At 35.7% G+C, this 238,905-nt stretch overlaps 1 protein-coding gene across 5 annotated transcripts; it reads left to right on the top strand.

Moving 5' to 3' along the window:
- Positions 1–6,352: 6,352 nt before the first annotated feature.
- On the top strand, positions 6,353–216,157 carry NEK1 (NIMA related kinase 1). 5 transcript variants are annotated; one of them, XM_004758106.3, is made up of 35 exons: positions 6,353–6,520; positions 6,833–6,940; positions 15,647–15,795; positions 16,616–16,712; positions 23,637–23,734; positions 36,413–36,496; positions 39,661–39,728; positions 39,841–39,927; positions 44,137–44,191; positions 47,106–47,306; positions 51,172–51,232; positions 53,697–53,848; positions 63,937–63,996; positions 64,239–64,298; positions 64,388–64,435; positions 64,603–64,677; positions 69,781–69,944; positions 82,250–82,352; positions 104,127–104,210; positions 104,642–104,725; positions 105,619–105,696; positions 106,783–106,878; positions 131,760–131,891; positions 134,250–134,315; positions 134,389–134,617; positions 145,392–145,544; positions 175,889–176,065; positions 179,736–179,856; positions 187,266–187,354; positions 187,449–187,696; positions 191,842–191,993; positions 195,485–195,693; positions 196,482–196,612; positions 196,864–196,996; positions 214,968–216,157. In XM_004758106.3, exons 3-35 carry the CDS (start codon positions 15,679–15,681, stop codon positions 214,979–214,981), a joined length of 3,726 nt encoding a protein of 1,241 aa, XP_004758163.1. In that variant the 5' UTR covers positions 6,353–6,520; positions 6,833–6,940; positions 15,647–15,678; the 3' UTR covers positions 214,982–216,157. The 5 variants fall into 5 exon arrangements, with proteins under 5 accessions (XP_004758163.1, XP_044934236.1, XP_044934239.1 ...); XM_045078301.1 differs by lacking the exon at positions 214,968–216,157 and adding an exon at positions 203,889–203,989; XM_045078304.1 differs by lacking the exons at positions 104,127–104,210; positions 214,968–216,157 and adding an exon at positions 203,889–203,989.
- Positions 216,158–238,905: the final 22,748 nt, after the last annotated feature.

Genomic DNA, 238,905 nt, shown 5'->3' with positions numbered 1-238,905 from the left:
TGCTCTCTCCCTCTGACAAATAAATAAAATCTTCAAAAAAAATTGTTGGAAAAGAGTTTGCCATCAAGTGTTTTACAGGGGGATGTGCAAGAGGACTGTGTACTTTCCTTCCCTACCAAATTTTTATTAAACTGTGTATTACAAGTGCTTTTGACTATGTGTACTTCTTGGACCCTCCAGTATAAAAGTAATGAATATCTGACTTACATATATATCTTGGATCTTCAAGGCACACAGAACTCAATAAACATTAATATCAACATTCTAGATTCTTCAACTCCTTTTTGTTAGCTGCATATAACAGAAAATGGGTGTAATTAGGGTCCTGGGGCAATTTATTTGTGGTTGCAGGACTGTGGTCCCTGCTTTCTTACTAGTTATTGACCAGGATTGCTTTTAGCTCCTAGAGACCATCCTCGATTCCTAACCCCATGGCCCTCTTACCACATGGCAGCTTATCCATCTTCAAAGCCAGCAGGAGAATTTCTCTTGAATCTCTCTCACTTCTTTCTAGGGGGTCACCTAATTAGGCCAAGCACACTCATCATAATCTAATTTTTTATTAATTTTAAGTCAATTGACTAATAAACTTATAATGAAAGTGAAATCCCTATATTCACAGTTGAGCCCACACTGTGGAGGGGCAATTACACCAGGTGTGTACATCAGAGCATGAGAAGCTTGAGGCCATCTCAGAATTCTGCCTACCACAATCCACCCTCAAGGCCCTGAAGATTTACAGGTAAAAAATTTTGTTCACTCTTTTCCAAGGTTCCGATTGGTCTCATCCCATACAGCATTAGCTTGAAGTACAAAACCTCATCTTAATCTAAATATCATCAGCTCAAACTCCAAAATCTCTTCCAAATCAGATGAAGATGAGGCTCCTGGTTGTAATCTATTAATTCTTCATTGGCAGACCTGTAAAACTAAAGAGCCAAGTTATCTCGTTCCAACATTCCCAAAATACAATGGTGGAACTGGTAGAGTATAACAGTTGCGAGCATTCCAGTTAAAAAAGAATAAAGGAAGATAGGAATCACTGTTCTCAAATGCACAGCCACCTATCAAAAGTGATGAAAGAGTGCTCCTTTCTTCCCTGATCCAATAGTTGGTTTGGGTTTTGTTTTGTTTTGTTTTGTTTTGTTTTGGGAAAAGGAAGTCCCCTTTGTATTACCCTCACCTGAAACGGTTTTATACCTTAAGAGGCTTAAGCACTAGCTTTATTTGTTCATTTATCCATTTCTACCTGCTGACAATGTCACAGACTAAAATCACTGTATTCACTTCCTGATTCAGTGCTGGCACCAACCAATGTAACTTTGTACCAACCCCCCCCCCCTTGCTCTTCCCTGTCACTAGGTCTTGTATAAGTTTATAGCTAGGAGTTCACACGTATTTCCATAAGTGTGAATCTCAGGCTATGCCACTTACATCGGCAAAACACTCCAAAAATTCTCATTATCTAGTCCTGGAACAATGAGGTCTTGTCACCCAACATACACAGTAATCAGCGGGCCTCTCAAATGATCTTTGTAGGATCAAGAAATTTAGCTTCTTGCAATTAAAATAAACTGTACTCTATTATAATGAATATTCCAAAAATTGCTAATCAGGTTTGCATGGAAAACCCAAAGATTAAAAATTCTTCTAAGGACATATCTTAGGACCTGCCAAAATTAGGGATTCTCCCCCTTGTTGCCAGCAAAGTCTACACTGGTATTTTTTGAGTGCAGAGTTAAAAATTATAGGATATCGAGCAAAAGAGGTCCACTGTTTAAAAGTTCATTATAACACAGAAATATCCAGAAATATCCAAATATTACGTGCTTGGTGTCGTGTGGTAAATCACATTAATACAATGATATCTCCCCAATATACTACCAGATAAGCAATCCCAGAGGTCACAGAAAGGCTAACATACCATGAGAAGCAAGGGGGTAAAGAAAATTAACATACTTAAGATAGGGTACAAGTGGAGAAAAAGACCTATGATTTGAAACATGTGGTTATGCAGTGCTCATATGTCCTGTCTCTTTTTGGCATATTAGCCTTCCTGTTGATGGTGAGGTCATTAGGATGAGAGTTGATGTTTGAGCAAAAGTTCAGAGATGGAAGATGCCTAAGCCAATGACACTCTGGCTCTACCAAAGAGATGCAGGGATAAGAGTGCCTGGGCACATCCGTAGCTTGCCAATTAACCTGGTGAGAAGGTTTTGCACTTTTGGAGCAGGTCCTGTGGGACACAGTGTGAGCGTCACCACTGGAGGGCAGAATTAAGACCCATGAATGTTGAGTGTCTCATGTAACATTGAATGTATCATGAAAATATAGTGCTCAATGAACATTAGATGCTCTCATATGATTAGTGCTTCATTAATATTGGGCACCTCTTGGTCTTTCCTAGCCTTTTCTACCTATATCCACAAGTATATGCCCTGCTGACTTTATCCACCATATGTCACAGATTAGTAACTTTATCTTTGCTTAACTCGTGAGTTTTGCCCATCCTATTTCTTTTTTTTCCAGGGTGGAATCCAATATTCTCAAAGAGTACAGTTCTGGGCTAGAGTTGGTCTTGTGCTCATGGTGATGGTGGGGGCACTCACAATATAATCAAACTTCGTATGACTCTTTCATTACTTTTAACAAGGTAACATTCATTGAACCATGGTAGTATCCAAGCACAATATTATTTTACTTGGAACACCACTGAACACATTTTACAAGGATTTACAGACATTAGATATCTTCTTTTCTCACTGCAAATATGTAGCCTATTTTGGGGAAGGAGCACAGAGATTCTGGAGATAGGAGATAATAGTCACAAGCTATTAATCATAGCTACTTTCTATGATCCTTTTATTAATCAGTCCTAAATCCTTTCATGATAGTGTTTTAGTTCCTACATGGGGGATTATCCTAAGGATCTCTTGGAAGCAGGCAAGAATGACTTGACTTGCATATTTAGTTCTCTGTAATATTGTTTATTCTGTGCACTACCTTATTTCTTTACATTACAGGATTGTGTTTATTTTTAAATCCATGATTTCTAACATACAACCATCTTGCCAGCAGTTCTCAACCTTCATTTTGCCTCAGAATCACCCAGGGAGCTTCAAAAAATACTCTTGCTTGGGCTTCACTCTCAGAAAGTGTTTTAATTATTCCAAGTTTAGGCCTAAACATGCAAATTCCTAATTATTCCCAGTTAATAAGCTGCATTCAGTCAGAACCAGTACTTTAGACACGGGGCAATCTATCTAAACAATGTGCTACATGATAGTTTGGTGATACAACAATAGATTCCATCGGGGGAAGAACCCTCTCTATAATTCCTTTGGTATTTTTGTTAGAAGAATCTGGTGGTGATAAATCTCCTCTTCAACAGACTTGGGTGTTTTACACGGTAAGGACTATAACCAATGCCCTTGAACATTTTCTTTATTTGTCCCAATGTGAATACTTTAGCTTGATCTCATTCCTTCTCAGCAAGTGTTATAGAAGGGATCCTGTTTGATTGGGGTTCTTACCAGATCCTTTACTTTAGGGAAGGTGGCTAAGAAGGAGCTTCATCGGGCTGAGGTAACTCTCAATAAGGTGTTTTTACAGATCCAGCTGTGGGCTTCTCCTACACAATAAAAAGAATTTACCAGTCAGCCAGATATACGTTGCTCCTGGAGCCTTAAGAAAATAGGAGTTTGCATTAATATGCTATTGCAACAAATTCCCACAAATTTCGTAGCTTGAATTGACACACATTTATTATCTTAGAGTTCTGTAGATTAGAAGTTCAACTCAAATCTTACTGGGTAAAATAAAGGTGTCAGCCTCCTTCTAGAGGTTCTAGGGGAGAATCCATTTCTGTGTCTTTTGCAGCTTCTACAAGCTACCTCCTCAATCTTCAAAGCCAGCAACACTGGAGTTGAGTCCTTCTCATATCCTATCATTCTGAACTTTTTCCATAGTCACATTTCCTCCTGATTCTCTCTTGCCTTCCTCTTTCATTTTTAAGGACTCTTGTGATAACATTGGGTCCACCTGGATAATCGAGGCTCGTCTCCCTCTTACTAATCAGGCCAGCTGATTAGTAACTTTAATTCCATCTCGCCACTTCCCATGTAACCTAATATATTCACAGATTCCAGGGACTGGGGGCGGGGACATAATTGGGCGGCTATTTTTCTGCCTACTATACATTGCTTAATTTATCTTTTGACCACAGATCTTAGTATGCATTTTTAAAAGTCCTCAGTAGGGTAAGGTGGGTGGGAGGATTTGATAAAGGTGTCAAAAGCTATAAACTTTCAGTTATAAGATAATTAAGTACTGGAAATGTAATGTACAACATGACTAAATAGTTAAGACTGTTGTATAGTATATTTGAAAGTTGTTAGGGCAAAAAACTCTAGAGGTTCTCATTATAAGAGAAAAACAATTTTTCTCTTTCTTCTTTATATGAGATCATGGATATTAACTAAACTTATTGTGATAACCATTTCATAATATATGTAAGTTAAATCATTAAACTGTACATCTTAAACTTACAGAGTGCTGTATGTCAATGAGATCTTAATAAAATTGGAAAAAGAAATTAGCCCAAACAAAAATTAGTAAGCCCTCAATATATAAGAAATATTTGGAGGCATAGCAAAACAAGTTATGTGAATAACATCAGGTTCTTGCATGGTATATTACAGTTTCTTTTGATTAGAACTAAGGTGAAGTATTAATAACAAAAACTCTATCAATACTCAAATTAGTTTTCCTCCCTTCCTACTAAGCAGCCAACAAAATCTTAAAGCCTTCAAGGAAGGGAAAAAAAGAATAACTCACAGTGGTAAGAATTCATCTATTCCAACCAGGTCTAGAACCGTTTGTTCACTAGTCTTGCTGCTACTGTGGAAGATACAGAGAAACAAATGGTGGAGATCACCTGAGAATGGAGGTTGTATTGGCCATTCCCTTTTGCCGACAATTCTACCACTCTGCGAGTGTCATGTTGTATGTTACAGAATTGGCAAAACAAGTCAAAAGGATATGCATATTGCTAGCATACCTTCTACAAAGACTGTTGCAGTTCATAGTCCCACCAACAGTCTATGACAGGAGCCTGAAAAATGATCTAAGGAGGTATCTGACTAGCCATTCTTCATGAAAGCAGCTAAAGAGAATTGACTTGGATTGGCAATTTGCAACATTCCTATGTTGCTTTGCTGTGCAACGGTATGTGGGTAGAGCTAGAGTTATTGTGCATTGTGACACCAAAATTCCTACTAACTGGGGGTTGGAGGGGTCACAGGAGGTTAGCCTAGAAATGGGAAAATGAGGAAAACAAGTCTTTTGCATGGGTGAAGATTGAAGAGGAGATAAACCAAAGCAGATTTTTCTCCAATTTGCCAGGTTAGATGACTTGCAGTGCCATCTTCTGGCAAAGAAGCCAAAAACTTTCAATTTCCATGCTAGTAATAAAGTACTTTCTTTTCTTTTCCTTTTTTCCCCTTTTCTTTTTTCTTTCTTTCTTTCTTTTTTTTTTTTTTTTTTTTTAGCGTTTCTTATAAAAGCATGGCTAAACCGAAACCTGGAAAAACTCAGAGAGGTCTTGGGTGTTGGTGTGTTGGAGAGAGGATGAGAGAGAAGGAAGCAGATTTTGTTGAAGCAATGATCTGAATCTTTGACCTCTGAGGTTTCTGGCAAAATCTGTGGACACTCCAGCAGGCTGCATACATCACATATACAACAGGTATAACCTGGAGTGTAACTTATGTAGTAGACAAGCCATCATCTTCTTTCAGCTTCAAATTTGGATTCTCCTGTACCTCAGGGGTACTCTAGGTAAGGCAGTTTAGTCCTGGGGTTATTCAGGACAACAGACCTAATCCCTTATACAGGAAAATCTGTTCCTATCTTTTAAAGTCGTGCCATGAAATTAGACCATCTTTCAATATACTGGCAAGTAATTTATACACACATTGGATGTAAATGTGTGTGAAAATCACATTATAGTCTTTTAAAATTTTTTCAATACTTAAAAATAGTTTCTTGCTTTAATCATCCAAAATGTACTAGAAAAAGGCTCGCTTTTTAAAGCAAAATTACTTTTTAAAATGCGGTATTCCTAAGTAACAGACTTCATGTTAAAAAAAAAAATCCCTTTCTCTATGTATGTGGGACAAATTTATAAAATGCTTTATTCAAAACAGCTCTAACCCTCATCTCTGCCTTAACTCCTTTCCTTCCTGTTCATTTTTTCCTTCTTTCGCATCATCTCCCACGGGCTGTGCCTTGGCCCCGCCCCCCCGCGCCACTCCTTCCCCGCCTCTCCCATTGCGTGCCGACTTCCGCACGCTGACGTCACACGTCAGCGCCAGTGACGCGCCGGCCGCTCCCCCTTCCTCTGCATTCGCTGTAGGGTTTTGGGGCGCTACGGTGCAGAGTCGTCACTCCGAGTCGTAAGCAGTTCTCCGCGTAGCCCCGACTCCAGTACCGGCGTTGGGAGGCAGAAGGACGTGGCAGGCAGGTAGCCTCCCAGTCCCAAATGCTATCTCCCCACCCCCATCCCGCCGAGGTCACTAGTAACCACCTCTGTGAAGTTGCAGGGGCGGTAACCCGGGCACTCCCCCTGCCACCGCCCGCTGTTTCCAAGGGGCTCAGAAACCAATTTGTTCGCCCGGAGTAGTGTGGGGCTGTCTCACTGGGCGTTGCCGGAGGCGGGAAGGAGTCAAGCCTGAGGGGTCAGCGAAACTCTGGTATCTAGAGTGGGAGTCTCACTGCCCTCCTTAAACTGGACTGTGAGGAGCTGCAGGTTAGATAGACTTGGTTTCTCTTTCAGGATGTCATTTTCAAAATCCTGGATGGTGCCCCCGCCTCATTAACTGCTGTAGCAAGGCTGCTACACCTAGACGGATGCGTGTTCCGACTAACGCTCTGTGTCGTTGAGGTGAGTTAACTTGCGGGAAGCAATGATATGCAAAAGAGTAAAATCATATTGGAAATGAGGAGACCTTGCTTAGATTTGTTTATGTAGAGCTTGCAGGGATACTTTAAGTAGACAGAAAATAATACCTCCGCCTCACTAAAATGTTAATTCTCTAAAGAACAATATGTATTACAAAGCAGTGCTTGGACGTTAGTTAAAGGATATTAAATGATAAAGGAATTAAAATAACAGAAATCTTGGTATGCAGAAGCAGTAATTTACTTTGCATTTATGTTGTCTCTTTAACTTACATATACATCTTAATTAAAAATGGGTAGCAGTTAACTGGTTAGCTTATAATCTTATATTTCAGTTTATATTATTTGAAGCAATTTCCCTATGAAGACAGTAAAAGTTGTACTACTTTAAGAGTTCATCATAACTTTTTTATACAGGCCTAATTTTTATTCTCTAATGTAAGCTCCACCTCCGAGAAGCAGAAATATTTTTATTGCCATGGTAACATCAGAAGTATTTGAAGGATTAAAAGTAATATCCAATATATGCAAGCTTTTTATTATGATGCAGCAGTATTGTAGAGATGATGGAGGGGAGCCAAATACGGAGAGAAGTAGTCCTTTGTTTCTAGTTTAGATTTGTTTGTTATTAGAGAATCCACAGATCTATTTCACTTAAGATTGCTCTTTGTTCTAGGTGAAAGGTAAGGAGCCTCCTCTTTGGGAAAACAGGTTTTTGCACAGTAGGAATCAGCATTAACAGTTTAGTGAGGGTTATGGAACTTGGCCACAGTTCTTTTGAGGTCATTTTAATACATTGGCATTGTATTCCAAGTACATTTTCTCTAATCTCTTCCTTCAAATCTAAATTGTGGTCATGACACCATTTCATGAATATAAATTATTTAGACATTGGTAATTTCCATTAGGGAAGCCGTTAATTGTTGTCTGTATAGGCTTACGGAGAAGAAAAACAAATGTTTTGAAGAAAGTCTAATAGGAATCCCATTTTTGCTTTCTGCTTTTTTGGATAATAAGTCAGGGACTTGACTCACTGAGATGGTAAATTGTCCCCCTCCCACCATCCAGACGTTACTTAATGTTTGGAAAACCATGTATATGGATTGTAGCTGCAGGCAGTACCATAGGGACTTCTTGAAATCTGTTGATGTTCCTCTACTAGTGTTTCCCTTCAGGAAAATTTGTTCATCAAATAGCTAAAACAACTGAAGAAACTTAAAGTTCTAGATTGAAGGGGATATAGTTTTTGCTCATATTCTCTGGCATTTTTCATATTTGGTACAGAAATTTTATTATATCAAACATTGCTTATTGTAGCTTAAAATTTTTTTAGTTAAATGCAAGGAAAGTTGTCTAATTTGACTAGAGGCCAAGATAGTTTTGTGGAGCATAGTTGACATAGTTGAAAAGAAGTATGCTGTATAGGAAAACTTTGAATGCCAGTGTTAGAAGTTTGAAAATGGGGAACTGTTGAAAGATTTTAACTGGAGAAATTGATTTAGCTAGCATTCTTCTTCTTTTTGTCAGCATTTATTATTTTTTAAATTTTACTGTTTTGAATAAATAATATAATCATATGGCTTAAAATTCAGAAGGCACAAAAGATTTAAAAAATCTTCCTCTTAATTACTCAGTTCTCTTCCCTGAAGGCAGCCAATAGTGTACCAGTTTATGGTTTATCCCTTCAGAGGTGTTACGTATACAAGCAATTAGGTGAGTCTGTACACATGTAGAGATTTTATATATTTGCATATACTCACATGTGTAAGTAAATAAGTGTAAGCATAAACCTATATATATTTCCTTTTAAAGTAGTTTTTTTTTGTTGTTTTTAAAAATTTTTTTTTTAAGATTTTATTTATTTATTTGTCAGGGATAGAGGGAGAGAGAGCGAGCGAGTATAGGCAGACAGAGAGGCAGGCAGAGGCAGAGGCAGAGGGAGAAGCAGGCTCCCTGCCAAGCAAGGAGCCCGATGTGGGACTCGATCCCAGGACACTGGGATCATGACCTGAGCCGAAGGCAGCTGCTTAACCAACTGAGCCACGCAGGCGTCCCTAAAGTGGTTTTTTAAAAAAAAATTTATTTATTTGACAGAGAAAGAAAGATCACAAGTAGGCAGAGAGGCAGGCAGAGAGAGGAGTAAGCAGTCTCCCCACCGAGCAGAGAGCCTGACTCGGGGCTTGATTCTAGGACCCCGAGACCACGACATGAGCCGAAGGCAGAGGCTCAACCCACTGTGCCACCCAGGCGCCCCCATATATATTTCCTTTTAATACACAAATGATAGTATGCCATGTTTATAATTCTGGTACTTAGAAATTAATTCATATCAATATAAATGTTTCTTCCTTTTGATTTGCTTATGGATATTTACATTTTACCATTTCAGACAGTACTGCAGAGGAAAACTTTGTAAATGTATCATTTTCACGCATTTGGAAATATTTATAAGGTTGAGTCCTAAGAATGGAATTGCTGGATCATAGTGAACACTGATAATTTTGGTAGATATTATGGAATTTTATTTTCCCTGGTATTTGTATCAGTTTGTATTCTCATCATATTCTGCTTCCTTATATTCCCTTCTAACATAGTATAGTAACAAACTTTATGAATTTTGCCATTCTGATGGATGAAAAATGCATCACTTGTACTTTTTTTTAATCAAGGTAAAATACACATAACAAAATTTATCCTGTACTTATAAAGTACAGGATTTCTTATAAAGAGAAATTATATTTCTCTTTATAAGATAAATTATATTTCTCTTTATAAGAGATTGGATACTTTTGCAAATTTTAACATTAATTACATTCCTTTTTGTTGTTAACTTGTAACTTCAATCCTTTATTTTTCTGTTAGATTAGCTTTTTGGTTCTATGAATATGAGAATGTTTTATTTATTAGAAAAATGAGCCCTTGGTGATATGAACTAATATGCATATATATCATTTTTCTGTCATTTGAATTTTGACTTATACTAGCTTTTCTTATACATTTTTTAAAAGATTATTTATTTATTTGACAGAGATCACAAGTAGGCAGAGAGGCAGGCAGAGAGAGAGGTGGGGAAGCAGGCTCCCCGCTGCGCAGAAAGCCTGATGTGGGGCTCTATCCCAGGAGATCATGACCTGAGCTGAAGCAAGAGGCTTAACCCACTGAGCCACCCAGGAACCCATCATGATGTTTTAAAAATATTTTATTTATTCGACAGAGAGAGACACAGCGAGCGAGAGGGAACACAAGCAGGGGAAGTGGGAGAGGGAGAAGCAGGTTTCCCACCGAGCAGGGAGCCCGATGTGGGGCTCGATCCCAGGACCCTGGGGTCATTTTCTGAGCCGAAGGCAGACTCTCAACAACTGAGCCACCGAGGTGCCCCATATTTTTTTCTTTTTTAAGTGGGCTCCACGCCCAACGTGGGACTTGAATTTATGACCCTGGGATTGAGACCGGAGCCAAGATCAAGATTTGGACACTTAACTGACTGAGCCACCCAGGCACCCCTTGTATACATGTTTTTTATGTAATTGTATTAATACCTTAAGGCATTTTGGGTTTGTGTCATACTAAGCTGCTCTACTCTAAGATTATACAAGTCATCCTCCCATGTTTTATTGCTATTTTTGTTTTTTTTCCTTTACATTTAAGTAGTTTATTATCTAGAATTTATATTGATGTAAAGTGAAGAAAATGGGTTTAAGTTTTTCTCTTCCATATTACTACCTAGTTGTCTAAATACTGTTTATTTCAAGAATCTAACTTTTCCCCACCAATTTTGGTCATCCACCAAGTTAAAAATATGATGTTTTGTTTTTGTTTGTTTTGAAAGAGAAGGAGAGAAAGGCAGGGGAGGAGTTGCAGAGAGCAGCCTTCACAACCAGCATGGAGCCAGATGCAGGGCTTAATCTCATGACCCTGAGATCATGACCTGAGCCAAAATAAAGAATCAAAATCTTAACTGATTGAGCCACCCAGGTGTCCCCCCAAAAATGTTTTTATATGTTTCTGGACGTTCAATTATTTGCTTGTCAATTTCATAATTATTGTAGCATTATATTGTGTTTTGATATTGAATAGAAAAGCCTTCATTAGTCTTTTTCTTCTTTTTTCAGTATTTACTCTTTTTTTCTCATACTAACTTCAAATCAGCTTGTCTTATCACTGTCACCCACAAAGATTGTGTTTTTGATAGGTTAGAATAAATGTAGAGACTAAGAATTAAAATCTTTTTGATATTAGATCTTTCCACCTTTTTTTTTTTTTGGCGTGTTTTTGTTCTTTCTTGAATATTTTCTGTTGGTTCATTTTCCAGATTAATAGTCCTGACTTCTACTGTATCCTGAGTGCTATAAAACACTTGCAGTGCCTTCTTAATTTCATATATCTTGTATTTCAGTTCTAGAATGTTCATTAAATTTTCAAAAATAAATGTCAGTTCTTTGTTGAAGTTCTCCATCTTTAAGAAAAATCACTTTTGTTCATCTTCTTATTTTCTTGAACATATTTCTTATGGTTATTTAAAATCTGCATTTGAATTATTTGAATTCTATTTCTATTGTTTCTTTTGGTCTTGGGCTATTTGGTTTTTCTTCTTCTTCTACACACCTCATAACTTTTTACTGGATGTTGTAAATAAAGTCATAGAGGCTCTGGAATATGTATCTTCCAAAAAATTTTTATGTTTTATTCTGGAAGGTTGATGGGAGTATCAGTAGATTACCTTCCTTGATCCTGTCAAGGAATGGTGTTAGGCTCTCCTAGGACTAGTCTGTTTAGACTTGCCCTTTGTATGCACAATTTAGGAATGGGCTAACTGACAGGAGAAAAATTTATATGGAGAATTTGGGGCTTCTCCTGTTCTTTTTCCTTTCTCTAGGACTTTGGCAGCCTTAAACTCTAACTTCTCTCTCCTTAGCTCAGTAAGATTGCTGCTTTCTATTTAAGTTCCATCATGCTTTGCCGCAATTTGGAAAATGTCTTCAGGGAGAAGGCTGGGATGGATGTGAAACTGACTAGTGTTTTCCTACCTCTCAAGGATTATAGCCCCTCAATTCCTGTTGGTCAATTATTCATTTTACTCAGAGTTTTTGATTGTTTTGGGAAGTGGGATGGTCTGATAATGAGCTACAGCATCATGATTAGAACCATTTATGATGTCAGCCTTCACTTAATCGCCCATATCAGATATGGTACCGTTCTCAACTGTGTTGGTATCACCAGTCTAGAGACATCTCTAGTCTTTTGCCAACACAAGAAAGGTATGGTCACCTGACTGAGGGGTGGAGGAGGCAAACTGTCTAACTGCTTATTACATAGTCTTTCAGCCAATTCTATTTTAGTTCTGATATCCTTACTCTCAGAGCACCTTATTCTAATTATTGAGCTAGTCTATAGTGGAAATTGACTTATTTGCCACTGCTGGGTTACAATACAGCTTTCTCTAGTCTCCCGAGTCAGTTGCTGCTTATTCTTATGTTTGTTAGCTTCCAGAAATTTGTTGCTATTGCTTACTTTCCATTTTTGCCTTTTTGATCTCTTTCAAGTTGTATTTGGTTTAGGTAAGAAGTAGAGGTAGAAAGAGAGGTTCAGTTTAATATGTTTAATTCTAAATTGCACTTTATTTTTTTACTTTTTAAAGATACAGGCTGAAGAAATTATTCTTGTGTTGGGGCACCTGGGTGGCTCAGTGGGTTAAGCCTCTGTCTTTGGCTCAGATCATGATCCCAGAGTCCTGGGATTGAGCCCTGCATTGGGCTATCTGCTCAGCGGGGACCCTGCCCCCCCACCAAGTACTTGTGATCTCTCTCTGTCAAATAAATAAATAAAATCTTTAAAAAATATTACTCTTGTGTCTTCTTTTGATTTCTCTGAAGGAAAGGCTTTGGCCATATCTGTCATTCCTACTTTTTGTGGCTAATGGTACAATTTTAAACAATGTTGAAGTTTCCTATTTTCTGATCTACTCAACTCTTTTATTTTCATCTCTTTGCATCATAGATTATTAGAGTTCGTAGGGCCCTTAAGATAGCACTATGTTTAAATTGTTAGTGTTTTCAGGTGAAGGAACCAACAAGGTGCAGAGGTCAAGTGGTTTGCTTTTTGGTCATAAATCTTTTCTCTTCCAAATCCATTGCTTTGCTTGTTTTATCACATAACTCTTTGGAAAGTTCAAATGTCAAAAATGTCTTTGGTTTTATGCTTTGAAATGTCTTTAATATTATAGATATAAAGTTGATAAAATAGTTGGAGACCTTAAGAATACTGTCAAGTTTGTATATAATTTTCATTTGATGCTGGAAACTGAAGCATAGAAAGGACAAACACTCCTATTTTCAGTTTATTACAAATATGAAATTGGGACAGGATTACTGTGTTCCTTCAGTTATACGTTATGATGATTGTGGATGCATAAACCTATAGTACGTTTCTCATTCAGTTTGAAAAATCTTTTAGGATTGTAATTCAGCTGGGAAGTCTCATGACTAGGAAATAAATAGCTTGGTTAAATATGTTGTAAGACACTGAAAGCACTCTATCTCCTCATGTTTCCCCCTTCATTTCCCTCCAGTTACCACAGTAGTCTCATGTGGATTCTGCAGGCAAGGAGGAGTTGTGAGTTTCTCTGAAACTCATTTACAGCATAGTTTTTATTCAGAAAACTTTCTGCTTTGACATCATTTGATGGCAATTAGAGTCATCCTTCTTCACTACCAGGGGTAGTAGATCTCCTATACTGAGTTGTCAGAAACACAATGATCAGTAAAGTGATAGGCAGTACTGTGCAATACTAGCTAGGGACTCTTGGAGCTTCCATTTCGTTAGTGTGGTCCCTGGAAAGGAATTGGCAACTAAATTTTGAGGCAGAGCCAAGCTGACAAATTTTGTTTCTTTTTTTTGGCAGCAGTCACAGAATAATGAAATATGGTTATTATTTAATGTAATTTGACTTATGAAATTCAGTTTTCTAAGATGAGTTTATCTTGATTTTTTTTTTCTAAATAGCATGGTAATGTAATATACTCATGTCCTGGAGAAATCATAAAATTCTGGCTGGTGCCCAGGTAATCATTATATTATGCCAGCTGACCAAGCGTGGACTTGAGAGGAGAGTATATATGTTTGGAATGACTTTAACTCACTGATGGTGCTGTATTGCTATTGTAATCATTAATTTCTTATTTCTCTCCAAGTTGCCAAAAGTCTTGTCCTATTTTAAATGCAATATGGTTATAATGTTTTCTAAGGTAGAAGAAGGTTCTTTCCTACAAAATTTCCTAAGGTGTAGTTATCCAATTGATTTTATCAGAGGCTGGGTTCTGGACTTTGGTTTTATAAGCCCTGAATATAAATTTTGTCATTTAAGGAGATTGGATCATATTTTAGAGGCAGAGTAAAATTAAGCAAATTTAGTATTGATGGATAAAATGAGAACATGGATTTGTTAATTTACAATGAGAAATATATAAACTGTCACAGAAATTTTATTATGGCCTTTGTAACAAGCCCATTTTCTCCTAGAAGGGAATCATACATAGAAAGCTGCTTGATGTAAATGGAAATAGAAGAGGGCAAGTTAGGTAAATTAAATATTCATTAGTTTTAAATTGATATAGTGAATTCAGGTATCTCCACAATAAGAGTAGTCTTGCCAATAGGTAATGCTCATGATTGTCTTGTGACCATATCATTCTCTTTCCCTCCTCCTTCCCTTTGACTTTTTTAAGCTTTCACTAACTAGCTTTTAGACTCTGACTTTGTCCCCACAGATCACTCTCCTGAAATTAACTATTGCTAAAGTTGCTAATGTCCTTTGTCAATATCTTAGTCTGGTAAGGATCTAATTATGATACCAAAAGGATAAATATAAAGACCAATAACATTTTATAACAAATATAAAGACCAATAAATTTTTATATTTAAATACAATTGAAAGGCAGATAGTATAGAAAGAAAAAATATTTTTGACAGAGGAGGGCTAACATACTCATTGAAGAGGGGAGTTTTAGAAATTACTAAAAAGACTATTCAAATAGAAAATGAAGAAAGAACATGAATGAACAGTTCAAAAGAGATTACAAATGTTCAATATATGTGGAGGAATTTTTCAAATTAACTGATAAGCAAAAGAAATTAAAAATGAGGCACCATTTTTCTGTCAAATGTAGAAGTAACAACAGCAACAAATAGTGACCAGAATTTTAACATGTGCATATTCTTTGGACGAGTAATTTATCCTAGGGATATCCTTATATCCTTATAATAGGGTACATAAAAATGTATGTACCGAAATTTTATCTAAAGTTCTTCTGTAATAGCAAACAGTGTAAACAATTTTAATGTCTAATAAGAGGATTAGTTAAATAACTTTCAGACACACATTGGAGATAATAAAGTAATGCTGCCAAATAATTCACATAGGGAAAAGTTTGTCTGTTTCTCCATATACATTAAGTAAATTTAGTATTCGACTTTCCAAATCATTTTTATAAAATTGAAATGTCATTGTTTTTCTCTTTTTAGTTATAACTATGTCACATGAGTAAAACTCAGATAAAGTTAATTTAACTTTGAGTAAAGATTTTAAATATCTGGTTTTTAAGTAAGCAAATCACTAAGGAATTACAATTGAATTAAATATTATTAATGGTTATGGAAGACATGTTAACTGTTAACTTTTTTAAATGTCTAGTATATCTGTTAAGATGCCTTAGAAAAAGAATCATGGAGAAGTATGCTAGACTACAGAAGATTGGAGAAGGTTCATTTGGAAAAGCCATTCTTGTTAAATCTACAGAAGATGGCAAGCAATATGTTATCAAGGAAATTAACATCTCAAGAGTAAGTATATTTTTTGTTTGGTTAATTCAATGAATACTCTGATTTCAATGGGTTCATTGTTAGAGAATTAAAAAAAAATATATGGCATGGTATAACGTAAAGTGAAAGGCTACCATAATCCCAGAGAGAACCACTAATTTTAGAATAGTCTGTATATCCTTGCAGTTTTTTTCTATGCTGTGAGCTTATGTTTATGTATTTAAGTGTTTTAAAAAATACACTTACTGGGGCGCCTGGGTGGCTCAGTGGGTTAAGCCTCTGCCTTTGGCTCAGGTCATGATCCCAGGATTCTGGGATGGAGCTCCGCAGCATCGGGCTCTCTGCTCAGCAGGGAGCCTGCTTCCTCTTCCCTCTCTCTGCCTGCCTCTCTGCCTACTTGTGATCTCTGTCTGTCAAATAAATAAATAAAATATTAAAAAAAAAATACTTACTGTTCTGTAACTTAATCTGATTTGAACATCTTAAAATGTTTTTATTTGTGGTTTCAACTTTTCTTTTCTGCTTTATTTTGTTTATTTTTTTTTTTAAGATTTTATTCATTTATTTGACAGAGAGATCACAAGTAGGCAGAGAGAGAGAGAGAGAGAGGAGGAAGCAGGCTCCCCGCTGAGCAGAGAGCCCGACGTGGGACTCCATCCCAGGACCTTGAGATCATGACCTGAGCCGAAGGCAGCGGCTTAACCCACTGAGCCACCCAGGCGCCCTATTTTGTTGTTTTGACTATGCTTTATATTGTTTTTTAACCACTCTCTTATTGATGGACATTTAGATGGTTTACTGATGGTCTAATTTAATATTTTCTTTTTCTCTCCCATTTAAGATGTCCAATAAAGAAAGGGAAGAATCAAGGAGAGAAGTTGCAGTATTGGCAAACATGAAGCATCCAAATATTGTCCAGTATAGAGAATCATTTGAAGGTCAGATAAATTTTGCAAGAGAGTTCAAAGGAACTAAGCCATATGACAACTTTCGGATATTTTACTTATAAAGTATTTTCAGGAAGAAAAGTACATTGTTTTTGCCTCAGTACATATGCATATTCTTATCAACTTGATTCTAGGGTAATACAAATTTACTGGTGGGCAGTCTGTATGAATGGAGGTCTCAGTTCTTGTATTGCCCATGAGAAGATTTATGTGGTTATCTGTGCTCTAATAAAGACAGCCAGAAGGAGAGTAGCAAACAAAAAGCAGTTTATTAAAGTGAATGTACAGGGGTGTATGGGTCGCTCAGTCGGTTAAGCATCTGCCTTCTACTTGGGTCATGATCTCAGGGTCTTGGGACTGAGTCCCGCATTAGGCTTCCTACTCGGTGGGAAGTCTGCTTCTCCCTCTCCCTCTGCTGCTTCTTCTGCTTGTGCTCATTCTTGCTTGCTCACTCTTTCCCTCTTTCTCTGTCAAATAAATAAAATCGTAAAAAAAAAAAAAGTGAATGTACACTGTCAACATGGGAGAGTGGGGACATTTTTTTGTTATTAGATATTTGTTGCATCTCTATGGGCTGGAAAGAACTGTGATGTATTGTGGGTCTGTTTTTATTTTATTTAATTTTTTAAAGATTTTATTTATTTGAGAGAGAGCAAGTAAGACAGAGTATGAGAGGGTAGAAGGTCAGAGGGAGAAGCAGAATCCCTGCTGAGCTGGGAGCCCCGATGCAGGACTAGGTCCCAGAACTCCGGGTTCATAACCTGAGCTGAAGGCAGTTGCCCAACCAACTGAGCCACCCACGTGCCCTGTGGATCTGTTTTTAGTCATTTGGGAGACTCCTCCCATGAATTGGGAGGGAGAGTTTTTAGCCTTACAAGGTTTGTACAGAAAGGTCTGGGCATCCTTTCTCCATCTGGTGGGGCTGTACCCACAATTCAAATGCATTATGAGTCTAGGGCTAAGGTTACACTGGGGCAGATGTGGCTGAGGAGAGTGCTTGGTTTGCGCCTATGGCTCTTTAGTTTGTTAGCCCCAGGTCTTGGAAGCCACAAGATCAGATATTGTGCCCCAGGCTTTTAATGTATAGCTTATTTATCACTGTCCTTGCCTCCAACCCTTATCGATTGCACAGCTAAGGGCTGGAAGGGAATGCCCCTTCAAGAATTGGGACTCTGGGGGCACCTGGGTGGCTCAATGGGTGAGAGCCTTTGCCTTCTGCTCAGGTCATGATCCCAGGGTCCTGGTATCAAGCTCCACATCAGGCTCTCTGCTCTGCAGGGAGCCTGCTTCCTCCTCTCTCTCTCTGCCTGCCTCTGCCTACTTGTGATCTCTGTCAAATAAATAAATAAAATCTTAAAAAAAAAAGAAAAAAAAAAGAACTGGGACTCTGCCTTGGGGCATTCCTTCCACTGCTCAGGTCTAGCTTCTACCCAACACTACACCATACTGTCCATGTGTAATTTTATATTGACTCACTCTTACTCTGATTGCTTAAAAAGAAGCCATGTGGTTAAGTGTAAAAATTTGTACAAAGCAAGGACAGTAATTTATATCATTTTAAATTAAACTTCTTTTAAAGTGCTACCACTACTGCCACTAAGAAAATGTTCTGATTTTTAGAAAGGGATCCTTCTTATTTGTGTTCTCTTATTTACCTCATTATCATAGTAGTGAGGTATATTGAAAGTGGTCTCAGGTTCTTAAAAATGTCATAGCTTAAAATGTTATATATTGTTTTGGAAATATATACTATTATATTTGGTAATGTAGGAACTAAGATAGAACAAAGCTTCTCTAAAGACAGGTCAAGATGGTTGGTTGAAGTCCTTTGAATTCATGCCCATTATCATAAATCCCTACACATTACAAAACAAAGTATGTTGGGGCATCTGGGTGGCTCAGTGGTTAAAGCCTCTGCCTTCAGCTCGGTCTCTGGGATCGAGCCCCGCATCGGAGCGAGGAGCCTGCTTTCCCCTTTCTCTCTGCCTGCCTCTCTGCCTACTTGTGATCTCTCTCTCTCTCTGTCAAATAAATAAAATCTTTAAAAAAGTAAAAAACATATGTATGTATACATATATGTAGTATATGCATGTACGTATACATATATAGTATATGTGTGTATAAATACATGTGTATAGTATACGTATATATATACTGTATGTGTATATTTATGTACCATATGTGTATATATACTATGTGTATTTTTATACTGTGTGTGTATATGTATGTGTGTATATATATGTATATATATTTAATTTGACAACATTAACAGTTTATTTAAGGCAGTGGTGGTGAGAAGGAAAAAGGAAACAAAGAATAGCTTCTTCGGGTCCTGAGTTTCTAGCTGCTTATGAGTCCCAAGTTTATAATCATGTTTTTTCTCCTTCTACAACAAATTCCTTGTTCTCCTTTGCCCTCTGCAACATCTTGGCTGAGTGTGTTCTGTTTTACCTAGTGGAATAACACAAACCTTTATCACTGGAGGATCTGAGTCTTTGTGAGTACTATATTTGTTGCAGTTTTTCATTAATTATGGCTATTTTGCAAGCGAGTAAAAGAGGAACCTCAGTGAATCCATGGAGTTCCAGTAATAGTCCTCCTTGACTTGATTGTGTTGCAGCAACACAATTTCCTCTTGATAATCACAATTAAGCACTCCAGACAGAATGGTGACTCTTTTTTTTTTTTTTAAGATTTTATTTATTTATTACTTGAGAGAAAGAGAGAGAAAGATAGCATGCGAGGAGAGAGGTCAGCGGGAGAAGCAGACTCCCTGTCTAGCAGAGAGCCTGATGTGGGACTCGATCCCAGGATTCCAGGTTCATGACCTGAGCCGAAGGCAGTCACCCAACCAACTGAGCCACCCAAGGTGCCCCAGTATGGTGACTCTTAACAATAATTTAGATTGAAAGTAGTAGATAGTTCAAATGACTGCTCTAATACAGTCTGATTTAGAGCAGAAGTATACTCATTCCCAGATTAACTGGGTACATACTAAAGTAGAACATGCTTTAAAAAAATATTGATCAATTTACACATTATGTCATAAGGTGTACTGTATTTTATGATGGTAGTGAAATTATCATTTATGCACGTTTACGTGTACAGGAGTACAGTGTTAACTATCTTCTTCCCATGAGCTTAGATTCCTTTATCTTTCTCCTCAGATCTCTTTCAGTTTCTTTTCTCTTCCATCACCAAAATTTTAGTATTTAAAATAAAAAGCTTTTAATGTATGTCAACAAATACTCTAGTAGGAGGTTTTTTTTTTTTTTAAGATTTAAAAGATTTTTAAAGATTTTATTTTATCTGAGGGAGGGTTGTATCTCACCTGTAAGATCACAACCTGAGTTGAAACCAAGAGTCAGGCACTCAACCAACTGAGCCACCCAAGGAGCCCCATCTCTTGCTGTTTTGCAGCTTCTCTCGTTATCACCACTTTTTGCCATTCGAACCATGTGTCTTGGTGTAGACCTTCTTACATTGACCTTGTTGGGGGCTCTTTGTATCCACTGAATCTGGACTTCTGTTTCCTTTGCCAGGTTAGGGAAATTTGTAGATATTTTATCTTCAAATACATTTTCTGCCCCCTTTTCTCTTCTCTATCTAGGATCCTTATAATGTGATTTATTAATTATCCTTGATGGTGTCCCTGAGTTCCCAAGTCCATCTTTTATTTTTTTTCTCTCTCCTATTTGATTGCTTTCTATTACTCCTGGTTGCTGATCCATTCCTCTACTTTCTTTAGTCTGCTATTTATTACATCTAGTGTATTTTTATTTTTATTTTTTCCAAAGATAGATGTATGTATGTATGTATGTTTGTATGTATTTACGTGTGAGCATGAGTTGGGAAGGGCAGAGGGAGGGAATCTTCAAGCAGACTCCCCACTGAGCACAGAGCCTGACATGGGGCTCAATCTCACCATCCATGAGATCATGACCTCAGCTGAAACCAAGCGCTGGAGGCTCAGATGACTGATCCACCATATCTACTATAATTTTCAATTTAAGTTACTGATTTCTTTATCTCTGATTCATTCTTTTTTATTTCTATCTCTGTATTAAGAGTCTCACTGAGGTCCTTCACTCTTTTCTCAAGTCCAGTGAATATTTTTACGATCATTACTTTAAATTCTCTGTCAGGCATATTATTTATCTCTGTTTGTTTGGGTCTCTTATGGCAGTTTTTGTCCTATTTAATACACTTGGGATGTATTCCTCTGTCTTCATATTTTCTAACACTCCGTGTCTGTTTCTGTAACGTTAGGAAATTCTTCCTACATTTTGGCTCTTGAAAGTAGTGGCCTTATGAAGAAGAGATCCTATAGTGCCATGCAGTGCAATGACCTCTCTTCATCAGAACCTGGCGTTTCAGGGTGTCTCCTGTGTGTGATACGTATACGGCACTGTTGTGGCTGAGCTGCGGTTGTTTTTAATTAGCTTGTCTGCACTGGTTCACTTTACCTGTTGTAGGCATTGTTTGGTCCCTGTGTTGTTGGTAGGCTGGTCTGGGGTTGCCTTGGGTTTGAGTTGAGTTAGAACAGGAATTAACTAGAGGTGCAGTAGCATGAAAATGCAATGCACTCGAAAATGCAATGCACTTTCCCGTTTGTTTTTCCCCTCAGAAAATTTCATTGGCGGGTGGGGCCTGCATTCAGGCCAGGCGTCTGCCTCCAGCCCATGCTTGGGGCACAGTTGGTCTGGTGTGTGGTTATCTTTCCCTGTCTCTCAGACCTGAGTCACTTTGGAGGGCTGATAGCCCCTGTTGGGGCTGATTTCAGCCTGCCAGGCTTGTGGCACTATTTTGGATAGGCTCTGGCCAGGGGCATATTGAAAGGGTCAGGTCTGTAGGAAAATGTGGGTACAGGGTGTAGGGTGTTAGCAAAGTTTGTGTGGGTCTGCTGTTGGAGGAAACGTGGAAGAAGGACCTGGCTGGAGGGACTGTACCTGCAGGATGTGCTGTTAGCAAGCTAGGTGGAGAGTGTTGGCACTGCACTAGTTCTCGAAGGTGTCCATGTATCTAGGCTGGGGGATGGGGGAGTTTTATGGAGCCTACCAGTTCTTCTGCTCCTGTAGAAGTCTCCCTACATCCCTGCCCCTCCTGCACATGCAGATTAGTAAATTACTCCCCCTCCCTTATATCCCGGGCATTTTTCTTAGTGCTGCATCTCTGCTGGGCCATTTGTTGTGTTGTCTCTAAGAGTGGGGACAGTTTCCTGTTGCTCTTTCACTTTCCTAAAGCTGAGCATGCTGATTTTTAATGTTCTAGATGTTAAGCCCTGCTGATTATAAGAACTCATGAAATTATGCCCCACATAATGGTTTTTACAGCCAAATGTGGGCATTCATCTTCTCTCGCAGGTTCCCTGTGCCTGGGGTGCCTGCAGTACCTGGGGTGCCTGGGCTTAGTGTCTGTTTCCTTCTTCTCTCCACACCATGGGTGTCTCTCCCTTCTTTCCTCCTGAAGACAATCCCATGGACCTGTTTAGCTCCTGACCACATCTCTACCCTTCCTATGCTCTTCCATCTGGCCTCTTCCCTACATTTAGCTGTGGAGAGTCCCAGTCTTCCAGTCGTTTTCTGGTTTATTTACATTGATGTGATTGTTATATGGTTTTATCCATGAGAGGAGGTGAGGCCAGGATCCTCCTACTCCACCATCTTCCTTAGAAGTGCCCACAAATTATACAGAATCTTAATTAGTCAGTCATATAGATTCCCAGTCCATGGCACATTAGGAGCAGTTTATAAAAAAGGAGGTATAAGAACTATGGGTAACAGAAACACTACATAGGGTGCAAGGTACAAGTACTGATGGAATTAGGCTAGAAGCACAGAGAAGTAAGGGAAGTGAAAACTGTTCTTTGAGTTGGAGTAGTCTCACTGGTAAGTAGTGGTTTAGTAATGTTAGAAGTTATATCACCTACTCCCTAATTTGTGCAGAATAAGCATAGTGTTAATCTAAGAATAAAGGTGGAGGGAGGGATGAGAAGGGTTCTTCTAGTCCTGTCTACCCAGGGGAAGAGTGATAGAAACCTTTCTTTCTGTGGACTGAGACATAAAGGGAAATAAAGTATTGCCCTATTTTCATGTTGCTCACAGATTATATCTAATTTTTAAAAATAGAAGTAAAATCAAATAAAGCTCCAGCAGTTGTACATTCTTATTCACCGTTGAATCCCTAGAGTTCATTGCAATATCTGTTATTTGTTTAGTAAGTAATTGATTAAGTGGATGAAACAAAGCTGAAAAGTAATGGTAAATTGAAAACCAAATTATAACCCATCTTTGATAAATTGGTAGAAAAACATTTTTTATAGATGATGTTTAAGGAAATCTATTAAATGAAACCAAGTATATTTATCTGCATTTTGTCTGTATTCCAGAGATGTTTAGATCATTGTGGATATGCTATTCAATAAGATGCTGTATTCTTAGTAGAAAATCATTGATGATAGAGCTTCTTGTTAAACCAGGTTATCATACAATCTGTATAAGCAGTATACCTTAATTTTGTAGTCTAATTCTTTTGAAGGTGGTTCTGTTTTTAGTGGAACATAATTAATCACTATGTTTTAGTAAACCCTTAAGTACCTTTAATTTAGCTGTGCTTTTGACTTACATTATCATATGGTTTCACTTGTGGAGTATAAATAACATGGAGGACATTGGGAGAAGGAGAAGAGATGGGAGTTGGGGCAAATTGGAGTGGGGGACGAACCATGAGAGACTGTGGACTCTGAGAAACTAAGGGTTTTGGAGGGGAGATGGGTAAGGGTTGGGTGAGCCTGGTGGTGGGTATTGAGGAGGACATGGAGCACTGGGTGTGATGCATAAAGAATGAATCTTAGAACACACACACAAAACTTAAAAAGATTAAAAAAAAATGAAATGTCTTGTTTATATTTTGTAGAAAATGGCTCTCTCTACATAGTGATGGATTACTGTGAAGGGGGCGATCTGTTTAAACGAATTAATGCTCAGAAAGGCATTTTGTTTCAAGAGGATCAGGTGAGTTAGCATGTAGGAGATTGACTCTTAATCCTTGTTATTCAGAAGCAATTCAAAATTTATATATGTGTTTACTTGTAACTATAAAATTCTTAATTTAATTACTAGGACAGTTTGATATCATATTCTAATACCTCAGTCATATTCCTGTTCTAATTAGCTTCTACCTTAGTCATTTCTCTGTCTCACTTCCTGTCTATAGTAATATTATAATATTTAAATGTATGTTATATCCTTTGTGTATGAATAAACACTTATATTTATGTATATAACCTAATTATTCATTATAACTAGTTAAGTATTCTGTATTCTGTCTGGCTTTCTGCTAATAGACCACATTTTCCTAAAATGTGGCTTTCCTAAGTAATTCCAGTTCTGGAAGCCTTGCATTGACAACTGCATTAAATCTAATCTCTGTTTTGACCTCAAGGATCTTTAAAATATGACCTTATCCTACTGAGGCAGTCTTATTTTTTTTTCCTAGTATTACTTAATGTGTACCCCTTTTCATTTATTTAACAAATATTTATTGAGCATTCATTTTGTTAGGCACTATTTGTGTTGGGAACACATGCTCATATATCTCATTCTTCTTCCTGTGTAGTTATTCTATTATTTCTTTTATTTTAGTAACGCTTCCCTGCCAACTCTCTTACTAATATTCTACCTTTTTTTCTTTTTTCTTTTTTTACAGCTCAGCTCAAGTCCCAGCCTTTTCTTTGATTTTCCTTAACCACTCTAATCTTCTGTGATCTTTTCCTTCTCTAAATTTCTATTGCATTTCTCATTATCACCCATTCTTAACTTGTGTGTTTTTACATAAGGAAATGGGGGAAACATTGTACTAAGAGTGTTGTATTTGTTTCTCTTAAATTTTATAATCCCCCATGAATTAGTGTAGTTTTCTTTATTTAATAAGTAAGAAGTCTAACAGAGGTTAAGTAGCTTGGCCCAAATCATATAGTCAGTGTTTGAACCTACTTCTGTCTAACTCCAAAATCTATTTAATATTTCTTTACAAACTTAAATTGTACAATTATTAAAAGGTTCAGAAATGGAAATAATTCTTTGCCTACTGTTCTGTCTCTGAAGATTACCACTGTTTTTAGTTTGGTACATTCTTCTAGGCTTTCTTCTTCATACTTGTACATGGAAATATATACATCAAGGCACACATATTCAGAAAGGGGATATTATACATAGTGTACTCTGTCTTACTTTTGTCACTTAAAAATTATCTTGATTATCCCAACCTATAAATAGAACAAACTGATGGTTATGAGGGGGGAGCGAGAAGGAGGGGTAGGGCAAAATGGGTGTAGATGCATGAGGGATACAGGCTTCCATTTTAGGATGAATATGTCATCGAAATAAAAGGCACAGCATAAGGAATATAGTCTGTGATATTGTAACAGCAGTGTACGGAGACATATGGTAGCTACAAGTGTGAACATAGCATAATGTACAAACTTGCTAAATCACTATGTTGTACATCTGAAACTAATGTAACACTGTGTATCAGCTATTCTCAAAATAATTTAGAAAGTAACGAAAATGTTATTTATAATATGGAAAAAATGCAGCTTTCATTTAAAAAATTATCTTGATTATTGTTACATGTTCCTCTGTGTAGATCAGTTTTATTAGTTTTAATAGCTACATTATATCCCTTTGTAGCAAGGCTTGTGCTTTTTTATTTGTTCATATTCTATTTTCATTTCATTCCCATCCATAGGCTGCTATTTTAATCTTTAATTAATATCTGCGTATTTTTCCAAAATGGCTGTCACTGTCTTGTTTTTTTTTTTTTTTAAAGATTTTATTTATTTATTTGACAGAGAGAGATCACAAGTAGGCAGAGAGGCAGGCAGAGAGAGAGAGGAGGAAACAGGCTCCCTGCTGAGCAGAGAGCCTGATGTAGGACTCGATCCCAGGCTGAGATCATGACCTGAGCTGAAGGCAGCTGCTTAACCCACTGAGCCACCCAAGCGCCCCACTGTCTTGTATTTTTAAATGCGTAACTGTTGTTTTACATCTTACTCAGTTTTATTTCTCCCCTTAGTACAGTTTCTGATCATTTGTTTTGCTTTCTGTGCATTTGTTGCTTCTGCTGTGTAATGCTCCATTGATATTCATCCAAGTCTACACTTAATTTACTGCATCATGCACCCTTAATGTATGCTGAATAATTTCACATTATAATTGTTTCCCCAACAAGGTTGTAATTTACTGTGGAGCAGAGATTACAATTTTCACTGATGTCCTCTTTGGATACTTAGGAAAGCTGTGTCCATAAATTAATTGGCACAACTAATCATTTGATAATACTGTGTTGATGGAGACTTTTAGCTTCTTGCCAGTAACTTGATAATATGGTAAGGTTCTGAAATCTTGAGTTCTATTTTAGTTAAGTACTATTAAATAGGGTAATGTCATACTTTTCACTTTACTTATCCTGTTTCCACAACTAAGCCTACTAGACAGCACAGAACTTCAGGACTTGTGTTTGAATCATTTTTCTGCTTTTCAACTTGGTAATAGTTATGTTAACAAATGACTTTTAACTATTTTGAGACTATTTTCTCATTCTTTAATAGGGATGCTCATACCACATAGCCAACTTCACTATTGTGGTGAAGTCAAATAATCTATGCTAGTGTACAGAGTGCTGTTTTTTATTAGAATTTTATCTAATACCTTCCATTGCTTGTGCTTACATTTATTCTTTGTGTTTTAGTGGACTTTAAAAAAATGCTTACTATTAGATTTCATAACATTCTCTGTAAAGTACATTGATAGTCTGTGCATTTGGTTCTGCAGTTGGATAAATGTTTTTGGTACATAATGATGTATATGTATGAATATATATGTATCTTGTGGGTTTTTTTGTTAAGATTTTATTTATTTGACAGAAAGTGAGTGAGAGAGAGGAAATAGAAGGAGCTCAGGGGGAGCAGCAGAGGGAGAGGAAGAAGCAGACTTCCCGCTGAGCAGGGAGCCCGATGTGGGGCTTGATCCCAGGACTCCAGGATCATGACCTGAGCCAAAGGCAGAAACTTAACCAATTGAGCCACCCAGGTGCCCCTATATGTATCTTGTTATCCTAGAAATTAGTATGGAGATTTATTCTATTCTATATATTTTTGTCCATCTCTGAGATTATTCCATAATAAACAATGAGAATTTGGCAAGTCTTTCTTTTAAGTTAATAATATTTTTTTTACCCTTCAGAAAGATGATTTGTTAACACAGATAACATTATTTATTTTAGCTTGTTTTTTTTTTTAACTTTATTTTTTCAGTGTTCCAAGATTCATTGTTTATGTATCACACCCAGTTTTCCATGCAATATGTGCTCTCCTTAATACCCACCACCAGGCTCACTCAACCCTTACCCACCTCCCTTCCAAAACCCTCAGTTTGTTTCTCAGAGTCCACAGTCTCTCATGGTTCGTCTCCCCCTCCGATTTCCCCCAACTCCCTTTTCCTCTCCTCCTCCCAATATCCTCCATGTTATTCCTTATGCTCCACAAGTAAGTGAAACCATATGATAATTGACTCTGCTTGACTTATTTGACTCAGCATAATCTCCTCCAGTCCCGTCCATGTTGATACAAAAGTTGGGTATTCATCCTTTCTTTCTTTCTTTTTATTTTATTATTTTACTATTTTTAATTTTTTTTTATTTTTTAGGTATTCATTCTTTCTGATGGAGGCATAATATTCCATTGTGTATATGGACCATATCTTCTTTATCCATTTGTCTGTTGAAGGGCATCTTGGCTCTTTCTACAGTTTGACAGTTGTGGCCATTGCTGCTATGAACATTGGGGTACAGATGGCCCTTCTTTTTACTACATCTGTATCTTTGTGGTAAATACCCAGTAGTGCAATTGCAGGGTCATGGGGTAGCACTATTTTAAGTTCTTTTTCCTTTTTTTCTTTTTAATTTTTTAAGGAATCTCCACACTGTTTTCCAAAGTGGCTGCACCAACTTGCATTCCTACCTACAGTGTAAGAGGGTTCCCCTTTTCTCCACATCCTCTCCAGCACTTATTGTTTCCTTTCTTATTAATTTTGGCCATTCTAACTGGTATACAGTGGTATCTCATTGTGGTTTTATTTTAATCTCCCTGATGGCTAATGATGATGAACATTTTTTTCATGTGTCTGTTAGCCATTTGTATGTTTTCTTTGGAGAAGTGTCTGTTCATGTCTTATGCCCATTGTTTGATGTGATTATCTGTTTTTTGAGTGTTGAGTTTGAGGAGTTCTTTATAGATCTTGGATATCAGCCATTTGTCTGTAATGTCAATTGCGAATAACTTCTCCCGTTCTGTAGGTTGCCTCTTTGTTTTGTTGACTGTTTCCTTTGTATTTTAGCTTATTTGAAATGGGAATTATTTAAAGAGAAACATCCTACTACTACTACATCCTACTTCTTTCCAGCACAAAAATGTGAAGGCCAGAGGCTATTTTTTGTTTTAGACTGCCAGGTAGCATGAGTCTGAGATGGGTTTTGTCCATTTCTAGAATAGAAGTGGGAAGAGCAAGACCTCTGAAACAAGATGATTCTCCAACTACTCAAGTCGTTCTCTTCAGTGATACTTCCTTGTTTGCATCTTGGTTGGACAAAGCTCTATAGTTGGAAGTTAGGAAATTAAGTTATAGTTAGGAAGCAACTTAAAATCTGTGCCTTTTAATCAGTAGTAAGCAATGAAATGAACTAAATAATCCTTGGATGGCTTTTGCCCACATAAATATTTAAACGATTTCCCACTATTTTTACCTTATTTCTAAGTTCTGGATACATTTCCTGGTAGTCTACTTTCTTTTGATCATATATAATTTCCAAATGTGTACTTTTCCCAAAGGAAAAAGTATGGGTTTTCCCTAATATTTAGGTTCAGTGGGAGTATTAATGAAGCATATAAGTACCTTGAGTTTTTTCTGATAATCTAGAGACCTGCAGTATCGGGCTCTCCTAAGGCTGCAAAATTGATTTCTGTCCAGATGTTTTCATAAGACCTTGAATTAGATTTTTTAAAAATATACAAATTATTGTTTTCTTTTTTGTCCTAAGGCCAATACATTCTCCAGCGGATTTCACCTGTGGTACCTATAGATTTGGGTGATTTTCTTTATTCCTGAAGGTTTCCAGTTCATCCATGGATTTTGGCTATTAGAAAGTGACCTTGCCAAGACCTTCTAAGTTAGGTACTAGGGCAGTTTCCTGGCAGTGTGATAAAGGAATTGGTTCCATATATATTTATTAGTGTGGGCTTGTCATAACTGAATGAAAATAATTTTTAATTAAGGTATGGCTTTGTTGCATAATTGATTAGTTATTATTGGGAAAAAGTATAATTTTTTTTTTACTTTAAAAAAAATCTTTTTTCTTTTTGATTTATTTTACTTATTTGAGAGTGGGAGAGAGTGTGTGTACACATGCATATACGTGTGTTGGGGGAGGGTCAAAGGGAGAGGAAGTGAGCCTGGTGGGGGGCTCGAAATCATGACCCCATAAATTGACTGACTGTGCCACCCGGGTGCCCCAAGGAGTATAGATTTTTATTGAACTGATGAAAATTACAATATTGTCCTGAAAAGTAAAACTGTTTCTGATTTCTGAGTGGGTCAGTGAGAATCAGATAATCAAATAATATGTGATAATTCAATTTACAAAAGCATAATCTGCTGAGTTGAAGGCTAGAGATGGTTCTTAAGAACAAAAATAGACTTCATGTGTTTATTAAATATAAAATAAATATAAGATATAAAATAGGACATTAAGACAAATACCTATTAGGTATTGGGGCACCTTGGCTTAGGTCACTGGGACTGAGTCCTACAACAGGTTCCCTGCTCAAAAGGGAGTCTGTTTCTCCTTCTGCCTCTCTGCCCCCCTCCTTTCTCTCTCTCAAGTAAATAAATAAAATTTTTAAAAAAGAATAATACCAATCATATTCCAAATAAGTACCCATAATTTAATTTCCTTTAATTCAGTTGATTCAGTTCTAGTAATTCTTTATTTTTATTTTTATTTTTTTAAAGATTTTATTTATTTGACAGAGAGAGATCACAGAGAGAGAGAGGAAGGAGCAGGCTCCCTGCCTAGCAGAGAGCCCGATGCGGGACTTGATCCCAGGACCCTGAGATCATGACCTGAGCCGAAGGTAGAGGCCCATCCCACTGAGCCACCCAGGCAGCCCTCAGTTCTAGTAATTCTTATCTGTCCGGGTGTTGAGTGTTTTTTTCATCATGTATGTCAGCTTGTGGACTATAAAAAAGTCTAGAAATCTTGACTCAGTCCATTGAAGCCTGTACTTAAGAGTCTATTTTTTGAAGTATCAGTAGTTCAGTGTTCTTAGTACAGTCCTTTCCACGAGCCTCTGGTCAGTAGAAGCAAAAGCCTGTTTGATAATGAGGCAAAGTCTGTGGTTAATTTCTTATAGTAATAATAAAATAGAAGTTTTCTGTGGGACATTTGATAAAGGTGAATATTTTGCTTAAGGGTAAATATAGGTAGCAAAACCATTGACGTATGTCTAAAACCTTCCCATAAAGCATGCATTTTCTGCAATATTTATATTAATAGTAATTTCCTACATAAACTTAACCTGAGAGGCTGAACTTTTTTGTTGATTAGCCAAGTCTTACCATGCTAGTCTTAACAGTTTTGAGCTAATTAATATATTAATATATTTTCTATTAATACTGTATATACCTTAAAAATAATATTTGGTTACCTGTTTAATCAAAGTGACAAAATATTTTAAAATAAATATAGTTGGAGAGGAATCTGGGAAGGTGGTAGAATAGGAAGCAGGACTCTCTCTCCTACCAACACAATTACAGAATTGTGGTAGAATCTACCCGATGAAACTATTTTGTATCTCTGGAGTCTATTGCAAGCGTATAATTTCTAAGTGAAAGCCTGAATAATAAATTGTGGTTATTTTCAGTCAATTTCAGCTCTTAGCTAGGTAACGGTGGCTGCTACCCATTCCCTACCTCCCAGGACCCAGGCAATCAGCCCTGCAGGCTTTCCAGAAGGAATTTGAATGCACCTTGTGGGAACCAGGGTGGGCAAAAAGGTCCATGTCCTCCAAATGTCAGGGATCTGTGTTCTGAATATTGTCATTTTTTATCTTGGAGGTACAAACAAGGATGTGGGCAGCCATTGTTGTTGTACCTCCCCCCATTGTTGTAAGACCCACCCTTCTTGCTGATGTGATTTCCAGGGGATTTAAAGGGCCACTGCCCTCTTTATTCCCCTTCTTTTCTCTTTTTCTCTTTGTGGAGACAGACATTAAAAACGAAGGTATTTGAAAGCAGCCACATACCAAGTGAAATTAGAAAGTCACCATGTATACCCGGAGAAAGATGAAGGCTTGGAAAAGACCTGAAAATTTAAGTTTGCCTTTAAGCCTCAAGCTGAACCTTGGCATGGAGACACCATACAATAATTAGCAAAAATAAGACAAGAAGCCCTGGGGATCAAGAAGAATCTGATTTCTAGCATCACCACATTATTAGATTCAAGTGTCTGCTTTTCAACAAAAATCACAAGGCATATGAAGAAACAGGAAAGTATGGCCCATTGAAAGGGAAATAATCAGCAGAAACTGTCTGAAAAGGACCTGATGGTGGATCTACTAGACAAAGACTTTAAAGCAACTTTCAGCTGCTCAAAGTACTAAAGTACTAAATGGAGAAAATCAAGAAAACAATGTATAAACACATTGAAAATATCAATAAAGATTTAAAAAACCAAAACCATTCTGGAGCTGAAAATACAATAACTGAAATGAAAAATCATTAGAGTGATTTAGAAACAGATTTGAATGGGAAGGAGAAAGAGTGAACTTGAATCTTGGACAATGGAAATTATTGGGTCTGAGGAACAGAAAAAAAAAAAAAGATTGAAGAAACATGAACAGAGCTTAAGGGACCTGTGGGACATCATCAAGCTGACCAACTTATGCTTTGTAGGAGTCCCAGAAAAAACATAGAGAAAGGGACAGAGCAAATATTTGAAGAACTAATAGCTGAAAACTCCCTGAATTTGATGAAAGACATGAATGTAAACATCCAAGAAGCTCAGCAAACTCCCAAATAGGATGAACTGAATGAGATCTGTGCCAGACACATTAGATTCAAACTGTTGAAGGTCAAAGACAAAGAATCTTAAAAGCAGCATAATAAAGTGAGTCATCACATGTGAGAGGACCCTCACCAAAATTTTCAGGAGATTTCTCACTAGAACCTTTGGAGGCCAGAAAGCACTGGGCTGATATTTTCAAGTGCTAAAAGAAAAAACTGTGAATCGAGAATCCTGTATTTGGCAATATCACCCTTCAAAAATGAGGGGCATTCTCAGGTAAACAAAAGCTGAGGTTATTTGTGACTTCTAGACCTGCACTGAAGAAAATGTTAATAGGGAGCCTTACAGATGGAAGTAAAAGAACAATAGACAGGGACTTGAAGTCATATGTAGAAATGAAGATCTCAGTAAAGGTAAATATATGGGTAATTACAAAAGCTGATAATGTAATAATGATTTCTAGTGCCCATTTTTGTTTTCTACAGATTTAAAGACAAACACATTTTAAAAAATACAATTATTAGTCTAAAACCTGGTATTACTGTAATTGGTTTATAATTCCACATTTTGTTTTTTTTATAAAATTTAAGAAAGCAATGCACTTTTAAACATCACCAGTTTATGTTTTTGGACACATGAACAAAGATATAATTGTATGAAGATGTAATTCTCTTACATTGGCAACTGAAAGGAGTAGGACAGAGAGATGTTAAGGAGTAGAGATTTTGTATGTTACTGAAGTTAAGCTCGTACAAATCCAGATTAGAGTATTGTGACCTTAGGATGTTAAATATAATCCCCAATGGTGACTACAAAGAAAATAGATATAGAATATGTACGTAGGGAATGAGAGATGAATTTAAATGTTTCACTATAGAAACCTAAGCACAAAAGAAAACTAATGTAAATGAGGGACAGAATAGCTATGAGGCATATAAAAGACCAATAACAAAATGACAGAAGTACCTCCTTATCAGTCAGCCTTAAAAAGGAAAGAAATTTAGAAATACACTATAACATGGATAAACCTGCATTATGCTAAGTCAAATAACCCAGGTACAAAAAAATGAGTACTATATGATTCCACTTTATGAGGCACTTAGAGTACCCAAAATTGTAGAGCCAGAAGGTAGAATAGTGTTTTCTGGGGACTAGGGGGAGAAAGGAATGGGTTATTATTTATTATTAAGGTTATTATTTAATGGTTATAGAGTTTCATCTTTGCAAGATGAAAAGAGTTCTGGAGTTGGATGGGTGGTGATGGTTGTACCACGGTATGAAAGTACCTAATACCACTGAAGTATATACTCAAAAATGGTTAAGATGATGGATTTTGTATTATTTGTGTTTTACTACAATTTAAAAAATTTGGGGTTCAGTCATCAAGCATCTGCCTTTGGCTCAGGTCTTGATCCCAGGGTCCTGGGATTGAGCCTCACCTCAGGCTCCCTGCTCAGCAGGGAGTCTGCTTCTCCCTCTCCCATTCCCCCTGCTTATGTTCCCTCTCTCGTTGTGTCTTTCTCAGTCAAATAAATAAATAAAATTTTTAAAAAAATTTAAAAATTGAAAACAAGATACATAAAGGCAGTGCTATTATAAGGATCCTTAGCTTTTTCATAGATGAGGAACATTTGTTCAAAAAAAAAAAAATCAAATGATAAAGTCAGCACAAATCAGAGAAGATTATTCTGGTAGGCTTGGAATATCTGCTTTCTGGGCACATTATGCAGAAAGGTAAAGAGTAAGTTCTTATTCTAAAATCAATTTACTGTTCTAATAGAAAGCCATGTTTTACTTTTCTGTTAATATATTTAGCACTGTAAGTTTTTCAAACTTTTTTTAGTAAAAAATTTGTCAGAACTTAGCATACTTTAGTAAAATTTTAATATCTCATTACACAAAGAAACTTGAGTTTTGAATTAGAGAAGGTGGTATGTAGTATTGTTTTAGTGATCTAACACAATCTATAGTAGTAAAAATAATGCTATATACATAAAATTGTAATTCAGACAAGTTTATGGTCATTATATAGTGACCATATATAGTGTTTGATTGGCTGGATTACATTTTGTAACAAGAATTTGAAAGCCTTTTGAGCAAAAAGTGCCATTATCCTAGCAGTATTTTACAAATATTAATATGAATTAATACGTACAAGGAAGTAAAAAGGGGAGCTTAGAAGCACATTACAATTTGAGGGCCTTTCCTCTTATTCAACCTCAACTGTAAGTAATCAAACCCTAAAAAGAGTCTTGACTGGATAGAGGTAATGGAAATGTTGCCTTTATACTGATATGTGTCCTTCTCAGCTTTGTGTATACCTCCCCATCAAAATTTAGCTGTGGAATCATCTCTTTGTCCAGTTTTATTTTATCACCTCTAGGCTGAATTGGCTGTCCTTCTTTGTGCTTCTTTATTACTACTTTGGGTTTACTCCCCTCCCTCAGTAGTCTTTGATAGGGGCCAACAAACAAGGGCCAACCTGGTACCACTGTCTGTTTGTAAGCAAAGTTTTATTAAAACCACAGTTTTGTTTGTTTGCATATAGTAATCTATAGCTGCTTTTATCCTACAGTGGCAAAGTTGAGTTGAAACAGAGACAATATGGCCTGCAAAGCCCGAAAGATTTACTTTCTGGCCCTTTACAGAATAAATTTGGTCTGTGAGCTCTTTCATTACCTTTTTGCCAGTTCCTACAGCTGTTAGCATATCATTGGTGCTGAATACATTTTTGTCAAATTATAAAGGAATATAGGTATGGGAAATATGGTAGTGAAAAACCCTATCTGTAAAAGAGACATGCATGGTTTCTAAAATGTGTTCTAGTTGTATAGGTAGACCATATAAAAATAAGACTCCACTGAGCTTATTTCTTTTATCTTTTGGTACTTTTTCCTAAGCCTTGTTGAACTAATTGCCCTCTTAATGTATGTATCACTGTTATAAAACTTGAGCATTTTATTATAGATATATTTATTTATAAATATATTTCAACCACCATGTGAACTCAAAGTCAGAACAGTATTTCAATTCTCTGCTTATAGTGCCTGATGTGAATATAGAAAGAAACTTAAAAATTGTGTAGCCCTCAGTAAGTATATATACATATATTTGCACTGGGAGATTAGTTTGTTTTTAAAGAAAATTAATTAAAAGTTATTTTTTAAATGGATTATTCTTTTTAAAAAATACTGCAAAGAGTAAAAATTAGTTTGTTGCTTTCATTTTATCTAATGAAAGTCCTCTTCTCTGAGGTGTAAACACTGTTAATTGGTAGCTATTTTTCTGTGCTTCCTTTATTTCTTCTTTCATTCTTAGAAACACCATACCTCATATATAATTATATGGAGCTTAGGTATGTAAAATACACAAAGATTTCTTTTAAAAATGCTAGGAGTATGCTATGCATACCCATTCTAGAACTTTCTTTTTTTCACTTAACAGTATACATGGAAGTACTTAATTATTTTCTGTGGCTTCTTGGTATTTCTAGTACAGTGATGTCACAGTGTATTTAACTAGGCCTCTTCATATGTTTATACATGTTTTGCTCTGCTGAACATTGCTGGGATGAATATCCTTTAACACATCCTTTTTGTATTTGTGATGTTGTATCTGTAAGACAAATTTGAAATTCCAGTTGCTCTTTCAAATGGTATATGAATTTAAAATTTTTACATACTTTGCCAAATGACTATGATTAACTTTTTCACAAACAAGGTATGCAAAGACTTACTTCCTCACATTCTGGCCAATCTTGTGTATTATTTTATTTTTCTCAAGTTACTATTGTTCTAGTTATTGTTTTATTTATTTTAATTATTTTCTTAAATAATTAATTATGCTTGATTATGTATTCTGCCATGCAGATGTTTTAAATTTTATATATGCAACATTGTCAGTCTTTTTTCTTGTGATTTAGAGGTTTTGTGAAGGATTAAAAGTCCTTCAATAAAAGATTATAGGAAATTAACCTGTGTTTTCTTTGATTGTTTTATAGTCTAATTTTTTCCTGTTTAAAAATGCCATTTACTTAGAATTCTTTTGGTGTTAGGAATGGGGTAGAAATTAAATTCTTTTACTTTCAAGTAGCCAGTTTCAGAGAGTGTTTATATATGGTGAGTGTGGAAAGAGATGAATAATCAGTGATGACTTCCAAATTTTGAGCCTGATTTTTTTTCCTTTATGACTTTTATTTATGTAGAAAAAATATGTATTTAAAAATAAAGTGACTCACCATCACAGTATCATAAAATATAAAGTATTTCTACTTTTCAGTCTTCTCTGGAAATTTCTGTTTTCTGATTTCTAAGCGATGCTCAGTAGCAGTCTCTTACATTTGAAAGTTAGTGCATACCCTGCACATAATGTGTCAGTTGGCTTGATTATCTCCTTAATGTTAAAAACATTAATTATAGTGAAATTTAAAAATTATAACCTAAATTTGTTTTTTAAGGACTTAGTTCTGCTCAACCCCAAATATTCTAGGAGTGCTTTCATTGTTAAGGAAAGACTACTTACTATACAATATAAATTTTAGAAGAAATGACAAATTTGATTTCCCCCCCTAGATTTTGGACTGGTTTGTACAGATATGTTTGGCCTTGAAACATGTACATGATCGAAAAATTCTTCATCGAGACATAAAGTCCCAGGTATGTTTATTCTGTCACTAATAACTTCTACATGGATATGAACATTGAGTCAGCTTTGTTTTGTGGCTAAAATTTTTGAACCCAAATCATTCTGCATCAGATTATCTGTTCTCTCTTTCCCCTTCATTATAATTCTAGAAATCCTCTTTATATGCATCATGTGTTAGATCTTCTGCCTTTTTCCTATATCCTCCTCTTTGTGGATTTACTCTCATAATGATGGAAAAAAACAGAAAATAGATATGTGGAAGGTCTATATCTGGTTGTATTGTATGTCTGAAGATGACCTTATTCACCTCTCTAGCTTTAATGATAATTTGAATATAAACTTCTAGGTGAGAAATTTGTTTTCCTACAGAATTTTGAAGTTATTATTTATTTGTTTTTTGGCTTCTAGTGTTGCTGTTTAGGAATTTAAAGCCAATGATATCTTTCTTTCTTTCTTTCTTTTTTTTTTTTTTTAAAGATTTTATTTATTTGAGAGAAAGCTAGCAGGGTGGGGGGTCAGGGGGATGGCAGAGGGAGAGAGAGAGGGAGAAGCAGACTCCCTGCTGAGCAGGCAGCCTGATGTGGGTCTTGATCCCAGGCCCCTGAGATCATGACCTGAGCCAAAGGCAAGCGCTTAACTGCCCCTGTTGGAGCTTCTTAATCTAACCCTTCCAAGTACCTTATTTGTTCTTTCACGTTTTATCTCTGTCTCTGAGTTGCATCCTAGGTGAATTTTTCAACCTACTTTCCAGTTAACTAAGTGCTTTTTAAATTTGTGTAAACTGATACTTATCTACTTACTTTAAAAAAAAAACTTTTTTTCTCTCCAGGATTTTAAAATGGTTTTTCATATACATTTGTTCTTACTCTAATGGCTTTTTTTTTTTTTTAAAGATTTTATTTATTTGAGAGAGAGTGGGAGGGAGAGGGAGAGAGAATCTGAAGCAGACTGCACATTTAGCACAGAGCCTGACTCGGGGCTCGATCTCATGACTGAGAGATCATGACCCGAGCCAAAACCAAGAGTCAGACACTAAACAGTATCTGACTGAACGACTGAGCATCCAGGTGCCCCACTGTGATTGGTTTTTGTTTCATAATGTCTTGTTCTTCTTAAGTAGACTTCCTTTATCTCTTTGCAATTTTCTTTTTAAAAAATTTTTTTTAAGATTTTATTTTTAACTAATCTCTACACCCAGTGTGGGGCTCTCTACACCCACTATGAGGCCAGGAATCCCATGGTCTGTTGATGGAACTAGCCAGGTGCCTCTCTATCTGCAATTTCCTAAACATTTACTTTAAAGTTCTGGTTGGATTGTTTCACAAAATCAATTCTGTCTAGAGTGAATTCTTGTGCTGATTATTTTATTAGCTTTTTTTTTTTTTTTGCATCAGGTTTCTTCATGCGTATTGGACTTTATTTTTTGGCCACTCTTTGTGAGAAATGTTTTGTCCCCACAGCTCACTCATCTTTGCGTACAGGTTTCTTTCGTGGATGCCCCACTAGGGCTCACTCACTCCCAGACCTGGTAGCACAGAGGGGATTTGTTTCCTGGTGTCAAGGCTATGTATCTGTCTTACCTTCTTACTCCTGCAGCTTCTTATATAGCCTGGTAGCCTCAGGGTGAGTAGTAAGAAGAGGAGAAACTGTGATGGGAGCTTTATACCCCATCCTTCCAGTTCCCCACCTCTCTGCTACCTAATTCCATTTCATTCCATTTTACTCTGTCCCTCTCATCCCCATTTTGTGTCATCTTGGACTGTGAACATGTGTCAATTTAAGTCTCCTGAATGATATGGAGTTTAATTAATGTTCCACAAACTCTTGCCTTTACTGTTTGGTAGAACACTGGAGTTAAGTATTTATGTATGCAAATTAACTGGCTAGTTTTTTATTGCAAATTTTATTGGAAAACTTTTCCAATTTTGGAAAATTTTAAGGTTAATTTGTTACATTTAGGGTAATTAGAATTTTTAGGCAGGCTTTTTTTTTTTTTTAATGGAGGGGAAGGTCTGAGTTTATTTTTTTAAAGCTATGTTGAGATATATGTCAGATATGATGACATTCACCCACTGAAAATTTACAGTTCAATGATTTTTCGTATATTCAGAGTTGTGAAACCATCACCACTCTCTAATTCTAGAACATTTTTTTTTAATCATTCCAAAAAGAAATCCTGTACTGTTACCAATCACTCTCCATTTCCTCTCTACCTAGACTCTGGAAACAACTAATCTAGTTTCTTTCTCAATGGATTTGCCTATTCTGGACATTTTATGTAAATGGAATCATATAATATGTGACTTTGTATATTTTAAATAGTGTATCTTTTGTTGCTAATGAATTGTAAGAGTTCTTTTTTTCTGGATACAAATTCCTCGTCAGATACATAATTTGCAAGTATTTTCTCCAGTTCTGTGGGTTGTCTATTCACTTTTTTAAAAAAAATTAATCATTTTTAAATTTTTATTTTAATTCAGTTAATTTAACATGTAATATGTTACTGGTTTCAGAGGTTGAGGTCAGTGATTCATCAATCTTATTTAATACCAGTGCTCATTATATCACATACCCTCCTCACCTAGTTATCGCATGTCTGTTCACTTTTGATGGTCTTCTTTGAACAGAAGTTTTTATTTTTGAGAAGTCCACTTTATATTTTCTTTTTTTGCTGGTACTTTTCGTGTCACATTTAAGAAACCATTGCCCAGCCCAATGACATGAAAATATATTCATATGTATTCCTCTAGGAGTTTTGTAGTTTTAGTTCTTATATTTAAGAATCCATTTTGAATTAGTTTTTGTCTATGTTATGAGATAGGGATCTATATTCATTCTTTTATATGTGGATATCCAGCTATTCTTACATTTTTTAAAACTAGATTCATTTTTTTTTTAAGATTTTTATTTATTTATTTGACAGAGAGAGACAGAGAGAGGGAACATAAGTAGGGGGAGTGGGTGAGGGACAAGCAGGCTCCCTGCTCAGCAGGGAGCCCGTTGCGGGGCTCAATCTCAGGACCCTGGGACCATGATTTGAGCTGAAGGCAGAAGTTTAATGACTAAGCCACCCAGGCACCCCTAACTAGATTCATTTATATGAAAAGAGTTGTCAGCTCAGAACTGGATGTAACAGTATTTCTGATTTTTTTTTTTTTTTACATCTTTTTCACAGAATATATTTTTAACCAAAGATGGGACAATACAACTCGGAGATTTTGGAATTGCTCGAGTACTTAATAGGTAACATCGATTTTAAACTTTGTTTTGACATAATGTCCATGGTTATATGTATGTGATAATTTTTAATATCCTTTAGTATCTTAAGTTTTTCTAATAATTCTTTTTGTTCTAGTACTGTGGAGCTGGCTCGAACTTGTATAGGGACCCCCTACTACTTGTCACCTGAAATTTGTGAAAACAAACCTTACAACAATAAAAGGTATTTAAAATGATGTTCATTACATATATTCCCTTTAAATCTTTCTGTTACATTTTATTTACTAACCTTCAGAATAGTATTCTAAAATCATTAATATGCATATAAATATATATATAGATATAGATAGATATGTATGTATGTATATACACCTATTCTTTTTTACTATACAGTGAGGGGGATTGCAAATAAGCTATTTCATGTCTTATTAAAGGACATATAGAAAGTGTCACTTTATTTTTTATTTATTTATTTAAGTAAACTTTGTACCCCATGTTAGACTTGAATTCATGACCCCAAGATCAAGATCAAGAGTTGCATGATCTTCTGACTGAGCTAGCCAGGCACTCCAAAAGTTTCACTTTATTATTATAAGTTGTAATTGGAAATAGAAATAATTTTTTGGTCTTTGTAATAGTCATTTCCTATTAGATTGTAATAGTTATTGAACACTTACTAAATGCTAGGCCTTATTTTGAATGCTTTCTATGTATTCACTTCTTTAATCTTCACAATAGCCTTGTGAATTGTAGGTATTCATTAATCTTCCTTTGCCTATAAGGAAGCCAAATACAGAGAGAGAGGTAAAGCAACTTGAAAGCTTCAGGCATCTGGCTCCCAAGCCCAAATCCCTAACCGTTAGTTGTACTATGGCTAACTGTGTAATATGTGCGTGAGATGAGGAATTCTGTCACTGAACTCCATTTACCCTTTATTTTCTCTCTTTCTAATTGAAATATCCTAACCAAGAAACATTGGTCTTAAATTTGAAAGCACCCACAGAAACTAAAAGGAAGAAAGTGATAGTTCCTTTTTTTGAGAGTGGAAAGGAAGCTGTATTTAAAACCTGAGCAGTCGAGGCAGAGAACATCATCCTAGCAATGTGCTTTTTTTTTTTTTTAATTAATTAATTTATTTAAGAGACAGGGTGAGACAGTATGAGCAGGGGGAATAGCAAAGGAAGAGGGACAGAGAGAATCCCAAATAGACTCCCTGCTGAGCATGGAGTCCCAACTCCAACTCAGGACTCCATCCCAGGAAGCAGAGATCATGACCTGAGCCGAAACCAATAGTTGACGCACCTGCTGAGCCACCCAGGCACTCTCCCAGCAATTTTTTTTAAATGATTTTAAATTACAATGATCAGGGACGCCTGGGTGGCTCAGTTGGTTAAGCAGCTGCCTTCAGCTCAGGTCATGATCCCAGCGTCCTGGGATCGAGTCCCATATCGGGCTCCTTGCTCCGCAGGGAGCCTGCTTCTCCGTCTGACTCTGCCTTCCACTCTGTCTGCCTGTGCTCGCTCTCGCTCACTCTCTCTGACAAATAAATAAAATCTTTAAAAAAAATAATAATAATAAAATAAATAAATAAATTACAATGATCAGTCTAGTTCATGGAATGTGTTTTTAGTGGATATTCTTAAGGATAGTAGGATTTTCTTTAAACCAAATTAATTTTTCATTTTAATGCTATTGCTGTATCTTATGGGTAAGTCAATTGTGAAAAAAAAAATCAGTATTTAAATTAGGAATGGGGGTGCCTGGGTGGGTCAGTGGGTTAAGCCTCTGCCTTCCTCTCAGGTCATGATATCAGGGTCCTGGGATCAAGCCCCATACCATGCTCTTTGCTCAGCTGAGAGCCAGTTTCTCCCTTTCTCTTTGCCTGCTGCTGTGCCTACTTGTGATTGCTTTCTCCTGTCAAATAAACACGTAAAATCCTTTAAAAAGATAAATAAATAAGGAATGGATTTAATCATCCTTTGGAGAATTTCATGTAAAATTAATTTTGTGGGAAAAATAGTTTAAAAATGTCATGGATAAGCATCATCAATATACTTCAAAAATTCATATTTTTTCTAAATATGTTTTGAAATATTTTATTAATAGGATCATTAGTTTAATGAGTTTGTTTATACATAGGTCATATATTAACATGTACAAGTACTACATAACTAACAAGTAATAATAAGTTTAATTACACTTAAATTTTTTTATAAGTTGAATCTTGAAATTAAGTAGATTTTTGGAGTTAAAGGTCTATATTTGTAGCTTTTTCATGAGTTTGGTTCAGGATAACCTTGGGATTTCAACATTGGATTTTATTCTTTTCTGTTAAGTTTAACTTTGATGAGCAGTTTTTTTTTTTTTTAGTTTTTTAATTTTAATTTTTATTTAAATTTTTTTTAAATATTTTATTTATCTATTTGACAGACAGAGATCACAGGTAGGCAGGGAGGCAGGCAGGGAGAGAAGGGGAAGCAGGCCTCCCGCTGAGCAGAGAGAGCCCAGTGCAGAGCTGGATCCCAGGACGCCGGGATCATGACCCACTGAGCCACCCAGGTGCCCCTGAGGAGCAGTTTTTGTTGACTACTAAGGATCGCTGTAGCTCTGAACTATAAGTCTTTTATTTTTTCTTTTTAAAAATGGAAATAGAATTTTTTAAATTATAAAAATACATTTAAGATAAAAGAAAGGAAGAAACTATAAAGAACATAGTATATGTCCTTAAAATAATATTAAATAATTAATATATTTACCTTATATTTTAGTAGGCTGTCATAGATTTATTTCAGATTTAATTTTTGTAAATTAATATGTTCTTTTTCATCATTAAAACAGTATTTTGCTTTTAAAATAATTTTTAAAATCATGGTGTTTTGTAAGTAATTTAATAAAATAAAATAAATTTTAAAAATTTAATAAAATAAAAAATTCCAGGGGTGCCTGGGTGGCTCAGTGGGTTAAGTTTCTGTCTTCAGCTCAGGTCATGATCTCAGGGTCCTGGGATTGAGCCCCGCATCGGGCTTTCCACTCAGCGGGGAGCCTGCTTACCCCCTCTCTCTGCCTGCCTCTCTGCCTACTTGTGATCTCTGTCTGTCAATAAATAAAAATCTTTGGGGTGCCTGGATGGCTCAGTGGGTTAAAGCCTTTGCCTTTGGCTCAGGTCATGATCCCAGGGTCCTGGGATTAGGCCCTGTGTCGCTTCCCTTCCTCTCTCTCTGCCTGCCTCTCTGCCTACTTGTGACCTCTGTCTGTCAAATAAATAAATAAAATCTTTTTTAAAATAAATAAATAAATAAAAATCTTAAAAAAAAATTCTGTATTCATGGAATTTACTGACTTTGTTCTTTTAAATATTACATTTCTTTAATAAAACTTTAATTGTTTGGGCAATGTCCACAATAGCCAAACTATGGAAAGAGCCCAGATGTCCATTGACCTATGAATAGATAAAGAAGATGTGATATATATATATATATATATATAGGACATGACCTATGTTTTGAGGAGAGCTTATACACACACACACACACACACGCACACAATGGAATACTACTCAGCCATCAAAAAAATGAAAACTTGCCATTTGCAACAATGTGGATGGGACTAGAGGGTATTATGCTATGCAAAATAAGTCAGAGAATGATAATTATCATATGATCTTACTGATGTGTGGAATTTGAGAAACAAAACAGAGGATCATAGGGGAAGAGAGGAAAAAATATAACAAGATGTAATCAGAGAGGAAGACAAACCGTAAGTGACTCTAAATCATAGGAAACAAACTGAGGGTTGCTGGGGGAAGTAAAGTAAAGGGATGGGGTAAATGGGTGATAGAGGATATGTGATATAATGAGCAGTGGGTGTTATATACAACTAATGAATCACTTAGCTCTATCTCTGAAACCAATAATAGATTACATGTTAATTAATGGAATTTAAATTTAAAAATGTTAAAAAATAAAGTGAGGGAATTAATAAAGTAATTGCTTAGGCAACTGGCATCTTTCTAATCTGGGATAGCTACTCTTATCATCTAGTTATGGTTGAAATTTTGAGTTTTGGGACGCCTGGGTGACAGTTGGTTAAGCGGCTGCCTTCGGCTCAGGTCATGATCCCAGCGTCCTGGGATCGAGTCCCACATCTGGCTCCTTGCTCGGCGGGGAGCCTGCTTCTCCCTCTGCCTCTGCCTACCCCTTTGTCTGCCTGTGCTCTTGTGTTCTTTCTCTCTAACAACAACAACAAAAAAAACCCAAACAATTGCCATAAGGCTGATTGGCGAAGTTGATTGTTTGAGATTTTGAGCTTTAAAGGATATGTTTTATGGAACAGATATTTTTGGAGAACATTTTCATTGTGCTTTTATTTCCTTTAAATGAAAAAAATTAAATTCTGATACTTAGAGAAAATTTCTCATTTTTCCCTTTTCTAGTGACATTTGGGCTCTGGGGTGTGTCCTGTATGAGATGTGTACGCTTAAACATGCGGTAAGTAGAGGTTTCTGAAATATTTAAAAAATTGTGTTCTAAAGTACCTGTAAATATATATGTATAAATAAATAAATAAGTGTGTGTGTGTATATTTTTAATCATATGCCACCTTTCAGGTCACTCTCTTTTACTAGAAGTTCTCTGTCAGTTTTTAAATTTCTCATTTTTTCTCAAGTATGAATTTAGATAGATTTTCCCTTAATATATATGCATATATTATATACATATGTTATATATTTGTTATTACAATACATATGTCATACTTTTTTCCAGGAAATTTTTTTTTTTTTTTTTTTAAGATTTAGTTACTTATTTTGGAATGAGATAGATTCCCTGCTGATTGGGGAGCTGGACTAGGGTTTGATCCCACAACCCTGAGATCATGACCAAGAGTCAGATGCTTAACCAACTGAGCCATTCACACACCCCTCCACCAGGAAATTATTTCTAATGACAAAAATAAACTTGCTATCTTTTTAGTGTTCTATTTATATGTGAATATGGTGTTTTAGCTTAATGATTTTTGTTTCATCTTAGCAATTTCTTTTAAAACACCCGAAGTATTTGGAATTGAATTGTATTTGAGTTTGGAATTGAAATTAAAGGACATTTTTTGACCTGTTCATCAAAGGATTTTATCAACTCAGATGCCCTTTAATTAAAAATTTATTTTGGAGGCACCTGGGTGGCTTAGTTGGTTAAGTGTCTAACTCTTGATTTCAGCTCAGATCATGATCTCAGGGTTGTGACTGGGGTGAGAGTGAGCTAGGCATTGGGCTCCAGGGTCAGCAGGGAAGTCTGCTTTGCCTCTCCTCTGCCCCTTCCCCTGCTTGTGCGCGCACGCACACACCCCCCCCACACACACTCATTCTCTCTGTCTCTCTCTTTCTCAAATAAATAAATCTTTAAAAAATTGTTTTTTAATTTTTGAGACTTTGTTGAGATGGGCATAATATGCCCCAAAGGGGGAGTTTTTTCTTAAATAGGTTGAATTTTAATCACTTTCCATTTCAAAATTTTGCTTTTTAAAAATGCTCCCCTGGGGGTGCTTGGGTGGCCCCGTCAGTTAAGCATCCCCAACTCCTGATTTCTGCTCAGGTCATGATCTCAGGGTAGTGAGATAGAGCCCAGTGTTGGGCTTCTTTCTGGGCATGGAGCCTGGTTGAGATTTTCTCTTTTGCTTTCCCTCTGCTCCTCCCTCTATTCCTCCCCTCAACCCTATATGGGCATGCTCGCTCTCACAAAAAAAAGTTTCCTCCATTAAGCAATAATGTATTTTCATTAACAAAAGCTTAAGAAAATAAATAAAAATGTGAAGAACTGAATGAATATCAAAAGCAATTCTTCCAATTGGTAATGAGTATTTGTAATACTTTGTTTCCTTCCAGACTTTTTTCTAGATTAATTTATAAAAGAAGTTTTTTTTTTTCCTTTCTGCAGTTTAATTATATTGTACAAACAGTTTTAGAGCCTGTTTTTATTGCTTGATATTATTTGGGGGATATTTTTTCTTTGTTATGTTTTTCATGGTTGCATACTCTTAATTTTAAGACTGTATTACCTTATAAAAGCATAGACTGCCAAAGTGATATGGAATGGTAGTTTATCGGATCTATATTTGAAGGAATTGGTCAGTTTCTCAACACACAGCCATTTTAGGTATAAATCAGTGTGTTTTCTTTAATTTTTTCACCTATATTCTGTCACCATTGCTTCTATATTTTGGAATTACATACTCTTAAGTAGACACATGAAATTAACTAATTTATGAAAAGTTTGTCAGTTGAGGGACTGAAAATTCACTGTAGTGAAGGAATAATCTATCCTGCATTTAGAATTCCTCCTTAGGTACATAGCTATTTCTAGACTACTGAATTGTGCTCAAATTTTAGTATACTGAATATCATATTTTAAATGTCTGAGAGAACTCAAGATTTAGCAAAACTTTTTTATACTTCGTATAATCACCAATACCTAATTTATAGCGTGTTTTGTTTTGTTGATGGGTATGTTAAGAACATAGTGCATAACTGTTCTGTTCTATTTTAGCAGAGATGTCAAAAGCTTAATTTTATTTACTTTCAAAATTAAATCTTTAGATTTTAAACTGCCCCACTGCTGTTGGTTTTTTAACTTCAGTTAGAATTTATATTGTGTTTACTCCTTAAATATATACTATTCTGATACGGCTTATATTCCCCTTTGGAGTACTTGCCATGTTTCTTACTACATGGCTTTTGGGAGCATCACACACTTACCAATAATAATAATCAGTGTTTAAAGGAAAGTAATTAGTATTATTTTTAAAGATTTATTTATTTGAGAGAGAGAAAGGGCATATGCACACGAGTTGGGCAAGGGGCAGAGGAAGAGAATTTCAAGCAGACTCCCTGAGTTGGATGCAGGACTCGATCTCATGGCCCATGAGATCATGACCTGAGCTGAAATCAAGAGTCAGACCCTTTACTGACTGAATTACCCAGGCGCCCCAGTACTTTCATTTATTATGTTTTTTCCCAGTACTGTTTTAGAGTTAATTTCTTGTTCCACTTACTGCAACAGGGCCACAGGTAGGCAGGTCTTGAATGAAGACTACAGGTTTGTTTTTGTCTTTATTATTGTTTTTATAAAATCTTTTAATACCTTTATTCCATCTTTTAGTATTTTGAGTAAGCAAAAATTAATATTAAACTTTTTATGAGGACTAATATTCTCTTAAATGTGTTTATAAATAACCAAGTTAACTTTGTTCTAAAGAACATATGCTAAAAAAAAAAAAGAACAGATGGTGATTAGAATATTTGTAAGAGGACTGTATTTCTGTTCTATAGGAAAATAACTTTCTCAGTGTTTATTCCTATTTTCAATTTATGTATGTTTCATATATGTTAATTTATTTTCTGGATTTTAGTTTGAAGCTGGCAATATGAAAAACCTGGTACTGAAGATAATATCTGGATCTTTTCCACCTGTATCTTTACATTATTCTTATGATCTCCGCAATTTACTCTCTCAGTTATTTAAAAGAAATCCTAGGGATAGACCATCAGTCAACTCCATATTGGAGAAAGGTTTTATAGCCAAACGCATTGAAAAGTTTCTCTCACCTCAGGTATGTTTTTTTTTTTTTACTTTAAATTAATAAGGTTTTGGTGCTTAATTAGGACATGACCTATGTTTTGAGGAGAGCACATCATAGTTCTGGGAGAATGAAATGCTTTTTTCAGATGACATTGGAGTCACCTTTCTTTCTGCTCTCATATCCTTCCTCTTTGGATTTGTTTCCTAGTTGTGAATCTGTAGGAGGGAAAACATTCTTCCTGTGTTTCCTCTTAACACTTAATACTGAACTTCTCACCCTTCCAATCACCGAATGTGTGGTAGTCTTTCCCACACCAAGCTCTTCTGCAACACAGCTGGGTGTCCAGTTTAGTTCAATTCTGGGACTACATGGTGATAACAGATCATCAGATCCCACAGCCTGCTGAAGGGATACGAAGGGCAAGGGTGCTGAGTGCTGGAGCTTCTGTTGCAGTGAAGTTAGAATGCCTCACCCTGCTGGTATGTTTACCAACACAGAAGCTGTACAGATCCTGTCCTTCAGCTTTTTATGGAGGCTTTATTATGTAGACATGATTGACTAAATCATTGGCTTTTAGTGTTTGAATCAACCTCAGTCCCTTTCCTCTCAGGAAGGGGAGTGAGACTAAAAGTTTCACCCTCTAATCACATGGTAGATTTTCCTGGCAATCAGCTTCCATCCTTAGGGGCCTTCCAGGTGTCACCTCATTAACATAAATTCAGGTGTGGTTGAAAGTGGCTTGTTAGGAATAACAAAAGACACCTTTATTCTCTTTAAGGGTTTTAGGAGCTGTATGCCAGGAACTAGACACAAGATATGTATTTCTTAAGATAAATCACAATATCACAGAATCATTCCTTTGTCTTGGGTTTCTGTTGTTTTATTTTCCAATTTTTTTTTTTTATTGTGGTAAAATGTGCACAACTAAAATGCATCTTCCTAACCATTTTTGAGTGTCCAATTCAGTGGTATTAAATAGATTTTCAATGCTCTGCAGTTAATACCACCATTCATCTTCACAACTCCTCATCTTATAAAACAAACTCCTTCCCATTAATCAGTAACTCCCCATTCCTTTCTATCACAGCTTCTGGCAGTCACCTCTCTACTTTGTCTTCTTAGGTTTCTAACTGTAAAATTATTATTGAAAATTTTTTTAATCCAGTATAGTTAACATATATAGGGTTATATTAGTTGTACATGTACAATATAGTGATTCAATGATTCTGCACAGTAGTGCTCATCAAGATAAGTGTACTCTTAATCCCTTTCACCCATGTCACCTATCCCCCTACCCACCTCCCCTCTGGTAACCCTCTAATTGTAAAATTATTAAATGTTTCTGTGCCTCAATGACCTATAAACAATGAGATTATAAATATATTTACATCATGAAGTGGTTGTGAGAATTAAAAAAAAGTGATAATGTACATAAAGTTCTTAATGTCTAGCATGCAATAAGTGCTCAATACATTCAATACAAAATATTATCAATGTGTCATTTTATTATACAAATATAAACATATTAGTATCTTCATAGTTTTTTTTACTTTTATATGCTCATGGGATAAGAGGGAAGTGTCATATATTCTCTGGGTTAACAGAACATCTGTGAACAAATAATTTTCAGAAAACAGAAGTGTGGATTTAATTATTACTACCAGGAGAACACATTAGTCACCAAAAAGCCAATTAAAATGTATAGATTGAAGGTTACTTTTATAGGATATAGCAAGAATCTCTGAAACGTAGGTTTCTTATAAAACTCCTTTGTTATAAGTAACAATTTCAAGAACATTTATGAGGCAATATACTATTGTTTTTTGGCAAAGAAAGAATAACTTCATTGAATCTTGCTGAGGTTCCCCCAGTCCCAAAACCAGTGGTTTGGACATAACAGTCTCAAGGCTGAAGCACTGGAATTCAGGTAGCCAGCAATGAAGGAAAATTGTGCAAGCCTGATTTATCAAAATTTATAATATGGAAATAAAAAAGGACAGATTATGATTATTAAGAAGTGGAATATTTGATAGTATATGTTTAGTTATGAATAGCTCCTTGTTAATATTTAGACATCACTTAGATTTCATTTTTGTGAAAATCTCTTTGTTTATTTTCTGCTATATATCACTTAGTATTCTTGTGAGAAAGTTTGTAATATATTTTTTAAGGCTTTAACTTTGAAACAGTTTGTAAGCTTAACTGTATAATGTATGAACTACTATAATATTCTGTAGAGTTTTTAAAAAATTACTTCTCTAACTGCTGTCACCCAAGGTTTAATATGGCTTAATTCTCAATCTTACACATGCTGGAGGAAGCTTGACAAATCATGGTTAAGCTCTGATTCCTTAGCAATATGGGTGTTGTCCAATAGTACTTTCAGTAATGCGTCAAGAATGATGTGTTTTATATCTGCATTGTCCAGCATTGTTGCCACTAGCCACATGTGGTTGTTGAATATTTAAGTATTCATAAGTTGTTGAATACTTAAGTATGACCAAGTGGCTGAATTTTAAATTATATTTATTTAAAATTTTAATTCAAATAGCTACTTATGGGTGACAACTATATTGGACAACATGGCATAGAGATTGAAAAATCTTGGATTCTTCATGCCCCACCTCTTAGTTCATATTTGTATTCACACCAAAAAGACTCACCTTCAAGCAGTGAAAGAGAGTATCCAGTCTGGGGCAGTTTGGAGTGCATAAACCACCCATTGTCTTCCATGCAAAAGAAAGGGAAAAAAAGCAAATGTTCAGAAGAGAAAATTCATTTACACAGTTGCTCTGAACTATCTGTGAACCAGGTCTTCACTTAATTTATCTTTTGGTGCAGTGGTTTTTAAGCTTTACCATACTTTTAAAAAATCACTTGGAGGACATTGCTGGGTCCCATCACTATCATTTCTATTTTAGTGTTTCTGAGGTGGGAGCCTGAGAATTTCCACATTTAATATGTCCCTGGTGATGCTGATTCTGCCAGTATGAGACTTGAAAGCTGCTATTAGGGGATCCTTAATGGGACAGAAGACCATCTCAGTCATGGTTTTTTGACTATTGGAGCATCTGTTCCACTGCTGCTGTGTAAATATTCTCTTCAGCAGGCCTCATTTCTCTTAAAAAAAAGAAGAGAACATTCACTTGTTTTCCCATTCTCCAGCCAGTAAGAAAAAAGCAGGCTTAAATTGAGTTATATCTTTGTTGGCATCATATTTTGTACTTAATGAGGGGGAAAAGAAAATTTAGTAAATAGGGAAAAAAATGACTTGTGGGAAATACTAATGATTTTTGCTTCTCAAAACTTGTTCATGAATGCTGGAGAATAGGTCCTGGAGTGTTTTATTAATAGTAAAAAGAGACACTTATTGGATTATCTAAATTATCTAAATTTTTATTATCTAAATTATATAAATATTCAAATATTTATCCTGTAGTATGTTTATAACTACATATTGTTTAAAGTGAAAACTCATTGAAGAGGCTGAGAAGATTCAGAGTAAAATTGAAATAACTGAGAAGTTAATGAGTGATTATTATTGAGGTAAATGAGGGATTTGGCTGTATGTAAAATATGGAGACTATTCCAGATAAGGAGGTAATTATGTTAAATTGCTGAGACATAGAACAGGAAGGCAGTTTATGGGGTCCTTTGTGGTTCATTAGGTTAATATGGGAAGAAGGGTTATGTAGGAAAGTAATAAAATAAATCTGTAAGAGTGGAAGAGAATTAGTATGAGGAATTTGGGATTACTTAGGTTGAATAAGTACAGTTTATCTGATAGCATATATATGACAGAAAAGGGGAAAATGTGATCTGAATAATGGGTAGAATTTTTATTTTGGAAATTTGATGTCTTTTCTAACTTTTTTTTGTCCTTTTTCAATCTCAGCTTATTGCAGAAGAATTTTGTCTAAAAACATTTTCCAAGTTTGGAGTGCAGCCTGTACCAGGTAAATGAAATTTAATATGAGTCCTTTCATCTGTTTGCAGTAGTCAATATATTAATACTAATTAGTAATACTTTCTAATTATACTAGAGATGCATGGAGATATAGTAAGTTGGGGTAAATGTAGATAAATTTAATCCAGAGGAAATGCATCTTTAAATTATTTTTGATATATGACAGTATATAACACTTTGTGATGAATTAATAACAAAATTTCCAAAACTTCTTGTCTGCCTTATTTGAATTAAATCTGTCTTGAAGTCTTCCATCTTTATCAGTTGCTTAGCTGATATTCTGAGCAGATTGTCGTAGAATGTTCTAAAATGTCTTAGTTAAGTGTTTATATATTTTTCTGTAAGAAATACTTCATACTCTAAAATTTTTAAAAAGTGAATTAATGGAAAGTCAGGTACCTTACCAAGGATAATTTTGTTTTAAATGTGGCCAGCAGGGACACCTGGGTGGCTCAGTTGGTTGAGCAGCTGCCTTCGGCTCAGGTCATGATCCCAGCGTCCTGGGATCGAGTCCCGCATCGGGCTCCTTGCTTGGCAGGGAGCCTGCTTCTCCCTCTGCCTCTGCCTGCCATTCTGTCTGCCTGTACTCGCTCTCTCTCCCTCTCTCTCTGATAAATAAATAAAATCTTAAAAAAAAAAAATGTGGCCAGCAGCAGTAGAATATTTGTAGGATTGTAGATATGGTTATATACTATGTGTATGTATATACATATATCTGTGTGAGAAGGAAATTACATTTGTTCTCCATAGAATGATTTCAGAATGGATTTCTAAAATCAGTGGAAGTTATATAAGATTTGAGGATTATATTGTTTTTCAAACAATGCTTTCCAGGTTCTCCATTTTGAGTTTGAGTAAATTAATAAAAATAAATACTGTGTAATGCTGGAAGTCTATGTAAGCTGAAGTGGTATATGGCAGCATGTTCTTAGGAAGGCCAGCTATATTTAGCTCTTTGTAAAGACCCTTAGATTCATCCTGTCAGTATGCAGAGACTCTCAGTTCCTCGGAAATCAATTCACTCTTAAGCAGAACTCACAAGAAACTGACACACAGCTGAATCAGCATGTCTCTCCTGGTGGTCAAACCTCATGAGAAGTCAAATCTTAAAAGCCTCATTGTCACAAAGACCAGAAATATTCCATGTCATCACATTCTTTCCATGTAGATAAGCCTACATAGGCATTAGAAAGTTATTTTGCTCTAACAGGAGTTGGATGAATGAAATGTTTAATAGCATGAGGCTGAAATAGGAATTGTATTACTGATGGGTCTGTAGATACTTTGTAGACTCCAACTCCCTATATTAAGCTTTATACTACTGGTGGCCCATCACTGAGCCTGAGAAACCCTCCCAAAGCAGATAAGTAAATCTCCCTTTCTGGAAGTGAATGGGAACTATTTGATATTTTTTCACCTGGGAATATTCATTTTTATTTTTAATTTTATTTTAATTTTTTTTGTCATTTTATTTTTTTTCAGTGTTCTAAGATTCATTGTTTATGCACCACACCCAGTGAATCTTCATTTTTATAAAACTTTTGTGACGTTAGCTTCTTCTTCAGTATGTGTGCCAGTATGTGTACTGGTATACATGATATTTCTTTGGTCATTTTAATACATTTAGCCAAGTTACAATGTTGTGATGTTATATATTTGTGTTCTGATTTGATCTTACAGTTGAACTCTCAGAGGGAAATTTTTTTCTTCCACTTTTCCTAGTTCCTAGTTAATATCTTTGATACAAATAATAGATTTCCTTTAAATTTCTTCAATTTAACTGTCTTTATTGAATTCATCATTGTGAATTCAAGGCCTCAATAAGAATTGGATACATCATTGCTGTAGGGCTTATGCTTATATGTATATAAATTTTTATGTATCTCTGATTATTTCTTTAAAAGCAATCCGTATACATTGTTCTTGATACAGATAGTCCTCTAGAAAGTTTGACCATTTTATGTTCCCACCAATAGTGTGTAAAGGTACCCATTTCATGGGACCCTGAGCTGTGATTATTTTAAAGTGTTTGTTCATCCCTAAGTCTAGGTATAGACATCATTTAGACTATAGATGATGAAAGTATTAAAGTTGCTACAATGATGGTGTTAGTGTTAAACACTTGCTCTTGAAGTTTATGTGATAATTTTGAAAGTAATTTCTAAAACAGTAGTCCTCTTTAAAAAATATTTTTAACAGCTTTATTGAGTTACAGTTTTATACCACTTAAAGTCAACACTTAAATTCACTAATTTTTAGTATATTCATAAATACAGTCATCATCTAAAGGCATTGATTGACATGTACTAAGGAGTAAACAAGATTTTTAATGAAAAGTCTCAAATGCTGTCAATGATTATGAAAATGAAAAAGTGCTGTCTTGAAGAATTTTGAAATTAAAGATTTAATATAAAAAACTCTAGGAAGAAAACTCTCTATATCTTTTCTTATAGCTAAAAGACCAGCTTCAGGACAAAGCTTGGCTTCTGTTGTGTCTGCTCAGAAAATTACAAAGCCTGCCGCCAAGTATGGAGTACCTTTAACATATAAGAAATTTGGAGATAAAAAATTACATGAAAAGAAACCACTCCCAAAATATAAACAGGTATGATCATATTACAGACTGTGTGTTAGTAGCAAATTCAGTTTGATCTTTTTTTATTGCAGTTCAATTGAGTTATCTTGATATTCATAGGATTGTTTTTGTTAAGTTACTAAAGAACATTGCTATTCTCTGCTTCACCAGTCTTCTAAAACTAAGAAGACTTACAGAAGTCACAAAGAAACATAAGTAGATAAATTAAGTAGTTGGTGCAGTAAAAAGAAAGTGATGTCATCAGTGAAATCACTTTTGAACAACCTAAGCAGAGCCATTTGTTTTTGTGTATAAAACAAGTAAATGTGATATACTTGATGAAAATGTGGGAACATTTTGTATTTGAGAATTCATAATCAGATAAATTCATCAAAAACATAGAACTGGAAGGAATGTTATTATATAGTCTATAATATTTCAGATGAAAATATTAACACCTATAGTATTTAGGTGAAATGTCCAAGAACACACAGTATTAGTTGTGGGGATCTGACATTTTTCTTCATGTCAATAGCTGCATAGTTTAGTATATGAAACCGGTTTTGTTTTGGGCTACATGTGCACATGCATACATATGTGCATACACATTACACATGTGTTTAGATACATATGAACATTGAACACACTGCTGTAAGAGAAATCTAAGTTAAAGCCCATCATAACATAGTTCAAATGATTACCGTGAATTAGTCTTCAAATAAGTTGTATAATTCAGCCTCCAGTCAGGAGAAAAAAATACATACTAGTTTGATCAAGGAAAGTTTAAAGAATTAGTAACTATGTTTAGAGAATTAACTTTAAGGAATAAAGACCTTTAGAGAATATAAGAAGAGCAGACAAAGGAAGCAGCCTCTACACCTAGCTCTGAGACATAGTACCAAAGAAGAAATAGATTTTGGAAGATTGCTACAACCCCACCCTTAATGCTGAGATTCAAACCTTATTGGGTGTGGTATGGCTATAATTTACTGGATGGTGAGTTCACTGAGGTGTGCCGTAGGCTAAGGCTGGCAAAAATGAAACTGTCCACAGTAGAGCTGATGAAGCTCCTGAGAACCTGCCTAGCCTGCCAGTGAAATGTACTGGGAAGCTGCCTGGTGATTCTTTGAATCATTGAATCTACTGGGATTGAATCTGCTGGAGTGCTGGTGGAAGTTGCCAGGTGTTGCTGAACTCTTTACAAGTAGGCTGGGCTGCCAGTTGGGTCTCCAGTGGAATGTGGTGGGAAACTGGCCTTGGGGTTGCTGTCCAAGATCACAGGGGAGTTGACAGGGATACTAGCAGAACTCTTGGCAGTTGCCCACAGGGGTGAATGTTACTATGTGTCCCACATGCAGGAGGAACAAGAAGAAAGAAAGCCTGCTACTTAGGAACAGAAGCCATTGCCTTCTGCACTGTCCCTCCAACATCATCTGCGGACAAAGCTTAACATCATGCTATCAAGCAAAAAAGTGTTTATATTGGCTGGCTTCTAAAAAGAAGAAGGGTGAATTTGCAGCTGAGAGGCAATATGATAACTGGCACATGAGTTTTCCCTCCCTGCCTTCCTCCCTTCCTTCCTTCAGTTCTTCCATATAACATTTATCTAGGCCTAATGTACCAATTCCATCATATCTTTTGTTCCTCTTCTTTAATCACCAGAAGTCCTGGACCTCCAGACTTTTCCTTCATTAGCTAGCCTCTCAATTCCATATGACTTTGCATCCATGTTCATCAAGGTTATCAATCTGTAATTTTCCTGTTTGTGGTGGAGCCTTTGGTTTTGGGATCAGGGTAATGTTAACCTCATAAAATGGGTTTGGAAGTTTTCCTTTCATTTCTAATTTTTTGGGGACAGTTTCAGAAGAATAGGTATTCTTCTTTAAACGTTTGACAGAATTCTCCTGGGAAGCCATCTGGCCCTGGGCTCTGTTTGTTGGGAAATTTTTGATTACTACTTTAATTTCATTGCTGGTTATTGGTCTGTTCAGGTTTTCTATTTCTTCATATTTTGGTTTGGCAGTTTATAAGCCTCCAAGAGGGCATCCCTTTCATCCAGATTATCTAATTTGTTGGCAGATAGTTGCTCATTATATGTTCTTATAATTGCTCATATTGGTTGTGATCTCTCCTCTTTCATTCATGATTTTATATATTTGGGTCCTTTCTCTTTTCTTTTTGATAAATCTAGCCAGGGGTTTATCAATCTTATTAATTCTTTTGAAGAACCAGCTCCTAGTTTTGTTGATCTGTTCTACTGTTCTTTTGGTTTTATTTCATTGATCTCTGCTCTGATCTTTATTATCTCTCTTCTCCTGCTGGGTTTAGGCTTTATTTGCTGTTCTTCCTCCAGCTCCTTTATGAGTTAAGGTTAGATTGTGTATTTCAGACTATTTTGTTTCTTGAGAAGGCTTTTATTGCTATATACTTCCTTTTCAGACTGCCTTTGCTGCATCCCAAAAATTTTGAACAGTTATGCTTTCATTTTCATTTGTTTCCATGAATTTTTTTTTTTAAGATTTTATTTATTTGACAGACGGAGATCACAAGTAGGCAGAGAAGCAGGCAGAGAGAGAGGAGGAAGCAGGCTTCCCGCTGAGCAGAGAGCCTGATGTGGGGCTCGATCCAAGAACCCTGGGATCATGACCTGAGCGTAAGGCAGAGGCTTCAACCCACTGAGCCACCCAGGCATCCCTGTTTCCATGAATTTTTAAAGTTCTTCTTTAATTTGTTGGTTGACCCATTCATTCTTTAGTAGGATGCTCTTTAGCCTCCATGCATTTGAGTTCTTTCCAACTTTCCTCTTGTGGTTGAGTTCTAGTTTCAAAGCATTGTGGTCTAAAAATATGCAGGGAATGATCCCAGTCTTTTGGTACCAGTTGAGACCTGATTTGTGACCCAGGATGTGATGTATTCTGGAGAATGTTCCATATGCATTGGAGAAGAAAGTGTATTTATTTTTTTATTTTTAATTTTTTTTGCTTTGGGATGGAATGTTCTCAATATATCTGTTGTAGTCTGTTTGGTCCAATGTGTCATTTAAAGCCCTTATTTCCTGTTGATCTTTTGATTAGATGATCTGTCCATTTCAGTGAAGAGTGTGGTAAAGTCCCCTACTATTACTGTGTTATTGTTGATGTGTTTCTATGATTTGCTTATTAATTGGCTTGTATAATTTGCTGTTCCCGTGTTAGGGGCGTAAATATTTAGAATTGTTGGATCTTGTTGGATAGACCCTTTAAGTGTGATATAGTGTCCTTCCTCATCTTTTATTACAGTCTTTGCTTTAAAATCTAATTTGTCTGATATAAGGATTTCTTTTGCTGCCCATTAGCATGATAAATGGTTTTCCACCCCCTCATTCTCTATCTGGAGGTGACTTTGGGTCTAAAATGAGTCTCTTGCAGACAGTATATTGATGGTCTTGCTTTTTTATCCATTCTGATACCCTGTGTCTTTTGATTAGGGCATTTAGCCCATTTACATCCAGAGTCACTATGAAAGATACGAGTTTAGTGCTATTGTATTTCCTGTAAGGTGATTATTACTGTATATTTTCTCTGTTCCTTTTTGGTCTATGTTTCTTTTGGACTCTCTCTTTGCTTAGAGGACCTCTTTCATTATTTCTTGTAGGGCTGGTTTGGTGGATAGCAACTTATATTTGAACATATTTTAAGACACTATATTTCCCCCTTCCACATGTTATATTTTTGATGTCACTCTTTATATCTTTTTGTTTTATGAATTCCTTAACTAATTTTTGTAGATTTAGTTAATTTTACTACTTTTTTTTTTTTTTAAGATTTTATTTATTTATTTGACAGATCACAAGTAGGCAGAGAGGCAGGCAGAGAGAGAGGAGAAAGCAGGTTCCCTGCGGAACAGAGAGCCTGATGCGGGGCTCAATTCCAGGACCCTGAGATCATGACCTGAGCGGAAGGCAGAGGCTTTAACCCACTGAGCCACCCAGGCGCCCCTTTACTACTTATTTCTTTAAATTTGTGTGTATCTTTATAAGTGATTAATCCAGTTTTTACCATTTCCAGCGAGCTTTTTACTTCTGTATGTTTTCTTTTTATTAATTATTGCCATTTCAACTTAAAGAAGTCCCTTAATATTTCTTATAAGGCTGGTCTAATGGTGATAACGTCCTTTATCTTGTTTGTCCAGTAAACTCTTTATCTTTTCTTTAAATCTGAATGATAATCTTGACAGGTAAAGTCTTCTACTTTGTAAGCTTTTCCCTTTTAACACTATTTATGTTATGACATTACATTCTGGCTTGCAAACTTTCTGCTGAGAAATCTGACAGCTTTCTGGGGTTTCTTTTGTATGTGACAATTTGCTTTTCTCTTGGTGTTTTTAAAAAATTCTCTCTTTACTTTTGATATTTTAATTATAGTGTGTGTTGGTGTAGCTTTCTTTTGGTTCATTTTATTTGGAATTCTCTGTACTCCCTGGACCTGGATTTCACTTTCTTCCCTAGGTTTGGGAAGTTTTCAGTCATTATTTATTCAGTTAAGTTTTCTGACCTCTTTTTTTTCTCTTCTTCCAGGACCCATATAATGCAAATATTATTCCATGTGATACTGTCCCAGAGGTCCCTTATTTTCATTTTTAAAATTTTTTTTTCTTTTTGATGCTCTGTCTGGGTGAGTTTCATGACTTTATCTTCCAGCTCACTAATCTGTATTTGTACTTCATCTTGTCTGCTGTTGAACCCCTCTAGTGTGTTTTTCAGTTCAATTTTTGTATTCTTCAGCTCTGACTTTTGTTTGGTACTTTCTTGTGTTTCCTTTCTATTTGTCAAAGTTTTCTCTGTGTTCACCCATTCTTGATCTGAGTTCAGTGAAGATATTTATGACCATTACTTTGAATTATTTATCAGGTATGTTACTTATCTTCATATTATTAGGTCTTTTTCTGAGACTTTTGTCTTATTCTTTTGTTTGGAACATATATCTGTTTCCTCATTTGGCTTTCTCTATTTGTTTCTCTGTATTGGGTGAAAGAGTATCTCTCCCAGTCCTGAAGGAGTGGCCTTCTTTTGGAACATACTCTTCTTTCTACCTATTTTGCTTGCCTTTCTGTGTTTGTCTCTATGGTATATGTGGAACAGCTGCTTTTCCTTAACTTGGGAGGAGTGGTCCTAAATATGGTTGTCCCTTATGTAGACTGTGTGTGCTTGATGACTTGTGGTGGCTGGGTGGAACTGTGACTGTTGTGGCCTGGAGGTCATAGGGCATTCTGTGCCCGGTTGCCTTGTTGGGATGGTGTGGCCAGAGTGGTCCTGTTGCTATCTGTTCAGAGGGTGCCCTAGGAGGAGCTGAAACTGAAACAGATCCAAGCAAGGGATTCTGGGATTCTTAATGCAGTGGGCACCCTGGCAGGATAGCTAAAACTAAACTGGTTACAGGCCTGGGAGGGAGTGTCTGGGGCCCCTAAATGCAGAGGACAGCCTGTCAGGAGAGCTGAAGCACTGTGTAACACAGAGGGTCCCATGGTTCTATACAGGGCACATTGGTCTGGTGAAACTGAACTAGATATATTTCGGGGTGTTCTAGGACTCTCTGCATAGAGAGTGCTCTGACAAAGTGAGTGGAGCTGAGGCCAGTACAGGTGGGGTGTTTTGGGGGCCTTCATACCTGGGGCACCCTGGCATGGCAGCTGGAGCTGAAGCAGGTATCACCTGGATGGTCCTATAGCACCATGCACCAGAGCTACCCTTATAAACTGTCCAAAGCCATGGTGGTCTGGGCCTGTGTCATTTTGGCACAAAAGGTGGAGCTGTAGTAAGTGCTGACCAGGGGATTTGTGTGCACTGCCCTCTGGCTACCTTGATGGCTGGATCTGGTGTGGGTTAGAGGCCTGGGGCCCATTGAAGTGGCAGGCCAGATAGGGTACCAGGACCCTGCTCCCTTTACTAAGGTAGAGGGGAGTGTAAACTGTGTTACTCACTAGCCCTTCTGACTTGGCCCAGAAAGAGTTCTATCAGCTCTCCCTGCCCCTTGGTGGATTTTTAAGACTTGCTCTTTTGTATGCTGGTTCTCTTTTAAAGCTCCAGAACTCCTGGGGCTGCTGTGGGCTAGGGACACAGAGCATGATGAAGTGGGTAGGCCAGCTTTGGTGTCTTGTACCTTAATCTGGTCTGTGCTTTCATGGCGGAGGAGGTAGTGTAAACCATGGTACTCCCAGCCACTTGTACCTAGATGGAGTTATAGTTGCTCCTCTGTTTGATGGAGTTCTAGGGCCAGATCTTTTATATACTAGTTGTTCTTTTAAACATCTTATTTTCTGTGTCCCAGGGCAGACCACTTTGTTTCCAGTCCCTCAGCACTGTAGTTCTCAACATTGGGGATGGGAGCCCCCCCCCATTTAAAAAAACAAAACAAAACATGTCTTTGTTTCTCTTGTTCTTTATTTAGTTGTGTAGAAGTTGTTAAATCAGCCTGTAGTTCACTAGGAGAAATTGCTCCCATAAATAGGTGTAAAGTTAGTGTGTTCATGGAGGTGGTGAAAGCTTGAAAATGAGAAGTTTATAAGAAAACTACAACCACTTAATAATATTATCTTGTCACTTTTTAACTGGAAAAATTTAGGCTAATAACATAGTATTACTACTTAGCATATGATAAAAATATTTGCATGTCAGAAACTTGTTTCAGTGCCTGTAATGTTATTTTTTTAAGGATTCTGTTCTTATGCCACCAGAGGGAGTTCTATGAATAGGTTTAGTTCTGATTTTTAAAAGGAAATGCAAAATAAAACATTTCTCTTAATGTGATGTTTTATGTTACCATATTTTCTCTTCTGTGTAGATACAGTTGAAGATACCTGTGTGATCTCAAAGAAGCAGCTTGTAGATAGAAACGATAATGTAGATAAATCCCCAAAACAGTATTAAGCAACAGAAACAAGATACAAAAGAATACATATTATATAATTCCATTCATTAGAAATTCAGAATCAGGGACGCCTGGGTGGCTCAGTTGGTTAAGCAGCTGCCTTCGGCTCAGGTCATGATCCCAGCGTCCTGGGATCGAGTCCCACATCGGGCTCCTTGCTCAGCGGGGAGCCTGCTTCTCCCTCTGCCTCTGCCTGCCATTCTGTCTGCCTGTGCTCGCTCTCTCCCACTCTCTCCCTCTGATAAATAAAATCTTTAAAAAAAAAAAAAAAAAAAGAAATTCAGAATCAGAAAAATAATAAAATATATTGTTTAGGAAGGCATATGTAAGTTGCAAAACAATAAAGAAAAGCAAGGTGGTAGTTAAAAAGTCAGGACTTTACCTCTGTAGTAGAGGTAGAATTTGTGAAAGGATACTTGGAGGGATTCTGGGTATTGGTTTGACTTGAGTTGTAGCTATATGGTTATTTATTTTTGCTAACCTCTGTGTAGATCTTTTATCTACTTTCCTATAGGTGACTTTGTATCCCAGTTTAAAAAAAAAAAAAAAAAAAAGGGACGCCTGGGTGGCTCAGTTGGTTAAGCGGCTGCCTTCGGCTCAGGTCATGATCCCAGTGTCCTGGGATCGAGTCCCGCATTGGGCTCCTTGCTCAGCAGGGAGCCTGCTTCTCCCTCTGCCTCTAGCCTGCCACTCTGTCTGCCTGTGCTTGTGCTCTATCTCTCTCTCTAACAAATAAATAAAATCTTTAAAAAAAAAAAAAAGAAAAGAAAGAAAAAAGAGGAGATGATTATGTGGAATAGATTAGAGAATTTGAGAAACTGACCCAAATATTTGTGTGAATTTATTATATGATACATGAGGCATTTTAAACCAGTGGGGGGGAAATATATCAGCTTATAAATTGTTATGAGATAATTGAATTTCCTAGAAATCCTAGAAAAATGTAGATTCCCAACTCATATCATGAATAAAAATTTATTTTAGGTAGGTCTACAAATAAAAATCTAACTATAAATGTTTAAAAATCTAAATATAAATTAAAGATCCAAATATAAAAATGAAACTAAGTGGCAGAAACAAAACATAGTATCGAGGTTAAAATGTCTTCTTAGTAAAACAATATATGCAGATCTCATAAAGGAAAAGATTGGCAGATTTAACTGTATGTAAATTATAAACTTCTGTATGGTGAAAGATACAACAAACAGCAACTAATAGAATGGGGAAAATATTTGTAACATCTGTAATAATCTTATTTTCTGCAGTATGCAAAGAGCTCCTGTAATTGAACAATGCCACAATTAGATGAACAATTGGTACATAAAAAGAGAAATGTTAGTATCTCTATACTGGGAGTTATTGTTAACCTTTTTAAAAGCAGAAAATCAAGATAGATTGATAATACTCAATATTCGTGAGACTGTGAGTAAATGAGTGTTTTGGTGGGAGTATAATTTGGTGCATACTCTTGGGAGGGCAGTTTTTCTCAACATCTAAGTTGTGTTAGACATGTACTTCCATGTCTAGAAAAATTGCCCTTCTGAAAGCTTGCATATGGCACAAAGATTAGTGGATAGGGAAGTGCCTTACAAGCATATGGAGTAGGAAAAAGTAGAACCAACCCAGTTATCCATCCCTAGAGGAATGCTAAAATAAATTAATTATATCCATTGTATGGAATATTGCCATTGTTAATTTGCTTACTACAGTGTGAAAATGTCAAGGAGCATTGTTAACAGTAAAAAGCATTTTTTCATCTAATAACACATTGTTATTACGTTTATGTAAGAAGCATAAAAAGCTAAAATTCTTTGTATGTATATAGTTATATATATACTTAAGTGTGTATTGGAAGGTTACTCATGAAAATACTGACAGTGGTTACCTCTACAAGTAGAGAGTGAAGTAGACTAACTTCTTACTATTGTTTAAATTTTATTTAATAGTGAACATATATTGTATAACTACTTTTTAAAAAATTTATCTCTTCAATATTGGGCTTTCTAAATGACATTTTATTTTCATATTAGAGAACTTTGAAAATTAACATCTGTATCTGAGGACAGAACTCAGTAATTGTAGAAGAACCCTTTTTCATAGTTTCTTTGAATCTGAGGTTTCTTTTTGCTTAAGAAACACCATACCAAACACTAGAGTCATTCTTTTATTTTTAGGAATATGTATATATATACTTTTTAGAGAAATTTTTAGAGATATATATATAACATACATATATATGTTTGTATTTTGTTTGTTTTTTTCCTGCTCTAATCTTTATTATTTTCTGGCTTTGGACCTTGTTCTTTTTCTAGCTCCTTTAGGTATACGGTTAGGTTTTGTATTTGAGATTTTTCTTGTTTCTTGAGGTAGGCCTATATTGCTATAAACTTCCCTTTTATTTTTTTTAAAGATTTTATTTATTATTTATTTGACAGAGATCACAAGTAGGCAGAGAGTCAGGCAGAGAATGGAAGGGAAGCAGGCTTGCTGCCAAGCAGAGAGCCTGATGTGGGGCTTGATCCCAGGACCCCAGAATCATGACCTGAGCCAAAGGCAGAGGCTTTAATCCTCTGAGCCACACAGGCGCCCCTAAACTTCCCTTTTAGAACAGCTTTTGCTTTATTCCAAAGATTTTGGATGGTTGTGTTTTCATTTTCATTTGTTTACATGTATTTCTTTTTTTTATTTCTCTTTGAATTCTTGGTTGATCCATTCATTGTTTAGTAGCTTGTTATTTAGCTCCATGTGTTTGTATTCTTTCCAGTTTTTCTTGTGATTGATTTCTAAAACCGTACCATTGTGGTTGGAAAGGATGCATGATATGGTTTTAATCTTTTTAAGTTTATTGACCCTTGTTTTGTGGCCTAACATTCTGGAGAATGTTACATGTGCATTGGAAAAGAATGTGTATTCTGAGGTTTTTGGGTGGAGTGTTGTATATGTATCTGTTAGGTATATCTGGTCTAATGTGATTTTCAAAGCTGCTGTTTCCTTGTTGATTTTCTGTCTGAATGATCTATCTATCCATTGATGTAAGTAGGTGTTAAGAGTTTCTTCCTATTATTGTGTTACTGTGGGGATAATATGTTTTGAAACAGAGTCATGGCAGTATTTGGCTTTACCTTTTTCTTATTTTAAGTTTCCACAAATTTGAATTTTTTAAATAGGTTCCTCAAAATCCTTATCTAATTTGTAGTTTTACTTTTTGTCCAGGCCCATCACATTCCAGTGAAGAAAGTGAATCCCGGAGAAGAAAGGAGGAAAATGTTTGAGGTATAAAGACATCTGTCTGCTTATTTTAAAGCTTTGCAAAAACAATTCTAAGAAACAAAATCTTATAAAACCTCCAAACCTTTCCTCCTTATTTCTTTCAAACAAATTAACCTTCAACTTAATCCTTTTTTTCCCTTCCTAATCTCCCTGGGCATATGTTTACCATTAGTATACTAACTTTCCTTATGAAACTAGAAAAAGTAGGAATTACTATTGATAAAACTGTTCTTTTTTTATTTAAGGAAGCAGCAAGAAAGCGAAAGTTGGAATTTATTGAAAAAGAAAAGAAACAAAAGGATCAGGTAGTTTTTTTGCTTTTTTCTTCCTTGCCAAGTTGTGGACGATAATAGTTTAAAGAGTTCTAAGAAGTTTGTCTTTAAAATTGTTACAGATTAGTTTAATGAAGGCCGAGCAGATGAAAAGACAGGAAAAGGAAAGGGTAAGAGGATAATCCATTTTTCCATGGTGCATTCTACCCCCTCCCCACACATATACTTTTTTTTCCCTAAAGGAATACACTGATTTCCATTGTGTAAGTAAATATATTTCATGTATTTTATATTAAATACTTGAAATTTTGTTTTGTTTGTTTCTTTTCCCCAAAAGTTGGAGAGAATAAATAGGGCCAGGGAACAAGGATGGAGAAACGTGCTAAGTACTGGTGGAAGTGGTGAAGTAAAGGTAGGCATTTGATACCCATATGGTTACACTGCTGTGGTTATTTTCTCCAGTTTCACCTTGCTCTTTGAAATGTATATAACTGACTTTAGGAGGAGGGGAGGTATTAACTTTTTACCTGGAATTCTTCATCTATTACAAATTCTTAGTTTTCCTACATGTATTTGATACATAATTTGTATTGATAACTAATATCTGGTAAATTATTTAAAAAGTTCAGTGTGAAGGCCATGATATATCATTTTTCCAGAAGAATCTTTTTTAAATTTCAATAAAATTTTTCACACTTCTGCCTAAAATTCTTTCATTGCTTCATCTGTCCTTAAGGAATAAGTTTTCATAAGATTCTTGTTAGACTGGTACCTGCCTATCTCTCTAAGCTCATCTCCATCCATTCCCTACCACAGGCTATGTGCTCAAGTGAGGCTGAACTAAAGATCATACTTGTTTTGAAGTTTTCTTATTGTGTGTAACCTGTCTAATCTCTTTGTCTTTTTGCACAGTGTTTCTCCTTACTTGAGAGCACCCCTCCCTCCCTCTTCACTGTCAATCCCACAACCAAACATTTATCTAGATAGCAGATTACCTAGCTAACCATTTAACTAGATATATTAATTCAGACACTCCTTTTGGGTAGATCCAGACTCTATAACCTTGGGCAAGTTACTTAACTTTTCTAAGCCTTAACTTCTTCATTAAAAAAAAAGGAAAAGAAAAGAAAAAAAAATTTAGAAAACAATGCCTGGAGTGTGGCTAGTAAGGACTCATAGGTTTGACTCCCTGTTTCTTTTTTGTTCTGTTTGTCTGAATCTAAAATTTCCTCTTTTGCTCTTGTAGTATCCTTAGGTATCTACAGTAGGCTGAATTTTAAGATGGTCTCTCAAAGTTATGATTCTGGTGTAGATACCTTGTATTCCCTCCCCTTGGTGGAACCTTATGGGTAAGGTGGTGTCACAGTTCTCTTGGTTAGATTTTGTTACATGGTGAAGTGGTAATGGGATAGTCACTCCTGTGATTACTGTTGACATTTAACGAGATTCCCTCATAACAGACGGGAAGGGGAGAATAAAGTCTGAGAGACAAGCTTCTGCTGGCCTCTAAAAAAGCAAACAATGTTGCAAGAAAGTATAGGTAGCCTTTAGGAGTAGATAGTCCTCTTTGACTAACAATTAGCAAGAAGGTGGTGACCTTAGAATTATGGCCACAAGGAAATGAATTCTTACAATATCTAGTGAACTTGAAAGAGGATCCTGATCCTCAGATGAGAATTGCAGTTCTGGCTGACACCTTCATTGCTCTCTAGTGAGATCCTGAACAGGAAACTTGGCTAACTGCATCCAGACTGCTGAGCCAAGAAAACAGTGAGACAATGGGTATTGTCTTAAGCTACTAAGTTTGTGGTAATTTGTTACACAGCAATAAAAAAATGAATATACTTTTATTCCTCTGTATTATAATTTTAATGCATGTCATCCAATCAACTTTTAGTCAACATGTCTTTATTTTTTTAATTTTATTTTTTCAGTGTTCCAGGATTCATTGTTTATGCACCACATGTCTTCAAATTGTGAATTCATTTCCTGACCCAAGCTCATTAGTATTTAGGTTCTAAATAGATTTGTCAGATTGACTTGTTACCATTTTTACTTCTTTTCCCCAAAAGTTATGATTTGAATAAAAGTTCGTTTTATGTAGATATGTGTGTTCTGTGCTGGCTTTCATATTTTTTATATTACGTATTAATAATTCAGTAAGTCACTTTTTCTAATTCTGTGTTAATATATTATACTGTTTTTAGTAATATACTTTTATCTTTATTATACTTTAGCATTTTTGTGCTGTACTATCTACTGTACTTGGAAGTACAGCTTGCTACCTCCTGAATGACAAGAATGACTAAGTTTTGCCCATTCTAAAATAACTAATTCCATATCTTAACTGATTATAAAATAAAACTTAACAATTAAAATGTAGGCCCTTTGATTTTGTCAAGCATTTTATATCAGTTACATGGTTAGTGTTGAGAATTTGATTATTTTTTCTTCTCCTTTTGCATATATCCTCTATGCAATAAGATGTGTTTTCTTCTATGATGTCTAAAGCTATACTTAATCCTGAAGTCCAGTTTAATCAATGTTGTTTGGTAACTGATTAGGACAGTTTTTCAACAGAATTCCATCGTATGTGCTTAATAGATTTCTGCTTCATTTTATAAACTTTTATAATGCTTTTATTGAGGATTAAGAAAACTATTTCTCATGACTTAAAGCAAATTCTTTTTTCTTTTAATTTTTTCAAAGATTTTATTTATTTATTTGACAGAGGGAGAGAGAGCACAAGTAGGCAGAGTGGCAGAGGGAGAAGGAGAGGGAGAAGGCAGGCTCTCCACTGAGCAGGGACCCTGATATGGGGCTCGATTACAGGACCCTGGGATCATGACCTGAGCTGAAGGCAGCCGCTTAATCGACTGAAAGCATATTCTTATGTTAGTTTCTGTACTTCTTTCCCATGGAGTTTGAAATAGTTAACCTCTTAGGTTGTTTGATTTCTCTAAGCCTCTTAGATTGTTTGATTTCTCAACAGTTGATAGGGACCTAGAGCCTCAGTATAATGTTGATCAAATTAAGGAAATCCCCTAACTAAAGATAAAACAAACTAGACATTAAGGGAAAGATTTCAAAATTAATACCATTATTATAAACTTCTAATAAGGCATTATTCAGAGTATAAATTACCAAATGTCTTTGGTTATTTAATATCTGCAAAATCTGGGACTTACTGCTTTATTTCTGATGTATCTCTTATGAATGTGTTTTTTTAAAAATTATGTAATGTTGCGCATACATAGTTGGATCATACGGTGATCATAATATGTGAGAAGCTTACCTGTTGTTTGAAAATATATTCAAATACTACTCAGCAATAAAAAGCAATAAGCTGTTAATACATGCAACAACATGGACCAGTCAAAAACATACTGAGTTAAGGAAGCCAGACATAAGAGTACATATTGTATGATTTCAGATACATGAAATTATGGAAAAGGCAGTCCAATCCATGACAGAGAGCAGATCAGTGGTTGAGTGGCTGGGATGAGGGAACGTTGACTGCAGAGTAATGAGGCAGCTTTTTGGGGTGATGGATATGCTTTTGATTGTGGTAGTAGTTACACAAGTCTATATATTTGTCAAAACTTATCCACCTGTGCTTCTAATTGGCGAAGAAGGTGATTTTTGAAATATCATATTGCTTGATATTTTGAAATATATTGCTTCAGTGTTCTAGTCCAGTATTTTCAGTATTACTTTCAACATTACTTTCCAGTATTTTCAGCCTTCATTTTGCTAAAGGGAAACATTAGACAATTCAAGTCTACAACATTAGACTCAGATTCAAGTCAGGTGATATTAGCACCAGACTATATTCAGAGAGTAACCAATCTCAAAAGAGATGCAACTGCTTTTCATCACAAGTCTGATTCTGAATCTTGCCTTGAGAGGCACATTTTGAAGATGTGTGTGAGGATTCCTTTAATGGGGTTTCCTGCCTACTTAGTTACCTTCCCTGTTTCTAACAACTTTCATCTCTTCTCAGACATCTTCAATCAGTTATCTGTATTCATTTCCAGTTTTTTTTTTAACTCATGCTTTCTTATAATATTGTCTGCAGCTTACTATGTCAAGATTTTATCTCACTGGGTACACTGAAATTTACCTGATTCTGGTATTTTTCTTTGCCTCTTTTCTTTGCCAGATTTCTTCCTTAAGATGTGATCACTTGGAAGATCTTTTACTTGTCAGTATTCTGGCTTCTGTTCTTATCACTTCCCCCACAAAAATGGGTTTTGAAATGATACCACTCAACTTCAGTCATAACAGTTTCTTTTTAGTGTTGTTGACCTCTGCATTTGAGATTATTAATTTCCTCTTGATTGTGAAATTCTTTCACCTTGACTTGTGCAGCATTGCACACTTACTTTTAAAACTCTTATCCTTGTCTGACATGTTTTCTAACTATGAGTTTTCCACACAGTTGAGTTCTTATGTTTCAGTAGTTGTAGCATTATGTCTGCCTTTATTCTTTGTTATTCAGAGAGAGACTCCACAGTTCCCTTCCCTTTTTCATTGATTGCCTTTCTTTACTTCTAGGCTTGTGACTAGGCATCAGGGCAGTAAGCCTTCCAATTAGTTCCTCTACCTTTTTCTCTCTCTTATTACTGCTTATCATGCATCCTTTGACTCACCTTCTTAAAAACTGTTTTGCTTTGCTATACATTTCAGAAAGTTTATAAATGCTTTATGTTGTCCTTTATTATATGTCCTTTATTATATTATTATATATTACATATTATATATCTATAGCAGTTAGAGATTCTAGCCTTTTTGACCAATGTCTGCCTTCTTTTCATATTTGTTTGCATACTCTTTTCCTCCTCCTGCTGTCAACACCCAAATATTACACATACATTGCTTATTTTTACTTTAATACCCTGGCTCATATTTAATCATTCAGTCTATCTTTGTTACTTTGCTTTCGAGGCTGGGTTGAACAGTATCTTTCTCCAGTGCCTTTTTTTTTCTTTTGAGGAATTTTTATTTCTGGTAAGTTTTTTTCTATTTTTATCAAAGTTGCTCAGTCTCAGTACTTACTGTGTCTTTACCATTTGTGGAGTTGAAGGATTTGAGGTATATTAAATGCCATATGTAAATGTTTTTGTTAAATATAATTTCAAATGTTACTAAAATAGGCTCTGCTTTTACTTATAAACTGTACATGTTTAAACTTAATAGAATGGCATCATAAAATGTGTATGAGAAACTTGTTTCAAAACTTAAGACCAGACTTTTCAATATTTACAATTTTAATCTTTTTATATTTTTGTTTGTTAAGTTATGCTTTATTCTTAGTAACAAAGTATACTACTTTTTGAATGTTAATGGTTATAGTAGGAAAACATTTTGCTTTAGGCTGTTTATTAATGTGTTCAAATTAGCTAATTGCTTTTTAAAAGTCATGTGTTGAAAAGAAAACCTTTCTTTTGAGGGTACTACAGGCCTTTTGGGCCTTATGAGATAAATATGTGAGAGCTCTTTGTTTAATTCCTAGGCTCCCTTTTTTGGCAGTGGAGGGGCTGTGGCTCCATCATCTTTTTCTTCTCGAGGACAGTATGAACATTATCATGCTATTTTTGATCAAATGCAGCAACAAAGAGCAGAAAATAATGAAACTAAATGGAAAGGAGAAATATATGGCCGAAGACATCCAGAAAGGTATGGCTGTGTTCTGCAGAAGTTGCTTCTGCTTTGCTTCAGAGAAAATAACAAAAGTCATTTTGCATGTTTACCTGCAGAGGAATTTCACCTGAAATACATCCCAGGATTTCCTAAGGGGCTATAGGTCCTCACCACTTCCCAAATGCTGATTCTCTTAGAACATCTTTGAAAAGATTGAAGATCATGTCTAAATTAACCAATGTAAACAGGTTGAGCTGTGATGATCCATAAATTCATTCTTGTGTGTAATTTTGTCTTATGTCCTATATAGCTTAGTATCTATGCTTTGTATATGTTTTCTCTATTGATTACAAAGAATATTTTTTTTGCCTTTGGATGCAGTAATTTTCTCAGATGCAAATTTGGCCTTTGATTATATTTGACAAGTGTGTAGCTTTTCAATTTAGCCTAATTTTTGTAGCTTATTTATATGTTATAGTCTGAATATACTTACTTAAAGGAAGATGTGATAATATCACTTCAAACCACCATATGATCATAATAATTTCACCCACTTGCTTTAAATGAATCAAAATATATTAAAATGGAATCACACTTTATGCAAAATTTCAAAGCATGCCTTTTTCTTTCTCTCTTAGAATCCTACTTTTTGTTGTTTTGGCTTGTTTTCTTACATGTGTCTCTGATTGATGACTATGACCTTGTTCATCAGATATTTCCTTTTCTTTCACTGAATTAATTTAATATGATACTAATCAGTAGTCTTAATTTTCATGGTTCCTTTTTTCTTAAGTATGCATACATGTTTTCCTAGATATTCCCATTTTTTTCTATAAAACATCTGTTTGAAAAAAAGCAGATAGCATTTTGTGAAAATTTAGTTACATTGTCTTTTTCATGTCATTTTAAGGAGAATACTTTCAAATGTAATAAAAATCTTTATGATCCCTGTCACATACAAAAGATGATTAAAATGTAGGTGAGCAGAGTTAGATAAATGAGGTGAATATAAATTAACATTATGAATTATATACAGTAGCCTAAAGTATTAATTAAGCTAATTGTAGAGTCTTTTTGAGAAAGGAAGGCTACCAATTCACAATATGCATTTTTTTTTTTAATGCAATGGGAAAGCAAATTTGTGTGTGGCTTTTATGCTGTGGTGTTATGGATATTCTAGTGTTTAATTTGGCTTTATTTTGCTTTATATTGATATAAAATAAATAAGTATAGTATAAAGAAAATAGAGATAGTTATGTTATGCTTCTTCACACTGTTCATCTTCTAGTTGAACATTTCATTGAATGATAAAAAATGGTCCAATGTAGACCATTGGACCATTTTTTATCAAACTTCTATTATAACCTTGAAATGTTTGCATATGTTTTGAGTTTCAAATTCTCTTAAATGGCTACCTCTTCCATTATACCACACCTTCCATTCAATCTTTGTTTTGCATTAGATGTAGTTTCACTATTTTGATTTTCAGTTTTTGAATCATTTGTGGTTATGATCATATTTATTTCATTTATATCAACTCTGTAGGCTTAGCAGTACTCAGACATATAGTATACATTTTCTTATTTTGCATGAAATTATTGTTCTTATTATTAATGATAGTAGGTATTTTTGAATGCTTATTATATACCAAGTTGGATTTATTCATCACAGCAACCCTTTTAATTAGGTATTATTCTTTTAATAAAGATGAGCAAATTAGGATTTATAGAGATTTAAAATTTATGAAAGGTCAGTTAGCTAGTAAGTGGTAGAGCTCAGATTTAAACTAAGTCCATCTGACTGTAGAGTTTTCCTTAAACACGCTCTCTATTTTTAAAAAAATTTTATTTATTTGAGAGAGACAGAGTAGCAATAGAGATAGAGCAAAAGTGGGGAGGAGATCGAGAAGTAGGCTCCCCACTGAGCAGGGAGCATAATGTCGAACTCAATCCCAGGATCCTAGAACCTGACCTGAGCCAAAGGCAGATGTTTGAGCCACCCAGGTGCCCCTTAAACACTCTTTTATGAAGATCTGTCAGCTTCTTGAGATATTACTAGTGAACAAGCTAAAAAGTTATTACTTTAGTTGGTTATAAAGTTTTAAAATATTGGGTACTTTAAACATTTAACGTGGTATCAGTAACTGCATGAACTTTCGTATATACTCACTGAATTTATTTTGATTTTATTTGAGGACATGGAAAATAGAAAAACTGGCAGAAAACTAAAGATCATTGTATGTCATATAATTTTCAAAAAGCATATTCTATAAACTAGACCAGTTTTCTTCATTTCGATCCCTGGCAAGATTAAAAGCAATGTCTGCAAGTATCTTAGGAGGAAGCAGTAATCACTCTGACAACGTATAAATTCACACAGAATAGAGTATGTCAAATACATTTTTTTGTATGTTGTTTTTACGGTTATAGGCTAGAAGTTCAGTTCTCAAACTGTATGGTGAAGCAACCTAGAGCATCATAGTGCCTTGGATATTTTATAATTTTGAAGAAAGCACAACTATATCTTTTGGACAAAGCACAGATAACTACTCTTAAACAGTTTGGACCTAACTAATAAATGAAATTGCTAGGTATTTCTGTTGGCCTAGAGGCAGTATGAAAAAATTAATTAGATACCTAGTAGAGTAGATAAACCTCAGCAGTATATTATTTGTATTCATAGGATGCTAATTAATATTTTTATGTCATCCAAATAAAAAAATTTTAGAGGCTTGTCATCAAACTAATCTTACTTTTTAAGGTGGGCATAGAAAAAACATTTAAAGGATGCAGTCATCGTATTTCATACAGAAGATACTAAATGGAAAGAAATAGTAAATAGATTAGGTAAGGTAAGATTGATTAGGACACAAAGAAATCTCTGTAGACCATAGCTACAGTGAACTTGAATTGGATAGAATTTAACAGGAATAAATTTGATGTACTTTTGAGTCTGAAGAATTATCTTCCCCCCAAAATACATAGTTGAAAAAGGTTTATAAATAGCATGCCTTAAAAAAAAAATAAACTAAATACCCTTCCTTTTCTCATGGATCAAATTATAGCCCCTAAATGGCCTACAATGTCTCATAGAGGCCTCTCTACTCTTTCTTATCTTGGTGCTTCTGCTTTCTATACTTCTAGGAGTGAAGAGATAAAAGACATTTTTCCCCCATCTTATTCCTTTGCATCTGCTGCTTCCTCTGCGTAACATACTTTTGCCTCTGCCCACTTTGCCTGGCTAATGCCTGTTCATTATTCTGGCCTTGGTTTATGTTAACAGTTATTTATTAGCTCTATAAAATAAAATTGAGGACCTGCTTGAGGAATTCTGGCTTTTAATTTTGCCAGGTAAGTCCAATAAAAAAAAAGTTATCAGCCCTAATTCCATCCTTTGACAAAAGAATGGACTTTTTCCCTTTTGTTTTTTTAAGTAGCCTCCACATTCAGCATGGAGCCCGCTTGAGCTCATGACCCCTGAGATCGAGACCTGACTAGGAGTTGGAGGCTGGGGCGCCTGGGTGGCTTAGTTGGTTAAGCATCTGACTCTTGATTTTGGCTCCGGTCATGATCTCAGGGTTGTGAGATCAAGCCCTGTGTTGGGATCAGCACTCAACAAGGAATCTGCTCCAGATTCTCCCTCTCCCTCTGGCTCTCCCTGCTGCATTCACTCTTTCTCTGTCTTTGTCTCAAATAAAAAATATTTTAAAAAAGACTCAGACGCTTAAGTGACTGGGCCACCTAGGAGCTCCAAAGGAGTGGACATTTTATTTTATTATTTTTTTAAAGATTTTATTTATTTGACAGAGAGAGGTCACAAGTAGGCAGAGGGGCAGGCAGAGAGAGGGGGAATCAGGCTCCCTGCTGAGCAGAGAACCCGATTCAGGGTTCCAGTCTTTTCTATTGTTTTTCTCTGCATTTATAAGGAGTTTGCAGGAGAGAAGCAGATCTTTGATACATGATTTAAACTTGCTTTTTTTTTTTTTAAAGATTTTATTTATTTATTTGACAGAGAGAGAGAGAGAGAGACAGTGAGAGAGGGAACAAAAGCAAAGGAAGGTGGGAGAGGGAGAAGCAGACTCCCCGCTGAGCAGGCAGCCAGATGTGATGCGGGGCTCCATTCCAGGACCCTGAGATCATGACCTGAGCCAAAAGCAGCCACTTAACTAAGCCACCCAGGGGCCCCCAACTTGCTTCTTTTTCCTTAATTTAACCTATTGTGAATATGTGAATATATTCTCCACCAGGATCTGAACTTAAGAGAAATAAACTTGACTGCTCAGCATTAAATTATAAAATCAACACACTAAAAAAGAATAAATAAGCTGTAAACCTAATGAGATGGAGTGGCTTGTTGACAAAGACAAGGTTTTTGTTGAGACCTGATCCCATTAACATGTACAAATAAAAAAATTAACTTATGAGGATGATAGTAAATGCAAAGGTAATGGTGAGAGAGATGAAGGGTGCCCCAAAAGCTCCCCTTTAGCTATCCCAGCAACAACCAAGGAAGGAATGCTCAATTCATCCTTAAGGCCTCTTCAAACAGGCTCATTTCTACTATAAAGAAGCATGTGTCCTGTTATGACAGCATTTCATAAGACCAACTAATTCAGGCTTAGAACAGCGGTAGTGACTAGCCAGTATTCATTCTCGGACCAGTGGTATTCTATCACTAAGTTTTCTATAGTTGTCAATAATATAAAGAAAAAGAAAAGAATCCTATGTGAAAGGGAGATGACAAGGTACTTAGCTTCCAGTATTTTTAAAAATAGGAAATATGTAAGCAATCTTGAACTCAGCAATGGAAACAATATTAAAAGGGAACTTTTTTAAATATTTTAATATTTAATATTTTAAAATATTTTAAAAACTAAATATTTAAAATCTTTAAATATTTATTTAAATATTTAAATATATTTAATAAATTAAATATATAATTAAATAAATATTTAAATATTTTAAAAACTAAATGTTTTTGAGTAAAGCAAAACACTGAGGAGCAAAGTTAATAGCTTAAGTTTGAGGGAGTTATAAAAGTTGTTGATCCATGACAGTGGAAAAGGATTATAGCATATATGTAAATATGAGACAAAGAGGATTATGAAGCATGGGGTTAGGAGAATATCATACAAACAGCAGTAAAATTGTTTCCTTACCAATGATTACTAGTTATAAAAGATAAGGGTATTTATTTATCTATGTATATAAATAAATAAGTAAATAAATAAACCCTGTTATATATATAATATGTATATTTATATAAAATAGAAAAGCCTGGAACCTAGTATAATTATATTGTGCTATAAGAATATAAATACCTATAGGATTCTTTTTTTTTTTTTTTTTTTTAAGATTTTGTTTTATTTCAGGGAGAACACAAGCAGGGGAACGGCAAAGGGAGAGGGAGAAGTAGGCTATATCCCAGGACCCTGGGATCATGACCTGAGCTGAAGGCAGACAGTTAACCAACTGAGCCAACCAGGCACCCCTCACACAGGATTCTTGAGTTGGGTTTTTTAAAAAGATTTTATTTATTTATATGAGAGAAAGAGGAAGAACATGTAGCGGGTGGGTAGAGGGAGAGGAAGAAGCAGACTCCCCACTGAACAGGGAGCCCGACATGGGGCTCACTCAATGCCAAGATGCCAAGATTATGATCTGAGCAGGAGGCAGATACTTAACCAACTGAGCTATCCAGGTGCCCCTCACATAGGATTCTTAACCAAACATTCATATATCTTTTCTCTCCCTTTTGTTCATGGAAAGGTGAAACCCGAAGGAAAGTCACCAGTGGGTTTTCTGTCTTGTTTTTCTGTTTGCCAAAGTGATACAGGTTAGTTTCAGAAAAAGTATGAAGCATAAGGAGGGTGTTAGCAGGAATGGAAATCACTACTTATCTCTACAGAGATAGTTCCTGTGAAGACTTTGGTCTATTTTCTTTGCATTTATTTCCTTAGTTAGTGGAGATAAAATCATATGTACACATTTATATCTTTTTTTAAAATCTATTTTTATTTAACATTTTTACCATAATATTTTCCCATGCTAAATTGTTTTCAAGGGAATTTTGATGTCTCTGTAGGATTCCAGGGTCTGAATTATCATATTTTATGTAACCAATCTCCTACTGTAATTGTAATTTTTTAAAAAGATTTTATTTATTTATTTGACAGAGAGAGATCACAAGTAGGCAGAGAGGCAGGCAGAGGGAGAGGAAGAAGTAGGCTCCCTGCCAAGCAGAGAGCCAGATGCGGGACTGAGATCATGACCTGAGCTGAAAGCAGAGGCTTAACCCACTGAGCCACCCATGTGCCCCTGTTTGTAATTTTTTATTTGTTTGAAATTTTTTTTGCCAAATTTTATTTTTTGTTATTTCTGTATAATAAAATCTTAGAAGGGCAACTATTAGATTAAAGAAGTTGGTCAGTTATGTTCTTGGTGAAGATTCTAGAAAGAAATATTAATATATTAATTAAACTTATTTAACTAAATGTATTTATTAACTAAATAGTACTGAATTTCTGTTTGGGAAAGTTGAACCAATTTATGTTCAATCTAACAGTATATGATAGTGCCCATTTTATTACATGCTGGCCAGTACCAGTAGCTTCTTAGGAGCTAAAGAAGTTTTTTTAAAAATACAAAGTTTGAAATTAAAGTAGTAGAGGAGATGAAGTTTTCCCTATATTCTATACTGGTTACGTAAAAGGATATTGATAAACTAGGTACTTCTAAGAATAGCGATTTATGAGGATGATGATGACAGTAATAAAAATGGAGTTAATATTCAGTTGGGCACTTTCTGCCAATACGAGTTTGAAGTAATTTACAAATATAGTCAATTCTCATTATTTGTGGAGTGTGTGTGTATGAATTTGACTACTTGCTATAATTTATATGTTAAGAAAAAAATTTATATGTAACCCCAGAATCAGTATTCCCAGTATTCCCCAGTCATTCATGGATTTGTACAGAGCAGCAAAAAAATTATGGTTGTCCAGTGCACATATTCCAATCTGAAAAGGCAATACTTTCTTGTTTCAGCACTTGCAAACAAATGTAGTTTTCGTGGTGTATTTATTACCAAAGTTTGCATTTTTGTGTATCATCTTGGTGATTTCACTGTTTAAAATGGCCCTCAAACAGCACTGAAGTACTGTCGGATGTTTCTAAGTGCAGGAATGCTGTGATGTACCTCATGGAGAAAATATTGTGTCAAATAAGCTTTGCTCCAGTGTGAGATAGAGTTTAGTGGCTGAGAGTTCAGGGTGTATACATTAAATAAGGTGTCTTTAAATAGAAACATACATAAAACAATGTTATATATATCAGTCCATTGTGGAAGATGTTGTAACAAGAGGCCAGTAGGAACATAACTGTATTTTTTCCTATGGGTGGTAGTTTAGTATTGGCTAATTCATTGTTCATGGTGACCTTACAGAACATAACTACCGTGAATAATGGCAATTGACCATAGTATTAACTCATTTATTTGTCACCAATGCCATGGGGCATGTATTATAATTCTCCGTTTTACAGATTAAGAAATTGAGGCACTGCATAAACAAATGATTTGTTGAAGTCCACATAACTGTTAGTAAAACCAGGAGTTGAAATTGGACAGTTTGTTTCCAAAGTTCACTCGCTTCACTTGTGCAATATTGAATTTAGTGAGGATTAAAACAATTTATTAGGAAAATTAAAGAAGCTGGGAGAATTTAGCCACCATCAAAGAAAGCATGCTTAAAGGAGCAAGCCTAAAAAAATTGGATAGCTTTTCATGTAAAAGAGAAATTAGACTTACTTATATTTCCACCATGTAGAATTACTATGACTTGGAGAAGTCGAGGAACTGATTTTAGCCCAGTATTAGGGCTGTTCAATGGCCAGCCTATCATAGGATTTAATGAATATCCTCAAACTGAAACTATTAATCTAGAGATTTGAATGACCATGTGTCAGGAAATCCAGATGGGAATAGAGAAATGCTTTATTCAGCAAGAAGTTAGACTAGTTAATACTTAAAGTCTCCTCCAATTTAAATATTATGATTCTTTTGTCTTGTACTTTTTAGTGGCCATTAGCATTAAAGAACATTTTCCTCACACTGTAATGCAACTGGTTTTATTGTTATATGTATGTCATTGTTTTTGCTGGTCAGTTCTTTTCCCTAATTCAAATTGAATCAGCAAATTGATATTTATGGTCAACTCACTCTTTCAGATTCTCTTTTCCTTATATTTTTGGATCATCCCTATTTGCCTGCTCCCCTCCATATGGCTTTACCTATTTTTCCTCTTCCCTTATTATCAGTAACTCTGGCCAGTCTGACTTCACGTGTATGTCTCTTAACACACCGCTTCAATTAGCTTTCTCTTTAAGACTTTTTTTTGAGCAGTTTTAGGTTTACAGCAAAACTGAGGGAGAATGTACAGAGATTTCCCATCTATTATCCCTGTCCCCACATTTACATAGCCTTCCCCCCATGAGCATCTTGGATCAGAGTGGTACACTGTTGTAGCTGATGATCTTAAATTCAGTTAGTTTTTTATTATTAGAGCCTCAGTCATGTAAGACCATTTTATAAAACTATTGACTACCTCTTAACACTTGTGTTTTACTTTTCCAAGTCTTTTTCTCTAGTGCATCATTTAATTTGTTTAAAGTTGATAGCAGTTCCATTCCATCAGATTAGCATTATGCCAGTTAAACAGAGGAGGAAGCTTAATGAATAAACCGCCTACATTCTTTTCTCATCTCATTAACTCTGTGCCACTCCAGCTCTTTTACCTTAAACCATACTGACTCATTTTTTTATTTCTCAGATTATTTCTTCTACGTGTATTGCTACTTATTTTTGTGTTGTTTTTACCCCTTAATCACTCAAAATCATTCCTCAAAATTTTTAAATATCCCTTACGCGTAAAAGATTTGAGCCATGGATGTGAAGTAACCTACCCAGATTTTGGTCCTTATTCATGCCTTTGTAATAAGAAAAGGAAAGGGAAGAACTTACTTCTCCCTGCCCCACCAAAGATAATTCCTTCTATTTAATGCATTTTAATGTCTCTATATTTTACTTTCCAAATTCCTAATTTCTTACTTTATAATTGTGGTTTGTATAGTGTTTGTGTTACCATTACTTTATTATTAATTTAGACTACTGTTTTATTGATTTTAAGTGGAATAATTTTGGAACTCAAAAGATGGAGAAGACAGAATGTTTAATTTGTCTAAAATAGTATGTGCCTATGAGTTCCTAATGTGTAATGAAGAAAATGACCATTGAGTAAATTGACTATTTCTGGTTTCTCTCTGTGAATGTAGCATGGATAGTTTGTGCTAATAGTCTAGCAGTTTTATAGTTTTAGAGAGGAATAAGAATATGAGTAGTATGAGTTCTTATTTTGGTACATACAAAGTAGTAACAAATGTGAGAAATAAAGACAGTATATTTATAGGTTTTTAAGTGTTGTCAGGTGTCATAGAATCAATTAAAGATTTTGTCCTTTTATTCTTTTTTTTTTTTTTTTTTTAAAGATTTTATTTATTTATTTGACAGAGAGAAATCACAAGTAGATGGAGAGGCAGGCAGAGAGAGAGAGGGAAGCAGGCTCTCCGCTGAGCAGAGAGCCCGATGCGGGACTCGATCCCAGGACTCTGAGATCATGACCTGAGCCGAAGGCAGCGGCTTAACCCACTGAGCCACCCAGGCGCCCGAGTCCTTTTATTCTTTTAATAAGGTTCATTGTTCTCATTTTTGTATATATTAAATCAAACTTGAATTTTTGGAACTCTGTTTATACATCTTTACATCTTCAAAGACAGATAAAATATTGGTAAATAGTTGACACTCAATATTTGTTTAATAAAAGGGAGGGGAAAATAAAAAATGTTAAAGCAAAAATCACTACAGGATTTAAGTTTGTGATTGAAAACAATGAGTTATGTAACCTACTTATTTAAACTAGCTTTGGAAAAGATTTTTCAGTGACTCTAAACCTATAAATCACATAAATAAATAGAATGGGAATACTTTATAGATTTGAATGGTATGAAAATCTATAAATCAAAACCATTATACATATGACCATGTTTTACTAAAATAATTCCATGCAACTATTGTATTAATGTGTCAGTTGGAGATTTAGAGTGACAAACATTGGACGTTGTATCAGGATGGGAATTGAAACATGTTTTACTTTTATTAAGGTTAGAGATGCATTCAGAATACAAAGCAAAGGGATCAGCAATTTTATTTAATTGTAAGTGATGCTGTAAACTTCCAGGACCCCACAAAAGAACCTTAACCAGTAGAAGTGCAGCTTCAGTGTCTGAGTGTGTGAGTGTTCTTAAAGATTATGGGCCCTCTTCAGGCCACGCCATATATAAAGGGACTATACCTGACTAGGACGCAGCCTTTTCTAGATATATCCAGGGAGATAAGTTGCATCCAGACTAGATATTAATCCCATAATTATGTGGTACATAATATGACTACTAGAGGATAGCACATGTGCACTACAGAGGCATAACCAAATTCTCATTCATTATTCTTAATCTATTCAAACCTCTGTGGGTTATGTGAAGTACATTCCTGAATTTGGTAATGTGGAACTAGATTAAGAGTTAACTACCTACATATACCTGATAGTCATAATAAAAGGCTTTTAACCAGCTATAGAGATTACCTAACCCTAGAAGATGCCAGTGATGAAAATCAGGAAGTGTTTAAAACTATTGGAAGACAGAAAAGATATTACTTCATGTATTATTCAGAACATAACTTAGTCAAGGTCTTTTATTTTTTATTTTTTAATTTTTTTAATTCATTATCTTAGTTATGGTCTTAAAGAGAAGCTGTAGGTAGTTTGTGTGCCTTAGTAGCCAAAATATCAGTAGAAGCACAATCACTTGTTCATCTTTTTAACTACCTCCAGAATTAACTGCAGTTGATATTATGAGTTCTCTGATTATTGGGGCTACGTTTTATTTATCTTTGTATCTTTCAAAATATATAACAGGCATAATATATAAAAGGCAAAATATATATTAGGTACAGTAGAACAGGTACAATATATATTAGATGTTCAGTAAATGTTGTTTATATATATTTTTTAAATTAAAACTTAAATTTTTAAAAATTAAAAATTATTTTAGAGAGAGGGAGCACATGCAAGCAGGGGTGGGGGGGCAGAGAGAATCTTTTTTTTTTATAAGATTTTATTTATTTATTTGACAGAGATCACAAGTAGGCAGAGAGGCAGACAGAGAGAGAGAGAGAGGAGGAAGCAGGCTCCCTGCAGAGCAGAGAGTCCAATGTGGGGCTCGATCCCAGGACCCTGGGATTATGACCTGAGCTGAAGGCAGAGGCTTTAAACCCACTGAGACACCCAGGTGCCCCAGCAGGCTCCAGACTTAGTGCAGAGCCCAACTCAGGCCTCGCTTTCACAACCCTGAGATCATGACCTGAGCTGAAATCAAGAGTTGATGCTTAACTGACAGAACCAGTTAGTCATCCTTGTATTTTTCATTTGTAGTCTAAGCTCAACATGTTTACATTCTTTTATAATTATGAGTGAAAGATACAGAAATATAACCTTTACATTTTACTTTTTAATAGTTATGATACTCCAGGAATTTAGACATTGGTTTTTACTGTGTTTTGAAAACTCACACAAACATTTTATTCATTTTTGAATTTGTATTTCATTTTTGAAATTGCTACTATACTGCTTTAATTTTAGTTCAGTGCTGTTTAAAGAAGGTTCTTAGATATATTTGGTACAGAGTTCTGCAATGAGTTTCACTACTTGGACACTATGGAGATTCTTCTATAATTAAATATAGTCCAAAACAATTTTATGTGTTTATAAGTTGAATAGCGTAAGTAAATGTGAGAGAAACCTTCTTGGTAAGATTTGGAATAGTAGTATAGATTTTACTTCTATTTAAAATAGTGAAGAGGGGTGCCTGTGTGGCTCAGTTGGGCATCTGCCTTCGGCTCAGGTCATGATCCCAGGGTCCTGGGATTGAGCCCCACATTGGGCTCCCTGCTCAGCAGGGAGCCTGCTTCTCCTTTTCCCACTCCCCTTGCTTGTATTCCCTCTCTCCCTGCCCCCTCTCTCTCTGTCAAGTAAATAAATCATTAAAAAAAAAAAAAGCGAAGACTATGATTTAGGTAGTAGATAATAAAATATATAGCTATTTCATTACAGGGGAAGGTTTTATTTCTTGTTCTGCAACAAAGAAAACATTTAGAATAAGGCTAATTTTTAACTTTTTGAAATACTTAATGTTCAGAATTTCTGACTTTTGCTATTTGTCCAAATTACACAGGCAAAAGGGGCAGCTAGCTGTGGAAAGAGCTAAACAAGTGGAGGAGTTCCTACAGCGAAAGCGGGAAGCACGGCAAAATAAAGCTCGAGCCGAAGGACATATGGTATGATTTTTTTTTTTTTTTGAGATTTTGAGCATATTAATATTCAAAGTGAAGGTCTGGAACAAGGTAGGTATAAATGAATTCTAAATCTTTACAAAAATTTACTCTAAACTTTATAAACTTGTGATATATCTTAACCATATGTCTTCTGCCATATTCTTTATACCAAGGCGAAATTCTGTGGATGTTTTGGTTAATTAGGAGTAAGTTCATAGCTGTATTCTTCCTTTAAAAAGAGAAGTAGATTTAGCAACCTAGATATTTGTATTAAAACAAGTGAGTTTTTACATTGCTAGATTTTTTTTCAGACAGGCTTTTGGTTTTAAATACTTTTAAGTAGCAAAGAATTTTGAAAGAAAACTGGGAAACAGTTTGATAAATGTGTATAACTGTATTATCTTCTCAAGTGCACATTAGAAGCAAAAGTATATTAAAACCCCCATTATGCCAGCTAACTTAATTAAGTCATGTACCCAAGAAAATATTAACAGTTTTTAGATCATTTTAGTAGTTAAAACTTAATAGTTTGACTTGTAGAGGTACACAAAGTGCCTTTTGACCTTTTGTCTACAGAACAATTGATGATTGTTTCTATCAGCTCACCACTCCGAGAAGAATCCTACTAACATAGAAAATAGGTCAATTATATGATACTATGTTTTGATTACATTTATAACTGCTGTAAATTCATAAGTGGTATCTTTGTGAGTTAATGTAATTATTTCAATTTAGGATATTTTTTTTTGAAATAATATTATTGAAAGATTGCTTAGTTTTTTTTAATGGTTATGCTTTGTATTTTAACACCTGAATTTGTTTTTCTAATCTTGGAATTAATCTCTATTTGTATCCTTCCTGTAGATGGTACAAGAGAACCTCCTGTGTTTTCTCTTACCCCATATCTCCAAAGTTAATAGCATTTGGAATTTTAGTTACAGATTTTAATTTAAAATATTTTAAAACAATTATTAGACTTGTCAGGATTTATATATTTCTTTCCTCATCGTTACATTCTGTTCTGCCCTCACTTTATTTTTCTTTATGATGGAGAATATTCTCTGGCAATTCTTTTGGACAGAAACTTCCCAAGATATGTTGGGAATCTAGTTTATTTTGTCCTCATGCTTAAATGATAAGTTGTAGTGGTGGTCAGTTGGTGAATATGTTTAGCATTTGTATGTCTGAAAAATTATTTTGCCTTTTTTGAGAAACATTCTTGGTGAGTGTAATATTATATGTTGAGATTTTTTTTCTTCAGTACTTTAAAGATGTTTCTCCAGTTATCTTTTGGCATGTCTGTTTCTGACAAGTTCACTGTCATTCTTATCTTTCTCCTGTATATGTAATATGTCTTTCTTCTCTACTGACTTTGAACATATCAATGGACACAATTTGGTTACAGTGTAGCCTTGTGTAGTTTTCTTCATGTTTATTTTGTTGGAATTCATTGAGTGTCTTGGATCTGTGGATTTATAATTTTCATCAAGTTTGGAAAAATTACATTTATTATTTATTCAAAAATATTTTTTCATTCTCTGTTTTTGATTCTGAGACTCTCAGTACCCATCCACTGGACCATGTGATGCTCTCTCAACAGCTCATTGAAGGTCTGTTCATTTTTTTCCCACTCTTTATTATATTTTTCATTTTAAATAGCTTTTATTTCAGTATCTTTAGGTTCATTAATCTTGTCTTCTGCTTTGTTTAATCTATAAATCCCATGCAGACATTGTGGTTTCTTTTAATCTCAGAAAACTTTTTCATCTTAACATTTTTTATTTCTTAAAGTTTATTTGGGTCATTTTTATATTTTCCATGTCTCTTTTTATAATGTTTATGCTTTTCTCTACATTCTTGAATTTGAATATAATAGCTGTTTTAATGACCTTCTGTAATAATTTTGTTATCTTTGTCATTTCTAATTGGTTTTTCTCCTCATTGGGGTCTTTTCCTGCTTCTTCACATACCTGGTAATTTGCTGGATGCCAAGGCATTGTGTGTGTGTGTGTGTAAAAATCTTGGATTTTTTCATATTTAAATATGATGGGGCTTTATTCAGGGATGCAGTTAAGTTACTAGGAAATAGTTTTTTGAGTCTTTCAAAGTTTGCTTCTAAGATCTGCTGGGCAGATCCAGAACAGCCTTAAGTCTAGAACTAATTTGGCCCCATTGCTTCAAATACTGCTTCTCCTTTTTCTCGTAAGAGAATTCCTATTAGATGGATAGATTGGAACTTTCATCAAATGTGCTTTTCTCTGTACTTCTGTTTCACCTTTTGTCCCTTTCTCATCCTTTTTATCCCTTTTTCTCTTACTACTGTATTTTAGAAATATTCCTAGATCTGGTTTTTAGCTCACTAATATATTCTTAAGTATTATCTACTCTATAGTTCAGCCCACCTAATGAGTTTTTTCTTTTCATTTAGAAACTTGTGTTTTCATGTCCATGAACTGTAATTAGTTTTCCCCTAAACCTCCTTAATCATATTCTCATTTCTCTGATAATACTACAGTTACTACAAAATCTTGTTTTTAGTTTGCTGTCATTAGTTTTCTCTGTTTTTGAGTTCTCTGTTTCACAGTGTTGGCGTTCATGAAATTCTTGGTGTTCTTGACAATATTCATATTTGGAGTAGCTATTTTTTGCTCATTACCTTTGTTTGGTCTCCTGGTGAGATGGGAGAATGCTACTGACCTGTCTCCTACATAGTTTTTAGTGAGAGTAGGGAATGGATGGGACATGTATTGATAATCTGCCAGGCAAATTTCTTTTCTGGGCTAAGGAGACTGTCATTCTTCTTCATTATAACCAGTCATTCAGAGGATTAGCCTGTCTTTTACCACTATGCGCTCTCTGATCACTCCTATCTGAAGGTGACTGACTATTTTCTGGCTTGTGGAGATGAGTAATGCAATAGAGGTAACCCTCTTACTGCAACCACTGTTATCTGCTTCTAGACCTTCTCGTGTTTTTAGCTTCCAAGAATTCTGAGAGCATGCTTCATGTTGCTCATACCTTCTGTGATAGTATTCTATCTGACATGCTTTTGCTAATAAAGTTTCTCACTTAAAACTGATTTTGTGTTCTTTTCTTTATCTCTGGATTCCTTCTGTACTTGGAACTACCAAGACTTTTGTTTGTTTTTGAGTCCTAATATATATTCACTTTAAATGGCTTTCTTCTAGGATTTTGCAAGAAGAGAAGCTATATTGTTATGCTGCCATCTTACAAACAGAGTTTAGTATTTTTATCTTGTTAGCATTAAAAAAAAAAATCCTTAGAGATGAGCAGTGCATTTTGACTGATTTTTTTATGACCTTTAAGATTCATTTTATTAAACTGTATAGAATTTCTTCATTCCTTAGATGACTAAATGTATACATAAAACTTTACCTTAGAAATATGTAAGAGTGAAGAATTTCTATTTTACTATTTTATATTTGGATATTGCCTCATATATTAAGTTTTTTATATCCACTAATTTAAAACCAAGGCAGTTAAAAATTTTGGGAGTAGTAGCTTAATTAATGAAATGTTACTTAATTAAAGCTTACTCACATATAGTTTGTCTCTAGAGTAATTTATCATCTTAAGATTGAATAAGAATATATTAACTAGTAATGTGAGGCAGTAAATAGAGGTGAGAGCTAAAGTTAACTCTGGGGAAGGCCTACAGATTTTAAGTTTGAAATTAGAACTTTTTTATGATGAGATAGAGATACTATTTAAAATTTGCCTTTCTGTATTAGTTTTCTATTGCTGTGTAACAAATGACCATAAACTTAGTGGCTTAAAGCAATACAAGTTTATTATAGTTTCTGTGTGTCAGCAATTTGACCTGTTTTAACTGGATCCTCTGCTCATGGTCTCATAAAGCTGAAATCATGGTTCAGCCAGCTGTGTCCTTATCTGATGCTCAAGTAGGGCAAGATCTTCACTGCTTAGGGTATTGGCAGGGTTCTTTTTCTTGCTGTAATAGGATTGAGGTCTTCATTGTCTGACTAGCTTTTGACCAGGAGTCAGTCTCAGTTCTAAAAGACCACTGTCAGGTCTTTGCCATGTGGCCCCCTTCATGTCCACAACAGATAATTTCTTGTGCATCAGACCCCTCCCATACTTCAAGTTCCTGACTGCTACTTCTACATCCAGCTGGGAAAAACTCTGATTTTAAAGAGCTCATGTGATATCACATCATACCTGTCAAAATGGGTAGTATCAAATAAGAAATAACAAGTGTTGATGAGGACATGATGGAGAGACCCCTTGTGCTGTGAGTAGTAATGTAAAGTGGTACGGCTACTGTGGAAAATAGTATGGAAGGTTCTCAGAAAATTAAAAATAGAAATATCAGCGGACTCAGCAATTCCATTTTTGGTTATTTACCCAAAATAAACAAAGGTACTAATTCAAAAAGATATATGCACCTCTGTGGTTATTGCAGCATTATTTACAAAAGCCAAGATATGGAAACCACATAAGTGTCCACTCATAGATGAATGAATAAAGAAGAGATTGTATGTACACACACGCATGAACGTGCGCGCGCGCGCGCACACACACACACACACACACACACAGGAATACTACTCAGCCATGAAAAAGAATGAAATCTTAACATACATGACAACATAGTTAGACCTAGAAAATGTTATGCTAAGTGAAATAAGTCAGGGAAAGACAATAAACTAATAAACTGTATGACCTCATTTATATATGGAATCAAAATCAAAGTAAGAAATAGATTCATAAATACAGAGAACGAATTGGTGGTTGCCAGAGGGGCTAAGAGTGAGAGGATGGACAAAATGGGTGAAGGGGATTAAGTAGTACAAACTTACAGTTACAAAATAAATAAGTGATGGGGATGTAAACTATGGCATAGGATTTATAGTCAGTTATGTTGTAGTAAGTATGTATAGTGACAGATGGTAACTAGACTTAACTATAGGATCATTTTGTAATGTAAATAGATGCTGAATCACTATATTGTACACCTGAAACTAATATAATATTGTATGTCAACTACACTTCAGTTTAAAGAAAAAAGAAATAGCTCACAAATATCTCCTGTCAATGAATAAATATGTAAACAAATGAATAAATGGTTCTTATGATTGGTCAGGCCCAGTGGATAATGTCTCTATTATAATGTCCGTCATCCCCTTTAACATCACCTAATTGCGTAGATAAAATACATTATATACAAAGTGCTGGGAATTATGTAGCATTTATAAGTCTGGTGGAGCAGTAAAGGTAACAAGAAGCCTTGGAATTTTTAAAATTCTGCCTATCACACCCCCTTTGCCTGTAATTTTAGAGACTATTTCTGGGGACAGTAGACTAGGGTATGTGAAGGAGCTCCTTTTTAGTACTGGCTTTATCAGCATGCTTGATAGGACAACATTCTACCCAGGTCTTCAAATAAGAACTTTCTTAAAAATTGGTTTTACTAATAGATGCAATTTAAATACAATGAAAGTTGTAAGTCTTACGTGTATATCACAATGAGTATGGACAAAGTAGTCATGTAACCACTGCCATAATCGTGGTATAGCACCATCCCATCATCACTTAAGTTTTTTCATCTCACAATAAGAAAACAAAATTTGTAACTACATATGATGATTCATGTTAAACAAACTTCTTGTGATCCTTATTTTTTCATATATACGTATATCAAGTCATTATGTTGTACAACTTAAATTAGTACAGTGTTATGTGGTATTTATATCTCATTAAAACTGAGAGGGGTGTTTGGTGTTCCTTTGCAGTCAGTCTGCTAACTATCAGAAACCACTGATGTGCTTCCTGTCAGTATAGTTTTGTCTTTTTTTTTTAATTAAAGATTTTAATTTATTTATTTGAGAGAGAGAGAATGAGCAGTGGGGCGAGGAGGGGCAAGGGGGAAGAGAGATTGAGAGAGAGAGAGAAGCAGACTCACTGCTGAGCAGGAAGCCTGACATGAGAGTTGATCCCAGGACCTGGAGATCATGACCTGAGCTGAAGGCAGACACTCAACCGACTGAGCCACCCAGGCACCCCGGTTTTGTCTTTTTAAAAATCTTACGAGTAGGGGGCATCTGGATGGCTCAGTGGGAAGAGCATGTGACTCTTGATCTGGGGATCATGAGTTTGACTAAACCAACCAATAAACTGGTTGGTTGCAGAGGTTATTCAAATAAATAAAAATTTTTAGAAAGTAAAGATTTTATATTTATTTATCAATTATATACAATATATAGTTTTTTGAGGTTGATGTATATCAGTAGTTTGTTCTTTTTTATTCCATATTAAGTCATATTCCATTGTATGGATATATCACAGTTTATTTATTCCTTGGTTAATCGACATTTGTTGTAGTTTCCAAAAGAGGGATGCTGTCAGTCCTGCTAGCAATCCTTTTATATCTTCGTGGTCAGTAGCCTCTCTCATTTTCCACAGTGGAAATTTTCTTCAATAATTTTCCCCTTATCTCTCTGTGAAGATAATCATTATTTCATCATTATTTCACAGAGAAAATTGGGCCTACAAGCCCCACATTTCCTCACATTTTCTGCCCCTGAACTTGTATATTTATAATGGCACCAAATTTTTGTTTTCTCTGGTCTCAGAGAAGAATAGGACTTCCTCTATTCAAAAGTAATTTCTTGCATTCCACCCTATTTGATAGTTATATTACTAATAATTGTTAACATCTCATTTATTGGGTACTTACTATATGTTAGTTGTTCTAAATTCTTATATTCTAATCTCACAACAGCTCCTGGAGGTAGATCCTGTTACATTCCCATTTTATATCCTATGGAGGCATAAAAAATTTAACGGGTCAAGCTTTACAAGATACTAAATGATAGAATAAGTGTTTAAATTTCTGTAGTCTGGGGGCACTTGGGTGACTCATTTGGTTGTCTCTCCCCTCCCCTTTCCCCCTCCCCTCCCCCCCATCTCCTCCCTTTCTCTCCTTCCTCCTTCCCTCCCTCCCTCCCTCTTTCTTTCTCTCTTTCTTTCTTTTTCTCTTGATTTTACTTATTTGAGAGGGAGAGAGAGAAAGAGAGAGGCACATGAATAGAAGGAGCTGCAGAGAAAGAGGGACAGGCAGACTCCCCACCAAGCAGGGAGTCCAATATAGGCTTGATCCCCAGACCCTGATATCATGACCTGAGCCAAAGTCAGACTTGCAATTGACAGAGCCACCAGGTATCCTAATCTTGGATCTTTCTAATTCATCCTTTACCTAAGCTACCACAGTGATCTTTCCAAAGCAAAACTGAATGCATTGCTCATTTTCTTAAAGTTATTTAGTGATTCTGTATTGCCCAGAGGGTAAATTAAAACCTTTTTAGCTTAGCTGAAAACTTTCAGCCTTTGGCTTTCTTACTGCTGCTCTTGAGTTTCCTTTCTTACTTTCTTCACCTCTTAAATTTCAGCCATATCAAAGAAATTTTTTTTACCAGAAATCTCATCTCCCTTATTTTCTTGGAGAGAGAGTTCATGGTACCTTTCTATTGCCTTGTTGGCCTGGGGACTATTGCAGAGGATGTGGGGGAGGTTCAATGGGAAATAATAAATTGGTTTCCTGCTGTGAGGGGGAAGATGATTAACTATAGAAATAATTACCATTGTTAATGTACAGTGTGTTATGAAGCTTACAAAAAGCTTCCTGATTATTTTGCCCTTCATTTATCTTCATAGGAACTTCAGAGTTTAGACATTGTATTCTCACCATAAGAAAGAGTATCAGCTCCAATAATTAGAGAAGCTTAGGGAGGAGAGAGTAGGAGAGGAGTATGGTAGACATCTCAAGGAGTACTTAAGAGTCTGCCTAGAAAACACAATCAGAAATCTGTGGGAATACTCATCCATAGTGTTATGTGCTGTCACTCAACCTTGTGTCATGTAGGAAGACTACTTAGCCCAGTATTGTTGAAATTGGAAAAAGATCACCTAAAGTAAGTCTAACTAGAATAGTGATCCACATTGGGAGTAAAGAGTGAAAAAAGGGGTGGTTGGGATTTTACCTTGAAAAATACAATTTAAAAATTATTTTGAGTATTATATGTAAATGAAGAATCACTAAATTCTGCTTCTGAAACCAGTATTATATGTTCACTAACTAGAATTTAAATAAAAACTTGAAACAAAACAATAAATAGAGCCTTGAAATACATTGAAGAAGCATGTGAAGAAATACTCTTACATCTATGCGATGTTTAATCACATGCCTTTTGTTGTTTTATCTATTCCATCTTGAGATATAATAAAAATTTATTTTTCTATAAAAATAAAAATTATTTTATCATATTCATCATAATTTTGTTATATTTAATTCTACGCTAATTTGAAAGTAATTAATTTAGGGAGGATTGTAATTTTTCTGATAGAATTATATAATGAATACTGTATGTGTTTTATCAAATCCAAGATATAATTGTAAGGCATATTGTTGTTTTATATATGACTAACAGAAAAAAAGTGTTGCCAGTTTAACTGATATAATACTTTTTATGACTTAACTTTTATACTTGCTGAAATAACTTTTAGATTTATCTTTTTAAATTATATCATTCTTATAAATCCATAAAAAGGAAAATATGAATGAAATAGATTGATAAAGGTATTCATTCCTAAATCTACTTCACACTTATAATTTGACTTTCTAGTTACTGATTTAAAGATTTTACTTATTCATTTGTGAAAGAGAGAGAGAGACCACAAGCAGGGGGAGCAGCAGGCAGAGGGAGAAGCAGGCTCCCTGCAGAGCAAGGAGCCCAATGCAGGACTCCATCCCAGGACCCTGGGATCATAACCTGAGCTGAAGGCAGACACTTGACCAACTGAGCCACTCAGGCATCCCACCATTTCTTTTTGAAATTAGGGTAATTGATGTTCATGTTTTCTCAAATAATATTATCCTCTATGGCACCAAGTGCATTGATATTTCAACACTTCCTTTCCTTTTTTTAAAAATTGTATTATGTTAGTCACCATAAGATATATCATCAGTTTTTGGTGCAGTGTTCCAAGATTCATTGTTTATGCACAACACCCAGTGCTCCATGAGATTTCAAAATTTCTGAAGAGTACTCCATTGTTGGGGTGCCTGGGTGGCTTAGTTGGTTAAGCTGGCTGCCTTCGGCGTAGGTCATGATCCCAGGGTCCTGGGGTCGAGCTCCACATGGGCTCCCTGCTCATCAGGGAGCCTGTTTCTCCCTCTCCCTCTGCCTACTGCTCTCCCTGCTTGTACTCACTCTCTGTCTCTCAAGTAAATAAAATCTTTAAGAAGAAAAAAAAAAAAAGTACTACTCCAGTTTTGTCCCTTGCATTTTCTTTCAAGGAGTTAACACCAGTCTGCACGTTTTATTGTTAGCATTTTCTTGTTCTTAAAAGGAATCAGTGGAAAGTTTTCAACGACTAGCAGGGGTCATGTTTCCTTTTGAACAAGCCCATAAGTAATTTATTATATCAAAACTTTAAGAGGTTACAATTGTCCAGTTTTTTTTTTTTAAGATTTTATTTATTTGTCAAAGAGAGAGAGGGAGAGAGAGCGAGCACAGGCAGACAGAATGGCAGGCAGAGGCAGAGGGAGAAGCCAGGCTCCCTGCTGAGCAAGGAGCCCGATGTGGGACTCGATCCCAGGACGCTGGGATCATGACCTGAGCTGAAGGCAGCTGCTTAACCAACTGAGCCACCCAGGTGTCCCCAGTTGTCCAGTTTTGACACCAAGAAAGATAAACTAACAAAATCTGGATATCACTCAAGCATAACATTTATGTTATAATTGATATCTGGCCAACAGTTGGTGAGATTATAAGAGTATAAGATGACATTGACTATAAGATGTACCTCACTTCAGAGATGTTAAAATGTTAAAAAATTATTCGGGCGCCTGGGTGGCTCAGTGGGTTGGGCCACTGCCTTCGGCTCAGGTCATGATCTCAAGGTCCTGGGATCGAGTCCCGAGTTGGGCTTTCTGCTCAGCAGGGAGCCTGCTTCCCTTCCTCTCTCTCTGCCTGCCTCTCTGCCTCCTTGTGATCTCTCTCTGTCAAAAATAAATAAAATCTTTAGAAAAAATTATTCATATTAGAATTGATGAAAGATGGTGCACCCTTCACTTCATGATTTTACATATACTTCTATATAATATAAAAGAGAACCAATTTTTAAAAATGGCTGAGACTTTGGCAGTTTCCTAAAGATCATTTCTTAATTTTTTAATAAAATATTTTGAGGAATCAACATTATAATTCTTTGCAGTTTTCTTTTATTCATTTTATTTGTCCTGTCATATGTAGAGATGATTTTGCATCTGATTTGAACAATTTACAATATCACTGTCAACATCTTTATGACATCCTTCATCTTTGGCAAGATTTGCAATTTCTTTTGCCATTCATTTTGTATAACATCCAACAGTCAGGGAGAGATTGACCAACAAAGACCTTGATGTGATGAATGTGAATAGAAACTGGTGTTAAGTGGGGACGGAATAATACCTGGGAACTAATTTTATAGTAGTCATTTGGGCTGTGACTCTCTTTACTTCTCAGTTCAACATTATAAGTAGCTAAATCTTTATATAACTGTACCTAGAGCATAATACAATAATGAATATTTGTAATAACTCTGACTCTTCAAGAAAAAAATTGAAATCAGTAATTTAAGGCAGCATTATCTATTGATAAATATTAATAGTCATCATTTGTACAGTTTGAAAATGTATATACATTTATCCTGTGGTTTATCCTTATAACCACTCACAGAATCTCCATTTTGCTGATGAAGAGAAGCAGTTTAAAGAGGTTGTGACACATGCAGCAATATGTGTTTTCTAATACTTTTACAAATCACAATATAAATAAACCTAAATAGGTAAGATTAGGTTCTGAGTCTTAAAAATTAATCCTTTGGAATTGGAAAACTGCTATAAATTATTTGCTCAGTATGTTTTATTAAATGCTTTGGGAAATCATAATGAATTATAACATTGTTTCTGTGGCAAAATGAAATTGAAGTCCCTGGCTTTAAGCATTTGGAACATAATTTCTAGGTTGAATTGAAATTTTACAGAAAATGTGGATTTCAAAGTAATTATATATGCTTGCATATGAATTCAAAATGTTCTCTGGGTCACTGGAATTTTCAAAAAATGAAAAATGAAATCTTCAAAAGTCAGGGAAACTAAAAAGGAAGACTCCAGATAAATGGTTTGCTTTCTTCTAAACAGTATGAATAAAAAGTAAGAGTCTAATCCTGACAATAATTCTTTAGGTCGTAATTATTATTCCAAAGTTACAGCTTTTGAAACCAGCTCAGAGTCCTTAGTACTCTGCATAAGATCACATAGAATGTAGAGATAGGATGTAAGCCCAGATGTGTGGCTTTGGAGATTATGCTTTTAGGTGTTTTACTATGCTCTTTGCTCCTTTATAAATCTCATATTAGTATTTGCTTTCATTTAGGTAAAACTTGTAGACATAATTTTGTAGAGCAGGTATAGACAGACTTTTTCTGTAAAGGAGCAAGTAGTAAATATTTCAGACTTTGCAGTCCATATTGTCTCAATGGATGTGGCTGTGTTCTAGAAAAACTGTGTTTACAAAAACAGGCAGCAATCTAGATGTGACCTGAGTATTACAGTTTGCTAATTCTTGTTAAAAAGTATCATAATAGCAAGTTAGTTATTTAATACTAAATTGTTTATTTAAAAAAATATTTCAGTTCTCTAAAAAGTATTCTCTTATCCTTCTAAAATAACATGTTTGGTACAAAGAAATTAATATATGTAAATTATGAAGCAAAATAATATACTCAGGAGGTCAGAGCACTGATAAGTTAGGTGTATATACTGCTCTCTAATCTAGGGATTGGCAAATGTTTTTCTGTAAAGGGCCAGATAGTAAATATTTTAGGCTTTATTAGCCATAAGGTCTCTGTCATAACTGCAAACTGAATTATGGCACAAAACTAAATATAGACATTGTGTAAATGAATGAGTGTAGCTGAGTTCCAATAAGACTTTATTTATGAACACTGAAATTTGAATTTCTTATAAACCACATGTGGTCGTGAAATATTCTCTTCATTTTTTCCCACCATTTAAAAATGTGAAAAACCATTCTTAGCTTATGGACCATGCAAAAATAGTTGGCAGACTGGATTTAGCCTGTGATCTGTAGTTTGCAATCCTGTCCTAACCTTTTTTTCTGCCTTCTCCCAGAGGTGACCATTATCCTGAATTTTGAATTTATCATTACTGTGGATTTTTATTTTATTTTATTTTATTTTTTTTTTTAAGATTTTATTTATTTATTTGACAGACAGAGAACACAAGTAGGCAGAGAGGCAGGCAGAGAGAGAGAGAAGCAGGCTCTGAGCAGAGAGCCCGATGCAGGGCTCGATCCCAGGACCCTGGGATCATGACCTGAGCCAACGGCAGAGGCTTTAACCCACTGAGCCACCCAGGCGCCCCTACTGTGGATTTTTAAAAATGCTTTTCTCCACTTATGTATATACACCTACACAATGTCGTATCCTGTTTTGTTTTTGAGATTATAAAAATTATACTGTATATAGACTGGGACTTGTTTTTTTTTCATTTAACATTTTTTTCCTGAAATTCATTCATGTAGTTGAATGTAGTTGTACAGTATCCTGTTGTGTGCATATTATCACAATTATTAATTCTCCTGACAATAGGTATTTATTTAGTTGGGTTTGAGTTCTGCTTTGAACATTCTTTTACATGTTTCTTGGTGCACATGTGCAAGAATTTTTCTTGGTTATCAGTTTTCCTCTGTTGAGTAACTTAAAAAATCTGCTGGATTATTTCCTTTGAGAAATGTTACTTTCTTATTAACTCATATTAAGTCATTTGGAATTTACTTATACTAATGGAAAAATGCCTTAAAAATGTACAGTTAAGTGTTACACCTTTCATTCATTCTTTCATTCATTTATGTAATATTACACAAACATTTATTGACCGTAGTATATTGGTTTTGTGCCAGCAAGAGAATTTAAGATAAGCAATAGTTATACCAACATACAACAGCAGTGGCTGTTTACTGAAAGCTTAGTGTGCCAGGCATGATGTTAAATATTTTATATACATTATCTCTGTTAAAAATTAGTTTTCTAGGGATGCTATAACAAAATACCATAAACCAAGTGGCTCAAACAATAGAAACTTGTTATCTCACAGTTCTGGAGGGTAAAAGTCCAAGATCAACATGTCTGTAGGGTAGATTCCTTCTGAGGGCTGCAAGATAGAATCATTTGTGCCTATCTTCTGGTGGTTGCAATCTTTAGCATTCCTTGACTTTAGAATCATTATCCTGATGTCTGCCTGCATTTCACATAGTGTTCTCCCTGTATGTGAACCTGCTTCAAATTTCCCCTTTTTATAAGGACATCAGTTGTATTGTATTAGAACCCACTCTAATGATATCCTTTTAACTTGATTAAGAATCTATTTCTAAATAAGTTCAAATTCTAGGGTACTAGGGGTTAGGACTTCAACATACGGATTTCAGAAGAACACAGTTCAACCCATAATAGTCTCTTTTAGACTTTACAGCAGTCCCATGTAGCTGTTGAACCTTAATGATACTGGTTCTGTCATAGTGTATACTGTATTACAAAAACCCTAGCTACTAAAAAGTGACTTAGGCACAGTTCCAGAGTAAAATAGCATAAACCCTCCTTTGTCTGCTCCTCCCTTCTAGATAGAATTAAATACTCTGGAAACTAGTTAGCTTACAATGGTGGTAAGGATTCTGTATCCTGGAAAGAAGAAGAGGAGCTAACTAGAGACCTCAGGACTTAAGAAGTAGCAATGTGGTTTCCTGGGGTTTCTTTTTATCTCCCATATATTGTGGGCTGGGTGTTGGCCATGCTTGCCTCCCAGATCCACCATAGACAAAAAAAAAAAAGCTAAAACAAAAAACCAAAAGGCTGCTCTCACTCCCCACATTACTGGGAAAGAGGAATCTCAGGATCTGCTACAGTAGGATCCTGTTGTAAACTGTGGGCAACAATGAAGCCTCAGGCTGCCCCAACCTCATTCTACAACTAGAGCATGGGCAGGTGACTTGGAGGGCAGTTTGACCCATCAGTGGCAAAAAAGCCTTGGACAGTCCCAGTTCCACTCAACAACTAGGGCACTAGCAGGTGATTCGATCTATCCCCAACAGAGTAGCAGCCACAAGGCCTTTGTATCTCTGTGCCCTCCCCCTAGAAACATACACCCAGACAAGTGTCATCTGTCACCTACTCTCAGGAGATCTTCTAGTAATAGCAGGTGGCTTAGGGAGGCAACTTTCATTATCATAAGATAGCGCCAGGAGAGACTGAGCAGGAGTACCATCAACGTCAGAACAATGAAGCATATTGGAATAATATTACAAGGGTTCAGGAAAGCAAACTGTCATTAGATATAAAGCCCACAAAAGTAGGCCAGAACCTAAATGCCAATCCTAAATGGAGCTATTGCCTACTAAAATTGAAGCTATTAAGAGTTTTTAAATAATTAAAATATTCAGGATATAATAAAAAAAAATCTGTCATAACCAGGAACCAGGAAAATCACAACCTGAGTGAGTAAGGCCACAGCACTGCCACTGTTATCAAGATGAATTACATAATGGAATTATCTGAGAAAGATTTTAAAGCTGCTTCAAACAAATGCTTTAGCAAGCAATTAAAACTCTTTTGAATGAATTAAAAAAGGAAAATCTCAGTGAAGAAATAGAAGTTATAAAATATAACCAAATGAAAATTATGTAATTGGAAAATACTATAATAACAAAAATTTTAAATTCACTGGGTAGATTCAGTGGTAGAGTGGAGATGACAGAAGAAAATTTTTCTGTCTTAGGGATCTGTGGAACAATAAGAAGAGATTTAACATTTGTATCATTGGAGCCCAAAGGATAAGAGAAAGAATGTGGGAGTGAGAAAATTATTTGAAGAAATAATAGCTGAAAACTTTATATATTTGGCAAGGGACATAAACCTACAGATGGAAGAAGCTGAGCAAATCCCCAACTAGAATAAACAAATCTTTCCCAAGCAATATTATTAAATTTCTGAAAGTAAAAGACAAAACAATTCTTTATTGAGAGAGAAATGACATATTACCTATAAAGCAGCACCAATTTGAATGATATCAGATCCCTCATCTGAAACCATGGAGTACGGAAGAAAATGACAGGATTTTTCAAGTGCTAAAGGAAAAGAACTGTCAATCCTGAATCCTTTATCTAATTAAACTGTCCTTCAAGGGGGAAATAAAGACATCCTCACGCAAAGTAAGCTAAAAGAATCTGTTGTTAGCAGAGCAAATAAAATTGCTAAGGACAAAGAGACAAGGACATTATGTAATAACAATAGAATCACTCCTGTAAGGAGTTACTGCAGTCGTAAGTGGGTATATGCCAACAATGGAGTTTCAAAATATATAAAGTGGAAACAGAGCTGAAAGGATAAATCAAATCCACAAGTATAGTTTGGGACTTCAGTACCCTACTTCTCAGTGATTGATAGAACTGCTAAACAGAAATTAGCAATGATATAGAATAGCTGAGCACCATCACAAGCTACCAAGTTCTATTTTATACTTGTAGAGCATTCAACCCAACAATAGCACAACATACTTTTTTTTTCAAGTGGAAATAAGTTAGCATGCAAAGAGACATCACCAAGACAGACTATATGCTGGATCATAAAATCTCAAGGAATTCAGAAGAATCAAAATTTCACAGAGTATAATCTTTGAACATCATGGAACCAAACTAGAAATCTATACTAGAAAGATGACAGGAAAATGTACAAACAATTGAAAATTAAAACACTTTTAACTAAGATGGGGTCAAATAGGAAATCTAGAAAGAAACTTAAAAATACATAGAACTGAATGAAAATAGACACACAACATATTAAAATTTGTGAGATACAGCTAGAGCCCTGCTCTGAAGGAAATTTATAACACTAGATGCTTATATTGGAAAAGAAGAAAGGCTTCAAATCAGTCTTAAATTCCTATCTCAAGATGCTGGAAAAAGAAGAGCAAAATAGACCCAAAGCAAACAGAATGGAGGAAATCATTATAAGTAGAAATCAATGAAATTGAAAATGGGAAAATTATTAAGAAATTTAATGAAACAGAAAACTGGTTCTTAGAAAAAAATTGAATGAAATTGTTAATCTCTAGATTGACAATAAAAACAAAGATGACATAAATCACCAATATCAAGAATAAAACAAGGGATATTACTACAGATTTTGTAGTGAGTAACAGGGTAATAACAAGCACCTTGACACTCATAAATTCAACAACTTAAAAGAACTAGATCAAGTCTTTGAAAACTACAGACTACCAAATTGGAATAGATACCTTAAGTAGCCCTGTAACTTAGTTTTTTTGGTTTTGTGGGTTTTTTTTTTTTTTTTAGATTTTATTTATTTACTTGTCAGAGAGCGAGAAAGTGAGCACAGGCAGGCAGAGGCAGAGGGAGAAGCAGGCTCCCTGCTGAGCAAGGAGCCCGATGTGGGACTCGATCACAAGACACTGGGATCATGACCCAAGCCGAAGGCAGCTGCTTAACCGACTGAGCCACCCAGGCATGCCAGCCCTGTAACATTTAAAAATTGAATTTGTGATTTAAAAGGTATTAAAAAAAAAAAAGAAAGAAATCTTCAGCCCTACCTGGTTTCACTGGAGAATTTTGCCAAACAGTCAAAGAATTAACACCAGTTTGATACAATGATACAGTCTCTTAGGAAATAGAAACAGAAGGAATATTTCCGAACTCATTCTGAGGCCTGTATTACCCTTCCCAAGCTTGACAAAGCACAAAAAAGAAAAGTACAGACTAATGTATCTCATGAACCCAGGTGCAAAAATCTGTAATAAAATTTTAGTTATTCTAATCTAACATGACCAAGTAGCATTTAGTCTGGAAATGCAAATCATGTTTCAATATTAGAAAATCAGTGTAATCCACTGTATCAGGAGGCTGAAGAAGAAAAATCATATCAAATCAATTGATGCAGAAAATCTTTTGATAAAGTTGATGACTTAAACTGTCAGTAAACTAGAAATAAAGGGAAACACCCTCAACTTCATAATAGGCATCTACAAAAACCCCAAAAACCTTAAATCTAACTTCGTATACATAGAAGACTAAATGCTCTCCCTCTACAGTAGGGAAAAAAAGAAGGATGTTTGCTCTCACCACTGGAATCACAATATTGTACTGGAAGTTCTAGTTCTAGTTACTAGTTCTAGTTACTGCAGTAAGGCAGGAAAGAGAAAAGGCATACAGAGTTGAAAAGAAGGAAGTAATGAAATAATTGCTATTTCCAGTTGACATGATTATTTGTTTAGAAAATCCCAAGAACTCTCTGAAAACTCTCTGGAACTAAAAAATAAGTTCATTATAGTTAGCAGGATACAAGATTCAACACAGAAAAATCAACTGAATTTCCATACATTGACAATAAACAAGTGTATAAAAATACAATACCTTTTATTTCCAAAAATGAAAAAAAATTAGTAAAACATGCAGTATTTATGCAATTAAAATGACAAAATGTTGATGAAATCAAAGAAGACCTAAATACTTAAAGAATCATACCATGTCCATACCATGTTCATGAATTGGAAGACTCAATGTAGTAAAAATGGTAGGTTGTCCTAACTTGACCTTTGTTTAGTGCAATTCCTGGTAAAATCTCAGGAACATTTTTTATAGATACAGACAAACTTATTCTAAAATGTATATGGAAAGGGAAAGGTCTTAAAACAGCCAGAACTGTTTTGAAGTATTAAGTGGTGCCCCGGATTGGAGTATCTTTAAACAAAACAAAACAAAACAAAACAAAAAAAACAAGTGATTAAAAACTAGATGCTGGTGATGATGTGAAGAAACTGAATTATCCATTGTTGGTAAGAATGTAAAGTGACACAGCCATTATGCAAAATAATTTGACAGTCCCTTTTAAAACTAAAAATGGATCTACCAAAGGTAATTCTACTCTTGCACCTATGTCCCAAAGAAAATAAAATGTATTTTCACTCAGAAATGTATACAAATGTTCTTAGCAACTTCTAACTCTTCATAGCCAAAAAGTTGAAACTGCCCAATGTCCTGCTGTAAGTGAATGAATGAGCAAATTATGGTATATCCATACCATGGGATATTAGCAGTGAAACAGAACAAACTATTGATTTATGCATCCAATACCTTGAATGGACTGCAAGGAATAATATGAAGTTAAAAACAGTCCATCTCAAATGGATATGTACTGTTTGATTCCAATATGTAAATTTTGTGAAATGTAAAGATGAAGAACATATAAGTAGTTGATGAGTGTTAGGTAGGGAGTAGTGAATATGGCTGTGAAGTGTATAGTAATGGTACAATTGAGTATCTTTTTTTTTTCTTTTTTTAAAGATTTTATTTATTTATTTGTCATAGAGAGAGAAGCGAGAGCAAGCACAGGCAGACAGAGTGGCAGGCAGAGGCAGAGGAAGAAGCAGGCTCCCTGCCAAGCAAGGAGCCTGATGTGGGACTTGATCCCAGGACGCTGGGATCATGACCTGAGCCGAAGGCAGCTGCTTAACCAACTGAGCCACCCAGGCGTCCCACAATTGAGTATCTTGATTATGGTGATGGTTACATAAGGTTATATGTGTGACAAATTGCATTAATACAGATACACTATATGTCATGTATAATTGCTAGAATCAGTTTCCTGGCTGTGATAGCATACTATAGTTATGCAAGATGATAAACTTGTGAGAGGATGGATGCAGGGTCCATGAAAACTCCTTGCACATTTTACCTTTCTGTGAATCTATAATATTTCAAAATGAAATGTTAAAAAAAATTGCTTCACGGGGACCCCTTGTGGCTCAGTGGGTTAAAGCCTCTGCCTTCGGCTCAGGTCATGATCGTAGGGTCCTGGGATTGAGCCCCGCAATGGGCTCTCTGCTCCTCGGAGAGCCTGCTTCTTCCTCTCTCTCTGACTGCCTCTTTGCCTACTTGTGATCTGTCTGCCAAATAAATAAATAAAATCTTTTTTAAAAAATTGCTTCAAAGTAACTCAGATTTTCTACTTAAAGTTCTCAAATACCGTGAAAGAAATATACAGTCTATAGTGATACTCAGTTCTCCTCCACCCACTCTTCTGTAACTGTAGATACTTCCATCATCTTTTCATAGTTCACCTCACATCTTTGCCCAGTCTTGCCTATTTCTTGTTTTCCTTCACCTTCCTACTCTCTAACTCATATTTTAAAAGCTCAAGGAACTGATAAGCTAATGCCAAGACCCCTTTGAAGAGGGGAAGAAACTGAGTGGGCAGTAGCCTTTGGTCAGGCTCCAAGAAAAGACAGGCAGAGCACATTCATATAATAATATTTTTTGTTCTGATATACCCACAAAGTAGGTGGTATTATTATGTCCAAACTTAACAGCAAGTTTCAGTAATTTTGCTGAAGGTCAGCAATGGTTAGGTGACATTGACAAATGTGTGAACTGACAGAATTTGGGGTTTTTCATAGTCCATGTTCTTAACCATCATAAATACCGTCTGTCCACCATTATGATACACTGATGTGCACTACTGCAGATGGTATATATAAAAATGGTAGGGCATGTCACACTTAACTGACTGGAGGAGGTATGAGCAAGGTTTTCTCCATGGGAGAAATGTTTGATTTGCATTTTGGAAGATGAGTAGAATTAGCCATTTTAAGAAGATGAGTGAAATCATGACATAGTCTATAAACCACATGTAGTCATCATGGCTAGAATGTAGGCATTGGCAGAGATGAGGATAGATGCAGCTAGATCACAAATGGCCTTATCTGCCATGCAGTGGAATAGAATGTATATGAATAATCTATATTAATATATTATGAAGATAATGGAAACCATTGGAAGGTTTATGTGGGCTTTGATGTGAAAGAAACTGTTAAAAGGGCTATTCTGCATTGTAGAGAATAGACGGGAGTTAAATAGACTAAGAGATGTAATGATAGATTAGGAAACTCTTGGAAAGTCAGAAGTCAAGAGAAGAGAGCATGAACTAAGGCAGAAACTGAAGGGGTAGTTAGACAGGAGGAGGTGGCTTAGTAATTTGATGGTCCTTTGTTTTTGGCAGGGTAGAGAAAGAGGCAAAGAAAACTCCCAGCTTGCTGCCTTGGGTGTCAGATTGTGATCAATAACTGAAGTAGGAAAAAAATCATATAGTAAAAAGGATGATGAAGTCAGGTTTATAAATTGTTTGAAGTAGCTTTGCTGCATAGTGAGTAGAGTTGTCCAGATGCTAGTTGAATATACACAGACATTCAAGAAAAAGGACTACAAGGCTGATTGAGATTTGGGAATCAGCAACATATGTTAAAGCCTAGGAATAAGAAGAGAAGGAGGACCAGAGAATGAACCTTGACAAAATATTGACATTAGTGATGAGCCAAGGAAGAGAAAAGCCAGGGGAAAATAGTGAGGATTGATTGGAAGAACCCAGGAGAGAGTGCTGTTATAAATATGAAAGAGAAGAGAGATTTGTTTTTAATGTGTGAATTATAGAACACTATTTGGTGGAATATTATGAATACTATATAGTCAGTTAATAATACTGTTTTTAAGGATATTGAATGTGAGGAAAGACTTGGAATATTACAATTAATTGATATGCTGATTAATATTAAGGTAAAATCAGAATAACTATAGTAAAATTCCAGTTTTGTAAAGATAAAATGTGTATGTATTTATACATATGAGGAAAAAGAAATTTGGAAGTAAATTAACTTTAGACTTTAGGTGCTTTGGGTTGTCGAATCGTGAATGATTTATAAGCTTTCTGCAGTGAACATATGCTTTTATGAGAGGAAAAAAATACTTGTATGGATTCAAACTCATCTCCAGTGGAAATATTAATTAAAAATTTACTCAAAAGTGTCCATTTGAATTTTGAACTAGGAAGTCAGTGGTAACCTTGAAAATTTTCACAGTGGGATCAGAAACCAGATTGTGTTAGTTTAGAAAGTAAATAGGGGAAAAAATGTAAATAGGAAGCAGGAAAATGGAGGTCATGAATATAAAGAAGTATGCTTTCAACAAGCTGATAAAAAGACATTAGATAGGAAAGTTAGACCCCGATGATTTTTTTAAGGAGAAAATCTTACAGCATAGTTGTGTGCTGAAGGCAGAGAAAATGGATAGTTTGACAATCTCCTAACTTTTTGGAAGGATATTAATAATTTCTAATAAGGACATAATTCCATGTTTATGATAAGCTGTGTTTAAAAATGATACCAGTTTGTGATTGAATGTGATCATTTGCAGTATAGTAATAGGATATGCCCAAGTGTAGAGTTTGAGTTCAAATATTTAATATTGTGTCTGTGTATTTAGTATGTAAACAAATGTGTAGAAATGACCGGCCCTTTACAGAACAGAACTTGTATTTGGGTTTAGCTAACCTCCAAAGCAGTTTTAAAAAAACTGATTACTTACATGACTAATAAAAACATAGCTGGTCTCTTGTTTGAATAATTATATATGGGGTTTAATTGCTTCTTTCTGTTCTCAATGAATGTATTGGTTATACTGATGTAGGAAAATGCCAGGGTTTATCTAAGTTTATCCACTAGAAATGATCAGTGTTTGCCAAATGAAATAAAGTGGCAACTGGATATTCCTAGGTAAGATGCTAATGTAGCCTTAGTCATTCTTTAAACTTAGTACATTAAATGATGAACAGGGAATCCTGCAAAACCTGGCAGCTATGTATGGAGGCAGGTCCAGCTCTTCAAGAGGAGGGAAGCCAAGAAACAAAGAGGAAGAGGTATGCTTCCCGCATGTTCGCTACCTCCGTCACATAGACATTTTTGAGTTTATTGCCTTCCTTTCTTGCATGGTTTAAATTCTTAACAATTATTTAAGGATTTTGTAAGTCTACAGGGACCTGTTAATATAATTTGACTGACATGCTGTGTCATAATTTTGCCCCATAACTGATATTCAGTATTCTGAGTTGATTTCTTTTCTTTTGATAAAAATAAAAATTTATAATTATGTGTTTCTTTTCAGAAATAAGTTGATCTAAATTAAACACTTGAAAGCTAATATTACGTTTCCATTAACCAGATTTTGAAACTTTTATTTCTTGTATTCAGATTAACACTTTTCTTTAAATTAAAAAAATTTTAGCAGTAAAAATATTGGTAGTTTTTTCTTTAAATTAAACTGCTGTGTGTTTTTTTTCTCTCCTTGTAGGTTTATCTGGCAAGACTGAGGCAAATAAGACTGCAGAATTTCAATGAGCGCCAACAGATTAGAGCCAAACTTCGTGGTGAAAAGGCAGGTTGAATAATAATTTTAAAAAAGTAATTGAATGACAGGGGCACCTGGGTGGCTCAGTGGGTTAAGCCGCTGCCTTCGGCTCAGGTCATGATCTCAGAGTCCTGGGATCAAGTCCTGCATCGGGCTCTCTGCTCAGCAGAGAGCCTGCTTCCCTCTCTCTCTCTCTCTGGCTGCCTCTCCGTCTACTTGTGATTTCTTTCTGTCAAATTAATAAATAAAATCTTTAAAAAAAAAAAAAGTAATTGAATGACATTATAATAGATTAAGATTAAAAATGTTATGCCACTGGGGCGCCTGGTGGCTCAGTTGGTTAAGCATCTGCCCTCGGCTCAGGTCATGATCCCACAGTCCTGGGATAGAGCCCCGCATCAGGCTCCCTGCTCAGTGTGGAGTCTGCTTCTCCCTCTCTCTCTTCTCCCCACCTCCAACTTGTACATGCCCTCTCTCTCTCTCTCTCCTCTCTTTCTCTCACTCTGAAATAAATGAATAAAATCTTTAAAAAAAAATTAAAAATGCTGTGCCATTAACATAAAAATCTGATGGAGTTAGAGTCAAAGATCAGAAAACTATACATAGGAATAAAATACATTTTAGTTGTGGGATTTAAAATTGATAAGACCATTTTTCCAGAGGAATTTTGAGAGGAAAATTAAAGTACTACCCATGGCCATTTTATATCATTCTATTTTTGTCTTTTTTTCCATTTATTGTCTGTAAGAGTTGGTAGTTGTGGATAATTCACTTGCAGTACTTGGGAGAAAATTAGTAGTGTTGAACAATATACCATTTTATATTTTTAGGTGTTAGTTTATTTGTATTATCTTCCACAGAGCTCTGCACTGAATTCAAGGCTCTGTCCTAAGAGGTTTGCTTATGTACTTACTTTGTAGAAAGAAGCTGATTATTCTGAAGGACAAGAAGGAAGTGAGGAGGCTGACATGCGGCGTAAAAAAGTTGAAGCATTTAAGGTATAAACTAGAAATACACAGTTTTCTTGGAGAAGATTGGGACTTAAGGTAGAAAATTGTGTTAAGTCTTGGGGCACCTGGGTGGTTCAGTGGGTTAAGCCTCTGCCTTCAGCTCAGGTCATGATCTCAGGGTACTGGAATTGAACCCCGCATCAGGCTCTCTGCTCAGCAGGAAACCTGCTTCCTCCTCTCTCTCTGCCTGCCTCTCTGTCTACTTGTGATCTCTGTCTGTCAAATAAACAAATAAAATCTTAAAAAGGTAAAAGAAAATTGTATTAAGTCTTACATAGTTATTCTCTGTCTTAATTTTTCATTTCCCTTTATCCTTCACTGTTTGGTTTCTGAAAAACAGGGTCTTCCTCTCTCTTCGTATCCTGTATTTATGGAGAGTAATTTGATAAAATGACAGAAGAATATGAAACTATTACACAATCTTAAAAAGAAAAAATGGTAACCTTAAACATGAAAAATATTATTGTCTGTTTCTCTGAAGACAAATGATATCTGTAGTTTCCATGTGAGTGGTTATCATGTTCACCTCACAAATGATATCTGTATATAACCATAGTTTAAAAGTTTTACATTTGATATTCCATTAGAATGAGAGATGGAGAGAAGTGAGTTGGGCGAAATTGGAGGGGGAGACAAGTCATGAATGACTGTGGACTCTGAGAGACAAACTGAGGGTTTTTTGGGGGTGGAGGGTGCGGTGAGCCTGGTGGTGGGTATTAAGGAGGGCACGAGTTGCATGGAGCAGTGGGTATGGTGCATAAATAATGAATTTTGGAACACTGAAAAAAAATAAGTTTAATTTAAAAAATAAATAAATAAAAAAATATATGCCTGTATTTATTTTTATTCAGCAAATACTTACTGAGCAGCTGCTGTGTGTTGAGCTCTGGTTTTAGTGCTAGGGATATAGAGTGAGCTTCTATTTTTACTCAAGAAATTCTCCCCCACCCCGAGAACTCTTCTTTTTTGGCAAAATAAGTAGATCGTTTTAGAGACCTCAAACAAAACAAAACGAAAAAACAACCTATGCCCTTCTTTTTGGTAACTAATTTTGTTGATTGTTTTTATTTTCAGGCCCAAGCAAGTGCACGTGCTGCTGTATTAAAAGAACAATTAGAACGAAAGAGAAAGGAAGCGTATGAGAGAGAAAAGAAAGTATGGGAAGAGCATGTAAGATTTAGCTCATATTCTTGATTGTGATCATGTTGATGTTCCTGTATCTCTTACTGGCTAATATGTCACCATTATAATTTTGTAATTCTTTCCCATTTTTTATTCTCATTCATTTCCCGCTCTCATCCTCACCTGGCTTTCCCTTTCTGTCTTTCCCATTTAAGGATGATCAATATGAAAGTTATTTTGGGGTTTGATTTGGGGTGAAAACCTAACTTACTTATTCTAAGTGAATAAGTTCTAAAATAAGTTTTTATTATTGCCAAGTTCCTAATCAAAGTCCTGGCATCACTTAATGGCTGTGCTTTCCTTCTGCCACTGATTTATAAATATATTTTATATATAACATATAGATTTATAATTTATATTATAATTATGTAAGATAATTATAAAAATATTTAAATTTATAGTATATTAATCTACCTTTATACCTTTATACATTATACTATATAATTAATATGAATTAATATACATTATTGACATAAATAGTAATATAAATACATATATTAAACTCTTATACAAGCTAGAGAATGAATCTATAGTACACATGCATCAAGCTCTCTTCTGCTCCATACTCTATCTGTTCTGCCACCACCTCACTGTGTTCGTAATTGTAGATTTAGAATATATTTAAAATTTTTAAAATTTAATTTTACATTAACAATAAACATTTTAACAATGTTTATTCTTCTGATCCATGGGCAGGAATGTTTTTCCATCTTTTTGTGTCTTCAATTTCTTTCATGAATGTTCTATAGTTCCTCGAGTACAGATCCTTTACCTCTTTGGTTATGATTCTTGGTGCTATAGTAAATGGAATCGATTCTCTAATTTTCCTTTCTATATTTTCATTGTTGGTGTATAAGAAAGCAGCTGATTTCTGTGCACTGATTTTGTATCCTGCCACATTACTGAATTGCTGTATGAGTTCTGGTAGTTTGGGGGTGGAGTCTTTTGGGTATCATGTCATCTGTGAAGAGAGAGTTTGACTTCTTCTTTGCCAATTTGAATACGTTTTTTTGTTTTCTGACTGCTGTTGCTAGGACTTCTAGTACTATGTTGAACAACAGTGGTTAGAGTGGGCATCCTTGTTGTGTTTCTGATCTCAAAGGGAAGGTTGTCAGCTTTCCCCATTGAGAGTACTATTTGCTGTGGGTTTCTCATAGATAGATTTTATGAAGTTGAGGAATGTTCCCTCCATCCCTATACTGTGAAGAGTTTTAATGAGGAACGGATGCTGTATCTTGTCAAATGCTTTTTCTGCATCAGTTGAGTAGACCATGTGGTTCTTCTCTCTTTGCTTATTGATTTGTTCTATCAAATTGATTGATTTGCAAATGTTGAACCATCCTTGCATCTCAGGGATAGATCCCACCTGGTCATGGTGGAAAATCTTCTTAATGTACTTTCTTAATGTACTGTTGGATCCTGTTAGCTAGGATCTTGTTGAGAAATTTGGCATCCATATTCATCAGATATTGGTCTGAAATTCTCCTTTTTGATGGGGTCTTTGCCTGGTTTGGGGATCAGGGTATGCTGGCTTCATGGAAAGAGTCTGGAAGTTTTCCTTCTGTTTCTATTTTTTGAAACAGCTTCAGGAGAATAGGTATTATTTCTTCTTTGAATTTTGTAGAATTACCCAGGGAATCTGCCAGGTCCTGGGCTCTTGTTTTTTGGGAAGTTTTTGATCACTGCTTCAATCTCCTTACTAGATAATGGTCTATGCAGGTTGTCAATTTCTTCCTGTTTCAGTCTTGTAAGTTTATAGGTTTCTAGGAATGCATCCATTTCTTCTAGGTTGCTTAGCTTATTGGCATATAACTGTTGATAATAATTTCTGATGATTGTTTCTGTTTCTTTGGTGTTAGTTGTGATCTCTCCCCTTTCATTCATAATTTTATTAATTTGGGTCCTCTCTCTTTTCTTTTGGATTCATTTGGCCTGTGGTTTATAGATCTCATTAATTCTTTCAAAGAACCAGCTTCTAGTTTCGTTGATATATTCTACTGTATCTCTAGTTTCTATCTCACTGATCTCTGCTCTAATCTTGATTATTTCCCTTCTTGTGCATAGGTTTGGCTTAATTTGTTGTTGGTTTTCCAGTTCTTTAAGGTGTAAAGAGAGCTGGTATATTCGGGATTTTTCAATTTTTTTGAGTGAGGCTTGGATGGCTATGTATTACCCCCTTAGGACCACCTTTGCTGTATCCCATAGGTTTTGGACTGATGTGTCTTCATTCTCATTGGTTTCCATGAATTGTTTAAGTTCTTCTTTGATTTCCTGGTTGATCCAAACATTCTTGAGCAGCTTGGTCTTTAGCTTCCCAGTGTTTGAATTCCTTCCAAACTCTTTCTTGTGGTTGAGTCCAGTTTCAAAGCATTTTTGTCTGAGAATATGCAGGGAGTAATCTTAATCTTTTGGTATTGGTTGATCCCTGATTTGTGACCCAATATGTGGTCTACTCTGGAGAAAGTTCTCAAGAAGAATGAGTATTCTGTTGTTTTAGGGTGGAATGTTCTTTATATATCTATGAGGTCCATCTGGTCCAATGTGTCATTCAAAGTTCTTGTTTCTTTATTGATTTTCTGCTTGGATGATCTGTTTATTACTGAGAGTGGCTTGTTAAGATCCCTACAATTAGCGTATTCATATCAATATGACTCTTTATTTTGATTAACAGTTGGCTTATGTAGTTGGCTGCTCCCATATTGGGGGCATAAATATTTACAATTGTTAGATCTTCTTGGTGGATAGACTCTTTAAAAATGATGTAGTGTCCTTCTTTATCTCTGATTACAGTGTTTAGTTTAACATCTAATTTATCTGATATGAGAATTGTTACCTCAGCTCTCTTTTGAGGCCTATTGCATGAAAGATGCTTCTCCTTCCCTTCACTTTCAGTCTGGATGTATCCTTAAGTTCAAAATGGGTCTCTTGTAGACAACCTGTGGACAGGCCCTGTCGTTTTATCCAATCTGCAACCCTGTGCTGTTTTGTGGGAGCATTTAGTCCATTCACGTTGAGATTTAATAGACATCATGTTGTCTGTGAAGTCCTTATTTCTATAGATTGTCTCGTAAATTTTTTTTTTAAAGATTTTATTTATTTATTTGACAGAGAGAGATCACAAGTAGGCAGAGAGGCAGGCAGAGAGAGAGGAAGGGAAGCAGGCTCCCTGCTGAGCAGAGAGCCCGATGCGGGACTTGATCCCAGGACCCTGAGATCATGACCTGAGCTGAAGGCAGCGGCTTAACCCACTGAGCCACCCAGGCACCCCTGTCTCATAAATTTTTGTTCTATGACACTGTTGGGTTCTTTCTTCTTCTATAGAACCTGCCCCTTAATATTTCTTGTGGAGCCAGCTTGATGGTCACATACTGTTTTTAACCTCACCAGTCTTGGAAGCTTTTAATCTCTCCATCCATTTTGAATGTCAACCTTGTTGGATAAAGTATTCTTGGCTGCATGTTCTTCTCATTTAGAGCCCTAAATATATCTTTCCAGCCCTTTTTGGCTTGCCAGGTTTCTGTGGACAGGTTTGATGTTACTCTGATGGACCTTCCTCTGTATGTAAGGAATCTCTTCCCTCTAGCTGCCCTTAGGACCTCTTGTCTAAAATTATGATTCATGAATTATGCAATCAAGTGTCTGGAGGCCTTTCTATATTCGTTGATCTTGGTGCCTCTAGGACATGATCATTTGTTCCATTCCCCAGGTCGGGGAAATTTTCATCCAGAATTTGTTCAACTATATCTTTTAGTCTTCTCTCTTTCTCCACCCCCGTCAGGATCTCCAAAATTCTGACGTCAGAACGTTTCATGGTGCTATTTATTTCCCTAATTCTGTTTTCATGGCTTCTAAGCTGTTTGTTCCAGGTCTTCTCCTGATCCTTTTTCTCTATCATTTTTTCCTCTAGGTCACTAATTCTATCTTCTACTTCGGTTACCCTAGCTGTTAGAGTTTTTAGGTTAGATTGGATCTCACTGATAGCATTTTTAACTTCTGTCAGGTTGGCTCTCACTTCTGCCCGTAGAGATTCTTTGTTGTCACAAATGGTTTTCTCCAACCTTGCCATTGCCTGGATAATTGTTACCATGAATTCCCTTTCCAACATACTGTTTATGTCCATATCCAGCAGTCCTGTGGGAGAAGGCACAGTCTCTGATTTTGTCTTTTGTGAGGTGTTCCTCCTCCTACTCATTTTGGTGACAGCTCATTGGGGGATGTATAGCTGAATATATCAGCCACCATCCAGGCAAGGTGCATCCTCTCCACTGATGTCTTCTGCCACTGTACAATTCCAGAAGTGTATAATCTTACAGCTCAGGCTGATTTCCTGGGTGTTCAGAGTGTTCTGGTAGATATTTAGCTCACTTCAAGGGACTGGTTGAAACAGTGTCTCCTACTTTTCTGCCTTCTTGTCCTTCCTCCTTATTTTTAAATTTCTGTTAGAGTTTTCCCCTCATTTCCTTTTTACTCTTCTTTGTTTTCCTTAGTTGCTTGCTTTCTTTTTCTTTACCAGATACATTCCTGGTTAATTTTTGTCTCTTTCTCTCTCTCTCTTTTTTTTTTTTCTTTTTAAATTCTCTTGGGGGGGCACCTGGGTGATTCATTCATTTAAGCTTCTGACTGACTCTGGATTTCCACTTAGATCCTGGTCCCAGAGTCGTAAGCTCAAGCCCTTCCTTGGGCTCCTCACTCAGTGGGGAGTCTGCTTCTCTCTCTTTCTCTCCTTGTCCCCCCTCACTCTCTCCCTTTCTGTCTCTCAAATCAATAAATAAATCTTTAAAAGAAATTCTGTTGGAATTTTTGTCAGTATTACCTTAAATCCACAAATTAATTTATTCAGGAGCATGTTAAGTATCTACATTTTATTCATTATTTCTTTTATATCTCTTGCACAATTTTGATCATTTTAAGGTCATACTTGTTATATTTCTTGTAAAGGTTATTTGTTAAGCACTACCTAATTCTATTTCTGTTTTAAAAGGTTGTTTTTCCCCCTGCCAGAATATTGCTAATATGTGGAGAAATTGTTGGGTTTTAGCTTATACAGTGTTTAATTTTTGGATTTTTAGTGTACAGCTATATCAATGGCAAGTAGTCATGATATATATCATAACAATAATTCCTATAGCTTTTTGTAGGCACATTATAACCACTGCACATATTGGGCTTTGTTTAATCTTTACAACTTTATAAAATAGATAGAAGGATAAAACAATTAGGTGAAGTCAAAATTCCAGTTAGTACAGAATAGTGATTTGAACCTAGGCCTGCCCAGTGTTGAAGTCTTTATTCTTTTTTTTGTTTTTTTTAAGACTTTATTTATTTGAGAGAAAGAGAGTGAAAGAGAGCATGAGAGGGGGGAAGGTCAGATGGAGAAGCAGACCCCCCATGCAGCTGGGAGCCCCATGTGAGACTTGATCCCGGGACTCAAGGATCATGACCTGAGCCAAAGGCAGTTGCCCAACCAATTGAGCCACGCAGGCACCCGAAGTCTTTATTCTTATGCACTAACCCTAATTTCCCTTGTTTTCTTTCTTTCTTTTTTTTTTTTTAATTTTATTTATTTATCAGAGAGAGAGAGGGGAAGAGAGAGAGCACAGGCAGACAGAATGGCAGGCAGAGGCAGAGGGAGAAGCAGGCTCCCTGCTGAGCAAAGAGCCCGATATGGGACTCGATCCCAGGACGCTGGGATCATGACCTGAGCTGAAGGCAGCTGCTTTACCAACTGAGCCACCCAGGTGTCCCTCCCTTGTTTTCTTTAAGCTGTATCTTGTCTTACTGTTTTACTTTTATTACATTGGCCAGAACTTCTAGGACAACATTAAACAATAATAGGGATAGTATTTTGTTCCCTTTTTTTTTTAAGATTTTATTTATTTATTTGTCAGAGAGAGAGAGAGAGAGAGCGAGCGCACACATAAGCAGGCAGAGTGGCAGGCAGAGGCAGAGAGAGAAGCAGGCTCTCTGGGGGGCAAGGAGCCCGATGCGGGACTCTGGGATCCCAGGACCCTGGGCTCTTGGCCTGAGCTGAGGGCAGTGGCTTAACTGACTGAGCCACCCAGGCGTCCTTTGTTCCTATTTTTAATGGAAATACTTGTCATTTTTCTGTTATATATGGTAAAATAATAAGGAGTATAGTTGTATCTCTAGGATTTAATAGTTTTTATCAGCGGTGTGTTTTGGAGTTTGATCACATGTCTTGTGTGTCTCTTCTTAATTCACCGCTTGAGTAACATATAGGGAGATTCTCTTCTTACCAGCTTCCTGATGAAAAAGAACCACTTAGCTATAAGAGAATGTGTGAAAGAGACAATTCCAGAAGTTAGAGTAAATTTAAGGATTGTTTGATAATTCCTTTTGGTTTTCTGTTCAAAGTAATTTCATTTAATAGCTGTTCTGATTTGTTCATCTTGTTAGTTACATTTTTCTCCTAAGTTTTAAAAGACTAGCAGTAGAGAAATCTCATCTCATTCCCCCTTTTTCTTTCCTGATATAACATGGACAAGTTTGAATGTGAAACTAACTGTGATAATATATTTCATCTTCCCCAAGAGTGTCTAGTAATTATCTCCTGGCCCATTGTCCAAAATTTACCTATCTTTAGATTGCTATACTTTTTAAATATTTTAAACCTAGTGTTCCTTAATTCCCTTTTCCTCCCCCTTACTTCAGATGGAGTAACATGAATAGGGCAAGAGTATGAGATAATTACAGTGCTAACTCATCAGCTATTCCTCAAGAGAAAGTTTCAACAACCAAATTTTTCAGAAGTAGAACTAATTCATCTTTATAGTCAGAACCAATGATTTTATTACCCAAGTCCCTTCAGGATTACCTTAATCTGGAAAATAGTATGAGCCTACTTTTGGTGGTATATCGATTGACTGATCTCTCGATCTATATATATAACAGGAACAATCTGCTTTTTTCTCTTGGTTTTATGTCTTCAACACAGGAAACAGGGACATTTCATCTTGTGCTCATTTGCACAGTGGGGTAGAGATTATATCAAGATGAATCCGTATGAACCTCCCTGTGTATTTTTTTTCAATCAGCTTTCTTCATGATAAGCCTGCTGCTATCATCCTTGTGTTCAGCAATAATATTGCAGTTGCAAATTTTACGGACCATTAATTGCCCTTGCAGTTTTTAGTTTAGTGTTTAATAATGCATTCTAGCAGTTCATATACCACATGAAGATGATTGGGATAGTAATATATCCATTAAATATGATACACTTATGCTTACTGTAAATCAGCCTTATTTTTTAAATATGATCTATTCAAAATTAGATGGGGCATCCACAATTTTGATAATAGCGGTCTGCATGGCTTTGATTATGTGATACCCTTTAGTCTTAGAGATGGAACAGCTACTCCATATCCTCTGCTATTGGTATGCATGCATGCATAGGCCTCTCAGCAGCAGGCTTATATAGCCAACTGCAAGTCTGTGCCAGCTATGTATATACCTTGTGATTTCCCCAGAGTAAAAGGGAATGGCTGTGTCTTGGTTCATGTTGTGATTGGCACATGGGATACTGGAGTAGCACATTTATCAATGGGAAATGTTTCCTTTTCTCCGTCATGTAGGAACTGCTCATTTTAGTGATTCAGAATCTTAGGCTTCCAAAGCCCAAGTTAATATAGCTCAGGGAACACAAAGCGGAGCTGTGTAATTATGTTTCTTTCCTGAAATCTGCTTTTTGAGGGCAAAACACCTCTAGAGGTGTTTGTAGCCCACAAACACCTCTAAATGTGGTCTTAAGTACATCTTGTATAACAGTTTTCGAAAACACAGTTCCCCAAAAAGGCTTTCTTTTTATAGCTTATTTCCCATTGTCCTACCCATTCAACAAGATCATGACCACTGTCCAGGACTCAGTGTAAATATATGCTTGATCATTCAGTATCAGTATATCTATAGATTCAGTTGACTGTTTCATTTATTTCTTTTCCTTTTTTAAAAAAGATTTTTATTTATTTATTTGAGAGAAAGAACACTTGAGCATGAGTGAGGGGACAGAGGGAAAGGGAGGAGAAGTAGACTCCCCACTGAGCAGGGAGTCAACTTGGGGTTCAGTCCCAGGACTCCAAGATCATGACCTGAGCTGAAGACAGTTGCTTAACCAACTGAGCCACACAGGCGCCCCTTTTTTGTCTTCTTATTCTCATTGGTGCTTGACACTTCCATTGACATCCTCCAGTTACAGTTCTACAGTTCTAAATGGAGCTGTTTACTGTATTTTTAATCTAAATTATCATAGTGGGGTACCCAATCTGCATATTTCTTAGTATCAATTCAGGAAACATATCTGTGAAAATCTATTCTTTGGTTAGGTCAGAGACTATATTTTGAATATGCTGTGTTCCTTCACTCTTTGTTGTGTATCTTATTTCTATCATTGTCTCATTCTTTGGACCTGCCATATAGGCCTGTAAGGCTTCTGGTGGACCTACTCCCCATCTTTGACTACTTCAGATTGTTCTTTTCCTTGGTCTTGCCACTGTTAGGGTGCATAATCAAAGGAGCGAGACTGATACAAAGTGAAGGTCAAGCAAAGCTTTATTTCGCGCCAAGCATCAAGAATCAAACTGACTGGTCGGGGCCGTCTTTTAGATAAAAGAGGCGACCCTTCCCAGCCTCACAGACTAACTTTTATAAAGGTAGTTGAGCCTGGCTATACACAGGTGGCCAATGAGATTGCAATACACAGAGAAAACTGCACAATCATGCTAGGTCTGCAACACACAGAGAAAACTGCATAGTCATGCTAAGGTACACGCAGGTGGCCAATTGAATTTCAATTTACCCTAGTAGATATATGCGCCCCCACTGATTGGCTGTCTTCACATGGCCTGACCTGCCCTTATATCTAGGCTTTGCAAGTAAGTTCCCCTGGGAAGGGCAGGGTCAATCTAAGTTCATTGCATAAACACAAAATGACTCCCTCTGCTAAGTAGACCCTTACACTCCCCCCTTTTCTTTGGAGATTAGTCAAATCCTTGACTTTTCAGCTAGTTCTATGTTCTCCTGTTGTAAGGGGTTATATTGAGCATGTAAGACTAACATTTTTATTACTCTAATTTTGTTTTGTACAAATGACTTTAGGGCGTTTATAATGCAGGGACCAAAAAGTAACATTAGTGCACAGTCGGCTGATGAGTTAGCCATTCACCGCTTTGTATAACCTTTTCCATTTTCCTAATTCCGTTCGTCTAATTTTCCACCTATACTTTTTTTGTTTTATGAGGTGACTCAGAAGCTCTTACACAAACAGGTAACAATAGGAGCAACAATGAACTCATAGTCTTTTGAGTCTTAGCTTTAGTCCATGGTCAGTGGGGTCCATTGGCTGTGGCTTCCACCTCCGGGGGAGTGTCCTCGTCCTTAGCTCATTTCACGTGACCTGCCTGAATCCAGGCCCTGATGCCTTCTACTTTTACTGCTGTGGGGGCGGTCAGGATGACAGTAAACGGTCCCTTCCGGCGAGGCTCCAAGTTTCCCACTTGATGGCAGTGTATTCAAACCAAGTCCCTGGGTTGGTAAGGATGTGGCTCCACCTCCGTCTCCGTCTCAGTGTGGGCAGTTCGGATCCCTGCATGAGCTCTTTTTAAGACAGACTGTAATGCCTGCAGTGACGGGAGTACAGACTGATCAGTCATTTCTGCTAGAGCAACCTTTTGTAGCCAAGGGCAGATCGGGGCGGGTGGGGGTTCTCCCGAACATTATTTCAAATGGGGTCACCTTGTTTAAGTAGGGTGTACATTGCACCCTGAGGAGGACGAAAGGAACGAGATCCACCCATCTACTGCCAGTCTCCAGAATTAGCCTTGTCAAGGTCTTTTTAAGAGTTCAGTTCATTCTCTCTCTAGGCACAATGTAGTTTCCAGTTAGTGCCCACAGCCTTGGCCAATGCCTGTGAAACTGAACTCACAAATGCAGGGCCATTGTCTGAGAGGCACGAGAGGGAGTTGTCACAAGCAGAGAGGCATGTTGTCATGAGAGGCAGCCCAAACCTAGGAATTATTTCTTCTAATAGCTTTTTGGCTACCACTCCTGCCGTCTCATGTTTGGCGGAAAAACCCTCTACCCAGCCTTAAAAGGTATCTACAAAAACTAACATATACTTGTGCCCATATTTTCTGGGTTTCATTTCTGTAAAATCTATTTCCCAATAAATTCCTGGTTCCTTACCTCTTTATCTTTTCCCTCTTCCCATTCTAATGCCTGCCACATCAACTGCCTGGCATTGAGCACATCTATCAACTACATCCTGAACCATACGCCCTTATTTAGAAACCTGGAACTGCTTGCCTATAAGTTCCTTGAGTTTGCGTGTCCCCAAATGAGTACCCTGATGTATCTGGTCTACTAACTTCTTATCTAGTCTCCAAGGAAGAATTAACTTTCCTGTTTTAGTCTTAGCCAAATCCCCTTCATAGTCTAATTTAGCCTATTTTTATAAATACTTTAAATCTTCTTCTGAATAGTTTGGTTTTTCTGGTAGAGCTGGAGCTGGGAGTGTAACCAGCTCTTGCACTGTTTTTTGGGCTGCTTGCTTTGCACCTTGATCTTCTAACTGGTTTCCTTTTGAAATCAGATCAGTCCCCTTTTGGTGTCCTGCCACCTCACCTGGAGGAGAGCCAGTATTTCTCCTCTGTTTTTAATTCCTTTTCCCTCTGCTGCTAATAGGCCCCTTTCTTTATAAATAGCCCCATGTATATGGAGAATAGCAATGGCGTACCTGTTGTCCGTATAGATGTTGGCGGTTTTACCTTTGGCCATCTGCAGTGCCTTGGTGAGTGCAATCAGCTCCACTTTTTGCACCGATGTTCTGTGTGGCAGGGCTGCTGTTCAGTTCCTACTCAGGGGAAACCACCGCAGCCCCCACATACCTCTTTCCATTGACCATGTAGCTACTCCCGTCTGTGAATAGAATCATCTCCGCATACGGAAGGAGAATGTCTCTGAGGTCTGACCTTACTCCTGTGACTTGGGTTAGGACTTCCCTACAGTCGTGTGGGTGGTCAGCCAGCGTGGCAGCAGCATGGCTGGATTTAGCACTGCCGGGGGCTAGAAGGTCACTCTTGGTTCGTTGAGGAGGGCCTGATACCCCATCACTTGGGCGTTCATAATCCATCAGTCTGGTGGAGTCTGGAGAAGGCCCTCGATAGCGTGGGTGGTGGTCAAGATGAGATTTTGACCCAAAGTCAATTTACTTGCATCCTTGACCAGGAGGGCCTTGGCAGCAATTATGCGGAGGCAAGGGGGGAGCCCAGCCGCTACTGGGTCTTGCTAAGATAGGCTACTGGCCTTTGCCAAGGCCTCAGAGTCTAAGTCAAAACTCCTTTGGCCACTTTGCTTTTTCATCCACATACAAGTGGAAGGGCTTGGTAACATCTGGGATGGCCAATGCTGGGGCACTCAGTAAGGCTGTTTGTAATTCCCAAAATGTTCCTTCTGCTTCAGCTGTCCAGTCTATCATAGTGAGCCCCCCTTTTGCCAGTTCGTAGAGAGGTCGGGCAATCTCCGCAAACAGTGGTATCCACTGCCTACAGTAGCCCACCATCCCAAGAAACTCCCTCACTTGTTGGGATGTGGTGGGGTGGGGGTATTGGGTGATCACCTGTTTCCTGGACTCAGGCAGTGAACGCACTTCCTCGTGGAGATCAAAGCCTAGATAAGTGGCATGGCTCTGACAGACCTGTGCTTTCTCTGCTGACACCCGATACCCTTTTTCCTGCAGGGTCTGTAAGAGAGCTCTTGTCCCCCACAAACATGACTCATAGTCCCCAGTGGCTGTTAGGAAGTCATCAACATACTGTCACAGTGACTCCCAGATTGGAGGTTCTGTACTCACGGAAATCCTCATGTAGGGCCTCATCGAAGATAATAGGTGAATTCTTGAGTCCTTGGGGAAGTCTTGTCCTGGTGAGCTGGCCTTGGAATCCTTCCTGTGGGCTGGATTACTCAAAAGCAAAAAAGGGCTGAGATTCCCTTCCTAAAGATATACAGAAAAGTGCATCCTTGAGATCTAAGATGGTATACACAGTTCTTTGGGGACCCAGGAGGGAGAGTAGGGTACAGGGGTTAGGAACCGTTGGGTGGATATCTTCAACCCGTTTATTAACTTCCCGCAAGTCCTGAACGGGTCGGTACTCCTCAGTCTTATCCTTTTTGATGGGCAGCAAAGGTGTGTTCCATGGAGATATGCAAGGAACTAGGATCCCATCTCCTCAGAGGTGGTTAATGTGCTTTCTGATCCCTTCCTTTGCTTCTCACGGGAGGGAGGACTGCCAGACGTGAACAGCCATAGCCATCGCTTTTAATGGTACCACCACTGGAGGCTGTCCCTTGGCCAAGCCAGGGGGTATCCCTTCTGCCCAGACTTTGGGAAACTCGACCTGTAGGGTTTGGAGAAGGCTCCCCCCAGCTTTGTCTCCTCTGGTTTTGAGACTGGCTCATAAAGAAGGTATTCATTTATTGCTGCCACAAACATCTGCACAATTGTCCATTTATGTCTTTTTATGCCATTTGCCCCTTGTACCCAGACTTCCTCTCCAGATAGTTTTCCCGTAGGTTTCAGTTGATTTCCCCTCTACTTCAATTTTTACCTGAGGTTCAGGGAGGGGCTCCGAACCATGGCCCCTTCAGTCTCTGGAGGCCAGTATAGCTGTCTTCCTTTTGGGGCACTCCCTGGCCCAATGTCCTTTTTCCTTACAGTAAGCACACTGATTTAATCTAAATCTTCCCGCCTGTCTTCTCTGTGCTTAGGCTTTTCCTTCCATTTACCATCCCTTCCCTGCCTCATGTAATGCCAAAAACTTCCTCCTGTGCATCCCTGTTGTTAAATACCTTTTCTGCTATTCTCTCTAACTCAGTCAGATTCTTCCCTTCAAATCCTTCAATTTTCTGAAGTTTTCTCCCTATATCTGGGGCTGACTGACTGGCAAAAGCAAGATTCACTGCCCTCTGATTTTCAGGTGCCTCAGGGTCGATCTGGCTATACATTTTATAGGCTTTAATAAGCCTTTCTAGGAAAGTTCCTGGAGACTCATTTTTACCTTGAGTCACCATACTAATTTTAGATAAATTTATGGGTCTCCTTTCAGCTGCACAGAGGCCTCCTCCTAGGGTCTGGCAGTAGAAGCGTAAGCTCTCCTTACCTTCATTGGAGTTTGGCTCCCAGTCTGGGGGTTCCCTTGGGCAGTAGTCCTCCATCCGCTGGGGATTGAGGTCCCTGCCAAGTCTCTCACTTATCACCTTATGGGTTTGTCAAATGATGCGATCCCTCTCTTCCGCGTTAGAGAGCCATAAGGAGCTGTTGAATATCCACCTAGGTGGGCTGGTGGGTAAGAAAGTCTCCAAGAGCCTAATTAAATCCTGAGGGTGGACAGAAAAGGATTTGTGTTGGGCCTTCCAGTTACAGATGTCAGAAGAGGAGAAAGGGATATAGGTTAGATGGGGGCACCCTCTCCTGTCTGGTAGAACAACCTCATGGAGAGGCAGCATTGGCGAGGTAAAGGGAGGCAGAGGGGGATAGAGGAAAGGGGAAGGATCAGGGAGGTCTTTCTGCTTGGTGGTCCCATAGGTGGACCCCGACCGCGTATGAGGTGGAACTGTTAAGGGCATCTTGGGATCGAGAGTCAGGTTTAGGGGACAGATAAGGGGGGCGGAATTCCACAACCTCCACATCCGACGGAGGTAGGATGGTCTTCTTCCCTGGTTCCCCCTCATCTTTCCGTTCTGGTTTTGCTAGTCTTACCTGCCTTAGAGGGAAAGAGATGGTTTCGTTAGCAGGGGGAAGGTGAGACTTGAGCCATGACGGTGGCTCTTCTATCATACATCGCCAGGCCATGATGTATTTGGTCTCAATGGAGACCGAAGACCTCACTATGGGTAGAGTAGATCTGAGCCAAAGCAAATGTTCCCTCCGGCGGCCACCCTGGGGAGAAAGTGGGCAGAGTGTTTTTAGTTTTCCCGGGTAAACCTTGTCACCTGACTGGGTGGCTTTACCTTGAAAATCCTTGAAATGCCGGAGAACAAGACTTAGGGGTGTCACAGGTCCTTTACTCCCCACTTGCCTCATTTCTCCAAACACAATAAACAACACAACAGACAACAAAAAGACAAGACAAAGACAACTGCAGGCCCAGTGATCCTTGTCTAGAGTCTGCTGCTGGTGGGGACTTTCTCAGTTCCCTGCAAACACAACAAACAGCACGACAGACAACAGAAGGACAAAACAAAGACAACCGCAGGCCCAGTGGTCCTTACCCAGAACCTGCCACCGGTGGGGACTTTCATGATCTTTTGATTGCTTGGGGGACTCGAACCCCCTGTCCGCCCAGGGGGACTAGAACCCCCCGACTGCCTAGGGGGACTCGAACCCCTTGTTAATTACCAGTGGAGATGGGGCATCCCTGCATCCACTCCAGCCCTGGGGAGCATGGCTGCGTCCAGCTTATCCCTGGTGGGCTATACCCTGGAGCTCTACAACCAGACAGACAGGATCCTGAGATCTTACCTCCGGAGACTTTTCCCAGAAATTCTAATGCTGGCTCAGTGCTCGTCGTTTGATCCCGGACGAGCCCCCAGTGTTAGGGTCCGTAATCGAAGGAGCGAGACTGATACAAAGCAAAAGTCAAGCAAAGCTTTATTTCGCGCCAAACATCAAGAATCAAACTGACCAGTCGGGGGCATCTCTTACAAAGAGGCAACCCCTCTCAGCCTCACAGACTAACTATTATAGAAGTAGTTGAGCCTGGCTATACATAGGTGGCCAATGAGATTGCAATACACAGAGAAAACTGCAGTCATGCTAGGTTACACATGAGTGGCCAGTTGAATTTCAATTTATCCTAGTAGATATATGCACCCCCACTGATTGGATGTCTTCCCCTGGCCTGATCCGCCTTTGTATCTAGGCTTTGCTAGTAAGTTCCTCTGGGAGTGGCAGGGTCAATCTTAGTTCACTGCGTAAACACAAAATGACTCCCTCTGGCTAAGTAGGCCCTTTCAGCCACATAATCTCATCCATTTAAGCAGACACATCATGAGATCAATTTGAATTATGCTCCCCGTTCCAAGTGTCACTGGACATTAACAGTGTTTTCAGAGAGGTCTGCAAGATGAGTTTTTTTGACATGAAAATTTTCAAGAACATCAGAGAATCAGGATTCCACTAAGGCTGAGGAACCCTATTTCACTGCTGCTCCTCTGATGCATTTAGTTAACTTTCCCTAAGCAGCAGCAGCAGAAGTTTCACAGGTGGTTGTGGTAATGGTAGAGTAGGCAGAGGGAGAGGAACAGGGGAGCACCTCTGGAAGTGTGTTAGGTTTTATATGTCAACAAGTACATTTTATAAATTATGTCCAACATTGATTCCGCTCTGAGCAGGTACTATACATTCTCATATAATACTTTTATTACTAGGCAGCTGTATATTAGCACAGTTCTGTTTCCTCAGATAGTCAATTGGAGCTTGGCTTCTCCTTCCAGAGGATGCACTAGGTAGACCTCACCCATCCAACCAATGCATTTTCAAGAGCATCCATATAGTTAAAATATAGTCCAGGAATACCCCCCCCCCCGCCAAAGTCTTTGCTTTCTAAGCCTTTTAAACCAGTTTAAAGTTTTTTCTCTGTATGCATTTTCTCTGTTAATAGTGTATCTGTCTTGGATAGTTCTAAAGTGTGCACAAATGAAAGCTTTTATGATTTTATTATTGATAGAGAATACTAGTTCCTAGTATGGGACAACTTTATATTTCCTCAAGTTCTTTTAGAAGTATTTGTATGGTGGCAGCTTTAGATCATGGCAGTGTGCCTGACTTGTCAGGTCCAACAGGCAAGCAACCCATTTTCATTTGGGGGGATTATTGTGTGCTTTTTGGGTAAGACTATCAAACAAGGTATTCTGGCTTCTCCTAGCTAAAAGATAGGCATGTCATCTAAAGTAGACCAAATGAATCATTTCCCAGGGCTTAAAGCTGGAGCATAGAACATGATGAAACAAAGAATAAGTTTCGCTACTTAGGTTCATCCATGCAGCTACTCTTCTATTTGGAGGGCTTCCCTTTGCTTTTATAATCTTACAGTTCTTTTCTCTCTTCTTCTTTACCCTTCCTCCCCTCCTTTCCTCCAGAATTAGTTTCTATTTTTTTTTTCAACCAAAGGACCCTGATTTACCTTGTAAAATGCTTAGCCTGGCATCTGGTGAATAGTAACACAAATTCATTGGGAATTCTATGGCTCATGACATTTCAGAGTTATATATAGAGGAGTGCTCAAACATTGGTTTACTGAATTCATTCTTGTGTCATGAGAAAAAAAATGAGTCTAAGAATCAGAATACTTGCTCTTTAGTCTCAGCTCTGCCAGTTAATTTGCCTGTTTGGAAAACTGACTTAATGTTTGTGGGCCTTTATTTCCTTATCTCCTAAATGAAAGGCTTGGTCTCTAATATTATTCTGTATAAGTTATTTAGAAAAATAGTCTTCATAATTTAAGTACTTAAAACTTTATCCATTCATCTATTGAAGGACATCTCGGCTCCTTCTACAGTTTCACTATTGTGGACATTGCTGCTATGAACACTGGGGTGCAATGCTCCTTCTTTTCAGTACATCTGCATCTTTGGGGTAAATACCTAGTAGTGCAATTGCTGAGTCATAGGGTAGCTCTATTTTTAACATCTTGAGAAACCTCCATACTGTTTTCCAAAGTGGCTGCACCAGCTTGCATTCCCACCAACAGCGTAAGAGGGGTCTCCTTTCTCCACATCCTCACTAATATTTGTTGTTTCCTGTATTGTTAATTTTAGCCATTCTGATTGGTAAAAGGTGGTATCTCAATGTGGTTTTGATTTGTATTTCCCTGATGGCTGGTAATGTTGAAAATTTTTTCATGTGTCTATTAGCCGTTTGTATGTCTTCTTTGAAGAAGTGTCTCTTCATGTCTTCTGCCCATTTGTTGACTGGATTATTTGTTTCTTGGGGGTTGAGTTTGATAAGTTCTTTATAGATCTTGGATACTATCCCTTTAAGGACCACATATCTTTCAATGGATTATCAAAAATATCATTGATCTAACAATTGTAGAAATCATTGCCTTAATTATTCTGATTTTTTGGCATGTAAGACCCATTTTATGGAATTTTCTCTTTGACATATTTCAGTATAAAAATTATAGTACAACATAGGATTTTAAAATGAAAAATTTTCAGGTGTTCATGTGTTGTGATAGTTTTTTTCCCCCAAATAATATAGTATTGCTTTTCTCAGTTGGCATATATGCTCATATTCTAAGTGAAACGTAAGGAAGAAAGCTTTTTTTTTTTTTAAAGATTTTATTTATTTATTTGACAGACACACAAGTAGGCTGAGAGGCAGGCGGAGAGAGAGAGAGGAGGAAGCAGGCTGCCTGCTGAGCAGAGAGCCCAATGCGGGGCTCCATCCCAGGACCCTGAGATCATGACGTGAGCCAAAGACAGAGGCTTAACCCACTGAGCCACCCAGGCACCCCAGGAAGAAAGCTTTTTAAGAGTAGCAATGCATTTAGGGGCTCCTGGGTGGCTCAGTCATTTAAGTGTCTGCCTTCAGCTTGGGTTCATGATCTCAGGGTTCTGGGATCCAGCCCCATCAGGTCCCTGCTTAGTGGGAAGCCTGCTTCTCCCTCTCGTACTCCCCCTGCTTGTGATCCCTCTCTCATTCTCTCTTTCTGTCAAATAAATAAATAAATAAATAGTTTTTAAAAAAGAGTAGCAATGCATTTAATAATTAAAATGAAATTAAAAACAATCAGGGAAAATATATATTGATTTGGTGAGATATTGTTTTTGAGTATGAAGAATTCCTTTTTCACTGCATTTATCTCTTTTCTTGTCTGTTTCATTTTTGTTTCTGTCTTTGTCCTATTCTTTGGATCTGCCATAAAGTTCTATAAGGCTTCCTTCCAGGGTAGAGAATTTACTCTGCTGGCCACCTTGTTCTTATTCATGGACATTCTTATAAATACATTATAGCATTACCAGTTCATCAGAAAAAATACTTCTGTATTTTTAGTTCTTCAATGATGAGGTTTTAAGAGGTTAAATGTGAATTTAATAAAATTTAACTGTGTAGTTTATTTAAGTTATATAAAATTATGTGTGAAATTGCTCTATATTCAAAATATAGAATCAGGCCAATTTAAAATTTTCCCAACATAAAATCTTTAAGTCATTCAGAATTTAGAGGTGAAGTAGTATTTATATTTATGCTTCAAGAATAGGTAAACCGATAGTTTCATGTGTTTATAAACCTGGACTCACTGTTTGGTGAAATTTTGCCTTTTGTCATTTGGTGGCACTGCTGATTAATTTTTCAGGAAATTGAAACAGATACAATTGACAGATAAAATATAAGCAATTTTACAGTGATAATTAAAAACTTTTTGTGGTGATGTAAGTAGAAAAGTCTTGAATTTAGGAACTTAGTGAGAAAATGGCTGAGGAAAATAGCCCCTAAAGCAGTTTATTTTTTTTAACTTGCCTAATGAAACTTTCAAGTCATTGTTTTATTTTTGTTGCATTTTTTTTCCTACTTTGGATTTTGAAAAACTGTGCTTAACTAGATGTAACTAGGTAATAAATTTTAACCAAAAAAAATTTTTTTTGAGGCTTTAATGTCTTTATCGTCTGTGAAACTTGGTTTTGTTTTCTTAGTTTCATTTTTGTGTTTTCTGTCGCTGGATGAACTTCCTGAATTAAGAACTCAGTCTAGTGTTTTCTCTTTTGACAAATTAAAAATAAGTTATTCTGTCTCAAGATCTGGTTAACATTGAATAGCCTTAACATTCAGATTATGAATAATATATCCATTATGTTTATATAGAAGGCCCAGCTCCTGTTGTACTAATCAGGTAGTGGTGTGTGTTACCTGGGCTTATAATGATGTTTCAACATCTCAGTAGTTACTCTGAATTACCTTTATATTTTTGTTAACTGACATAGTTTTGTTATTAAGTAATTGTAATACTTTGTAGGGCAGTCTGTTCTTTGGTTTAGATTTTATTATGTCTGACTTTTTCTGTGTGTTTATTATTTCGGGTGTTAGGATCTGTTTAGTTTAGTTGACCCACAGGAGAGACTAGTATATGTTTGTTACAAGCATTAATTGAAAGCTGCTGAAGGTCATTATTATCAAGGTAACATTAACTCTGTCTTACACATTGAATTAGATTGCCTGATTCAGATTGTCTGATTGTCAGGTTGTCTTAGATAATAGACTATATGCCAGTTATTAGCCATTTGAACAAAGCCAGTTTTTTTTTTTATTTTGTCAGGGTCTAAAATCAGACTTTTAGTACTTAAGCCAAATAACCTTATTTAATAGAAACTAAATAAATCTTTACTGAAGTGTAATTACTACTGTTTATTAGGAACACAACTGTCACTTTACATAAATTATCACATTTAATCCCTACAGTAAGGAGATAATGAGTGTAACATTCCCAATTTAAAGAGAAAAAGTTTGAAGTTCAAGGAGGATAAGAAACCATGAAAAATCACAGGACTAGTAAATGAGAGTTTGGTGATTTAAGTGTAGAACTGTCCCACTAGAACTATATTTTATGACCTCCTTAAACAATGAATGTTCAAACTGGCTGCCCTGCAAAGGCCACTCTTATCATCTCTCTTATTGGCTTTATACAGTTCTTTCCCTCTCTCTCTCTCTCTCTCCCTCTCTCTTTTTTTGTTTATTTTTCTTCCAGATTATTTAACACACATCTATCTACTTTTATTTCTCTGTAACATACTGATCCATTTATGTTTCCCTTTCTCTTATAATTTATAGTCCTTAGAAAGAAAGCATTATATGATCCATTTTGTTTTTGTCTTTTGTTTGTTAGAAAATTATTGCAGTTAGTTCTGGTCTGCAGTATATTAGTTTTTTCCCCCTAATTTTACTGAGATATAGTTGTCAAACAATATTGTGTAAGTATAAGGTACATAACATGATGATTTGATATATGTATATATTCTGAAACGGTTACCACAGTAAGTCTAGTTAATACATCTGTCATGTCACATAGTTGCCATGTATCATTTCAATTTGGATGTCCATTATATGGCACTGTACTCGGCACTTAAAACATCTTTGAATATGTTGGTTAATTTTTATCAAATATTGAATATTTTTCTCTCAAAAAATCACATCAGATTTCTGATTTCTGCTATTTTGATAAATAAATCTGATGTGAATTTTGAAATAGCAGAAATCAGGGTGCCTGGGTGGCTCAGTCAGTTAAGTGACTAACTCTTAATTTCAGCTCAGGTCATGATCTCAGGGTTATAAGATGGAGCCCTGTGTCAGTTTCCACACTGGGCGTGGTCTTCTTAAGATTATCTATTAAGATTATCTCTCTGTCCCTACCTTTATGCTTGAACACATGCAAACTCACTCTTTCTCTCTCTCTCAAAAAAAAAAAAAAATAGAAATCATTTCTTTAAGTGAATTTAAACATTCACTTGACTATACTGTGGATAAATGGGATATGTGGTTAGAGAAGTATTTATTGGCTTAAATAAAATGATGAGTTTGTACATCCAAATTAATCTGTTCCCTTCAAAATAATCATCTAATCTAGAGAAATAACATACTTTTCTAAGAATGCTGCTATTTTTTCAGAACCAAGTGGAACTTGCCTTTATTTTCTTAGAATTTATGGTACCTTTTTTGAATATCCTGTATGAAATAAGACCATCTTAAAGTTTCAGAATACTCTTATCTCTTTTAAGGAGATAATACTTGTGTTAGCTTTAGATTTCTTAAGTTATAAAACATCTTAAATAATAGTATATTTTTTCAGCAGTGCTAAACTATGGATTAGAGCAATGTTTCTGCAGTGTTTCTGTCTTTTTTAATATATAAAGGATTTTTTTAGAGTAGTTTTTGGTTCACATCACAATTGAGAGGAAGATAGAGACTTCTTATACATCCCCTGCCCCGACATATATATAGCCTCCCCCATTAATCAGCATCCTTCACCAGAGTTGTACATTGTTACAATTGATGAACCTATGTTTACATATCATCTTTCAAAATCTGTAGTTTATTTTAAAGCTCACTCTTGGCCCTGTACATTCTGTAGGCTTGGACAAATGTATGATGACATGTACCCATCATTATGATATCATATGGAGTATTTTCACTCTCCTAAAATTCTCTGGGCTTTGCCTGTTCATTCCTCCTACCACTCCTCTGCCAACCTCTGGCAACAACTGATCTTTTTACTGTTTTTTTCTTAAAAGATTTTATTTATTATTTGAAAGAGAGAGAAAGCGAGAACACGTGCATGAGCCTGGGTAGGGGCAGAGGGAGTGAGAAACAGACCTCTCACTGAGCATGGAGCCCAACATTGGGGCTTAATCCCAGGATTCTGAGATCATGACATGAGCCGAAGTTAGACAGTTAACTAACTGAGCCACTCATGTGCCCCCACTGATCTTTTTATTGTGTCCACATTTTTGCCTATTCTGGAATGTCATATGGTTGGAATCATACAGTTGTTAGGGTCCGTAATCAAAGGAGCAAGACTGATACAAAGCGAAGATCAAGCAAAGCTTTATTTCATGCCAAGCATCCAGAATCCAGTCAGGGCCATCTCTTGCAAAGAGGCGACCCCTGCCAGCCTCACAGAGATAATTTTATAGAGGTAGTTTAGCCGGGCTATACACAGGTGGCCAATGAGATTGCAATACACAGAGAAAACTGCACAGTCATGCTAGGTCTGCCACACACAGAAAAAAACTGCTAGGTAACACACAGGTGGCCAATTGAATTTCAATTTACCCTAGTAGATATATGTGCGCCCCACTGATTGGATGTCTTCACCTAGCCTGACCTGCCCTTGTATCTAGGCTTTGCAAGTAAGTTCCTCTGGGAGGGGCAGGGTCAATCTGCATAGGGTCAATCTAAGTTTACCGCATAAACACAAAATGACTCCCTCTGGCCAACCAGGCCCTTACGCAGTAGATAGCCTTTTCAGATTGACTTCTTTTGTTTAGTAATATGCATTTAAGATTCCTCTATGACATTGCATGACTTGATAGCTCCTTTCTTTTTAGCACTGAATAATATTCCATGTATGTACCAGTTTTTAAAAAATCTATTTAGTTACTGAAGGACATCTTGGTTGCTTCTAAATTTTGGTAATTGTGAATAAAATTGCTATAAATATCTGTGTACAGGCTTTTGTGTGAACATAAGTTTTCAGCTTCTTTGGGTAGATACCAAGGAGTGTGATTGCTGGGTTACATGGTTTACATTTGTGTAACTTTGTAAGAAACTGCCAAATTGTTTTCCAAACCACTATACCATTTGACTTACCATCAGATATGAATGAGAATTCTGGTTGCTCCACATCCTCAGCAGCATTTGGTGCATCAGTGGTTTGGATTTTAGTCATTGTAGTAGATGTGGTAGTATCACATTATTTTTATTTGCAGTTCTCAAATGACATATGATGTGGAGCATTTTTTCATATGCCTATTTGCTGTTCGCATATGTCTTTGGTAAGGTGTCTGTTCAGTTCTTTAGTACGTTTTGTTAATTGGGTGGTTTGTTTTTTTTATGGTTGAGTTTTAAGAGCTCTTTGTATGTATTGGTTAACGGTACTTTAAGTCTTTATGTGTTTTGCAAACATTTTCTCCCAGACTGTCTTTTTTTTTTTTTTTTAAAGATTTTATTTACTTATTTGACAGAGAAAGAGATCACAAGTAGGCAGAGAGGCAGGAAGAGAGAGAGGGGGAGGCAGGCTCCCTCCTGAACAGAGAGCCTGATGCAGGGCTCAATCCCAGGACCCTGGGATCATGACCTGAGCTGAAAGCAGAGGCTCTAACCCACTGAGCCACCCAGGCACCCCCCAGACTGTGTCTTGTCTTATTCTCTCACCAGTGTCTTTCACAGAGGAAAAGTTTTGAATTTTGGTGAAGTCCAGCTTATTAATTCTGTCTTTCATGATTGTACCTTTTTTTTTTAAATATTTTATTTATTTATTTGACAGACAGAGATCACAAGTAGGCAGAGAGAGAGAGGAGGAAGCAGGCTCCCTGCAGAGCAGAGAGCCCGATGAGGGGCTCGATCCCAGGACCCTGGGATCATGACCTGAGCTAAAGGCAGAGGCTTTAACCCACTGAGCCACCCACGTGCCCCTCATGATTGTACCTTTGATGTTGTATCTAAAAAGTCTTGCCAAATCCAAAATCATCTGGGTTTTCTCCTTTGTTACCTTCTGGGACTTTTATAGTTTTGCATTTTATGTTTAGGTCTATAATGAATTTTGAGTTAATTTTTGTGAAAGGTGTAAAGTCTCTGTTTAGATCTCCCACCCCTTTTTTTGGCCTGGGATGTCTAGGTGTTTGATCACCATTTGTTGTAAAGACTATTCTTTCTCGATTGAGTTGACTTTGCTCCTTTGATAAAGATCATTTGACTGTATTTGTGTGAGTCTGTTTCTGAGCTATATTCTGTTCTGTTGGTTTATTTGTCTGTTATTCACCAGTGCCACACTGCCTTGATTACTGTAGCTTTATAGTAAGACTTGAAGAAGTTGCATAGAAATCCTTGAACTTTGTTCTTCACTATTGTGTTCGTTACCACCATCTTCTTTTGAACAACGTGGATATTAGTATAAAATGAGAGTCCTGGGGCACCTGGGTGGCTCAGTGGGTTAAAGCCTCTGCCTTCAGCTCAGGTCATGATCTCAGGGTCCTGGGATCGAGCCCCACATCGGGCTCTCTGCTCCGCAGGGAGCCTGCTTCCTCCTCTTTCTCTCTGCTGGCCTCTCTGCCTACTTGTGATCTCTGTCTGTCAAATAAATGAATAAAATCTTTAAAAAAAAAAATGAGAGTCCTGAAGACTAGATATTATAATTGTCTTGCTAACTTATAAATACAAGATGTTCAGTAAATGTTGCATTTGAAATGTGTAGAAATTTTTGTTTACTGGTTTGAAGGAGAGAATGAAGTAGTGAGCAGACTTGCTGCCATGTTACTGTGAGCATATCTGTGAATGCCATTTCCTTATATTATTGATGGTTCAGTATCTTAGTTCATTCATATTGTTTAGAGTCTAAATGGTAAGATAAAAATGAATTATATCTTAAATGTTTATAATAAGTGCTGTTTTTGGTGAAGTTAAAATCTTGTTACTTGCGCCTTTCATTTCTTCCATTCTTCCAATATGTTGACATTCCTATAATGAGGATTCTTATGTCGGGTGATCTTCAAACTTCAAGAAGATTGTACTGAACTTTTAGAATTTGCACAGGAATTTCTCTTTGAAGTGTGAGATTAATAAGTAAAATACTTTTCCCATCAAGTGTTGTAGTGAATTAAAATTTAATGTCTTTTACAAGTCAGGATTTTTTTAAAGGTTATTTTTATTAAATACTGTTAATGCAATGGAAAGGAGTTATGTAGTACTACATGAGATTTATTATTTTACATCTGAGGCCAGAGATGTTTCTTTCTCTTCTGATCTTTCCTCAGACTTAGCACATTGTTTTTTACAATAAAAATTGAGAAATGAGGGGCGCCTGGGTGGCTCAGTGGTTTAAAGCCTCTGTCTTCAGCTCAGGTCATGATCCCAGGCGGGGAGCCTGCTTCCCTTCCTCTCCCTCTCTCTGCCTGCTTCTCTGCCTACTTGTGATCTCTCTCTGTCAAATAAATAAATAAAATCTTTTTTAAAAAAATTGAGAAATGAAAAAAGCTGTACTTTTAGAGAGAGTGGATAAACAGTGATCTTATATTTTTACTTTTTTACATTTTTATCTCTTTATACAACTATACATTTGCAATTGTATTTAAATTCTTTATTATAGTTGGTGGCTAAAGGAGTAAAGAATTCTGATATGTCTCCACCTTTGGGACAACATGAAACAGGTGGTTCTCCATCAAAGCAACAGATGAGATCTGTTATTTCTGTGACTTCAGCTTTGAAAGAAGTGGGTTTGGTAAGTTTCTTAAATTTAGAACTACTCAAAGTGAAAGTTTATTAGAAGGATTAAATTTAATGAAGTTACATTAATTCATAATGTATTGAATTTTTCTAGGGAAAATAAAATAGCTTAAGATTTTTTTGTATGGTTTACTGTGAGTGTTGGAGCCTCACTGCTCATAGGTTTATATATAGGACCATCTAGTACATAAAAATAGATTTATCTGATTGTCTCTCATTTTTACTTTAAAAGAATATTTAACAAATAGAATATATATAGAAATGTACAGAATATAATGCAACAAACATTTTTATACCCCAGCTCTCACAATTAACAAAGATTCCTTTTTTTTTTAAACAAATGTTCATTTTTTATTTAAATAATGTCTCTTTGGTACTTTAATTAATTAACTTTAGGAATAAAGTCCAAGACATGTTTATATTTATTTTTTAATTTTTGGCACAACAGATATTGGAAGATTTAATATAATTACACTTAATCCATAAATTTTTTCTTTTACCTTCTACAAATGACTATCATGCTATATGAATACGGAAACAAAGAATTTGGGGCAAGTAAAAAGTTTAAACTTAGAAGTATGTGTCAGGTGTTCATTTAAAACGTGAATACTTGGGGCGCCTGGGTGGCTCAATGGGTTAAGCCTCTGCCTTCAGCTCAGGTCATGATCTCAGGGTCCTGGGATCGAGCCCCACATTGGGCTCTCACTTGGCAGGGAGCCTGCTACCCCCCCTGCCACCCCCCCTACCCTCCGCCTGCCTCTCTACCTACTTGTGATCTTTCTCTCTGTCAAATAAATAAATAAAAATCTTTAAAAAAAAAAGAAAGAAAGAAAAGAAAATTCTGTGCTGAGATTAAAGGAAATGGGCTCTTCATAGGGAATTTCAGCCTAGAATTTAACACAACGGAGAGGAAAAGTCTACTGAATTATATAACACATTAACTTGATTTTCTCTTTTCTTTTTTATTGTCTTTGCCTTTTAATTGCTGAGTTTCATTAAGTTTTTGCAGACAACACTGATGTTACTGATACAACAATTTTTTTTTTATGGCCTTTGTGTTTTTCTTGAAAATAAGATTGAGTAGGAAAATTCAAGTTTCTTGGTCACTCTCAAGAATTTCATATACAAACTATTGTTCTTCCAGTAGGTTTAGTCTCTTTTTCTTTCTGATAATGGTTTTGCGTGTGCTGCATTGTTCACTTCAACTTTAGATACCACTGTGTGTTTTCCTTCCTGGTACCCAGTCTCACATCTCAACTAGCTGTTCATCTCTCTGGTTGTAGCGACTGCTAATTCCTGACTACTTTATTGGGTAAAATGCTCTTTGTCTCATTTACATGTATTACTTTAAAACTGACTACTCTACTCTTTTGTATTTTCCTCAAATATTATAAAATTTGAAGTAATCTGTATAATGAAATGGTTTTTCTTTATGTGTTGTCTTGGTAAATACTGCTTATTTAAAACTTCGAAAAATGTTCTTTCTTTGCATCTTTCAGATACTTTTGCTTTCATAACTACTTCTTTTCATGTGTTTAAAAATTCTCATTGGTCTAGATCAGTATGATTATACTAATCAAAAGACAGACTTTATATAATTGTTGGTATAAAGGACTCAGAACTTATTTTTATTATTCTCTTTGCTTATGGAGAGAAGCCAATTCTCAATTATGTTTGGTAGTATGGCTTTATAGGAATATATATACATGAAACATAAAGGCAGCTTCAAAATAACACAGCTTAGCCTGACTTACTTTATCCACCAAAACTCCCTAGCTTTGATTAAAAGAGTATATGAGTAATCAGTTGCTTAGGCATCTGACTCTTGATTTCAGCTTAGGTCATGATCTCAGGATGGTGAGATTAAGCCCTGCATTGGGCTGTGCACTGTATGTGGAACCTGCTTAAGATTTTCTCTCCCCTTCTTCCCCTTCCCCTCCCTTGAGTCTCACACTTAAAAAAAAGTGAGAGCACAGTCTCTCACTTAAAAAAAAAAAAAAGACGGGGCAGTTAATTTTCTTTTTATTTCTACCATTGAAATAAAATTACCAAATTACCAAAAAAAAAAGATGTCAAAAAGGAAGAAGATGTAGATAAATATGTATGTGATCAGTAGTCTAAAAATAAGATCAATAATTGAGAATTGGTCCTCCTTCTATTAAATCTATTACCTGATTATATGTAACTATTTCTCATTTCTGATAATGAAGGAAGCTATGTTAACAATTTACAGGGATAAAAAAAAATTGACAAGGAGCAACTAATGAAAAACAAAAAGTAATAAAAATATGTAAGTTTTTAAGGTAGACATTTAAAATAACATTCCTTACTCTGTAACTATCTATATTTATAGGACAGAAGTTTAACTGATACCCAGGAAACCTCAGAAGACATGCAGAAGACTAACAATGCTATTTCAGTAAGTACAGTTTTCAAATTTTCATTTTACTTAATTGTATAGATATTAAAATATAACACTTTAACTGTTTCAGAGTAAGCGAGAAATACTACGTAGATTAAATCAAAATCTTAAAGCTCAAGAAGATGAAAAAGAAAAACAATGTCACTCTGATATGTGTGAGATAGTTGTTAATGCGGATGCCAAAGAGCATGAAAAAGAAAAATCGGTTTCATCTGATCGCAAGAAATGGGAGGCAGGAGGTCAACTTGTCATTCCTTTGGATGAGTTAACACTGGACACATCCTTCTCTGCTACTGAAAGTATGTATAAAATGTTGATATTCTATGATGGTCTAGCACACATGTAAACTTGTAGACTGGATGCTTGGAAAGAAAGAACACTTAGAAGGATTGAGAGAGGCTGGCAAAATTTCTTTGTATAAGAAAAATGGAGAAAACTATTCAGCCTTAAGAATAGCAAGGATTTTTTATTACACTAGTATGTGGTATGAGAGTGGGAACTAATGATAAATATTTAAATTATATTACTTTAACTCTTTCTACCAATTGTATTACTTTAATCTGTTTGAGAATGAAAGTAGCAAACTTTAACAGAATCTCAGGTCTCTTCGGTATGTAGCCAGGGGTATGGAAAAGATCTCACTTAATGATTTATTTATTCAGCAATAATTATTGAGCAACAGTTTTCATGCATTGTCCAAGCCACAGAGAGAGATACAATAATAAATGCAAGCATGTGCTTTTTGGAGCTTACATTCTGAAAGGGCAAGTCTGATTGTCAACCAACTAAATACAGTTTTAAGTAATTTTTAAAGGACTGTTTTCATAGAATTCTTTCTTGCATTTGAGAAAAGCTCAAAGACTCTAACCTGTGGTGTCTTTTCTTTTATTTACTTATTCAGCAGTTCTTTTTAGTCCCATTAAATGCCACACATTCCTCAGCAATGAAGATACAATAATGGTTAAGACATAATCCCTCCCCTTAAGGAGCTTAGGTTCTGGTTGAATGAGAGACAAGATAGAGGCAATTGTAATTGATAAGGAATATACTAGAAATTATCATAGCCTCTGTAAGAATATGTATTAGGACATGTATCAGTCTTAGGGAAGCCAAGGAAATGCTTTCTGGAAAAAGGGATTAGCCGAGGAATAAGTAGTTAACTAAACCAAAATCCAAGCCAAGTGTTTTAGGCATAGAATAACCAGGACCAAGGTGAGAGAGTGTGTAAAATTCAGGGAACTTGGTATAATTCAGAATGGATGGCTAAAATTCAGAAGTTAAGACAAAGAATGGCAAGTAAAAAGCCTTCAAGGAGGTAAGCAGGGCCAGATCATGAAGGGTACTATACACTGGCTCTCTGAAACAGTATGAATTTACTCTGAGTGCAGAGTGCAGTCTTTGAAACAAGGGTTAGAAAATGTTATCTGTGAATACCAGATAGTAATTTTAGGTTTCGCAGGCCATAAGAACTCTTGTTGGAATTTCTCTAATATAGTGTGAAAGTAACAATAGACAATATGCAAATGTATTAGCATGGCTGTGTTTCCAGTAAAATTTTATTTAGGGGTATTGAAATTTGAATTTCTTAAAATTTTCTTTAATGTCTTCTATTTCTTTTTTCAGACTGTTTTTCATTGCTATAAAGAGCATTCATGATTGTTTCCTGGAAAATTTTTATAATAACTTTAAAAATCTTTGTTAGATAATTCCATTATCTGTGTTATATTTGTGTTGATTATTAATCAGTAGCCATCTCCCATGAGATAATCCTCTGTCTTCTCTCATGGGAGTTGTGCTGCATGTTTTGTGTTCCCTATCATGTAGCACATATTTTATGCATAAAAGTGGTCATTAATTACATAAACATGATGATAAACACAACTGATGTTGTGAGATCTCTCAGGTGATGGGGTTGTAAATGATTTACAGCACCTCTGAGACAATAAACTCACACCAGTGTGACAGGTTGGGATAAAGGCAAAGGTAGAGAGATGCAAATAAGTTTTATATAAGATGAAAAAATTCCTGCCATATTTTTTTCCTGCCATATTTTCTTAAAAACTAGGAGGAAAGGTTATATGCAGATGAGAAACACAAGAATTGGTAATTTTGAATGATTAGATAGGCCTATCTCAGACAAATAAGATGAGGACATTTGAGACACCTCATTACCTTATTAAAAGCACTTTTATGTGGAAAGTTAGCATGAGACTAATACTGTTATATGAACAATACTTCCTTTCATGAGTTCAAAAATCGTGTTTAACCTAAATATGCAATATATTTATGTGATGTTTTTACATAGTATAAACAATGTATAAAATTTCTCTCCACTTCACCTATATTCCATTTCCATCCTTGTTACCAGGTAACCACTGAGGTAGTTCATTGTTTATCCCTCTGAGCTCCTTTGTGTGTGTGTGTATCTGAATAAAGACACATATCTTATACCTTCATGTTGCATTTATGTTATGTATCATCTGTTGTATTTATTTTACATGTAAATATCTTTTAGAAATCTTTTCATATCTCTACATTAAAAAATTTCCTATATCTTCTTTATAGCTATTTAATAGTCCATTGTATGATCTACATGATTTACTATTCGCAACATTTTATTTTTTTTTATTATGTTCAGTTAGCCCACATCATTAGTTTTTGAAATGGTGTTCAATTCATTAGATTCATTAGTTGTGTATAACACTCAGTGCTCATCCCAACATGTGCCCTCCTTAATACCAATCACCCTGTTACCCAATCCCTTCACCCCCCTCCCCTCCGCAACCCTCAGTTTGTCTCCTGGAGTCCAGAGTCTCTCATGGTTTGTCTCCCTCTCTGATTTCTACCCGTTCAGTTTTCCTTCCCTTCCCCTGTGGTCCTCTGCCCTATTCCTTATGTTCCACCAATGAGTGAAACCATATAATTGTCTTTCTCTGCTTAACTTATTTCACTTAGCATAATACCCTCCAGTTCCATCCATGTCAGTGCAAATGGTAGATATTCATCCTTTCTCATGGCTGTTTTTCTACATTTTATTATGAAAAATTTCAAACATAGCAAACCTGAAATAATTTCACAGTGCACACCATGTACTCTCCATTGAGAGTATGTGATTAATATTTTACTGTGCTTTATATGATCACGTATCTGTCTACCTTAATATCCAACAATTAGTGTATCTTATTTTTTCATGCAGTTTAAAGTTCATTGCAGATATTGATATACTTTGTTCTAAGTACTTCGTAGTATACATATTATTAAATAGAGTTCGATATTTGTTTAGAAGTTTGTTTTTTTAATATTAAATTTACATATAATGAAATACCGATATTTTAAAAGTACATTTGCTGAGTTATTTATTTATTTGTTTTTAAAGAGAGAGTACATTCATACATGAGTAGTGAGGAAGAGCAGAGAGAGAGGGAGAGAGAGAGAGAAACTTAAGCAGGCTGCTTGACAGCACAGAGCCTGACACAGGGCTTGATCTCCTGATCCTGACATGAGGACCTAAGCCGAAATCAAGAGTCAGACGCTTAGCTAACTGAACCACCTCAGTGCCCCCATTTGTTGAGTTTTAACACATGCCTACACCTACATAACCCACACTCCTTTCAAGATACAGAACATCACCATCTTCCCAAACAAAAAGTTTCATTCCTCTTCCCAGTTTCTGCTTCTAGTCCCCCAGAGGGGACTTTTCTCCAAATTTTTTCTATCTTAGATTAACTTTCTCTGTTTTGGAATTTCATTTAAACAGACTAACAATTTTTTACTTTTTTGTGTAATTGTTATTACACAAAGTTATTGTTTAATAACTTATCATAATGATTTTTGAGATTCATCTGCATTGTGATTATCAAGTTTGTTCCTTTTAAAACATTATTTAAAATTTACTCTGTTACTGATAGTCACTTGTATTTTATTTACTTATTTTTTTTGCTTAGTGTTAGTTGATATATCTTTATCCACTCCCCCCTCCTTTTAATCTGTTTGTGTCTATATATTTAAAATAGGTTTCTTATAGGCAGCATATGTTGGGTTTGTTTTTCTTAATCCACTCTTTAACTTGGTTGTTGAGACCATTTGTATTTAATGTGATTGTTAATATGGTCAGATCTAAAAATGTCATTTATCCCCAGGGGTACAGGTCTGTGAATCACCAGGTTTACACACTTCACAGCACTCACCAAAGCACATAACCTCCCCAATGTCCATAATCCCACCCCCTTCTCCCAAACCCCCTCCTCCCAGCAACCCTCAGTTTGTTTTGTGAGATTAAGAGTCACTTATGGTTTGTCTCCCTCCCAATCCCATCTTGTTTCATTGATTCTTCTCCTACCCACTTAAGCCCCCATGTTGCATCACCACTTCCTCATATCAGGGAGATCATATGATAGTTATCTTTCTCTGCTTGACTTATTTCACTAAGCATGATACACTCTAGTTCCATCCATGTTGTCGCAAATGGCAAGATTTCATTTCTTTTGATGGCTGCATAGTATTCCATTGTGTATATATACCACATCTTCTTGATCCATTCATCTGTTGATGGACATCTAGGTTCTTTCCATAGTTTGGCTATTGTGGACATTGCTGCTATAAACATTCGGGTGCATGTGCCCCTTTGGATCACTACGTTTGTATCTTTAGGGTAAATACCCAGTAGTGCAATTGCTGGGTCATAGGGCAGTTCTATTTTCAACATTTTGAGGAACCTCCATGCTGTTTTCCAGAGTGGCTGCACCAGCTTGCATTCCCACCAACAGTGTAGGAGGGCTCCCCTTTCTCCGCATCCTCGCCAGCATCTGTCATTTCCTGACTTGTTGATTTTAGCCATTCTGACTGGTGTGAGGTGATATCTCATTGTGGTTTTGATTTGTATTTCCCTGATGCCGAGTGATATGGAGCACTTTTTCATGTGTCTGTTGGCCATCTGGATGTCTTCTTTGCAGAAATGTCTGTTCATGTCCTCTGCCCATTTCTTGATTGGATTATTTGTTCTTTGGGTGTTGAGTTTGCTAAGTTCTTTATAGATTCTGGACACTAGTCCTTTATCTGATATGTCGTTTGCAAATATCTTCTCCCATTCTGTCAGTTGTCTTTTGATTTTGTTAACTGTTTCCTTTGCTGTGCAAAAGCTTTTGATCTTGATGAAATCCCAATAGTTTATTTTTGCCCTTGCTTCCCTTGCCTTTGGCATTGTTCCTAGGAAGATGTTGCTGCGGCATAGGTCGAAGAGGTTGCTGCCTGTGTTCTCCTCAAGGATTTTGATGGATTCCTTTCACACATTGAGATCCTTCATCCATTTTGAGTCTATTTTTGTGTGTGGTGTAAGGAAATGGTCCAATTTCATTTTTCTGCATGTGGCTGTCCAATTTTCCCAGCACCATTTATTGAAGAGGCTGTCTTTTTTCCATTGGACATTCTTTCCTGCTTTGTCGAAGATTAGTTGACCATAGAGTTGAGGGTCTATTTCTGGGCTCTCTATTCTGTTCCATTGATCTGTGTGTCTGTTTTTGTGCCAGTACCATGCTGTCTTGATGATGACAGCTTTGTAATAGAGCTTGAAGTCCGGAATTGTGATGCCACCAACGTTGGCTTTCTTTTTCAATATCCCTTTGGCTATTCGAGGTCTTTTCTGGTTCCATATAAATTTTAGCATTATTTGTTACATTTCTTTGAAAAAGATGGATGGTACTTTGATAGGAATTGCATTAAATGTGTAGATTTCTTTAGGTAGCATAGACATTTTCACAATATTTATTCTTCCAATCCAGGAGCATGGAACATTTTTCCATTTCTTTGTGTCTTCCTCAATTTCTTTCATGAGTACTTTATAGTTTTCTGAGTATAGATTCTGTGCCTCTTTGGTTAGGTTTATTCCTAGGTATCTTATGGTTTTGGGTGCAATTGTAAATGGGATTGACTCCTTAATTTCTCTTTCTTCTGTCTTGCTGTTGGTGTAGAGAAATGCAACTGATTTCTGTGCATTGATTTTATATCCTGACACTTTACTGAATTCCTGTATAAGTTCTAGCAGTTTTGGAGTGGAGTCTTTTGGGTTTTCCATATATAGTATCATATCATCTGCGAAGAGTGATAATTTGACTTCTTCTTTGCCGATTTGGATGCCTTTAATTTCCTTTTGTTGTCTGATTGCTGAGGCTAGGACCTCTAGTACTATGTTGAATAGCAGTGGTGATAATGGACATCCCTGCCGTGTTCCTGACCTTAGTGGAAAAGCTTTCAGTTTTTCCCCATTGAGAATGATATTTGCAGTGGGTTTTTCATAGATGGCTTTGATGATATTGAGGTATGTGCCCTCTATCCCTACACTTTGAAGAGTTTTGATCAGGAAGGGATGCTGTACTTTGTCAAATGCTTTTTATCTTTTAAACTTCACATTAGATATGAGGGTGGTTGATCCATATGACCTTTGTTTTACATTTACCTTTTACCAGTAAAATTTGTTCTTTCATAATTTTCTCATTTCTAGTTATAGTCTTTTCTTTTTTGTTTAATGAAATCCTTTCAACATATTTTGGAGAGCCAGTTTGGCATTGATGAACTCCTTTTAGGTTTTGCTTGTCTGGGAAACTATATCTTCCTTCAGCTCTGAATGATAACTTTGTCAGGGAGAGTATTCTTGTTTATAAGTGGTTTTCCTTTCAGGACTTTGAGTATATCATGCCACTTTCTTCTGACCTGTACAGTTTCTGCTGAGAAATTAGTTGTTTTTCTCTTGCTGCTTATAAGATTCTCTCTTTGTTTTTAATTGTCAGTGCATTGTAATATGTTTTGGTGTAGGTTTTTTGGGGTTTGTTTTGTTTGAACTCTCCTTACTGGACTTTGATGTATTTTACGTTGGCCGGGTTAGGGAAGTTTTTAGCGATTATTTCTTCAGATAGGTGTTCTGTTCCTTTCTCTCTTTTCCTTCTGGGACCCTATAATGCACTTGATGTTGTTCCAAGGATCCCTTAAACTATTCTTATTTAAAAAAAATTTTTTTTTGAAGATTTTATTTACTTATTTGACAGACAGAGATCACAAATAGGCAGAGAGGCAGGCAGAGAGAGGAGGAAGCAGGCTCCCTGCAGAGCAGAGAGCCCAATGTGTGGCTCGATCCCAGGACCCTGGGATCATGACCTGAGCTGAAGGCAGAGGCTTTAACCCACTGAGCCACCCAGGTCCCCTCTAGTTTACTTTTTATTTCAGTTATTGTATTCTTTAGCTCTGATTGGTTCTTTTTATATTTTCAATCTTTGTTGAAGTTCTCACCCTGTTCTTTTCTTCTGAGTTCCGTAAACATCTTTATGACCATTACTTTGAATTCTTTATCTGGTAGATTGCTTGTCTCCATTTCGTTTAGTTCTTTTTCTAAGGGTTTGTTTTGTTCTTTCATTTGGAACATATTTCTCTGTTTCCTTATTTTGCCTCTCTGTGTTTCTGTGTTAGGTAGATTAGTTATACCTCCAGATTTTGAAGGAATGGCTTTATGCAGAAGGGGCCTAGTAGCACAAACTCCCATGGTCACCTGAGCCAGGTTCCCAGGAGTGTTCCTTATGGTGGGTGGGGGCTGCTTGTACCCTTCTGTTGTAGCTTGGTCAAGATTATTGCAGACTCACTGGTTTAGGCAGCTGTCTGTGAGGTCTTTCACTGCTGCGTGTTACTGCTAAGTGGGGCTGGCCCTCAGTGTGAATTGTTGTGAGATCTGGCTGCAACTTTCTAAGTGTTCTAATATTAAGGACCGACTCCCCAGATTGGGCTCACTTAGGAGGTGAGCCTGAGGTTCTGCCTGATGGTGCCCTTCGGGAGTAATTGGAGAAGGAATTGCTTGGGAGGGGCTCCTGACCAACTTAAAGGCGTGTTAGGGAAGGGACTCTGGGCCTGGGTGGATAGGTTGTTTGGGGCAAATCCACAGGGGAATGCCAGGATAGAGCTGGTGGTGCTAGCACTGTAAATGGAGAGTGTCAGAAATGGCAATTATCACAGGAACCTTAGTGACTCAGTAGACTGAGTGTCCAACTCTTGTTTCTGGCTCAGGTTATGATCCTGAGTAGTAGAGTCAAGCCCTACATTGGGCTGTGCACTCAGGGCTGAGTCTGCTGAGTCTGTTTGGGATACTCTTTCTCCCTCTGCACCTCCCCTGCTTGCACACTCTAAATGAATGAATGAATTAAATAATAACTATCTTAAAGAAAGAAGGAAAGAAAAGAAAGGAAGGAAGATAGAAATAAATAAATAAAAACAAACAAACAAATAAATAAATAAATGGCACCCACCAATGCTGAGTCAGCTAGTTAGAAGGGAGATATGAAAAACTGTACACATTAGCACTTGCATCCATGGGGAACTTTTCCAACAGATCCCTGCCCCTCTGACAGTTAGTCAGTGGATTTCCTTCACTTGTAGCCCAGATAGTTTTCAAACTGCTACACTGTGTTGGAGTCAGTGACATTGTGCATATGCTCTTTAAGAGTAGAGTTTCTGTTTCCTTCTGTTCTCTGGCTCTCCCAAATATAAGCAAGCATCCTTGGTCTTCAAAGCAAATGTTATAGGTTCTTGTCTTTCTGATGCAGGTCCCCTGGGCTGTGGAACCTCATGTGGGGCTCAGACCCCTCAGTCCTCAGGAAGGGCCTCTGTAGTTGTGATATCACTCACTTGTGGGTCACTGTGCCAGGGATGTGGGCCCTGACTAAATTGTGTCTCCACTCTCTAATAATCTCAATGTGGCTTTTTCTTCATATTTTTTGTTCTACATGATCTGTTCTGCTAGTCTTTATTTCATTCTCAGAGGTAGATGTTTTATATATAGGTGTATATTCTGGTGTATCCACAACAGGAGTTGGGTTTTTAGGGTGCCTGGGTGGCTCAGTCAGCTAGGCATCTGCCTTCAGAAGTCATGGTCCTGGTACCAAGCCCAGCATTGGGCTCCCTGCTCAGAGGGGAGTCTGCTTGTTTCTCTTCTCCTCCCTCCTTGTGCTATCTCTGTCTCTCTAAAATAAATAAATAAAATCTTTTTGTTTTTTTTTAAGAAGTCTTGGGTTCTTGATCTTCCTACTCTGCCATATTGATTCTGCCCTCCCACGATATTTTTAAAAGATTTTATTCATTTATTTGAGGGCGGGTACAGAGGGAGAAGGAGAGAAACCCAAACAGACTCGTCTCTGAGCCCAGAGCCAACAAAGGGCTTGATTTCATGGCCCTGAGCTGAAATCCAGAGTCAGATGCTTAACCAACTGAGCCCCCCATAAGTATTTTAGAAGGCATTTGTCCATATTTTTACTACTAATATTAGTAATATCATTCATCATTCATTCTATCATTTTCTGAAAGTCTTTTATTTTTAAAAAAATTTTTTAAAGATTATTTGAGTGAAAAAGAGAGAGCAAGCAAGGGGAGGGCAAGAGGGAGAGACGCAAACTCCCCACTGGGCGCAAAGCCTGACCTGGGCTCCGTCTCATGACCTCAAGATCATGACCTGAGCCAAAATCAAGAGTCAGATGCTTCTTCCTAGAAACATCTCCTAAGGCAAGGGAAGCAATGGCAAAAATGAACCACTGGGGTTTTTATCAAGATAAAAACCTTTTGTACAGCAAAGGAAACACTCAACAAAACCAAAAAGCAACTGAGAGAATTGGAGAAGATATTTGCAAATGACATATCAAATAAAGGGCTAGTATCCAAAATCCATAAAGAACTTACCAAACTCAACACCCAAAGAACAAATAATCCAATCAAGAAATGGGCACAAGTGTATGTGAACAGATACTTCTGCAAAGAAGACACCCAAATGGCCAACAGACACATGAAAAAGTGCTCAACATCACTCAGCATCAGGAAAATACAAATCAAAACCACAGTGAGATACCACCTCACACCAGTCAGAGTGGCTAAAATTAACCAGTCAGGAACCAAGAGGTGTTGGCGAGGTTGCAGAGAAAGGGGAACCCTCCTATACTGTTGGTGGGAATGCAAGCTTGTGTAGCCACTCTGGAAAACAGTATAGAGGTTCCTCAAAAATATGAAAATAGACCTACCCTATGACCCAGCAATTGTTTATGGGGTATTTACCCTAAAGATACAAATGTAGTGATCTGAAGGGGCATGTGCGCCTCAATGTTTATAGCAGCAATGTCCACAATAACAAAACTATGAAAGAGCCTAGATGTCCATCAACAGATGAATGGATAAAGAAGATGTGGTGTATAGACAATGGTATAGACAATGGAATATTATGCAGCCTAATTGGGCTATGACGCTAAGCGAAATAAGTCAATCAGAGAAAGACAGTTATCATAAGATCTCACTGATATGAGGAATTTGAGAAACAAGACTGAGGATCATAAGGGAAGGGAGGGAAAAATGAAACAAAACCAGAGAGGGAGACAAACTATAAGAGACTCTTTAAAAATTTTTTAAATTTTTTCAGTGTTTCAAGAATCATTGTTTATGCACCACACCTAGGGCTCCATGTAGTATAAGAGACTCTTAATCATGGGAAACAAACTGAGGGTTGCTGGAGGGAAGGGGGATGGGCAGGTTGGGATGGCTAGGTGGTTGACATTGGCGAGGGTATGTGCTGTGGTGAGTACTGTGAATTGTGTAAGACTGATGAATGATTCACAGATCAGTACCCCTGAAACAAATAATACATTATATGTTAATAGGGAAAAAAAAATCTTATATACAACCAAAAAAAAAAAAAAAACGAGAGAGGGAGAGAGAGAGATGCTTAACCAACTGAGCCACCACGTGCCCCTGAAAGTATTTTAAAACATCATCAGCATAGGGGCGCCTGGTTGGCTCAGTTGGTTAAGCAAATGCCTTCGTCTCAGTTCATGATCCCGGTGTCTAGGACCAAGTCCCACGTCGGGCTCCCAGCTCTGCGGGGAGTCTGCTTCTTCCTCTGACCTTCTCCCCTCTCATGCTCTCTCTGTCTCTCTTTCTCAAATAAATCAAATCTCAAAAAAAAAAAAAAAAAATCAGCAGCATATGTTTAAATCTGCTTTATAATACAGTGATAGTATTATATTCTATCAGTGAAATTTGTTTTTGTGTCTTTTATTATAGAACATACAGTGGGAGAAGTTATTAAATTAGATCCTGGTGGATCTCCAAGAAAAGTATGGGGGAGAAGCCCTACAGATTCAGTTCTAAAGATACTTGGAGAAGCTGAACTACAACTTCAGACAGAACTATTGGAAAACACAACCATTAGAAGTGGTAAGCAGAAACAAGTTGTTTTTCTATAATAGAAGTAATGTTATTAAAATTTAAATTATAGGGGCACTTGAGTAGCTCAGTCAGTTAAGCATCTGCCTTTGGCTCAGGTCATTATCCCAGGGTCCTGGGATGGAGTCCCGCATCAGGCTCCCTGCTTCTCCCTCTATTCTCCCTGCTTGTGCTTTCTCTCTGTCAAATAATTAAATAAAATCTTTTTTAAAAATTTCAAATTGTATTTTTAAGATATGATTACTTTAAGTGATGATATTTTTGTCATAATAATTTTCTAGTTAGGTGGAAAATAGTTGTATTTCTGAGGAGTTGTTTCAAAATTGTAGTCTTGAATTTTGACCTGACATAACCTGGATGGGATCTTAAAAGGAAATGGAAATCTGTTTAGGGTGAGACAGAAAAGCAGAACAGTCAAAACATCATTTTACATGAAGAAAGATACAGGAGCAATGCATGTAGATTCTGGAATTAGGTTGAATAAAGATATCTGTAGTAGCTATGACTGACAACTGAAGACTGGGAAGGTTGAATTGTGAAGCAGGAGGAAAACATTTGTATTCCATAAGTATTATGGGTCTTGGTATTACAGCTATGCATATGAAGATTGTCCATATATAAAACAGGTGTTTTCAGACTTTAAACCTTATTCAAATGAGGGGCTGAATATGGTTTTTCTTTTTTCAGAATTTGTGTCTAGACATGAAAGTGTGTCACTCCTGTGTTCTCTCAGTCTCTTTTTTTCCTCTTAACTGTCTCTGTCAACTTTGTGCATACTTTTATCCTTGCCTTTTTCTTTCTTTCTTTTTTTTTTTAAATTTTATTTATTTATTTGACAGAGAGAGATCACAAGTAGGCAGAGAGAGAGAGAGAGGGAAGCAGGCTCCCTGCTGAGCAGAGAGCCCGATGTGGGACTCGATCCCAGGACCCTGAGATCATGACCTGAGCCGAAGGCAGTGGCTTAACCCACTGAGCCACCCAGGTGCCCCCCTTGCCTTTTTCATGCAATATTACCACTTATTTGTTTTCATTTGTACCTGTCCTCTGAGAGCAAGGATGATCTCTTTACTCTTTATAGCTTTACTGCTTAACACATAGTAGTAGGAACAGCTAATTAGTGTTCCATAAATAGTTGGTAAATTGAAGTTAAAAAAAGACAAGTAATAAATTACTTCTCAGTTCTAGTTCTCTGAAGATGGATTATTTAAATATGGAGAATATTGAATATAGAGAATTCTCTGAATTAGAGTGATGCTCACATTGGAACTGACAAAAAAAAATAACATAGGAGGTAAGGTTATTCACAGTGCATTTAAAGAAATTAGCCAGGTACCAATATGCCAGTGAGATAAACCTGAACATGTGTTATTAAAGTGTAAAAAGTAGACTTATTTTTTTTTACTTTTTTTTGGATCATTCTAGCACTTTCTTTAGAAAAAAGCAATTTGAAAAGAAATTGTATATATAATTACATGTTTGAAATAAGGGTAAGTACACAAAATATGTGTGTTCGTAATTGTTCACAGTCTTGTGTTTGGAAATTGTGCAGTTGTATGCTAGACACTGATCAAAAACAAAAATACTAGTAACAATATTCTTATATCTTAGTCTGATCCTATTGTCAAAATGCCCAAGGCTTTATTCAGGACAAAGATGCCTCTGGGCTAAAACATTTTTAAAAATAATGATAAAAAATTGAGATTATTTTGTAATCTGAAAGTTCTTTATATGTTTATCCTCATTAGAACTATTACTTTAAAAACATTAGATACTGATTTCTTTTATGTAAAACCATTATTGCTTAATGTATGTAATTTGGTATATAATAATACCTAGGCAGTGGGAAGGCAGGTCTTCTTCATTTTTAAATAATCCATCTTCAGAGAATTGGAACTGAGAAGTAATTTATGATTTGTCTTAACTTTTTTTAAACTTCAATTTATCGAATATTTATAGAACACTAATTAGCTATTCCTGCTCCCATGTGTTAGCAGTAAAGCTACAAAGAGTAAAATGATCATCCTTGCTCTCAGAGGACAGATACAAATGAAAACAAATAAGTGGTAATATTGCATGAAAAAGTCAGGGATAAAAGTATGCACAAAGTTAAGAGGTAGAGTAGAGATGTTTAACTTTATCTTGGATACTTAAAGACTTCTTAGAGTTGTCATCTGTCCTCTTTAATTTTTCCCCTAATTATATTTACTTAGAATATGCTCTGTGCTGGGATTTTAACACAAGTCACAGTTTCTTATCACCTAGAAATCATATGTGACAAAGTCTCTGTTGGAAGTGTTGTATGTGTAATGGTATGGAACCACAGATTAGGAGGCTTTACGTTGTCAGTACTGTATAATTTTGTTAAGGATGATAAGGCCCTTTGGATCAGAGAAAGCCACAGAGAGAACAAGTGATTTGAGCTAGGCCAAAAATAGAAAAAGAGCTCGATGGGTAAATAAGGAAGAGAATGAAGTTCCAGGGAATGCACAGTCCCCGTATATGCAAAGAGAAAAAGGGTTTATTTAATATGTATGTGGGAGCAACTTCATGCTGTGGAAGGAGAATGGGCTCTGGTCCAATTCTGCTTCAGTCACTTGCCCAGTGACATTTGCCCATGGACAAGTTCCACTGACTTTGACATTCAGCTTCTCCATGTGTAGAATAGAAACACTGTTATTAAGGGTTGTTTTGTGGATTTAATGAGGAACATAAAGGACCTGCAGTGGTTCTCTAGTCTTCCAGTCTTTATGCCAGTTTCTCATCAATTTGATTATCTTAAGTTCTTTTTGTAATAGAAGGGCTCCTGTGAACAATATGACCAGAGATTTTGCATGTTAAAAGCAGTTTCTCTTGAGACTTTCTTCCTTTTTTTTTTTTTTAAGATTTATGTATTTATTATTTGAAAGTGTGCAATGGGGAGAGAGAGAATCTCAAGCAGCCTTTCCACTGAGCACTAACCACCCCAAATGCAGGGCTCAGTCTCATGACCCTGAGATCATGACCAGAGCCCAAATCAAGAATTGGACATCCCTTCCTCTAAGAATTTTACATCCCTTCCTCTAATGTATGCTCAGCCTCCCAGCCATCAGTATCCCTTCTCCAAAGTGGTTACAATTGGTGAACCAACATTGACACATTATGATCACCCCAAATCCATGGTAGACATTAAAGTACACTCTTGATGTTATATTTTTCATGGATTTTGACAATATATAGTGATACATATCCACTATTATAATATCATACAAAACAGTTTACTGCCCTAAAAAATCCCTGTGTTCTACCTATTTATTCCTCCCTCCTTTAGAACTCCTAGCAACCACCAATCTTTATACTATCTCATTAGTTTTGCCTTTTCTAGAATGTTGTGGTTGGAATCATACAATATGTAGTCTTTTCAGACTGGCTTCTTTGATTAGTAATATACATTTTACCTTTTCTCGATGTCTTTTCATCATATGATACTTCATTTATTTTTAATGCTAAATAATATTACATTGTAGAGATATACCACAATTTGTTTTGTTTGTTTGTTTTTTTAAAGATTTTACTTATTATTTGACAGAGAGAGAAAGGAGGAAGGGGGCTCCCCGCTTAGCAGAGAGCCCGATGTGGAGCTTGATCCTAAAACCCTGGGATCGGGACCTGAGACGAAGGCAGAGGCTTTAACCCACTGAGCCACCCAGGTGCCCCTTTAGTCCATTTTTAAATTGGATTGTTCAGGTTTTTTTAATTGTGGAGCTGTAAGAGTTTTTTGTATATTTTGGTTAACAGTGTTTTAAGTCTTTGCCTTTTGCAGATATTTTCTTCTAGTCTGTGGCTTATCTTCTCATTTTCTTGATAGTGTCTTTCATAGAGCAGAAATTTTAAATTTTAGTGAAGTCCAGCTTATTAATTCTGTCTTTGGTGGATCATGCCTTTGGTGGTATATCTAAAAAGTCATTGCCAAATTCAAGGTCATCTGGATTTTCTTCTCTAATGTTATAATTTTGTGTTTTACATCTACGTCTTTGTTCGATTTTGAGTTCATTTTTGAGAATGGTATAAGGTCTGTGTCTAGATAAGGTGTTTGGGGAAAAGGGGCTGGGATATCCAGTACTATTGAATTGCCTTTGCTTTTTTGTTAAAGATCAGTTGACCATATTTATATAGGTCTGTTTCTGACCTATGTTCTGTTTCATTGATCTATTAGTTCTTTAACAAAGAACAAATACCATGCTGTCTTGATTTCCGTAGCTTTATACTAAGTCTTGGAGTTGGGTAGTGTCATTCCTTTAACTGTGTTCTCCTTCAATATTGTGTTGGCTTCTCTGGGTCTTTTGTCTCTTCATAAAAACTTTTAGAATCAGTTTGTTGATATCTACAAAATAACTTGCTGGGATTTTGACTGAGATTGCACTGAATCCGTAGATCAGAGTGGAAAGGACTGACATCTTGACAGTATTGTGTCTTCCTATCCACGAACATGGAATATCTCTTTACCTAATTCTTCATTAATTTTTTTTTAAGAGTTTACGTTTTTCTTATCATAGTGTATCTTTTTAATACACGGTCTCCAGTCTTCCCCCACAATCTTAGGAAAGTGTTATTGAATTGTAGTTTTCCGTTCTTTAAATCTTTTTCAGGAACTTCTACTATTTGTATTTTTTATATTTTTCATCTTTAATATCTCTCACTTTCTCTTAAATCCTTTTTCTCACTTTTTAAAAAAGAGTTTATTTGTCAGAAAGAGAGAGACAGGCAGGCAGAAGGAGGAACAGGCTCCCCGCTGATCAAGGAACCCAATGCAGGACTCAGTCCCAGGACCCTGGGATCATGACCTGAGCCAACGGCAGACACTTAACTGACTAAACTACCCCCGAGTCCCTCTCACTTTTTAATTAAATTTTTTTCTCCTGTTCACCTTTTATAGCTCTTAAGACATTTTATGTTTTGTGTAGATGATCTTGTGTTTATTATAGGATATTTATAAGATTTTTTTCTGGTTTTTAACTATCAACTCCCTCATTTCTGATTATTTTCTCATTGTAATTTATATTCTCTAATGTATCATATTCTTAATTTTACTAACAAATATTTAAATAGGTTATAGTTTTAGGTTTTTGTGGGTTTCAGTTATATGTGACAGTGCTTCTCAACTGAGGGTGATTCTACTCACAGAGGACAATTGGCATTTTTGGGAAACATTTTTGGTTATCAACTGGGAGGGGTACTATAGGTATCTAGTAGGTATAGGCCAAAGAAGCTGGTAAATCTTCTACAATGTGTACTATAACAAGTGTTCTCCAAAACAATTAATTATCTAATTTAGTAGTGCCAAAGTTAGGGAACACCTGTCTTTGGGGACATTACTTCTTACTCTGTTTTGTTCTTACAACTTGGACAGAAGTCAACAATAATCCTCGGTTACTTATTTTCACGTGAAATTAGTTTTACTAAACTTTTAGGAGAGTAGAGGCTTTTCTCACTTCATCACTTAGGGCTTCCTTTTCTTTTATTTTCATTAAGTATTTTAAAATTATAACCTTGTAGTTTCTGAGCTCTTCTGTCTCTGCTCCTCTCCCCTACTTTCTCTTTCCTTTGTTTTCTATTATCCCTGCAAAGATCAATTTGGATTCTCCTACCAGTAATTTTTCCTGAGTGTGAGGCTTGGTTCTAGAAGGGGGTTTCAACTGGTTAGTTTTGAGAATCTCAGACCCACATTTCCCCAACGCTTTCTGACTTCTCCATTTACCCCTTCCATTTACTTGCAAATTAAAATGTATAAAAACTATTCCCATTTCAGCTGCTTTTCTTAAACTGACCCATTATGCTTTCTTGTGAATACCTGCTGGCTATTTTGGAGTTTCTTCTGATTTAGGTTCTGTCAGGTGCCCTTCTATTTCCCTCTTTTGTGCAGATGCTTTTACTACATGAGTTTGAAGGTGTTAGTGATTTGTCCCCATTCACACATAATTGGGAGTTTGTGAGGATACCTTGTCACCTGGATTTGGTTTAGATGTTATTCATGGCTATATGATTCTGCTATCCTGTTGGGTTTTTTTTTTTTTTTTTTTTTTTTTTTCTGTTTTGTGCAGGGATTCAGGGAAATTTTTTTAAAATAGCATTCTTGGGGCACCTGGATGGCTCAGTGGGTTAAGGCCCCTTCCTTTTGCTCAGGTCATGATCCCGGGGACCTGGGATCGAGCCCCACATCAGGCTCTCTGCTTAGCAGGGAGCCTACTTCCACCTCTCTCTCTCTGCCTGCCTCTCTGCCTACTTGTGATCTCTGTCAAATAAATAAAATCTTTTAAAAACAGCATTCTTTGCTAACTTCTCAGAATTTCTTTCTCTTTAAATATTTGATTGATGTATGTTGCTGTAAAACTTTTTCTCACATTTGACTGTTCTTTCCTTCTAAATATGTAACACTCCCAACCACTGTCAGAGAAAATAACTCATGGAAGATGTTCACTTATGATTTTCCTTTTTTTTGTAATGTGCTAGTGGTGTTTGGGTATCAAGATTTTGCTGACATTATAAAACAAGCTGGGGAATATTCCTTTTTTTCCTATTTTCTGGAAAACTTTGTAAAAAATTAGTAATTTTTCCTTGATTTGGAAGAATTCAACTATGAAGCCACAGGGACTTGGAGTTATCTCTGTAAGAAGATTTCAGTTATGGATTCGCTTTATGTTATAATTTCTTGTGGATATTTAGATTATTTACCGGTATGTGGCAATTAATTTGTTAACATTTTTTAGTCTTCCTAGTTGTCTTTTTGTTACTGCTTTCTAGATTCATTGTATTGTGGTCACAGAACATCATACTGTGTATGATTTTAATATTGAGAGAAGAGTGTTAAGATCTCCCAAATAGATTTGTGTCATTTTCTCCTTTTTTTTAAAAATTTATTTGACAGACAGAGATCACAAGTAGTCAGAGAGGTAGGCAGAGAAAGAGAGAGAGGAGGAAACAGGCTCCCTGCAGAGCAGAGAGCCTGATGTGAGTCTCGATCCCAGGACCCTGGGGTCGGGACCCGAGCTAAAGGCAGAGGCTTTGACCCACTAAGCCATCCAGGTGCCCTTCATTTTCTCCTTTTAATTCTATAGTATTTTGCTACTTGAAATAAGTTATTAAATTGTATGATAATTTAAATTGTGTACTGATTGTTTAGGTTGTTGCATTATATTGTTTAAGTGGTTGCATTAACCTTTTTGTACATCTTCCTGTTGTATTGACCATTTTTATTATTATGACATATTAAATTTATCTCTAGTAACATTACTTCTTTAAAGTCTACTTTATCTTATGTAGGTATAGCATTTTTTTGTTAATGTTTGCTTGTTATACTTTTTCTGTATCTTTAATTTCTCTGATTTCTTAGATTTATATGTTTCTCTCATCTCAGATCCAACCTGACTTTCTTTGTCTTTTCATCTGAGTGTTTAGTTTGTTCATGCATTAATATAATTACTGATATGGTTTGCTCTTTACTCTGTGCACAGTCTTGCTATGTGTTTTTATGTATTCCATCTGTACTTTGTTTCCTTATTCTTGTACGATTTTTTCCCTCTTTGAACTGATCAAGCATTTCATTTTTCTCTTCTATTTGTTTTAATTATACATTTTTAATTTACTCTTTTGTTTTGATTGTAGAGATTACAAATTGTATGCTTAATTCTACCGTAATGCTCATTCAGATCTACCTTAATTTAGTATTCATATTGCTTCTCAAACCGCATATGAGCCTTTTAACAATATTACACTATCCCTTCTAATCCTTTTGCTTAGTACATACTTTACTAACATATATCTTATGTAGCTCATAAGGCATTATTATGCTAAGCAGTAATCAGTATTCATTTACATTTACCCACAGTTTATTCTTTACAATGTTCTTTATTCCTTCCTGAGATTACATATTTCCATTTGATATTTTTTTCTTTTAAATTGCCTTTGGTATTTCCTGCAGTGCAGATCTGCCCTGTATAAATCCTCTCAGCTTTTGTTTGTCTGAAAAGATCTTTATTTCACTTCCAGCTTTAAGTAATATTCTCAGTGTACTAAATGCTAAGTAGTTAGGGTTTCTTAAGGAGGGGGTTGTTTTTGCTTTATTTCATTTTGTTCTTTGTACATTTTCTTCCAGCATCCATAATTATATGTCATTTATGTGTCTTATTTTTGTTCCTTTGAAAGCAATATGTTTTTTTCTGAGCTTTTTTAGTAGTATTTCTTTGTTTTTCAAGTTTTACTGTGATATGAGTAGATGTAGTTTCCTTTGTCTTTAACCTGCTGTAGGTTTTTTCAGCTTCTTAAACCTAAAGGTTGATATATCTTCTTTCAATTTGAGGAAGATTGTATTCATTAGATCTTTCTATATTCTGCCCAGTTATTTCTCTTTTTCTCTTTGGACTCTATTTACACATATATTAGACCTTTTGAATTTATCATGTTTGTTTTGGTCTTTAATGCTTTTTAAATATTTTCTTCATTTTTGCTTCAGTATGAATACAGGCATACCTCTGAGATATGGTGGGTTCAGTTTCAGACCACTGCAGTGAAGCAAATATCACAATAAAGCGAGCAAATGAATTTTTTGGTTTCCCAGTGCATAGAGAAGTTTTATTTATTACACTATAGTCTGTTAGGTGTATAATAACATTCTAAGAAGGCAGTGTACACATTTTAATTTAAAAGTACTTATCGCTGGGGCGCCTGGGTGGCTCAGTGGGTTAAGCCGCTGCCTTCGGCTCAGGTCATGATCTCAGGGTCCTGGGATCGAGTCCTGCATCGGGCTCTCTGCTCGGCAGGGAGCCTGCTTCCCTCTCTCTCTCTCTCTCTGCCTGCCTCTCCATCTACTTGTGGTTTCTCTCTGTCAAATAAATAAATAAAATCTTTAAAAAAAAATAAAAATAAAAGTACTTATCGCTAAAAAAATACTAACGATCATCTGAGCTTTAAGCAAGTCATCATCACTAATCGCAGATGGCCATATCAAATGTGTTATTAAATAACAAATTTAATAATGAAAAGGTGAAATACCGCTATTAGCAAAATGCAACAGAGACACAGAGTGAGCAAACGCTGTTAGAAAAGTGGCATCAATAGACTTGCTTAATGCAAGGTTGCCGTCAACCTTACATTTGTAAAAAAACACAATTATCTATAAAATGCGGTGAAACAAGGTACGCCTACACTTGTATCGATCTGTCATTTCACTAACTCTTGTCTTCTGTGGTCTCTAACCTTCTGAGGTCTCCAAATGAGTCCAGTGAGTTCATAATATCAGATATTGCATTTTTCTATGCTAGAATGTCCATTTATCTTCTTTTATAGATTTCACTTCTCTCTTGAAAATGCCCATAGATTTATCCCTTTGGCCCATCTCTCCCTCTTTTTTCTTGAACATACTGTTCAAAATTATTTTAAAGTACCTATGTCATAAATTTAATACCTGAGGTATCTGTTTATGTTTCTATTATTATCTGTTTCTGGTTTTCTTGTTTTTCAGTCATTTTCTATTTTTTTAAACCATGATTTATGACTGAAGTCAGTAAATTGTGAGATTTTAGGCATTCTAGGATTTATGAGTCCATATGATCCATATTCCTCTTCTTTTAAAATTTTTCTACAGGGACACCTGGGTGGCTCAGTCAGTTAAGTGTCTGACTCTTGGTTTTAGCTCAGGTCATGATCTTGTGGGTCAGGCCATCAAGCCCTGCTTTGCTCTCTGTGCTCAGTGCAGAGTTTGCTTCAGATTCTCATCCTCCCCTCTGCTCCTCCCTGTGCTCACCAGAGCGTGCTCTCTCTCTAAGATAAATAAATAAAATCTTAAAAAAAAAAAGTTTTTTCTACAGCACTTAAAAAATGTAAAAACTGTTTTTAACCCATAGATTATACAAACCAGGACACAGGTTATAATTGTTGTACTTGTTTTTTATAATATTTGATTGTATGCCAGACATTGTGGTTGAAAAGTTTAATAGCCTCTGGATAGTGTTATCTTTTTTTTTTTTTAATTTTTTTTAAGGTTTTATTTATTTATTCGATGGACAGAGATCACAAGTAGGCAGAGAAGCAGGCAGAGAGAGGAAGGGAAGCAGGCTCCCCGCTGAGCAGAGAGCCTGATGCGGGGCTCGATCCCAGGACCCTGGGATCATGACCTGAGCTGAAGGCAGAGGCTTTAACCCACTGAGCCACCCAGGCGCCCCGGATAGTGTTATCTTAAAACTAAATAATACCAGCAGATTACCTTGAAACTATAGAGGTTTGTATTAGACTTCTGTTATGCTCTGTTTGCTTGTTTTTGTAGTTTTTAACTTATTTCAACATGTAGCCCTTACAATGGGGCTTGATCTCCAATCTCTCTCCCAAATACCACCCAACTAGTCAAATCTTTCCTCAGCATTTTATTCTCCTAACTGCTATTACACCTGCTGAATTTCTTGGAGTACTGCTTTATGCATGCATAGTTTAGGAGTTAGCCAAAAACAGAGGGGATTTTTTTAAATAATTTTTTATTTTTTTTTAATAAACATTTAATGTATTAATTAGCCCCAGAGGTACAGGTCTGTGAATCACCAGTTTTACACACTTAACAGCACTCACCATAGCACATACCCTCCCCAATGTCCATAACCCCACCACCTTCTCCCTCCCCCTCTCCCTCCCCCCAGCAACCCTCAGTTTGTTTTTGAGATTAAGAGCCAGAGGGGAATTTTTGTTGTTTTATCCTTGTTAGAGGACTTTTGCATAGATTTAAGAGTTACTTATTGGTGACTTATTCTTTTCCATGATTTTGTCATTCAAGTCTGAGTCACTTCTAACATGGTAAGACTGTTGCTTTCTACTTATAATCTATTTACCTGTGCTGATATTTAGAAAATGCCCTCAGAGAAAAGCTGGGATGAAGTTGAGCTCATCTCATATGTTTACCTTCTCTCAGTTGAAGTCCATTAGTCCTTGCCTACATCAGTTATTCTCCAGTGACTCCATACAGGTTTTCAATATTTTTTGTCTATCATTTCTACTTATTTTTAGTGGGAGATTAATCCAGTATGAGTTTTATTATCATGGCCAGGAACAAATGTCCATCTACTTTTCTTCAACTGTTTTTTTTTTCTTGACTATAATATTATATTTTCAGTGTTGTAAAACATGTTGAAAATACCAAAAAAACATACTTTAGGAAATTAAAATTACCCATAACACTTCTACCCAGATATGTTTTCATTAATCACATAATTTTTTCAGTTTTAAATTTTAGTTGTTATAAAGTTATCTGTGCACATAATTTAAAATGCCAAGTAGCTCTGAAAGTTTTTTTGTTGTTGTTGTTTTTAGCAAAAACAGCAGTCCCTAGACCTCATTCCTTGCCTTATATTCTGCTTCCCAGAGTCACCCACTTTCAGCTCTTTTTTTTTTTTATTTCTCCACATAAGTATAAAGCAAATACCTCTACTATTACTTCTTGATTAAAAAAAAAAAAATCCCCCAGTTTTAGGTATTACATATGGACTTATTTTGGAAGATGAGGATTTAGCTGCCTCTCATCTGTTCTTTTCCCTCTTGATCTCATCATATACATCTACACATACCATTCTTTTTTTTTTTTTTAAATTTATTTGACAGAGATCACAGGTAGACAGAGGCAGGCAGAGAGAGAGGGGGAAGCAGCCTCCCCGCAAGCAGAGAGCCTGATGTGGGGCTCGATCCTAGGATGCTGGGATCATGACCTGAGCCGAAGGCAGAGTCTTTAACCCACTGGGCCACCCAGGTGCCCCTACACATACCATTCTTAACATCCTCAAATATAGTTAGATTTTTGGTTAAATCAACATACAGTATTGGTATTGTTATGACTAAGATATATTGTACCATAACTACTTTTCTTTTTTGCATAGTATTTCATTTGCTCTTTAGTGAGTAATTACTTTTTGCTTTGTTTTTCATATAGTTGTTTCTAGTTTGCTGCATATTATCCCCGAGATATGTTTATCTCTTCTTGGAGCATCCCCATACATTAGGTATTATATTGGTATAATCTTGGAAGTATTTCTTTGGAATCCCTCTGACCTCCAAATTAGACAAATTTTTTCTTTGGACTCCTGTAAAGATGTCATCCTGGCCTCTCCCTTAACTTGTCCTACCTAATGTTAGATCTCTTACTGCTTTGTTTTTCTTTATATATTCCTACATTTTACTGGCATTTGTGAGGTGTGTGTGTGTGTGTGTGTGTGGAGGGGTGGTGTGTAAGAGAGAGTGAGAAAGAGACCATATGTGGTAGAAAATTGCTATTGTCCTTCAGCATCCAATTTTCCCTTCCTCTTTTTTAGTAATAGACTCTCCGCATGCCCACCTGGCACATGGCAGTCTACTGGGAAACTACATTTCCCAGCTTCTGTTTTGCAGCTGGAGGTGGCCATGCGAATTGAACAAGTTAAATCCAAAGTAAAATAAATATTCATGTGGTTTTTTACTTTTTTCTTCCTTAATTGAATTCTGATTGACATACAATTCAGCTCACATACTTAACAGTGTGTTTGTGTATATGAGAAAGTTTAATTTCCTAGCAAATTTCAAGTATACTGTAGATTATTGACTATAATTAACCATGCTATAGATCTGGAGAACTTATTCATGTTATAACTGAAGGTTTGTACGTTTTACCAATGTCTTCCCATTTCCCCCCCACACCAGCCCCTGGTAACCTCCATTATACTATCTGTTTCTTGGAGTTCAGCCTTTTTAGATTCCACATGTACATGATGCATACAGTGTTTGACTTTCCGTGTCTGGCTTATTTTACGGAGGCAGAGGATAATGTCTTCCAGGTTCACCACACTGTCGCAAATGGTAGGATTTCCCTATTTCTTAAGGCGGATAATATTCCAATATATATGCCACATTTTCTTTACTCATGTACTGATGGACACTTTGTTTTCATGTCTTGGCTACTATGAATAATGCTGTAGTGAACATGGAATACAACTATCTCTTCAAGATACTCATTTCATTTCATTTGGATGTAAACCCAGAAGAGGAGTTGCTGGATCATATGGTAGTTCTATTTTTAACTTTTTAGGAACCTCTGTACTGTTTTCCATAATGGCAAGACGAATTTCCAGTCCTACTTATAGTATACAAGGGTTCCCTTTTTCTACATGCTTTTACCAGAATGTGTTATGTCTTAACTGTTTTATAATAGTTGTATTAACAGGAGTAGATGTTATCTCATTGTGGTTTTGACTTGGATTTTCCCTGATGATTAGTGATATTGAGCACCTTTTCACATACCTGCTTACCATTGGTATGTGTTATTTTGAGAAATGTCTTTTCAGTCCCTTTCCTCATTTTTAATTGGTATTATTAATTAATAGAAAATTAATTTGCCTTTTTTGCAATAAAGTTTTATGAATTCCTTATATATTTTGAATATTAACCCCTTATCAGGTATATGGTTTGCAAGTATTTTCTATCATTCCGTAAACTTCCATTTCATGTTGTTTATTGTTTCCTTTGCTGTACAGAAGTGGTTTGGTTTGATAGAGTTCCACTCATTTAGTTTTGATTTTGTCTCTTATGCTTTTGGTGTCATATTCAAAAATTCCTTGTCGTGATGTATATGCTCTTTTATGATGAGGTCATTCAGGTGTTTTGCCCTTTCCTCCATTGTTACTGTTTTGGTTTCTAGAAGTTCTTTGTATGTTCTAGATACAAGCCCTTTGTTAGTAATGTGTGTTGTTAATTTATCTCGTCTTTCACTGGTTTGTCCTTTCACTAAATGGCATTTTTTGGGAAGAATGGAAGTTGTCAGTTTTATTACAGTCCAATTTATTTAGTCCTTTTCTATATAGTTTAATTTATAGTGTTTTTTGTATCCTGTTTAAAAAAAAATCCTAAGGTCATGATAATTTTCTTCTTTTGTTAATTTCTAAAAGCTTTATTGTTTAATTTTCAAATTTAGACCTGCAGCTTATCTCATAAAGATGTTTCTGTATGGCATGAAGAGGAGTCATTTTATGTTTTCTGATTTGGTATCTAGTTGACCCTTCCTCATTTATTTAAAAAACCGTCCTTTCCCACAGCTCTGTCATGCTATTTTTATTGCAAATTGACTATCTATATATGTATTTCAGAACACTTAAATTATTCCATTGATTTCTATGTTTTTACTATTATGGTACTTCTTAACTGTAAGTTTTTAAGTCTTGATACCCAGTAGATCAAGTTTTCCCATCTTGCAAATTCAAGAGAGATCTGGCTAGTTTTTACCCCTTTTCATTTCCATATAAATGTTAGAGTAAGCTTCTCAAAATATGTTGTTTACTTCTTTAGGATTAAATTGAATATTTAGATTGGAAGAAATTGGTATCTTTACAATATTCACTCTTCTAGTCCATGAATATTTATATCCTCACATTTTTCTAGATCTTTTATTTCTTCTCAACAGCAGGTTATAGTTTTCTGTATAGAAGTATTTTAAAAACTTGTTAGGTAATTCTAAAAATTTTATACGTTTTGATGCCACTGTTTTGTTCATCTCTTGAAATTTTATTTTATAATTGTGGCTCATGTATAAAAGTAGAAATATAATTCACTTTTGTATATTGACTTTATATTCAGCAGCTATGCTAAGTTCATTCATTAATTCTAGTAAAGTATCTGTAGTTTCTGTTGATATTTTGTAAATACATGATACTGTGTTAAAACAGTTTTATGTTTTCTGATTCTTATGCTAAGTCTTCCAATAGAATCTTGATTATAGAAGTGCCATGTTCTTAACTCAAGTCTTTTTTGAAAATATCCATTATCAGAATAAGGTATTCTTTTCTAGTCTTGTTTTATGAAGAGTAATGAAATGTATCAAACTCTTTTTCTTAACCAATTAAGATGATTGTATGATTTTTCTTCATTATATTATTGTTGCAAATACCAATGATTGATTTTAAACAAGTTTATCAGTATTTTCACTTTTTTTATTGTTACATGCCTTATAAGTTAAGGATTTCGTTTGTGATTTTCTGATTGTAAGTGAATTCCATTGTCATATTCTTTTGGCCATTTAGATTTCCTTCTTTATAAATTCTATTTATATTCTTTGCTGTTTTATGTTGCATTGCCTGTATTTTTCATGTGAATTTTTATCTGTTGTAGATTACTTTTATCAAGTATATCATCATAGCCTTTTTCCACATGCTCCGAATTCACTTATGATGCTTTTTTTAGGTCATGCATATTTTTAAAAAAATTTCCATGCAAGTATATCTTTTTGTTTATATATTTTCAATTTTCTTTAGTGGGTAAAAGTTTTCCCAAATTTTTAAATCAGGTTGATAGACAACATATGCATGTATGTGAGTGTGAATGGGCATGCACACATGTGTAAGACATTTAATCTAATTGGAAATCTAACAATTTTCTGGATTATTGTTTGATAATTATTTCAAACAAATTTTAAGCTCATTTTATATAACTGGGTATTTTGATTAGAATTGTATTAAATTTATATATTGATTTTTAGAATAATTTTTATGCTACTAAATTCAGGAGTTTGTTTATCTTTGCACTAATCTTATATTGTGTTTATCAGTAATATTTTGTTTTATTCATTTAAGTTCTTAAAGGCTCTTTTTTGTAAAATGTTGCCTTTTTTATTTATTTATTTATTATTTTTTTAAAAATATTTTATTTATTTATTTGACAGAGAGAGATCACAAGTAGGCAGAGAGGCAGGCAGAGAGAGAGAGAGAGGAGGAAGCAGGCTCCCCGCTGAGCAGAGAGCCCGATATGGGACTCGATCCCAGGACCCTGAGATCATGACCTGAGCCGAAGACAGCGGCTTAACCCACTGAGCCACCCAGGCGCCCCAATGTTGCCTTTTTTAAACCACCCATTTATTTATTTATTTCCATTTGAATTCAATAAATTAACATATTATCTATTAGTTTGAGGTCAGTGATTCATTAGTCTTATATAATACCCAGTGCTCTTTACATCAGATGCCCTCCTTAATGTCTACCACCCAGTTACCCTGTTCCCCCAGCACCCCTCAGTTTGTTTTCTGTGATTAATGTCTCTTAGGGTTTGTATCCTTCTCTGATTTCGACTTGTTCTATTTTACCTTCCTTCCCCTATGATCCTCTGTATTCTTTTTTTTTTAACTTTTAAAGTACTGTTTATTAGGGATTAAAAACATTCAAAATGGTCATTTTATTATTTTACAGATACCCTACAAAGGCATTTAATCTGAGAGAAGTAAAATCAGAAAAAATAATTTTTTCTTAGAAATAACAATTTTTTTTAATTTACTTATTTATTTTTATAAACATATAATATATTTTTATCCCCAGGGGTACAGGTCTGTGAATCGCCAGGTTTACACACTTCACAGCACTCACCCCAGCACATACCCTCCCCAGTGTCCATAACCCCACCCACTTTCTGAACCCCCCTCCCCTCCAGCAACCCTCAGTTTGTTTTGTGAGTTTACGGGTCACTTATGGTTTGTCTCCCTCCCAATCCCATCTTGTTTCATTTATTCTTCTCCTACCCCCTTAACCCCCCATGTTGCATCTCCACTTCCTCATATCAGGGAGATCATATGATAGTTTTTTTTCTCCAATTGACTTACTTTGCTAAGCATCATACCCTCTAGTTCCATCCACATCATTGCAAATGGCAAGATTTCATTTCTTTTGATGGCTGCATAGTATTCCATTGTGTATATATACTACATCTTCTTTATCCATTCATCTGTTGATGGACATCTAGATTCTTTCCATAGTTTGGCTATTGTAGACATTGCTGCTATAAACATTCGGGTGCGAGTGCCCCTTCAGATCACTATGTTTGTATCTTTAGGGTAAATACCCAGTAGTGCAGTTGCTGGGTCATAGGGTAGCTCTATTTTCAACATTTTGAGGAACCTCCATGCTGTTTTCCAGAGTGACTGCACCAGCTTGCATTCCCACCAACAATGTAGGAGGGTTCCCCTTTCTCCACATCCTCGCCAGCATCTGTCATTTCCTGACTTGTTAATTTTAGCCATTCTGACTGGTGTGAGGTGATATCTCATTGTGGTTTTGATTTGTATTTCCCTCATGCCGAGTGATATGGAGCACTTTTTCATGTGTCTGTTGGCCATCTGGATGTCTTCTTTGCAGAAATGTTTGTTCATGTCCTCTGCCCATTTCTTGATTGGATTATTTGTTCTTTGGTGTTGAGTTTGCTTAGTTCTTTAGATTTTGGAAATTAGCCCTTTATCTGATATGTCATTTGCAAATATCTTCTCCCATTCTGTCAGTTGTCTTTTGGTTTTGTTAACTGATGATCTTGATGAAATACCAATAATTCATTTTTGCCCTTGCTTCCCTTGCCTTTGGTGATGTTCCTAAGAAGATGTTGCTGCGGATGAGGTCGAAGTGGTTGCTGCCTGTGTTCTCTTCAAGGATTGTGATGGATTCCTTTCTCACATTGAGGTCCTTCATCCATTTTGAGTCTATTTTCATGTGTGGTGTAAGGAAATGGTCCAATTTCATTTTTATGTATGTGGCTGTCCAATTCTCCCAACACCATTTGTTGAAAAGGCTATCTCTTTTCCATTGGACATTCTTTGCTGCTTTGTCGAAAATTAGTTGACCATAGAGTTGAGGGTCTATTTCTGGGCTCTCTATTCTGTTCCATTGATCTTTGTGTCTGTTTTTGTGCCAGTACCATGCTGTCTTGATGATGATAGCTTTGTAATAGAGCTTGAAATCTGGAATTGTGATGCCACCAACTTTCGCTTTCTTTTTCAATATTCTTTTGGCTATTCGAGGTCTTCTCTAGTTCCATATAAATTTCAAGATTATTTGTTCAATTTCTTTGAAAAAAAAAATGGATGGTATTTTGATAGGAATTGCATTAAATGTGTAGATTGCTTTAGGTAGCATAGACATTTTCACAATATTTATTCTTCCAATCCAGGAGCATGGAACATTTTTCCATTTCTTTGTGTCTTCCTCAGTTTCTTTCATGAATATTTTATAGTTTTCTGGGTATAGATTCTTGGCCTCTTTGGTGAGGTTTATTCCTAGGTATCTTATAGTTTGGGGTGTAATTGTAAATGGAATTGACTCCTTAATTTCTCTTTTTTCTGTCTTGTTGCTGGTGTAGAAAAATGCAACTGATGTCTGTGCATTGATTTTATATCTTGACACTTACTGAATTCCTGTACAAGTTCTAGCAGTTTTGGAGTGGAGTCTTTTGGGTTTTCCACATATAGTATCATATCATCTGCGAAAAGTGATAGTTTGACTTCTTCTTTGCCAATTTGGATGCTTTTAATTTCCTTTGTTGTCTGATTGCTGAGGCTAGCACTTTTAGTATTATGTTGAATAGCAGTGGTGATAGTGGACATCCCTGCCATGTTCCTGACCTTAGCGGAAAACCTTTCAGTTTTTCTCCATTGGGAATGATATTTGCAGTGGGTATTTCATAGATGGCTTTGATAATATTGAGGTATGTGCCCTCTATCCCTACACTTTGAAGAGTTTTGATCAGGAAGGGATGCTGTACTTTGTCAGATGCTTTTTCAGCATCTATTGAGAGTATCATATGGTTCTTGTTCTTTCTTTTATTAATGTGTTGTATCACATTGATTGATTTGTGGATGTTGAACCAACCTTGCAGCCCTGGAATAAATCCCACTTGGTTGTGGTGAATAATTCTTTTAATGTACTGTTGAATCCTATTGGCTAGTATTTGGTGAGAATTTTCGCATCTGTGTTCATCAAGGATATTGGTCTGTAGTTCTCTTTTTTGATGGGATCCTTGTCTGGTTTTGGGATCAAGGTGATGCTGGCCTCATAAAATGAGTTTGGAAGTTTTCCTTCCATTGGTATTTTTTGGAACAGTTTCAGGAGAATAGGAATTAGTTCTTCTTTAAATGTTTGGTAGAATTCCCCTGGAAAGCCGTCTGGCCCTGGGCTTTTGTTTGTTTGGAGATTTTTAATGACTGTTTCAATCTCCTTACTGGTTATGGGTCTGTTCAGATTTTCTGTTTCTTTCTGTTTCAGTTGTGGTAGTTTATATGGAATGCATCCATTTCTTCCAGATTGTCAAATTTGTTGGCGTAGAGTTGCTCATAGTATGTTCTTATAATTATTTGTATTTCTTTGGTGTTTGTTGTGATCTCTCCTCTTTCATTCATGATTTTATTTATTTGGGTCCTTTCTCTTTTCTTTTTGATAAGTCTGCCCAGGGATTTATCAATCTTATTAATTCTTTCAAAGAACCAGCTCCTAGTTTCGTTGATTCTATTGTATTTTTGGTTTCTTTCTTTCTTTTTTTTTTTTAGATTTTATTTATTCATTTATTTGAGAGAGAGAGAGCACAAGCAAGAGGAGAGAGAGAAGGAAGCGGGCTCCCTGCTGAGCAGAGAGCACGATGTGGGGCTTGATCCCAGGACCCGGAGATCATGACCTGAGCTGAAGGCAGAGGCTTTAACCCACTGAGCCACCCAGGCGACCCTGTTTTTTTGGTTTCTATTTCATTGATTTCTGCTCTGATCTTTATGATTTCTCTTCTCCTGCTGGGCTTAGGGTTTCTTTCTTGTTCTTTCTCCAGCTCCTTTAGGTGTAGGTTTAGGTTGTGTATTTGAGACCTTTGATTCTTGAGAAAGGGGCCTGTACCACTATATATTTTCCTCTCAGGACTGCCTCTGTTGTGTCCCACAGATTTTGAACCATTGTGTTTTCATTATCATTTGTTTCCATGAATTTTTTCAATTCTTCTTTAATTTCCTGGTTGACCCATTCATTCTTTAAAAGGATGCTGTTTAGTCCCATGTATTTGGGTTCTTTTCAGATTTCCTCTTGTGATTGAGTTCTAGCTTCAGAGCATTGTGGTCTGAAAATATGCAGGGAATGATCCCAATCTTTTGATACCGGTTGAGACCTGATTTAGGGCCAAGGATGTGATCTGTTCTGCAGAATGTTCCATGTGCACTAGAGAACAATGTGTATTCTGTTGCTTTGGGATGAAATGTTCTGAATATATCTGGGATGTCCATCTGGTCCAGTGTGTCTTTTAAGGCCTTTATTTCCTTGTTGATCTTTTGCTTGAATGATCTGTCCATTTCAGTGAGGGGAGTGTTAAAGTCCCCTATTATTATTGTATTATTGTTGATGTGTTTCTTTGATTTTGTTATTAATTAGTTTATATAGTTGGCTGCTCCCACGTTAGGGGCATAGATATTTAAAATTGTTAGATCTTCTTGTTGGACAGATCCTTTGAGTATGACATAGTGTCCTTCCTCATCTCTTATTATAGTCTTTGGCTTAAAATCTAATTGATCTGACATAAAGATTGCCACCCCTGCTTTCTTCTGATGTCATTAGCATGGTAAATTGTTTCCACCCCCTCACTTTGAATCTGGAGTTGTCTTCAAGTCTAAAACGAGTTTCTTGTAGGCAACATAGAGATGTATTTTGTTTTTTTTATCCATTCTGATACCCTGTGTCTTTTGATTGGGGTATTTAGCCCATTAACATTCAGGGTAACTATTGAGAGTTATGAATTTAGTGCCATTGTATTCCCTGTAAGGTGACTGTTACTGTATATTGTCTCTGTTCCTTTCTGATCTACTACTTTTAGGATCTCTCTTTACTTAGAGGACCCCTTTCAATATTTCCTGTAGAGCTGGTTTGGTGTTTGCAAATTCTTTCAGTTTTTGTTTGTCCTGGTAGCTTTTTATCTCTCCTTCTATTTTCAATGATAGCCTAGCTGGATATAGTATTCTTGGCTGCAGGTTTTTCTCGTTTAGTGCTCTGTCTGTATTGTTTCTTAAATTCCACCTGTGAGTGAGATCTCATAATAATTGTCTTTCTCTGATTGACTTATTTCACTTAGCGTAATACTCTGCAGTTCCATCTATATCGTTGCAAGTGGCAAGATTTCATTTTTTTTCAAAGATTTCATTTTTTGATGGCTGAGTAATATTCCATTGTGTATATATACCACATCTTCTTTAAACATTCATCTGTCTACAGACATCTGAACTCTTTCCATAGTTTGACTATTGTGGATATCGCTGCTATAAACATTGGTGTGCAGGTGCCCTTTTGGATCACTACATTTGCATCTTTGTGGTAAATACCTAGTAGTGTGATTGCTGGTTGTAGGGTAACTCTATTTTCAACTTTCTGAGGAATTTCAATACTGTTTTCCAGAGTGGCTGCACCATCTTGCATTCCCACCAGTAGTGTAGGAGGGTTCCTCTTTCTCCACATCATTGCCAACATCTCATTTCCTAACTTACTAATTGAAACCATTCTGATGTGTGTGAGGTGGCATCTCATTGTGGTTTTGATTTGTATTTTCCTAATGCTGAGTGATGTTGAGCATTTTTCATCTATCTGTTGATCATTTGCATGTTGCCTTTAGAGAAATGTCTGTTCATCTCTTCTGTCCATTTCTTGATTGGATTATTCGTTCTTTGGGTGTTGAGTTTGATAATTTCTTTGTAGATTTTTAGATACTGGCCCTTTATCTGATAAGAAATTTTCAAATATCTTTTCCTATTCTTTCGTTGTCTCTTGTTGACTGTTTCCTTGACTGTGCAAAAGCTTTTTATTTTGAAGTCCCAATAGTTCATTTTTTCCCTTGCTCCCCTTGCCTTTGGCAGTGTTTCTAGGAAGAAGTTGCTCTGACTGAGGTCAAAGAGGTTGCTGCCTGTGTTCTCCTCAAGGATTTTGATGGATTCCTGTCTCACATTGCGGTCTTTCATCCATGTTGAGTTCATTTTTGTATATGGTGTAAGAAAGTGATCCAGTTTCATGCTTCTGTATGTGGGTGTCCAATTTTCCCAGCAGCATTGTTGAAGGGACTATCGTTTTTTCATTAGATATCCTTTCCTGCATTGTCAAAGATTAGTTGACTGTAGAGTTGAGAATCTATTTCTGGCCTCTCTGTTCTGTTCCATTAAATATGTATCTTTTTTTGTGCCAGTTTCATATTGTCTTTGTAGTAGAGCTTGAAGTGTGGCATTGTGATGTCCCCAGCTTTACTTTTCTTTTTCAACATTCCTTTCACTATTTGAAGTCTTTTCTGGTTCCATACAAATTTTAGGATTGTTTTTTTCCAGCTCTGTGAAAAAAGTTGATGGTATATTGATAAGAATTGCATTAAATGTATAGATTGCTCTAGGTAGTTTAACAGTATTTGTTCTTCTTATCAATGAGCATAGAACATTTCCATTTCTTTGTGTCTTCCTCAATTTCTTTCATGAGTGTTCTGTAGTTTTCAGAGTAGAGATCTTTTACCTCTTTGTCTAGGTTTATTCCAAAGTATGCTAAGGTTTTTGGTGAGTTATAAATGGGATCAATTCCTTAATGTCTCTTGCTTCTCTCTCATTGTTATTGAATAGAAATGCAAGTGATTTCTGTGCACTGATTTTTATATCTTGCCACTTTGCTGAATTACTATACGAGTTCTAGAAATTTTGAGCTGGAGTCTTTTGGGTTTTCCATGTAGAGTATCATGTTTTCTGCAAAGAGTGAGAGTTTGGCTTCTTACTTTGCTGATTCAGATGCCTTTTATTTCTTTTTATTATCTGATTGCTCAGGCTAGGACTTCCAGTCTATCTTGAACAATAGTGGTGAGAGTGGGCATCCCTGTTGTGTTCCTGACTTTAAGGGAAAAGCTCTCAGTTTTCCCCCACTGATAATGACAAATTATAAATCACTGGGCTTTTTATATATGGCTTTTATGATAGTGAGATATGTTCCCTCTATTGATACACTTTGAAGAGTTTTAGTCAAGAAAGGATGCTATATTTTATCAAATGCTTTTTTTTTTTGCATCAATGGAGAGGATCATATGGTTCTTGTCTTTTATAAATGTGATCTATCATGTTGATTGATTTGTGAATGGGGTATCCCAGGAATAAATGTTAGTTGGTCATGGTGAACAATGCTTCTAATATGCTGTTGGATACTGTTCTCTAGTATTTTGGTAACAAGTTTTTCATCCATGTTCATCAGAGATACTGGTCTGTAATTCTCCTTTTTGGTGGGGTCTTTGGTTTTGGGATCAAGGTGAGGCTGGCCTCATAGAAAGAGTTTGGAGGTTTTCCTTCCATTTCTGATTTTTGTAACAGCTTCAGAAAAACATGTTTTTTTAAATGTTTGGTAGAATTCCCCTAGGAAGCCATCCAGCCCTGGACTCTTGTCTGTTGGGAGATTTTTTTTTATTACTGCTTCAGTTTCCTTGCTTGTTATTGATCATTCTGTTCAAGTTTTCTATTTCTTTCTGTTTCTGTCTTGGTAGTTTATACATTTCTAGGAATGCATCCATTTCTTCCACATTGCCTAGTTTGTTGGCATGTAGTTGGCTCATAATATGTTCTTATAATAGGGACGCCTGGGTGGCTCAGTTGGTTAAGGCATTGCCTTCGGTTCAGGTCATGATCCCAGCATCCTGGGATCGAGTCCCACATCGGGCTCCTTGCTCATCAGCGAGCCTGCTTCTCTCTTTGCCTCTGCCTGCTTGTGCACTCTCTCTCTCTCTCTCTCTCTCTCTCTCAAATATTCAAATAAATAAAATCTTCAAAAAAAAAATGTTCTTGGGGCACCTGGTGGCTCAGGTTAAGTCACTGCCTCTGCCTTCAGCTCAGGTCATGATCCCAGGGTCCTGGGATCAAGCCCCACATCAGGCTCTCTGCTCAGTGGGGAGTCTGCTTCCCCCCTCTCCCTGCCTGCCTCTCTGCCTACTTGTCATCTCTCTCTTTCACTATATTAACTAACTAAATAAAACCTTTTAAAATTTTAAAAAAATATATGTTCTTATAAATTATATTTTTTCAGTGTTGGTTGTGATATCTCCTTTTTCATTCATGATTTTATTTATTAGGGCCATTTCTCTTTTCTTTTTTACTAATCTGGCCAGGGGGTTATCAATCTTATTCTTTCAGATAACTGGCTCCTAGTTTCATTGATCTGTCTACTGGTCTTTTGGTTTCTATTTTGTTGATTTCTGCTCTCATCTTTATTAATTCTCTTCTCTTGCTGTGTCTAGGCTTCATTTGGTATTCTTTCTCCAGGTCCTTTAGGTGTGGTTAGGTTGTGTATTTCAGACCTTTCTTGTTTCCTGAGAAAGGCTTGTATTGCTATATACTTTCCTCTTCAGATGGCCTTTGCGGCATCCCAAAGGTTTTGACCAGCTGTGTTTTCATTTTCATTTATTTCCATGAATTTTTCAAATTTCTTTAATTTCCTGCCAGACAGATTCATTCCTAGGATGGTCTTTAACATCCATAAATTTGAGTTCTTTCCAAATTTCCTCTTGAGATTGAGTTCAAGTTTCAAATCAATGTGGTCTGAAAATATGCAGGGAATGATCCCAGTCTTTTGGTACCAGTTGAGACCTGTTAGGTGACCCAGTATCTGATCTATTCTGGAGAATGTTCCATATACACTCGAGAAGAATGTGTATTCTGTTTCTTTGGGATGGAATGCTCTGTGAAGTCTGGAATATCTGTGAAGTACATCTGGTCCAGTGTGTCATTCAAAGTCCTTGGTTCCTTGTTGATCTTCCTCTTAGATGATCTCTCTATTGCAGTAAGTGGGGTGTTAAAGTCCCTTACTATTATTGTATCATTTAATGTGTTTCTTTAATTTAGCTATTATTTCGGTTATGTAATTGGCTGCTTCAATATTAGGGCATGAATGTTTACAACTGCTAGAATTTCTTATTGGATTTCCTTTAATTATGATACCGTGTCCTTCCTTATCTCTTATTATAGTCTTTGCTTTAAAATCTAATTTGTCTGGTATAAAGATTTCTTTTGCTGCTCATTAGCATGATAGTTTTCTACCCCCTCACTCTCTATCTGGAGGTGTCTTTGGGTCTAAAATGAGTCTTTTGAAGACAGTATATTGATGTTCTTGCTTTTTTTTTTATCTGATATGATATCCTGTGTTTTTTGACTGGGACATTTAGCCCCTTTACATTCAGAGTAACTATTCAAAGATAATAATTTAGTACCTATGAATTTTAATACCTATAAAGTCACTGTTTCTGTATATCGTCTCTGTTCCTTTCTGGTCTCTGTTACTTTTGGGCTCTCTCTTTGCTTAAAGGATCCCTTTTCATATTTCTCGCAGAGCTGGCTTAGTGACTACAGATTTTTTTAGTTTTTGTTTGTCCTGGAAGCTTTTTATCTTCATCTATTTTGAAAGACATCCTTGCTGGGTAGTGTTCTTGACTGCATATTTTTCCCATGTAGCACCGTGAATATATCATGCCAATCCTCTCTGACTTTCCAAGTCCCTGTGGATAGGTCTTCCACCAATCTAATGTTTCTACCCTTGTAGGTTATGGGCCTCTGATTCCAAGCTGCTTTCAGCATTTTCTCTTTGTTTCTGAGCTTTTCAAGCTTCACTATTGTGTATAAAGGCGTTGACCTATTTTTATTGATTTTGAGGAGTGTTTTCTGTGCCTTGTGAACTTGAATGCTTGTTTCCTTCCCCAGATTAGGGGAGTTTTCTGCTATAATTTGCTCTAATATACCTTCTGCTCCCTTCTCTATTTTTCCTCTTCTCCTGGGATTCTAGTTATTCTAATATTGTTTTGCTTTATGGTGTCACTTATCTCTCAAATTCTCCCCATCGTGATCCAGTGGTTTTTTATCTCTCTTTTTTCTCAATTTTTTTATTTTCAATCATTTGGTCTTCTATATCACTTAATTCTCTCTTCTGCCTCATTTGTCCTAACAGATACTCCATTCTTGATTGTATCTCATTAATAGCCTCTTTTATTTTGATCTGATTAGATCTTAGTTCTTTTCTACCTCCAGAATGGGATTCTATAGTGTCTTCTCTGCTTTCTTCAAGCCCAGCTAATATCTTTATAGTCATTATTCTGAACCTTAGTTCTGACATCTTACTTACATCTATACTGATTTAGGTCACCGGCAATCAGTACTGCCTCTTGTTTTCCTTTTTGAGGTGAGTTTTACCATCTTGTCCTTCTGTGCATAGATGAACCAAATACTAAAATGGCAACAACAACCCCAGAGGAATATACGCCAAACAAATCAGAAGAGACCTATAACCAAAAAAGAGAGAAAGAATATAATCAGACAGGTGAACAGAACAAAGTAATACACTGCTGTTTATATTTTGGTCTGTTTGTTAGAAAACTAAATCCCAAAATTGTAAAGAAAGAGGAACTTATATAGGTACAAAAATAAAATACACTGAAAGGATAGAATGTAACAATAAAAATCAAAATTAAAAGACAAAAAAAAGGAACAAATATAAACAGCCAGAACAGAGCAATACACTATATCTTGGGTGTGCTTTGATCTGTTTGTCAGAAGAGACTGCTTCTCAAAATTGTAAAGAAAGGAAAAAATTATTCTGAACCTTAGTTCTGACATCTTACTTACATCTATACTGATTTAGGTCACTGGCAATCAGTATATATATATACACACAAAAATAAAATTAAATACAATAAAAGGATAGAATGTAACTGTAAACATGAAGTTTTTTAAGATTTAAAAAATGAGTTGATAAAATAAGAAAATTGGTTGAAAACAAAAGAGAAAAAAATTAAAATTGGAAGACTTATAAGAAGGAATCGTGAGAAAAACACCATGATTTCTATATATTATTTCACCCTGCACTGGAATTTTGCAGTTCAATGTGATCAGTAAATTTGGTCTTGGCTGGATGTTCTTGCTGATCTTCTGGGGGAGGGGCCTGTTGTACTGATTTTCAGGTTTCTTTGTCCTAGGCAGAGTTGCACCACCCATGCTAGGGGGCCAGGCCAAGTAAGCTGTGCTGGTTGCTCTATGTGGCTTTTGTTCCCTGAGGGCTCTCCACCCCCCAACTTTAGAAGATGAGAGTGAAAATGGCAGCCTCCTAGTCTCCAGCCCCAGGGCCCAAAGCTATCGCCCTCAACTCCTCAGTGTGCCCTTGGGGAAAGCAGTCCATTACTCTTGTCTCCCTGGTTTCCATCCATATTGCATGCTCACCCAGCTTGTGACTGTGCATTTCTTTCTTTTAAAAAAAATTTTTTTTTAAATATTTTATTTATTTGTCAGAGAGAGAGAGCACAAGAAGGGGGATGGCAGGCAGAGGGAGAGGCAGACTCCCTGCTGAGCAAGGAGCCGCATGTAGGACTTGATCCCAACTTGAGCCTAAGGCAGATGCTTAATAGACTGGCTACCCAGGTGCCCCATTACCAAGCATTTCTATCTCAGGCATGGGACCCTATTTTGAGTCTCCAATCCCTGTAGACTCCTGTAGTGCACAGCCATGCTTCTCCTCCTGGTAGAAGCAGGGGTGGAGGGCGTGTCTCACCATAGTTCTGCAGCTTCCTGGGCCCCTGCAGTTCGTAGTTTATGGCAGTCCCAAGCTGAAAGCTCATTCTTGGGCTCACTAATTGCAGCCGGCTTTCCCATTCAGATACCTGGGAACCCTTCCGCACTCAGGTACCCCTTTTCTTTCTGTGACCCTGGAGGTCCTGAAGTCACACTGTCCCACCTAAGATTCTGGCCACTTCACCACCTGAGCATTTTTCAGTCAGGATGTCCCTCACTAGAACAGACTTCTAAAAATTCTGATTTTGAGCTTTGCTGCCAAATCACTTTCTGGGGGTACCGGGTGGCTCAGTGAGTTAAGTGGCCGCCTTCAGCTCAGGTCATGATCTCAGAGTCCTGAGATGGAGCCCCACAGTGTGCTTCCTGCTCGATGGGAAGGCTGCTTTTCCCTGTCCCTCTGCCTGTTGCTCTGCCTACTTGTGCTTTCTATCTCTCTGTCAAATAAGTAAATAAAATTTTAAAACATGAAATTAAATAACAAAATTAAAATAAATCACTTCCTAGTGGCCAGCTTACGGAGGCTGTCTACCCCCATGCTTTAACTTCCCATATATTGCCTAAGTTCACTTCTCCGCACCTCCCATCCACCTTGCAGAAAGGGGCTGCTTTTCTATTTGTAGAATTGCAGCAATTCTTTCCTTACATCTCTGTTGAGTTCACAGGTGTTCAGAATGCTTTGATAGCTATCTAGCTGAATTCCTGGGACCAGACAAAACTAAGGTCTCCTAGTCCTCTGCCAAAATGGAAAACTGGTAAATTGATTCTTACACAATGCATGTATTTTTGTCTTTATAATGGATGACATATTTTTCCTGTTTCCCTTCTAAATTATTATTTCCGGTTAAAATAAAGCTATTCTTTCTTTCTATGTGTCTCTGTAAAATTTTATATGCAGATACCTCACTGAAGTATTTTTTTAAATATATAGTTTTCCCCCTGAGATCTTAGATCTTCCAGATGTGAGGGTTATATCATCAGTGATTAAAAACTAGTGGTTTTTTTTTGGTCCAGTATTTATTCTGATTAGTTCTTTTTCTTCTTACTACATTCATAACTTGTTCTAAAGCAATCTTTAATAATGGTGCTAACTAGCATCCTTGTTCCTGATTTTAATACACATGATTTTATAGCTGAACACTTAGGCTGAATGAGCAAAAACACAGATGGGACCTCTGTCACAATTTGTTGATGAAGCTTGGTGTAGGGAAGATATTCAAAACATGAGCAACACTATCGTTTTGTTCTTGATTGATTAGGAAGAAGTAAGAGGTAATAGAACTCAAAAATACCTGTACACAACTTGTTTTCCTAAGGAAGTTTACTGAACTAGGTACGGTTCCTGGTATCCTACTGTTTTGATAGGATTGCAAGCAGCACAAAGCACCCACTTAGCTTCAGTGATAATGATTTGAAATTGATATCAGTAAGGAAGACTCTGCCTTTCCCCAACCATTTCAGCCACCTGTGTGCAGATATAATACACAGAAAATTGAATTAAAAGGTATTAGAATTTCTCCATGTGGGTAGAGTGAGTTAAAGATGTATCTGAGAAAGTGATTTTTTTTAAGATTTTACTTATTTATTTGTCAGAGAAAGAGAGAAAGCACACAAGCAGGGGAATCAGAAGGGAGAGGGAGAAGCAGACTCCCCTCTGAGCAAGGAGCCCAATGCTGGGCTCAGTCCCAGTACCCTGAGATCATGACCTGAGGTGAAGGCAAATGCTTAACTGACTGAGCCACCCAGGCATCCCGAAAAAGTGATTTTTAATGATGAACTTTAGATGGATTTTAATGAGGATGATGGTGGAGAGAAAACAGTAGGATCAGGGCATTATAAGTTCTGGTAGGGTCATATTTCTTAAAGTTGGGATAGTAGAGGGAGAGAAGTGGAAAAAAAGATGTTAGAAATTAGAAGGTGGAATATTTAGCTTTGAAAATTTTGAGGAGCTCTAGTTAGTGACAAGCTCTCTAAGATATATGATCACTGGAGTGATTGAGGTAGGGTGAAGATAAAAATCATTGGAGAGGAATTGAGAGGCCCAGAGACTGGAAGGATTATTAATGGAGATCTGGCAATCAACTAAATTAGTTAAGACAGAATTAGTGCTGGGCAGATCTCCTGACTGGGAGTTAGAAAGTAATGTCTTCAAGGAATGAATGGGAATAGCCTATGTATCTTACAGATAACTGCAATGAATTGTTCTGAGGTAAATCCATTCTCTCGCGGCATAGGTTAAAAGTATAGGGAGTTTAGGGGAACTGGGTAGCTCAGTTGGTTGAGCATCCAGCTCTTGATTTCAACTCAGGTCATGATCTCAGGATCATAAGATTGGGCTCTGTGTTCAGCAGGGAATCTGCTGGAGATTCTCTCAGTCTCCCTTTCCCTCTGCCCTTCCCTCCCTTCTAAAATAAATAAATCCTTTTTTAAAAAAAGTATGGGAAGTTTCTGAGCAATTAGAAATAACTAGCAATTCCAGAAACAAAACAGTTAGTTAATGATTTAAAAAATATTATGACACATGTGTGGTAGTTTCAATAAAAGGGAGAAGAAAGTAAATCATATGTTAATCATCCTAAATATCATTATGTATAGTTAAAATGAAATTTAGGGGATGCCTTGATGGCTCAGTCAGTTCAGTCTCTGCCTTCGTCTTGGGTCATGATCCCAGGGTCCTGGAATCAAGTCCTGCATTGGGTTCCTTGCTCAGTGGGGATCCTGCCTCTCCCTCTGCCTGCTATTCCCTCTGCTTGTGCTCTCTTTCTCTCTGACAAAAAAAAATAAAATAAAATATTTTTAAAAAATAATAAAATGAAGTTTAGCTGTCATATATCTTAATCATTTATCAACTTATAACAGAGCTTATTCAGAAACTGCCTGTTTTAAGAATGCAATTTCTAATTTTGCTGGAAACACCATTATAGGTAAAATTCAAGTTATTTTTGAGAATGTAGCATGATCATTCTTTTTTTTGTTGTTGTTTCAGAGACTTCTCCTGAAAGAGAGAGTTACAAACCTTTAATTACTGAAGAAGAAAAAGTAAAATATACTTCACTTGAAATGAATCCATCAGCTACTGTTAATTCTTCTGTTGAAACGAACAGTCCAGAGTTTAATGAAGCATCTTCACAGACGTCATTGAAGCCAGAAGGAAATGTGGATGGTATTTTAATAACTCAAAATGAGCTCTATTTAACTTGATAATACTTTAATTTCTTCTATATAAACAGGCCTTTATAAGCAGATCATCAGAATATGTGTAAATGTTTGGGTGATTCATCTCAAATTAGGTTCATTGTTTTTTTTGTTTTTTTTTTTTTTAAGATTTTATTTATTTATTTGTCATAGAGAGAGAAGCGAGAGCAATCACAGGCAGACAGAGTGGCAGGCAGAGGCAGAGGGAGAAGCAGGCTCCCCGCCAAGCAAGGAGCCTGATGTGGGACTCTATCCCAGGACGCTGGGATCATGACCTGAGCCGAAGGCAGCAGCTTAACCCACTGAGCCACCCAGGCGTCCCGGTTCATTGTTTTTCTATGTTTAAGAGCTGGTCTGGATTTTTTAATGCTGCATAATAAATCGCCCCAAAATTTAGTGTTAAAACAAACAATACTTTCATTATATCTCCTGATTTTGTGTTTTAGGAATTAAGTCAAGGCTTGACTAATGTAACTTTTATAATTCATGTGCTTTTGTCTCTGGGATCACTGGTAATATTCAGCTAGCAACCTGGTCTGATGGGTTCAAGACGATTTCACTGGTGTCTTTTCAGATGCAGGTTGAAGTATGTGTTCAACTGGCCCCCTCTCCCTATTCATGTAGTCTCTACACCTTTCCATAATTCTTTCCAGCAAGGTAGACTGACTTCTTATATGGTGGCCAGGGCTCACAGATCCTAGGCAAAAGCTACTTATACTTTTAAAGCTAGTGTCAACTTGCACAGTATCACTTCTGCCATATTTCCTTGGTCAGAGCAATCAAAACCAGCCTAAATTCAAAGGAGGTAAAACAGATCCCACCTATCCAAGTTAAGAGTGTTAAGGAATTTGTAGCCATTGGTAATCTGCCATAGTCTGCCACTGAATAAAAAAAATTTACATTTTCTTCCATGTGTAAAATGCACTTACCCCTTCTTAAAGCCTCATCTTGAGAAAGAGAGAGAGCCATGCATGAGCGTGGGGCCAGGCAAAGGAAGAGAGAAAGAGAATCCCAAGCAGGCTTCACACACAGCACGGAGCTGGGCACATGACTTGAGTCAAAATCAAGAGTCGGGCACTTAACTGATGAGCCACCCAAGCACCGCAAAGCCTCTTCTTACTAAAAGGGCTGAATGCCTAAAGCTGTTATCCAAGTCAGGCCTATGTAGAGGTGAATTTTTTGGGGTACAGTTCTTTAAGTAAAATTACTCTTAATCACAAGACCTATAAGTGAAAAAGATAAGTCCCTTGCCTTTTATATATCTAACATACAGTAGTGAAACAGGAATAGAGACTTCTTCACAAAAACAAGGAAAATAGGGAACACATATCAATCACTGGTCCATAGAAATTCTGCAACGCCAGTGAGGTATTGCAATGTCAGCTTGCTCCCTTTGCACCAAAGATAGTGCCCTTGCGGCCTTTCTAAACTGCATCTTTCTTTCCTCTGCAATCCAAGCTGATGGAGTTTCTGCAAGTTGAATTTTCTTAATTTTGTGGGCTTTGTATGAATGTTTTTGACATTCACTACATTTGACCACTCTTCTTTTTTTCTTTATTTCTTCATTCCTTCCCTTCCTTGACTTCATCTTTGACCAGTAAAATCTGTCCTGAGTTCAGTGTTTGTTTTAAGGCCATGTTTTCCCTTAAGAAAACTGCCTGGAAGGCATTAACTTGGACTTTCTCTTCTAAATTGTCCTCATAAACTATATAGTTCTTTCTTCAATTAATCTCTCTCCAACTTTATCAAAGCCTACTAAAGAAGCTAGCTGGAACTTTTAACATTCTGCTTAGATAGCATCTTAGCTAGATCATTGAGTCTCTTAGGTATGTTTTCTATCATCATTGTTATTCCAGGCACCATATTTTCTGGCACTGTAGAACAAGAATCTCCTTTTTTCACTACTAATCTCTCATCAGCAGTCTCCTTGAAGCACTTTTAACTTCTTCCGACTGCTGTGTCCCAAAACAAGTGCACACGTTTTAAGCTTTTGTTATGTCAGCACCTATTTTCATATAGGAAATTCTGTTTCAATATCTATTGCTGCAAAACAAATTATTCCCAAAACTTAGTGGCTTAAAATAACTTGTTTTATCTCACATTTTAGTGGGTTAGGAATTGGGAAGGTTCTCCTCCATGAGACATCAGTACCACTCATTGATATTCACGTCAACTGGGCTTATTCTGGAAGGGGCAAGATGATGTCATTCCATGCATGGTGTCTCAATAGAGCCTGTTTAGCTGGTTCCTACTCCTTATTTAGTCTCAGGACTTGCCATGTGGTTGTTCCAGAATAAACTTCCACGGTGGTTTAGGCTTCCATATTCTAATGTAGAAGCTGCCAATTTTCTTGAAGACTAGAGTTGGAACTGGCATAATCTTGAACTGTACTCAGTTAAGACAATCACAATGCCAGCCCAAATTCGAGGAGAGGGGATGTAGAGGCCCCCTCTACATGAGAGAAATGTCAGAGACCTTGCTGTATGTGTGACCATCTTTAATACACCATGATAATTTAAATAGTCTTACTTATTAGAATTATAGTTAATAGGTACCTTACGCCTTTTCTTTAAAGAAAAACAAAGCAGAACCCTGTTAGGCGTATAGTAGAGACTATACAGCCTAGTACAAGTCAGCAAATATCTCCTAACAAAGAGCCAGATAGTAAATATTTTAGATTTTGAGAGCAATACAGTAAAAAAATCTAGTTTGTAGAGTAAGTCATATTGGTATGGCTTAAGGTGCTAATGAACAATTATTCACTAAAAAATAACTGAAAGAGGGCACCTGGGTGGCTCAGTGGGTTAATAAACCTTTGCCATCGGCTCAGGTCATGATCTCAGGGTTCTGGGATCAAGCCCTGCTTCAGGCTCTCTGCTCAGCAGGGAGCCTGCTTCCACCTCTCTCTCTGTCTGCCTCTCTGCCTACTTGTGATCTCTCTCTCTCTGTCAAATAAATAAAGTCTTTAAAAAATAAGAACTAAAATATTTTTTTTCTTCCAAGTGCTTTCTTTATACAGGTGAATAAAAGAAATTATTTAAGTAACATAAAAACTTTAAGGACTGGTATAATATCAATTCTCTTTCTAAATAGGACAAGCTAATTTGAAATTTTAAAAATAGAGAATGAAAGATTGTATGGATTCCAGGAAAAAGGAGGGAGTGATGGTGGCTTAAACAAGAACATTGTGGGGCATGTGGATGGTGCAGTGGGGTAGGTGTCTGACTCTTGGTTGTGGCTCAGATCATGATCTGGGTGACTTAAGGTCAGGCCTTGCTCAGTGGGGAGTCTGCTTAAGACTCTCCTCCTGCTCCTGCCCGCCCATGCTTAAACATGCATGCATGTTCTTTCAATTACATAAGTAAATAAATGTTTAAAAAAACAAAGCACCGATAATCTGAATTGAAGAGGTAGAAGAGAAGTCAGCAAATGAAGACAGAACCTTTCTCATTAGTATTTACTTTCAGAAAGTAACCAAAGAATTAATAAGATTAAAGATCTACAGGTAAAATATTTAATTTTTTGTAATAAATAGTACATTAGCTTAAAACTAGGTAATGATAATTTATAGAATATTTATTCAGATATCTATGGATGGATTTTGCTGACATGTTTATTGTTATGTTCTTGATTTTCAGAAGCTGATGGCTTAGAAACAGAAGTTCTACAAGAGCCAGGTGGAGCAAATAAAGATGGTAGCTTGCCATGCACGATTATTGATGTGTGGATTAGTGAGATAAAAGAAACGAAGGAAACTGAGTATGTTACCTCTTTTTCCTTTCATTTCAAAACCTGGCTCCCTTTTTGTAATTCTTTTTTAAAAAATACTGTAATAACCTAATAGTGTACTATATCCTATTATTATAATGCCTTATAAAATAATTTAATTTTTGGAAAGATATTACATTCATGTGGTTCAGAAATCAAGTATGTAAAGATACAGAGTAAAACATGTCTTTCCCAACTCTGTCTTCATTCAGCAGATTCCCATTTTCTTCTCCTTCCAGATATTTTTAATGTACACAAAACAAAAATGTCTCCTTCCCCTTTTTTTTTTTTTAAAGATTTTATTTATTTATTTGACAGACAGAGATCACAAGTAGATGGAGAGGCAGGCAGAGAGAGAGAGGAGGAAGCAGGCGCCCTGCTGAGCAGAGAGCCCGATGTGGGACTCGATCCCAGGACCCTGAGATCATGACCTGAGCCGAAGGCAGCGGCTTAACCCACTGAGCCACCCAGGCGCCCCGTCTCCTTCCCTTTTAAATGAAGTTATTAGTATAACACATATGGTATTTTCACCTTTTTATTTTTAGTCAGTAACCCAGGAATTTTTTGTATTTTTTTTTTTCTTATTTTATGGCTACTTAGTATTCTACTGTATGGATACACCACAACTCAGCAAGTCTTTTACATTAATTGATATCCTACATTAATTGATATTTCAAATGATGTTTCAATGAATAACAACCTTTTACATAAGATTATTTTGCATGTATATACATATATCTGTAGGATAAATGCTTAAATGCATAGACGTTAACTTCCTTTGTCAATTGCATTCTTATAAATTGCATTTGTAATTCAGTTACTGTTCTTTACAGGGTTTGTACTAATTTAAATTCTCAGAAATAATGTATGAAATATCTAATTTCCCCCAGCCCTGCCAAACTTATGTCAAAGTTTTTTATTTTTGCCACTCTGATTGGTTAAAAAATAGTATCTTGGTTTGGGTTCTTACTTTATCCATCTCTTATTATTGGTAAAGTGAGCACATTTTTTTCAAAATGTTTAAGTTTCATGTGTATTTCTTATGTGAGTTCTCTGTATGTATATATTTGATCCATTTTAAAAATTAGTAAGAACTTTTTAAATATTAGAGATACTTGACATGCAGAAGTTTTTTTTTAATTGTCATATTTACCTGGATTTTAATAATCATTCAGAGATATTTGGTTCTTTCTAAGATTCTCAAAGAATTTTTCAATCTTTTTTCTAGTACTTTCAATGTGGGTACTTTTTACATTTAAATCTTTAATCTATTTGGAATTTATTCTGGAGTAGGGGTTTAGTTTTTCTTCAGATGGCTATCCTGTTTCCTACTTGTGTTTATTAAAAAGTTCATCTTTCCTGCATACATTAAAAAATGCCACTTTTAATACATACTGAATTTTCTTAATTTTGTTCTTTTTCAGTTTTCTTGGCTACTTTTGCTTGTGTAATATTTCCTTTGAATTTAGAATTTACTAAATTTTGCCTAACTTCCCCAGGAAAAAAATCAATTGGTATTTTATTGAGATATTAAATTCATAGATTAACATAGGGAAAATCAGCATGATGTTTTCTTCCTGTCCATGAAGAACCTGATAGGCCTTTCTTTTGAGTAAGTTTTGAGTATTTTTATAGTTTCCTTCATCTAGGCTTTACACTTTTATTGGTAAGCCCTATTCATAGAAATATTCTTTTGTTTGGTGTTATAAATGGTCCCTCTTCCATGAGATCTTATAACTAGAAGGTTGTGTGTATGAAAGCTTAGATTTCTTTATATAGATTTTGTACTGCACTATCTTATTGATACCTACTATTGTTCAGGATAGATTTTCAGTTGAATCCTTTGCTTTTTTCAGATATACAATTATATCATATGAAAACAGTGATGATTTTATGTCTTTCCAATTTTTTTAACACTGATTTTTTTTCTCTGTAATTGCCTTCATTAGTTTCTTTTATACAATGTCAAATATTGGAAATAGGGAGTACCTCTGTGTTGTTCTTGACTTTAGTGAAGATGCTTCTCTTCTTAACCATCATTAGGCATGACTATACCTTTTAACTAAGATAGTTTCTATTGATACTTTGATTTTTTTTTAAGTTAGGAATGAATTTTGCCAAATAGTTTTTATTCTCTATGGAACTGCTTATATATATGTTTTCCTTTCTTTATTAGTATAGCTAACTTTTGAATGACACAGTTTTGAGCTGCATGGCAGCTCGTTCTACACATGGATTTTTTTTTCCAATAAATATATTGGAAAATTTTTTGGAGGTTTGTGGCAATTTGGGGAAAAAAAAAAAACTGGCAGGGGAACTGTGTAGCTTGGAATACAGACAAAAATAAAAGTTCGGGATTTTAAGACTACAGTAGACGGGGGCACCTGGGTGGCTTAGTGGGTTAAAGCTGCTGCCCTTGGCTCAGGTCATGATCTTAGGGTCCTGGGATCGGGCCCCGTGTCAGGCTCTCTCTGTGCCAAATAAATGAATAAAATCTCTTAAAAAAAAAAAAAAGAAGAATACAGCATATAATACATATAACATGCAAAATATATGTTTATCAACTGTGTTATCATGAAGGCTGTGGTCAACAGTAGTCTATTAGTAGTTAAGTTTTGGGGGAGTCAAAATTTACACACACATTTTTGACTGCATAGGGGATTCAGCCAGCACCCCATCCCTCCACACTGTTCAAGGGTCAACTGTATAATTAATTACATTAATGGATTACTTAACATAAACCATCCTGCATACCTTAAGTAGTTTCTTTTTATTCATGACATACTATTTTAAGGTAATTACATATTTTAGAATTTTTATATTGATACTTGCAAGAGTCATTTGCAGTTCCTTTTGGTTGTGGGAAATTATTGTTGGATTTTGTCATCATTATGGTTCCTTTATAAAAAATAATTGGAAGTTTCTTCCATTGCCATTGTCTGTAACAGGGACCATCAATCCTTTTCTGTAAGAGCCAAGTAGTAAAAATTTCAGTGTCGGGTAGACTATTTGGTTTGTGATACAGCTACTCAACTCTGCCTGAGTAGTGCAGAAGCAGCCATTGGTGTTACATAGACAAATAAGTGTGACTGTTTTGATACAACTTTATCTATAAAAATAGGAAGAGGGCTGGACTTGGACATGAGTACACACAAAAAATGCCAAAATGCTTGTTATAAAAAATGCTTACAGCAAATAATTTGAAATAGTCTAAATAATCACTAATAAGGAAATAGCTAAAAATATTGTGTTTCTCTATAGTACATAGCATATCTAGCACTTAAACACAATTTGAAAATAAAAGTTCCATTTCTAAAGCCATTCAACAAAACAATATCTGATTTATTAAAGACGTAAAGGTCAACAAATAGAAAGGATGCACCCTAGTAATTAATATCCACAATTCATAAAGAACTTGGCAAATTAAGAAATAAAAGATCAAAGCCCAAGAGAAAAATGGGGAAAAATATGAATATAGCTGTTTACAAGGGAGGAAAACACATATATGGCTAGTAAATACAATACAGTGAGAAAAAAGACATCAAATTCCTAAGTTCTTTGACTAACTTTACTCAGGGGAGAACTATGAATGCATGAATGTCAGATACTTGTTCTTCCTCAAAGAAGAGGAGTAAATAAGAGGTGGGCCAAGAGTCCAGATGTTTTCCTAGTGAAAGTTTCTTCACAAAAATAACAGGAAGCCAGGAGGAAGGCAAATAATAACATCAAATACTGGTGTGAGGTTGGGCCCTAGGGCCCGTTGATACATTGCAAGCACACATAAGAATTGGGAGAGCCAGTTTTGAAATCCATTTGCCGATTTTGTTACTTTAAAATGTGCATATCTAGGGCTCCTGGGTGCTGAGAAGGTCAAGTGGTTAAGTGTCTGCCTTTGGCTCAGGTCATGATCCCCCGGTCCTCCTGGGGATGAGCTCCACATGGGGCTCCCTGCTGAGGAGCTTCTTCCTTCCTGATTCTCCCTCTCACACTCCTCCTGCGTGTGGTCCCTCTTGCTCTGTCAAATAAAGAAATAAAATCTTTTTAAAAATAATAATAATATATATCCTGTAATAATACATCTTTTATTTTTTGGTATCTACTCTAAGATTACTTACAATGAGCACAAAGAGGCATATGCAAGAATGTTTATTGTAGGAGAATCATAACAAATAATTTGAAAGAGTGTAATCATTAATAAGGAAGCTGCTAAAAATAAAGAAGTTTCTGTATACTGCACTGTGGACAGTAGATAGCACTTTAAAGAATAAAATGTAGCTTCATGTATCAGTATGGAAATATGCCCCAATTATCAAATGATTAATATGATAGTACTGAATAAAAAGGCATTTCTATATGTTAAAATAACACAATTTCTCTAAAATTCAAGGAAAAATATGGGAAGATATATACCAAGCTGATGGCAGGGTGGGCAACTAAGAGTTGATGGGCATTCAGCATATGACAGTGGGTCATTTCCAGGATTGTTTCTACCTTTTGGCTGTTGAAAATGTTTGTATGAATATTTGTGTACAAGCTTTTATTTGCAGACCCATATTCTTTTGAGTGTATAGCTGGGAGTAGAATTGCTGCAGCATCTGGTAATTCTGTGTTCAACTTTCTGAGGAAGCAAGGAACATTACATTTTCAGTGAAGAAAAGTGTTACTTGTATGATTAGAAATGAAAACTTTGAAAATCAAAAATAGAAAAATTTTCAAAATTTAAACCTGAAAAAGTAAAAAATTATTTAAATTTGAGAAGCATTAAAAAGAATTAGGAAAACAAAAACTGCTTATAAGCCAAACTTGCAGAGATAAGTTACTGGTACTGTTGTTGTTTGTTTTTTTGTTGTTGTTTTTATTGCAATATAGTTGACACAAAATGTTACACTAGTTTCTGACAGCTCTGTACTTTATACTGTGTTATCACCAGTGTAGCTATCATTTATCACCATACAACACTGTTACAATACCCTTGACTATATTCCCTATGTCTGTGTTCCCTTTATCCTCATGACTTACTCATTCCATAACTGAAACCACGGACCTCTTACTAACTAACCCCTACCCCCCTACCCCTATGCCCATCTTCTCACTCCCCCTTCCTTCTGGTAACTACCAGTTATTTCTCTGTATTAATGTCTCTGTTTCTGCTTTTGTTTGCTTCATTTGTTTGTTCATTTGGTTTTTAGATCCCACATATAATATGTGAAATCACATGGTTCTTATATTTCTCTCTTTGACTTATTTCACTGAGCATGATACCCTCTATGTCCACCTGTGTTGTTGCAGATGGCCAGATCTCATTCCTTGTTATGGCTATATAATATTCCGTGTGTGTGTGTGTGTGTGTGTGTGTGTGTGTGTGTATTCATCTGTCAGTGGACACTTGGGTTGCTTTCAAATCTTGGCTATTGTTAATAATGCTGTAATAAACATAGGGATACAGAGATCTTTTCAAATTAATGTTTTCTCTGGATAAATACCCAGTAATGGAATTACTGGATTGTATGGTATTTCTATTTTTAATTTCTAGAGGAAACTGTACTGTTTTTTGTAGTAGCCACACCATTTACATCCTCACCAGCAATGCATAAGGATTCTTTTTTTTTTTTTTCTCTCTTTTTAAGATTTGTTTATTTATTTGTCTGGGAAAGAGAGAGAGCATAAGCAGGGAGAGTATCAGGGAGAAGGAGAAGCAGACTCCCTGCTGAGCAAGGAGCCCAATGTTGGGCTCCATTCCAGGACCCTGGTATCATGACCTGAGTGAAAGGCAGACAGACGCTCAGCCAACTGAACCACCCAGGCCTCCCAAGGATTCCCTTTTTTTCACAGTCTCATCAACACTTACCTCTTGTCTTTTTAGTGATAGCATTCTAACAGATATGAGATGATATCTTACTTGGTTTTGATGTGCATTTCAAATCAAATGCAAATGATTTGATTAGTGATGATGAGCATCTTTTTCTGTGTTTGTTTGAAACCTTTGGACTGTATTCTTCCAGTCTTTAAATTTTTGTTAAAAAAATATATATAATACATGAATTTAATTCCAGCTTTATTGAGATAAAACCTGTCAGTTCTTTACCTTTTTTCCTCAATTAATTCACTTTCTTTTAGTGTTAAAACTTTTTGGTGCATATCATTCTATATTTTATACTGTGCTACATACCATTTTTTTTTAAAGATTTTATTTATTCATTTGACAGAGAGAAATCACAAGTAGATGGAGAGGCAGGCAGAGAGAGAGAGAGCGTGAAGCAGGCTCCCTGCCGAGCAGAGAGCCCGATGCGGGACTCGATCCCAGGACCCTGAGATCACGACCTGAGCCGAAGGCAGCGGCCCAACCCACTGAGCCACCCAGGCGCCCCTACATACCATTTTTTTAAAAAGATTTTATTTATTTATTTGACAGCCAGAGATCACAAGTAGGCAGAGAGAGAGAGGACAAAGCAGGCTCCCTGCTGAGCAGAGAGCGCGATGATGCGGGGCTTGATCCCAGGGCCCTGGGATCATGACCCAAGCCAAAGGCAGAGGCTTTAACCCACTGAGCCACCCAGGCGCCCCTACATACCATTTTTTGAAACCTAACATTATTTAATGCAAATCGATCTGTAGATTACTTTGCTTACTTAATAAAATATTTTATTTATAAATTTATCAATTTATTTTATTAATTTATTTTATTTCTTTTACTTATAAAATATATTATTTATATTATAAATAAGTTGCAATATATATTAAATAAATATATAAATATTTATGTTTCTACTTTGTTTACTTAAGTATATTATTTTACTTATATAATATATATTAGATATATTTATTTACATTTAATTTATTTATAGACTGTCATTCCACAGTATTTCACATAGATTTCTGTTTCATTTTCTTAACAGCTGCATAATATTTTATAGTATTAGTATGGTACAGTTTTATATTTTCTGCTGTTAAGGGGCATTTTGATTGCTTAAAGTAGTGGTTCTCAAATATTAGCAAAGATTAGAATTACTTTGATATTTATTAAAATAAATTGCTGGACTTTATCCCCCAAAGCTTCCGATTGATAGGTCTGGGGTAGGCCCTGAGCAATTTGCATTTTGAACAAGTTTCTGTGTGTTCCTAATGTCTAGGGAACACATTTTGGGAACCATAGTTATAAGAAACGGTGAGTCTGGTTTTTGTGACTGATTAGGGATTATGATTGAAGGTTTTAACAGGGTAAAAAATACAATGTACTTATGAGAGAGAAAAATATATATATATCCACATACATAAATGAGGAAAATATTTGGAAGAGGGACCACAGCATGCTAGTGAACTTGTACTCCTTTTTTTTTTTAATTTGGGAGTGCTTTTATTTCTAGTAAATTGCATTTCTACTGATGTATCCTTCTGTGCAGGATGGAAGATAGGATCACTGCTCAGCAAAATGAAGTTTCTGAAGATGAAATCCCAAGGAATGTGGACCACCTTAGTGAAGTCGATATAAGTAAGCCTCATGTTAAATACTGTGCTTTTCTCAGTATCACATAGAGCTTAAGTACTGTATAGACTTATCACAAAATCTTTCCTTTATATCACAGGACCTGAAATAAGTGATTCTCAGCACCCTAAATGTGATATAGATAAACCTGTGCAACCAGAGCCATTTTTCCATAGAGTGGTTCTTTCAAAACACTTGAACGTAGTCTCTCAAATTCAGTCAGTTCTGTGTTCACCAGAAGAATCCTTTCCGCTTCGCTCTCGCTCTGATTCACCACCAAAAAATAAAAACCAGAGTTCCTTGCTGATCGGACTTTCAACTGGTCTATTTGATGCAAACAACCCAAAGGCAAGTATACACCTCCAATGGAAAATATCTGTTTTAGTAACATTTCTTATTTATTGTTTTTCTTTAATAAGCCATAATACTGAGTTTTAAACTCTTACACACACACATAAACAAAAAGAACAAAAAACTTCCATCTTCTCTGGGATTCTGAAAAGAAGTTGCCATTGAGAGTAAAATTGAGTACACTGAGAGTACCATTAGGATAAAAACTATTTCATTGGCTCCTTGTTCAGGATTCTTTTTATAGGGTCTACTTTTATTTAAGTAAAATCCCTCTTACACCATTTCCCTTCCTCACTACTCAATCCAACTTCCGTTTTTCATATAAGACTAAACTTAAGCAATATATGTTAAGGAGACAGAAATGTGTTTGCCTAATTTGATATAGAAAGGGTAATAGATATTCATATGCACTTTCTGGCAAAAAATTTTCAAACGTCTTTTTTCACTTGGTATTTTTGAAAATATGTAACCAATTTTTATTAAGAAATTACAATATTATCTCTATAGAAAATTTTAAAATATAAAGAAATCACTTATTTTGTTAGATTTTATATATGTAAGTATTACATATATAAAACTTTTTGTTAAAATAGAATATTATGCATATTTTTATAACCTGCTTTTCTGTTAATATGTACTATAAAATTATTACAAATGTTAATATTATAAATTATTACCAAAATAGCATTTTGTCATATCATCAAATAATCTCATATTATCTAGAATCACAAATTCCATTAAGCTGCTATGCTATATATAATTTTTTTAACTAATCTGTTTTTATTGTTGGGCCTTTAGCTTTCAGTTTTTGTTATAGTAACCACCTACACCTGTATCTTTGACAATAGCCACAATTATTTTCATAAAGTAAATTTCTGTAAGTGGAGTTCAAAAGTTATATTGGATATTGCCTGATTTGCCTTTAAGAAATAGCTTATAATGCCTCAGTAGTATGTAAGAGTCTGTATTCTAAAAAGCACCAACAGTTATCATTCAATTAAAAATTTTATATTTAGTGAGTGAGTAATTATATTTTTTTTAAAAAATTGTGTTTCTATGTTTACCAGTGAGGTTGAACATTTTTCATGTATGTAAGCCTAAATGGGAATGAATTACCTGAATTCTTTTATCCTTTTTAAATATGTCATTTTGATTTTCAATTTAATTTTCAAATTGGATCTGTTTTATTTTTTGGAGTGTTTTCTTATGCTTATTTTAAATGTAGAGATTGCTAAATTCTCCCACTTGTCTAATAGCAGTCAAGTTTTCAAAGATAATGAACTGTGAAAACAAATTTATGATCTTCAGAATTTGAGAATATGTGACCATCATGTAAAATATCCTGTAAATGTCAAGGATTAAGTCAAATTGGTTGATAGTGCTATTCAAGTCTTCTTTATCTTTACTACTTTTTTATCTATCTAGTTATATTATTTTTTGAGAAAAAACTAATTATCTATCTTTTCATTTGTGTCAAATTTTGTTCCGTGTATTTTGAAACTTTGTTACTGAGTGAATAAAAATTTAGTATTACTATACCTTCTGGATGAATTGATAGGTTTATTATTATGAAAGGTCACTTTTTGTTTGATAGTGTTCATCTTCTGTGTCTTACTAATTATCTCTCTGCTTATCAGTTACTGGAAAAGGAGTATTGAAATTTCTAGTCAATTGAATACAAATTAATAATCTTTATATCTTCTTGATAATTGCTTTCTTTATCATTATGAAATGACTCTCCTTATTCTTGGTCATATCACCTGTTCTAAAATCTATTTTTTCTGGTTGTAATATAGCCATTCTAGCTTTCTGATGATTATTATTTGTTAAGGATACATACACATTATTTTACATTATTTTACACACACACACACACACACACACACACACAAACATTAACTTGTAATTGCACTGACTTTCATGTAAAGTAGATTTTTTTTTTGTAGCTGTCACATTGTCAGGTCTTGCTTTTTAGTCAGTCTGACAACCTCTTTTATTTAAAGTGATTAGGCCATTTACTTTTTTTTTTTGGCCATTTACTTTTCATGTAATTTTCGATATATTATTGGTATGATTAAATTTAAACCTACCATTTTGTTATTTGTTTTATACTTGTCTCATCACTTTTTCTATTCTTATTTTACTTTTATTCTCCCTTCTTTTGGATTGAGTATTTTTAACATTTTGTTTTATCTCTATTATTTGCCAGTATAGATATTTTCAAAAACTTAGTTGTAAATTTTAGCTCTCAAGATGCAATTTTAGCTTTTTACAGTCTTCAAATAATATCATATCACTCACATATGACATAAGAACCTTTTCACAGTGTATTTCCACCCTCTTGTCTATAGTTTTGGCATTGTTCTCTTATATTTTATATCCACATGTTACACACACCACAATAAATTGTTATTGTTTTTGCTTTAAACATTATCAGGAATAACAGAAATAGCCTTTGTCTACCAACGTGTGGTTCTCTTCATTTTTAGAAAAAGTAGAACTTAACCCAAAACAAAAACACCTAAAATACTTATCAAAGAACACTGCACATGAAACATTTTTAATATAGGACAGATAGCTGTTGGACTGATGGGTGCATATACCCATTTCCATGCCTAGAGGAAAATTGCCAAATTCCATACCTCTTGAAATTTCTTTCTACTGTGTTATTTTACCTTAGGTTAGGAAAGCTATTATAATTAGTGAAATGAATAAACTAAAATTGAGATTTCTTTTTAGCCAGGATGAAAATTTATCTCAGCCTAACAAAGGTTGCATCTTTTATATAGAGTCCTCTTGAATTTAAGTGTATAATGCATATATGCTCTATATTTTTATTGATTAGCATTTATCTGGAGAAACTGTTACCATATGCGTATTTTGCACACTATTGGTTTATAATATACATGATTCAAATAATAAACAAGTCAAGCATAAATTCTGCTGACAGTGGGAGATTCAGTAAAAGATATACTTTCAGTACCATCATTAAGTGTTTTAACAAGCAACCTATCTACCCATCTTGTAGTTCATAACCATCTTTTTCTTGTGCTATAATATGTAAATTATGTTCAAATATTGGAAATCTGTCCTCCTTTATTTTCAAAAACAGATTGTACCAATTAATTTGGCAAAGTATATAAATTTTCATTAATATGCTAAACATTATGTTTTCTTCACAGTCTCCAATCTGGTATAGGATTCTTACCAGGGCCTTAGGAGTTACATTTCAAATCTCAACAGGTTCCTTTAGGTTTATTAACCAAATTCTGAGACTTATGTATATAGACATTTGTTTGATCATCCTGCCTATCTATCACATTCTAATTGCTGATAGGTTGGTGGACAGGGGCACTTTCTTCTATCCCTGGTCTTTCCCAAACAAATTCAAATTTTAGACACCTCAACTGTACATTGTTTTTTTTTCTCAAGTCAGTTCCTTTTTACCTGCTGCTATAAATGATTCTCCATACAAACATCAAAGTACCTGTCTTTCCACCCTTACCCTCTTTTGGGAAAGGCTGCAATTACAGTCCATTGTTTACGGAAGTGATGTTAGACTTTTTTTTTTTCACTAATATGAAGTTTTTTTATTTAACTGTTGTTGGCTACCCAGCAGCTCCTAGGATGAATGATACAAAGGGCCACCAATTATATGTGATATGCTTTGCAAATCTTCAGACAAACTCAGTTCAGGATTTGGGAAAAATATATGGGGAAAATTGGCCAGTGAGAGAAAGAGATACAAGGAAAGAGGGACAGTATGGGTCTTGAGTGAGAAGGAGCAAATTGGCAGTTTCTGGCACTGCCAATTTCTGACAGATTTCTAATTCCATTCCCTGGGTATACTCTGACTAAACACCTCTCCTTGCCTTTAAATGGTGAATAAAGTGAATCCCTATACCTTGAATTTTGAAACCTAAGCATAACTCACTTGTTTAGTTTTCCTCACTGAAAAATTACAGAGCTAAAATTCAAGAAAATTAAGTTCTAATCTTAGATGAGTCACTTCTGAAACTTCTAACTCTAAATATATGATATAAGATAAAAAATTAGTATTAGCTCTAACTTTCTAATTTTTTAATTTCATTTTTATTTTCTAATAATCTTACTCCTACTAAGAAGTCTGTTGACTTTTTTAGATGTTGAGGACATGTTCACTTCCAGATCTCTCAAAATTGTTCAGAACATTGATGGATGTTCCCACTGTAGGAGATGTATGTCAAGACAATCTTGAAATAGATGAAATTGAAGATGAGCATATTAAAGAAGGACCTTCTGATTCTGAAGACATGTGAGCATGATGTCATTAATAAATACTAGCACTAACAGAATTTCTGAGTTTATGTGAACTTTGGAGATGTAACTCACCTAAACAATTTTAAAAAATTATCTGTAGCTGTTAATTCACCACTCCTTTATCTTTTTACAACATATTTAAAGTACAGTCATACAAGTTTTGATATGTATATTAGCCTCTAAGTAATATAATGACTGACCCTCATTTGGGGAATATGAGTGTGCTTTCTGTCATATTCAGCACTGAGCATCTAGCACATTGACTTGTCCATGGTACATGTTTAATAAATATTGTTTAAATGAAGGAATATTAGCAGAATAATGACTGTTTAACAGTTTAACACCACATGATACAGGAATTGCAATGGAAAATTGTGAGATATGAACTATTCTACAGTTCCCCAGGGAAAAGACCAGAAAGCCTCTACATCTCTCTCCTGCTATATATGATTTCGAAACCATGACAGTGGGAACTTAGCAGGTAGTTTAGTTGTTTTGTTTGCATGTGTGTGGGCACATGTGTGTTCTGCATGTAATTTAATTGCTTTCGCAAAATTCCTTTCTTCATGATTCATGGGGAATTTAGAATCTACGAGGCAAATTTAACCAACCCTTCTGAGAACTATAGGAAGTGATAGCCCCTTGGACAGGACAAGTAAGCCCTCTCACCCCCTCAGACAAATGTTACCCAATATGGGGGGAAAATAAAGTGTTCGAGAAGGTATAGTGTATCCAGATCACCAGGAAAATATGGCATAAAATATTGGGACTTTTATGATTTATTTTCTGATATTTTTGAGCTTAAGTTTCTATATTTTACATCTTTTAATAGAAAAAAACTGTCAGTCTCTTGATTTCCTGCCCCCCTGCAATAGTTGAGCCAGAGCCACTGTATCTAGCACTATTTTCTGGTATTATGTTTGTTTGTTTTTCTTAAGTCGTGCCTCTTGTTTCTTAAATTTTTAACCAAACTGTTTCTATTAAAGGTTTTTTCACCCTTTTTTTCATGTCTCATACTGTTCTTTATATTTTTGCTAGTGTCCTCAGATTTTACAGGAAGTTACCCTTTTATCCTTGTTTTCTTCTGCTTAGGGGTAGTCATCAGCACTTCATGTGTTTTTATTGAGCCTCTTGGGGAACATGACAACATATCAGCACCTTTGTGGTTGACAGAGTGCTAGGTACAGTTTTTCCTCTAGGTGTTTATAAAGTCATCAGTTTTTATCTGACTGCACAGCAATTTGTTTGTGGCTTGTGTTCTTTTAATTACTAGTTGATGGCAGAATTTTATTTTAAAATTGAAGTTTAGAAGCTTTTAATATTAACTTAAAATTTTAAAAACCGAGTTATTTTTTAAAGTAAATTAGTCCATACCACAAAATTTTCCTTGGGATTTTTTTCTTTTTCTTTTCTTTCTTTTTTTTGGGGGGGCGGGGTGTCCAAACTTCACTCAAGGTCCTACAATAAAATCTACTAAAATGTGAATTCAAGGCCAGATTTTAAAATGGATCTTTTTTTTTTTTTAAAGATTTTATTTATTTGACAGAGAGAGAGAGAAATCACAAGTAGGCAGAGAGGCAGGCAGAGAGAGAGGAGGAAGCAGGCTCCCTGCAGAGCAGAGAGCCCGACGTGGGGCTCAATCCCAGGACCCTGGGATCATGACCTGAGCTGAAGGCAGAGGCTTTAACCCACTGAGCCACCCAGGCGCCCCTAAAATGGATCTTTTAAAAAAGATGTTAGTCTTATACTTTTCTTATAATGGCAGACTTGGCAGCCCCATTTACTTTAATACCATCTGTGCTGGGCACTAATTCTGCTGGGTTGGCCATAGTAAGATTTTGTCAACAGATTATTTGTCATTGTTGTAATGGTACATAGCAGATGTGCATATTATGTAATTAAATATAAAGTTCAATGTTACTAATAGGGTGATCCATAAGATTAGACATATTCTCTCATTCTAATTAGATGCTTTGCTTTTCTATACCTGCTACAAAGTCGGAGTGTAGAAGTTTGTACACATAAATACTAAATAGAGATATTTCTACTTTAAAAGAGTATTTTCTTTTCCATTAATGGAAGTTTTATTTAAGATCTTGTATAATACCATTTCTATATTAGTTTTCAGTAAATACTTGTTTGACTGGAATCTAAACTTGAAGGCTTTAATCAACTTTTATGTTCTATTCAGCATCGCTTTTCTGGTGGATGAAATCCTCAACATCGTACATAATCTCTTTCAGAAGACTTCACTTATCTAAAATTTCAATGAACTCTTAATCTACAGACTTTTCCCTTTGCATGCCACTTTAGTAGAAAGAGGCAAATTAAGATAAATAAAGTTGATGAGTACATTCTTGGGGTATTGTAGAAGTGATAAGAAGACCTAGATTTCAATCTTTATTTGCTATTTATTGACTGTATAACCTTGAGCAAATAATTTAAACACTTTAATTCTGTGTCCGTATCTCTAAAATGAATTATGAGTTATGTGTAGATAAAATTTTAGTAATAGGCTAAAACTGCTTAATAAACTAAAGTACTATATAAATCAAGGGTAGTATTTACATAAATTAATTAATTCCAGCATCTGTAATCCCTTGAAAGTAAAATTAATATCCTGAACAGTGCCTTGGAAACAAGATAATCCAGTGAAGATTATTATGGTTAGTATATTCTAATTACTCAGTAAAGTCCATTTGTTATGTATTTTAGAAATGTTTTCAAAAATAAGCATCGAAAGATAAGATTTCTGATGACTTTTATTTACTAGGTCATACTATTCACCTGAACATATAATTCCATAAGTATTTCCATTTCTGAAAGTTCAAATATCTAATGAGTGTTTATATGGAAAGCCTTTCATATAGTATACTACTATTATACATCTACATGAAGATTTTACTAAATGTTCAAAATTACATAGAAGAAAAATATTTGAATATTCAGTATTTTTTTTAGAAAGCATGTAAAAAAATCTCTTTAGTCTAGCCCCAGTGGGTTAAAGCCTCTGCCTTCGGCTCCAGTCATGATCCCAGGGTCCTGGGATCCAGCCCCGCAGCATCGGGTTGTCTGTTCAACAGGGAGCCTGCTTCCTCCTCTCTCTCTGCCTGCCTCTCTGCCTACTTGTGATCTCTGTCTGTCAAATAAATAAATGAAATCTTTAAAAAAAAAAATACTGAAACAGTCTTTCAAAATTTAAGCAATGTATAATATTGATAGTTCCGTTAATCTCTTTTAGCAGATCAGGATCATTTTAAACAAGTTCATCTTCCAGCTTATGTATTCTAGAATGTGTCATGTGCTATATTTATAATTGTATTAATCTTCAGTTACTTTGTTAAAAACCACTATGTAGGTTTTTTCAGATTTCTTTTTATCTACTATTAGTACTTTTAAGCAGAAAGGAATACATGTATATTGAAGTAAAATTTCAAAATAAGGTGACATTTTGGTAATGTTTAGTTTAACTTTTTAAAATTTCAGTGTTTTTGAAGAAACTGACACAGATTTACAAGAGCTTCAGGCCTCTATGGAACAGTTACTTAGGGAACAACCTGGTGAAGAATACAGTGAGGAGGAAGAATCAGTCTTAAAGAACAGTGACATAGAGCAGACTGCAAATGGGACAGATCTGGCAGATGAGGATGACAATCCCAGCAGTGAAAGTGCCCTAAATGAAGCATGGCACTCAGGTACATAGTAATGATCGTGGGGCTTTTTTTTTTTTCAGTGTATACACATATTTCAATCAGAGTATTTTTCTGGTACCTGATAGGAAGTTCTCTAATATAAATAAAACTGAAGTATCCTTCTGTGTCTCTGACTTTTATTCATTCTTTTTCTTTTCACACAAATGCCCATATACATTTGTTCCATTTCTTTCCCATCAAATTTTGGAAATGCTTTTGAAACATTTTTATTGTTTTCTTATCTTTCTTGACTTATTTTTCTAGTACTAAAGATAACATAAAGTGCTTGGACATGTACATGACATAAAACATATATAGCATTTATAATACTTTATAAATGTTTTACTGAAGTTTTATAATAGGTAGCATAAGTCATCTGCCTCCTGCATGCTTTTTCATGTTTTAGCTCATGTTTAATGTCAAATTTTTAAACACAGTTATGGTTGGTTTGCTGCAGCACAGAACATATGGGCATGCTTTTTTCATTTTTTACTTCGTTAGAATGTTTTTAATTTGGTTTACTGTTTATGTCTATAAAAGAAAAGATTCCCAAAGTAACAGTCTTGTTAAGACATTTGTATATACATTGATTTCCTCCATAAAAGACAATAATTGTAATGACAAAACCTTATATATTGTAAGTACAAGTAGTCTTTCAGTGACGTCACTCATCAAAAAGAATTTTAGTCTGTTAGGGTAAGAATTATTTTATTCATTCTTTTTTTATTTTTTAAAGATTTTATTTATTCTTTTTAGTCATAAAATATCTTCTTTTAATTTATGTTTTTTAGATAACAGTGATGGTGAAATTACTAGTGAATGTGAATACGATAGTGTCTTTAACCATTTAGAGGAACTGAGACTTCACCTGGAGCAGGAAATAGGCTTTGAAAAATTCTTTGAGGTTTATGAGAAAATAAAAGTAAGTAAAATGTCAATTAAAAAACGTTTTAAGTTTGGGGCATCCAGTTCGTGATCTCGAAGGCCATGAGTCCAAGCCCCACCTTGGATGTAAAGCCTACTTTTTAAAAAAAAAATTAATTTTGAAATATGCTCTTTTTGAATTACTAGTAAAATATCAGTGATTTTTATAGGTCGTTGGATTTATTATAAATAATAAAGTCTCTAGAGAATGTTAATAATCATATATTTATATTTGGAAATTTGGTATAGGCTATTCATGAAGATGAAGATGAAAATATTGAGATTTGTTCAACAATAGTTCAGGATATTTTAGGAAATGAACATGAACATCTTTATGCCAAGATTCTTCATTTAGTCATGGCAGATGGAGCCTATCAAGAAGGTAAGATTTCCTGTCTTTGTATCTTAAGTAAATGTGCAAAAAACAGGATGACAAATGTAAATTGCTGAGCTTTTTTATCACCTGCATTTTGGTGAAATCTATATTGGAATCATATCCCAATACTTATGAGCAATTATAAAATTAATCATGTCATATACATTAACTGATTCTATCATTTTTATTGACTTAAGTCCTTTAAGTTCTTATTTTACTTAATTTATAAGTAACATTTGAATGAGTTTTTTTTTTAATGACTCCTTATTGGACAGCTCTAGAAATTAGAATACTTTCTTATCAATGATGTAGAAGTAAACTTTTAAACATACATGCTTCAGCAATATGTACAATTTCTTCTAAGTAATACCAAATATAATCTCTTCCATTCACAGTAAATGGAATTCATTTATGATATGGAAGTAAACCATCTTATATTTGGAAAATATTTACCTATAGAATCACTTTAAAAATATTAGAACTTTACTGAAAATTATTAAAGTTAAAAATGGTGTTTCCCCTTAAATTTAGTCAAGAGCACTAAACATGGTATCAGACCAGTGGTATAGTCCTGACTCTGTGACAAGCTAGTAATGTGACATTAAGTGATTTAAGTTTCCGTTTCCACTGCTATAAAAGGATGATCACTATTTCAATATACTATGAATTGTTTTGAAAGTACTTATCAAGTGCTTTTGTAGCCTAGTACTTTATTACTATGGACATTAAAAGATGTAGTCTTTGTTTACATGTTGAATTTGGAAGATGAGATCTAAGTATATGAAAGTGTAGAACTATGTATAAAATGCATATTCTAAAATATTTTTCAGTGCAGTAGGAATTAGACAAGAGAAGCTTGGATTGTAAAAAATGGAAAGAAATCTAGAGCCATAACTTGTCACAAAACAGTGAAAATTAATGTATATTAGAGTTAATATTGGAAGTTTCTTATTGAAAATAGTCTTCATTGTATGGAAATGTTGAATCACTGCATTGTGCACCTGAAACTAATATTACATGTATGTTACCTAACTGGAATTTAAATTAGAAAGTTAGTCTTTGTGATTAGATCTGTAAAGTGTTTAAAATACATACATAGAGGAAATCATTGAAGATTCGTGAAGTGAAAGAACTGACAGAATGAAGGAGACATTTTATAAAGTTCAGTCTCATAGTAGTATTCTGGATAACTTGGAGGGTACTGAAATTGCAAATAAGATCTGTTTTGAAGCTGTAGATGCCTTTTGGGCACAAGATGGTGAATACCTGGATTTAGTGTTCATACAAGTGGAGCATTAATACTCAGTTCAGGTATTTCGAGCCAGGCTTTCAATAAAAGTATTTGATATATTGACTCATGAAAAATCAGGTTTCCTAAAATCAAATTCAAGAATGTCTTTTATTTTAGGAGCAACTTTACTTAGTTAGGTTATATACTTAATTTATATTGACCATAAAGCTCAGCCAAAAAAAAAAAAAATGTTTCTTGAGTTGGTTAAATGTAAGTAAAAATCTTCTAAAAACTCTAATAGTTATTATTAAGTCAAAACCAGAATATCATCAGGTACAGTGAGTACTTTTACCTTATAGATTCAAAAACCACTGCATCTTCATTAGTATTCTTACCTTAACAAAATAACTATCAAGAAAATGTTGGGGTCATTAGCAACAAGTAATGGATTTAATATACGCCAGTAATTAGTACTGCACATGTTATTAATTGTGATTTTCTTTAGCCCATTTAATAATTAAGATGATCACAAATAGGCAAAAACAGAATAATCTTTCATATGTATGGTAGTGCTATAAAACCTAGCAAAAGAAACTTAAATGAGCTCCTTTCTTTTCTTTTTAATTTTTTTATTTGACTTAAGTTGACACACAATTTTATATTAGTTTCAGGTGTATAGCATACTGACTTGACAAATTTATACTTTATGCTATGCTCACCACAAATATAGCTACCATCTGTCACCAAACAATACTATTACATCATTAATTATATTCCTTATACTATGCCTTTTCCTCCCATGATTTGGTAATTACATAACTGGTAGCCTATATCCCCAACTCCTCTTCACCCATTTTGCCTGTCCTCTCAACCTTGTCTCTGGCAACCATTAGTTTGTTTTCTGTATTTATAAGTCTGATTCTGCTTTTTGTTTCCTTATTCTCTTTATTTATTTTTAGATTCTACACATGAGTGGAATATGATATTCCTCTTTCTCAGTCTGACTTAGTTTACTTAGCAAAATACCTCCAGTTCCATTTATGTTGTCACAAAGGACCCACTCTCATCCCTTTTTTATGGCTGTGTATATTCCACACGCATACAACATCATATCCATTCGTATATTGATGAACACTTAGGTTGCTTCCATATCTTGGCAATTGTTAATGCTGCAATAAACATAGGGATGCATATATCTTTTCGAATTTGTGTCTTCATTTTTTTTTTGGGTAAATACCCAGTAGTGAAATTGTGTGTAAATTTTTAAAGAGCTTCCATTACTGTTTTCCACAATGGCTGTGCCAGTTTACTTTTTACCAGCAGTGTGTGAGGGTTCCTTTTTCTCTATATCCTCACCAGTACTTGTTATTTCTTGTCTTTTTGATATTAGCCATTCTCACTTATGGATTTGCATTTCTCCAATGATTAGTGATATTGAACATCTTATCATGTGCTTGTCAGCTATCTATATGTCTTTGGAAAAATGTCTATTTATATTCTCTGCTCATTCTTAAATCACATTATTTGGGTTTTTGTTTTTTTTTGGTGTGGGGTTGTAGAAGTTGTTTGTATATTTTGGGTATTTACCCCCTACCAGATATATCATTAGCAAATATCCTCTCCCATTAAATAAGTTGCCTTTTTCTTTTGTTGATGGTGTCCTTTACTGTGCAGAAGCTTTCTATTTTGATGGAATCCCAATGGTTTGCTTTTGCTTTTGTTTCCCTTCCCTGAAGGGATATATCTAGAAGAATGTTTCTCTGGCTGATGTCAGAGAAATTCCTATTTTCTTCTAGGATTTTTATGGTTTCCAGTCTCACATTAGGGTCTTTAGTTTATTTTTGTGTATAGTGTTAGGACATTGTCCAGTTTCATTCTTCTACATGTAGCTAATTTTTCCACCAGCATTTATTGAAGAGACTGTCTTTCTCCATTATATATTCTTGCCTCCATTGTCATAGATTAATTGGCCAGATAATTAAAGGTTTATTTCTGGGCTCTTTATTTTCTTCCATTGATTTATAGGTCTCTTTTGATGCTAGTACCATACAGTTTTTGATTACTACAGGTTTGTAGTATATCTTGAAATCTGGAATAATGATACCTTCAGCTTTGTTTTTCTTTTCTTTTTTTTTTTTTTTAAAGATTTTTATTTATTTATTTCACAGAGATCACAAGTAGGCAGAGAGGCAGGCAGAGAAAGGGGGGAAAAGCAAGCTTCCTGCTGAGCAGAGAGCCCGATGTGGGGCTCGATCCCAGGACTCTGGGATCATGACCTGAGCCGAAGGCAGCGGCTTAAACCAATGAGCCACCCAGGCGCCCCAGCTTTGTTTTTCTTAAGATTGCTTTGGCTATTTGGGTTCTTTTGTAGTTGATACAAATACGAGTATTTTAGTTTTGTGAAAAATACTCTTGGTATTGTGTCAGGGATTACATTGAATTTGTAGATTGCTTTGGGTAATACATTTTGGCAATATTAATTCTTCTACTTCATGAACATGAACTGTCTTTCTATTTGTTTGTGTCATCTTCAGTTTCTTTCATCAGTGTTTTATAGTTTTCAGAGAACAGGTCTCTCACCACTTTGGTTTATTCCTAGGTATTTTATTCTTTTTAGTACAGTTGTAAATGGGATAGTTTTCTTCAATTCTCTTTCTTCTACACCATTATTAGTGTATAGAAATGCTACCAATTTCTGGATATAAATTTTATATCCTGAGACTTTACTGAATTATTTTTTTTGTTTAGTACTTTTTGGTAGAGCCTTCAGGATTTTCTTTGTATACTATCACATCATCTGCAAATAGTGACAGTTTAACTTTTTTACCAATTTGGATGCCTCTTATTTCTTTTCATCATCTGATTGTTGTGGCTAGAACTTCCTGTTCTGTTGAGTAATAGTGGAAAGAGTGGGCATTACTTGTCTTGTTCCTGATGTTAAAGGAAAAGCTCTCAGTTTTTCACCATTGAGTACGATGTTAGCTATGGAGCTTTATTGTGTTGAGGTATGTTCCTTCTAAACCTATTTTGTGGAGCGTTTTTATCATGAAGGGATGTTGAATTCTATAAAATGGTTTTTCTGCATCTGTTGATGATCATGTGATTTTTATCCTTTATTTTGTTAATGCAGTATGTCACATTGATTGTTTTGTGAATATTGAACTGTCCTTGCATCCTTGGAATATCATGATAGATGATCCTTTGAATGTATTGTTGAATGCAGTTGGCTGGCAATTTTTGCATGTTCATTAGGGATATTGGCCTGTAGTTTTCTTTCTTTTTATGGTATCTTTGTCTAGTTTTGGTGTGAGGGAAATGCTAGCCTCACAGGATGTATTTGGAACCTTTCCTTCTTCTTCTGTTTTTGGAGTAGTTTGAAGAGAATAGGTATTTAATTCTTTAAATGTTTGGTAGAATTTGCCTGTGACTCTAGCTGGTTCTGGGCTTTTTTTTTTTTTAAGATTTTATTCATTTATTTCACAGAGAGAGACACAGCGAGAGAGGGAACACAAGCAGGGGGAGTGGGAGAGGGTGAAGCAGGCATACCGCTGAGCAGGGAGCCAGATGCGGGGCTTGATCCCAGGATGATGAGATCACGACCTGAGCCAAAGGCAGATACTTAAGGACTGAGCCACTCAGGCAGCCCTGGACTTTTATTTTTTAAGTATAAATTCAATTTATTTACCAGTAATCTGTTCAGATTATCTATTTCTTCCTTACTCAGTTTTGGAAGATTGTATGTTTCTAGGAATAGATCCTTTTCTCCTAGTTGTCCAATTTGTTAGCATGTGATTTTTCATAGCATTCTCTTATAATCCTTTGTATTTCTGTGCTGTCAGTTATTACTTCTCTCTCATTTGATTTTATTAATTTGGGTCCTTTCTCTTTTTTCTTGATGAGTCTGGCTAAGGATTTATCAATTTTGTTTATCTTTTGAAAGAACCAGCTCTAGGTTTCGTTGATTTTTTTTTTCTATTGCTTTTTCAGTCTCTGTCTTATTTTTTCCTGCTCTGAATTTATTATATTCCTTCCTTTAACTCAGCTTGGGCTTTGTTCTTTTTTTGGTTGCTTTAGGTGTAAGGTTAGATTGTTTATTTAAGCTTTTTCTTGTTTCTTGACATAGGCCTCTGTCACTTTATTTCCGTCTTAGAACTGCTTTTGCTGTGTCCCAGAGATTTTGAAGCATTGTGCTTTCATTTTCATTTGTTTCCATGTATTTTTTGGTTTCTTCTTTGTTTCGTTAACCCATTGGTTGTTTAGTATCATGGTGTTTAGTCTCCATGTGTTTGGTTTTTTTTCCATTTTTATCTTGTGATTTATTTCTAGTTTCACACTGTTGTGGTCAGAAGAAAATCCATGGTATGATTTCATTTTTCTTAAATTTACTAAGGGTTAGTTTTGTGGCCAAGCATGATCTATTCTGGAGAATGTTTTATGTGCACTTGAAAAGAATATGTATTCTGTTGTTTTGGTATGGAATGTTCTGTTTATCTATGATGTCCTTCTGGTTTAATGTGTCCTTCAAAGATACTCTTTCCTTTTGATTTCCTGCCTGGATGATCTAGCCATTGATGTAAGTGGAGTGTTAATGTCCCCTACTATTATTATAATACCATCAGTTTCTTTATGTCCGTTAATATTTGCTTTATGTATTTAAGGTGCTCCAGTTTTGGGTGCATAGAAGTTTACTATTGTTAGATCCTCTTGTTGGATTGACCCCTTTATCATTATGTAATGCTTTTTGTCTCTTGTTGCAGTCTTTATTTTATTTTATTTTTTATTTTTTTAAAGTTTTTTTTTTTTTTTTTTATTGGAGAGAGAGAGATAACAAGAGAGAGGATGAGCGGGGAGAAGAAGGAGAAGCAGGCTCCCTGCTGAGCAGAGAGCCTGATAAAGGGCTCAATCCCAGGACCCTGAGATCATGACCTGACCCAAAGGCAGACACTTAACTGACTGAGCCACCCAGGAGCCCTTGCAGTCTTTGTTTTAAAGTCTATTTTGTCTAATATAAAACATTGCTGCCATGGCTTTTTTTTTTTCCTTGCTTCCGTTTGCTCAGTAAATATTTTTCCATCCCTTCACTTTCAGTTTATATGTGTCTTGAGATCTGAGGTGACTCTTTTGTAGGCAGCATATAGATGGGTTGGGTGTGTGTTTTTTTTTTTTTTCTTTTTTTTAATCCATCTCACCAAGCTGTATCTTCTGATTGGACCATTTAAGCCATTTACATTTAAAGTAATTGATATGTATGTACTTATTGTCATTCTGTTGTTTTCTGTGATTATTGTAGATGTCTGTTCCCTTCTTCTCGGCTATCTTTCTTTGTGATTGATGAATTTCTTTAGTATTATGTTTGACTTTTTATTTTATTTATTTGTGTATCTATTACAGGTTTTGAGTTTGTAGTTACCATGAGGATCATATATAACATCCTAAGTATACAGCAGTCTATATTAATTTGATGGTAATTTAAGTTCAAACACGTTCTTTAAAAACTTTTTTTCTCCCTCCTCCACATTTAATGTATGTGTTGTCACATTGTACATCCTTTTCATCATTTTCTTATGTCTAATTTTAGCTATTTCTTTTCAACTTAAAGAATTCCCTTCAACATTTCTTATAAGGCTGATTTAGTAGTAATAAATTCCTTTATCTTTTTTTGTCTAGGAAACTCTATCTTTCCATCAAATGTGAAGGATAATTTGCCAGGTAGAATATTCTTTGTTTTAGGTTTTATCCTTTCAGCATCTTGAATATATTCTACTTTTTCTGGCTTGCAAAATTTCTACTGATAAATTAGCTGAGAGTTTTATTGGTTTTCCTCATAGGTTTTTTTTTGTTTCTCTCTTGCTGCCATTAAAAGTCTTTCTTCATCCTTAACCTCTGACATTTTAATTATTATGTGTCTTGGTATGGACCTCCTTGGAACTCCCTGTGCTTGGACTTGAATGTCTGTTTCCTTTCCCACATTAGGGAAATTTTTAGCTATTATTTCCTCAAGTAAGTTTTCTGTCTCCTTCCTCCTCTTCTTCTTCTGGGACCCCTATAATGTAAATGTTTGTTTGCTTGATGTTGTCTAAGAGATGTCTAAACCTATCCTCATTTTTAAAAAATTTTTTCTCTTTTTGTCATTCAGCTTGGATGCTTTCCATTTCCCTGTCCTCTAGATTACTGATTTGTTCTTCCATATCCACTAATCTGTTGATCCTTAAGGGAGCTGTTTTCCTTTAAAGAAGTGTTGAAGAACTGTAACATCACTTTGGGGGGAAAATGTCAGAACTTAATATGCAAATAAATAGTAGTTTCTTTAAAGTAGAGATATACGTTTAATTAAGATTCTCCATTACACAAAATATCCTGGAACTTTTAGAATTTCACTGATAGCTTATATACCAGGTTCTTTTGATAGTCTTTTTTTGTATGAGTCTTTATTCTGGGCACATTTAGGATTTTTTTTTTGGACAGAGTTTTAAAGTTTCTTGAAGTCAAGCTTAGTGAATGAAGTGGGAATCAAGATATATTTGTTATCTTAGAGTTTTTAGGTATCTCACCGTGAAGTAATGAGCTTAATTTTTTAAAGTGATTTGAAAACTGATTGAATATTTTGAACAAGAATTCTGTTCTAGAATATCTGTCAAAATTACTTTAAAGATACAATTAGTATGCTAAAGTGATTTGAGGATTTGAGATTTTTAAAATGTTGCTTAATTTTAGCAATATAAATTTTTATAAAGTTTATTTATATTCTATCTTGTCAAAAAATTTAATGTTGCAGTTAAAAATATATAGAGTACAAGAGCTTGGGAAAGTCAGCATTTCAGGCAAATGAGCATAAGCAATGATTATTAAGCCAAGAATGAGGTGAGAATACAAAGTTAATGTTCTAAGGGTCTCTATATTTTGTGAGAATAGGTCATAAATTTGGTGCTTATCTTTCTAGCAAAGCAGGAAACCTAATTAATTATATAAGTCACTATTCTTGAGACAAAACATATCACTCAGAAGTTAGCTATTTTTAGTATTGAAACAAAAGAATAATTTCCCCATGATTCTTAAAAAGAGGGTACAATCATATAGTATTCCTCAAATTTTAATAACTTGTGGATTCCTTTAAAGAGGATATGTTTTAGACTTCAAGAATCTAAGTCCATAGACCTTAGTGAAAAACTCAAGTCTTAGTCTTTCAAAATATCTGTCAGTTGAGAACTACTACTGTAAAACAGATGGTTTTCCTTTAAATATTGAAATACTATTTTTGTTTTCAAAATTAATACATAAAATGTAAACATTATCTGGAACTTTAATATTTCTGATTTTATCGAGGTCTTGGATCCTGTTTTATAAAACAATGCTATATAGTGAACTAAAAATTATCTTCAGTAATTTTTACAGTATTTGGATTTCATGGGCCTCTTTCTCATAATATGACATAGTATAATTTAATGGCATGAAGTCAGATAATGACTCCAGTTAAATTAATCTGAGAAGAATACCAGTCTAGTTAATATTCATATTCAGACTGTTTATCCTTCGGGCAGTTCCCTGTAAGTATTGCTTCAATAGTGCTTTCTGTGAATAATCAGCAATGTGCTTGGGATTCAACTTTGCTTGACAAATATTTGGAAAACCTTTATTTGGTATTCCTCCTTAAGCTGAGAACAGTTGGCTGAGGCACAGGGTAGAATTGACATGTTTTTTGGATAGTTGAGTGGCTTCAAAAGGATACATGCCTATGTAGGAGGCTGTCTCTCTTACATAGAAACCTCATACATAGAAACAGATAGAAGAGTTAGGCAAAATAGGAGATGGAGGAATATGTCCCAATTAAAGAATAAGACAAAAATCTTAGAAAAAAAGAACTGAAGAAAATGAAGATAAGCAGTCTATCTGATAAAGAGTACAGCATAATAGTCATAAAAATGCTGACTGAACTCAGGGGAAGAATGGTTAAACACAATAAGAATTTCAAAAAAGAGAAAATAAAAGAAAGCAATCAGAGAGGAAGAACACATTCACAGAAATGAAAAACTTGAGAGAATAAATAGCAGATTAGATGATACTCAGAACACATCAGTGAACTGTAAGACAGGAATATTAGAAATCATCCAAACTGAATAGCAGAAAGAAAAAGAAAATTAGGGTAGTTTAAGAGACCTATGCAACAACATCAAGCATTTGCATTACAGGAACTTAGAAGGAGAATAGAGAAAGGGTCAGAAAATTTATTTGAAGAAATAATTGCTGAGATGCCTGGGTGTCTCAGTTGGTTAACATCTGCCTTTGGCTCAGGTCATGATCTCGGGGTCCTGGATTCAAGTTCTGCACCAGGCTCTTTGCTCAGCAGGGAGTTTGTTTCTCCCTCTCTCAGCCACTCCCCCTGCTTGTGCACTCAAACTCTCTCTCTGACAAATGAAAAAATAAAATCTTTTAAAAAAAGAAAGGAAGGAAGACTAGCTGAAAACATCCCTAGCCTGGGGAAAGGAAACACATCTAGATCCAGGAAGCACAGAGAGTACCAAATAAGATGATCCCAAAGAAATCCACGCTAAGACACATAATAAGTAAAATGTCAAAAATGAAAGATAAAGAGAAAATCTTTAAAGCAGCAAGAGAAAAACAGTTACATGTAAAGGAATCCCCATAGACTATCAGATGATTTTTCATCAGAAATTCTGCAGGCCAGAAGAAAGTTGCATGATATATTCAAAGTTCTAAAAGGAAAAAAACTAACAACCAAGAATATTCTCCCAGACAAGGTTAATATTCAGAATTGAAGGGAAGATACACGGTTTCCCAGACAAGCAAAAGTTATAAGAATTCATCACTACTAAATCAGCTTTACAAGGAAATATCAAAGGGTCTTTTTTAAGCAGAAAAGAAAAGGTAGGCCTTAACTGGGAATAGGAAATTATATAAAAGAAAAAATATCATACCAGTAGAGGCAAACATATAGGACAGGTAGTGAATCAATGATTTATAGAGCTAGCATGAGGTTTAAAGACAAAAGTAATAAAATCAAATAAATTTACAATAATTACTTATGGGATACACTAAATAAAGTATGACATCAAAAACTTAAACATAATGTGGGAGGGAGTAAAAATGTAGTACTTTTATAATGCATTCAAAAGTAAATATCCACCAGTTTTGGGGTGGCTCAGTGGGTTAAATCCTCTGCCTTCAGCTCAGGTCATGATCCCACGGTCCTGGGATCAAGCCCTGCATCAGGCTCTCTGCTCAGCGGGGAGCCTGCTTCCTCCTCTCTCTCTGCCTGCCTCTCTGCCTACTTGTGATCTCTCCGTCAAATAAATAAATCAAAATCTAAAAAAAAAAACAAAACAAAACAAAAAACCCACCAGTTTTAAAATAAAGTGGCATATATGTAAGTTGTTATATATTAACTTCACAGTAAACACAAACCAAAAACCTGTAATACACACACACACACACACAAAGGGAAAGGAGATGAAATTTAACTCTAAGAAAAATTATTAAATCATAAGAGAGCAAGAGGAAAAAGGATCAGAGAAAAACTACAGAAACAACAAGAAAACAAAATGACAGATATATACCTGTATATGATTGCTTTAAATGTAAGTAGACTAAATGCTTCACTCAAAAGATAGAAGGTGATTAAGTGTATATTAAAAAAAAAAAAAGTCCCATCTGTATGCTGTCTACCAGAGACTGACATCAGATCTTAAGACACACACAGACCGAAAGTGAAGGGATAGAAAAAATTACATGCAAACGAAATGATGAGAAATTTGGAGTAGCAGAACTTAAGAAATTAAATAGACTTTGAAACAAAGACTATGAGAAGAGACAAAGAAGGGCCCTACATAATGTTAAAGGTGTCCAACAAGATGATGTAACACTTGTAAATATTTATGCACCTAGCATAGTAGCACATAAATACAGGAAGCAAATATTAACATGCAAAAGAAGAAATTGGCAGTAATACAATAATATAGGGGCTTTAACACCCCTCTTAAATCAATGGGTAGATCATCCAGACAGGAAATTAATAAGGAAATATTGGCGGTTGAACAACATACTAGACCAGATGGACTTGATAGATATGTACAGAACATTCCATCCAAGAACAGAACATTCTTTTCAAATGCACATGAATCATTCTTCAGAATAGATCCTATGTTAGACCACAAAAAAAGTCTCAATACATTTAAGACTGAACTCATATCAAACATCTTTTCTGACCACAATGGTATGAAACTAGAAATCAACTACAGGAAGGAAACTGGAAAAAAAACACAAACATGTGGAGACTCCAGCATGCTACTAAACAACCAATGGATCAAATGATAGAGGAAATCAGAAAATACCTTGAGACAAATGAAAATGAAAACACAATGCTCCAAAATCTATGGGATGCAGCAAAAGCAATTATAAGAAGGAAGGTCATAGCAATACATGCCCATTTTAAGAAACAATAAAAAGCTTAAATAAACAGTCTAAACTTACAACTCAAGGAATTAGAAAAAGAACCAAAGCCCAAAGTTAGTAGAGGAAAGAAATAATAAAGATCACAGAGGAAATAAAATGGAGACTAAACAAACAGTGGAATCGATTAATGAAACTCAAAGTTGGCTATTTGAAAAGATAAAATTGGTAAATCTTTAGCAAAATTCATCAAGAAAAAAAGAGATAGGGCCCAAATAAAATCAGAAATGAAAGAGAAATTATAACTAATAACATAGAAATACAAAGGATCATAAAAGACTACTGCAAACAGCTATACACCAACAAATAGAGAACGTAGAAGAAATGGATAGGTTCCTAGAACAAATAGTCTTCTAATACTAAATTGGGAAGAAATAGAAAATTTGAACAGACTGGTCACAAGCAATGAAATTGAAGAGTAAAAACAACAAAACAAAACAAAACAAAACCTCCCAATAAATAAAAGTCCAGGACCAGACAGATTCACAGGTAATTCTACCAAACATTTTTTAAAAGTTAGTATCTATCGTTCTTAAGCTATTGCAGATTATTGAAGAGAAAAGAATGCTTCCAAGCTCTTTTTATGAGGCCAGCATTACCCTGAGACCAAAATCAGAAAAAGACACTACCAAAAGAAAGAAAGTTATGGCCAGTATCCCTGGTGAACATAGATGTGAATCCTTAACAAAGTAATTCAACAATACATTAAAAGGATCATACACCATGATCAAGTGGGATTTATTCTGGGGATGGATGGATAGTACAGTATTCACAAGCCAATCAGTGTGATACACCACATTAACAAAACACAGTATAGAAGGCATGATCATCTCAGTAGATGCAATAAAAACATTTGATAAAGTTCAGTATCCATTTATTATATAAACTCACAAGAAAATGGATATAGAGGGAAGGTACCCTAATATAATAAAGGCTGTAAATGATAAACCCACAGTAAGCATCATCATACTTAGTGGGAAAAAGTTAAAAGCTTTTTCTCTAAGATGAGGAACAAAACAAGGATGCCCACTTTTAGCTTTTTTATTCAAGATAGTATTGGAAGTCCTAGCCACAGCAGTTGGACAAGAAAAGGAAATAAAAGGATCCAAATTGGAAAGAAGTAAAATTTTTACTTTTCCCAGATGAAAGGATACTATATAGGGAGAACTTTAAAGCCTCTGCCTCAAAACTATTAGAAATAATAAATGGATTCAGGAAAGTTGCACAATACAAAATCAATATACAGAAATCTGTTGTTTCTCTCTTTTAGTTTCAAGTTTTTATTTAAATTCTAGTTAGAGTGTATAGTGTAATATTAGTTTCAGGAGTAGAATTTAGTGATTCATCACTTACATATAACATGGAGAGCTCATCACAAATGTGTTCCTTAATACTTATCACCCATTTAATCCATGCAGCCACCTACCTCCCCTCCAGCAACCCTCACTTTGTTCTCTGTAGTTAAGAGTCTGTTTTATGGTTTGGCTCTTCTTCTCCCACTATGTTCATCTGTTTCATTTCTTGAATTCCTCAGATGAGTAAAATCTTATGGTATTTGTCTTTCTCTGACTTATTTCACTTAGCATAATATACTCTAGCTCCATCCACGTTGTTGCAAATGCCAAGATTTCAGTTTTGGTTTTTGTTTTTTTTTTAATGGCTGAGTAATATTACTGGAAGTCCTAGTCTCAGCAGTCAGACAACAAAAAGATATCAAAAGACATCCAAACTGGCAAGAAGTCAAACTTCCACTATTTGCAAATGACATGATACTCTATATAGAAAAATCCAAAAGGTCCCACCAAAAAATTGTTGGAACTGAAACATGAATTCAATAAAATCTCAGGATACAAAATCAAATTACAGAAATCTGTTGCATTTCTATATACCACTAATGAAGCAGCAGAGAGAGAAATCAAGGAATCAGTCCCACTTACAATTGCATGAAAAAAATACAAGATACCTAGGAATAAACCTAGCCAAAGAGGTAAAAGATCTGTACTCTGAAAACTTATATATAAAACACTTATGAAAGAAATTGAGATGTTATATTTCTGTGCATTAATAACAAACTTTCAGAAAGAAATTAAGAAAACAATCCCATTTATAATTGCATCAAAATGAGTATAATACCTAGGAATAAATTTAACCAAGGAGGTGAAAGACCTATACTTGGAAAAAAATAAGACATTGATGGAAAAAATTGAAGATGACACAAATAAATGGAAAGAGACATTGTTCAAAATCAGTTGGAAGAATTAATAGGCTAAAATATCAGTATTACCAAAAGAAACTACAGATTCAGTGCAATCCCTATCAAAAACTTTATATACAATCACAAAAGACCTTGAATAGCCAAAGCAGTCTTGGGAAAGAAGAAAAGAGGTATCTCTTTTACTCCCTGATTTTAAACTATCCTGAAGAGCTGTAGTAATCAAAACTAGCACAAAAACAGAAACATATTATCAATGGAACAGAATAGAGAGCCCAGAAATAAACCCATGCTTATATGCTTATATGTTCAATTAACCTACAACAAAGGAAGAAAGAAATTGCAGGGGAAAGACAGTCTTTTTAACTAAGTGGTATTGGGAAAACTGGAGAGCTACATGTAAAGGAATGAGACTGGACCATTTTCTTACACCATACATAAAAATATACTTAAAATGGATTAAAGACTTAAAATCATATCTGAAGCCATAAAACTTTGAGAATAAAACATAGGCAGTAAGCTCTTTGACACTGGTCTTAGCAATAGTTTTTTGAATCTATCTCCTCTGGCAAGGACAAGAAAAGCAAAAATATACAAGGGATACCACATCAAACTAAAAAGCTTTTGCACAGAAAAGGAAACTCATCAACAAAATGAAAAGGCAACCTCCTGAATGGGAGAAGATTTTTAAAAAGACATATTCAATAAGGGATTAACATCTGAAATATTTAAAGAACTCATAAACCCATACTAAAAAAACCCCAAACAATTGATTTTAAAAAGCTGAGGACCTGAATAGCCACTTTTCCACAGAAGACATATGAGAGCCAACAGGCACATGTAAAGATGCTCCACATCACTCACCATCAGGGAAAGTCAAAACCACGAAGAGATACCACCTTAAACCTGTCAGAATGGCTATTATGAAAGAGACAGGAAGTAGCAAGTGACAAGCAGGTAGAGAAAAGGGAACTTTTGGTGGAAATGTAAATTGGTACAGCCATTATGGAAAACAGTATGGAGGTTCCTCAAAATATTAAAAATTGAACTGCCATATAATCCAGCAATTCCATTTCTAGGTATTTATCCAAAGAAAATGGAAATACTAAATCAGTGGAGCTGGCTGGCTCAGTTGGTAGAGCATGTGATTATTGATCTCTGGGTTATGGGTTCAAACTCCATATTGGGTGTAGAGATTACTTAAAAATAAAAAATAAAAATAAAACCCCACTAATTCAAAAAGACATAGGTACTCATATTTTCATTGCAGTAATATTTACAGTAGCCTAGAAAAAGTACAAAGCAGTCAAATGCTTACCTTAGAAACCTTTTATTTTTTTTTAAAGATTTAATTTATTTATTTGACAGGCAGAGATTACAAGTAGGCCAAGAGGCAGGCAGAGAGAGAGGAGGAAGCAGGCTCCCTGCCAAGCAGAGAGCTTGATGCGGGGCTCGATCCCAGGACCCTGGGATCATGACCCAAGCCGAAGGCAGGGGCTTTAACCCACTGAGCCACCCAGGTGCCCCAGAAACCTTTTTTTAAATATCTTACTGAGGCCCCTAAAATATTGCAACTTACTCATATGTAAAAATTATATATACTAATATATAATCTCGCTAAACTGGTTGTAAAATGAATATGGAACTGTTCGAATAAATTCCTGTTTTGTATCATTCATCTTAAAACAGTTAAATGTTGGACAGTGATTAGGTTTAGAATAACTATTTCAAAGTCATTCTTATTGAAAATACTTAGACCCTAGATCTAGTTGTCTTACAGATCGTTCTTTTAGGCCACATTAAGGGATAATAATTAAACCATGTGATCTGCATATGGTACTTACACACTTTGATATTCTGTTTTAGAGGAGGGTGAGATTAATGAAGGGAAAGGATAGGTAAATTATATCCAGTTCACGCAAAAGTGGTGTCAGTGTCATTAAGAAATCAGTTAAAAAGAATATTATCTAAAATACATTTCTGTATTATTTAACTGAAAATAACGAGTCCTCAAAAGATGGCCTCCTCTCTTTAGCTGCCTGATACTGTTAGAATATGGGTTTGGTAAGCATCTATAACCACAGCTATTAGTAAAATTAATGCCATTTAGTCCATAGCTAAGTATTATCCAGAGTCAGAAGTCAAGTAGAACAAGCAAAATGTGTAAGTTATTTCACATTAGTCTTAAAAAATTCTCGAATAAATGAAACAAGATGGGATTGGGAGGGAGACAAACCATAAGTGACTCTTAATCTCACAAAACAAACTGAGGGTTGCCGGGGGGAGGGGTTTTGGGAGAAGGGGGTGGGATTATGGACATTGGGGAGGGTATGTGATTTGGTGAGTGCTGTGAAGTGTGTAAACCTGGTGATTCACAGACCTGTACCCCTGGGGATAAAAATATATGTTTATAAAAAATAAAAAATTAAAAAAAAAAATTCTTCTCAAGGGAAAGGATTATAACTGTGGTCGGCAGTAGAATGGCAAAGGCCACCAAGTCCTCATATAGAATATCAATCTTGGCAGTCCACACCTGTAGACCTTCCTTCCACATTTATTTTAGATAAACTATTGTGCTCTACTTACGTAATAGAGTTCTCTATAGTAGTTAAAACAAATGAACTAAATTTTCATCTGTCAGTATGGATAAGCCCCACAAATATGATGCTAGAATAAGTAGGGCAGAGTACCATTTATATAATGTTTAAAGGCAATATTATTTGGGTGTGCATATATGCAATAAAAGTAAAAAACCTTGAGAAGAAAAGACACATCAGTTTAGGGTATTGATAATACCCTTGGGCAAGAAGAAAGGACAATAAGATTGGAAAAGGGTTCTTTCAATCCATAATGTGGTTTTCTTAATATCCCAAATCAATATGACCCCAAATTCACTTTTATTAATTCTAAGTATTAGGTACATGAATATTCTTTCTATTTGAAACATTTTGAAATTGTAAAAAATAAGTAAATTATAGTACAGAGTGATAACATTGGATATAACATTGGAAGCAATAAATTATGTGTTCCATCAAGTAGTGATTCAGCAATATTGGAAGAAATAAAAGATTTAAAGTAATTCTTTGTAGAGGAGAGGACATCGGAGTTAGGTTTTGAAAGATGAATGGGAGTTTATCTTAAGATCAGTATGTTTACTTAAACATAGAAACATGCAAAATATATTAGGGGATCTATAGCCAAGTCAATGTTACTAAAGCATATATTCTAGGGACAGTTGGAGAAGATGGGTAATGAAAGTAGCTAAGACTAGAAATATTTAGGTCAAATCATGAAGGGATTTGCAGTCCACATAAGGAACATGAGTTCTATTCTGAGCTATTGGGGAGATGTAGAGAGAGTTTTCGGTAGTGCAATGACTTGAGTTGACACTTGAATTTTAATGAAAGATCACTTTTGCTCCAGTGTGGAAGATAGTGATTGCTATATAGGATTAAACCAAGCAGTCTGCTTATTCAATTATTTTTTTTAAATAAAGAAAAATTGGAAGCAACCAATGTGTTTATAAGTAGAAATGGTTAATTTAATTATATGCCTTATCTATTTAAAAAATGTTATGCAGCCACTGAAATGGACATGGAGTATATCCATGGTTTATTCTTTCTCATCATATTGTAAAATTTTCATCATATGTAAAAGTTCAAAGAATTTCACATTTATCACCCATGTACTCAACACCTAGATTCTGCCACTAACATTTTATAATCTTGCTTTATCACTTATTTATCTATTCTTCCATATTCATTATGTGCTTTAAGGAGGAAATACACAATTTAAAAAGTTAGATTTTGGAAATTTGTTAATTGCATAGAATTATTAACATTGTCTTTGGCTTATAGGCTTTTTATTTCCCACTTTATTCTTCATTGTACTGTTTGAATATTTTACACTGAGTATGTGATAGTAAATAATACTAAGTGATATTCAATATAAACTACACTTAAAACTACATTAAAGCTCTTTTCCTTTAGCATTAAAAAAATAAGTTTTTTACTAAGTAGATACAGTTCGATTTGCAATGAAGTGAATTAATTGTTTTTTCTTTTTTACAGATAATGATGAATAATCATCAGACCATTTCTTAATTCTCAACTGTATGAAAGCATTTATATTTGGCTCATCAGCAAAGCAAGCTGCAGTGGGAAATGTAGCAATTTTCTACAAATATCAGATTTAAGATTGGCATGCTGATTGCATGAAAAAGAGAAATATGCCATTTTTCAATTAAGATTCTAGTATTTTATCTTGTTCATGGAGTTCTATAGTAACCGCCTACAGGATATATACTTTATTAAATTATGCAGGCAAGGCATAAGAGACATTGATCCAGAACTGGACTTAATGGTTCTGAAAAAGATTTACCAATGCAGTAAGGTAACTTTGAGCAAATGTCTTTAAGTTGAGAGAATTACTTAAGTTATAAAAAGCTTGCCTATAGTTTTTCATTTAATTAAGCATGACCTTTTTTTTCTGTCTACATGTTTTCAATTTGGTATTAAATAACCTTATTAAGGGCTCTGTTTCAATCTTTACATTTTGAAGATGGAATTTTTAGCCTTAAAGTTTATATTCTCCATTCTTCTTCAACAATTGTGTCTCCTTGAACTAGCTCAGTGGAACAGGCTGTAAAAGTCAGTCTTAGAGATCATTGAAAAATTTGATTATGGAAAAATGGCAAAATCGTATTTCCTGGTATTTAAAAAGTTCTTTAATTATTTCTTAAGGACCAGAATCAGGAATATTATATTGAGAAATTAGTTTATGAGTTTTAAAATTGGCATTGCATATATCATAAAGTTGCCCCCTTTTTTCCCCCCCATTTTCTCTCATGTATATGCTTCCAAGGCAATACAGAAAAAGGGATTGTTCTTATTTTGACACTGTGACAGTTTGGGTAACTAGCATTCCAAAGATAGGAGATGTTTGCATCTTTTATTTCCATTATGGTCATTAAAATGATGGTTACACAGCTTCAATTGCAATATGCCAGGTATTACATGCTTTCATTAGTGATATCTAAAGTCCAGATGCTTTTAGTAATAAAAGCATAATTTTTGAAACCCAGAGTTCATAGTGTGATTGGCATAATCTATAATTTGAACAGTAAAATCTTATCTTGCAGCACTATCAGTACTATTCTAACTTTATTATGTAAATTATTTCTAACATCCAAAACGAAATACTTGATTTTTATATGTTTGTTTATTTTATATTACTATTAAATTTTTATTCTCTACCTGCAGTACACTATCAGTTGTCTTTTACTTATTTTCCCTATTCTTAATAGAATGCTTTTACAATGAGCTGAGAATACTTTTGTTTGTTTTATCTGATGATTTCCACTTTTTTTTTCAAGGAAAAATTTGAATTCTGCACTTTAATTCTCTATAATCCTGAAAAATGAGAATGATCTTTTCTAATTCTTAGCCTATTACAACTATTAGAAAAGCAACTAAGGATATAACACAGTAGAAAAGTTGTTTAACCATATTTCAAAAGATGTCATTTATATATACAGGGTTAGGGATGACAAATAGGGTTTGTGCCATCTCCAGTCAGTTGATAGTGAGCGGCTCTGGGTTGTTATTATGGAAAGATTGTGCCAATGGAAAGAGGGCTATTATTGTTTAATAAGGTCTATTATAAGTGTTCAAAATGAAGTGTGGAAGTATCTGTACATTGAGAAATTAGAGCTAAAATGGCTGCGAGGATAATTTAGTATTACCTCCATTTGACAAGCAAAGACATTTGAATTGTAACATGAATGAAGTCACTTGCATAAAAGCTCAGAGTCAGACTAGTTCCAGGTCTAACATTGTGCTATTAGCACACTGGTTTTTTTTTAATTATTTCACTGGAGAATGAAAAAAGGATAAATTCAATAGGAAAAAGTAAATTTAGCATTAATACATTAAGAATTCAGAAATTTCCTGTTCCTAGGAATAACACACTATTGTAATTAACCTTCCTGTTGAAAAATTTTTAATGCTAAGTAAAGGGCTTTTTCCTCATAAATTGAAAAATATTCTACCTTTTATCACTTCGTTGATGATGGATCTTTAAAGATCACATGTTTGTGTGTGTGTATCTGTAATACACATCTAAAAATACAGAAGGTGGGACACCTGGGTGGCTCAGTCAGTTAAGCATCTGCTTTTGGCTCAGGTCATGATCCCAGGGTCCTGGGATCCAACCCCACATCGGGCTCCCTGCTCAGCTGGGAGCCTGCTTCTCCCTCTCCCTCTGCTGCTCCCCCTGCTTGTTTTCTCTCTCTCTGTCTGTCAAATGATAAATACTTAAATAAAAATACAGAAGGTGTCAGAAGATGAGTTGCAAGGCCAAAGCTTAGGAGAAATTCTCAACCCAGGGACTAGCGAATATTGGAGAGGAAAAAGGGTAGTTTTGATCTGAAAGTATCCAATATCTTACACTTTGATATAATGGCTCATGGAGCAAAGGAGGTAAAAGATGAGGCCAAATGCCCATCCAAGTTGGAGAATCCTGTTGGAAACCCTACATTAAGATGGAACTCCAGGGGCAGCTGGCTGTCTCAGTGGGTTAAGATGGAACTCCAGAAGCTTATATCTTCACAATAAGGGAGAACTAGAACTAAAGCCAACCCCAATTCAGGGGCTGTAGGAAAATAAAAGGACAAAAAGAAGTCTTAAGAAGTCGTGACCACAAGCCAGTCTTTAAGTGCTTTTGTATCCTGAGAACCAAAATCTGAGTGGGCCATGTAACTTTAAAATCAAACATAATTTGAAATGGTTCCCAACTGGTAGTGCCCCCATGAATCAGGCAGAAGCCATTCCAATGCCTCTGTGAAGGAAGACATTTATTTTATATCTTAAAGTGCCAAAAGTAAATTTTGAAGACAGTGATCGACACGGAAAAAGTACACAATCAATCAGTCAATCAATACAAGTGGGAGATAGGGACAGGATCTGCCCAGACTTTTTAGTATGAAGTTATCAGAGTTGTGTTTTAAGAGAGCTATACTTACTGGGTTTAAAAAATGATCAACAAACTTGAAAATGTCTGCAGGGAAAGAAAAACTAAAAAGTTTCTTAATATACATTTGAAGAAACAAATAGAACTCATTTACATGAAAATTGCCAATAGCCAAACTTGTTTTTTGTTTTTTTTTTAAGATTTTATTCATTTATTTGACAGAAGGAGATCACAAGCAGGCAGAGAGAGAGAGGAGGAAGCAGGCTCCCTGCTGAGCAGAGAGCCCGATGCAGGGCTTGATCCCAGGACCCTGGGATCATGACCTGAGCCAAAGGCAGAGGCTTTAACACACTGAGCCACCCAGGCGCCCCCAATAGCCAAAGTTTTAAAACGTGGTGGACATGTGGACAAAACAGTGGACAGGCTTGGCAATAAACTATGCCTGGCAGAAAACAGAAAGAAATGGAAGAAATTATCCATGATATAGCACAGAAAGAAAACGTGTGGAAAATAGAGAAGGTAAGAGACTGATTCAGTGAGAATGTGTAGTATATATTTGATTGGAGCCCTGGAGAAGAAGGAAGAATGGGATAAAGTTAATTGGAGAAATAAAGACTAAGAATTTTTCTGAGCCATTGGAAACACCAATCCACAGATTGAAGAAACCCAGTGAATGTCAAGCAGGATAAAGAAAAGAAATTCTTTTAGTGTCTTCAGAGTAAAACTAGAAATCAAAAGAGAAAATCTTAAAAGAATTTGAAGCTAAAAAGCATACTACTTTCAAAGGAATGTTAAAGACTAAAAAGGCTTTTCAAAAGTAGTAACGGAACAGTGGGATGGGATCTTCAGTGGGACAAAGAAAATCATCATTTAGAATTGTATATGTAGCAAAAAAATATGTTTCATGAATGAATAAAAATGAATTCTGATTCCCACAACTGACCATGATGTAAAAGAGATATTTGCCTTCCAACCTTTAACAATTCAAACACTGAACAAAATACAGAAACAGCACTTTTCAGAGAGTGGGCAATGGATAGCAAAGGTCAGTGATCCAAGAAAGAAGGGAAACAAATGAGGCAAGTCCTGTGATTGCCCAAATTTATTGCGTAGAAATAACATGGGAGCCAGGGAACCCATACGAAACCCAGGATTCTCTCTAAGTTGAAAAGATAGAAGAATTTAGAGGAGTGAAAGCAGAGGTAAAATCTGAATAGCCCTATATCTAATGTTGAAATTTAATTTTAGTTTGAAATTTTCCCACAAAGAAAGCTTTGAGCCTAGGTGTCTTCACTGATGAGTTCTAGCTAACATTTCTGAAAGAAATAGTTCTAGTTCTACACAAATTGTTCCAAAATATAGGAGAGAAAATAACAGTTTCCTACTTGATCTAAGAGCGCAGCATAACCATGTTCCCAAAACAAGGAAATAATTACAAGAAAATTACATACTCTCATTAGTGTGAGAAAAATTACATACTTTCATTAGTGTGAACACTAATGAAAAAATTATTAAAATTTTCTCAAGTCAAACCAAACAATATCCAAAAAGGACAATGCATCATAACCAAGTGGAGTATATGCCAAAAATGCAAAAATGGTTTAACATTTAAAAAATCAATATTATTCATCTTCTTTTCAGACCAAAAAAGAAAAATCATATGATCATCTCAACATATGCAGAAAAATATTTGAGAAAATCCAACACCCATTTCTCTTAAAAGTTTTCAGCAAACTAGAAGAAATAAAAGGAAAATGCCTCAATCTAATAAAGGTCATTTTAAACAAAAACAGCCAACATACTTGTGAAAACAAAGTTTTCTACCCAAGTGGAAAAAGAGTATCTCTGCTCACATCACTTATATTCTATTTTGTGCTGAAGGTTCTAGCCATTGCAGTAATGCAGTAAAAACAAATGTCTACAGATTGAAAAGAAAGAAGTAAAAACTGCCTTTATTCACAAATGATCTGATTGTCTCTAAAATCCTAAGAAATCTACACAAATGCTACAAGAACTAAAATTTAAGCAAGATTGCAGGATATAAAGGTCAATATTAAAAATCAATTTTATAAACTAACAAGGAACAATGAGAAATAGAAATTGTAATATACCATTTATGATAGCATTAAAATTATGAAGTGCTTCAGGATAAATTTGACTAAGAAGATGTGCAGGTGTGCCTGGGTGGCTCAGTTGGTTAAGTGTCTGCCTTTGGCTCAGGTCATGACCCCAGGATACTTGGATCAAGCCCCATATTGGGCTTTCTGCTCAGCAGGGAGCCTACTTCTCCCTATCCCTCTGCCTGCTGCTCCCCTTCCTTGTGCGCTCTCTTTCAAATAAATAAATAAAATCTTTTTTTTAAATGCAAGATCTGTGCCCTGAAACTACAAACATTGCTAAAAAGATGACCTAAGTGGGCAAACATTAAAAAAATGCAATAAAAGAATGCAATATTCTTTAAGAGGAAAACATAGAAGAAATCGTAGTTACCTTGGGTTTTGCAAAAGTTCTTTAAACAGGCTTAAAATATTAACGATAAAAGAAAAATGTGATTTCATTAAAATTATAAAATTTACTTTTCAAAGGACATTGTTAAGAAAATGAAAAAGCTTGCCGTAAACTGAGAGATGTCTGTCACACATATCTGTTGAAAATTTTATCTATAATATATAAACACACATAATTCAACAAGACAGTCCAGTCTAACAATGGGCAAAATGTTTACATATGCAGTCAAAGAAGATAAATAGATGACAAGCTCATGCAGAGATGTTACCATTATTCATTAGGGAAGTACAAATGAAAACCACAATGAGATACCACTGTACACCCTAAAATGACTAAATTAAAGAGTGTTGAGAATGTAGTGCTGTGGAACTCCTAGTGTGCTGGTGAATATATAGAATATCACTTTGGAAAAACAAAGTATGTGAATGTTTATACCAAATGTATTCATAATAGCCAGTAACTGTAAAAAAAAAAAAAAAAAGATTCAAGGTATCAACAACAGATAAATGGATAAGCTAACATCTACAAAATGGAATACTGAGCAATAAATATGAACTATGAACACAGCATATTTGAGTCACAACAATAGGCTGCTGAAAGAATAAAAACGCATGCTGTGTGATTCCACTCACTTGAAATTAGAGAAGACCGATCTGCAGTGATAGAAAGCAGACCAATGGTTACCTAGGACTAAGTAGGGGAAGGAATAATTGAGAAGAGACAAAATAGAACTTTTGGGGGAGGTGGGAGTGTTCTATATTTTTGTGAATTTGGTTACACAAATGTTAACATTTGTCAGTATTTATTATACACTTAACATGAGTTCATGCCCTTGTATGTAAATATACCTCAAGTTGATTTTTGAAAATACATCAGACATGCTAAGAAACTTTAAAATGCAACTCATGCTTAAAAGGCTAGTAAATAACCCCAAGTTTTTCAGATAATACAATTGGGAAACAAGGACTCTAAAGCAGTTATAAGTATGTTCAAGTGTTTGAAGGAAAATACAATTGGGATTAATAAACAGACACAGAATTTTTACAGATGCTAGTTTACAACTTATTTTATGATTCTACATTACCCTCACACCCAAATCAAACAGTGGGATAGGAAAGAGACGTAGGATGGAAAGGAAAGGAAGAAAGAAAGACTGAAAGAAAAGGCGGGGAGGGGAGAAAGGAAAAGAAAACAAAATGATAGACCAATGTCTTTCATGAATTTAGATGCAAAAATTCTTAACAAAATTTTAGCAAATCAAATTCAACAATGTACAAAAAGTTATACACTATGACCAGGTGGGATTTATTCCAGGTATGCAAAGCCGGCTCATCAACTCAAAAATCAAACAATATAATCTATGTCAATGGGCTAAGAAAACTACCAACTCATGATAAAACCTTTTAGCATGGTAGAAAGGAATGGCCTCATCTCGATAAACAGCATCTACAAAAATCCTACATCATGCTTAATAGTGAGTCACTACAGGTTCTATTTTAATCATTATTTTAAGATCAGAAATAAAGCTCTCACTAATCTTATTTAACATAGTAAGAAAGTTCTAGCCACTAGAATAAAACAATATAAAAGATAAAATGCATGTAGACTGGAAAGGAAGAAATGCAGAAACAAAACTAATTTCATCTCTAGAAGTGAATATGCAGAAACTGAAGGTAAATTCACTCCAAAGTGAATACTTCCCAAACCATATACAGAATTAACATCCTTATGATGAAAATTATAAAATGTAGATTATAGAAATCAAAGAAAACTTGAATAAAAGGAGAATCATACTGAGCTTGTGGATTTAAAGATATAACAGTAATTAGGTCAATATTCCTTAAGTTGATATATATAGGTTTAATGAGATGTTTATCAAAATATTCCTAAGGATTTTTGGGAGACAGGTGAGCTTACTATAAAGTTTATATGGAAAGTCACAGGTCTAGAACAGCTAATACAATCTTGACAAAGAATAAAGTGGTTGGGCTAAACTTACCCAAGTTAAGGTTTGCTATATAGCTACAGTAATTAAGGCAATGTAGTATTGGTGGAGTGATAGACAGAAATAGACACACATGTAATATCGAACTGATTTTTTTACAAAGATGCAACAGCAGGGGCACCTGGGTGGCTCAGTTAATTAAGAATCCGACTTTTTTTTTTTTTTTTTAAGAATCCGACTTTTGATTTCAAGTTCAGGTCATGATCCCAGGGCTGTGAGATCGAGCCCTGCATCAGGCTCCACCCTGAGCCTGGAGTCTGTTTGGGATTCCCTCCCTCTCCCTCTTCCTCTGCCCCTCCCATGCTCACTCTCTCCTGAAAAAAAAAAAAATAAAGTCTTAAAAAAAAAAAAGTGCAACAGCATTCAATAGGGGGAAAATAGCCTTTCAACAAATGCTGGAGGAAACAGAAACCTATAGAAAAAAAATGAAACTCAATCTAAACTTGACAACTTATAAAAAAATTAATTCAAAACAGACCATGGACTTAAATGTAAAACAAAAAACTATAGAACATTTTGAACAAAACAGAAGAAAATCTTCAGAATTTAAGTGTAAGCAAATAGTTCTTCAACTTGACTCCAAAAGAATGATCCATAAAAGAAAATTTTAATCACTTGAAACTGATCTTGCTCTGCAAATTTCATGTGATGTGAATGAAAAGACACAGGCCAGAGGAAATATTTAACATCTACCCAATGAAGGATTAATATCTATATTATATGAAGAACTCTAAAAACTCAAACATCAATCTAATTTGAAATAGGTGAAAGAGAGGAACAGATAGTTCATCAGAATGTCCATATAGCAAATATGCACATGAAAAGATTTTTAAAATCTTTAGCCATCAGGGAAATGTACATCAAAACCATAATGGGATATCACTACTAATAGAAGAGCTAAAATTTTAAAAATAGAACACCAAATACTAATAAGAGTGTAGAGAGACTCAGTTGCTCAAAAACTGTTGATGGAAATGTAGAATGTTACAGGCACTTTCGAAAACAGTTTGGTTCTTATAAAACTAAACATGCAACCACATATGACCCAAATTTCTCAGGTATTTATCAAGGAAGCTTTAAAGGTTTAAACTTAAATTTTATAAAAACCTGTACAGAAATGTACATAGCCATTTTATTTGTAATAGCCAAAAGATATAAACAGCCTAAAGGTTCTTCTGTAAATGAGTGGTTAAACAAGTGTGGTATATCCATACCATGAAATACTACTCATCATAAAAAGAAGCACACTACTATTACAAGAAACATATGAATCTCTAGAGAATTATGAGAAATTATTTTAAAAGCCAGTCCCAAAATGTTAGATACTTTATGACTCTATTTACATAATATTTCAAAGCAAAATTTTTAAAATGAGAGAACATCATCAGTGGTTTCCAGGGGTTAGGATGTGCCAGGAGGAGGGAATGGGCATGTGAGAGATCTTTATGCTGATGGAACTAGTTCTTTAGACTCTGGATACACAAACCTGCATGAAATAAAATTATATAGAACAAAATACACATGTGATGAAATTGTATGGAACTAAATACACATACAAATGAGTACAAACCTGGGGAAATCTGAATAAGATAGACGGATTGTATCAGTGTCAATGTCCTGGTTGTGATATTAGATCATAGTTTTGCAAAATGCTAACATTTGGTGGAAACTGGATAAAGTGTACATAGGATCTCTACTATTTCTTTAAAGTGCAGTGAATCTATAGTTATCTCAATACTATAACTAAAAAATAGCTACTGTAACTATAAGTATAGACACAAGAAATAATAAAAGAACCAATGAAACTTAGATGAAACCCACGATATGTGGGTTGAAAAATACACTGAATAGGATTAACAGCAGATAAGACATTACAAAAGCAAAGATTACTGAACTGAGAGCATAAAAACAAACTGTTTTTAGTAGTAAAACAGAAAAAATGAGAATAATAGAACAGAGGATCAGTACGCTTTGGAACAAATTCACATGGCTTAATATGTCTAATTGGAATCGCTGAAGTAGAAGAAAAGGAGAAGAAGAAGAAATAGAGAAAAGGAAAAGAAAAAAATTTTGAAAAAATAATGGCTGAAAATTTCCAAATTTGATAACAACTATAAGTACAAAGATTCAAGAAACTCAGTAAAACTCATGCACAAAAAACATGAAGTCTACACCAAGGAATAACCCAATCAAATTTCTCAAATCCAGTGACAAAGAGAAAATCTTAATAGCAGAGGAAAAAAGGACCTGTTACATAAAAAGGAACAAAGATAATGGTAACTGAGTTCTTCTTGGAAATAATTTAGCAAGAAGATAGTAGAGTAACATTTTTGAAGTACTGAAAAAATGAACTGTCAACTAAAATTCTCTCCCTAACTTCAAAACAAAAATAAAATGAAAATATCAGAGATGCAAAGCTAAAAGAATTAATCACCAGAAGACCTATATTACAAGAAAATTAAAGGAATTCCATTAGGAAGAAGGAAAATGATACTAGATTGAAATGTTGGTCTGCACAAAATAATAAGCACCGTATGTGGTAAATATATGAATAGACATATATGGCATATATACATGATTTTTTAAAATTTAAATCTCTTTAAAAGACATTATTTTCACAAAAAATAATAGCAATGTACTGTTGTATTTGTAACAAATGTAAAACAATAACACAGGGGAGAGGAGCTAAGACAGCAGAATAGTGGGAGGACCCTAGTTTTGTCTCTCCCTCAAATACAGCCAGATAAATACCAAATCATTCTGAATACCCAAGAATTCAATCTGAGAACTGACAGAACAAATTGTGCAACTAGATCTAGGGAATGAAGAGGCCGCACCATGAAAGGTAGGAGGTGCAGAGATGTGGTTTGGGAGAGAAATGGATCATGAGTGCTGTGGAGAGGAGGGAACCTTGGTCACAGAGGTGAGAGAGGAGCACACACAGGGGATCAGACAAGGAAAGCAATTGACTAGGAAAACAAGAGGAGCTGACTTACTTGGGTTTTTGCAACCAGTGGGGCTTGAAGACTGGAGTTTTAGAGGACTCCGGCATGGCTGATGTGGAGCCCTGAAGGCAGAGCAGTACTCTTGTAGAGAAGGCAAACAAGTAACCCCTGGGGCAGAGGGTGTGATCAGTGGATAGCCTTAGACACATTGGGAGAGACAGTCCCTCTCTTCTTGGAGCACATTGAAGAGAGGTGGCATTGCCTCTCTGGGGACAAAGGAGCCCATAGGTGCTGTTTCCCTACCTTGCCACTCAGCATAGGCACAGAGACATCTACCGAGTGTCGCTGACACTGGCTGTTTAGTGTGCTTTGCTCGAGATCCCACACTCCTGCACTCTGGTGCAACTGCCCTTCTGGGTCAAATCTGCATCAATACCACCACAGCAGGACCCTCCCCCAGAAGACCAGCACAGGTCCCGGCCACACCAGGTACCTAAAGTTTGGAGTTTTAAAACCCAGCTGGCCTGGCTAGATAAAGCCTAAAGTGCACTGTGCAGCTCCAGGCAAACAAGCAACCTGGATACAGCGTGAAAACAGCAATCTGAAAAACACCCAGGACACACAAGGGGAAATTACTCATTTTTCTGGAGCGCTTCCCTGACAGCAGCAAATACAAACTCCCCTCTCCAGGGACAAAGGAGCTGGTTGACACCATTTCCATCCCCCCCCCCCACCCCGCCAGCATAAACTAACTTCAGGAAACAGTACTGCACCAACACTGACTGCCTAACTGTTTACACCAAGCCCTGCTTCCCTGTGCTCTGCTGGTACTGCTTTTCTCCAACAAGTGTGCCTGAGAACAAATACAATGGGCTCCTCCCCAGAAGACCAGCACAGACACCACACACACCACATATACCAACCATAGGGTTCTGCACGGCTTCAGCTCTAATGGAAATGGTATCAAGTCTCTTAACAAGCAGACCAGAGCACACTTAGTAAAAATTCAGCACACTCTAGTCAAAGTCCAAACACTCCCCACTGCAGGCAATACAAAACTCTGCTGAGGGTTGATCTGAGGGATAGAGAGGCCATAATACAGTGGCAGAGTGCACACAGGATATACCAGAGACACTTTCTGAAGCACCAGGCTCTGGACAATATATAACATCTTCATAAAGCCATTGCTCTCAGAAGTAGAAAACATAACAGACTTTCTGAACACACAGAAGAAAACAGGGACCTAGACAAAATGGCAAGACTGAGGAATTCATCCCAAAAGAATGAACAAGAAAAGGTCATGGCCAAGATCTAATCATAACAGATGTAAGTAATATGACTGATTCAGAATTTAAAGCAACAATACAAGAATACTAGATAAGCTTGAGAAAACCATAGAAAACAACAGGGAGTCCCTTACCACAGAGATAAAAGAGTTGAAAAACTAATCAGTCTGAAATAAAAAATGCAATAACCAAGATTTAAACCAGTTGGTGTAATGACCACAAGGGTGGAAGAAGCCGAGGAATGAATAAGTGATATAGAAGATGAAATTATGGAAAATAATGAAGCTGAACAAAAAAAAAAAAAAAAGGAAATAAAAATCTTACAATAAAGTAGACTTGGGAACTCAATGATTCCATAAAGCACAATAATATTAGTACTATAGGAGACCCCAAAGAAGAAGAGGGAAAAGGGACAGAGAGGTCACTCAAGATATTATAGCTAAAAACTTCCTTAATCTGGGGAAGGAAACAGACGTCTAAATCCAGGAGGCACAGAGAAATCCCATCCAAACCAACAAAAAACACATTGTAGTTTAATTTGTAAAATACGAAGATAAAGAAAAAATCCAAAAAGCAGCAAGACAAGGGAAGTCTATAATTTACAAGGGAAGTCCAGTAAGGTTAGCAGCAGATCTGTCCACAGAAAGTTGACAGGCCAAAAGGGAGTAGCATGATATATTCAACATGCTGAATGGGAAAAACCTACACCCAAGAATATTCTGTCCAGCAAGACTATCAATCAAAATCAATGACAGATAGTTTCCCAGACAAACAAAAAACCAAACCAGCTCTACAAAAAATATTAAAGGGGACTGTTTGAGTGGAAAAGAAAGACCAAAAGTTACAGAGACTAGAAAGGAACAGAGAAAATCTCCAGAAGTGATAAAAGCTGTAATACAATGGCACTAAATTCATATCTAGCAATAATTACTTTGAATGTAGTGGACTAAATGCTCCAATCAAAAGACATTGATTGATTGGAGCATTTAATCCAATCAAAAGAGATAAGGTGACAAAATGGATTAAAAAAACCCAAGACCCATCCATATGCTGCCTCATAAGAGACTTATTTTAGACCTAAAGACATCTGCAGATTGAAAATGAGGGAATAGAGAAACATTTTTCATGCAAATGGATGTCAAAAGAAAGGTGGAGTAGCAATACTTATACCTGAAAAACTAGATTTTAAACCAAAGACTGTAACAAGAGATGAAGAAGAGCACTATATCATAAAGGGGTCTATCCAACAAGAAGAATTAGTAATTCCAAATATGCCCCCAACTTGGGAGCATCCACATATATAAGTCAATTAATTATAATCAAAAGGAACTCAATGATAATAATACAATAACAGTAGGGGGCTTTGACACCCCACTTACATCAATGGACAGATCATCTAAGCAAAAAATTAACAAGGTAGCTGGCTTTGAATGATAGACTGTAGCAGATGGATTTAACAGATACATGCAGAATTTTATCCTAAAGCTGCAGAATGCACATTATTTTTGAGTGCACATGAGGCATTCTCCAGGCAAGATGACACACTAGGTCACAAATCAGGCCTCATCAAATACAAAAAGATTGAGATCATACCATGCATATTTTCACCCATAATGCTATGAAACTTGAAATCAACTACAAGAAAAAAATTGGAAAGACAACAAATACATGGAGTTTAAAGAATATCCTACTAAACAATGAATTGGTCAACCAGGAAATTAAAGAAGAAATTTTAAAAATGCATGAAAACAAATGATACTGAAAACACGATGGTCCAAAGCATCTGGCATGCAGCAAAAGTGGTCATAAGAGGCAAGTATATAGCAATACAGGTCTACGTCAAGAAACAAGAAAAATCTCAAATACACAACCTAATCTTACACCTAAAGGATCCAGAAAAAGAACAAGTGAAACCTAAAACCAGCAGAAGAGGGGAAATAATAAAGACTAGAGCAGAAATAAATGATATACAAACAAATAAACAAAAAAGAACAGTAGAACAGATCAATGAAACCGTGAGCTGGTTCTTAGAAAAAATTAACAAAACTGATAACTCCCAAGCCAGACTTATCAAAAAGAAAAGAGAAAGTACCCAGATGTAGAAAAAGCATTTGACAATGTATAGCATCCATTCTTTTTTTTTTTTTCATATTTGAGAGGAAATAGTAATTCATCCTCTTACAGAGGACTTTATTTTCACTTCTAATGGATTTAAACTCTTTAAATTAGCAATGTTTAAAACTTCACACATAGAGGGGTGCCTGGGTGGCTCAGTGGGTTAAAGCCTCTGCCTTCGGCTCAGGTCATGATCCCAGGGTCCTGGTATTGAGCCCCGCATGGGGCTCTCTGCTCAGCAGGAGGCCTGCTTCTCTTCCTCTCTCTCTGCCTGCCTCTCTGCCTACTTGTGATCTCTGTCAAATAAATAAAATAAAATCTTTAAAAAGAACAATTCACACATAGAGATGCCCCATCCCAGATTTTAACACATTGAAGACTCAATAGAAAAACATGTTCACATTTGAAAGGAAATATTAATTCATCCTCTTACAGAAGAAGTTGGTACTGTAAAACATCTCTTAACCTGTTTTAAATATTGGTAATTTATATTAGATTTCTGTTAAGTAATAACAAGATGACTAACATATATCCCACATTTGGCCATGTGCTTCATGGGCGTCACTTCATCAAATCCTCACAACAAATCGTTGATGTGGGTAATATTATTGTCTTCATTTGCAGAGAAAGGTGCTGAGACTGGGCTGCTCAACAACCTGCCCAAGGAGGCAGGCAAACAACAATGTCGGGATTTGAACCCAGGCTCGGCTAGCCAACTTCTAAACCAAAGCCCCTAAGCAGCAGACTCCAATTAGAAACAGAACCACCCACCATGCCAGTCTAAATTTCGAATCCTCTCAAACTTCAGTACCTTATGTTGACTTCCCCGTTATGCCTGGGCTAGGGTAAGCACCCTCTTATGGGGTCCTTCCACACACAGCATCCATTCTTGATAAAAACCCTCAACAAAGATAAAAATACCTCAACATCATAAGACTATTTTTGAAAAATCCATAGCAAATATCATCATATAAAAGTCTTATATGTGAAGCAGGAGACTATCACTTGAAGTAAACTATGATAAATTAAAGATGTATAATATAAATCTAAAGAAACCAATGAAATAGAAAAGTAATTTCTAGCTGTTCAGCAAGCAAATGAAATTATAAAATCACATAATCCACAAAAAGTTTTTAAAATATTTTTTAAAGAAATAAAGGGACCATAGAATACATAGAACAAATAGAAATCAATAAAAAGATGCTATTTTTAAAGATTTATTTTCTTATTTTAGAGAGAGGTGGAGGAGGGGCAGAGGGTAAGAGAGAAAGAGAGAATCTGAAACAGACTCTGGGCTGACTGCAAAGCCTGATGCACGTCTCAATCCCAAGACCCTGAGATTATGACCTGAGCTAAAACCAAGAGTTGGACACTTAACTGACTGAGCCACCCAGGCACCCCACAAGATGACATTTTAAAATCTAACCAAACTAATAATAATTATATATAAGATATATAAAAATATAAATATATAAATATTTGAATAAAAATATATTTAAAAAATATAAAAATATATACATTACCTAAATATCCCATTTAAAAGCAGAGATTGTCAGATTGCATAAAAAGATAACTATAAGCTGCCTATAAGAAATCTCTTCATATATAAAGACACAAAACTAAAAAGAAATATCAAATGATTGGATAATCAAAGGAAAAGAGCATTTGCAAAAATATATCACCAATTCCTAATAAAAACTGAGCAACTAGAAATACAATGGAATTTTCTCAACTTGGTAAAGGACATCTATGAAAAACCCTATAGCTAACATCATACTTGATAAAAATTTTCATGTTTCTTCCTATTTGACATTGTACTGGAAGTTTTTCTTGGTACAATTAAGCAAAGAAAGAAAACAGAAGTCATCCCAATTGGAAGGAAGAAGTAAAACTGCCTTTTTTTTTTTTCAGACAATATGGTTATCTGTGTAAAAACATGATAGAATTTATATAGTAGTTCCTAGATTTAAAAATGAATTTTAAAAGTTTGGAAGATAAAAGGTAATATACAAAAATCAACTCTATTCCCATATTATAGCAACAATCAGAAATTAAATTTTTTAAGCTTCCATTTAAATTGCATGCATTATTTGAAATAGGGATACACCTGACAAGATACGTGAAACAACTGAAAAGTACAAAATGTTGCAGGGAGAAATTTTAAAAGACATAGATAAATAGATAAACTGTGAATATTGTACTGGAGGTCCTACTACAATAATGTAAGACATTATAAGTTTTGAAAAGGAATGAAATCATCATTATTCACAGATAAAATCATTATTATGCATAGGAAACCCAAATATCTCAAATATATTTTTATTAAAAAAAATTTTTTTAAAAGATCTGTTTATTTATTTGACACAGAGAGAGAGAGAAAGCAAGCACAGGCAGGGGAGGACCAAAAGGAGAAGCAGGCTCCCTGCTGAGCAAGGAGCCCAATACCGGGTTCAATCTCAGGACCCTGGGATCATGACCTGAGCTGAAGGCAGACGCTTAACTGACTGAACCACCCAAGTGCCCCTCAAATATATTATATATTAATAAATTAGGGGCGCCTGGGTGGCTCAGTGGGTTAAAGCCTCTGCCTTCAGCTCAGTTAATGATCCCAGGGTCCTGGGATTGAGCCCCACATCGGACTCTCTGCTCAGCAGGGAGCCTGCTTCCTCCTCTCTCTCTGCCTGCCTCTCTGCCTACTTGTGATCTGTCTGTCAAATAAATAAATAAAATCTTTAAAAAAAAGAATAAATTATTTTAGTCAGGTTCTTAGATACAAAGTCAATTATATATATATATATATTATGTATATATACATATATAATATATATAATATATATATAAGTTTTATTCATATATATATATAAGTTTTCATTCAAATTACAGTTATTTAACATACAGTGTAGTATTGGTTTCAAGTGTACAATATAGTGATTCAACACTTCCATACAACTGGTGCTCATCACAAGTGCATAAATTATATTTTTATAAATCACCAGGAAATGTTTAGAAAATGAATGGTCCCATTTATAATAGCATCAAAAATATCAAGCAACAAAATATGCTCAAACCTCCAAAGGGAAAATTGTAAAACATTACTGAGTCACTAAAGAAAGCAGAGATTAATGGAGTACCATATTCATGAATTAGAGGATTCAACTTTATAAAAATGTCAGTTCCTACCAAGTTAATAAATTGATTCAGTCCAATCACAATCTAAATCTTAAGTCTATTCTTAAATTCATTTGAATATAGAAAAGGCCAGATATAGCAAAGACACTTTTGTAAGTAAAAGGGTAGGTGGGCTTGCTGTATCAGGTATCAAGAATTATTATAAAACTATAGAGGTATAGATATGAGCAATAGTGCAGAGGAAGATGAGTAGACCAATGGAACAGAGCAGAGAGCCCAGAAACAGATTCATACATTGATGGATACTTGATATGTGTTAGAAGTAGCAGTTCAGGACTGTGGAGAAGTACAGTCTCTTAAATGATGCTGGGACAATGGAGTATCTCTAAGGACAAAAGAAAGGAAAAAAAGGACAAAAGTGAGAGGGAAGGAGGAAACACTCCAGACTCTCACTCCATGCAAAGATTGATTCTAGGTGAAATAGTAATGTGAAATAAAACTGAATGTTTTCTTAAATTTTTATTTATTTTTATTTTTTTAAAGATTTTATTTATTTATTTGACAGAGATCACAAGTAGGCAGAGAGAGAGAGAGAAGCAGGCTCCCTGCTGAGCAGAGAGCCCGATGTGGGGCTCAATCCCAGGACCCTGGGATCATGACCTGAGCCGAAGGCAGAGGCTTTAACCCACTGAGCCACCCAGGCGCCCCTGTTTTCTTAATTTTTTAAATTAAAAGAAAAACTGTTTTTAGTTTCAGGTGTGGAATTTAGTGATTAAAACTAAATCTTTTGGAAGTAACTATCTTCTGGACCTCAGGGTGGGGAAGAATTTCTTAAGTCCAAAACCATTAACCATAAAGAAAAGATTGATATATTCAAGTATATCAAAGTTAAGAGTTTATTTTTCAGAAGATACTATAATGGAAGTGAGAAGATAAGCCATAAATATTTTTGACTAGTATTTAAATACATAAAGAGCTCCTTTATGGCCAATAAAGATATGAAGAGATTATCAGTCTCATTGGCAAAAAAAGAAATATAAATTAACAGCAATGCAATGCCTCTGTTACCCATAAGATTAGCAAAAATTACATACATCCAACTCTTGGCAATTTTGTGGGAAAAAATTAATTCTTATATGTTGTGATAGGAGTATAAACTGGTACAATCATTTTGGAAAACAATTTGATGTTATCCTGTGGAATGTTGAAGATATGCATATCTTTTGACCAGTATTCCAGTCCTAGATATTTAACCACAAAAGTGTGTGCACATGTTCACTAGAATTCATGCCCAAGAATGTTCATTGCAGTGTTCTTCTTTGGAGCTCCAAATTGGAACAACCCAAATGTTCATCAACATTAAAATGGCTCAATTTTACTGTGTTCATATGAAGCAATATTATACAACATTCAAAAATGTGAATGAATCTTATGTCAGGGGTTTTGAAGAATTGGTAAAGGTAACAAAGAATGTACCTAATAGGATTCCATTTATTTACAGCTTTAAACAGGCTCAGGAATGCAATCACAAAAGGTAAAATCATAGAGAAGAACAGGGAAATAAATTATCATAAAAGCGAGGAGGTGTTGTTATTAGGAGACACGGGGGCCAACAGTGATAGTTTCTGCTTGCCTCATATATTCTAGGCAAGTGACCCATGAAGTGATGACAGATATTTCCTTTGCAACCATTAGATAAACTTTACAGATAAGTTTCATGCACTTTTTGCAAGAAGTGTTTGTATAAAGAGAATTCTACTCAATTTTATATTACAGTATTACTAATTCACAGTAGGGGAGTTATAATAACTTTGGAAAATGTTTTGCACTCAACTATATACCATAAGCCAAACAAGGTAAACCAGTAAATCTTGTGAGGTGATCCTCCTAGATAATTAATATATACAAATACATAGATTTCTAAAGAATTCAAGAGTACTTGAAATAAATAGTCTAATGTTTAAATGAGTGTTAACAAAAACCAGTACCTGTCCACATTAGTGCAGTTTTGTGCACTTAATTGCTTCTTACCCCTTCCAGGACCTTAGTCCCAGAGAGATACATTCTCCATGGGGCTGCTGGAGTCATGTAGAGAAGTTTGGTTTCACAGAATGGTAAGGAAACTTGATTGGCTTCCTGCAAACAATGCAATGTCCTAAGCCCTACTCTGAAAAGTACTTTTGAAATGATTTTATATTGGTTTAAAAAAAACTCTTTGCAGAATTTTTATAATCCCTTTTCATTAAAATCCCATTTACTCTCTGCTCATAGACCTAACTATTGTTGTGTCAACTCATTTCCCTTGAAAAACAATAAGGCCATACTCTTGTGTCAGAAAGACAAGGGAAGTAAACCTGCCAATTCAGAGATATCCAGCCTCAGATGTCTCATCGAGTTATTTTCTTGTGGTCTCTTGGCATCTCCTGACATGCAGCACCTCACCTCCAAGGTCACTGAGAAATTTCCCAGAGAGATCTGGGTTTTCCTGAGACCCTGGCGTCAAATGTAATTCATAGGCCCTATAAAGGCTGCCTTAGACTTTAATTCTACATGATCTTCACCTTGTTCCTACAAACAACTACTACTTCACTCTGTGTCTCAAAGAGGGAGAATCTGATTGGCCTTGAGCCTAGAAATATAAATAAGATGTTGAATACTGTCCTGTGGTCTTAGGTAGAGCATCCATCCCTGTCCAATCAATGATGATGCGGAAATGCTATAGGGTATGAGATAGAACATGGCCATATATAATCGGCAAAAGCAGTGGGCAGGAGCAGATGGAGTACAAGGTGGGGGAGGAGAGTAGGCGGGGAACAGATGAAGCCGCTGCACAAAGACATTTTGAGTACAAGCAGGTTTTCATGAAAGACAATAAGTTCAATTTTTGGCTTATTGAGTTTGAGAGAAGCCAGGTGAAATTGTCCAATTGGTAGTTAGATATATAAGAGCCTGCCTTGAATGTGAGCCAAGGTCTTGGATTTTTCAAAGGATTATAAGGACGGTCACATGTGATCACATATAATCATCTATATAGGCCCTAAAGATACAAATTACAGAATTAAGACCAACAACTTGCTCTAATTAATAGTATTAATCATGTTCATGCAACCAGATTTGGGTATACATACTTATGCTTGTGAATATAATGTACTAAAATACAAAATAAGTGATTGTGTATGCTAATTAAATATTCTTGCTGGGCATGTAGTGAGAACATCTGAATCCCAGGCTTGGTTTAGCCACTTGATTGACTCAGTTGACGTAACTCTCTTATTCAGCTGCCAATTGAGATGCTCCCTGGAGGTCTAGTGGTTAAGATTCTGCGGTCTCAACTGCCAAGTGATTCCCAGGATGATTTTATCAAAAGAGAAAATATCTGTGGGAATGTTTCCTAAACTGTAGCTCAGCAAAAATGTTAGTAAACTTATCTCTCTCTAAAAAAATTGTTTCAATCACTAAAGACCCTTGTTTTGTTCCCATTTGAACTTTTGTTTTCTAGGTATAAGAATGAGATTTTGAGGAGTTAGAGAAACATTACCTTAGCCAGGAGCAATGAGCAATGCTATCTTTCTAAACACATTCTCTTGGGGCTCCTGGCTGTCTCAGTCAATTAAGCATCTGCCTCTTGATTTTGGCTCAGTTCGTGTTCTTGGGGTTCTGGGTTCAAGCCCCAGGTGGGGCTCTGTGCTCACAAGTCTGCTTGAGAATTGTCTCCCTCACCTTCTGCCTTCCCCCATAAATAAATAAATATCTTAACAGTAAAATAAAAATATTCTCTTAAGAATTGGTGTCATGCATTAAGGCAAGACACATTGGAGCATTAACTGCTCCTTCTGAAGACTAAGTTTTAAAAATATATAATTCTGGGACGCCTGGGTGGCTCAGTTGGTTAAGCGGCTGCCTTGGGCTCAGGTCATGATCCCAGCGTCCTGGGATCGAGTCCCATATCGGGCTCCTTGCTCGGCAGGGAGCCTGCTTCTCCCTCTGCCTCTGCCTGCCTCTCTGTCTGCCTGTGCTCACTCGCTCTCTCTTCCTCTGTCTCTGACAAATAAATTTAAAAAAAATATATATATATATATATATACATATATATATATATATATAATTCTATCTCCAGAGGGGAAAATTGTAGATCATATTTACCTGGTAAAAATAAATTTAAAGCAAAGTACAGTTTCATAGAATTGTGTCTAATAGTCTATATCAAGATTTTGAAATGTACATTTACTGGATTAAAAATACCATTATAATTATTTAATTATACTTAAATCATGGTTCCCAATAATTAGAAAGGAAATCTGGCATAATGGGTTTGTTTTTTGTGATAATTATAGTAATTTTGTAAATTATTCAAAAGAAATCATTTTAGAGAATTAACAATAAAATGTTGATTTTGTGTGCTGAATCATGACTGTAGGCAAGATTATGGAGTATCTTAGCTTCCAAGGTAAATTTGCTTTTGCACTTAGCTCCTTAGTTGTGGAAATTCTAAACCTTGAATGTGTCCAGGAATAGAGTAAGCAACACAGTCTTTCATTTATCAAAGCCTCACCATTAGCACTGGGACATTTTTTTCTCATTTGAAAGGAATGCAGGACTCTCATGTGTGTAGTTTATTTCATTTAGGAGGGAGATCATTTTCTTCCATTTTCCAAATTTCCAAATCAAATTTCACAGTCATTACCAATATTACTTTAAGGTAAATAATTGAACTTTCTGGTTAATATGGATTGTCTGGTATCTATGGCTCTGGAACAGAGTATGGTCAAAACCAATTTCAAAATGATTTAGACTTGCAGAACTGCAAGAAGTTAAGAAATGTGACCTGTAAATATAAACCCACCTATTGTTCTTACATCCAGCAAGGGAGCACAGAGATGGATAACCTGTTTTCTAAGGTTACATGTGGACCTTCTCAAATGTTAATTCTCCCATTTCGTGCTTTAGGAATCTGTACTATCCACAATGGTTTTACGTAGAATAGTTTTATCTATTTATTTGTGGAGTGGCAAAGTTTTCCAAGAGGATAATTTTCTACTCCTCTCATTGTTACTATGTCTTTAAAGTGAAATCAGGAACAGAGTAATAGGGATGTCTAAGTTAATAGGAATCAATAACATAATTTTTGCAGTGGAACTGGTATTTTAAAAGACCAACATTGAGAAATAGGCTCATTATCAGCACTTAGGTACAGAACCTAGATAAAACAGGAACTCAGGAAATCCTGTCTTTTCATATTCAAATAAAAATGGGTTGAGTCCTCCTTCCAAACACTGTGGAAAACCCAACATGCATTTTCTGGGATTTCTGGGAACACACATTTCCCCTGATCAACTCTTGACCTAATTTCCTGTTTTGACTGGTTCCAGTTTCCTTCTCTGTTTTCTTATGATTGCCTTCTTTTTTCTCCTCCCTACTTCAATTTCTTTTTCCTCCTTCCTTCTTCAACTTTTAAAACTTTATGAAATAACTCATAAATATGGAATATGGAATATATGTAATTTGCAGAATTTTCAAAGCATAAAAATGTAATAAACACCTATATACTCAGCTTAAGAAACAAAATATTACCATTATAATTAAACCCACATTGACCTTTCCATATCACATTACCCATCTCTACTCCAGAGACAACTATCCTCCTGAATTTTGTCATCTTTCAAATTTGCTACTTACATGCTGATATCTAAAATATGTATTATATTGTTTGACTTGTTTTGAATGTTTTTTAAATTTTTATTTTTTAATTTTACTTTAAATTTTTTATTTATCTATTTATTTTTAAAGATTTTGTTTATTTATTTGACAGGCAGAGAGGCAGGCAGAGAGAGAGGAGAGAGCAGGCTTCCCACTGAGCAGAGAGCCAAATACGGGGCTCGATCCCAGGACCCTGGGATCATGACCTGAGCCAAAAGAAGAGGCTTTAACCCACTAAGCCACCCAGGCACCCCTAAATTTTGTATTTAAATTCAATTTAGGTAACATGTACAGCATTATTAGTTTCAATGGTAGAATTTTGTGATTCATATAACACCTATATGTGTTACATATAACACCTAGTGATCATTACATCAAATGCCCTCCTTGATAGCCATCCCCCAATTACACCATCCTCCTACCCATCTCCCCTCCAGCAACCCTCAGTTTGTTTCCTAGAGTTAAGAGTCCCATATGGTTTTCCTCCTTCTCTGTTTTCATCTTGTTCTATTTCTTCCTTTCCTATATATTTGTCAGTTTTGTTTCTTAAATTTCACAGATGAATAAAATCGTATGTTATTTGTCTTTGACTGACTTATTCTGCTTAGCCTTATATCCTCTAGTTCCATCCATGTCACTGCAAAAGACAAGAGTACATGCTTTTTGATGGCTGAGTAATATTTCACTGCATACCACAACTTCATTATGCATTCATCTGTTGATGGACAGCTGGGCCCTTTCCATATTTAGGCTATTGTGGACATTGCTGCTATGAACACTGGTGTGCAGGTGCCCCTTTGATTCATTTTTGTATCCTTTGGATAAATACCTAGTAGTACAATTGCTGGGCTGTAGACTAACTCCATTTTTAATCTTTTGAGGAAGCTCCACACTGTTTTCCAGAGTGACTGCACCAGCTTTCATTCCCACCAATGGTGTAAGGAGGTTGCCCTTTCTCCACATCCTTGTGAACACCTGTTGTTTCCTGACCTGTTAATTTTAGCCATTCTGACTGGTGTGAGGTGGTCTCTTACTATGGCTTTGATTTGTATTTCCCTGATGCTGAGTTATGTTGAACATTTTTTCATGTGTCTGTTAGCCATTCATATGTCTTCTCTGGAGAAATGTTTGTTCATGGCTTCTGCCCATTTCTTGAATGGATTATTTGTTTTTTGGAGTGTTGAGTTTGGTAAGGTTTTTATAGATTTTGGATACCAGCCCTTTATTTGATATGTCATTTTAAAATATCTTCTACCATTCCATAGGTTCCCTTTTAGCTTTGTTGACTATTTCCTCTGCTGTGCAAAAGCTTTTTATCCCAAGGGAAGGAAAAAAAAAAAAAAAAGCTTTTTAT

The sequence above is a fragment of the Mustela putorius genome, unplaced genomic scaffold, assembly GCF_011764305.1.
Source record: "Mustela putorius furo isolate JIRA1106 unplaced genomic scaffold, ASM1176430v1.1 tig00000242_pilon_pilon_pilon, whole genome shotgun sequence".
NCBI classification, from domain to species: domain Eukaryota; kingdom Metazoa; phylum Chordata; class Mammalia; order Carnivora; family Mustelidae; genus Mustela; species Mustela putorius.
Note: the sequence above shows the minus strand (reverse complement) of the source record. Positions and strands in the feature narration are given on the sequence as shown.

Coding starts and splice junctions, on each gene's coding strand:
- NEK1 (XM_045078301.1), top strand. CDS start 15,679: ATGGAGAAGTATGCTAGACTACAGAAGATTGGAGAAGGTTCATTTGGA. Junction 47,307..51,171: donor AAAAGTTTCTCTCACCTCAG/GTATGTTTTTTT, acceptor TTTCAATCTCAG/CTTATTGCAGAAGAATTTTG. Junction 82,353..104,126: donor CTCGAGCCGAAGGACATATG/GTATGATTTTTT, acceptor AATGATGAACAG/GGAATCCTGCAAAACCTGGC.